A 256345-nucleotide genomic window follows, 5' to 3' on the forward strand; every position below is an offset into this window, starting at 1 on the left:
CCCTCCACTGTCGGCATCATGATAACGTTTAGCAGTCTCCGCACATTCGTGTTGAGCTGCCGTCCCTTGACAAATCCTGTCTGATCTTCGTGTATCACCCCGGCACACAATCCTCTATCCTGGTGGCCAGGATCTTCGCCAGCAACTTGGCGTCAACATTGAGGAGCGAGATAGGCCTGTATGATCCACACTGCAAGGCGTCCTTATCCCGCTTCAGGATCAGAGAGATCAGTGCCCGCGACATCGTCGGGGGCAAAGCCCCCCCCTCCCATGCCTCATTGAAGGCTCGCACCAACAAGGGGCCCACCAGATCTGCATACTTTTTATAAAATTCCACCGGGAACCCGTCCGGCCACGGGGCCTTACCTGACTGCATTTGTCCAATACCCCTGACTAGCCCCGAGCCACCTCTACCAGCTCCTCTTGAACCCTTGGGAAACATAGCCTGTTCATGAAGCTCTCCATCCCCCCTCTCCCCATCGGAGGTTCCGACCGGTACAGTTCCTCGTAGAAGTCCCTAAAGACCCCATTTACTTCTGTCCCCTTCTGCACTACATTCCCACCCCCATCCGTCACTCCACCAATTTCCCTAGCAGCATCTCGCCTACAGAGCTGATGCGCCAACATCCTGCTCGCCTTCTCCCCATACTCATATACCGCGCCCTGCGCCCTCCTCCACTGTGTCTCCGCCTTTCTGGTGGTCAACAAGTCAAATTTGGCCTGCAAACTATGCCGTTCCCCCAGCAACCCCTCCTCCAGTGCCTCCGCGTATCTCCTGTCCACATCCAGGAGCTCCCCCACCAGTCTCTCCCTCTCCCTCCTCTCCCTCCTTTCCCTATGGGCCCGGATGGAGATCAGCTCCCCCCGGATCACTGCTTTCAGAGCCTACCAGACCATCCCCACCCGGACCTCCCCCGTGTCATTGGTATCAAGATACCCCTCAATACTTCTCCGGACCCTCCTACACACCTCCTCATCAGCCAGCATCCCCACATCCAGGCGCCAGAGCAGGCGCTGGTCCCGCTCCTCCCCCATCTCCAGATCAACCAAGTGCGGAGCATGGTCTGAAATCGCTATGGCCGAATACTCGGCATCCTGCACCTTCGGGATCAATCCCCTGCTCAGGACTAAAAAATCTATTCGGGAATAAACCCTATGGACATGAGAGAAAAAGGAATACTCCCGCGCTCTCGGCCTCCCAAACCTCCAGGGGTCCACCCCTCCCATCTGGTCCATGAATCCCCTCAGCACTTTGGCCACCGCCGGTCTCCTACCCGTCCTTGAACTGGACCGGTCCAGTGGGGGATCCAGCACTGTGTTAAAGTCTCCCCCCATGATCAGGCCCCCTGCCTCCAGGTCCGGAATGCGGCCCAACAAGCGCCTCATGAAGCCAGCATCATCCCAATTCGGGGCATATGCATTAACCAGCACCACCTTCTCTCCCTGCAGCCTACCCTTCACCATAATATATCTGCCCTCCTTGTCCGACACCACCTCAGCCGCCTCGAACGCCACCCTCTTCCCCACCAGAATCGCCACCCCCCGGTTCTTCGCGTCCAATCCTGAGTGAAAAACCTGCCCCACTCACCCTTTCCTCAGACGAACCTGGTCCGCCACCTTCAGGTGGGTCTCCTGGAGCATAGCCACGTCCGCCTTCAACCCCTTCAGATGAGAAAATACCCTAGTTCTCTTAACCGGCCCATTCAGCCCCCTCACGTTCCAAATAATCAGCCGGATCAGAGGGCAACCCTCCCCCCTCCCCCGCCGGCTAGCCATAGCTTGTCGACTGCTCGCCCCGCCCGACCCGTTCCCCATGGCGATAACGCCTCTCCTCTACCCCCCCCGGCCCACACCAGCTCCTTCCTGGCCATTCCAGCAGCAACCCGGTATCCCCCCCCCCCCCCCACCACCCCCAGGCTAGGACCCCTCCTAGCTGCGGCGCACCCTCCATGGTACTTCCGTGAGTCAGCTGACTTCTGCTGACCCCGGCAGCTCCCGCCAAAACCTATCCCCTCCCGGCATGGGGTCATCCCCCTCTTGACACACCTCCTTGGCACCGCTTCAGCGCGGGAAAGAAAACCAGTAGAGGCCACGCCCCCACCACCAGCTCCGTCCCCCCTGCCCCGCAGCGCGGGAAACCAGAGGAAAGCCCGCGCTTTCACACTGCCACACCCCACCCTTCTGACGCAGCTCCCCAAAATACAGTTTCACCCCAATCCCGAGCCCCGTACTGAAGAGAACATATAAAATACAAACCCCCAACATTCCCCACATACCCCACCCCCATACCCAACAAACAGACCCACCCGGAAACAGAGCAAAAGAAAACCAGCATAAAAAACACACATGTCAAAGTTAAAGAACAGCAACAGCGAAAACAGCAACGGCCATAGTCTGTCCCCAGGCCCTAGTTCGAGTCCAGCTTCTCCGCCTGTACAAAGGCCCACGCCTCCTCCGGGGACTCGAAGTAGTGGTGCCGGTCCTTGTATGTCACCCACAGGCGCGCAGGCTGCAGCATTCCAAATCTGACCTGCTTGGCATGCAGCACCGCCTTCGTCCGGTTGAACCCGACCCGCCGCTTAGCCACCTCCGCACTCCAGTCCTGGTAGATTCTCACTACCGAATGCTCCCACTTGCTGCTCCTCTCTTTCTTGGCCCAGCGCAGCACACACTCACGGTCGCTGAATCGATGGAACCGCACCAGCACCGCCCTCGGGGGCTCATTTGCCTTAGGCCTCCTGGCCAGCACTCTGTGAGCTCCCTCAAGCTCCAGGGGCAAATGGAAGGACCCCGCCCCCATCAACGAGCTCAACATCGTGGTCACATACGCCGGGAGATCCGACCCCTCCAGCCCCTCCGCCAGGCCCAGGATCCTCAAATTCTTTCGCCTCGTATGAACGTCCAGCTCCTCCAAGCGGTCTTGCCACTTTTTCCTCATTCCTCATCTCTTACCATTAAAGATTGACTAGCCCCTGTATCTCTTAAAATGGTGACTTCTTTACCTGCTCCTCCTGATACACATGAGTAAACTTTACCCACACAAGTAAATTCTTTAAAGGCATCTGGTACCTTCTTAACAATTACTTCTTGAACAGGCTGTACAATCATTTGCACCTCCTTTGTTTCCCTTGGGCTTTCCTTTACCACTCTAACAAATCCCACTGTCTTATCCTGTTTTACCACATCAGCCTTCCCAGTGCTTTTCTTCAACCACCAACACTGTGACTTTACATGGCCTAGTTTATTACAGTGAAAACATTTGAAACTTTTCATTTCTTTTCCACCCTCCTAGATTTCTTTTTTAATCTGAGGTACACTCTCTTTATTGTCTACCATCAGATCACCTTTACCTTTACCACTTGAGTATTTCTCATGTCCCCAGTTTCTATCCCTCACCGGCTGAAACTGATTTCGGAAACCAATCTTTGATTTATGAACTAATTCATAATCATCTGCCATTTCTGCTGCTAAGCTCGCAGTTCTAACCCTCTGTTCTTCCACATGAGTTCTCACTACATCAGGAATTGAATTTTTAATCTCCTCCAAAAGTATAATTTCTCTGAGAGCTTCATACGTTTATTTTCAAAGCCCTTATCCACCTATCAAAATTACTCTGTTTGAGCCTTTCAAATTCCATGTATGTTTGACCAAATTCTTTCCTTAAATTTCTAAACCTTTGTCTGTAAGCTTCAGGCACTAGCTCATATGCACTTAAGATGGATTTCTTCACCTCCTCATATGTTCCAGATACCTCCTCCGGTAGTGATGCAAACACTTCACTCGCCCTACCTACCAGCTTTGTTTGAATCTGTAATACCCACATGTCCTGTGGCCATTGCATTTGTTTAGCTACCTTCTCAAATGAAATGAAAAAGGCTTCTACCTCCTTCTTGTCAAACCTTGGCAATGCTTGGACATATTTAAATAGATCCCCACCACGTCTTCGACTATGACGCTCTGTCTCATTATCCTCATCCATCTCCTCCAGCTGATTTTCATGTTTCAGAGCCATTTTACGAAGTTCAAACTCTCTCTCTTTTTCCCTTTCCTCTCTATCTCTTTTTTTTTCTTTCTTCTCTCTTCTTTTCTTTTTCCTCTCTATCTCTTTCTTTTTCTTTCATTGCATATTCAAGCCTCTTTAATTCTTTGTCATGTTCAAGTTGCTTTCATTCTTTTTCATGTTCAAATTGCTTAATCTGCAACTGGAGCTTTGTCATATCTAATGAGTCAGAATGTATCACAGGCAAACGTAAATGCAAAGTTACCGCGTTAATTACCTCACTGGAACCAATGTCCTAGGGGGTGCTTTTGCTAACACTGTTGGGGAGGTTTTAAACTAATGTGGCAGGGGGATGGGAACCAGATTAGGAAGTTAGAGGTCAGTAAAGAAGCAGCAACTAAAGACAGTAAGGTACGAGATAATAAACCTCATGTGACTAAGGGGCAGAGTCGACAGGGAAGAGATGATCAACGCAAAGGGACAGGTGGTCTGTTGTGCATTTGTTTTAATGCGAGAAGTGTAGCAGGTAAGGCAGATGAACTTAGGGCTTGGATCAGTACCTGGGAATATAATGCTATTGGTATTACTGAGACTTGGTTGAGGGAAGGGCAGGACTGGCAACTGAATATCCCAGGGTATAGATGCTTCAGGAGGGATAGAGAGGGAGGTAAAAGGGGTGGAGGAGTTGCATTGCTCGTCAGAGATTATATCACAGCTGTGATTAAGGAGGGCACGATAGAGGATTCGAGCACTGAGGCAATATGGGTGGAGCTAAGAAATAGGAAGGGTGCAGTAACATTGTTGGGACTTTACTACAGGCCTCCCAAAAGTGAGCATGAAGTAGAGGTACAAATATGCAGACAGATTATAGAAAAATGTAGGAGCAATAGGGTGGTTGTGATGGGAGATTTTAACTTCCCCATCATTGAATGGGATTTGTGTAGTGTTGGAGGCGTAGATGGAGCAGAGTTTGTAAGGAGCATCCAGGAGAGTTTTTTAGAGCAGTATGTAAATAGTCCAACTTGGGAAGGGGCCATACTGGACCTGGTATTGGGGAATGATCCCGGCCAGGTGGTTGATGTTTCAGTCGGTGATTACTTTGGGAATAGCGATCACAATTCCGTAAGTTTTAGAATACTCATGGACAAGGACAAGAGTGGTCCGAAAGGAAGAGTACTAAATTGGGGAAAGGCAGAGTATAACAAAATTCGGCAGGAGCTAGGGAATGTGGATTGGGAGCAGCTGTTTAAAGGTAAATCCACATTTGAAATGTGGGAGTCTTTTAAGGAAAGGTTGATTAGAGTGCAGGACAGACATGTTCCTGTGAAAATGAGAGATAGAAATGGCAAGATTAGGGAACCATGGATGACGGGTGAAATTGTGAGACTAGCTAAAATGAAAAAGGAAGCATATGTAAGATCGAGGCGACTCAAAACTGATGAAGCTTTGGAGGAATATCGGGAAAGTAGGACGGATCTCAAACGCGCAATAAAAAGGGCTAAAAGGGGTCATGAAATATCTTTGGCTAACAGGGTTAAGGAAAATCCCAAAGCCTTTTATTCGTATGTAAGGAGCAAGAGGGTAACTAGGGAAAGGATTGGCCCACTCAAAGACAAGAGAGGGAATTTATGCGTGGACTCAGAGGAAATGGGTGAGATTCTTAATGAGTACTTTGCATCGGTATTCACAAAGGAGAGGGACATGACGGATGTTGAGGCTAGGGATGGATGTTTAAATACTCTAGGTCAAGTTGTCATATGGTGTTGCTCGTTTTACTGGAGTGTGATTAACACGCCTCTGTTTAAAGGCCGTGTGCTTAACACTACTATAGCTCTGTATGTGTAATTATGCTCGGAGTCGCCAGGTGCCGTATTTAGACACCGTCACAAGTATATCAAGGTCAGGTTCAAAGTAATAAATCCGTACACCGATTAGTAAGTCCAAACGATTGGTGTTTATTACAACAAATATAATAAATACACATGCATACGCTAAAGAGACTAACTTACTTCTAATACTAAACAACTAAATACTTATCTAGACAGGAACAGGCAAGGTCAGGGAACAAGGCCTTCGTCCCGTTCTTGGTCTGCAACTTTCTGATTCGTAAGGTTGTCAGGATCTAGCAAGGTCTGGATCACGTAGCGATCGTTGTATTGGCACTTACAGTTCGATGGCTGAGGCTCAACGGCTGGTGATGAAACTGGAGTCAGGATGCGATGTAACAAACAACAAACTTGGGTCGGAGTAAGCAAGCAGTCCTGAGCCGGAGCAAAACAGCAGAGCCGGAGCAACAACAGACCGAACCATGTGCGGGGTCTACTCTTATAGGTCCTAGAAGTCCGTGCCCCCTTGGGGCGGTTCTTTTACCTGCCAGGTATCGATTGGGCCTCTCCCAATCGATATCTTCCAAACCCCCCAATCTGAGGGTCGTTCCTCGATGGGTGGGCGGTCCCTACGGCTCTTTGTGTTGGTTGCTGTGGCGCCATTCTGTCTGGGCGTCTACGGAAAAGTATCCATTGATACTTAAATGTTTCTATTGTGCGGGGTCTGGATCTGGATCACCTCATTACTATGCAGATCTGTTTCCATTTGCACCTTTGGCTGAAACTCTGCACCTGGCCAAAAACTGGTTTCTGTACGTGCAGAATGCAAATTAGTCTTCTGCAAGCTGCATGCCCTCACTAAGACTGTTTTTCCCTGCAGCCTTAGCAGTTCTCCATTTTGTAGCCCAGTGTCCATCTTAGATGGCTACATTCCCTCCTTGTGATCCTCACAAGAAATTGTGAAGGATCACCTATGCACGTTTCTTCGAGTGCCTTTGGGTTCCCTCTTTGGGTTCCCTGACCTTAGCAAGTTCCTGGGCGTCTACTCTGTCTTTAACTATGGCAAGAAAATTTTTTATCTCACAATTCTACTTGGCGCTATGTCAAAGGGGACATGCATTACCAATAACCGGGAACCTCTACCTATCACAACTACTATCCTTATCTCATTTTAAACATTTTATTACAGTCCAAAAACCTTATCCATTCACACCACATTACATATCACTTTCTGACTCGGCAGTCGAGTTCAGAACAATATAATACATTAGGGTCTTCTTTATTAACATATTGCTTTATTCATCAAGGGGTTGGGGGGATTGGTGAAAACCGAAAATAGGGGATTGAACTCCGTAAATGGTTGAGGGGCAGGAACGGGAGGCTCTCCTTTTCCATTTCCTCAACCTGAGGGTCTGTACTTTTACGCAGAGAATTGCAATCACCAACAGTGATTCAATCACGTACGACATTGAGTACCATGTCATGAATTTTGTGCAGCAGGTCTGAACTTCGCTGATCAGTGCTGAGCACGGGGGAGTTGGTGTGAGGGAAACATTAACGGCGGGGGTTGTGGGGGAAACGTGACTTGCTTCCACATATACAAATACAACAACGTTTAAAACTAATAGGTAGGCTTCCATCATGGTCTTCTCTTCGTTCTCTTTGTCCTCTTCCTTCTGTATGGCCGATCCTTGCCGTGAATCCTCTTTCGACCTTCGAAAGCTATGGGATCAAGCACAGTATCTGTCAATACTGGTATTGACTGGGGCTGGTTTAGCTCACTCAGCTAAATCGCTGGCTTTTATAGCAGATCAAGCAGGCCAGCAGCACGGTTCAATTCCCGTACCAGCCTCCCCGGACAGGCGCCGGAATGTGGCGACTAGGGGCTTTTCACAGTAACTTCATTGAAGCCTACTCGTGACAATAAGCGATTTTCATTTCATTTTCAATACACAGTTTAATATCCGTACTTGTTAGTGTATCTGTCCTCTCATTCCAATTGACCCTTAAATGACTGGCCAAGTCACACCCTGTGACTCCCCTCATTTTTTTTTTCAAAAGCGAATTTAGGAGCAGAAATACACCTAACAACTCTCCTCCTGCGAGCCGTCTCGCAGGCCTTGCCAATTTACCATCCGAATGTTCCTGGATGTAAATAGCATGTGGGATGGCGGCCTAAGGGCTACCTAACGAAAAATGAAACAAAGTTTTGAAACAAAAAGGTCGAATGGGTTGCGTATGGGCTGCTACGGGTAAGATTTGGATGGGATCCCCGGGTAAGGCGTGCTGTGCCATACCCGAGCTTGGCTGACCAAAGTGGGTTCTCAGACAGGGCGGGTCCTCAGTGCCGTTTCTCCACTGCCTGAGTAACCTGGAATGAACGGGCAAGAATGTGTTAACCGTGAGATTGCAGCCTCTATTCACCGAATAGAGGGGCACCTGAAAAACAAGGGAGGAGCCAAGATGCTTCTTGTGAAAAGTTGAGCTGTGCTCCAGACATTTTAGCCATAATGTGAGCTGGTCACAATCTTTTCAGCTGAAAAGATCTGCAATCAAACCCTTAATATATCAACAAGCAAACAAAAATAAACTAACAAACAAAACATACGTGCAGGTTCCATCAGAAAGGATATCGCTTCCCTCAAGCGGTTCCTATTTTACATCATCTGGACACCTCACTTTTCCTCTGCCTCTGTGAACAGGGTCACAAAGGGGTTGCCGTATCGGGAGTCAGACACCGTGTCGTCCTGCTCTCCCGGATCCCACACCCTTGTGTGGATCAGGCATGCAATCTTGGAATTATGTGACCGGGGGTCACTTTCATCGTTACGGACAAGTCTGTATGAATTGTCCCTGTGCCAAAGTGTGGGGTCTAAACTTGAAGGTGTATTGTCGGGGTCGTCGGGGTCGGGTGGTGGGTCTGGGTTTTTAACATAGGTGACTTCCATGGGGTCACTGGAGTCGGGGTCGTAGTCGCTACAGTGTGAGCTGTAGGGTGGAGTGCTGTGGCTGTCCTCAAAGTCAGTGTCAGTATCGCTGTCTCTGCTGTGGCAGCTTGTGGGCGTTTCGGGGCGTGGTCTGTTGTGGTCAGTGGGCAGAGTCGTGGGCGAGTCCGATGATGAACTGGTCTGTGAGGGGATGGTGGAAACGTGTCTCTAGTGGGCGGGGCGAGATGTTCTGCTGCGTCTAGCAGGACATGGTGTGCGTGGTTAGACTGTGTTCCATATGCCTTCAGTTGGTTAATATGGAACCACGCAGTCTTTCCATTGGGGTATTTTATCCTGTAAACTGAGGGGCTAATTTTGTCCGAAATTGAATAAGGGCCGGAAAATTTTGGTGCCAAAAAACTGCTGGGGTTATACACAGATAGCATTACCTGTTGCCCAACCTGAAATTCTGTGGGGTGTACGTTCTTATTAAAGCAGGCTGTGCTTTGTTTGCGTCGTTTTCCCAGTTGAACTGCGGCTGCGATCTGTGCAGACCTCACAGTTTCAACTAGGTCTTTAACAGCTTTCTCATGCGTGAGGGCCGTCACTTCGGGGCTAGTCATGTCCAGTCCTAAAAGGAATTCTGTACCTTTCATAGGGCGTCCGGTCATGAGTGTGTGTGGGGTGAATCCTGTGGATGTGGAAACCGTGTTGCGGATAAACATTAGTGCAAATGGGAGTACTGAATCCCATGTTGAATTGTTTTCCTGAACCATTTTCCTAAGGGTCGATTTTAGGGTCCGATTCATGCGCTCTACAATCCCGCTTGACTGTGGGTGATACGCAATGGGAAAATTTTGTTTAATGCCGAATATGGTCAGGACGTTCCTCATGACACGTCCTGTGAAGTGAGATCCCTGGTCCGAATCTATACTTCTGGGTAAACCCCATCTCGTGAAGTTGTGGTGGGTCAGGATCTTTGCAGCTGTCTTAGCTGTATTCGTTCGTGAGGGGAATGCCTCTACCCATTTGGTAAAGGTATCAATTACCACCAGCACGTATTTATAGCCATTCCTACAAGGGGGCAATGGTCCTATAAAGTCGATCTGGAGGTTTGTCCAGGGGCCATTAACTGGTCGAGTATGCCGAAGCTGTGCCTTTTTGGAATACCTCTCCGGGTTATTCTGGGCGCAAATAAGGCAATTCTCAATGTAATGGGTAACATCGGTCCTTAAGTTAGGCCACCAACAGAGTTGCCTGAGGTGCCTCGTGGTCGGGTCGATCCCTTGGTGTCCATGTCCGTCATGGAACAAGGCAATCATTTGATTTCTGTCCTGCTGCGGGACCACATAAAGCTGGTCCTTGATGATCACACCCTCATGTGTGGTCAAAGCGTGTCGGAACTTATCATACTGGGGCACAAAAGTCCCTTTAAAAATCTCCCTGAGATCTTCATCTTGCTTCTGTGCCTCGGCTAAATCCCTAATGTCTGTCTGTGAGACTTGAACTGCACTCACAGGGGCGCTAGCTGGTGCGCTAGCTGGGGGTGTCCAAAAGTGTCCTCGCCTGGAACCTGCTTTAGCCAGTGCGTCGGCTTTTACATTTCCAGGGGGGGATGACCTATGGTGACTTCGAACTTTTATAGTTCCGAAGGTCCTATCCTTCGCTTTGTCTAGGATGTGGCGGAGTAAAGGGGCTGATGGAAGGGGTTTCCCGTCTGCGGAGACAAAACCTCGTGTCCTCCACAGGGGTAGAAAATCCGTCAAACTGTTGCAAACATATAGACTGTCCGAATATATGTCTGCCGGGCTGGGGAAAGAATCGGGGTGGTCCACTATGTAAGCTATGGCCGCGAGCTCTGCTGCCTACGCGCCTAAGTGACCTGGCAATTTTAAAGCTATTTCTTCGAGTGCGCGACCCTGCGTGTCCTCGACATAGATGCCGCATCCAGTGATACGCTCACCATCTAAAACTGTGGATGAACCGTCCACGTATATCTTCAGTGGGCCACACGTGTCTGTGTGTTGGGGGCTTTGTCTTGGGTTCCCTATCTTCCTGGGGGGTGTCTTCGCTATGAAGGGTCCTGTGTTGTGTAGGGGTGCTACAATTTCCCATTCATGGGGCTGTCCTGGATATTGGAGGTTGTCGGCTAAATATGTGTGTGTCCGGGTCCGTTTAACCGTAATGTCCCGTCCTTGTAAAAGTAGTGTCCACCTAGCTGCCCTAATCTGGCTAACTGAACCGTCCTTCAGTCGACCGTCTAGGAGTAACTGTGTGGGGGTGTGCTCGGTCAAAATGGTGATGGGGTTGAGTCCGGTAATGTAGGAAAAGTATTGAACTGCCCAGAAAACTGCTAAGAGGTGCCTCTCGCAGGCTGAGAATCCTTGTTCTACTGGGTCTAAAAATCGGGAGGCATAAGCCACGGGTCGTAGCTGCTCGTGCCGTTCCTGAAGTAACACGGCCGAGAGGGTCAGATCTGTGCTCGCTACCTCTATTGCATAGGGGGAGAATTGGTCTGGGACTTGTAGCGCGGGTGCTGCGCTAAGGGCTCTCTTTAACTCTTCCACAGCCTCTGTATGCTGCGGAAGCCATTCCCATGGGGCTCCTTTCTTAAGGAGGTCGGTATGGTTCCGACAGTACCCAACCAGTCCTAAGAACGACCGGAGGGCTGAAACATTCTGGGGAAGGGGCAATTTGACAATCGAATCAATCCTTTTGAATTCGATCTCGCGTTTGCCGTGCGTGATGACTGTACCCAAATACATCACTTTGTTTTCCAATATCTGGGCCTTTCTGGGGTTAACTTTACATCCAATCAAGGTTAAAAGTTCCAGGAGCTCGGGAAGAAGCGTAATGTGCTCTGCCTTTGTGTCTGTCTGCAGTAATAGGTCGTCCACATACTGTACCAGACATTCGGGACGGGAAAATTTTTCTAAACCATTCGCCAGCTGTCGGTGGAAAATGGAGGGTGAATTGTGGAATCCTTGTGGGAGGCATGTCCACGTATACTGCTGTGCTTTGAATGTGAAGGCAAATTTGTACTGGCACGCCTTTGCCAATGGGATTGACCAGAAGCCATTGCTAATGTCCAATACCGTGAAATATTTGGAGTGGAGTCCCTGTTTGAGCATGGTCTCGGGACTTGTTGCTACCGTGGGGGCTACTGCTGGGGTTACTTTATTGAGCTCCCGATAATCAATGGTCAGACGCCATGATCCATCGGGCTTTCTCACTGGCCAAATAGGGGCATTATTGGTCGAGGCTACTGTCCTAAGTACACCTTGCTCCAATAAGCTACCTATTACTTTCTCCATTTCTCCCTCTGCTTCTAGGGGAAATCTGTATTGTTTCTGTGGTCAGGGGTCTGGTCCGGTAACGTGAACTTGTCCAGTCATTCTGCCGCAGTCGTGCCGGTGACTGGCAAATGCTGTCCTGTGTTTGTTTAAAACTGCTCTCACTTGTCTGTCCGTGTTTAGTGTAGTCAGGTCAAAAGAATATTCGCCTACTGCGCTAATCCGATTTGCGTACTCTCCTACTGTGAGAGTAGCGGGTGCTCTGTCTGACCTTGCCATTCGCCAGACACACTGGTTCACTGGGTCGAACGACAGGCTATGGGCATTCATAAAGTCTATACCCAATATGTGTTCTGCTGTACGGGGAAGATTTACTAAAACGACGGGGTGTTTGGTAGAGATGTTCCCTAGCTGGATTGCTACGGGTCCTGTAATGTGTCCCTGCTGCGAGTGACCTGTAAAACCGCTAAGTGTGATGGTGGAGGTGGTCGGCCACGTGTCTGCCTGTGCCGTGGTGGTGGAATTAATTGTGGTGTGGGACCCTCCTGTGTCCCAAAGTAACTCTATGGGCTTCCCTCTAACCTTAGCTGTGACTACCGGTCTCCCGGATTGATCCCAAAGAGTGTCACAGACCCAAGTGGGGGAGCCCGAACACCGTCAGTCCGTTCAGTCCACATTGGTCTGTCCTGACTGTATCCCTATACTATGGATCGGCTTTGCTCTATTTCTATTCAGAGTGCCTGTCTGCTGGCCTCTCTGTGATCTTTGGGGTGCATTGCATTCCTTTGCAAAATGTCCTAATTGGCCACAGTTGTAATATTCGAGCGACTTCTGTGGAGGGCTGTTCTTCCCTTCATTTACCCATGCAGGGCTTTGGTGTGCTCTCACTGCCTGAATGTCCGCTGCAGCCTGAGCTTCCTCTGGGGACTTTACTTTGCCTTTGCCCTGAACTGATTGCTCCCAAGCGCGGGACAATCTTTTCAGGACCCATTTCTCATTGTGGGCCTCTTCTGAGGGGTCATAACTATTGCAAGCACTCTGTCCTGCATCTATGGCATGGGAAATTATGGTGCGCATCCATTTAACCATGTTATCACGGCTCAAATGCGCTCTATTTAAATCGCCGAAAACTGCGTTAAAATGGATCCACAGCCTTCCTGCAAATGCTGTGGGATGCTCTGTTTTCTTCTGTCTGCACTTGTTTAGTCCCTCAACTGGGTCTCCTCGGTTATACCCTATGGCATCTAAAATGGAGGTGTGCATTTCCTCTAGTGTGCCTCCTCCAACGTTCTGTGGGTCGGGGAGGGCTGCTACAACAGACTGGTCTAAGCTCAGAACCGTGAGCTTAACCTGCTCTCTCTCGTCCAGGCCGTACATGGTAGCCTGCTGTTTCACTTTCGCGAAAAATTGGTGGGGGTCTGCGGTGGGGAGAAACGGAGTGATTTTCTCACACGCGTCCCTGAGTTGGGTTACAGTTAAGGAGGTGGTGTAGGTGATATCGGGTGCGCCTTCTGTGGTCGCTTTCCTTTGGGTGGTGACTGGATTCATAGGTACGGTAGCGATTTGATCTGTGGGGGGTTGGGGTGCTTTTCTTTTCTGCTGCGCTGCTGGCGCACATGTTCCTTGAACATAGCGTTGCGCTGTCTCACTTAATTCCTGCCAGTCTGCGGCATTCTCCTCATCTAGCTGTGTGCCAAAAGTACTTTGGAACCCATTCTGCACTGAAAGCAGAGATTGCAGCTCCGCAATCTGCTTCCTACATTTGGCATGATCCACTGTACTTTGTCTTTGTTCTGTGGTGGCAGCATGGAGTGCTCTTAAAGCTGCCTTTAGGTCAGAGCATTGCCTCTGCAATGCCTCTACCTGCTTTTCTGATTCTTCTCTTATCAGGACGGCACGTTGCACGTCCTGATAGGCTTTTTCATACTGGGTCTGGGAACTGCTCAGATGGGCTAGACATGACTGATGTGCCCTCTTGGCATCATCCACCTCGCTACCCTTCTCTGCCAGCTTCCCTCTAAGTTCCATGTTTTCCTTCTCAATGTCCCTGACATCGACTTTGCTCATCCTATTTTGTTCTTCTAACTCTGCTCGGAGCGTCTGAACGACCTCCTCAGTGCCTCGCAACTGTGCCAAACAGGACACGATTGCCATCGGCTTGCGTGATTTACTAAGGTTTTTCTTATGAATTTGAGAGAGGTTCTCCCACCAAGTATGTCCTATACTTCCGGGACCTGTCTCCTCATTCATACAGAACTCTTTCCAAAGGGGCCATCCCTTTCCTTGCAGATACTTGCGGAGTTCCAGCTCCCACACGGGACACTGACCTACTCGGCTACTGCTGGTCGCTGCGACCACAAACCGTTCTGGGTTCATGAGGCGTTCCATTGCCTGCATGGCCATTTTCTCTTTCTCTCTTAATTTAGGACAGGGGGTGTTGAGGTAATGTTTTACAAGACGGGTAAGGCTTTCGCTATGTTCCGCTCACAAAACTCCCGACAGTTCGTCGCAACAAAAAGCTCTCAGGTTTACCTTACAACCCTGTTAGTACGCATGCACAAAACACACTTCCGAATTATCTTTATTTGTTTGAACACCTTGATTACTTGTGATTTTTCCTTTTTCTTTACTCAGATTTCTAATTCAAATTTCTGGGTCCTCGACGGAGTGGGGGTGCCACTTGTAACCGCGTCCCGGCGGAGTCGCCACTAAATGTTGCTAGTTTTACTGGAGTGTGATTAACACGCCTCCGTTTAAAGGCCGTGTGCTTAACACTACTATAGCTCTGTATGTGTAATTATGCTCGGAGTCGCCAGGTGCCGTATTTAGACACCGTCACAAGTATATCAAGGTCAGGTTCAAAGTAATAAATCCGTACACCGATTAGTGAGTCCAAACGATTGGTGTTTATTATAACAAATATAATAAATACACATGCATACGCTAAAGAGACTAACTTACTTCTAATACTAAACAACTAAATACTTATCTAGACAGGAACAGGCAAGGTCAGGGAACAAGGCCTTCGTCCCGTTCTTGGTCTGCAACTTTCTGATTCGTAAGGTTGTCAGGATCTAGCAAGGTCTGGATCACGTAGCGATCGTTGTATTGGCACTTACAGTTCGATGGCTGAGGCTCAACGGCTGGTGATGAAACTGGAGTCAGGATGCGATGTAACAAACAACAAATTTGGGTCGGAGTAAGCAAGCAATCCTGAGCCGGAGCAAAGCAACAGAGCCGGAGCAACAACAGACCGAACCATGTGCGGGGTCTACTCTTATAGGTCCTAGAAGTCCGTGCCCCCTTGGGGCGGTTCTTTTACCTGCCAGGTATCGATTGGGCCTCTCCCAATCGATATCTTCCAAACCCTCCAATCTGAGGGTCGTTCCTCGATGGGTGGGGCGGTCCCTAAGGCTCTTTGTGTTGGTTGCTGTGGCGCCATTCTGTCTGGGCGTCTACGGAAAAGTATCCATTGATACTTAAATGTTTCTATTGTGCGGGGTCTGGATCTGGATCACCTCATTACTATGCAGATCTGTTTCCATTTGCACCTTTGGCTGAAACTCTGCACCTGGCCAAAAACTGGTTTCTGTACGTGCAGAATGCAAATTAGTCTTCTGCAAGCTGCTTGTCCTCACTAAGACTGTTTTTCCCTGCAGCCCTAGCAGTTCTCCATTTTGTAGCCCAGTGTCCATCTTAGATGGCTACAATGGAAAGGGGAAGTTTTGGGTATTCTAAAAGACATTAAGGTGGACAAGTCCCCAGGACCGGATGGGATCTATCCCAGGTTACTGAGGGAAGCGAGGGTCGAAATAGCTCGGGCATTAACAGATATCTTTGCAGCATCCTCGAGCACAGGTGAGGTCCCGGAGGACTGGAGAATTGCTAATGTTGTCCCTTTGTTTCAGAAGGGTAGCAGGGAAAATCCAGGGAATTACAGACCTGTGAGCTTGACGTCAGTGGTAGGCAAACTGTTGGAGAAGATACTGAGGGATAGGATCTATTCACATCTGGAAGAAAATAGACTTATCAGTGATAGGCAGCATGGTTTTGTGCAAGGAAGGTCATGTCTTACAAACCTAATAGAATTCTTTGAGGAAGTGACAAAGTTAATTGATGAGGGAAGGGCTGTAGATGTCATATACATGGACTTTAGTAAGGCGTTTGATAAGGTTTCCCATGGCAGGTTGATGGCAAAAGTGAAGTCGTATGGGGTTCAGGGTGTACTAGCTAGATGGATAAAGAACTGGCTGGGCAACAGGAGACAGAGAGTAGTGGTGGAAGGGAGTGTCTCAAAATGGAGAAGGGTGACTAATGGTGTTCCACAGGGATCCGTGCTCGGACCACTGTTGTTTGTGATCTACATAAATGACCTGGAGGAAGGTATAGGTGGTCTGATTAGCAAGTTTGCAGATGATACTAAGATTGGTGGAGTTGCAGATAGCAAGGAGGACTATCAGAGAATACAACAAAATATAGATAGATTGGAGAGTTGGGCAGAGAAATGGCAGATAGAGTTCAATCCAGGCAAATGCGAGGTGATGCATTTTGGAAGATCAAATTCAAGAGCGGACTATATGGTCAATGGAAGGGTCCTGGGGAAAATTGATGTACAGAGATATCTGGGAGTTCAGGTCCATTATACCCTGAAGGTGGAAACGCAGGTAGATAGAGTGGTCAAGAAGGCATACAGCATGCTTGCCTTCATCGGACAAGGTATTGGGTACAAGAGTAGGCAGGTCATGTTACAGTTGTATAGGACTTTGCTTAGGCCACATTTGGAATACTGCGTGCAGTTCTGGTCGCCACATTACCAGAAGGATGTGGATGCTTTGGAGAGGGTGCAGAGGAGGTTCACCAGGATGTTGCCTGGTATGGAGGGTGCTAGCTATGAAGAAAGGTTGAGTAGATTAGGATTGTTTTCGTTGGAAAGACGGAGGTTGAGGGGGGACCTGATTGAGGTATACAAAATTATGAGAGGTATGGACAGGGTGGATAGCAACAAGCTTTTTCCAAGTGTGGGGGTGTCAGTTACAAGGGATCACGATTTCAAGGTGAGAGGGGGAAAGTTTAAGGGTGATGTGCGTGGAAATATTTTTACGCAGAGGGTGGTGGGTGCCTGGAACGCTTTACCAGCGGAGGTGGTAGAGGCAGGCACGGTAGCATCATTTAAGAGGCATCTAGACAGGTATATGAACGGGCGGCAACAGAGGGAAGTAGACTTTGGAAAATAGGAGACAGGTTTAGATAAAGGATCTGGATTGGCGCAGGCTGGGAGGGCCGAAGGGCATGTTCCTGTGCTGTAATTTTCTTTGTTCTTTGTTCTTCTTTGTTCATCTTTTCGTATTTTGTTAGGCAGTGTTAACTGCAATGCTTTTGCCAAAACCAACAATCTGTTTTTAGTCTCTGAAAGAAAGGTATCACGTGTTATTGTGTCCACCCCCAAAAACTTCTGAGCCTCCGAAAGAGCCATTATTCACAACACTCTCCCCACTTAAACTAAAATACCACACCGGAAAAGCAACAATCCTTCACTGTCTTTAAGTTCACAAAAGCCAATCCAATAGATAGACTTTTATCCCCCTCGAGCCCCCAATTGTTATGGGAGCGGTGTTTTCAGAACCCCAAAATGTATCATGGAGTTCAACCAACCTCTCCCTTTAATGTATTGTTGCTTTTGAAGCACACGGCTTGTTCTCCAGGTGTGGTATTACAATTATGGACACGTGGGTTTTTAAACACAAAACAATGTTTATTCCATGAATTCAACTTAACCTTTTAAATAAACATTGGATCACTTAACACCCCTTACTTCAAAGATAACCCCAAAAATAATACAACACTAAATAATCCCTCAAAATGTTCCTTCAAACATACAAAAGACGTCACCTTTAACAACAGAAACACATCAGGTTAAAGACATTACTATTATGAGTTTAAATCACCCAAATGATTCAGAGATAGTCTTTTATGGCAGAGATCACAGCAGATCCAGCTCACTGCAAACACAGACACACGTAGGCGCTTTTCGTCAAAACTGAACTAAAGCAGAAGTGAGTTCAGCTCAGCTCCCCCCACCCTCTGACATCACTTCAGTAATATGAGCTGCTCAATTTCTTAAAGGTGCATTGCTTAAACATCCATTTCTTAAAGGTACTCTCACATGACACAGCTGGCAGCCTCCTTCCTGGGGCTAGGGTACAGGGTCATCCTCCTCTCCTCCACCACGTTCAGGTGGGTCACTACCTTGGCACACCTGAATATTGGGGCTGCTCTCCTCACTGCCATCTTGTTGGCTGGGACGATGTGTGTGGGGAGTGCAGTGTGTATATGTGGCTGCAGCTTATCAGCCGCCTGAGTGTCAATCGCAAAACCGGGCACATTTCTCATTCTAATCAATTGTGTTCCACGTGGCTCCGATGCTATCCCCTTAACAGTAGCGGAATTGGTCCAGGTGTGGCGCCAGTTTTGCTGTCATGAAACTCCACGAATTCTGCGTTGGTGTCAACATTTAGTCTCAGAAATGGATAATCTCGCCCACAGTTTTAGGATAAGGGATAACAGATTTCAAACAGAGATGAGGAGAAATTATTGCTCTCAAAGGGTAGTGAATCTGTGGAATTCACTACCCCAGAGTGCACTGGAGGCCAAGACATTGAGTAAATTTAAGTAATAGATAGGCAGATTTTTATTTATTAATGGGTTTGACTTATGGAGAATGGGCAGGAAGGTAGAGTTGAGATCAGCCGTGATTGTATGGAACTACAGTGCAGTATTGAGGGGCTGAATTGCCTACTCTTGCTCCTCTTTCTTATGTTTTTATCTTCAGTTAGAAGTTTTGACGAGATGGCCATTCTTTGCCTTTTTCTATTGTCCCTACCGACATAGGTGGCAGCTTTTAGCAATTCAATTCACTTCACTGGATATGAAATAACATCTGAATCCAGCAGACTCAACGTTCCAGCTGCAATCTGAAGATCTGAGCTCCGGAGCTAACCAACCGGTTCTAATAAAGGTACAGCACTATCATCTACCCTACAATGTGAAAAAGTGCCCAAGTATGTTCTATCCACTAAAAGAACATCAAATCTAGCACAGACGACTCTGAATCAGCGGAAAAGTTACCACCCACTCCCACCACCATTAGCAGACCATTACTGGAAAGTGTAATTGTTACAAATATCTAGTTCATGGATCATATTAATCTTTTAGAGTCAATTTTTAGTGCTGGGTTTTAAGAAAAAAATGACAGCTCAAAATGTTACCCATATTTGTTTGCTAAAGGCAGAATAGAAGAGATAAAGATATAAAACACCAGGTGGGCTTACGCAGCTAAAGAACATTGAGACATCTGGGCCGGGATTCTCCTTCCTGCCGCACCAGATTTCAGGTGCCATGTGCCCATAGATTCTCCGCCTCGCCAGCCTGCCAATGGGGTTTCCCATTGTGGGCAGCCCCACGCTGTTGGGAAATCCCTGGGCTGCTGCAAAACGGAGAATCCCGACAGTGGAGACTCCAGCCCCATGTCTGTAATCCTTGAAGTAAAGTTAGTCCAGAGAGATGATTTTGTTTTGAAAAGTAGAGCTAAATTTAAGGACATTAAATAAATCCTGAAATGTTGTAAAACCTATTTACAGTACTTCATCAGATCAAAGACAAAATTGTAAATGGGGAATAATTAACCTAAAGATCGGTTTGAGGACATCCCAGAGCAAACATCAAAATGGGGATGGTTGGAGCTTAGGAAGTGTTTCTGCTTTCAATTTATCTGGGTGTTTGCTGAGAGAGTTGTTGGAGTTTGGACCTCATGTGACTTGCAGCTTACTGAGCGAAGATAATCAAAGTAAGTGATAATTGCCCTGTAAGCAGAGTAAAAACCTAACTTCATCATTGATCACATGGAATGGAGGAAGCTTTGAATCTCAGTTTGAATTTTGTTAGGGTACACAGTGAAAACTTAATTAAAACAAGATGTTTGGATTTCTCTTTAAATGTTAATGGTATTATGGGCCAGGGCTTAGAAACTCCAAAGTGTATCATGAAGTTCACCGGATCTGCAAGCTTTATATTGAATTTGGCTAGGATGAGCACAAAAGCCTTCACTGCAGGTGTGATTCATCAGACTTCCTGGACACTTTAATCAAAACAAGGTTTATTCTAAAAATGTAGTTAACATATGTATATATAAACACAGCAAGATTTTTTATCAATTACAAACATAAGGACACCACACAGCTACAGTAATCTATGTACATAACACTTAATGAATTCCCCCTTATCTGTTCCAATTCAATAACAACATCCAATTAAACCAAACTCATTTTTCAAGGGCGTGGCCCCGCACACTGTATTCTCACTTGAATGGGACTGGTCCTTTTCCTGAAATTCTGATCCAGTTACAACCAGCAGATTCAAACTCCTTCCAGGAAGCAACTATATTTTTAAAGTTACTGAGGCAGTTTGCCACAACCAATGAGCTTGTTACTGGAACAGCTTTTAAAATGAAAACAGAGAAAAACTTATTTCTCCTTCTGCAGTCCAAAGCAGTCAAACTGAAACTGAAATCCTCTCTCACCTCACAGCCACAGCCCAATGTGCTACAAGTAACATGATAAGAGACTAAACCTTTCTTAAAGGGACACTCACATGACAATGATTCCTAACTGGATCGTAACACTATTTACAGGATGGGCAGCACGGTAGCATTGTGGATAGCACAATTGCTTCACAGCTCCAGGGTCCCAGGTTCGGCTTGGGTCACTGTCTGTGCGCAGTTTGTACATTCTCCCTGTGTGTGCGTGGGTTTCCTCCGGGTGCTCCGGTTTCCTCCCACAGTCCAAAGATGTGCAGGTTAGGTGGATTGGCCATGCTAAATTTCCCTTAGTGTCCAAAATTGCCCTTAGTGTTGGGTGGGGTTACTGGGTTATGGGGATAGGGTGGTGGTGTGGACCTTGGGTAGGGTGCTCTTTCCAAGAGCCGGTGCAGGATCGATGGGCCGAATGGCCTCCTTCTGCACTGTAAATTCTATGAAACAATAACTCACCAAGGTTTCTATGCACAAACCCATCCACCTGGATGGACAAGAGTACCAGGCACATGGGAACATCTCCATGATCCTTTCCAAGTTACACGTCATCATGATTAGGTATATATTACATTCTTCACTGTCACTGGGTCAAGACCCTGAAACTTCCTGCCTAATGTCAGCATGGGAGTACCTTGTGCACATGGATTGAAAAGGTTAATGAAGAATGCTCAAGGTGTAACCTTGTTAGCACTCATGTTCTGGGAGAGAGAAACGGCAAGGTAGTAAAAATAACAGAGATGGGAAACTTTTGAAGTCAAAAGTAGGCAAAGTGAATGCGTATTAATCCCAGTGCCGAGGCCCACTCCTGTCTGAAATTGTACCTCTATTCAGATTTAAACTCAGACAAAATGAGAAACTTTGAAAAGAAAGACATGCACTTATATAGTGCTTTTTACAATCTTAGGTTGGCTCAAAACACTTAACAACAAGCAAAGCACTCCTGAATTATAATCACTGTTAAAATGTAGGAAGCATGGCACACACTAATGGAATCAATCAGGATCCTGGGCTGGATTCTCTGTAGCCCAACACCGAAATCATGATCGGCGATTGGGTGGAGAATGGATTCTGACACCGGAATTAGGGCTGGCGTCGGTTTGATGCTGGTTCACCGTGTTCTTCCCCCTCCAAACCGGCATCATTGTGATGCACGGCGTGCACCGTATCAACCCAATGGGCCGAGTTTCCGACGGCATGGGCCACGTGTGGTCCCGAGCGTGCGGGAACCCGGCGTACCGGCTGTGGACTGTGTCCAGCGCCGCCACACTCGATTGGAATCTGTGCCGCTTGCCAGGGGAGCTCCTGCCTAGGGCTGGAGGGACTGGTGGAGGGTGTTCAGGGGGTGGTCAGAGGTGGGCTGCGATGTTGCAGTTGCCGGATTGGGTTCGCGCACGGCCAGCGCCATGCGTTACTGTACGATTGGTGCAGGTCGTCAGCTGTATGCAAACGCAGCCTGGGACCTTGGCATTCTCTGGTCGTTTTTGGCGTGATCCACGGGAGTTTCACTTGGCACAAGTGCCAGTCCCTCACCGGTACCGGAATCAGTGAGGTTTCATGCTGACTTTTCAGTCGTGAAAGTCCACACGTGCTCTGCTGGCATCAACACTTAGTCCCCCAAATTAACAATCCAGCCCAATGTGTTTCTTAGCTGTCAGATTCGGGACAAAGCTGTTGCTGGACTTCAAATATGCTTGAGGATCCTTGGCAGCCACCTGAGAGGGCAGACCTTTAATGTCTCATGGATTGACAGCACCTCCAACAGTGCAGCACTCTAAGTACTGCCCTGAGGTGTCAGCCTAGATCAGGCATTGTCAAACTCAGGGACGCAGGTCACGGGCGGGTGTCGGGAGGGTCGCAGAGCTGTCTGTTGCGGTGCTCCCGATAGCGCAAATCTGCGCGCAACAGGTGCAGCAGCCGGCTGTTAATAACGCCAGCTGCAAGCATCCTTCAAAATGTCCGCGAACATGTGAAAAAAGCGGCCGCACTGCGCATGCGTGCCAGATCATCGGTGCGCATGCGCGTAGTTTTGCGCATGCGCGCCGATGATCGTGCACGCATGCACAGTGCGGCCGCTTTTTTTTTAAATGGCCGCAGATGGAGACTCCATGCTGTCCGACACCGGAAGGCTTCACCTTCATCCAACAGGTTCCATAGGAGGAGCGTGTACGAGGGCCAAAGGGACTCAAAACCATTTCCTCAATTTTTGTCAGCAGCAAACAAGGTAAGAGAAAATGGTGGGTCGCGAAGGTCGGCCAAATTGGGTCCCGAAGATTGGCCGGAGTGGGTTGCAAAGGTCGGCCGGGTTGGGTCCCAAAGGTTGGCCGGTTGGTAAAAATGGGTCCCCGGAAAAAACGTTTGAAGAACACCGGCCTAGATGATATGGGTGTTGGACCCACAATGTACTCGGAGACTAAACCACTTACCGCTGTGCGGACACAGGCTCATTTTTAAAGGTTTAATGTAACTTTTACAATTTTAATTACATGATCGGGAGCCCTTCTGTTTGAGTAGACGTCTGAGAGTTTTTTTTTAAACTAAGCATTTTTTGGTGTTAAGGATGGCAGTGCGGCTCAAGCAGAATTATTTTGAAGTTTAGGGTATATATATCTTTGTACAGATTGTCCTAATAGTTTTATGTTTTACACAGAATAATCGGTATTATGTTAGGAACGTATGATTGTGAAGTTGGAGGCAGCTCTTATCAACTGTGTCACAGTTATGTTAAGTGCCATCTGTTCCCTCCCTCCTGCCCAGTCCTCCTTGGATTTCAACACCAAACATGGTAACCTTTTCTATGCAACTTAGCTCAGTTGCCAAGACAAATTCTCTCTCCTTGCGCGCACACACATATGCATATACTGCTTTCCCTCTGTCTGTTTGGACTATTGTGCGATTAACTCAAAATCGAAAATCTCCCAAGTTTGACTTTGGGGCAAAAATGTTCAGGGATAACTCAAGTTTAATCGAAACTATTTTGTACGACAATCCTGAATGTAATGTTTTGAAAAATGGCAGTGAAGGAGCGATCTACCACTTGGCCAATGTTATGTTTACACTCGGCTACATGAGTGGCAGTGGTTTTTTTGGTCTAGTTTATATATTCAGTCTTTTAGGCGTTGGGTTCTTCATTCAGTCTATTTGGGGCTGGGTCGATGCGTGCGGGGTGGATATTTTTATGTGGAGTCTGTTACTTTTTGTGCTGTGTTTGCTCCAACTGGCGCACATTGGCTACCGGCTGAGGAAAGTGACTTTCCCGGAAGACTTCGCTAACCTTTACAAAGCCTTGTTCCGGCCTCTGGATGTGCCGCTGACCGCCTACAAGGAGATCGTGAGGTGCTGCGATGCCGAGGTGATGAGTCTAGCCTGCGACCAGAACTATGCAATGGAGGGAAAAACAGCTATCGACCGCTTGTCTCTGCTGCTGGCAGGCAGGTAGGTGGAGAGAGCCCCTTTCAAACTGCGTGGCGTTAAACACACACACGCATATCTTCAGGGGCATGGGGGAATGAATGTTGGTGTTATCACTCACTTCGTAGCTGAAGTCAACATTCCTTTCACTTGCCTTTGTTTTAATATTTAAGCAGTTTTAGCAATTGTTTTGCTGAATACTCCAGTTAAACTTGTAGCACTGTTGCTTCACAGCGCCAGGGTCCCGGGTTCAATTCCCGGCTTGGGTCACTGTCTGTGAGGAGTCTGTACGTCCTCCCCGTGTCTGCGTGGGTTTCCTCCGGGTGCTCCGGTTTCCTCCCACGTCCCGAAAGACGTGCTATTCGGTGAATTGGACATTCTGGATTCTCCCTCTGTGTACCCGAGCAGGCGCCGGAATGTGGCGACTGGGGGATTTTCACAGTAACTTCATTGCAGTATTAATGTGAGCCAACTAATAAAGATTGTTATTAAAATAGACACCCCCCATGACACAAACGTATGTGTTTTAATCGATGACATTGCGTTCCGATTCTTTTATTATAACTGGTGGGGGGAGGGTAGGGTACCCATTTATTGACTTTAAAAAGCTTCAGTAGCCAATGTTCACAAATGAATAATTTAATTTCCGTCTGCCATCTCAGATCGGCACTATTCTGTAAGAAAATAACATTTATCTTGCATGGTGCCGAATCAGGGGCTAAGATCAAGCACAATTTATGCTGTAACTTGTTTTTGTTTTGGTTTGACCATAAATGTCTCAGCCTTTGATTCAGTTCTGAGTTTAAATAGAATACATATTGGGAACCTAATAATAGTGCTGGAAAGTTGAGAATGGTTACTGAAGTATATCTATCCTCAGCAGAGTTGCATATTTCAGTGTCCCCCTTGTGCATTGGTGGAATGTATGTTTTTCAAAACATTATTTAAGCAGTTCTAACATGGTTTGCTGCCCTTTTTTCCTCAGTCTGGAGAGTACGTTAATTATTGGCCAAATACCATACACGGTTTTACCCTCTTCTTCCTTTAATGAATGAATAAAGGTAGTTCAAGTCACGGATCTCGGGTATACTGATAATGCAAAGCGATGACAATATCGTGCAGAGACTCAGATTGGTTAAGTGCAGGTTCAGCCTGCAATTCATGAATTTCCAATCTCATTTAGGTCACTGAAGTGGGACTATAAGTAGAAACTGGGCATTTCCCCAGAGGGCAGAAGAGAAAGTGACAGGCGCATCAATCTAAACCAAGATCTCAGATGCAGAGATAAGAGAGGCCAGCAGTCTTCCTCTGCAGCAAATGCAACAGAGATTGCCATGAGAGTGGGCTTCACAGCCACACCAGGCCATACTTAACATTGAGTTGACCAACACAGCGCAAACCATCACCTTTTGAGATGGAAGACAGCTACAGTTTACCCTATGAATCCCTCAAAATAAAATACTTTTTTGCAACATTGGCCTCCAACCCATCCAGTAATTTCATTGCAGTAGACTATGTTAAGAAAAATTTATGTAAGATTCAGCAGGAGTATGAAGCTTCACTACTTTGAGCTATTCATGCCTCACCCAACAGTAAACAGGCCATTCAGTGCAGATCAACATCCGTCTGTGAAATGATTCATTCAGACCTTTTAATCCACACAACACACTCTACCAACTTTATTAACTTTTACACCAATGAATCTGTACAACCATCATCGGATAGCCTTCTATAAACACTTTGCAGGTCAGTTATCCCATCACTCCCCCTCTGTAAATGAGTTTCTCTACTGAGAGTTCAAGCCAGTCCATCCTTCTGGACAGACATAGATGCCCGGTATAACCGGAGCCTGAAGGAAGCTGCATGTGATTAAAGTAACCATTATTATTTCAAGTATTATTAATTTATTTTATTTTTCTTCATTTCCTTTTACTTTCTTACTAAAATGCTTGATTATCTTTCGAGCTTCATTTTGATAAAGGCTACACATCCAAAATGTCATAATCTGTCTTTTGCTTTACAAGATATTGTCTTACCTGATGGGTAGTTCCAGCATTTAATTTCTTTATTTCAGATTTTCAATATGTAGAGTTTTCCACGTTATTGTTCCCTAATATCATCCAGTGGGTCTGTAGCCAATTCATTGTAATGACTTTTCCAATTCTGAGTATACCTTTGCGGGTTTGTTGAATATCAGAACATCTGTTATCGTCATGAACCTAAAACAAACCCTTTAATGGTGACTGATGACATACTTAACAGAAATTGCTGACCTTGCCAGCGACACAAGATTGTGTGAGAGGGTGAAAACATGACCTTTGCAATGTAGTGCATCTCATAATTTATCTTTGCAGTAAGTCTGGATTCCTCCAAAGAGGATTCAGATACCATTTACAGCTTACCCCAAAATAGCTCTTTGCCCGTTCTCTTTGCAGTTACCTTGATAAAGCCGCGCTTATTGAACTGACAGCTAGTACAGTTTTGCTCAGGTTTGTGAGTGCATTCAGCTGCAAAGGCAAGGAAATCATTGGTTAAATGTTCCACTGTTGAATTCACCTCACTGGCAGTCTTGTAGGTGCAGTTTGCTTTGTGTTTAGAAATGTTGCTCAGAAATGTTGCTCTTGTGGCAATGCTCCTTGGCAATTTTACGTGTGGCACAAAAATAATCAGTTGCTCTGATTCACATGTACCTGCTTCATTATTTCGGCTGTCTTGGTCAATGCTTCAGCATTTGCTGATCTAAGTCCATGATTTTACAGCCTCAGGAACCTCAAGAAACGAGCAAATGAAGCGAGTTAAGATCATAATCTAAAGTGACTCAGAAATGCAATGGAGGATTAAAATTTAAAGCCTTTCTGTTGCATTGTAGTGTCCAACTCTTCCACTTCCCAATCAATGCTGGTCAAAGCTAGATGAATTTAATATGTTGAAATGTTGCATACCTCCCATTTTCTGAATTTAGATTGGATTTGGTAAAGACATGAAAGTGTAACACCTTCCTACTCGCTGTGAAAGCTGCACGGTGCAGGGTAGCTCAAATCAGGAAAGGGTAGAAATAAACTTCAAAAGAATTGTTACCTTCACTAAATGTCAAAAATATATGTTTGGTAACAGTAAATGAAATTGTGTTATCTGTTTCATAGGGTTCGTGTTACCCTTGACAATCAGTTTCTGCACTATATCTTTCCCTATCAGTTCCTTGACTCTCCAGAATGGGAATCTCTGCGGCCTAATGAAGAAGGCAATTTTCAAGTAATTCAATATTTTTTCATTTGTCTAATGCTTAAAGTGAATTGCCAAGCTAATAACCTATGCTTTAGCCATATAATGAAATTCCTGATCTGTTTTCATGAATATATAAAAAAAACGTATGTCTGTCTGCACTCCCTGCCAACTTTTCATTGGCGGGCATAACAAATTTACATAGGCGGCAGTTTTCATTATAAATGAGGGAGTAGGAGTTTATAATGGAAATGTAAAAGTAAGGACACAATATACAAATTTAAAACTGGGACTAAGGAATGTTTGTATGCTTACATTATACGCCGCTGTATAATCCTGTTCCACTGAAGAATCCTTTGTGCAACACCGTGGAGGTCAAATAGTATATGACTGAAAGTATTGCATAGGGTGCACAAATCCCTCCATATTTATCCCTTCTTTGTTGAACAAAATCATGCGCAACTAAGAGGGTGAGCACAAGGCTGACACCGGCACTGTTTGAAACTAGCTTTCAGGAGTTATCCAAGGGGACAACATTGTTCTTAATCACTATATTACAAGGATTGATAGTACATGGTGCAGATGACATCATAAATCAAAGAAACAGTGTTTATATGCAATTTTTGTGTCCGAATGCATGTTAGAATCAGGGAGCAGTGCCAGGATGCAGTGCCAAGGCAGCGCCCAGGTAAGCCCCTCTCCCCCAAGGGGGTATATTTACCTTGGTGCCCCATCACTGGCGAGGGGCAGGGAAAATCGCCGGCGAGAATTTCCTTTTCTGACTCTCGTGGTATTTTGCGTCTATGTCGCCATTCTTGGTGACGATGTACGGGGGTGCAAAATCACTCCCAATGTCTTCTAAATGCAACATATATCTAGGAAAGCTCTCCCGGGTAGCTCAAAGAATTTTAATTTGAATGGGAGGGAGGAACAAGTCAAATTAAGACCATAAGAGCATACGAAATAGGAGCAGGAGAAGACCAAATGGCCCATCTAGCCTGCTCTGCCATTCAATATGATCATGGCTGATTTGGGGTTCCTCGCCACTTTTTTGCCAGCTCCCTGTGTCCCTTGATTCCCTGAGAGACCAAATATCTGTTTATCTCAGTCTTTAATATATTCAGTGATGGTGTATCTATGTCCCTCTGGGGTAGAGAATTCCAAAGAGTCACAACCTTTTCATTGAAGACATTTTTCCTCATCTCAGTTCTAAATGATCAACCGCTTATCCTAAAACTGTGCCCCGATGTTCTGGATTCTCCCGCCAAATATCTATCCTGTCAAGCCCCTTCAGAATCTTGAACGTTTTAATGAGATCATTTTTTATTCTTCGACACTCCAGGGAATATACACCCAATTTACTCAGCCTCCAATCTTAGGATAACCCTGTAATTCCATGTTCCAATCTTGTGATTGTATATCCTTCCTTAGCTATGGAGACTCAAATTGCATACAGTATTCCAGGTGTGGTTTCACCAAAGCCCTGTATAATTGCAGCAAGTTTTGTTTATCCTGTACTCCAATTCCCTTGCAATAAAGGCCAACATTCTGTCTGCTTTCCTCATTGCTTGCTGTACCCGCATGCTAACCTTTTGTGTTCCCTGCATGGGAACACCCAAGTCTCTCTGAACATCAATATTTACAAGTTTAGTGTATTTTTAAAAATATTCTGCTTTTCTATTCTTATGCCAAAGTGAATAACCTCACATTTGCCTACAGTATACGTCATCTCCTATCTTATTTCCCACTCATTTTACCTGACTATATCTCTTAGCCTCTTTGCATCTTCCTCACAGCTTGTATTGCCACTAGCTTTGCTTCTAGTCAGCAAATGCAGATACATTACTCTCTGCCTCTTAGTCTATGTCATTAACATAGATTGTAAATAGTCAAGGCCCTAGCACCAATCAATGCAACACTCCGCTAGTCACAACCTATCAACTTGAAACTGTCTCCCTTAACCCTACTCTCTTCTTTCCTGTCCATTAACCAATCCTTCATCATTCTAATAAATTTTCCCAATCCATCTTGTGTATTTGCCTTTTGTGTGTCACCTTATCAAATACTTTTTGGGAAGCAAAGTATACTACACCTACTGGTCCCCTTTATCTACCCTACTAGTTACATCCTCAAAAAACTCTAACAAATTTGCCAAATACGGTTTCCCTTTCATAAAATCATGTTGACTTGTTTTAATCATACTATATTTTCCTAAGTGCAATGATCCTATTGAAAGTTTTGTCACTGATGTTGTGCTCTTAAACATGACAAATAACTGTATTGGGGAATGTTCGTTTTGGACTTGATATCATCATCAAGCTTTCAGGAGGCAAGTATAATGTGGGTCAAATGTAACATGGAACACTGCTTACAATGCTCTGAGGGTATGACATGGGGCAAGGTAGTGTTCTATTACTAGACTGGTAATCCAGAGGACATCTGATGCTTGTGAAAGATTCTGTATGAGTGCAAGTCTTTTTAAAGTTTTGTCAGGTTGGAATCCCAGTATCATCCTGCCCTCTTCTGGGTTTCAACCAGATGAGTTTGAAAGAGAGTGGGGCGCACTTTTGAAATAGTCAGAAACTTAATTAGATTATGCAAACAAGAAATTAATTGCTCTTTAACTCTGCATTCTAACTTTAACAAACAAAGGGCATATTTCTTCAGCTACTTGTCAAGGCCAACCATGAGAGATAACAATAGTGAATGCTTCTTCAGTGAAATTGACAGGCTGGGAAATCTTTTATCAATGAAACTGAAGAGCTGGAGTAATAGCCAGGCGAGGGGCTACTGCTCATAGGTGCTTTCATTGACTGAAAGGCGATTGCCAACTTCTTTGAAGCCACTCCGCTTGTTCTGCACGTCACACACCTTCAGCTGCATTTCCCTGCTGCCAGCCTTCATGATGGCATGGGAGTAGATTACACAGCTCCAGCATTCATATCTGATGAAGTACAAGAACAACAGCATCAACACCAGCAGTGCCTTCTCCTCACCACAAACCACTCCAGAGGAGAGAAGGGATTGACACTGAGATCCATCTCCCAGAGGCAAAACCTCAACACAGAGTTTACAGACAGATGATCAGCTCTCTCGACATTTCTAAGTATACGTGCCTCAGGAGCTGAGCTTTCATGACAGGTTGCTGCTGACATCACAGCCTCCTGGAACAAGACCTACTTCCTAGTAGGTCAGATGGGTATGCATTGTCAGTAGCTAACGATGTTAAAGTATCTGCTATTGGAGCCAGCCACCCCCCCTCCCCCCTCCAAAGTCTCTGTCTCTCTAAGGCTGTATGCTCTCTTCCCTTGAAGGGATAAAAAACAGAGTTATGATTGTAGATAGCAACTGAAAGACAACATTTGTGGAGTGTGACTATGTGGTATGGCAGCGAGAGGGCAAAGGAGGAGGATGAGTATATGAGTTGACTACTCAGTTGAGGATGTGAGTTGCCTGGAGAGAGTGTGGTTAAACTCCTTAGGTGGGATTTTCCAGCCCCGCCCACTGCAGGATCTTCCTGTCCCGCTGAAGTCAACAGGGATTGAAATGGATCGCGGCATCTGCTGCGGGAAAACCTGACGCGGTGGGGCCTGAAAGCCTTGCCACTTGTTTACAGATCTCTCCATGGGCTTGAGCCCCCTCCACCTCCCTTCCTTATGTCTGTAATCTCCTCCAGCCCCACAACCGCCTGAGGCATTTGCGCTCAGCTAATAAGTATTCAATGGCTCCACCTTGAGTTGCCGGGGTTCTAAGCTCTGGAATTCCCTCCCTACACATCTCCATCTCACTTTCCTCCTTTAAGGCTTCTTCAAACTCACTGCTCACACCAAGCATTTGTTCAGCTGATCTGATATCTCCTTATCTAGTTTGGTGTCATATTTTGGTTTATAATTCTCTTAGTGCCTTGGAGCAATTTATTATTTAGGACACAATATAGGTATAGGTTGTTGTTTGGTGTTGACCCGAGGAGTGCTGTGCAGGAGTAGGTCCTGGACCTTCTCAGTGCTTTGTCTCCGGGTTGCAGTCATAGTCATAGAGAGACATCGAGTTTATGCAGCGCAGGAAGAGGCTCTTCGGCCCATCGAACCATACTTCTGCTGCCCGACTTCCTTGGTCACTTCCATGCACATCTGCTTGGTTGCGGAGATTGTCCTCTTCTTCCTGTCTTTGGGAAAGATCATCTTACTGCCTGTTCCTCAGATCCTGCAGCAGGGTAGCATGGTGGTTAGAATAAATGCTTCACAGCTCCAGGGTCCCAGGTTCGATTCCCGGCTGGGTAACTGTCTGTGTGGAGTCTGCACGTCCTCCCCCTGTGTGCGTGGGTTTCCTCCGGGTGCTCCGGTTTCCTCCCACAGTCCAAAGATGTGCGGGTTAGGTGGATTGGCCATGCTAAATTGCCCGTAGTGTCCTAATAAAAAAAGTAAGGTTAAGGGGGGGGTTGTTGGGTTACGGGTATAGGGTGGATACGTGGGTTTGAGTAGGGTGATCATGGCTCGGCACAACATTGAGGGCCGAAGGGCCTGTTCTGTGCTGTACTGTTCTATGTTCTATGTTCTATGACGTCCAGGAGGGGGAGAGAAGGAGAGAGATCTGGGGTCCAGCCTTCCTAGGTCACCGCTCCATTCTTGAAGTTCGTGCAGCCTTGAAATCTAGGTACAACTGAATCTTTCAGACAGATGCCAGGGTCTCTTTAATTAGAAATTCCTCCTTTGACTGTTCCAGCATCTCATCCCACTCACCCTCTATGATTGGTTGGGGAACCTGGAGACTGAATGATAATGCTGTGGCTCAGTTAAAAAAGCTGACTTTTTGGCAGAAACTATAGAATATCTACAGTGCAGAAAGAGGCCATTCAGCCCATTTAGTCTGCACTGAACCTCTGAAAGAGCACAACATCCAGGTCCATTCTCCCACCCATCCCCGCAACCCCACCTAACCTTTACACACTAAGGGGCAATGTTTTTATCATGGTCAATTCACCTAACTTGCACATCTTTGGACTGTGAGAGGAAACCTGAGCACCCGGAGGAAACCCACACAGACACGGGGAGAACATTCAAACTCCACACAGACAGTTACCCAAGGCCAGAATTGAACTCAGGTCTCTGGCGCTGTGAGGCAGCAGTGCTAACCACTGTGTCACCATACCAGTTGTGTTAGTATAATGTTAATGGACTAATAAATGGCGTAAACATTCTATTTATTAATTCAATTCTCGTGACAGTTATAAATAAAGAACTAAGCGAAAATACTTCCAATTAGAAGTATTTAACCAATGATCTCAAAGTTTTGTGGACATTCTTTCTTCCACCAATAATAATTTATGGTCACAACAAAAAAAAACAGCTTCCTTTAGCAGACCTGAACTCCTGTGAACATAAACCCTTATGCATGCTGTGAGGAAGATAATGTATCATGGTATTAACACCTACTCCTTAACTGCAGTATATCGTGCTGGAATCCTCAGAGGTTGTCCACCACGCTCTCCAATCTACTTACAAAGTTTGTTAATACTACAAACAGACTAAAACTGATAGATATATTTACAAATAAGATGACACTTCTGATAGATTCTCTGATGACCAATACATGGAGCCCTGTCAACCCATCCTTGGTTGAGACAGTAAGAAATAGGTGATCACAAAACGTTTCCTTGATTTCAACACAATGTTTTGGACTGATTGGCATGAAATGGTTTGGTTAACATATAAACTACTTTAAATCATCCATAATTTGAACGTTCATAAAGCAAAAGCAGATGTTAGAAATCCAAAAGCATGTCCGTGTGGAGTTTGCACATTCTCCTGTGTCTGCATGGGTATCACCCCCACAACCCAAAGATGTGCAGGGTAGGTGGATTGGCCACGCTAAATTGCCCCTTAAATGGAAAAAAAAGAATTGGGAACTTTAAATTTAAAGAAAAGAAATCCATAAGCAGTTCTGACTAAAGGTGTTCAAACTGAAACATTAGCCTTACATTTATCTATTGGCAGATACTTGGCAAAATTCTCCATCTCGCGAACCATGATCAGCAGAGAATCGGGCATCCAGTCAAAATGGAGGTCCGCCACCGATGCCGATTCAGGCACTTATACTCCGGTTCCTTGCTGGTGGTGACAGCGAGGCTTGCGCTCTGTGCCAGCAGCGGTATGCAAAACCGGCATTTGCATGCATTTAAATGTGCCAAGTTGGATACAATATGCTCCGCCCTTCCTCAATGCTCCGCTCCTCTCAGGCAGAAGTCTCACAGGCCTGAATTACTACATGTATTTACAAATGTGGACTGGGCGCCATGGCTGCGGAGGGGAAGCAAGGGGCTAAAATAAACACTGAAAAGCCATTGAAAACTGTTGGGTTTGCTGGGGATGGCTGCCCGGGTTGGGGGCAGTAGTGGGTAGTGACTTGGTGCCAAGTCCATGGACCTGGGGTGTCGGCCTCAGCTTCTAGGTGGTTTGGTTCTGACCACCATTGCTGCAATCTGTCTTTTAAATGCACTCCTTTGATGCTACTGACAGACTCCTGGCTGCTGAGGACTGAGTCCTTTAAATACTCAGAAGGCCTATGGTAGTCTGCGAGCCCACCCATGCCATCCCTCTGGACACCCTCATGCCCGAGCTGTATCATCAAGAGCCAAGCTTAATAAGGAACCCACCAGTTGTTGGTACTCCTCAGAAGTGCTGCCCCAATGCAGAAGAAGCAGGGGATCAGCAGAGCTCATCCCAACCAGAGGTCACCTGCATTACGGCTTACGGAACCCCCTAGTTCTCTGCCCTCTCAGGACTCACCAATGACGCCCACCCCTCCAGATCACCAGCCGTCTCCTCCTGGGGAGACTGGCAGCACTGACGGCCTCTGCCACCACTGCCAAGGTGCCTGGGCAGCACTGCCAGCCAGTATGGGCACTTCCAGTGTTCCAAATTGGCACTGCCAAGGTGCCATGCTGGCATTTTTTGCGTGCACAAAGTCGGGCAGGTGTTGCCCAGCATGGGTATTGGGGGGGCGTAGGGAAGGGGGCATGCCCTCTCCTAGTGCGTTTCGGCTGGGGGAGAGGTCGGGGATTGTTTCAGGGATCTCGGAGATCGGGACTCCATTTAAAGTATGGAGTCCCGATCTCTCGCTACAACGGGGAGTTTTGACGATCGGAGTTCCTCAATGTAAAAAATAGGTCTATGCACAGCCTTGGCCACGTGTTCGCTGTTCAGGCTCCTTATTTAATGCGAGTTGTCGGGAAAGACATGGCTGGGGGGGGGGGGGGGGGGAGGAGGGGGGGGGCACGGTAGCTTAGTGGTTAGCACTGTTGCTTCACAGTGCCAGGGATCCAGGTTCGATTCCCAGCTTGGGTCACTGGTCACTGTCTGTGTGGAGTCTGCACAATCTTCACGTGTCTGCATGGGTTCCCTCCGGGTGCTCCGGTTTCCTCCCACAAGTCCAGAAAGACGTGCTTGTTAGATGAATTGGACATTCTGAATTCTCCCTCAATGTACTGCAACAGGCACCAGAGTGAGGCGACTAGTGAATTTTCACAGTAACTTAATTGCAGTGTAAATGTAAGCCTATTTGTGACACTAATAAAGTTTATTTTAAACACGCTTGCGAGGGGACTTTTTTCCCTTTTGGGAGAATCACACCCTTCGTCTCCCAAATAAAGAATTTTGCCCACTGACTGTATTTCCAACGATTTCTCTTCTTATTTTAGTAATTTGTGTAAATAGAGTCTACTGGGGCTTTAGCCCAGATAATCTAACTGGAGTACTTTTGCTATGGATACAATAACTTCATTTTAAGGTGCAGGTACTACCTTGTCACATAAAGCTTGCAAAAATTGGATCTTATCTGCTTAAGAAAATCTATATGTGCCACTTTCTCTTTCCAATCTGAACACATAAGGGCCAATTTTATGAAAGCACATTCTCAACAGGGAACTTTGCTAGCTGGGAGTGCATATTGGGAAAGCACATTCTCAACAGGGAACTTTGCTAGCTGGGAGTGCATATTGGGGAAGCACAGTCTCAACAGGGAACTTTGCTAGCTGGGAGTGCATATTGGGGAAGCACATTCTCAACAGGGAACTTTGCTAGCTGGGAGTGCACATTGGGAAATCTTGGGCATGTTTCCCCTGATTTCTGGACATTAGTTGGCAAGGTTCACTGGTAGATGCATGAATTTGTGCGGATATTGCTATAGAAAATAAATAATTGTTGGCTCTGTTAAAATAAAGTGCTTGACTATAGACTGGGTGCAAGCAAATTATTTTCATTTTGATGATACTGAGAATTGAGAATTTGTTTCGGTTATATTTATGTTACTGAACACCTCAATCTGTTTTGCAGGTGACCCTGACAGCTGAAACAGACTGTTGCTATGTGACTTGGAAGAGAAGAAAGCTATATTTGCTCTTGGCTAAACATCATTATATTGCACGCCTTTTCACTGTTATGCTTGGAAATGACATTGCAGATAAACTTTACTCCCTTATTGACAAGCTCTATTGCAGGGGTGGGGTCCGCTATGACATCCGTCTACCCAGCCTTTACCATGTGTTAGCACCCCCCGCCGAAGCTGAGAAGGAGAAGATTGCAGAGAATCCCCATCATGTTCCTCAGAGTTCATTTAAGCCTCAGGAGTCTCCCTTTAAAAAACCATGGCCAGACAGCAACGACCTGATTGGTGAGGATTCCACCAGCCTTGTTTTGGAGGACTTTGCAGATATGACTGGATCATTTATGGAATATACCAGTGAAAGGGAGTACATGAAATAGTGGTCCAGTAAATGTGATAAAACCCTGTCACTGTCCATTCATGTGTAAGTACACTGCTGCTTCAAAGCTTACAACTACACCTAATAAAACTAACTTGGCTACCTGATTCAGCTGGGCCACAGTGGCAGTATGTGGTAAGTGGAAAAGCTATCCTTGTGCAGTTGGGGAGTTGCGTTTGCATTGAGGTACATTGTTAAATTAGATGGAAAATAGTTTTCCTTGAACACACTATGTTACTCTTGCTCTCGTAGTATTTAATACTAGCCCACTAAATATGGAGATACATTATATGGAATAATTTAAGAAGTTCTGGCCTCCAAAGGACCAAAGCAAAGAATCGTCCTTGTTTTATGAAGCTTTTTCCCCGTTAATAAGGAAAGTTCCTCAGCTTTGTAACACATTTAATTATTTTTTTTAACTGGATCCTGAATCTCCATCTACTGCCAGGCTAACTAAATTTTTGTTTGAGCTTATCTTCTGATATTATGCTGCATTTGCTCTTACTCAGGTATGAGCTTTTCTTTGATCACTTACCCTGCATATTGCAGTTGCAATAATACTTTCACAATTTTTAGAAACAAACCCTACAGACAGTGGGGCTGATTATCTTTCAGTTGTGTCAGTCTGCAGCAGTTCATAGAATGTGAGGATCAATCAACCTGCAGCCCAATGGTGCATTAAGTGGGTGACTGATAAATAGATTGCCAGCCAAAGCAATTCCATAATTTTTCCTGTAAAATCCAGGATGTCACTTGTTTGCACGGATGTAGTTCCAAATGTTCCTTTTTCCTACACACAATAGTGGAATATTCATTATTAATTTTTAAAAAAAATTTAGAGTACCCAATTATTTTTTTTCAATTAAGGGGCAATTTAGCGTGGCCAATCCACCTATCCTGCACATCTTTGGGTTGTGGGAGATGAGACCCACACAGACACGGGGAAAATGTGCAAACTCCACACGACAGTGACTCGGGGCCGGGATTGAACCCGGGCCCTCAGCGCCGTGATCCACTGTGCCGCCCCAAATAGTGGGATCTTCATAAATCAAAATGGTTATCAGTCAATGTGTCAGTTAATCCGTTGTGAGCATTGACAGAGAACTTTGCAAGTAAATGTTCACTTCCTTGGCAACTGTCATAATGCCTCCATTTTAAAATTGTCCCTTTTCATTTGACCTGTAAAGAAAAAAGGAAAATTAGCTTTAAAGAGACTAAATATACCCGTGGGTTAATTTTTGATAACCTCATTCCCTCTGACCTCTACATGTGAGAAAGACAAACGAGCAACAAGTGGAAAAATCATCACCTCCAAGTTCTCATCCAAGCTATACATCATCCTGACTTGGACATATATTACTATTCCTTCATCACGACAGGTTAGGAATTTCTGGATACTATCCCAAACATCATCAGAGGTTTACCACCATCATAAGATCCACAAAGAGGACTTGTAATCACTTTCTCTGGACAACAAAGGATTATCAATAAAGGCAACCTGTCATTATTTCTCACACCCCGACAGTAACTATAAAAAAGTGGGCTTTCGATGAAAGGAGGCATTGCTGAAGGAATTGATGGTGGGATATTGAGAAGCTGGGAAAGGTAGAGTGCTGCCAAATAAACAATGGTGGCTAGTTAGCCAGTGTAAGGATGGATAGGAATGAGTAGCTCACACCTCTAATAGTCCCTGCGCTGTATAACTACACAGTGCAATCTCCTACCAATCAGGTCACTGAACATTTCACATTGAACTAAGATTTTCTTTACTGTACTGCTGTCAACAACAGTATCAGTGACTTGTCAAGTCTCCTTTATCCCAGCTAACATTGGAGAAAAGAGGATGTTCCGTCTCCACTGTCAGTGCTGCTGCAAGGTTTCTCTCCTTTCCCTTAAAACATGAGCTGCTGCTGTTGCCTATTTTTCTTAAATTCGCTTTATGGCCATCGCAGGGATATTTTTATCTCCCAGTGTTGGAGTGCTGACGGTAAAGCGTGTATCATGCTTTGCACACAACTGGAATGGATTCAGCAACTCTCACGTCATAAACTTGTTTGAGCAGCACTGGCCCCTCATGCTGCTTTGTATTAAAACCTTCTAGTCTCGCCCACTAGGTAAGTTAGCCTTTGAACCAGTTCAGGTGAAGCTCTAGACAAAAGGTGGCCAATTTCCGCAAAGGTTTGCTACAAGGCTGTCTCTCACCAGTACTTTTAAAAGTATGAAGCACTGGACCAAATTTCCTCTGATCCTGCTCATCTGGCAGAGGTTCAGCAGAGTAGGATGTTCATCTTCCTGTTGCTTGTGCCCTTGAACTTGACACACTTTACAGAATGAAGTCAGTTTCAATGTTGTGATTGGGTGCTTGTGACAATGAGGTGCCTACCTTAACTAGGGATAGGTGGAGACTTTGCTGAAACATTGCTGAAGCCCTGGGAATAGCCATACATTGAAAGAAATACCTCCTGGCTCTACTGATTTAACTCAAACAACCAATTGCTACATGAATTATGTCACACAATGTAGTTCCCTCATTTGCATGGCATCATAATAAGCCAGAAGGAACAATGATGAGTAGTTACCTAGCAAAAACAATGTGCAAGGTTACAGGGATAAGGCAGGGGAATGGGACTCGGTAGAGTGCTGTATCAGAGAGCCAGTGCAGACTCGATGGGCCTAATGACCTCCTTGTAAATATTCTGAGATTAGGAATATATATGCTGGTTTTCTTCCTACATGTAAAATATAATGTCATGGTGTACGGATAGCCTTGTAGGTAGGTAAAGGCATTGTACCATACAGACCCAGATTCCATCTCTGCTGGCATAAATGCAACGGAAAAACTGTAAACTCATATGGTGTGATTTTGATATATTCTCCACACAATCTTGTTACAAGTTTGATGTAGTCAGGTCCTGGAGCACTGTCATGACATTAATGGATCAAGATTAGGTTGGAGGGGATGGGGAGACGGGGGAGGTAATAAGGGTCTCCTCAGGACCATCACCATCTTCTGGTGCTCCAACTGCACTTGGTACTAATGCACCATGAGTATATATTGCAATTGATTTTAACATAATAAAAATTCAACATTTCATAAAATCATAGAATCCCTAAAGTGCAGAAGGAGGCCATTTGGCCCATCGAGTCTGCAAGCTCTAAATATGCATACTCTAAAGTTGTCACTCCAGAAATGACCTACCCCTAGTTGGAGGTCGGGGTTAATGTTCAGCGGTCAGAAGGATGTGGCTTAAGTCTCATTTTAGATACTACCAGATAGGTCGTGGCAAAAGTATCTGGAGGAAGTTTGCATTTTTTGCCCACAGGTGCATTCAGAACTGCTCAGTTAGTCATAAAATGCTGAGGTCAACATAAGGCACTGTATAAATCTTATTTCTTTCTTAGAAGTGTTATTTGTATTTAACTGCTTCCCCAAGGAATTGGGAAAATTGAGAAAAGACTGAAGAAACTGCCATACAAACTGTCCCTGCTAACCTTGGGGGGAATGCTTAAATGGCCAAAAATCTTCACATTCCACACTGACAGTTATAGAGTTTCATATTCTTCTCCGAGAGATCTGCACGTAAACTTCCTGAAAAGAAAGATTTATTATAGTTTCATAATATATATTGTTCCATTTTTAATCCTATCCAATATTTGCACAAGTGTAATGTATCTAAAAAATATGTTAAGTGCACAATTTTTCTTTAAGTGGGAGATGACAGTTCTGGGAAACGAAATAATTTCTAAATTTCACATATCTACAGCAATGCTTGAACATGGATCAGATGCAATATAAATTGTACATATATAACTCTAACCTAATTCAAGGTAAATGCAAATAAGCACTCCTTACTGCACCAAGGTGACTTTTTCATTTTCTGTATTTAACCATTGGTGACTGACACATTAGCAAAATCTGAATAGCAGATTAATACAAAATTGGTGTTGTATTTGATAGCAGGCTATTGCAGTGGACTTATTTCCATAACGGAATGGGCTTCATTCGTCTTGTCTTCATTGTGCTCATTCTGATACATCAAGTTTGCCTTCTTGCACCACCAAGTTCCCCTTAAGCTGTTCCTGCTGTAATGCATGGAAAATCTGCTGCTGTTCCATGGCTGACCTCTTTTCTATTTGCCATTTTAGCACCTTCAATTATGGGCAGTTCTTCAAGGCCCGAGGAAACACCTCCAGATAATTGTGAATTATACTTCATCGTAAACAGCAATGGAACTTCCCTAAAATTTAACTTTAAGTGTAGTAGTGAGCTTTTGTAGGACAGTTTATTAAAATATTACTTTGTGATTCGTATAATACTTTTCAGTTAATTATAGTTGAAACTCAGGTGAATTGATGGAGGTTACTTTGATAAACACTATTGTGGACTTTGCAAATGGGATTGCATTTGACAGTAAATAAAAGTCACCTGCACTTGATGTTTACAGTACAGGGTTGCTAATATGGAGAAGGAATAGAAAAGGAAGAAGGTTCAAGTCAAAAGGTTGCATGTCAATTGAGTGCAGATGCTGACGTTTGAATGAGTTTCGGGACTTCTCAGCCCAACCACTATATCAAGCATTTAGCCTCAGGAGAGAAGGAATAAAAATCACATTCTGCAAGAAGTACAAAGTCCGTGTCAGCTGATTATAGTGGCATGAAACATGGAGAAGTTGTGGCCTTGATGCTAAGTTTCTATATAAAACTGGCCAGTTATGGCAGGTAGGAAAAAATATTGAGAAGAGAGAACATGATTTAATATCAGTAAGATAATGTTCATAGTGAAGCTTTTGTGATTGATCTGATGTGATACTGTACATGTTACTGTACAGTTAAATACGAGCATTTCTTATTGATAAATAACACTAGTTCTGTGTTTACTGTGGGTGTAATCTTGCATCATACTAAATTAAATGATCAAATTTTAATCCATATGTTTACAAGGATTTACATGTAGTTGCACCAGTAATGGGGGGGGGGGGGGGGGGGGGAGATATGTTCCCATATGGAGAAGGGAGAAATATACTAATGAAACTGGTCTCACACTAAATATAACCCCTAAAGAACCTCTTATATTTTACATATTCTGTTTTATTTGCTTCATTATATGTGGAACAACATCAGTTAGAATGTTTAAAATATATGTGGTTGCATAGACATGCACAATGAAAAAAGCTATTGCTAGTGGCAGGATGTAATTTATATTCTCTCTGTGATATTACAGGATCAGACAGCCAAAATACATTTTCAAAATTCTAATATGTATTTTCTCAGAACACCACTCACTGATCTAAAGGCCGGGACCAGTGTAATATTCCTGTGTTGCACACCATTACACATTTGTCTGGAACTGTTGCTGCATGTGTATGCTCACCTTTTGTTTCTACTAAGTTCCACATCTGTCTTTCTTGTTCTCCCTGAATATCACAATTGGAACACTTGTTTCTCTCAAAACAGATGCAAGGTGGTTCTTCATTTTATGGATTTCCGAAACTGAGAAGGAATGTTTATAAAATGATGACTAATGTTTATCATTAACTTTGGGATAACAGTAATCCGTGGAAGATACTGTCATTGTACTACAAAATGCAACAAAATGCTGAGGTTAAAAATAATATACTTATCAACATGGTATATGTTGATGTGGAGATGCCGGCGTTGGACTGGGGTGAGCACAGTAAGAAGTCTTACAACACCAGGTTAAAGTCCAACAGGTTTGTTTCAAACACTAGCTTTTGGAGCGCAGCTCCTGAGGATTTCACCTGAGGAAGGAGCAGTGCTCCGAAAGCTAGTGTTTGAAACAAACATGTTGGACTTTAACCTGGTGTTGTAAGACTTCTTACTGTGGTATAGGTTAGTAATGTAAACTTCAAATCCTGTAACAACCTCTCCTGTGTTTGCAGTAAAAATAATTAGAAATAATTTACTTCAGGTTATTTTAAACATGTCATTATTCCTATTCAGATGAAAGTAAATTACTGATGTAAAAAAATATAATACAACAAATATAGTGGCAGAAATTTCAGCTCAGTTTGATTCTCATAGAGTAACTTGGTTGCGTTAGTCTTTTCTTCAGAAATGTCGCCTTTGCCCAGAGGTTTTATCAGTTGGGAAACAGATAAAAAGGTACTTTCTTTCCATAGAAACTTGTGTGAACATGTATATCAACTTACTCTTGTCCTATTTTAATTGAATACATTTCTACTGTGTTCTTTTCTGCAGATGTGAGCAATTTTCGGAGTGGCATTCGTAAGGAGTATGCCCCATTGGCTCCCACTCAGACACCAGAACTCTGAGTACTACTACTGGAAAAAGAACACAGCATGGGGAAACAGAAAACAAGTACTATTTAAACTTCCAACGAATACCAAAAAATTGAACAAAAAATAGTCTTGTTTCATAACACGCTCCTACATAGTATTCCAATGTGGCTTCTCTGCTTTCCAAAATAAATAATCTCTGTATTACCAGCAGGTTGATATGATTCATCATCGCCAGTACAGTGGCTTACAGTATTTGTAGGGTTAATAGAACAAGTATGAATGAGCATGTCACCATTAAATCACAAATTTATTAACTTTTATTAATCATTTGAGACAAAGTAAATAAAAATCATTAATAGTGCAGTATTGTATGCAAAGGTGATCGCAAATTGTCAAAAAGTGAGATTAGAAAGGGCACCTGGGTGACCTCGGGCTGGCATGGACAAGTTGGCCCAAATGGCCTCCTGTGCTGGAACTTTTCTACGATTCTATGCTTCTGTGAGCAACATGGTACTCCAGAGAAAAACAGAAAGAAATTTGTTGCACTAGTAAGAAAGAAGGGTAGAAATGAAAGGTTACATTGTAACAAGGTGTCCAAAGATGTGCAGGTTAGGTGGATTGGCCATGCTAAATTGCCCTTAGTGTTGGGTGGGGTTACTGGGTTATGGGGATAGGGTGGAGGTGTGGGCTTGGGTAGGGTGCTCTTGCCAAGAGCTGGGGCAGACTCGATGGGCCGAATGGAATGGCCTTCTTCTGCACTGTAAATTCTATGATAAGGTGTGACTGTGCCATGAATTAAGTATAGCACTGCATTATTGCCAAAAATAAGTAATTAGCAACATAGGAATTGTTAGATGTAAGAAGACCATCTAGCTTGCCTTCTATCATCCTGGTAGTCATACAATACAATAATGTCTTTAGAATATTTTATTTTAGTAGATATAATAATTCTGCAAAAGTTAAATTAGTAAAGATTTGACAGTTTGTGCAATGTTGGAAGCCATCTGCATAAGTTAATATTGTATTTCTGTTGAGCTAATCTGAATTGAGCAACAATACTGATTTCAAATAAAGACATCATTCCTAGAACTCAAAGCTGTCATTATTAAATTGAAATATGGATTAATGAAGAGTATAAGCGCCTACATGTGCTAAATATGTACATTCATATATAATTTTCTATTTAACTCAAGTGACAAAGCAATTTAATTGCAATGAAACACTGACATCAAGATAAATGTTCAAACCTGAATTCATTAACAACATGCAGGTAGTATTGGTATTAAAATAATTATAATGGTAAAAAACCTCAGAAATAATTTTATCCCTGTCATGTATGTATAAAGTGTTATATATTGTATTTTATATCTGTTGCAGTAATGTTTTTAAAAGCCTGGGTTAAGGTATATCTTTATTGCAGTAATATTATTAAAGAACCCAGGTTAAGGTACCTAAACGGTACGTCTGCGAAAGCTGTGATTAAGAAGTCATGAAAGAGTGAAGTCATTATTGATTTTAATCACTTACTTTGTTACTGATAAAGCTAATGGAATTGTGTTTTGATTTCTGGAGTTTCCCTGGAGTGTAGATAATTTATCGGGGTGTGGTGTTTAGTCCTAACTAAACAGATCATGGAATTTAGTGGGATGATGTAATTAATGGGAGGAGCCAAGTTTGCCTCTAGTTTGGCAGTCCACTAGAATATTTGCCTAGTTTGGCAGTCTACTAGAATATTTTAAGTTGACTAGCAGTTTGCCATAGGATTTGACTCTGACAAGACAGAATATTCTGGATCTGCTTTTGAAAGGAGCTCTCTCCAAAGGTTTCTACATAGCTAAGCAATACCCTGTTTTGTTAACTGTATTTATAAGTGGCATTTGAACTGTATCATGTTGTTTAATTGGAGTTAGTAGCAGGGAAAGATGGGAAGTTCAAATTTTCCTTTTGTTTCAGAACTGTTTAACTGATAATTGTAAAGCTATTTCTTTGATGTTCATGTGGTTAATTATGTGTTTAAATTAAAGTTTGTTTTAACGTAAAAGATACCTATTGTCAGAGACATCACCCCTGGGCTGAAGTCTTTTCCTCACAGTTTTACAAATGAAAAAATATTGTTTTGGGTGCTCGTCCGGTATCCTAATAAATTTGGGGGTCTGGTCCAGCATCCTAACACCCCACCATGGGACCTCTGACTTTAACTATGAATGTCTGCTTATTTTCTCCTTTCAATTTCTTACTTAATACCGGGATATACTTATCCTAATAATTGCTGTGTATTGAAGCCTATGTAACTTGAGCTTTTCCTGTGGCTATTTACATGTGCATCTTGGCCCCTGTTCTGGATCCAAGCCCATCACTTCTATTTCCACATAAGTTGTTTTTAAAAACGCTTTTCTTTACCTCTCCAAGACTCCTCTCTTCTGTAGTCCTGCCTCTATTATTTCTACTCTTGAGGGTTCTCTGCCCTTTCAAATTCCACCCCAATCCTCAAACCTCTTAGTCTCCTGCCACTATCCCAAGCTTGACTCCCTTTGAGATAAGCCACAGCTTCCCTTTGTGTCTCTCTTGGCATCCTTTGAAGAGCCTATTGAGGCACTTATCACTGCCTCCTCACAAACAGAAACTCCAAAAGCCCCATCCTACTCTCTACCAACCTTCTCGCCCAACACCTTCCCCTGCCAATGCCTCCCTGTTCAACTCACCCTGCTGACTCTGTAGATACTACCAGGGGATTAGCTATCACTGCCCTTTGCTGCACCTTCCTGTAGAATGTCCATTCACTTGTGCTATCCATAACCTCATTGTGGATAATTGCATGACATGTTGGCCTTGAGGGAAACCTAGCTGAGGGCCCAAGTGAAGCCTCTCCAACTGGTTGTATCTCTTAAAAGTGTTGCAGTGGTGGTGTAGCAGTTGCCACCAACTCACACCTTGGTCTCTCTTCCTCCTCCTCTGGCACATTCTCGTCCTTTGAGCTTTTCACCTTGTTCCGTCCCTTTAACCCCTCATTTAAAAAACTAATTTTTACAACTCATCAATTGTGATAAAAATGTTCCCATCAAGAGAATTTCACTGCTTTCTTCTCTCAACATCTGTACCGAGCAACAGCAACTTATAATTATAAAATGTAACATAATAAAACGGCCAAGGCACATTACAAAACAAAGTATGACACTGAGATAAAGAAATATTAACTCAGATGACCAAAATCTCTATCAAAGAGAGAGATTTTAAGAAGTCTCTTCAATCAGGAAATTGAGTACGAGGGGCGGAGGGGTTTAGGGAGGGAATTCTAGAACTTAGGGCCTACACAACTGAAGGCACAGCCACAAATACTGAAGCAATTAAAATTGGGGATGCACAAAGGCCAGAATTAGAGGAGTGCAGATATTTAACAAGGCTATGGGGTTGAACGAGATTACAGAGAGGGCTGAGGAAATGGTGGGATTTGAAAACAAAGATGAGAATTTTAAAACCAAGACATTGATTGCTTGACTAGGAGCCAATCTAGGTCAGCGAGCCCAGGGTGATAGGAAAATGGGACTTGCTGTAAATAAATGCATAGGAAACGTAGTTTGGATTACCTCAAGTTTGAGTGGAATGTGGGAAACCAACTACAAATGTATTAAAATAAACAAACCTGGAGGTAATGAAGGCAGCATGGTAGCACAGTGGTTAGCACAGTTGCTTCACAGCTCCAGAGTCCCAGGTTGAATTTCTGTCTTGGGTCACTGTCTGTGCAGAGTCTGTACGTTCTCCCCGTGTCTGCGTGGGTTTCCTCCGGGTGCTCCGGTTTCCTCCCACAGTCCAAAGGTGTGCAGGTTAGGTCGATTGGCCATGATAAATTGCCCTTAGTGTCCAAAAAAGTTAGGTGGGGTTATTGGGTTTCAGGGATAGGGTGGAGGCGTGGGCTTAAGTAGGGTGCTCTTTCCAAGAGCCAGTGCAGACTCGATGGGCCGAATGGTCTCCTTCTGCACTATCGATTCTATGCTTCTATGACTGAGGATTTCAGCAACAGATGAGCTGAGACAGGGTGAAATCAGGCAATGTTATCTAGGTGAGAATCTGCGGTCTTACTAATGCCATGAATGGAAACTTTCAGAGGCGGCCATGGAGTGGCTCCCACCCGCGGTGGAAATTTTTGGCCCTTCCCCATCTGATCTGAAGGGTGTTTAGTGGCAAAAGGTATGAGCAGTGGGGGAATGTAACACTCCACTGGTGGGACTGGTATGGCTTACCAGATGGAGAGTGTAACGAGCAAGAGGCAGCAGCCTGACCGAGCGATTAATGGAGGTGTGACATAGGAAAAGATGGCAGAGAGTGGTGGGGCAGCGCTGCCCGCCCACTGGTCTACGGAGCAGCTGGTGAGCTTTCTCAACAACAATATTCCAGCAGCAAAGAAAGGAGGCCTCAGAGGATTTGGCGAAGGTGGTGGAGCTGCTTAGAGTGGCTATTGAGCGTATGGAGCAGAGGCAGAAGACACAGGGCCTGGTAATCCAGAAAATGGAGGAGTCGAGGGAGCACAAGGATCAATTGAACTCGCTGGAGGCCAAGATGGGAATGGTGACGAGCAGCCAATAAGGCTGAGGTCGAAGTTGGAAGATCTTGAAAACCGCTCCAGGAGGCATAATCTCCAGATCATGGGGATGCCTGAGGGTATTGAAGGAATGCAGGCCGTCAAGTATATGGCGAACATGTTGGAGAAGCTGATGGGGAGAGGGTCTTTGACTGTTCTCCCATGGTGGATCGAGAGCACAGGGCACTGAGGTTGTGGCCACAAGCGAGGGGAACCACCAAGGGCGATAGTGGTGAGGCTGCATCATTTTCTTGACAAAGTGGTGGGCGAGGCAAAGAAAGAAGTGCACATAGGAGGAGAACAAGTCGAGTATTTATCAGGACCTGGAAGCAGAGCTGGCCAAGCGGACGGAGGGCCAGTTACAATCGGATGAAGGCTGTTCTCTACAAGGGGGTGATGTTTGGGGTTCAGTACCCTGATCGTCTGTGGGTCACATACCAGAACCAAGGGTTCTATTTTGACTGGCCGGAGGAGGCAAAGGACTTTATGAGCAGTTTCAGTGCTGCGGCAGGGATGGAAACCTGATTGGAGGAATTCAAACATGGAGTTCTATGAAAATTGGAGACAGATTTGGAAGCCAACGCATTAAAGACTTTGGAGAGAAAAGAGAGATTGGTGATAGGACAGTTGCTTGTAAGCACGGTGTGGTCAAGATTTGGTTATTTTTGAGATGCGAGTTGACAGCAGATTTAAAGGGAAAAAGGACAGTACCTGCAGATAGAGAATTTTTTGCAACATCAACTAAAATGGCCTCCTCATCTCCAACCTCCCTTTTCTCTCCAAAGTCCTTAAACATGCTGTCACCTCCAAAATCCCTAACTCCATCTTTGAATCCCTCTACTCAGGTTAAATCCGTGCCACAGTACCAAAATATTTTTTGATTAATTTATGGGATGGGGCGTTGCATTTATTGCCAATCACTAATTGCCTTTGCGAAGATGGTGGTGAAGTGCCTTCCTGAAGTGCTACAATCTTGTTGTATAGATATGTCCTCAGCGTTGTTAGGAAGGGAGTTCCAAAATTTTGAGCCAACAACAGTGAAGGAAAGGTGATATATTTCAACGTCAGGGTGATTTGAGGGGCAACTTCTAGGTAATATACCCATTTGTCTGCTGGCCTTGTTGTTCGAGATGGTAGTGGTTGTGGTTTTGGAAGGTATTGTCTAAGGAGCTTAGGTGAGCCCATGCAATGCTTCTTGTAGATGGTACACATTGTTGCTATTGTGCATCGGCTGGGAAGAGAATGAATATTTGTGGAAGGGGTAGCTATCAAGTGGCTTCTTCTTTGATTGTGTCAAGCATTTTGGGTGTTGCTGGAGCTGCACTCATCTAGGCAAATGGAGAGTAGTCCATAACACTCCTGACTTGCAGATGATGGGACAGGCTTTGGTGAGTTAGGTAAGGTAGGTTAGGTACAGGATCTCTAGCCTCTGACCTGCTCTTGTAGCCACAGTATTTATATGGCTAGTCCAGTTCAGTTTCTGGTCAATGATAACCCCCAGGATGTTGCTAGTGGGGGATTCAGCGATGGTAATACCGTAATGAATGTCAAGAGACAATGGTTAGATTCTCTTGCTTGAGATGGGTCGTTGCCTGGCATTTGTGTAGCGTGATTGTTGCTTGCCACTTGTCAGCCCAAGCCTGGATATTGTCCAGGTCTTGCTACATTTGGACAAGGACTGCTTCAGGATCTGAGGAGTCGCATGTGTTGCTGAACATTATGCAGTCACGGCACACATCTGCATTTCTGACCTTATGATGAAAGAAACGTCATTGATAAAGCAGCTGGAGATGGTTGGACTGAGGACACTTCCCTGAGGAATACCTGCAGTGATGCCCTGGAGCAGAGATGATTGTCCTCCAATAATCACAACCATCTTACTTTGTGCTAGTCTGACTCCAACCAATGTAGAACTTTTCCCCTGATTCCCATTGACTCCAGTTTTGCTGGGGCACATTGAAGCTTCACTCAGGTTTTTGCTAAGCAAGTGCAGCTTGGTAGCACTGTTGATGATCCCTTCCATCACTTTATTAATGATTAAGAGTAGACTGATAGGCCAAGTTGGATTTGTCCTGCTTTTTGTGTACAGGATCTAACTGGGCAAATTTCCATGTTGTCGGGTATTTGCCAATATTGAAGCTTTCCTGAAACAAATTGACTAGGTCTCTGCAAGTTCTGCAGCGCATCTTCAGTACTACTGCTGTAATATTGTCAGGGCCCATAGCCTCTGTTGTATCCAGTGCCCATAGCCTCCGTTGTATCCCGTGCCTTCTGCCTTTTCTTGATATCATGTGGAGTGGATTAAATTGGCAGAAGACTGGCATCTACATTGCTGGGGACCTCCGAAGACCAAGATGGACCATCCACTCAGCCCTTCTGGCTGAAAATTGTTGCAAATGCTTCAGACTTCTCTTTGCATTGATGTGATGGGCTCCTTCATCTTTGAAGATGGAAATACTTGTGGAGCCTCCTCTTCCATTGAGTTTCTAAAAATTGTGCACCACCATTGATGACTGCATATGTCTGGACTGCAGAGCTTAGATTTGATTTGTTGGTTGTGAAATCACTTGGCTGTCTATCACTTGCTGCTTCTGTTATTTCGCACACAATCTGTCCCCTGTTATAGCTTCAACAGGTTGACACCTAATTTTTAGATATGCCTGGTGCTGCTCCTTGCATGCCTTCCTGTACTCTTCGTTAAACAAAGGTTGAACCCCTGGCATGGTGTTCAATGCCGATCCCATTAAGCACAGTGATAACACCACACAACACGATGAAGGGAATCCTCAATGTGAAGCCAAGTCTTATCAATGACATGGTAAGGGGAAACTAACCTTCTTGATCGGTCTAGTCTCTGATATATTTGACTACACATCTTCCAAGTGGATGGGATTGCACTTAGTGGTTCCACTCTTATCTATCCAATCATATCAAGAGAACCATTTGCAATTGCTTCTCTTCCCACATTGTTAACTCTAAATGTCCCAAGGATCTATCCTTTACCCCTATTTGTTATCTACATGCTACACCTCAGTGATATCGTCTGGAAATGCTACATAAGTTTTCATATGTGCTGATGACGTCCAGTTCTCTCACCACTATCTCTCATTTGTCAGACTGAGCATAAGAACCGCAGAAGACTACTTGTCCAACTTCAGTTCAGTATGAACAGAAATGTCCTTCAATTAAATGTCGAGAAGACCAAAGCCTGTGGCGCGATTCAACTATTTGGGAAAGAAGTCCCATAGTGGGCATGACTCGCGTTGTATAAAGGGGCCTCAGTGGGGGACGTGCAGCCAAGGTCTCACATGCACTATACACCACTCACCAGAACTCCCCGGTGTAGCGAGAGATCAGGACGCCATTTTTAAATGGCGACCTTAAGTGACCCCCGACCTGGCAGCCTGCAGTGCCTATGCCAGCTGTCAATACCACCTGGACACCCAGGTGGCACTGCCAGAATGCCAGGCTAGCACTGCCAAGGTGCCTAGTAACACCAGCACTGCCGAGCATCACCCTGCCCAAAGGGCATGCAGCTGGGGTTCTCCGATCTTCTGGGAGACCCCACGAGTGCCGTTCCATCTGGTCCCTATTTGTGAAACCAGTACCAAACAGAGCACGCCCGAGGTCTCTGAGGCAAAGGGGATAAATCCCAGTCTCAGGTACCTTGGGAATCTGCACATTAGTGAGGCTAACTGACTCGTTCTAATATGCATATTTGTCAGTGATCCCGCCCACAATATGCAGGACTTACATCGCAACATTTTGCAAGAGATCGTGGATCCCACGAGCCGGATACATCCCGGAAAGCTGCGGCGCAGTGCGGCCATTAGATCGCACCCAGGGGCGGCATGGTAGCATAGTGGATAGCACTGTTGCAGCACCAGAGTCACAGGTTTGATTCCCGCTTGTGTCACTGTCTGTGCAGAGTCTGCACATTCTCCCCGTGTCTGCGTGGGTTTCCTCCCACAAGTCCCGAAAGACGTGCTTGTTAGGTGAATTGGACATTCTGAATTCTCCCTCTGTACCCGAACAGGGGATGTTCACAGTAACTTCAATGCAGTGTTAATGTAAGCCTACTTGCGACAATAATAAAGATATTATTCCTTAGTCACTGACTGAGTTGCTAGGGAGAGCAATAAAGTGTTCACAACCTTGCGGTTATAATCGATCCCAAGATGATTAAGGTCACATATCGATGCCATCACTAAGATCTTCTAATTCCATCTCTGTGACGTTCAACTCTGCCTTCATCTCAACTCATCTGCTGCTGAAATCTCAACTGTTTATTTTTTACCTGTAGACTTGACTATTGGTAGTTACCCAAATTTGAGATAATTCAAAACTCTGCTGTCCATGTCCTCAACTGCATTAAGTCTCGTTCACCCATAACCTTGGTGTTTGCTGATCTACATTGTCCTTTGATTAAGCAAAGGCTCAATTTTAAATTTTTCATCCTGGTTTTAAAATTCTTCTTACCCGTCCTTATCTCTGTAATTGCCTGCACCCTCCAGTATATCTGTGTTCCTGACTCCTGAACATTTGTAATTATTCCAGCAGCACTATGCATTCATTTCCCAGGACCCTGAACTCTGGAATTCCTTTCATAAAAACTATTTTTCCTACTTTAAGACACTCCTTAAAAACAAAATCTTACCAAGCTTTTGGTCATGGCACTTAAAAAGTTTCTTAGGTAGCTCATTTATTTTGACCATGCTTCCGTGAAGCACCGAGGGTGGTTTTACTACATTAAAGTGCAATACAGATACATTGTACAACACTACATTGTAAACTCCCCATAATTAACACAAGTCGCACCTAGCATACTTATCAAGCTGAACAGTTGCTTCAAACCTAAATCATAAGATATTATAAATAAAGTCCGAATATGGGCTAGCTGATACATCGGCATTCTTTTGTACCACAGCTGTAAGTAATAACAGTTGTTGGTGGTACTAAACTGGAGCATTTCTGAAAAAGAGACATGTTGTCAAAGCTTTCATCTTACACTTATCAGGACAATAGTAAAGTGAATAATAATTTATACTGCATGAGAAAAGAGCGCTGATTGGTTGGCAAGTGGACTCTGATTGGTAGAAGAGCTGCTGGATGCACAGTGAAGTTAGCTGCCAAGCTTTTGTTCAAATTCAAACCAGGCAGGTTGACTGATTGACCAAGACATTGCCCCAGTTAGTGGATAAATTAAACATGTCATAATAGCATGATTTTATGTTCTTAATTTTTTAAAATGTAAACTGTTATTTTGGCTATTAGAAATGTTTAGTTGCAGAGTTAATATATATTTTTTAAAAAGAGTAGAGTACCCAATTCTTTTTTTTCCAATTAAGGGGTAATTTAGCGTGGCCAATTCACCTACCCTGCACATCTTTTTTGGGTTGTGGGGGTGAGACCCTTCAGACACAGGGGGAATGTGCTGTTGCAGCATTAATTAAAACTTAAAGAACAGAAAGTTGTTTTTTCAGCATTTTTTGGGAACCTGGTGGTCAGCTCATATGGAGTGTCAAGCACACACAGCCAAATACTTTTAAATTTGGGCATAAGAACTTGGAATACAATATAATAAAGTATGACAAAAATATGGCAACAAGTTGTGCAGATATAGATTGAAAGTCCAAGAACGTATGAAAAATTATTAACCAAAGCACTTGACAACATTTTTTTTGAACAGTCATCACTTTTAATATTTATTACAGGACTGGCCAAGTTACAGACTGCTCATATACACTAATTATTTGTACAATCATTTTTTAAAGACAAACTATAAAAAAGTTCCATTCTATTGTTTAGCCAACATTATTTACATTGATGAAATGAAAAGAGTAGACAAATCATCAGATTTCTCAGACCAGAGCCAGACTCTACCGCAACAGTCCATATTGTGATGTATGTGGTCAGGGCTAGGGTGAAAGTTTGTGCCTCTAATACATGTTTCAAAGTCCGGCAATGCTGAGTTACCATTTGTTCCATTATATGTTCCCATCTGAGAACTAGGAGCCATAATTAGCTTCATCAAAAGCCTTCCTGGCACGTTTCAATTCTTCATTCATTGTCAACAGGTCCTTTACCCTTGCAAACTTCCGAGGATCTTTACGGATAAGAAAGACAATATCTTCTACTTGAACCCGGCCCTGACGTCCGATTGACATGGCCTTGTGAGTCTACATAAAGGCAGAATTGCAAATGTCACAATTTTATGTATAAAATGAAAAATATCCCAAAGAATACACTTCTATTTCGCATTCATTCAATTGTACAAAAATTTGCAGTGCCAAGATATTAGGACTAATGAAGGTAATAATTATGATACGTTATTCAACATGAAACTTATAAGTAAGCAAGCAGTAATTTCTGCTCAGATGAAGGATAAATTCCAAATTATCTGTCGCTGGAAAGCTTAAATACAGTAAAAACAAAAACATAATTTTTAGTTTGTTCAACTGATGCTTTCAAACTTATAACTAAATGGCCATCGCCACTTAAAGAAGTATTTTCACTAGTTGACAACCTTCAAACGTAGGTTTGAGCCTCCACTCGGCTGGGGTACAGGGAAACACGAGGATTATGGGTCTAACCGATAGCTCTTTCAAGTAGTCAGCACGAGCACAATGAGCAAAAAATGGTCTCCGTGTTGCAAATTCTATATAGTTTAGATCGCCTGAATTTTATGGGCAATTTCCACTAGATCCAGAAAACAATCTATTCTATTATATTGTTTATTGGTATGTCTGCTCGTCCTTAAATAATATATTTCTGGGGGCCAGTTAGCTTAGTTGGCTACACGGCTGGTTTGTGATGCAGAATGATGCCAATAGCACAGTTCAATTCCCATCCCGACTGAGGTTATCCATGAAGGCCGTGCCGTCCCAATCTTGCTCCTTGCCTGAGGTGTGATGACCCTCAGGTTAAATCTCCATCAGTCAGCTCTCTCTCAAAAGGGGACAGGTGCCGATGGCCCTTGGGGACTATGGTGACTTCCGTTTACAAATAGTGTTTTCTATGCCACAGCAAACTGCTATGAAATATGAAGTGTCCCAATAACAGATACTACTGGGAATAGAGTAAATTTGGAGTATAGACTTTTCTGCTTTTGTAAACTGCATAGTAACTGAATAATTAATATTTGTGGTGCAATCATTTTCCACTTACGCAAGACAGATTGTGTAACATTGTTAATAAGAAGCATAGGTCCAGAATGAAGATTCTTCTACTCTGCTCCAACAAGGTTCATTACCATTAATCTCAGAAGGATGTACAGGGTAGGACTCTTACTTTGTACCATAAATATTTTCATTTTCCATGCCAATAATTCTTCGCTCATGACTTTGCTAAACGAGGCTAATTAGCACTGATTTTGCAATTGTCAGCTTAGCCCTGTGGGTCCAAATCTGCTTGCACAAAAGCAAAATACTGCAAATACTAGAAATCAAATAAAAACAGAAAATGCTGAACAGGTCAGGCAGCATCATCACTGACCTGAAACATTAATTCTGTTTCTCTCTCCACAGATGCTACGTGGCCTGCTGAGTGTTTCCAGCATTTTCTGTTTTTATTTCTGCTGGCCACTAAATTGCACACATAATAACTGAAATCCCCAGGAGGCTGAATATTACATTTCGTGCTTGCATTGCACAGCATTAATCTTCGCCCTCAACCAACTCCAGAATTTTTGGACATATTCTAGGTAGAAACCAGTGCAGTATTGAAGGTATATTCCATCATTGCTGCCACCCTTTGGCTAAGACATCAAACTGATGCCGTGTCTTCCTGTTACAGTGGATAAAACCAATGTTAAAGATTCCAGAAATCTGGCACACATTCCTCTCCAACCAATACCATCTAAAACAGATAATCAGATCATCCAGTTTGTTGCTATTTGTAAAATACTTTGCATATAAAATGGCCGCTGGGTTCACCTAGCTAACAATGGTGGCTGTACTTAAAATGTAATTCATTGTATGCGAAGTACTTTGGAACCTTCGAAAAGTAGGAACGCTCTGAATAAATAAAAGTTCTTTTTTTTAAGTATTTCAAACAATTGTTTTCAAAGCTTTGCTTGACTTGAACTGAGCAAAACATGTTGTGTTATGAATTTGTTAATAAATGCTGTCATAACTCTAAGAACCCCAGCCTTTCATTACAATGCCCTATTAAATTTATACCCAGCAACTCATCCTCAAAATTAGCCATGAAAACAAAGCTGAGAATCCTGGAATGCTATAGACACCAATTTTGACATACAGAAGCGAATGTTCAACAATTAGTGAAGCAATGCAGAGAATTGAAGCTGCAGAGTTGTTTTTTTGAGATAAATAATGAAAATATCTTGGAAAAATTGCACTACCAAGATGAGGAAGAGACAGTTGGAATTTCTTGGGCAGGTAATAAGAAATCCTGATTTAGAAAGTCTGATGCTGGTGGGAAAGATGGATGGTAAAAGAGATTGAGGTTGACAAAGAACAATTTTTTAAAGAGACTCGCTAACTGGGTGAATGTGAAGATGATTCATCTCTCCAGAGCAAAATTAATACGGAAGCCCATGATCGCCGACACCCTCTCAGGGCATGGTACTTGTTGGAGGGCATTTTCTGATACTGGCCTATGATATAAATTATAGGTGGTTCTGTAACTACATTTGTGCTTCTATATTAATTCTGAATAGTTCTGATGAGACAAAAGGTACTCATTGGCTTAGATGCCTGTTTAAAAGAGGCAATTTGTCGAAATAGAAAGTGTATACACAATGCTTAAGGACACAAAATGGCTGTTAGTTATTAAAGCAATACTAAAGACACAAAATGGCTGAACGTAAGCTACCTCACGAGAACCAGGTGTGGTTATGTACAGGGTGTATTTTAACAGCCACTGATAACAGCTTCACAGAACAAGGAGTACAATGTATCCTTGATAAAGCTCAAGGTCCACAGCTGCAGACAGGACATATCCTTGTGTTAGTTTTGAATTACTTCTGTATGAAGTTAGGGGTGGGTAAGACAACACCCACTTTAACCATATATGTGATAACTGAGATTCTAAGAAAACTGATTGAATGCATGTAATGAGTTGTAATGCGAATATAGTTGATTGATTGTATGTAAATAAGAATAAATTTAATTCCGCCCCTTGAATCTGTATATTAACCCGTGTGAGCCTTAGCTCAAGTGAGAAAGGGTGCTGTCAATAGGCTGCGGAGCCTCAAGCCTTTTCTCCCAGATCTGATAGAATAAACTGTTTCTTTACTCATCCTCAGGCCTCCGTGTGAATATTTTCACCTCTAACAGTACTTAAAGCTTGGTACCTAGTTAGCAGAATACAACTATGATAAAACAAAGCTCAGCTCACCATCTCTGTAATAAATTCTATGACAAGATCCTCCAGGATATCCACTGATTCAGTATAAGGATTCTGGTCATCGCCAAAACCATACATCATACATCTTACTGTTTGGAAAGAATACAATAAGAATTAGAATGGCCTGTCTCTTAATTGTAATTCCATGTACTTCAAACAAGGATATCCGACTCCTCCACCCATCTACTATAACCAACCACTTACTAGAAGAGAGCACGACCCTTAATCTTTGCCTGGTCGTACGACCACCACCAACGAAGAATAAAATATTCTATTTTTTTGTACTCGATTAAAAAAAAAACATTAAATCCCGTGTGTGTGTGGGTTTCACCCCACAGCCCAAAGATGTGCAGGGTCAGTGGACTGGCCACACTAAATTGCCCCTTAATTAAAAAATAAATAAAAACAAGATTAAATTGAAAAGCATGCATTTTTAAGCAAAACTGGGAAACACTACTTTGAGGCAGTATATGAATAAAAGTACAAAGCTTCGACAGGAATCATGATTTTATTTTATTTTTTAAATCTTCCTTTACAGATAGTTCCCAATGGCACAAGCTACAAAGAAAATTCACAAGAAGATTTTGCATAAATGTCATTTAATTATCAAAGTAAAAAGAAAGCATCAGCATAGCATCAGTATTGCAGCACCATCTTGTTAATGAATGCAAACTCTGCTTGCTCATGGCTAATTCAAAACTTTGCTCCCAAATCATATACTGTACCATCAAATAGTGAAAACCGAAGGAGTTACATGGAGTCTAGTAATTGTAACTTTTAACTATTTTATGCAGAAAAATGAACTTTGAGATTTGGGTTTTAGACATGTTACTAGATTTGTAATACATTGTTGATTCTTAAATATTTTACCAGCATTATAACTTACATTCCTTAGAAAACAATCGTTTTCTTCTGCCTTGACCACCCTCTGCACCACTTCCGCTCTCCTCCACATCTTCATCAAACTACAAGGCAAAATAGTCTTATTATTTTTTGTTATGATAATCATATATTGTACATTATTCACACATCTTCCTCCCAGAATATATTGTTTTATAGTGTATAGTGCTGGATTTGTGATAGCATGTATCAAAAGATCTCCCAGGTAGAATTAACAACCAAGGTATGCATGTGTACCTATCAGCCACGTTTTCAAAAACTGTCCCTCTACACCAACATCTCTGAGACAGTTCTAGGTGGAACCAATTTGGATCCATGCAATGTATCATTGGGAGTTCCTCCAAACTACCAGCTTGGGATATCTTGGGTCAAACATTTTCACCACTAGGTCCAAAATCTTTGGAACAGCAAATGTAAAAGCGGGCATTAAAATAATTATTGGAAGTCAACTGCCAAAATGACCTCAATGTGGTTCTGATAACTCTGGTCTAAAATTGCAATTTAATTTAGCCTTCAGGACACCCTCCCCATATGACCCAAGTGGCCTTCACTCCCTCTAAATAAGAACAGGATGCCCTCCATCCACCATGAATAAGATTTCAATACCTTTCACTGCCAGCACTGTCTTTATATCCCAGCCTCTCACAAGCTTCCTGAACTCAGTCTCATTTTCCATTTTATAATAACTTCTGAATTGTTTTCCCCACCCACAACACCATCTCCACATGTAACCTCCCCCAGCACCATGCAAGAATTTGCCTCTGCTGATCTCTGGCTGTTTCATACCTCACTTCTACCCAATGCCACTGATCACCACCCCTTCCTTGACGCTTAATTATAACACCACCCATATCCCTACTTCCATCCCTTGCCTTCTCCATTCTGAGATCGGTTCATTATGCTCCACTGTCTAATCCTACTTTTATTTTCCTTTTTTCAAATAAATTTAGAGTACCCAATTCTCTTTTTTTTCCCAATAAAGGGCAATTTAGCGTGGCCTATCCAGCCTCCCTGCACATCTTATTTGGTTGTGGGGGCAGCACCCATGCAGGCACGGGGAGAATGATCAAGCTCCACATGGACAGTGACCCAGGACCACAATCGAACCCACGAGGCAGCAGTGCTAACCACTGCGCCATCATGCCACCCTGTCTAACCCTACCTGACTTGAAGAATTTAAACTAGTCTTGCCTACTGAGTTGCAACACAAAAGTTACAGTGCACCATTTTGGATGAAACGGTGTGGGAATAGGTCAGTATAGGATATTTGTTTTCGGGAAAATGTGGAAATATTAAACAACCAAGGCCTATAGAAAACCCAACACAACGTTCAGTGTCCAGGCACACCCCCTTCCCTCTCAGAGCACAGCAACCTAACCGCTAACTATGAGTGATGGCAAAATTGACATGATCAAGACCGAGCCACCTCCCCTATACACAAGTCTAATTAAGACACAGAAAAAAGTCTGACTACAACTTTAGCTACACGAGCCCACGTGATGCTTTCGGGTATGCAACTCTGAAATGACTGCAAGAGGATGCACTCATCGCTGTCACACTCTGAAGCCCTGTCATCTCCAGCAAAGGATGTGCTGTTCACAGACACAATTTCCATGAAGACAGGCAGCCTGGATTCAAGGTTGACACCAAGAAGGTAAGTATGCTTATCTTTCAGTTAAATATTGCAATATACCTGCACCTTCAGGAAGGATACATTTTGAGGGAGTGGGGAATAACATCTTCCATCTGTGTCTACTTCACTTTATACATGTAGCCCTATCTGGAAAACTGCATGTTGAGATTGTATCTTGAAAAGGTTGCCATGATGTGGAGATGCTGGACTGGGGTGAGCACAGTAAGAAGTCTTACAACACCAGATTAAGTCTAACAGGTTTGTTTCAAACACTAGCTTTCGGAGCACTGCTCCTTCCTCAGGCGAGGAATGAGCAGTGCTCCGAAAGCTAGTGTTTGAAACAAACCTGTTGGACTTAACCTGGTGTTGTAAGACTTCTTACTTGAAAAGGTTGTAATAGCAACAACTTGTACAGCACAGTACAATGTCGTACGGCCCTTTACATTATCAAACAAAATAGGATCTACTCCTATTTGGAAGCAAATGGACGAATTAGCGAGAGGCAGCATGATTTTGTGAAGGGGAGGTTGTGCCTCACTAACTTGATAGAGTTTTTCGAAGAGGTCACAAAGATGATTGATGCAGGTAGGGCAGTGGATGTTGTCTGTATGGACTTCAGTAAGGCCTTTGACAAGGTCCCTCATGGTAGACTGGTACAAAAGGTGAAGTCACACGGGATCAGGGGTGAGCTGACAAGCTGGATACAGAACTGGCTAGGTCATAGAAGGCAGAGAGTAGCAATGGAAGGATGCTTTTCTAATTGGAGGGCTGTGACTAGTGGTGTTCCGTAGGGATCAGTGCTGGGACCTATGCTGTTCGTAGTATATATAAATGATTTGGAAGAAAATATAACTGGTCTGATTTGTAAGTTTGCAGACGACACAAAGGTTGGTGGAATTGAGGATAGCGATGAGGACTGTCAGAGGATACAGCAGGATTTAGATCGTTTGGAGACTTGGCAGAGAGATGGCAGATGGAGTTTAATCCGGACAAATGTGAGGTAATGCATTTTGGAAGCTCTAATGCAGGTAGGGAATATACAGTGAATGGTAGAACCCTCAAGAGTATTGAAAGTCAGAGAGATCTAGGTGTACAGGTCCACAGGTCACTGAAAGGGGCAACACAGGTGGAGAAGGTAGTCAAGAAGGCATTCTGCATGCTTGCCTTCAATGGCCAGGGCATTGAGTATAAGAATTGGCAAGTCATGTTGCAGCTGTATAGAACCTTAGTTCGGCCACACTTGGAGTATAGTGTTCAATTCTGGTCACCACACTACCAGAAGGACGTGGAGGCTTTAGAGAGGGTGCAGAAGAGATTTACCAGGATGTTGCCTGGTATGGAGGGCATTAGCTATGATGAGCGGTTCAATAAACTCGCTTTGTTCTCACTGGAACAACGGAGGTTGAGGGGCGACCTGATAGAGGCCAACAAAATTATGAGGGGCATAGACAGAGTGGATAGTCAGAGGCTTTTTCCCAGGGTAGAGGGGTCAATTACTGGAGGGCATAGGTTTAAGGTGCGAGGGGCAAGGTTTAGAGATGTACGAGGCAAGTTTTTTTTACAGAGGGCAGTGGGTACCTGTAACTCGCTGCCGGAGGAGGTGGTGGAAGCAGGGACGATAGTGACATTTATTAGTGATCTTGACAAATACATGAATAGGATGGGAATAGAGGGATACGGACCCAGGAAGTGTAGAAGATTTTAGTTTAGACAGGCAGCATGGTCGGCACAGGCTTGGAGGGCCGAAGGGCCTGTTCCTGTGCTGTACTTTTCTTTGTTCTTTGTTCAAACCAGTCAACCTCCTGGCCTGACTGCTCTCAGTGCAAGCAATGATTCCAATGACCTGATTGTGTCAATGAATTCTCCCTACAAGCAATAAAGTGAAATAGGAACATTGGAACATAGGAGTAGGCCATTCAGCCCATCAAGCCTGCTCTGCCATTTAATACGATCATGGCTGATTAGACATTTCAATGCCTTTTACATCCACTATCCCCATAACCCTTTGTGTTATTGTTAATCAGAAATGTATTGATTATTGCTTTAAACATACACAACTGAGCTTGTATAGCTCTCTGTGGAAGAGAATTCCAAAGATTCACAACCCTTTGTGTTCACAACCCTAAGGAGAAAGAAATTTCTCCTTATCTTGGTCCTAAGTGGCATCCCCCTTATTTTGAAATTATGCCTAAGGGAAACATCTTACCTGCATCTACCCTGTCCATTCCTTTAAGTATTTTGTAGGTTTCAATGAGATCACCTCTCATTCTTCAAAGCTCAAACGTTTGCCAAAACTCTCTTCATAAGACAGAACCATCATCCCTGGAACAAGAGTGGTGAACCTTTGTTGCACTCTCTCTATGGCAATAATATCCTCTCTGAAGTAAGGGGACCAAAACTGCACACAGTATTCCAGGTGTGGTCTAACCAAAGTCCTAGACAATTGAAGCAAGACCTCACTACTCTTGTACTCAAACGTACAAATATAAGGTGGCATTTGTAAAATATCCTTTTGTATAATATCCTGATAAATTATACAAGGGATCATTAAAGGTAAATTGTAACGTCATTTTAAACATAAGCACTTGTGCTCAAAATGAGAAAAATAAAAAAAAAGGACCAAAAACCACAGAATGTGAGAATACATACAAAATAAAATGTGACCATTATGTCGTGTTGAGGGTTATAATGCACAATAGAAGATTGCAGAGTTAGGGGTGAAATGAGAGCTATTACCCTCGCCAGCGACACTCACAACCCCGGAAAAATTTAAAAAACTCCTCTCCGTTCATCCTGTAACCCTCAATTCTCCACACCATGACATGCATATTCGCTAAACAAATAAAAATGAGACGCCCCTCAAGGCATCAGGTTCCTTCCTGAAGGCAAATGCGACCCGACCCCATTAAAACTGGTCACAGAGAAGCAGGGTTAATTACAGCTCCTGATGTCTGGCTATTTCGTTCACGACAAGGCTTTGGACAACAATCTGTATCTGCGGAGATAGGCAACAGTTAAATTTGACCGTTTTCCGGGTGCTTCATTCCCGCCGCTGCTCTTGAGTGCCCAGCGTCAGGAGGCAGCGATCAATAACCGCCCTGAGCGCTTTGAAAATGTTAAACAATGGAGCCGGACTCACCGCCTGCTCATCGTCCTCATCGGCCATCTTCCTCAGTGACGGATCTCGGTCCATTGATCAATACGTCACGCAACGGTCAGAAATAGAATGTTGAGAGGATCTCCAGGGAGACGGCTGCGTCACCGGCGTCACGTGTTAGGCTGTCAAACCCCGTATGCAATGGCGGCCTGGACTCTTGATGGCTGTTTGCCACAGGATAATTTAGCTTCCTTCTTGAAAATAGTAAGAAGTCTTACAACACCAGGCTTCTTGAAAATAAGTACAGTCGTCACATTGCTGAAGTCAGGTTGGGCCCTGGAGATCTTTTTCCTCCCAAATCTGTAGGAGGTGTACATGGGAGTCCTGATATGAGCATAAGCCCACCAATTTTGAAAACCTCAGCTGGAATAATATTGGGGCCAAAGGCTTTGTTGTTTTTCATCCATTTGATTTCTTGTTGCAAATCTCCCATTTCTGGTTGTTCACCCATGGATTCTACCACAGGATACTTTTTTTAAAAATTCATTCAGAGGCTGTGGGTATGGCATTAATTGTAATAATAATAATCTTTATTGTCACAAGTACGTTTATATTAACACTAATTAGGAAAATCCCCTCGTCGTCGCACTCTGGCACCTGTTCGGGTACACACAAAGAGAATTCAGAATGTCCAATTCACCTAACGAGCACATCTTTTGGGACTCGTGGGAGGAAACTGGAGCACCCAGAGGAAACCCATGCAGACACGGAGAACGTGCAGACTCTGTACAGACAGTGACCCAAGCCAGAATCGAACCAGGACCCTGGTGCTGTGAAGCAACTGTGCTACCATGCCGCCCATCCCTTATTGCCCTTGAGAAAGTGGTGATGAGTTGCCTTCTTGAACAGGTGCTGTCCATGTGGTTTAGGTACACCCACGGTGCTGTTAAGGGGGGGAATAGCCTTGAAAAAAATAAGCTGCCACTGGATTGCCAGCTGCAGAGTTGTTGAAAATGTTCTTCCAGCATTGACGGATGGCATTGACATCCTAAAGAAGAGAAACACCATCCTGTGAGTGAAGGGGATTTTGTCCACTTGACCATGGTCTATTGATGGCCCTGGTGCCTTCAGAAAAGCTTTGAATGTCATGACGGTCAACATATTGTTGGATCTCTCAGGCTTTCTCTTTCCATCACATGTCCTTTATCTTTGGATTTCTCTCCAGGTGTCAGCCTTGAGCTGTTGAAATGCCTCATTCTTGATCTGTGACCTTGGGTTGTTCTACCAGGCAGTGAAGGCTGCTCATTTTTGTTCCTGGAGGTCACATATTTTAGCATCATTTTCATTGAACCAATCTCATTGATGCTCAAATCCAATGGTCTGGACACAGTAGCCTCATACAGCTGACTTTATTTGATCCTACTGGCTTCGAATTGAGTTGGATGTATAAAGATTTTCCAGATTGGTTGTGAATTGGACTTTGAAATCTTCTCTTAAGTTGGGCTGATTTAGAGCTGGCACATTGATGTTCTTCCTCTGGATCATTGTCCTTGCAATGTCTTGGTAATAGGTGGATGTTCATCACCAATCAAACAAGTTGATGATCTGACCAGAAGGCATCAATCCCCCACGTAGATTTAATGGCAGATATTCCTTATTTTTGACTCAAACAATTACATAATCTAAGAGTTGCCAGTACTTTGATCTAAGATGCCTCCGTGTAGTTTTGTGTTTGTCCTCCTGGCAGAAGAGTTTGTTTCCCCAGCTGGAGAAAATAGAATAGCCTATATTTAGGGCACCTTTTCTTGACCTCTCCCCATTTGGGGTGAGCAGAGGATATCTGAGGAATACTGCTCCATCACAGATGTTGCAACCCAAAAACATATCTGTCCCAACACAAGTGTCCAACAGGTTTCATGCATCTGTTGCCTCTGTGCAGATTTTTAACTAGGGACTCCCAGGATCACAGCCCTGTCCCTGTCGCCAATTCTCCATCGCCACAGGACTTGGCAAATGAAGACTGGCAGAAGGTTACATGTGACCTTGTTTAAGGTGGTGACTTTGGAATGCTGACACTGTCCACACATCTTGACGGGTTGATGGTCAGATTTCAGTGACGTGTCGAAACATGATGATTGGGACCATTTTGGTGCAGCAGCCTTCTTTCACCTCATAGCTGCTGAGATGCACAGTCTTCCATCGCCTGTTCTGCTGTTAAGGATCTTTTGGACTGCACTTTGTCTGGCAATTACACCTAACTTTGTCATAATAGGTGGCCCCACCAGGAAAAAGAAGCTCTCAATGGCATTGTGCAAGGGCTCATCGGAGCACACAAGGAGGCAATTGATGAAGGGAATGTATTTACCTACATTCCCCTGAAATTTATACTGTGCGCCTCCCATTCAAGGAATAGTGCCATTCTTATAATATTACTGCACTTGTAATGAAGAGGCCTGGACCAATGCTCAATAGACACAAGTTTAAATCCAACCACAGCAGCTGGTGGAATTTAAATCCAATTAATAAATCTGCTCCCAATAATGGCGACCATAAAACTACTGGATTGTCATAAAAAACCATCTGTTTCACTAACGTCCTTCAGGGAAGAAAATCTGATGTCCTTGTCAGTCTGACCTACATGTAACTCCAGACCAACTGCAATGTGTTTAATTCATAACTGTGCTCTGAAATGGGCCAACAAGACACTCAGTTGTACCACACCCCTACAGAAATGTCATATAAGAATAAAACTGCCCAAGGCACAAGAAACCACTAGAGGTCTACCCTGCAAAGTCCTCCTCACTAAAATTGGGTATTTGTGCCAAAATTTGGAGGGCTGTTCCACAGATTACATTAGCAATAGCCGAATATAGTAAAACTCACTGAACCATATTGTACAGACAGGGGAAGTGAACAGACCCTCAAGATCCTGCAAAGTATAGGGGAACTTGGGTGGAAATCACAGTAGAACAAGGAGAATACTATTGAGATTTTTGGTCTTAAAGAGTAAGTGTTTACAAAATATAGCTTAGTAGTATTGTGTTTAACTCTTGTACAGTAAATGTTTTTTTTTTTTAAACGTGAAACCTTCAGTTAACCTTCTTTCAGTTAATTAGAAATTTGATTTTTTTTATAAAGTTATTCGTCCCCCTCAAGGTCATAACACAAAGCCTATATTCTTAATGTCTCTGGGTAAAGAAGTTTATCCTGAATTCACTAATGCGTATCTTATATTGATGGCCCATATTCTGGTCTAGACTGTAAGTGGAAGCATCTTTTCTGTGCCTCCTACCCTGTTAAATCTTTTAATAATCTTGAAGACTTCTATCAGGATACTCTTTAGTTGTCCCTTAACTTCCGAAAAGAGATATGCCCTGTTCAGTCTTTCTTGATAGGTATAACTGCTCTGATTTGGTATCCTAAATCGTTTTTGCTCCCTCCCCAGTCCACTCCTTTTTATAAGTGTGATCTAACCAAGGTGCTGTAGAAATATATTGCTTGCCAACAAGCAATGGCAATAAATATGAAACACTTGGAGACCATGCTTGTAGTCACCGAGCACCCAACGATCATGTTATTTTTCTACCTTGCTCTATGTCCCTTGGCTAGTAAAGAAAAAAATCACAGATTTAATATGATTAATTTGGTAGACTAATGATTTGCTGCGGTCAATTGTTCTTCGTGGGTTGTGGCTGGTGGCTGCTTTTAATTCTCAATGCCTTTGTGTTCGTCTTTTGAATATAAATCTGGCTCTATTTTTTCTTCAAGTTTCTTTCAAACCGATACTAAATAACACCTTATTTGATATTTTGCTGTTTTGAGACAGAAGTGATCTTGTAGCAAATCCATATTCTAAAAACAAAGACTTACATTTATATCGTGCTTTTCACATTCACATCATAGAATCATACAATACGGAAGAGGCCCTACAGCCCATCAAGCCTGCACCAATAAAAAACTCCTCAAAATCTACACTAATCCCACTTCCCGACACTTGGCCTATTGCCTTGACTCTTATGGCATTTCAAGTGCTCATCTAAGTACTTTTTAAAGATTGTGAGGTTTCCTGCCTCAACTACTCTCTCAGGCTGTACATTCCAGATTCCCACCACTCTGGGTGAAAACATTTTTCCTCAAATTCCCCCCTAAACCTCCTGCCTTTCACCTTAAAATTATGCCTTGTCATTGACCTTTTAACTAAGGGGAATTGCTGCTTTCTATCCATCCTGTTCATGCCCCTCATAATCTTATACACCTCAAAAAGGTCCCCTCTTGGTTTTCTTTGTTCCAAAGAATGCAACCGGAGTTTATCCAGCCTCTCTTAGTGAAAATATTCCATCATAGGCAGCATCCTGCTGAATCGACTCTGCACTCTCTAGTGCAGTCACATCCTTCCTATAGAGTGGTGACCAGAACTGAACATAGTACTCCAGCTGTGGCCTAACCAAAGTCTGTACAGCTCCAATATAAGCTCCCTGCTCTTATAATCTGTGCCACGGCTGATAAAGGCAAGTATCCCATAAGCCTTCTTAACTACCCTATTCACCTGTCCTGCCTTCCGGGATATGTGGACAAGCACCCCAACAACTCTCTGTTCCTCTGAGCTTCATAGTGTCTTGCCATTCATTGAATACTCCCTTGTCATATTACTCCTTCCAAAATGCATCACCTCATACTTTTCCGGGTTAAATTCCATCTACCACTGATCTGCCCATCTGACCAATCCGTCTATATCCTCCTGTAACCTATGACCTTCATTGTCAACCACCTGCCAATCTTAGTATCATCTGAAAACGTCCTAATCTTTCCCCTATATTTTCTTCTACATCGTTTAAGACCATAAGACATAGGAGCGGAAGTAAGGCCATTCAGCCCCTTTATGTATATCACAAACAATAAGAGACCCAACACTAATTCCTATGGTATGCACCTGGACACCAGCCTTCAGTCACACAGCCTTCTACCATCATCCTCTGTCTCCGATCACGAAGCAAATTTTGGATCCAACTTGCCACGTTACCCTGGACCCCATGTGCTTTTATCTCCTTTATCAGTCTTCCATGTGGGACCTTATCAATGGATTTTATGAAATCCATATAAACTACATCAAATCTCCTACCCTCATCAAAACACCTGGTCACCTCAAAAATGTTTTTAAAATCTGTACGGCATGACATCCCTCTGACAAAGCCATGCTGACTGTCCCTGATCAAACCATGCCTCACTGAGTGAAAATTGATTCTGTTCTTCAGAATTTTCTCCAATAGTTTCCCGACACTGATGTGAGACTCGCTGGTCTGTAATTCCCTCGTTTAGCTCTACCACCCTTCTTGAAAAGTGGAATCACTTTAGCTGTCCTCTAGCCCTCTGGTACCTCTGCTGTGGCCAGGGGTCAGAGCCCCTGTAATTTGCTCCTTTGTCTTCCACAGCAGCCTGGAATACAATTCATCTGGACCTGGGGATTTGTCCACTTTTAACCCCAGCAAAACCAGTACCTCCTTACATATGCCAAACTGTTCAAGAACCTCACATCCCTCTGTCTGAATTCTGCACCTACATCCTCCTTCTCCAAAGTGAAGTCACATGTGAAGTACTCATTTAACACGCTACCAATGTCATCCGTCCCGACACAAAGATTACCCCATGGTCCCTAATGGATCCTACTCTTTCCTGTTGTCTTGAAGCAGTACAAAATGTAAGGCATTGGAGCACTAAAGTGCTGTGAGGCAAAATGATAAAGGATGACCTAATAGCACTAGATTATATAAGATAAATAGTGATGGATTACTGGCACTAATGGACAAGACAGGCACAAGGGCACACATTTGAAATAGTCACAAGAAGAATTAAAGAGGTGTTAAGATAAACATGTTATTCACAGATGGTGATGAGGATGTGGAATTTATGCCCTAACCAAAGTTGAAGCAGAGTATATACATTATTTTAACTAAAAACTTGTTACTTGAAAGAGGAATGCTAAGGGGTATGGGAGTGAGCAAGAGAGGGGGAATTAGGTGCCTTGTGGAGTGCCTGCACTGAGATTTTTGAGGAGAAATCGACGACTGCCATATTGCATTTTGATGATCTAGGGGCAAGTCAGATATGTCTTAGATTTGTTGGAGAGTTGTAATTCATTGGGAAATTGCCTGTCAAATAGTAGATTTCAAACATTAACTCTGTTTCTCTCTATAGACCGGCTGATTTTTTTCCCAGCATTTTCGGTTTTTATTTAAAGTAATTAAGATGTTGGAGAACCCAGTGCAGTGATCTGTATATTTGTATATACATAAGTTACTGTAAGTAATATAACTCCTTGAGCTAATGTAAGTCCGTGAAGTTGTTTATGATGGTCGTAGGGTAGGAAACCAGTATCCAGGTTCTGGGTGAGTTGAAGTTTATAGATGTAGAAAGAGGAGGTTGGAAAAGAGAAAATTAGAGTAACCATGTTTGTATGGAAAAAATTCATCTTTGTGAGTACACCGGTTGTGAACAGTCTGATTTAACGTATGTGTCCCAGGATCGGTGTTGGATTTAAGGATGAAGAGTTTGTGGCAGTGATGAAAATAATTTCTTTGGTCCTTCCACATTTATTATGGATTATATGTTTTGGAGCATCTATATACCCCATCAGCTAGCAGTGAGAAATGTAAGTTCAGTCCTAAAGAACATTAATGAAAAGTCATAGCCCTGAAAAGCTTTATTTCTCTGTACACAGATGCTGCCACGCTTGTTGAATGTTTCGAGTATTTCTGTTTTTGCTGCACAATATTGAATTGATTTGGGTTCCTATGTAATGCTTTCACTTTCAGTATCCTGTTACCCACTCTTTTAAACAGTATTAGCAGAAGTAGGGAATTAGAGTTGTAACCGTAGATAGACACTGGGCTTCCATAGTGTAGTAATCCACGGGAGGCAGGAGTTCCGTCACCACACCAATATTTATTTACAATAACGATATTACAGGAGCAGCTACAAACACTGCTGCTAGCAGTCCAGTCAACTTAAGACTGGCTCACAAAGCCTACACAGGTGATTATATGGGCCCCCTCAATGAGCTATCATTGAGGGAGTTCATACTCCAATTGGCCAACCAATAAAGCCAATTGGAGTTCATTACACCCCTCCCCCCCAAGGTCCGAGGAATTCCTACCAGCTGGCATTCCTCTGAGCTTCTTCCTGCTCCTCATGTCTGGGTCTGTCACCTCTGTGTCGTCCGCCGGGTCGTTCTCCGAAGTGGGCGGGGTGTACCTTATAGGTGCCCGTCTTTTCCTTGAAAGTTGTTCTTCCTCCTCCTCGGGGAGAGGTGTCGCGGCGGCCTCGTCGAGTGTGTCCATCTCAGACTCTGATGACTGGATGACGGGGTCTGGAGAAATTGCTCGGGGCTGGGGTGTGGGTATCCTTTCCGTCTGGGCTATCCCAGCTTGAGGCGGTCCTGCTTCGCCTGCCTCCAGGTGTGGTTCCGCTGCCCTTATTTGGTCTAGGTGTTTCTTCAGCACCTTACCTCCTATTGAAACCTCATAGGATATGGGCCCTGTTTGGGACTCTACTGTGCCTTTGACCCACGTTGGTCCATTCCCATAATTCTTGACCCAAACTGGTGCCCCCACCTGGAAATGTCTCTGCTGCCGACTATTATCATGCCCCCTGCGTTGGGCCTCCTGATGTTTCTCCACTTTCCCCGTTAAATTTGAGAAAAGGAGACTCAGCCTCGTTCGCAGCCGCCTTCCCATTAAGAGTTCAGCTGGCGGTATGCCCGTTGTGGAATGCGGTGTGGTCCTGTAATCAAACAGCCAGCGGGAGAGCTTTGTGTCTATTTACGCTGCCGGCTGCTTCTTGAGTCCCGCTTTAAGTGTCTGGACCGCTCTCTCTGCCAGGCCGTTGGTCGCTGGATGGTAAGGGGCCGTTTTGATGTGACGGACTCCGTTTTCCTTCAGGAATTTTCCAAATTCTCCACTTGTGAATGCCGTTCCATTGTCCGACACCAATACCTCCGGCAGTCCATGTGTTGCAAACGAGGCCCTGAGCTTTTCAATTGCCGATGCTGTGCTTGCTGTGTTTACCCGGTGGACGTCCAACCATTTGGAGTGGGCGTCCACTATCACCAAAAATATTGAGCCCATGAAAGGGCCGGCGTGGTCAATATGCAGGCGGGTCCACGGTCTGCCTGGTCTGCACCCATTCCCACGGGTGCAAAGGCGCCGCTGGTGGCACTCTTTGCCCCTGTTGGCACTCCTGGCACTGACGTACCAAGGCTGCTATGTCTGTGTCCAAACCTGGCCACCAAACGTAGCTTCGAGCTAGCATCTTCATTTTAGACACCCCTGGGTGTCCGTGATGTAACTCAGTTAAGATTGCCTGACGGCCCTGAGCTGGGACGATTACCCGGGCTCCCCATAATAGGATACCGTCTTCTACGGTTATTTGGTCCCTTCTGCTCCAGTATGGATGCATCTGGGGCTCCACTGGTCTTTCCAGTTCCCCTGTTAGCAGTAAATGCTTCACCTTGGCTAAAACTGGGTCTTTTTGCGTCCACAACCGAATACGTTGTGCGTCTACTGGTCGGGTGTCCATAAAATTTAGAGTCATTACTGTCTCCTCTACTTTTGGTATTTGCGGCGGAGTGTCTGGGAGGGGAAGTCTGCTCAAAGCATCTGCATGTGCTACTCGCGTTCCCGGTCTGTGCTCCAGAACGTATCTATATGCCGCCAGTAGCAACGCCCAGCGTTGGATTCTAGCTGATGCAATCGGGGGTATTGACTTGTCTTCTTTTAATAACCCTAATAACGGCTTATGGTCCGTCACTATGGTGAATTTCCGCCCGTACAGATACTGGTGAAATTTTTTTACTGCGAATATCACCGCCAGTCCTTCCTTCTCGATTTGGGCGTACTTCCTCTCAGGCATCGCCAAGGTCCTCGAAGCATAGGCTATTGGCCGTTCTTCCCCATTCCTTCCTCTATGGGCCAAGACGGCTCCTACCTAGTATGGGGATGCATCACAAGTGACCACCAACTCCTTCCTTGGGTCATAATGCTCTAGGACATTTTCGGATGACAGCTGCTCCTTAATGTCCCTAAATGCTCGGTTTTGGCAGGTGGACCATTTCCATTCTTGCCCCTTTTTTAGTAGCTGGTGGAGGGGTTCCAGGATGGACGCCCTATTTTCAATAAATTTTCCATAATAGGTTACCAACCCTAGAAATGATCGTAACTCCTGGACCGTGGTGGGAGCTGGGGCTTCTTTTATTGCCCTTACTCTGTCTTCTAATGGATGCAAGCCTGACTCGTCTACTTTATATCCCAGGTACGTCACTTGTGGGGCCAGAAAAACACATTGTTCCCTTTTTAGCCGTACGCCTGCCTTTGCGAAACGCCTGAGCACTTCCTCCAGGTTCCTTAAGTGTTCCCTGTTTGTCCTACCCGTGATTAAGACATCGTCCAAATAAATCGCCACCTGCGGTAGTCCCTGCAGAATATTTTCCATCGTACGCTGGAATATAGCGCAGGCTGATGACACTCCAAAAGGTAGCCTAGTATAACGAAAAAGGCCCTTCAGGGATGTTGATCGTAGCGAACTTCTGGGAGCCCTTGTCCAGTTTTAACTGCAGGTAGGCGTGGCTCATGTCTAGTTTCGTGAACAAAAGCCCACCTGCCAATTTGGCATATAGGTCGTCTATTTTCGGGATTGGGTATTTGTCCAGCAGTGTGTATTTGTTTACTGTCTGTTTGAAATCTCCACAGAGACGTATCGAGGCGTCTGGCTTCAAAATTGGTACCACCGGCGCTGCCCATTCCGAGAATTGTACTGGTCTGATGATGCCGTCGCGCCGCAACCTTTCTATTTAGTCATCTACTTTCTTTCTTAATGCAAAAGGTACAGGCCTGGCCTTACAAAATTTCGGAAGGGCTTCTGGGGCTACGTGCAAAGTTGCTTTGGCGCCCATGATTTCCCCCAAACCTTCCTGGAAAACCTCCGGGTATTTTTGGAGTACTCCACTCAACTGCCCACTTCCACTCTGGAAAATTTTCATCCAATCTAATTTTAGGTCTTTCAGCCAGTTCCGTCCAATTAAGCTCGGTCCGGAGCCCTCTACTATCATCAACGGTAATCTGAGCAATTGTTTCTCATATTCCACAGGTACATGAGTCGTGCCTAGAACTTCCAGGGGTTCCCCCGTGTAGGTTTTAAGTATTGTCGATGTTTTTGTTAGGGTTAGTGGCTGGAGTCCATCTTTGATTTTTCTAAATACTGCCACTCCCATTACTGATACGGCCGCACCCATGTCTATTTCCATTATTGTCGGCCGCCCGTTCACCCGTGGGGTAATCCTGCTGGGTTCTGCTTTCTTCGTTGTAATATTATATAATTGTTCTCCTTCGGAGGAGGATGGGGCGTCTAGGTTGTGTACTTCCCTGCGTCCCCACCTACTATTCCTCTTTTGCCACCTCCTTCTAGGGTTTCTGTCGTTGTTACCCCACTCTGTCTGGTGCCAGAAACGGTCCTTCTCTGTTGGGGGAGTCTCAGCCGGTACTTCCCTCTGTCTCCAGTTAGTCCTGGCAGACTTGGGGGCAGTTCTGGGGTTTTCCTTTTTCCCTCTATTCCTCAGATTTTTCCTGAGAGCGGCTATCTGGTAGCAGGACCCGTTGTGGTAGTCCCTCTCACAGGTATCTACCTCCATTGCCGTGCCCTGTAGTTCCTGCGCCCCACTTGCTGCCTTTTCTAGGGACAGTGCGAGCTGTAACGCCTGCCTGCAGTCTAGCTCCGTTTCCGCCAACAGACATTTCTGTATTGTGAGGTCGTTTATACCACACACTAACCGGTCCCGAAGCATTTCATTTAGCGTCGGGCCGAACTCACATTTTTCCGCCAGCCTTCTCAGGCGGGTCAAGAAATTCGTGACTGATTCCCTGTCTTCCCGCTTCGCTGTGTAGAATCTGTACCTACGCAAAATGAGGGGTGGTTTTGGGTTGTAGTGCTCTTTCACCAATTCCGTTACTTCTTGGAAAGTTTTCGTGTCCGGCGCATCGGGATAAGTCAGACTACGTATAATGGCGAAAGCGGAGGGTCCGCACTCCGACAGCAGGATAAGCCGTCTCCTTTCGTCTGTCAGTATATAATTTGCCCGGAAGAAGTAACACATTCTCTCCACATACTGGGACCAGTCCTCAATAGCCGGGTCGAATGCCTCTAACCTCCCAAAAAACGGCATTTTTTAAATGGCAAGGCTTACCCTCCGGGTGCGGCAGCTGGTCTCCGCAAAATTCGTAGTTTACCTCGTCGCCACTGTAGTAATCCACGGGAGGCAGGAGTTCCGTCACCACACCAATATTTATTTACAATAACGATATTACAGGAGCAGCTACAAACACTGCTGCTAGCAGTCCAGTCAACTTAAGACTGGCTCACAAAGCCTACACAGGTGATTATATGGGCCCCCTCAATGAGCTATCATTGAGGGAGTTCATACTCCAATTGGCCAACCAATAAAGCCAATTGGAGTTCATTACACATAGCTAAACAAACAAAATGAAAATACTTTGCCATAACAAGTTCTTCCTTGTAATGCACAATGCTTTCAGAAAAATATTAGTTGTTCTGTGAGTTTGACACTTCTTTGCTTTATGACACTGGTATTGCTTTGAAATGCAAAAATCACTCTGAATATGCACTGACCTTTAACTAAAGTGGGAGACATTTCTTATATAATATCTTAAGTAATGACTTAGTATTTTAACAAGAAAAGAAATAGCAATGTTTTTGACATGAATAGTTTGTTACCCTGGTAGGATCCCAAATATCACTTACCTCATTCCAAAAGCTCTAATTCAGTTTATTTTTAAAACCAAACACATTTATCTAAATATAAATGTGACCTCCTCGTGAGTCGGGCATGTGCAGTTTTCAGATCTGAGAAGGGAAGACTAAATGCAACCACAACATTGTTATTGGCACCATTAAAGGTAAGTTTGGATTTGTTACCAGCATTGATTTAATTCGATTTGTTTGCATGAAGTAGACTTAAATACGTGTGTTGCATATTAAGTTGGATCATTCAGCTAAAGCATTGAATGCCCTATGAATGCTGTTAGAGCAAATAGATCTTGTGATCCAGAAAATCTCGGTAAGGAAACACAACTCAATATGTAATGGTGTATAACATCCTTAACAAATAAAATCTTCAAGTTGACAAAGCTGTGAGAAATAAAGATTTTTAAAGTTATCTCTCCTTTTTAAAAAATGTTCCTCTTCAAAGAAGTATGTATGTTACATGCAAATTCTGTGGGGCTGAGGACCTGGATTAGAATCTCGGCCCTTGGTCACTGTGTGAAGTTTGCACATTCTCCCCATGTCTGCGTGGGCTTCACCCACACAACCCAAAGATGTGTAGGTTAGGTGGATTCGCCACACTAAATTGCCCCTTAATTGGAAAAATAAATTAGTAAATAATTGGGTACTCTAAATTTAGTTTAAAAAATTACATGCAAATTTGTACATTTCACATACGTGCGAATGTACAAATTCGGCAAGCGTTCAAGGTGTGACACGCCAAAAGTGAAAGTTTTTCCCCCTTTTCTTGATGAACACATACAAAAATGTACTTTTATGATCCTTTATTCTTTGAAACCATATGTGTCAGATGATACCTCATAGATTAAACTTTTCGCTGCAGTGCCCTGTGTGATGAAATAAATCTATAATAACCCACAATAGTTCCTAAAATATGGTTTGAATCATCAACATGAGTAGATTAAATGTTGCATGTAACAAATAAGGAGACATGTTCATGTTTACTGGGGCTAGGACTAAAATCAGAGTGGCCTTGCTTTCAAAGCTAATGAGCTGAAGAAAGACATTGTAAACTGACTAAATCTGGTATACTAAAGAACATTATCACTAATAGATATTTTCATGGACCACAAGCAATACATGCAATAATAACTGAAAATGCTGGAAGTACTCAGTAGGTCTGGTAGCATTCATGGAGAGAGAAACAGAGTTAACATTTTAGATTGATGACCTTTTCAAGGTTATCAACCTGAAATGTTAAACTTGTTTCTGTCTCCACAGATGTTGAGTATTTTCTGTTTTTGTTTCACATTACCAGCGTCTGCAGTGTTTTGTGCTAGCATTACATGCCAGAGGTTTTGATTCTTGATATGATTTGAAATGCCAGCTTGGGTTTTGTTCAGTAGCACAATTGCCAGAACTGTGATAAAAAGAGAAAACTTCACTATTCCCACCAACTTTTGCATAAACTATATTAAAGTTTGAATTTAAAATAATATTTGCAAACTCTGAATCATTTAAATGCTGTTCATTGGAGGTTTGTTAATTTTAGGGGTGGGAAATTGATTCCTGCTGCAGAATTTAAATTCCTGTATCAGCTGAAAGGGCCAGGCATTAAGGGTGCGGGTGCCAATTTGGAATGAGTTCTTGCTACCAGTCGCCAAGCAATTTTAGCTACAATACAGATAAATAAAAATCAGATCTTCACTGGTTGCACTGGGATTGTTAAATCTATTTTCCCGTAGATCAGTGACTACAATTATAGGCATAGCTTTTGTGTACAAAGAACAAAGAAAAATACAGCACAGGAACAGGCCCTTCGGCCCGCCAAGCCTGTACCGGTCATGGTACCAACTTTTGCCAAAACCCTCAGCTTTTCTTTGTGCTGTATCCCTATATACCCATCCTGTCCATTTGTTTGTCAAGATGCCTTTTGAATGCCGTTAATGTATCTGCTTCCACAACCTCCCCGATAACATAATCCAGGCACTCACCACCCTCTGTGTTAAAAACCTGCCTCGCATATCTCCGATAAACTTTGCTCCACGGACCTTAAACCTATGCCCCCTGGTGACTGACCCCTCCACCCTGGGAAAGAGTGCCTGCCCATCCACTCTATCTATGCCCCATATAATATTGTAGCTGTAAGTGATAGTAAGACTGTTACGTGGAGGAAAGAGAAACTGAATCCCCCAATTCCTTCTCTTACTGTCCATAAAAAGGGTGTTTTATTTAAGTAGATTGATCTGTTTCTTAGTCCCTTTAAGTATGCAGTCAATTTAAGTAATCAGCAGTAGAGTTTGTAGGTTTAAAATGTAAGGATCATTATTCATATATTCACCTTGATTCCAAATGCTACGTGATGCACGTCAATTGCACAAAGACTAAGGTTGGATACAACTGTGGCTTTATTGCAGTAAGATGTGTGGCCTCCCACAGCAGCTGGCGAAATGGCTGCCGAATAGAGGACACGCATATTCATACTCCTCCTGCTGGGCGGAGCCAGCAGGCAGGGGCTACCGGCGAACTTGTAGTACAGGTCCTACCTTACATCACCTAATACAGGTGTAACAGTGGTTTACCACACTATGTCACTTAGCAACCGTGCACGCACACTGGAAAAAAAATTACAGTTCACGAGAATAGAGCAATTTTACAAGTTGTAGCCAAAATGGTTCCGAATTTAAAAAAAATATATTTTTACTCAACAGTTTTTCAACATTTTTACAATACCAAAACAACCCCAAACAAACAAAACTCCCCTGACCCCTCCCACCTCAAATGTCAATGGAACCAACTCCCGAAAGTGCATGATGAACAAACCCCAACAATTGTAGAACCCTTCCTTCACCCCCCCCGAACTTCACCTTTTCCAGGGTCAAAAACTCAAGCAGATCCCCCGCCACGCCGAGGCACAGTGTGGAGAAGCTGACCTCCACCCCAACAAGACTCGCCTACGAGCGATCAGCGAGGTGAAGGCTAAGATATCTTCCCCCTGCACCTGCATGCAGCTCGGGTCAGTCCGACACCCCAAATATGGCTTTTAGGGGACCGGGCTCCATGTCAACATGCAAGATCCCCGAGATTGTACTGAACACCGTCCTCCAAACTGTATCCAGCTTCGGGCAGGACCAAAACATATGAACATGGTTCACGGGGCCCCTCCCACATGGCTCACAGAAATCCTCCACCCTCTTGAACAGCCGGCTCATCCTTGATTTAGTGAGGTGCGCCCTGTACACTACCTTCAGCTGTATCAACCCCAACCTCATACACAAAGTCAAGACATTCACCTTCCACAGCACCTCACACCACAGTCCCTCTTCCAGCGCCACCTCCAGCTCTTCCTCCCACTTTGCCTTAATCCGCTCCAGGATCGTAGATTGTCACCCCCCACCCCGCTGAAAGCATCGCCCTGCCTCCAGCAACGAGGAGGTCGGCGCTATCAGGAAGGTTGGGAAGATCTTCCTTACAAAGTCCCACACCTGCATGTACCTAAACCCTTCCTCCTGCGCCAATCCCTACATCTCTCCTTGCTCCTCCAAGCTCGCAGATCGCCCCCCACAGAACAAATCCTTCATTTCCTTAATCACCCTCTCATCCCATCCCCGAAACCTTGTATCCCCCCATCCTCCCTGGCTCAAACCCATGATTCCCCTTAATCGGCAACCCCCCTGACCCAGCCCCCAGCTTAAAGTGTTGCCTGAACTACGTCCAAATCTTCAATGTGACCATCACCACCGGACTCCCCGAATACTTCCCTGGGGCCATCAGAAGCGGCAGTGTTGCCAGTGCCTTGTAGAGGGTCAGGATTGTTGTCAATCCTGACCCTCTACAAGAGCCCACCTCCATTTTTACCAACAGAGCCCCCCGCCCATGCACCAGCCCTACACCTTCTATGCATTCGCCCCACCTTGCCCTATCCCAGAAATGAACAAAGAGATCAACTTGTCCACCCCCCTGAAGAAGGACTTAGGGTAAAAAGACCAACAGACATTGAAATAAAAACAGGAATCGTGGCAAAACATTCATTTTAACTACCTGCACCCAGCCCACCAATGACAAAGGGAGATTATCCCACCTCGATAAATCGGCCTTCACCCTCCCCACCAAACTACTGAAATTAAACTTCTAAAGCCCTTCCCAAACCGGGGTCACCTGTGCCCCCAAATACCTAAAGTGGGTTGCCATCAAGTGCAATGTCAGCCGGGGGGGGGGCTGTCATCCCCCTCCCCCCCCCCCCCCCCCCCCGGCCCCGCTCACACTCCCAGTGGGGAGACCATAAATTATTGCTTTTCCGAGAACATCCTGAATCTGTGGAACAGCTCCAGTATACTTATCACTGACACGTTCTGTTCCAAAATATATAACAGCAGATCATCGGCATATAGGGACACCGTATGCTCGACCCTCACTATCCTTTCCACAACTCCAAGCTCCTTTGCGAAATGGCCAAAGGCTCTATAGCCAATGCAAACGGAGAGGGGGGGAACACAGGACTCCCCTGCCTTGTACTCCGGTGCAGTGTGAAATACCCTGAATTCATGCTGTTAGTGCGCACACTCGCCATTGGCTCCTTGTACAGCAGCCAGCAGCCACACCACAAACTTCGGGCCAATTCCAAATCTCTCCAGTACCACCATTCTACCCCATTCTACCCGATCAAACGCCTTCTCTGCGTCCGGTGCCACCACCTCCATCTCTCTTCTCTCCGCCGGAGGAAGGACCACATCCAACAGCCTCCTCACATTCTTTGTAAAAAATATAAATTTAGAGTCCCAATTCATTTATTTCCAATTAAGCGGCAATTTAGCATGGCCAATCCACCTACCCTGCACATCTTTGGGTTGTGGGGGCAAAACCCACGCAAACACGGGGAGAATGTGCAAACTCCACATGGACAGTGACCCAGAGCGTGGATTGAACCTGGGACCTCAGCGCCGTGAGGCAGCAGGACTAACCCAATGCGCCACCATGCTACCCACTGTCTTCCTTTCACAAACCCCATCTGGTCTTCCCCATTACCTTTGGGAGATACCCTTCCAACCTTAACACCAGCACCGTTGCCAATATATTGGCATCTACATTCAGCAGAGATTTGGACCTATACGACCCACACTCCACCGATTCATTGTCCTTTCGTAGCAACGAGATGGAAACCTGCCCAATTGTTTGCAGCATCTATCTATCGCATCCTCAACGTTCCCACTATCAACGGCACCAGCTTGTCTTTAAATTTCTTATAAAATTCAACCGGGAATCCATCCAATCGCCTCCTTCACTTCTTGCTCTCCCACTGGCCCCTCCAACCCTTCCCTATTCTCCTCTCCCAGCCTCGGATACTCCAGCCATCCAGAAATTCCCTCATCCCCTACTCCTCCTCTGGTGCATCCGACCTATACAACTCCCTGTAAAATTCCTCAAATACTTTATTAATCTGCTCCAGAGCCACCACCAACTTCACTGTCCTATCCCGTACCCGAACTATCTCCCTTGTCGCTGCCTCCCTCCGGAGCTGGCTGGCCAGCATACATCCTGCCTTCTCCCTGTGCTTGTAGACAGCCCCCCTCGCCCTTCTGAACCGAAGCCCTGCTTTCCCCGTAGACAATTGATCGAACCTTGCCTGCAACTCCTTCCTCTTGACTAGGTCCGGGTCCTCAGCATGCTCCCCATCTACTTACAAAATCTCCTCTATCAGTCTGTGGTGTTCCTCCCTCTCCTCCCTATCCACCTTAGCCATGAATGAGATCACCTTCCCCCTCTCTACTGCCTTCAGAGCCTCCCAGACCACCAACTGCGAGACCTCTACTGTGCAATAAAACCCTACATACTCCTTGATCACCTTCCCAATCTTGTCACAGAAGCGCCGGTCCGATCACAACCGCATGTACATTCTCCACCCGGCCTCTGGGCTACCCCCTTCTCCAAAATCGCATCCATCCAATTCGGAGCATGATCCGAAATCATGATTGCTGAGTACTCCGACCTCCTAACCCCTGCCAATTGCGCCTTCCCTAGCATGAAAAAGTCATTGCTTGAATGGAACTTGTGTACTGGAGAGAAAAACAAATACTCCCATTCCCTCGGAATGTAAGAACCTCCACGGGTCCACTCCTCCTAATACCATCACGAGCCCAGCCACCACCTCATCCCCCCCCCCCCCCCCCCCCCTTTTCTTGACTGGGCCAGCGAGCGCAGCTGGGATCTTAGGTTCCAACACCATGTTGCAGACCCGCTACTATCAGCTCATGGGTGTCCAAATCCGGGATAGCATCCAGCACCCTCAAGCACCCCGTTACTTTCACGTACCATGCCCCCCTGATCCGCCTCCACCTTCTCCATCTGAAGCCTCACCTTCTTGCCCACTAATACGACTAACCCCCGAGCCCTACTATCAAACCTCTAGTGAAACTCCTGACGTACAACCCTTCCTAAGCCTCACCAGATCCTTTACCCTCAAATGAGTCTCCTGCAACATTAGCATGTTGGCCTTTAAGCTCTTCAAGTATGTAAAAACCCTTGCTCTCTTCACCGGCCCCCCTAACCCCTTCGTGTTCCACGTCACTATTCTGACGGGGGTCTCTCACCACCCCCCTTCCACCCCTCCTATCTTCCATCATCATTACCCCGGGCTCTGCCCCTCAAGCCTGACCCGTCCCATCATTTTGTTGAACCCCTCCCTATCCCAGAATTTCCCCCATCCACTTCCTCTTGCAAGCACCTCTCCCAGTATCAATCCCATCCCCCCACCTTTCACACCTCCCAGGACCATTGAAATCTGTTCCACCAGGTTCCAGTGACCATGACCCCAACCTCCCCCATCACATTCCCATTCACTTGCCAACCTTCGCTTGCTAGTGCGGAGGCCCCTGCCTAAGTCCCCTCCTCCCAATCCCCTCCTTCATCACCTAGTCCCAGAAAAACAAACAAAACCAGTGCAATAGCGTGTCCCCAGAAAACCGACATAACCTCAAAGCACAATATACTTGCAACCAACTGTAAATAAAAGTAAATTAACCTCCCCCATTCAACCAACCCCAAACTAATACGTTCCACCATCAAAACAAAATGAGAAACAATAAAAAAGAGAGATAAAGCCAAAGCATAGTCCTCATCCCCTCAATCCATGTCCCAAGTCCAGTCCCATCTCTTATTTCAGTCCGAGTCCTTTGGCCTTCATGAACGCCTCCGCTGCCTCCACCGTCTTGAAGTAGAAATCCCTCAAGTTGTGCCTCACCCTCAACTTCACAGGGTAGACCACTCCAAACCTCACGCCTTGTTGGACAGTGCCGCCTTCACCTGCCCGAAGGCCACCCGCCTTCTCTCCAGTTCCACTGTCAAATGTTGGTACATACATATACCAATACCTTCCCACTCCACCGCTCACCTTTGCTTTGCCCAACACAGGACCTTCTCCTTAACTTATGGAAGCCAATTATAACTTCCGTTGTTGCCTCATTTGCTTTTGGCTTTGGCCAAAGTGACCGATGTGCCATGTCCAGCTCATACAGGGAGGTTTCTTTCTCTCCCCTTCACTGTGAGAGGAGTGGCCCCATCCAGCAACCCAATCTCCGCCATCTTTCTTCCCACTGGACTTACTAACTCACCCGACAGCCGGATTTCGCTAGTCCTCTTCCAGTTCCCTTGTTCTGGGTCTTTGACATCTCCCACCTTCCTTGTACCTTCCTGCACCAATTCATTCACAAACTGCCCCTGAAACCGGGCATTAAAATCCAAAACCCAGACAGTGACCAGGGGCCAGGATCGAACCCGGGTCCTTGGCGCCGTGAGGCAGCAGCGCTAACCACTGTGCTGCAGTGCTATCCTAACCCCGAAGCCTGATTTATATATATGTGCTTAATGGTCAGCATCAATCAGGTGGTAATAAAGGGAAATGGGTCATATGATGTTACCCTGAAATTACTACCTCATTTCAGGGCATGGGCTTCCTCTGTAAGCAACAACTGGTAAGACAGGGGCAGCACGGTAGCACAGTGGTTAGCACTGTTGCTTCACCGCTCCAAGGTCCCAGGTTCGATTCCCGGCTTGGGTCACTGTCTGTGCGGAGTCTGCCTGTTCTCCTTGTGTCTGCGTGGGTTTCCTCTGGGTGCTCCGCTTTCCTCCCACAAGTCCGAAAAGATGTGCTGTTAGGTAATTTGGACATTCTGAATTCTCCCTCTGTGTACCCGAACAGGCGCCGGAGTGTGGCGACTAGGGGCTTTTCACAGTAACTTCATTGCAATGTTAATGTATGCCGACTTGTGACACTAATAAAGATTATTATTATTGGCAAGGATCTGATTGGCAAGGATCTGATTGGTAAGGGATCCCCATGCATTGAAATATCATTCAATAATCAGGCAGTGAAGAGGAATATCCAGTCTACTTAGCATCTATTTGTTTACTTAACATCTGGGTTATATACTTATGTAGTGCTCATTTTTATCTTTTGCTCATTCTCATTCCCTCCTTTGAGAGAGGTAGACAGCAGAATCCACAGAGGGGAATGTCAAAGAGACAAAACAGTATAACTGCTATCACCCTCATTGGGGAAAGAGACTAGTTCTCTATCCAACAGTTAATCAAGCGAGTTCCAAAAGTGATCCAAGGCTTGTTCCATCTAACATTTAGATCCATGGCAGATTGCAGATATTCTCCTCTAAAAGGTGCATTCTTGTGCCTTCGCTGAACCAGGAAATAATGATTTCCCAGGCTTGGTCACCTAAGTGGTATTTTGTGGTAACTATTAACTGGATTTGACCTATAGGATTATTAAAATTGGATGTGAAAAGGGGTGTCTCAGTGAGTTCAGGGAATGTGGATATATTTTGGGAACCAGAGGTAACTTCAGATAACATGGGGTTATTCATACACATACGTATCAGTGTGTATTAATCTTTTGTCGTATATTAATCTTCTTTTATTTCCTTTTGTTTGAATAAATACTCTTTATTAATTGTTTACACACGATCTGTGTTTTACATTATTTCCTCACGTTATTCCAAACAAATATACACCACTAAGAACCAGTGTTTCCAGCTTCCTTCGGGGTTTTGAGGCATTCTCGCAGGTAACATCAGCAAGGTTCTTATGCCTTTCTGATTCCTTTTACTCAATCAATTTGTCTTCTTTTTATTTTTCTTCCTGTATCTGATTTGGCAAAAAAATTCATCCACTTTAATTCAGCTCATTTCAGAACTAGCTCTGTTATTTCTCAATCTTTAAATCTCATTGGGTTTGGGAAGGAGGTTTCAGTTAGTGTATGCATACCAGAGAGTGCAAGCAGAAGGTCTATTCTATCTAATAAGAAATCCTGCATGCTTGCTGGGGAACTGAGTTTTTGTATAAAATGTTAAAAATTTAATAGAAATAGTTCCCCCAAAGAAGTATACATGTTCAGTAACTAACCTCCACAGTGTCTTAAAAAATAGAGTTAGCGCCCGGGATTCTCCAAAATCCCGGCCAAGTGTTGACGTCGGCGTGAAAACAGGTGCGAGCGACGCCAGCGTCATCGGGCCTCCAGGCCCAGGCATTCACTCCTTCCTAGGGGGCTAGAACGGCGCCAGAGTACTGTGCACTGCTCCAGCGCTGAAAGCTGGCCCCGCCATGGCCGACATGGGTCCGCGCAGGCGTTGATCACAGAGAATGGTCAGGGGGGCCGCTTTCAATGGCCCCCGACCGGCGCCGCGGCGACCGCGTCAGCGCGATTGCCGCCAATTCTCCGGTCGCCAGAGAAGCGCGGGATCGGAGAATCCCGGCCAGGATCTATCAAGCTAGGTTCCACTCTGGGATCTGACTTGCCCAGTATTATTATCAGCTAGGGTCATAACACTTCCTAGCTTTTCTTTTTCACTTGCATTTGCCTTGTCATTGTCATTTGCTCTTTTCTTACTATTTATCTTGTTTCATGTGATATGGACGTTGCAGAGAAGGCCAGCATTTGTTGCACATTCCTAATTGCCCATAAGAACAGTAAAGATTCAACTACATCCTTGGATTTAGGCCAGATCAAGTAAGGCAGCAGTTTTCCTTCCCTAAAGGACATGAGTGAACTAGATTGGTTTTTACAGAATTGATGGTTTCATGTACACCATAGCTCAGACTAAGGGTGGGATTCTCTGGTTCTCCAGCTATGTGTTTCTCAGCAGCGTGCCATCCGCTGGTGGCAGTAATCAACGGGAAAAGTGAATCCTGATGACTGGAGAATTCTGGCCTACCTAGGTTTCAATTCCAGATTTTTTAAAAAATTGAATTTATTAATTACATTTAAATTCAACTGGCTGTAGTTTTTTCCCCCACTTTTACAAGTTTTAAAGTATCTTATTGAAATCTGAAGACGCTGAACCTAATTTTATATCTAACACATTGGCCAAATTCAGCAGTAAATAGCTGCCTCAGATAGAGAAATTCATAAATATAAAATTTCAGATATTGACATTTCACATTGTTGGTGCTGAGGTTGAATCAAGTTGCCAGGAAAATATTGTGGCGTCTGCAACGGATCCTCACACTTAAACTCAGGTCAATTGAAATAACTGTTAGAATGAATACAATTATTACTTATGCTTCACCCCATTACATCAATTACAAGTTGTGTCTATTCATCCTCAATGCAGCTAATTCAATTTACTTGTATCACTGCATTATGTTCCACCCACATCATAAACCGTACTCCATTTAGCTGATGCTCAATAAGCTGGATTTTGAAAAAAATTGTTGTGATTGATTGATTCTTTGGAAATTTATTGTACTTTAAATTTGTTGAATTATATCTAAAGCAATTTTCTTTATTCTTTCAGTTGAGAAGAAAGGGGATTAATCAAAATGGTAAGAAGTTTGAATGTGAACTTGCCTGCCACAAGCAGTAAAATGTAATACTATGGGCGTGATGGACTGGCTAGGCTGCACCCGAAAAGCATCTTGACGTTGCGCAGCGTTGCCGGTGAAAGCCGGGAGACCCCACTCTCGGGAATTAAAAAAATAAATTTAGAGTACCCAATTCATTTTTTTCCAATTAAGGGGCAATTTAGCGTGGCCAATCCACCTAGCCTGCATAGTTTTGCGTTGTGAGGGAGAAACCCATGCAAACACGGGAGAATGTGCAAACTCCCTCCTGACAGTGACCCAGAACCGGAATCGAACCTGGGACCTCAACCATGAGGCTGCAGTGCTAACCACTGTGCCACCGTGCTACCCTTCACTCCTGGGGTTTACCTGGCTTGCAACACCTCTCAAGATTCAACGCAATCTCACAAGATGTTGCAAGGGGATTCCCACCCACAATGGACAGGATCAGTTTTTTAGCAAATCTACATAGAGCGAGGCAGTAAGCCTTACTCTGATGTGAAGATTCCTTTGCCTCGGAGACCTCGGGCGAGCACCACTTCATACTGGTTCCCACAAACGGGCACCTGACAGAATGGCACTTGTGGGGTCTCCAAGGGGATTGGAGGCCACTAGCTGCAAGCCCTTTGGGCAGGGTGGTGCCCAGGTGGCACATCCAGCTGGCAGGGGCACTGCCAGCATGCAGGTTGGCACTGTCAGTGCCAAGCTGGCATTTTTTTGTTCGCACGCAATTGGGCCAGGATTACTGCCTCGCTCTAATATGCAAATTTGCCAAAAAACTAATCATGCCCATTGTGGGTGGGATTCCTCTTGCAACGCATCTTGAGATTGCGTTGAATCTCGTGAGGAGTTGCGGGCTGGGTAGATACCGGGAGCGGATTGGGGGGTGCATGGGGGGGCTGGGGGAGATTCATGTTGCAGACATCCAAAAAGGATTAAGAAGATAAAAACATCACTACACCAAAGCTGGCAATGGAGGCTACTGAATAATTGCAGCAATTATCAAAGAAACCAAAATTTAAACACAGATTTTGGAGTAAACAGCATCAAAAGAAGTTTGTGCTCTGCCTGGAAGGATCTGGAACAGTGCTCTACTGTGTGTAGCAAGTAAAGTAACAAATACCCTGCAACAATTGAGAGCTGGGGGACATTTACAATATCCCCTTCAAAACTCGGAAAGGAACAGGCTGAGCTTGTTTGAAATAAGAAGCAAGGTCATGCTAAAACTTTGTGGCACTTTGTGCTCACATTTGTGCCTTCTCAGAGTAAAATTGCCGGCGTTTTTGGCACTGTAGAACCGCATGATGAAAGCACTGAACACTGGAGCGATACATTGAAAAATTCAAATATTTTGTTCAGCAGAACAAACTTTTGGCGGACATAGTAGCTCTAACTTTCCTGAACATAATACGGGCGGGGGAGGGGGTACCTTTCAATCTCCTGTGGAGTTTGGTGCAACCAGAAAAAACAGGCTCGAAAACCTCTGCTGAAATAGTGGCGATGCTGCAGGGCCACCTCTCACCTAAACCTTTGGTCATTGCCAAGAGGTTCAGGTTCCATAAACGTAACCAATAAGATGGTGAATCAATCGCACAATTTGTGGCTACTTTAAAGAAATTAGCTGAGTACTGTGAATTTGGAGTTTTGAACGACACCATTAGAGACAGATGTATCCGTGGGTTTAAAAAGTGAAGCTATTCAGTAAAGGCTGTTAACAGAAAGCAACTTAGACCTAGATAAGGGTTTAGAAGCCAAGATCTCTGTGGGAACTAGCAGCTAAGCAACAATTAAGTTCAAACACTAAAATCCATAAAATGTTGGCTGAGACCTGAACACTGACACAAGTCTGAAATTGCCATTGATTTGCAAAAACTGGGCACACAGCAATTGATTGCTGGAGTAAAGATGCAAAATGCAAGAATTGTGTTAAAAAATCACATTGAACATGCATGTTGGAGAAAGAAACAAGTTTCAAACAAGAATTATAAAAAGCAACTACCAAATACATCAAATGAAAAATGGAGCAGAGGGCAAAGTATCCACGAAATACAAAAAGAGCACGAAAAAGAACCAGTCACAGTCAAATGATGAACTGTCTTTGAACATACAGGCCATTGCGGGTGCAATGAACCATTACTGGGTCACTCCTTTACTGGACAGACAACTGGTAAAACTGGAGGTTGACACTGGCGTAGATGTTTCATTGGTACCAGAAACTGTTTACCAAGAGAAACCATGACATATTGCCCTAAAACTCTCAAAGGTAACACTTAAAACATAAGTCAGAGAAGTAGTGCCATTGAAGGGCCATTGTCAGTGTAAATGTGCACCTGAACTGACAGGCCATGCATTTGTCCCTGCACATCATTAAAGGTAACTATCCAGCCCAATGGGGAGAGCCTGGATGGAGAGAATCAAGCTAGACTGGGCCGAGGTAAATCTCCTGTTGGAGTCCGAAGCAGGTGGAACAAAGATTTTAAAGAAACATGCCATTGTCTTTAATGGAGAGCTGGGAAGCATGAAAGAGATTTCAGTCAAGCGAAAGATTAAGGACGAAAGTCAAGCAAGATGCATAAAGGTTAGGTCAGTGCTATATGCCTCAGACCTAATGTCGAGACAGGATTAGAGAGGCTAGACAAGATGGGGGTCCTCAAAAATGTAAGTGATTAGGCCATACTGATAATGCCCATGATGAAGGAAGATGGTTCAGTACAAATATGTGAACACAGCCCAGTCCATCACACGAACCTGCCTCCTATCCATTGACTCCATCTACACCTTCCACTGCTTAGGGAAAGTGGGCAGCATAATCACAGACCCCTCCCACCCGGCTTACTCACTCTTCCAACTTCTTCCATCGGGCAAGAGATACAAAAGTCTGAGAACACGCACCAACAGACTCAAAAACAGCTTTTTCCCCGCTATTACCAGAATCCTAAACGACCCTCTTATGGACTGACCTCATTAACACTACACCCCTGTATGCTTCACCTGATGCTGGTGTTATGTAGTTACATTGTGTACCTTGTGTTGCCCTATTATGTATTTTCTTTTATTTCCTTTTCTTTTCATGTACTTAATGATCTGTTGAGTTGCTCACAAAAAAATACTTTTCACTGTACCTTGGTACATGTGACAATATCCTCCATGTATTCCTCCGCTGTCACATTTCGATAGCTGCAGTTCCTTGCGGGTAGAGTCAGGGTTTCCAGATACTCGTCCAGCGATTCTCCAGCACGTGGCGGTGAGTAGTGAGGAGGTGTCTGGCCAACACCTCATTAATGAGCTTCACAAAGTGTGCCTTGAGGGTTGCAACCGCTGCCTCGTACGTGGCCGCTTTCTCGATCATTACTGAGATTCGATGGCTCACCCGAGCGTGGAGGAGTCACAGCTTGAGGGTCTCCATGGGAGGCGTTGAGGAGGAGTCGAGGTAGGCTTCGAAGCATCAAAGCCAATATTCGAATATTTCCTTGGCTTCGGACACGCAGGCGTCGAGTTCAAGCCTGACTGGCTTTAGAGCAGCTTCCATAGTGCTGTCTATGATTAATAAATTGAGGTTTAAATTATGAGGTTTTTGTGGACCCTCTCTAAAACCTATTGATATATCTTCAATTCACCGAGAGGCAGAGAGAGCGAGTGAACATTAGGCTTTATTAATCATGAACTTGCCGAGCCAGAGTCGGTTGTACAGATGAGTGTCGCCCACAGGCGGCCCGGTGAGGGCGGAGCCAGAGGCTGAGCCCACCGGGGTTACAGTACAGTACCTGGAAGCAGCTCGTATCACGCCTTCCAGGTCATAGGTTACAGTATCATACATGCATTAGGTGAATACATTCACCACACCTATTTCCTACAATTTACCTACTTTCCTTTGGTGTTGTTTGGCATCTTCTGGCTATCCAAACTTGCTCCCCTGCTAATTGTTCAGCTGCCACTTCTCACCTATTTTGAACAGGTAGCTGACTGGTGACATGCAGATAGGGGCAGACAGTTAAAATAACATGGGCCTTAAACTCAGATCTTTGATTGCAGTTTTCCCGAACCTTTAAGGTGTTAAGCACAAGCTTCTTACGATCTAGATAGCATTGAGTCAAAAAGTTATAGAAAAACCAAGGGTGCAAATACACTATAATTTATATTTTAGCGTGCAGCACGGTGGTGCAGTGATTAGCACTGCTGTCTCACAGTGCTGAGGACCCTGGTTCCATCCCGGCCCGGGTCACTGTCCGTGTGGAGTTTGCACATTCTCCCTATGTCTGTGAGGATCTCACTCCCACAACCCAAAGATGTGCAGGGTAAGTGGATTGGCCATGCTAAATTGCCTCTTAATTGGAAAAGATTTTAAAAATACCAGGAAATAATTTATATTTTTGGTGTATACATACAGATATAGACATATTCAGAACACAAGTCTGTTATTACATGCACACAATATGTAACTCACACTCACCTTCCTGTAATAAGTAGATGAATGAAGTAAACCTATGAAATCAAAGCAATATCTTTTTGTTTCTATAGATCAGAAATATAAATTTGACTCCTCGACTGCACAAGCACTGTGAAAAATGTTATAATCGGCACTGTAAAAAATCCTTTGAAACTTCTGTATCCTGTTTGGTTATCTGTTGCCGTTCCAAGTGTGGTGCTGTTTTTCACCAGTGTAAGGAGGACGAACATTCACTACTGTGTCCACTGGAACATGTCCCTTGCCTGAATTCAGCCTTCGGCTGCCCCTTCTCCATGGCACGCCACAAACTTTCCAAGCACCTTCACGTCTGTCCTGCCAGTATTGTGTGCTGTTCAATGCAATGGAACCGTTGGCCAGTGAATGACGACGACATAACATTAAAGAATAATGTAGTCAAAGAATCCTTGAATCCAGAGGATTTGGACTTCAGCACAGCAATGAGGGATCAGGGCATTCTTTTCAGTTCAGTGAAGATGGCTGCACTTTTCCCAGAGATGGCTGAGACAGTTGATGAAAATGATTTTGATTTGAATGAAGAGGGAGCAGTGGGTGGACAGCTCCTTGCTTCGACATCTTTGGAGAGGGGTTTTCTCGAAACAGGAACAGCAGTTCTTCAAGATGGAACTGACAAGGTCAATGCAGAAGTGGCTGAGCTCACCCAAGAAGAACAAAATAATCTTGCAGATTCCAATGACACAGATTATTTAGCTAAGTATTCTACTTGGGAGCACATTTTCAGTAAAGATAAAGGTGGCTGCATCACAGAAGAGAAAACTACAAAAGTTAGAAACAAGCAGAAAACTGAGAATTCATTCGCCTGCACTAATAATAAGGAAAATAAAACCAGTAAGTCCGATCCAACTTTGTTAGCATCAGGAGAAAAGTCAGGTGAAGCTCCCTGGCAGGAAGGAGTTCTAGAAAGGCTAGAAACTCAGATGGATACAAAACACTTCAATATGTATTTGGCGCATCATGGTAGTATGCTTATTCGATTTGGCCAGATGATGGCATGTACACCTAAAGAAAAAGACTTTGTTTATGGTAATCTGGAAGCCCAGGATGTTAAAACTGTCAATACATTTAAAGTTCCTACCAGCTACCGTGCCAAGCGAGCTCATATGGGAGAATCATTCTCAAATAAGAACAAAAAGGAGAACAAAGCCGTGGACACTTCTGACCTGGACACGGAGAACTATCAAAGTGATGAAGTGGCTATATCGTTGCTTTGTTATTTGGAAAACGTGTTAAAAGGCCATGCTATATCAGAAACAAACGTCACTGATGGATTAACCGTTGACTTTGCAACTCAGACATACTCTTTCCCCTCAGCCCCTTTTGGCCGTGGTGTAACTTTGGCCGATGTAGCAGCAGAGAAAGCCTCTTGTCTGTATCTGCAACTCCAGACAGAATGTGTCACGAAAAAGTACAATAAATGTGCCTTTACATTTATGTGCCACCATTTCTTCAGGCGAGATGAGTATTCATCACACTTCAGGAATGTGCATGCTGATATTCAGTCAGGTCTGAATGGATGGATGATACAGAGATGTCCTCTGGCTTACCTTGGCTGTTCCTACGCACAACAAAAATTCTGCCCCTCCAAGAAGCGAGTTAAGGTGATCTACAATCGACATCAAAATGCATTTGCAGTCAAACCAGATGTTGCTGCAGTTCTGTGTCAGCACAGTCACAGGGATCAAAATATCTGGAAAAATGGGAAAAGTATGCTTAGCTTGAACAGTCTTCCATCTGAGATACTGAGGTACATTGCAAGCTTCCTGGACAGCTATAGTCTAGCACAATTATCCCAGGTGTCTGTGTTGATGAATGTGATCTCTTCCACGTTCCTGCAAGAGCATGGCATGGTCTTTCTTGACTGGGAAAAGAAAAGTTACTCACATGGAAGCTTTTCTTGGCGAGCTCGAAAACGGGCAAGTACATTTCTGCAACTTGATCTTAAATTTTTAAAGAAAACTATTTAAAAACTTAGCAACCTCCTACCTGCATCTGTAATTGAAATTGATGCTAGTTTAGCTATATTTGACCAAATTAAATTTAATTCAGTTAAAAATTCATAGAAACAAAGAGACCATGAGGAATTTTCTAGCTGTAGTAATAACATCTTAAGATTCCAAATCTTTCTTGGATAAGAATTACTATATCTAAAAGCAACATTTAATCTCATCAACTGAGGCCTATCTTCACATTGACCTCAACTAACTATGCAAAGAATGATGATTTCAAAACAGATCTGTCACATACTGGTAATTTAATCCATGAATGCTCCAGTTAATCCAATATCCTTTGATTGTCACATTTATGGATCACATCCTGCTTTCGTAATCTTCTGTCATCCACATAGCACCCTATGCCTCAGATAAAGTCAAAGTTAGGCCTTTGCAAATACACTTCAGCCCACCCTGAATAGTATCTAATACTTACTTTCATTAGATCCACATACTACATTTTTCACGTTTTATTTTTGCCATAAGCTATTATTCAAGTATAATATATAGAAACAAATCCAGAAATGTAGGGCGAAATTCTCCGCACCCGCGGAAAATCGTAAAACCGTCGTAAAAATCGGGAGCGTTTTACGACGGTCGCGAAGGCTTCATTTCCCGACGGATTCACTTCCTGGAAATGGGCTAGTAGCGCGGCCGCGTCAATTACGTGCGTGATGACGACGGAACGCGGCGACGACACGATCACGCCCACGTGACGCCGCCCGACGCCGTAAAAAGGCGCGGGCGACCACAGAATCTGTCGGGCAGGATGTCGGAGCCGAGGAGAGCTGCTCCTCGCTTTGTTGATGCTGACGTTGAGGCTCTGCTCGATGCCGTGGAGCAGAGGAGGGGCATCTTCCGCCCGCGGAGAGGGCATCGCCAACCTGCCAGCACGGTACACCAGGCCTGGCGTGACGTGGCTGCTGCCGTCAGTGCTGTGGGGCAGACCCCTCGCTCAGCTGAGCAATGTAGGAAGAAGCTACACGACCTCACCAGGTCTGCCAGGGTAAGTGCCATGAGGGTGCCCCCTAGTCACAACCATCCCTCCCCCTTAACTTAAGCACCCCCCCCCGGCACGGGAGGGGGGGGGGGGAGAGGGATTGGGGCAGAGTTATTTGAGGATGGTTCACAAAGCTGTCGCAGACCCAGCGCTCTGGCCCCGAGGAGAGATGCAATCGTCTTATGACAACTTGACCCCCCCCAAACTGTGCCAGTATCTGAACGGACTGCTGATACCTTCCGTTTTGTAATGATCTACCTATGTTCCCTCCCCCAACAGGCCAAGGCCGCTCACAACCACCGTGAGCGGCACAAGACTGGAGGGGGTTCGCCCAACCTGCACCCCCTCAGCACCTTTGAACAGAGGGCCCTGGACCTTGTTGGGGGGGTCTGCCAGCCGCGATATCGCGCTATGCGAGGTTGGCGGAACTGCAGCAAGTGAGACAACCCTCCCTGACAAACACTCACCCCTCCCCCATCCTCTGTCCCTTCACACACCCTGCCCACTGGGACACCTCCCCCATCCTCTGTCCCTTCACACACCCTGCCCACTGGGACACCTCCCCCATCCTCTGTCCCTTCACACACCCTGCCCACTGGGACCGTCCAGCGGCCTGCCGAGCAAATCGAAATAACCCGTCTCATTCTCTTCCCTAGGACGTGATGCCGAACGACCAGGGCCGTCTGCCTCCAGACGGACACAGGAATCTGCCGCCACCTCACCCGGGGCCTCACAACAGAGGGTGCCCGATCAGCGGGCAGCCCCATCCGCCCCAACCCAATCTGCGGACCAGGACGCACAGAGGGTTCGAAGTCCACTACCACCAGAAATGGCCAGGGACAACCCTCCTGACGCTGAGCAGCCCCACACCCTGGAGGAGGCCTTAAACATTGAGAGCGTCGGGCTTGCGGCACTGCTTTCTCCCACCACATCCATCATCCCAGAGACACACACCCCGGCGGGCCTATTTAGTGATGAGTCTCCTGGGGCACAGTCTCGTTGGCACATCACAGCTGAGCAGGTACAGCAGGTGGAGGTCGGAGCAACAGAGGGCCCGGACTCGCGGAGGCCAGACCAGGCCCAGGATGCAGCTGGCTCCCAGACGTTTTCTGAGTTCCTGGAGTTTATCAACCCACCCGCACAGCCGATGCCTCAGGAAACCCAGGGAAACAATGGCGGGAGGAGGGCTGCCTTCCTGGCTCTGCAGACGCTGTTAGAGGAGTCGAACCGCGTCCAAGAGCAGGGAGTGGTGCCGCTCATGGCAGAGACCCAGTCCGACACCGCACGGGTGGCATCTGCGGTGGAGGCAATGGGTCAGGTTATGCAAGACGTTGGGGTTAATGTGCACGCATCATCCTCGGCCCTGGACAGGGTTGCCCTCTCACAGGCAGCAATGTGCCAGAGCCAAAACGACATTGCCGGCGCCATGCGGGCCATGGCCGAGTCTCAGCACGCTATGGCACAGTCCCAGCAGTCGATAGCACAGTCCCAGCAGTCGATAGCACAGTCACAGCAGTCGGTCGCGGAGACCATCAACCGCCTGACACATGTGCTGGATGGCGTCGTGCACACACAGGTTGAGGTCGCACAGTCCCTGGTGGGAATGTCTAACTCCCTGGACTCCGTCTCTGCAAACCTTCGGATCCTGGTGGATACCGTTGCAGGCCTCCAGGACTGGCAGCGCCAGGTGTCGGTGGTGCGACAGGGCACCTCCCCGCTCGCACCTCTGTCCCAAAGTGAGGCCCGGGGGCCACCGGGCTCCCCGAGGGAGGAGGAGGTTTCGGGGCCCGTCCCATTAACTCCATCACGGGACGTCCCGGAATTCTCGGCCTCCCCCCGTCCCATCCCTGGTGCATCGGGTGGGCAGCAGGCAGAGCAGGGTGGCACAATGTCACCCGAGACGCCCGCAGAGCAGCCTGGCCCATCAAGGCCGGGTCGCCCCAGGAAACGCTTAGCCAAGGAGAAACGAGTCGAGGGGGGCGATTCGCAGCAATCCTCCTCCACTCCTGCTGTATCATCTGGGGAGTCACTTAGACGTAGTGGTAGGGCCCGTAAGGCAACTAAGATAGACACTGAGTAAGTTGGCACGGGTGAAGGGCACAGTTTAGTTGTAGGGGCTAGGGCACCTGTAAATAATTGTTAATATTAAACGCACTGTTCCACCTTACTTGTAATACCGTGTGATTGTTCCACAGCCACAGGAATCGTGATGGTGACCGAGTGTCGCTGGGGTTGACGGGTGGTGAAACCTCGGTGCCGGGTGTGCAGTCCCTGCCCCTGCCCCCTCCCACAGCTAGCCCACGCGGGCACGTGATGGAGTGTCAGTGACGAACTCAGCGGCCACCAAGGTGGATGGTTCAGCTATTGCCATGGGTCAGACTCTCTCTAACGATTCTGAGCTCACAGCTCTTCGCAGAGCGGGCTGTCATCATTCCACATGGCACTGATCACACCCGCTGACACAGCCATCAATGTTGTGCCATACCGTCTGTACCCAGTGATAAGCGTCATGTCGAAGTGGAGCAGTGTACACTGAGGGGGGGGGGGGGGGGGGGGGGGGGGGGGGGGTTGTGGTGGTGGCAGTTGTGTGATGACCCTCTGCATGACTAGCGATGCAGGTGGTGGTTTGGTGTTCATCGGGGACGTCACATGCGATGCGTGAACTGTGCTGCCACCAGGGTGTCGCGTGCCCGCCGTCCTTGCCGGGTCCGTCGTGCCGCCTCCTGGACATCACCAGCACCTGGGTCGTGTCTGCGTTCTGCGCCCGCCACTCCGCCAGCCTCCTCCTCCTCCTCCTCCTCTTCCCTCGCCTCCTCCTCCTCCTCCTCCTCCTCCTCCTCCTCCTCCTCCTCTGTGCTGGCCCACTGCCACTAGCTTCTCCCTCCGCCTCCTACAGCAGGTCATCTCCCCTCTGCATCGCGATGTTGTGCAGCGCACAGCAGACCACTACAATGCGAGCGACCCTGTCGGCCTGGTACTGCAGGGCCCCTCCGGAGCGGTCCAGGCACCTGAATCTCATCTTCAGGAGGCCAAGGCAGCGCTCCACCACACCCCTGGTTGCTGCATGGGCCTCGTTGTATCGTGTTTCCGCATTGGTCTGAGGCCTCCGTATAGGCGTCATCAGCCAAGACCTCAGCGGATAACCCCTGTCGCCTAGCAACCAGCCCCTCAGCCGGGGGGGGACGTCCCTCAAACATCGCAGGGATGAACGACTGAGCCAGTATGTAGGAGTCATGCACACTCCCTGGGAACCTTGCACAGACGTTCATGATCCTCATGTGGGGGTCGCATACCACCTGGACATTAATAGAGTATATCCCCCTTCTGTTTGTGAACACTTCCTTGTCCACAGCAGGCGGGCGCATGGGGACGTGAACACAGTCGATTGACCCCTGAATCCTCGGTATCCCGGCCACACTGGCAAATCCACGGGCTCGTGAGTCTTGACTTGCTTGGTCCTCGGGAAAGGTGATGTAGCGGTCCGCGATGGCATAGAGGGCGTCGGTCACATCCCGGATGCACCTGTGCACCGATGACTGGGAGATCCCGGAGACGTCCCCGCTCGGAGACTGGAAGGAGCCGGTAGCATAGAAGTTCAGAGCGACCGTCACCTTGATGGCAACCGGGATCGCGTGTCCTCCCCCCGTTCCACGTGGGGCGAGGTGCGACAGGAGTTGGCAGATATGTATCACCGTCTGCCTACTCAGCCGGAGTCTTCTCCTGCAGGTGATGTCCGTCATTGTTAGGAAAGAGACCCGGACACGGTACACCCTCGGCTTTGGTCGTCGCCTCTGGCGCCGTGGCTGCACCCTCACTCTCTCCTCTTCCTCTTCCTCCTCCTCCTCCCCCCCATGCTGCTCGACGACTGGCAACTCCTCGGCCCTTCCCTCTGCTGCTGCAGCTGGCCCTGCAGCCACTGCGGGTTGTGGGTGTGGATGCTGCTGCATCTCCAAATCCAGTAGAGCGGCCCCAACCACTGCGCAGAACATAGCCGTTCTGTTCCCATACATTGTGCTAACCTACAGAAGGGTGGTGGGAGGCAGAGAAACGGGACATGTTAGACGGAGGTTAGTCGACACCTCGGCAGCCGCCAGCCATGGGATACCAGTGTGTCCCGGTGGCCTGGTCGCGCTGCTGACACGCGGTCAGCCTAACCCCGGTCACTTTCTGCATCCAACGGCCAGTAAACTATGGCCTCCTCACGGGTGCGTCAGTGGCCTGTGTCCGGAAGCCACAGGGGAACCAGCGGCCGTGTCCTCGTGACCGGCACACCATGGCATGCTGGCAGACATTTTGTTACGGGGTTGGACGGCTCACTCTCTACCTAACCCCCCCCCCTCCGTCGCCCCCCACTGCCTCCCCCGTCGCCCCCCACTGCCTCCCCCGTCGCCCCCCACTGCCTCCCCCGTCGCCCCCCACTGCCTCTCCTGTCGCCCCCCACTGCCCCCTCCGTCTCTCCCCCGTCTCCCCCACTGCCTCCCCCGTCGCCCCCACTGCCTCCCCCGTCGCCCCCACTCCCCCCGTTCTGGACCCCCTCCCGTTCTCAGGGATGCCTTCCCCGTTGTGGCCAGACTCGAGCGGTGCGCTGAGCGGTGCGCTGAGCGGTGCGCAGAGTGGTGCCCTGACCTCCTCCAAGCTGTCGTCAGCCAGGCCGACTGGTTGACGAATTTAAAAAGCAGGTGTGTTTCACGACGTTGAAACAGGGCGCCATGACGTCGGGACTTCGGCCCATCCGGGCCGGTGAATAGCGGGGGGGCTATCAGTGGCGATTCTGGTCGTGTCAGGGGCGGGAAGGAGGCGTTTGTCGGGAATGGCGACTCCGACATTTTGCGGGGTTCGGAGAATAGCGGGAGGGCGTTGGAACAGCGTCGCCGTAAAAATTTCCGACGCCTGCTATTCTCCGAACCGTCGTGAGTCTGGAGAATCGCGCCCGTAATCTTTTCTATGCAGTGATCTCATTGCCATGGAACTTTTGCCTATGTGGGGGCAGCTAGTCTCATTGACCAGCAAAAGGACCCGAGATAGTCAGATGCCAGAGTGGCAAATTCCTGTCCCACTGGGGAAGAGATATACTTGTGCCAGGAACTTTTCTAGGGGTTCATCAATCTCCCTCTGTTAAATAGGCAGAAACACCAGGAAAATGGCATAAATGGCCATTCAGACTATTTTCCAAGATTTCCAACAATCTTCTGCCTAGGTTATGGAAGGCAATTAACGAATTCCTGCAGGAATTCTACCCCAGGAAAATATTTGACTTGATTTGATTTGATTTATTATTGTCACATGTATTAGTATACAGTGAAAAGTATTGTTTCTTGCATGCTGTACAAACAATGCATACCGTACATAGGGAAGGAAGGAGAGACTGCAGAATATCTTACAGTTATAGCAAGGTGTAGAGATAAGATCAACTTAATACGAGGTAGGCCCATTCAAAAGTCTGATGGCTGTAGGGACGAAGCTGTTCTTGAGTCGGTTGGCAAGTGACCTCAAACTTTGGTATCTTTTTCCTGACGGAAGGAGGTGGAAGAGAGTATGTCCGGGGTGCGTGGGGTCCTTAATTATGCTGGCTGCCTTTCCGAGGCAGCGGGAATTATAGATAGAGTCAATAGATGGGAGGCTGGTTTGTGTGATAGACTGGGCTACATTCACGACCTTTTGAAGTTTCCTGTGGTCTTGGGTTGGGCAGGCTCCATACCAAGCTGTGATACAACCAGAAAGAATGCTTTCTATGGTGCATCTGTAGAAGTTGGTGAGGGTCGTAGCTGACATGCCAAGTTTCCTCAGTCTTCTGAGAAAGTAGAGTCATTGGTGGGCTTTCATAACTATAGTGTCGGCATGGGGGGACCAAGACAGGCTGTTGGTGATCTGTACACCTAAAAGCTTGAAGCTCTCGACCCTTTCTACTTTGTTCCTATTGATGTAGCAGGGGCATGTTCTCCACTACGCTTCCTGAAGTCGATGATAATCTCCTTTGTTTTGTTGACATTGAGGGAGATTATTGTCGTTGCACCAGTTCACCAGATTCATTCCTGTACTCTGTCTCGTCATTGTTTGAAATCCGACCCACTACAGTGGTGTCATCAGCAAATTTGAAAATCGAGTTGGAGGGGAATTTGGCCACACAGTCATAGGTGTATAAGGAGTATAGTAGGGGGCTGAGGACACAGCCTTGTGGGGCACTAGTGTTGAGGATGATCGTGGAGGAGGTGTTGTTGCCTATCTTTACTGATTGTGGTCTGTGGGTTAGAAAGTTCAGGATCCAGTCGCAGAGCGAGGAGCCGAGGCCAAGGCCACGGAGTTTGGAGATGAATTTCGTAGGAATGATGGTGTTGAAGGCTGAGCTGTATCTCTTTCTTCTATCTTAAGATCAGGGGACTGATATTGAGGTAATGGAGAGGTTACAGGCTGATTCACAAGCATTTTGCCTCGTATAAGGAAATGCAAATATGAAGCTTGGCACTGCTGCTTCACGGCACTGAGGACCCAGGTTCCACCCCGGCCCAGGGTCACTGTCTGTGTGGAGTTTACACATTCCCCCGTGTCTGCGTGGGTCTCAGCCCCACAACCCAAAGATGTGCAGGGTAGGTGGATTGGCCATGCTAAATTGCCCCTTAATTGGAATTTTGTTTTTAGAAAGTGTTTAAGATTGTGAAGGTACATGAAACAGTAGAGCAGCTTATTTCCACCAATTGTGGGCTTAGAATTAAGGGACATTGTTTTCAGATTAAGGGCAAGCAAGCAAGAGATTTATGACAGGAAGCAGGAGAAATAATCTTATACACACAGTCATGTGGCTGTGGAATTCACTGCCGTGGTTAATGAGACCACAGGGTTTAATTTCTGTGGTTGTTCTCTGCATCTCCAATAACTTCATTGGAAGAACTGTCTTTTAAGTAATTTCTCCAAGCTTTTTGTGGCTCTCCCGCTGAAAGTCATGTGGGTTTATGATGCCCTCTTTCTACATATTTAACCAACAGGGTAAGGTTGATGTGCTTTGCTTTTTTTCATTATAGCATGAGGAACTGAATCCAATTAAAACAAGTGAGATTTACCATAACTACTATTTTCTATGTTCACTTATCAAAATGATGATTCCAATCTGACCTTTCACTATGAAAGTGTCCATTGGTCCACCTTTCAAAGGATAGAAGAAATGAAAGTGGAGCTATTTACAAGAATACCAGTACAGTATTATTGAACCCGAGTGAATGTTTAAGCTGACAAAAAATTTTAAAATGTCAGTTTTTGCTATTTTACTATGTTGGCACAATTGTGCAGGGTGGTGTCCCACATCTCCAGGCTGGTGCTAATCATTGCATTCTTTTCTTCTTCATAATATTTCAAAGACTAAGGCACTTTCTCAACCATAAACATAGCATGCACAACTGTTAAAACCTGCACGAGACCTACGGGGACAGACCAATTAGCCTCCTTGTGAGCCTCGTGGAATAGGAGATTCCCCACTAAGGGGTGTAATCGCATCAGTGGAAGAATAGACTCCGTCTTAAAAACCGGTCCACATGGGAGCTGAGGAGAGTAGACCTGGCTGGGACCTGGAGTGTACTGTGTATATAGTTTGCATTGCAATAAAATAAGTTTTTTTACGCCTCTCGCTTTGGACTCCTCTGTGGCCACTAAATGACGAGGGTAAACATGGAGCTACAGTTGGTGCTGCTAACTGTTGGAAGATGGTTCTCTCCTATTGTACTACCAGAATATGGTTTGCACTGTTTTCAAAATGCCGCTCTTTGGGAGACTTGATGTGTTAGAGGCAAGCGTAGAAGATTGGCCCAATACACAGTGTCTGTGTTACGTTTTCAGGGCTAATGCTGTAAGTAGCGATGAGCGACAGACAGTAATATTTTTGACTACCAGTGGAGCCCCCACCTTCAGCGTAATAAAAGCCTCAGGTACCCCACAGCCCGGGACTCCAAGACATTCGAGGAGCTAGTAGCGAACCATTATGGCCCCAAGCCATCGGTCATCATGCACCTAACCATTTCAACATGTTACCAAGTTATTAACGCATTTGAGGAAAACTAGCAGAATTTTGTGATTTTGGCCCTTCTATTCCCAGGATGCCACGGGCCCGATTGGTTTGTGGTGTGAACAACATGGCAACTCAACCAAAGTTACTGGTCGGGTCACTGTTAGACCTTAAGAAGGCTGTCGAAATTTCTCTTTCAAGGGAAAGTGCAAGAAGGCAGTAAAGGAACCCCAAGGGATGGAAGTGAACAGTGAAGGATGTACCCCCTCCAGGCATACGGCAACCCCCAGAATGGGAATCCCCACCTGGAGCGAACACCGCTGAAGCCAAGTCTAGGACCGAGATAGCTCGGCAGGATATGTCCCCGAATCTGTAGAGGGAGACCCCAGACAATGCGGGGTGTGCGGCAAGAGAGGCTGCAGGAGGAGAAAGCCACAGTGCAGCCAACAAACCTGCCACCCCACCTGAGGTAGGCGTCAACCCAGAGCATGCACATTTCATTTGGAACAGCCCCATGGTGAATGCATGCAGCTTAACGGCATTACTCCACCCAAGGTTACTCCCATTCGGGTAAACGGTCACCCTCTTGAAATGGAATTAGACATGGGAGCCAGAGTCAAGGTCATAGGTAAACAAATGTTTGAAAGAATTCAGTCAGGGGTACAATGGTTGAGTTTACGGGATACTGAGGCAAGACTGGCAATTTACACTGGGGAGCCACTTGCCACAGCAGGGACCACGATGACCCCAGTGATTTATGGGCAGCAATCTGTAGTAAAAGGACACGGCTCTAATTTGATAGGCTGCGATAGGCTGCACGCCTTCGCCTAGATTGGCAGCAGATTTTTCAGATTGGCGTCGGAGGCCTCTATAAGGTGTGGGGGAAATACCCCAAAGTTTTCCAAACTGGGCTAGGAATAATCAAGGGACCCATGACTAAAATACATGTTTACCCTGAAACGCAGCCGAAATATTTTCGGGCCCACCCAGTCCCATATGTGCTACTGGCAAAGGTTGAGACAGAGAGGGCATTGGGATCATTTGGACGGTAATATTCACCAATTGGGCAGCACCGATAGTCACGGTCCTTAAACTGAACAAAACTGTTTGACTTTGCAGCGACTATAATTTTAAAAGAATACATTTAGAGTACCCAATAATTTGTTTTCCAATTAAGGGACAATTTAGCATGGCCAATCCACCTACTCTGCACATCTTTGGGTTGTGGGGGCAAAACCCATGCAGACACGGGGAGAATGTGCAAACTCCACAGGGACATGGACCCGGGGCCGAAATCGAACCCAGGTCCTCAGCGCCGCAGGCGGAAATGCTAACCACTGTGCCAGCATGCCGCCCTCACCACCGTGCTGTCCTCCATTGTGCCATCCTACAGCGACTATAAATCGACAGTGAATAGGGCCTCCCGATTGGACAGGTATCCGATGCCGCGAATCGAAGATTTGTATGCAAAACTGGCATTCATTTACAAAGCTTCATATGAACCATGCATATCTCCAACTGGAATTAGACCCTGAGCCCAGATAATACGTGGCCATAAATATCCACAGTGACCTTTCTGTGGACACAAGATTGCCCTTCGGAGTCTTGTCAGCTTGCACCGTTTTTCAAAGCATCATAAAAATCATTCTGAGAGGGCTGCCACATGAGGCGGTTTATTTGGATGACGGTTGGTCATGGGCACGATGGAGCAAGAACACTTGAGAAACTTGGACAAGGTGCTCCGCCGCTTTGCAGAGACGGCCTCAAAGGAGAGAAATGTGTCTTCCAAGCCAGGGTGGTCATTTACCTCGGGTACCGGGTAGAATAGGACGAACTACACTGGCAAAAGAGACGTTGCGAGCAATTCAACAGGCCCCCATACCAGAGAAAACAACTGAGCTGTGCTCGTTCCTGGGGCTCGTGAATTATTATGAAAAATTCATTCCTGGAATTGGAACCTGATGCGCTAACAATTGCACACAAAGACTCGAATCGGTACAAGAGAGGCTTTATTACCATGAGATGTTATTCCTTCGACTGCAGCTGTAGAATGGCAGCTCAGGAGAACTCATGGATATTTATACTGCTCCCTGTGGGTGGAGCTAGCCGGCAGGGGCTTACCGGCAAACCTGTAATAGCATGTACTGCTGTACATCCCCTAATACAGGCACACACATATATATATATACAGTGGTGGATCACCACACAACCTTGATAGCCCCCCTGCACATCCTGCTGAAAAAGACCAGGCTTGGGTGTGGAGCACCACAGAAAGAGTCATTTGCTCAAGTAAAAAGGCAGTTGACTTCATCCGGCCTGCTAATGCACTATTATCTCGCCAAACTGCTGGTAGTCACGTGCAATGCATCGCCATACGACATTGGCACTGTGTTGTCACACCGCATGGACAACGTTAAGGAGCAGCCAATTGCATTTGCCTCCAGAACACTGGCCGTGGCAGGGACAAACAACACATAAATTGAAAAAGAAGGATTGGCCGTAGTTTTCACAGTCAAAAAGTTCCACCAATACGTGTACGGACATTGTTTTACGACACTGACGGACCACAACCTTTTGCTGGGACTCTTCAAGGAAGACATGGCTATCCTGCCCACGTCGTCAGCCAGGATCCTCAGGTGGGCCCTCTCATTGGCAGCATATGAATATATGTTCAAGCACTGACTGGATGCAAGGATTGCAAATGCAGATGCATTAAGTAGACGTCTGCTGCCGACAAAACTCCCGATTCCCCCCAGAGCCAACAAGGTTGTAGCCATGCTGAACTTCATGGATACATTGCCAGTCACAGCAGCCCAAATGCATGAGTGTTCGCAAATGAATCCCTTATTGTCCAAGGTCCGCAATAACGTACTATATGTTGGTGAACATTGGAAACTGCCCAACGAGTTAAAGGCTCTTTCGACCAAGATACTGTGAGATGTGCATAATGGTCACCGAGGCATGTCAAAATGAAAACGCTTGCCCAAAGTTATGTCTGGCGGCCAGGCCTGGATGTGGAGAGAGAGCGTTTGGCTTAGCACTGCGGTTTTTTCCAAAGCAGAAACTCCCACTCGCCGCACCTCTTCACACATGAGAATGACCGGGATGGCCTTGCCAGTCCCTTCCAGGGCTCCATGTTTCTGGTTATTGTAGACGCTCATTCAAAGTGGCTACAGGTCCACAGGAAGTTGTCCACCATTTCGAAGGCAAAGATTGAGAAACTGCGACTCTCATATAGTACACGGTATTCCGGAGGTGGTGGTCACCAACAATGGCGCGCCATTTACTCGCGAGGAGTTCGGGGGTTTCATGAAGGCAAATGGGGTGTGGCACATCCGCACTGCCCGTACCACCAGCCTCAAATGAGCTGGCTGAAAGGTGGTGCCAACCTTTAAAAGAGGCCTGAAGAAGCTCACTGGGCTAAATCGCTGGCTTTTAAAGCAGACCAAGCAGGCCAGCAGTACGGTTCGATTCCCGTACCAGCCTCCCCAGACAGGCGCTGGAATGTGTCGACTAGGGGCTTTTCACAGTAACTTAATTGAAGCCTACTCGTGACAATAAGCGATTTTCATTTCATTTTATTTCATTTCAGAAGCAGACCTCAGGGTCTCTCGATACACGGCTGGCCAGATTTTTATTTTGTTACAGTGTGGTGAATGTATTATGCCAATAATCCACCATTGTATTTGTATCTGTGCAGTTGCCCTTGTATCTGTATCTGTGCTATGCTGTTGCCCTTGTGGGCTCCTCTTATGGGCCATTGTATGGCATTATCCAAAGGGGAACATGTTGGGGCATGTATGGGCTCCGCCCATGGCTCCTCCCCTTGAAGGGAGGTATAAAGAGCAGTCTACCTGCAGGCAGTTCTCAGTATTGGATCAGTCGCAGGCAGGCACTGTTCTAAGTTGATTAAAGCCACGGTTTACTTCTACTCTTGTCTCAAGTGAATTGATGGTCGCATCAATTTAATCAACTTAAACGCAACGATGGAATTGGTCCTCAAACCTGACAGACTGGAACTCGATCCGCAGGCCACGGAGGCAAAATAGATTTTTTCGCACTGGCTCCGCTGCTTCAAGGCCTATCTCGCAGCCTTCTCCACGCCTTCCGTCACCGACGAACAGAAGCTGAGTCTCCTCCATGGTGAGCCATCGAATCTCTGTTCAACTCGACGAGGCCTCCTCCTACACAGACGCCCTCGCGATGCTCGAACGCCTCTATGTACGGCCCGTGAACGAGGTCTACATGCGACACATCCTCACCGCCAGCGTCCCGCGGAATCGCTAGAAGACTACCTACGCGACCTCAAAGTCCTCGCACGCAGCTGCAACTACCAGGTCGTTACGGTCACTCAACATATGGAACTCGCTGTCCGAGACGTCTACGTGGCGGAGGCCGGTCCAACTACGTGAGACAGCGCTTACTCGAAAAGGGGGCCCTGGACCTGGATCAGACGGTAAAGTTAGCCTCCACTCTGGAAGTAGCGTTCCAGAGCCTTAACGCGTTCCGGCTGACCACGCGACCCCCTCGATGACCCCCGACCAAAGTCTACCCCAGGTCTGTGCCGCACGGCTGCCCGCCCATCATAGGGGACTACCCTGCTATTTCTGTGGCCAGTCCCAACACCCCCGACAGCACTGCCCGGCCCGTAACACGAACTGCAGCAGCTGCGGGAGAAAAGGATATTTCGCCAAAGTTTGCCTGGCCAGGTCCAAGAACTGGGCAGCATGGTAGCATGGTGGTTAGCATCAATGCTTCACAGCTCCAGGGTCCCAGGTTCGGTTCCCGGCTGGGTCACTGTCTGTGCGGAGTCTGCACGTCCTCCCCGTGTGTGCGTGGGTTTCCTCCGGGTGCTCCGGTTTCCTCCCACAGTCCAAAGATGTGCGGGTTAGGTGGATTGGCCATGCTAAATTGCCCGTAGTGTCCTAAAAAGTAAGGTTAAGGGGGAGTTGTTGGGTTACGGGTATAGGGTGGATACGTGAGTTTGAGTAGGGTGATCATTGCTCGGCACAACATTGAGGGCCGAAGGGCCTGTTCTGTGCTGTACTGTTCTAAATTCTAAAAACTCTAACTCACAGGCCCGATCCTCAGACTCACAGGCCCACAGACCCTGCAGTGTGGCACCGTGTCTGCCAACTCCGCCCCCTGCAGACCCATCATCAGCCTCATGCCATCCGTGGGGGCAGCCATCTTCCAGCCCTCACAGCACGTGTGACTCATTGGGGCCGCCATCTTGGCCATCCTCCCCCACGCGGTCAGCCATATGCGATCCATGGGGGCCGCCATCTTGGGCGCCATCTTCCTCACCGCCCGCCACGCTCTACCAATGGGGGCCGCCATCTTGGCCACCATCTGCTACGCCGCCAGACGCGTACGATCAACAAGGGCAGCCATCGCGGAGCCGCCCCAGCACTTCCGACCACATGGGCTACCCGCAACTCAGTGCGGTCACCCTGGACCAGTCCCGACCCAAGCACCTCTGGTGCTCTATGTTGACTGTCCGGGTAAACGGGCACGAGACGCCTTGCCTTTTCGACTCCGGGAGCACAGAGAGCTGCATTCACCCGGACATGGTAGGACGCTGCTCGCTCACAATTTTCCCGGTGCACCAAATCATCTCCCTCGCTTCTGAATCGCACTCGGTGCAAATCCGAGGGTGCACTACCGCAACGGGCAGCACGGTAGCATTGTGGATAGCACAATTGCTTCACAGCTCCAGGGTTCCAGGTTCGATTCCGGCTTGGGTCACTGTCTGTGCGGAGTCTGCACATCCTCCTCGTGTGTGCGTGGGTTTCCTCCGGGTGCTCCAGTTTCCTTCCACAGCCCAGGTTAGGTGGATTGGCCATGATAAATTGCCCTTAGTGTCCAAAATTGCCCTTAGTGTTGGGTGGGGTTACTGGGCTATGGGGATAGGGTGGAGGTGTTGACCTTGGCTAGGGTGCTCTTTCCAAGAGCCGGTGCAGACTCAATGGGCCGAATGGCCTCCTTCTGCACTGTCAATTCTATGAACCTTAGCAATACAGGGCGCCGAGTACGCCAATGTTAAATTATATGTGCTCCAGTACCTCTGCGCTCCTCTCCTATTGGGACTAGATTTTTAATGCAACCTCAGGAGCCTAACCCTGAAGTAAGGGGGGCCCCTACCCCCACTCACCATATGCAGCCTCGCGACCCTAAAAGTCGACCCTCCCCCAATCTTCGCAAACCTCACCACTGACTGCAAACCAGTCGCCACCAGAAGCAGGCGGTATCGCACTCAGGACAGGACTTTTATCAGGGCCGAGGTCCAGCGTCTCTTGCGGGAGGGAGTCATCGAGGCCAGCAATAGCCCCTGGAGAGCTCAGGTGGTGGTCGTCAAGACCGGGCGTCACGTGTTCCAAAAAAACAATGGACCAAATGGTGGACCAGTACGGGCTGTGGGCCACATTTCCGTACTTGGACAATGTCACCACCTGCGGCCATGATCAGCAGGACCACGACGTCAACCTCCACAGATTTATCCAAACCACCCATACCCTAAACCTCACATACACCAAGGAGAAATGTGTTTTCCGCACAACCAGACTAGCCATCCTCGGCTATGTCATGGAAAATGGCGTTCTAGGCGCTTTTCCTCTTTTCTGAAACAAAATTCACTGGACATTGGTACCTTTGAAGTCTTTGACTTTCGCTCTTTCTTTGAGGGGGGGGAAGGATGAAAAAAAAAATTGGAGACATTTGAGGGGGGAAAGGAGCGGATTGAGGGGGAAAGGAGAAAGAAAGATTTGAAATTGGTCCTAGTGTGTTCAGCGGAGCGGCTGCACTTGGAGGAGCTCCCATCGGGGATAGCGATTTTGTTCCTTTTTTTAAATTTGAACTTGCGTTCAAGCCCTAAAAATAGATTTGTTTGTTTAAGTCCCCCACGGCACAGAGATGCTGAATAGGTGTTGGGCTGGACACTAAGAGAAGAAAGAAACAGCTTTAAAATTGGAGGGATTAAAGAGCACAGAGAGGATTTTTTTTTTTGCTGAAATTTTGTTTTTTTTTTTAAATGTTTTTTTTCCGTCTTTGAGGCTCAAGGGAAGGGCGGCATTCTGTGGCGGCAATGTGCTGAACGGGCGCACATCAGGTGTCTCTCCTCCCAACCGAACCCAACGTAGTTAATCGGAGATTTTGGCATAAAAAGACTACCAAAACTCACTTGAATACAGACGACACGGGAGAAGAAGATGCCTGGCAACAATAGACCAAGGGGACGCCGAGAAATTATGAGTAGCAGCGAAGGAAAGAGGCAGGAACAGCGGGCGAATGGAGAGCTGACCCCACGAGGCGAGGCAAAGACCCAGGTGGATCAGGAGAGGGAAAGATCGGCGAATCGAACAGCGGAGCAGGAGCAGGACACAGCAATCCTCCTTCCCGCACAGGGCGACGAATGGAGGAATGTACTCAAAAAGGAACTGAACGCCATGAAAGGAGCGATCAGGATGGAGCTCCACATGATGAAGGAGGTGATGTTGGAGGCGACAAACACCATGCAACGCATCATAGAAGGCCTGAGACAGAAGGTGGAGGCATAGGAAACAACAATCCTGGACCTGGAGAAAGCAGCTACAGACCAGAGTGACAGAATTGTAGCTCTGGAAACTGAGGTGAAAAGGTTGGTGGCGGCCCAGGGGAGCCTAAAAGGGAAGGTGGAAAACCAGGAAAACAGGTCCAGACAGCAAAACGTCCGAATAGTGCGTCTGCCAGAGGGGATAGAAGGAAAAGATCCAACGGGCTACATCGTCCAAATGCTGGTACACGCTAGTGAGGAGGGAGGACTTTCCAAACACCCCAGAAATGGACAAGCCACACAGGTCACTTCGGCCCAGGCCCACAACTGGGGAGCAGCCATGGACGATAATCACGAGTCGCACCGGTTCCAGGACTGAGAAAAAATCCTGAGGTAGACCCGCCAAACAAAATCATGCTCGTGGGAAGGGCACAGAGTGAGGGTGTACCAGGACATTGGGGTGGACCTGGCAAAGAAGAGGGCTGAAGTTAATAGAGCAAAATCGGCGCTCTGTAAAAGTGGGGTACTGTGGTAGTATGACCAGGGATATTACAGTACCTTGGAAGCGAGCTGCAATTGGTGCAGAAGACTCGCTGCCCATTGGCCCGGTTAAGTCATGTGCCTCTCTGCCGATTGGCTGGGGAAGTCATGTGCCACTCAGCCGATTGGCTGAGAGGAGGTAGGTAGCTCCGCCTACGAGGTGGAGTATAAGAACCCGTACTGTCCGGCAGCCGGCCTTTCTTCTGTACGTCTGCTGCCGGGCATATATCTTGTGCGTTCAAGCCTATCGTTTGGATCTCATCCTCGTCTCATGTCCAATTGATGGTGCATCAGGTACGATTTGGAATGCTATTGCTGGCCAGACTCTGGGTGACATATAAAGGTAAAGAACTTTACTTCAACACCCTGGCGGAGGCTAAAGGATTTGTTAAAATGAACAACCGAGAGGGAGAGCAATCGTGGAAGCTCCAGGGACAGAAAAAGAAAGAAACTGAGAGCTGAGGTCGGATTGGGACAAGAATACAATCTATGTTTATACGTTTTTTACTGTGCTGCCTCGTTTTTGGGCCTGATTCTTCCCTCAATGTGATAAGTGGGAACAGGGCAAGGGGAGCAAGGGTAAGGAAAGCAGGCACGGGGCGAGATAAGGTGTGGGTAAAATGAGGCCTGGGCTAGACCAGCACTGGGAGGGGAGCCACCACGCTAGCAAGGTGGGCTAGCACGGGAAGACAGGCAGTAAGAGAGGCTGTGGCGCACCTCTCTGGGTGGCCAGAAAGGGGGGGGGGGAATAGGGAAGAAGGGGGGGAGAATACAGGGGGGGACAGAGGGAGAGGGGTTAGGGGGAGGGGATAGGGGAAGGGGGAACGGGGGGGAAGTGCAGGATAAAACAAGAACAAAACGACGGATAAGGACGGGAAACAAAGCAGGTGCAGGCCTCGGCAGGCATGGATCAGGGCGAGGAACCAAGATGGTTCCTCAATTGGGGGGAGGGTCGGTCCCTGGGCAGAAGGAGACCCCGGCGTGTGGGGGTGCACCCACCTGACGTACACATAGTTGGCGGCCATGTTGGGTGCCCCCTGGACAAAGGGAGGCCCTGGAGCGCAGGGGCCCGACCTCATAGCGAGAGCGGCGACCGTGGCCATTTTAGACGGCCCCCTAACAAAGGGAAACCCCGGAATGCAGGGGCGCGTCCAACTGGTAAGTATGATTGAACCCGCTGGACCAAGGGGGTCACAAACCCCCCCACCAGGATTCTTACCTAGAATGTAAGGGGACTTAACGGCACAGTGAAAAGATCCAGAGTCTTCGCCCACTTAAGAAGCTTAAAGGCCGACATAATTTACCTGCAAGAGATGCACCTGAGGGAGTAGGACCGACTGCTGGTAAGGAAGGGCTGGGTGGGACAGCGCAACATTCATGTTACGGGACGGAGGCGAGGGGAGTAGCCATACTGATCAGGAAGAGGACGGGTTTTACAGAAACCAAGACAGTTATGGACTCAGGGTGACGGTATTGTGGTGAACGTATTGCTACTACAATTCACCACTATATTGTATTGTATTATGTTGATGCCCTTGTGGGTTCTGCCTGTGGCTCCACCCCCTCAGGGGTGGTATATAAATCTGCAGCCTGTAGGCGGCACTCAGTACAGAGCAAAGTAACAGCCAAAACGGGGAGGTCTCACCCTCCATGTTTTGGGAGGTACTTAAGGCCATGATTAGAGGAGAGATCATAGCCTACAAGGCAAGCAGAGATCGGGAAGAGAGGGTGGCCAGGCAACAGCTAGTGGACTCCACCCTGGAAATCGACAGAAAGTACTCCGAGGCCCCGGCTGCTGGTGGAGAGGAAGAAGCTGCAAATGGACTTTAACCTGCCATCCACTAGGAAAGCAGTGTACCAACTCGGCCAGACACGGGGAGACAAGACTGGCCGCCTATTGGCTCACCAGCTGAGAAAGCAGGCAGCCACGATGGGAATAGCCCAGGTAAAGAATAGCAGAGGCAGAGGCAGACGAGTAACAGAACCGAAAGGCCAATCAGGCATTTGAGACCTTTTACCGGGGACTGTACACTTCTGAGCCCCCGGACGGGGATCCGGGGATGAAACAGTTCCTCAACGGACTGGAACTACCAGTTGTGGGGAAGACAGACAGGAGGGAGCTGGAAGCACCAATAGATCTGGGAGAAATCATGGAGAGCATCAGCTCCATGCAGGCGGGGAAGGCACCGGGACCCAAAGGGTTCCCGCGGGACTTCTATATAAAATTCACGCCAGCCCTGGCCCACACTTAAGGGACATGTTTGCGGACTCACTGGCAAGGGACACCCTGCCCCCCATGCTAGCGCAGGCCACAATCTCACTTATACCCAAAAAGGATAAATACCCAACGGAATGCGGATCTTATAGACTCATTTCACTGCTGAATGTTGATGCGAAAATAATCGCAAAGGTCCTGGCCAAAAGGCTGGAAGGCTGCGTACCGGAGGTGCTCGCAGAAGACCAAACAGGCTCGGTCAAGGGTAGGCAACTCACTGCGAACATCAGGCGGCTGCTGAATGTAATAATAAACCCCTCCCCCCCTCCCAGGGAAAGAGCACCAGAGGTGATCGTCTCCCTGGACGCAGAAAAGGCCTTCAACAGAGTCGAATCGAAGTTCCCCCTTCAAGGTGCTGGAATGGTTTGGGTAGGAGTGGGATTCATCGCCTGGGTGAGACAACGTTCCCAAAGCGAGCGTTCGAACTAACACCACCGGCTCTGAATACTTCCAGGTACACAGAGGAACAAGGCAGGGCTGCCCCTTGTCCCCCTCTTTTTTGCGCTAGCGATTGAACCCCTGGCGATAGCCCTGCAGGACGCAAAAAGCTGGAAGGGCATCCGGAGAGGAGACAGAGAGCACAGAGTTTCACTCTTTGCGGATGACCTGCTCCTTTATGTCTCGAAGCCACAGGAGGTACTGAACACAAACCTGCAGATCCTGAAAGAGTTTGGAACCTTTTCAGGCTACAAACGTAACCTGGGCAAAAGTGAGGCATTCCCAGTGAACCCAAATGGGGGTGGGGCAGAGCTGGAGGGGCTCCGGTTTAAAACGGCCCAGAACAGATTCCGTTACCTGGGGAGCCAAATAGCCAGAGACTAGACACAGGTCTACAAGTGGAACCTGACCAGCCAGGTGGAGGAAGTATAAAAGGACCTACAGAGGTGGGGCTCACTCCTACTCTCACCCGGCGTGGAGAGTGCAGACGATCAAGATGAATGTACTGCAAGGTTCCTCTTCCTGTTCAGATCCATACCGATCTTCATCCTCAAGGTCTTTTTCCGAAATGTAGACAGTCTAATCATGGTGTTTGTGTGGGGCGGTAAGTGCCCGAGAATTCCCAAACCAACACTACAAAGAATGAAAATCAAAGGTGGTTTGGCTTTACCGAACTTACAATACTACCACTGGGCAACAACGGTGGAAAGAGTGAGGGGGTGGGTTCACGAACCCGACTCAGAGTGGGTACGGATGGAGGAGGCCTCCTGTAAAGGAACGATCCTCCGCGCCCTGGCTACAGCAGCACTCCCATCCCCCTCAGCAAGATACACAACAAGCCTAGTGGTAGCGGCCACGCTGAGAACGTGGACCCAACTGACACAGCACTTCGAGCTAACTAAGATGGCCCCCATCTGCGGCAATCACAAATTCCCCCCAGCCATGCTAGACACCACCTTCAAAATATGGAGATGAGACGGGGGCACACTGACGGTCAGGGACTTTTACGTAGGGCACAGACTGGCGACACTGGACGAACTGACGAAGAAGCGGAAACTACCGAAAGGACAGGAAATGAGGCACCTACAAATAAAACACTTTGTCCACAAAGAGACAGTAGGCTACCTCGGGGCCCCAGAAACCACATTATTAGAGGACCTGATAGGCACAAGCAGCAAAGAAGGGGGACTATGTGTTAAAAGGGGAGGGTGCAGGCGGGGGCGGGCGGAAGGGACCACAGGCCGAGCCAGAGGGTGGCAAAATGTACATGAAGTAAATTAAGGGAAGGACAGGATAAACCTTTCTGTATAATGCAATAAACTAATGCGGCAAAAATTTGTATAACTGTTGGTAAATGTGGAAAATGGCAATAAAAAGATTTTCAAACAATAAAGAAACAGAGACTAGCTCTACGTGAAACTCCTCTGGAGGGACCATAGAAAAATACAGCACAGAACAAGCCCTTCAGCCCACGATGTTGTGGCCAACCTTTGTCCTAGATTAATTATAGATTATCATAGAATTTACAGTGCGGAAGGAGGCCACTCGACCCATCGAGTCTGCACCGGCTCTTGGAAAGAGCACCCTACCCGAGGGCAACACCTCCACCCTATTCCCATAACCCAGTAACCCCACCCAACACTAAGGGAAATTTTGGATACTTAAGGGCAATTTATCATGGCCAATCCACCGAACCTGCACATCTTTGGACTGTGGGAGGAAACCGGAGCACCCGGAGGAAACCCACGCATGCACGGGGAGGATGTGCAGACTCCGCACAGACAGTGACCCAAGCCAGGAATCGAACCTGGGACCCTAGAGCTGTGAAGCAATTGTGCTATCCACAATGCTACTGTGCTGCCCTTAAGAACAAATTAATCTACACTTCATTATTCTACCATAATCCATGTATTTATCCAACAGCTGCTTGAAGGTCCCTAATGTTTCCGACTCAACTACTTCCACAGGCAGTGCATTCCATGCCCCCACTACTGTCTGGGTAAAGAATCTACCTCTGACATCCCCCCTATATCTTCCACCATTCACCTTAAATTTCCGTCCCCTTGTAATGGTTTGTTCCAAGGTGAGAGGGGGAAAGTTCAAGGTAGATGTGCGTAGAAAGTTCCCCACGCAGAGGGTGGTGGGCGCCCGGAACGCCCCGCCAGTGGAGGCGGCAGAGGCGGGCACGACAGCACCATCCAAGATGCATCCGGACAGACACACGAACGGGCGGGGAACAGAGAGAAGCAGACCCCGGTAAACAGGCAACAGGTTTAGACAAAGGATCTGGACCGGCGCAGGCCGGGAGGGCCGAAGGGTCCGCCCCTGCGCTGCAACTTTCCTTGTTCTTTGTTTGACTGTCTACTTTATCTCTTTCCCTGATCATCTTATAAACCTCTATCAAGTCATCCTTCATCCTTCTCCGTTCTAATGAGAAAAAGCCTAGCACCCTCAACCTTTCCTCATAAGACCTTCTCTCCATTCCAGGCAACATCCTGGTAAATCTCCTTTGCACCTTTTCCAAAGCTTCCACATCCTTCGTAAAATGAGGTGACCAGAACTGTACATAGTACTCCAAATGTGGCTGTACCAAGGTTTTGTACAGCTGCATCATCACCTCACGGCTCTTAAATTCAATCCCTCTGCTAATGAACGCTAGCACACCATAGGCCTTCTTCACAGCTCCATCCACTTGAGTGGCAACTTTCAAAGATCTATGAACATAGACCCCAAGATCTCTCTGCTCTTCCACAATGCCAAGAACCCTTCCGTTAACCCTGTATTCCGCATTCATAGTTGTCCTTCCAAAATGGACAACCTCACACTTGTCAGGATAGAAGTCTTACAATAACAGGTTAAAGTCCAACAGCTTCAAATCACTAGCTTTCGGAGCACTGCTCCTTCCTCAGGTGAATGAAGAGGTATGTTCTAGAAACATATATATAGACATAGTCAAAAATGCAAGACAATGCTTTGAATGCGAGCATTTGCAGGTAATTATGTCTTACAGATCCAGAGACAGGGGTATATTCTAGTTTGCGGGCTATTTGAATAAATGTACATTTCTATAAAACCTTGCACTGCCATTGGACCTTCTGAAGTCTTTTAAAGCCAATTAAGTACTTTTGAAACATATTCACTGTTGTAATGCAAGAAGCTGTCAGTATGCATGTGTAATCACATTTAGTTTTAAAATTGTTATTTTTATAGTGTATTCACTGTCATTAGTAACAAGGTCAAGGAAGCCCTTTTATAACTCTAACACGTGGCTTCCTGCAGCCATTTCACCTTCTGTACCTTTTCTATATTAACTATGCATTGATTTCATCGCAAAAAACACTTTTATACCTCTAACACGTGGCTTCCTGCAGCCATTTCACCTTCTGTACATTTTCTATATTAACTATGTATTGATTTCATGGCAGATTCTAATCAGACAGCCTTCACTTGCCGTCAGGATGTACCCCTCCTAATCCAGCCCCAGAGCTGCAAGAAGCGCAACCGCGGGCAAAAAAGAGCAGGCGCCTTCCTGCTCCACCTTCCTCCCACCGGTCTTCGGGCTTTGGGGTGGGTGGGGGGGGGGGGGGGGGGGGGGGGGGGGGGATGTTATAACCCGCATGAGACCTATGGGGATGGACCAATTAACCTCCGCGTGAACCTCGTAGAAGGCTTCCCCGCTGAAGGGCAGCGGCCCATCAGCAGAGTAATGGACTGTGTCATGAAAACCGGCCCAGATGCGATCCGAGGAGTGTACTTCCAGCTGGGACCCAGAGTGTGTATGTAGTTCGCTTTGCAATAAAATAAGTTTTTTTTACATTTCTCATTTTTGACTCCTCTGTGGCCATATCAACTGTGCCATGGCAAGTAATTTTGTTCATGGACTATATTGCTGATAACACTGAGTGTTTTATTCCTCTTTCTCAGGTGTCCCTGAAGAATCTCAAACTTCGGGCCAAGAGGATGGTAATCTTGCCACCTCACAGCATTAATGAAAATACCAGTAATGCTCATAAACCAAAGTACTATGAAAATAAATATTACAGTTTATCTAGAAAGCAAATTAGTCTTCAATGACCAAACAATTAATACCTGACAATTTGAGGACCCTATTTTATTAGTCATCCATTACCAAAGCAAAAATTGATGCTATGTTGACCTTCATTAGCTCTCTTCTATCTCTACTACTGTCAGTTTAAAAATAACTATCCTTGATTGCACTGTTACTAAATCTGGAAATAGCAACTGGTATTCGGATATTTTAGTCTGTTGATCATGCATTCCCTCAGCTTGTTCAATTCATGCCACGTGATAACAAAGCAGAAACAACTTTGCAGATAATACATTTGCTATTTATGGGCTTACACCCTTCAAAAGAAAAATGGGCATTGGTTCTGTTATATTGGACTGGTGAAGGAAAATAAAGATGCTGGATTTACAACTACAATGAATAGGATTTTATTAGGGCCCTAAAATTTTGAAGAATATTGGTTAGGCCATGAGCACTCACCATTATCATGGAGTAAATTGGACATATGCAGTAAAATGCATAGTTGCTGTCAGATTTATTTGCCATCCTCACCCACAAACTGTCCATCACTGCTGATAGACTCAACATTGAAATACATGTGAGGGAATGAAGTTGCAGTATCCCCACAATACCCATTAAACATTCCAGAAAATGTTCAGGCTTTTCCATTCAAGTGTATGAATTTTAATGGCATGGCAAGTCTTAATTACTGCCAAGTAAACTCTGAAAATTACAAGGGCCGGGTCTCATTCGTCCAGATTTAATCATTGCCGGAGAGTTTTCTCTCTTTTTCTCTCTGTCTCTCTTAATCCCATCTATTTCTCCCTTTCTTTTGGTTTCTATATGTGATTTTACATTGAATTTAATATTCTAACACACTTTCTGGTTTAAACCCTGCCTGCCTCAGTTGTTTGCCCTGTTCACACAGGTCCCAGATTCCCTGTGGAGGATGTTGTGCTGTTTCCGACTCCCAATGACCATACATTGCTCAAAATCCAAGCAACATTTGACTGCTGCACATATGGTGCTTACTGCAGAATCTGGGCCATTATTGTTCTTTTTCAGGATGTCTGTTGCTGGCAAGACCAGCGTCTGTTGGTCACCTTGAGAAACTGAATGCTAGGCCACTTCAGAAGGCAGATCAGGGTGAGCCACGTTGGTGTGGAAATGGTGTCATATATAGACCAGGCAGGGTAAGAATAGGAGTTTCCTTCTTGAAAGGCATTTGATGAACAGTTGGATTTTTGAAACATTCAACCAGTTTCATTATAACTTTGATACTTTTTGCTGCCCTATTTAACAACATTTGGATTAAAACTCAAAAACTGTCATGGTGAAATTCGATCTGACATGTAGATTAGCAGCACAGGTTTACTGTTTCAGTCACTTAGTCATTAGACCCCTCAATCTGTTTGATTAATCAGATTAAATTATATGACCTGTGGATGTGGAGTTTCCACTGCCACTATTGACCATGTTTTGAGTTTTCTACCATCCCATCAAATCCTCAACCAGTACAATTTCAGCTACTACACTTTTGGTAGACAGGACAAAACTGCTTATGCATCACTGGCAGTGCCATTGCTAGTGGGGGTCTTGCTTATTTGCATTAAAAAGTCTTGTTTTTGATTACATTTCATTGAGTTCCTTCAGGATTCTGTGAGTATCTTATGTTGAACCACAAAGAACATCCAAGGCATTTCAGGGATTCATGGTATTATGTTTCCTCATGTGTTCACATTTGCTTCACAGCAGGGAGGTACGAATGTCACCAAAGAGACTGTTAACTCTTAATCCCACATTCCTGCTTGCAGCTGGCTGCCAAGCAGCTTTGGGGAAAGTTTGTCAGCAGCTCTCTAACTTGCTGTCTCAGCTGCCAACACTGCACAAAAAGAGGCCCTTCAGCTCGTTGTGTCTGCCATTAAACTCCTGTCTATTCTAATCCATTTCCCAGCACTTGGCCGTAGATTTATATGCTATGGGGTTTCATAGAACATACAGTGCAGAAGGAGGCCATTCGGCCCATCGAATCTGCACTGACCTACTTAAGCCCTCACTTCCCACCTACCCCATAACCCAAAACCCCTCTTAACCTTTTTGGTCACTGGGGCAATTTATCATGGCCAATCCACCTAACCTACACGTCTTGTGGGAGGAAACCGGAGCACCCAGAGGAAACCCACACAGACATGGGGAGAACGTGCAAACTCCACACAGACAGTGACCCAGCAGGGAATCGAACCTGGGACCCTGGCGCTGTGAAGCCACAGTACTATCCACTTGTGCTACTGTGCTGCCCATACTGCTCATCCAAATGCTTCCTAAATATTGTGAGGGTTCCCACCTCTACCATGGGCGGCACGGTAGCACAGTGGTTAGCACTGTTGCTTCACAGGTCCAGGGTCCCAGGTTCGATTCCCGGCTTGGGTCACTGTGCGGAGTCTACACGTTCTCTCCATGTCTGCGTGGGTTTCCTCCGGGTGCTCCAGTTTCCACCCACAGTCCAAAGGTGTGCAGGGTAGGTGGATTGGTTATGCTAAATTGCCCTTAGTATCCAAAAAGGGTAGGTGGGGTTACGGGGTTAGGGTGGAGGTGTGGGCTTAAGTCGAGTCTTCTTTCCAAGGGCCAGTGCAGACTCGATAGGCCGAATGGCCTTCTTTGCACTGTAAATTCTATGATTTATGATCCTTTCAGGCAAAGAGTTACCACCATCCTCTGGGTGCAAATGTTTTTCCTCAAATCCACTCAAATCCCCTTACTGTAAAACTATGCCCCTGATTATTAATCCTCTACTAAGGAGAAACATTTCTCCCTATCTACCCAAACTATGTCCCTCATAATTTTGTACACCTCAATCAGGTCCCCCCTCAGCCTTCTCTTTTCCAACGAAAGCAATCTGAGTCTAACTAGCCTCTTTTCAGAGCTGAAAAACTCCAGCCCAAGCAACATCCAGGTGAATAGAAACATAGAAACATACAATTTAGAAGCAGGAGGAGGCCATTCGACCCTTTGAACCTAATCAGCCATTCATTATGATCATGGCTGATCATCAAGTTCAATACCCTGATCCCACCTTCCCCTATGTTGACTATGAAGGCCAATATACCATTTGCTATCTTTACTGCCTGCTGCACCTGCGCGCTTACTTTAGTGACTGATGCACGAGGACACCAAGGTCTCGCTGAATATCCACCTCTCTCAATTTACACACATTCAAATAATAATCTTTCTTATTTTTGCTACTGAAGCGGATAACCTCACATTTATCCACATTATACTGCATCTGCCATGAATATACCCACTCACTCAGCCTGCCCAAATGCCACTGAAGCATCTCTACACCCTCCTCACAGCTCATCCTCCCACCCAACTTTGTATCATCTGCAAATTTGGAGATCATGGGCTGGATTGTCCGTTTGGGAAACTATGTGCTGTTGTTGGCGTGGAATCAGTGATGTTTTACGCCCGAGAAAATGGCACAAAACCTCCACCGATCCGCCGTCTGGTCGAGAGCTAGCAGGCAGGCAACGTACGGCGCTAGCTGCGGTACAGTCGGAGAATTGCCGGGTCCGTGGCCGAGCATGTGCACGTCCTGCCAAATAGTGCCCCCCTGTGGCCAGGCTCGCCACCCCCGGATCATGCCTCATCAGTGCCCCCAGCCCCCGCCAAAGGCCCCCCCTGCCCATAGATCGGCTTCCCCCCCCCCCCCCCCCCCCCCCCGACTGGACTCAGTTCACAGCCGCCACGCCGGGTTCCCGAAACAAATAGTACACACACCCCACGCCATCAGGAACTCGGCCTATTGGGGGAGGGCCTCAGTTAATGTCCTGAGGCCATCCCAAAGCTGTGCGGCGTACTCTGCGTGCTTTCCACTCACACTCGCCGCCCCGAATTCGGCACCAAAGGCGATTCTCTGGTCAATCGGCCAACGCGATTTCGGCATTGGAGACCGGAGAATCCCACCCCATACATGTGTAGTTCCCTCGTCAAAATCATTAATATATAATGTGAACAGTTGGGGTCCCAGCACTGATCCCTGTGGTAGCCCACTAGCCAATTAGAAAAAGACCAATTTATTCCAACTCTTTGCTTCCTGTCTGCTAACCAGCTTTTTATCCATCTCAAGACACTACCTGTAATCCCATGTGCTTTAACTTTACATATTAATCTACTATGTGAGACTTTATTAAAAGCCTTCTGAAAGTCTAAATAAACCACATCCAACAGTTCTTCCTGGTCAACTCTTTGTGGTGAACCACTGTGTGCACCTGTATTAGGGGATGTAAGGTAGGACCTGCACTACAGGTTCGCCGGTAGCCCCTGCCGGCTAGCTCCGCCCACAAGGAGCCATATAAATATGCGTGTCCTCCTTCTGATCAGCCATTTCACCAGCTGCAGTAGGAGGCCACGTATCTGACTGTAATAAAGCCACAGTTGTACCAATCTGAGTCTTTCGTGCAACTGATCGTGCATCAATTTATTACAGTCAGATTTACTAAGAAATGGATATCAGAATCAAACCAGATTGCCTGCAGCTGGATCCGCACTCGCCCGATGCCAAAAAGGACTTTAATCACTGGCTAGCATGTTTTGAGGCTTATATCAATGCTGCGAACCCCACGCCGACAGAAGCTCAGAAGATTCAAGTCTTATACTCTAGGTTATACTAAGTTGCCCACCAAGGACGCTCTAACAATCACATATCTCATTAGGATCTGCCAAGACCCTAGCAGCTGAAAATTGAATCCTTTTATTGGTCAAAATTGCCGTCCCTTCCGGGCCCTTCCATCGAAATCCGAGTGAAATATTTGATTCACCCACCCCTTCCACAACCTAGTCTGGTCCCGTCCCTGCAAATGGGTCTCTGCAGAAACACCACATCAGCACTCAAACTTTTCAGATGGACAGATATCCTCTACCTTTTCATTGGGCCATTCAACTCCCTTACAATACAGGTGACCAGCTGAATTTAAAATGCTGTCTGAACCAGAACAATAACCAGAACAAAAACACTAAGTTCATTGTCCAAATCTAAACTAAGATAATGAGCTTCAGTTACTCCACCGCTCCGTTTCCATTAACTAGCTAACAATTCAGTTAGCAGGGCGGCCCCCGCCCAGAGTCAAGAAAAATATTAACAGCTTCACAAAAGTCGAACGTAACATCTTAGAACCACGTACTCCAACAGGGAGCCATATTTCCCCCATAACAATTATAACACAAAGAACAAAACTCCCATAACCTTGATCCCCACACCCAAATCCAAACTTTGAAACATTTGACCCACCCAAGAACAAAGAAATACAGACATAACTAGAAACCCCAACAATTCCCCACAACCACATACCTACCCCCAACATCCAAATACCTCACATAAACCCCGATCAACTCACACCCACCCTATTTTTTTTTTTACAAAAGATCAGCCCATCAAACAAATTGTCTTTTGATTCAAATGTCACTCTGAGCCTCGCTGGGCACACCACCTCAGATCGAACTCCACTCTTATATTGGGTAGCCTTAGCTTTATTAAACGCTGTCCACTACCTCACCAGCTCCGCTCCAATGTTTTGATACATCCTGATGGCGTGACCTTCCCATTTATAATCATGATGATGTTTCGCCCATCTCAGGACCCGTTCCTTCCCCAGAAAACTATGGAACTTTACAATACCAGCCCATGGCGGTTCATCAGGACGGGCTTTGCCGGAGTGTCCTGTGTACTTGATCCAGCTCTGGATGGTACGTCCTTCCCCACCATCTGCCCAGATATCTTTGAATAGTATTCTGTGGGAGTTGGGCCTTCCATTCTCTCTGACAACTCCACGATTCTGATGTTCTCCCTCCAAGATCGAGTCTCCAGATCGTCCACTTTGGCCTTCAGTGTTTTATTCACATTGGCCAAATGTAACATCTCAGCTTCCAGAGAGGCAATCTGGTCACTGTGTTTTGAGAGAGTTGCCTCCACTTCCTTTATCATGGCGCTTTGCGCTTTTACAACTCGTTGGTCTTTTCCAATGCCGACTGAATGGGAGCCGGGGCCTCTTCTATCGACTGCTTCTGTTTCTCAAATTAAGTTGCCAAGATGCCAGTTAGCTCCTTGACCGTTAGTGGAGAGGACAGAGCCGCAGCACCACCCTCTGCCATTTTCTCCTCAGAAGAACCCTGAGAAGTCTCCGACTCCATCGGCGAATGTCCTTCTTCAAATTTCCTTACCCTGGTCCTTCTGGGCATTTCCCTTGTAACATTGATTGTGTAGGATTTCAAACAAACATACCCCCAGAAACTGAGCGAAAAGAGCTAAAAATTCAGTACTCTGGTGGGAACGATCTTGTGGCGATCTCTCTCTACATATGGCCACTGGACGTCCTCCCCATATGTCTTCATAATCAGCCTATCTACCTGTCTTGCTGCCTTCGGTGTCTACGGATATGCACCACAATATCGCTCTGGGTCTGTACGTCCTAGGTTCCAGCTGTTCATTGTGTATTCCCATGCCTCCTTAATCCTCCCTGAATGCATCATTGCATACTTTCAGGGTTAAATTCCATTTGCCACTGTTCTGCCCATCTGACCAGCCCATTTATATTATCCTATAAACTAAGGCTTTCCTCCTCGCTTTTTACCACACCACCAATTTTCGTGTCATTTGCAAACTTACTGTTCATACCACCCACATTCATTAGATCATTAATGTACACTACCAACACCATGGGACCAAGCAACGATCTCTGTGATACACCACTGGGCAGGTGTTACTGCAAAAACATCTTCTGTTTTTCTTGTCGAAGATCCATCACTGCATGATAGTGGTTGCTGCAAGCTGGCTTCAAAATCTCCAGTCTACCGATGCATTCACATTATAATAGTTCACATCTGTATGAGCTGGATTTGCCTTCGTCCCAATGCTAAAATTGTGGACAATCGAACATTCTGCCCAAATGCACTTGAAATAGCATCAGTTAGGAAATCATTTGCAAATATGGAGCAGCACTTCCTCAATGTAATCAGCTGTGTGTTAATGGACTGGCATCGATTTCACCAAACTGAGCAGCTTAATATCAAGTATTTTTTTCTTTTTTTTGTTAAAAAGTATTAACCATTGACCCACCCAATGGCTGGCGCTGTTTTATTAAAAAAGCTGAAAAGGATCGATCAGCAAAAAGAAGCACTTTATAGATGGATGTCTGGTCCTCGCTCCTCCTTTGAGTGATGCTACTTAAAAATCGCCGAAAACAGCTTACGAGAAAATAAAATGAGCCATTTATGACCTGAAAATATTTTTTAAAACTTGCCAATTCATCTAAGAAAATTAGCGTCATTTAAAGAATCTTCTCAAACCAGCAGAACTGGCGACAGAACATTTCTACATTTACCTGGTGATGTAGTTAGGTTTGTTGGTGGCATCTGATTGGGGTGAATTGATTCTTTAACTGGTATAAAACATAGAACATAGAACAGTACAGCACAGAACCGGGAAAATATGAGCATGAGTGGTTTTGGGGGTAGCTCACGTTTAAAATTCAACCATCCTTTGAGCTATTTTGACCAATTGTGTTTGAACCAGTAGCACGGATCAATCTGAAGCAATAAGACTCTGACCTCCTTTCCTTTTATTCCAGAAGTGGAAGTTCAGTTGTGTCTTCTCTACGGTTGACAACTGGAGGTTTAATGACGGCCCCAGCATGGCAGAACATCTGAAAACCTGTTCATATTATGTGGCAGAGAGAAGATCAAAGCCTGTCGCCCTCACCGATATGTGCAAATCCTCAGAGACAAAACAAGAGAACAAGAGCCTCGTTAGTATGTTTAGTAGGAAAAAAGCAGCAAATAGATTTTCCGGTCTGATGGTATAAAGTTTTAGTGTTTTGATCCTGATGTTTCATTAAATGTTCTTAGTAATTTTTCGCATATCACTTACATTTAAGCCAGCTCGAATCTTTGCATTTCAACAGTATACACCGCATTTATTCATTCATAGAATTCATAGTGCAGAAGGATGCCATTCGGCCCATCAATCTGCACCAATCTTGGAAAGAGCACCCCACTTAAGCCCACACCTCCACCTTATCCTCCCAATCCTACCTAACCTTTTTTGGATACTGAGGGCAATTTATCATGGCTAATCCACCTAACCCACACGTCTTTGGACTGTGGCAGGAAACCCATGTAGACACGGAGCGAACTTGAAAGTTTTGTTTTATTTGCCACATGAACTGAAAAGAGGTATGACAATGGTGCAGCATGGTATATATTTGACTCAAGACTACAGTTTACACCTGTGTAGTAAGGCAGGATGAATAAGAATAGTTTAAAACCAGACTTGTATAATAATAATAATCTTTATTATTGTCACAAGTAGGCTTACATTAACACTGCAATGAAGTTACTGTGAAAATCCCTTAGTCGCCACACTCCGGCGCCTGTTCGCATACACTGAGGAAGAATTCAGAATGTCCAATTCACCTAACAAGTACATCTTTCAGGACACATGGGAGGAAACCGGAGCACCCGGAGGAAACCCACACAGACACAGGGAGAACCTGCAGACTCTGCACAATCAATGATCTAAGCCGGGAATTGAACCTGGGACCCTGGCACTGTGAAGCAACAGTACTAACCACTGTGCTACCGTGCCACCCATGTGACATGACGGTAGGAATAAATAGGAGCATGGTAATCTACTTACTAGTTTTAAGGTCAGAATCTGATTATGATCGGATAATTTCATGTTAGTAATTTTAAAAGTTTATTTTTAGCACAGTATATGTATCTGTCAACAGGCAGGCAGACCAACTCTTACTGGTGAACGGTATTCCTGCAGTTCTCACCAAGGTGAAATTTTGATGATGCTGTGATGGAGGGGGGAAGTAACTCAATCAGGTTTGCTCTTATAGAATCCCGATAGAGCAGAAGGAGGCGATTCAACCTATCGGTTGTTCGAAGAGGCACCTCACCCAGGCCCATGCCCCCGCCCTATCCCCGTGACTCCACCAAACCTTTTTGGACACGAAGGGGCAATTTAACCTGGTCAATGCATCTAACCTGCACATCTTTGGACTGTGGGAGGAACAGGGAGAACGTACAAACTAGACACAATCACCCAAGGTCAGAGTTGAACCCGGGTCCCTTGGTGCTGTGAGGCAGTAGTGCTAACCATATCACACCGTGGTCTGGTGCATCTTCTAGTCGTTGTCCGCAGAATATGGCCAGAAATCTGGGAGCCAGATGCTTCTCTCCAAATTGCCTCTGTTTTGGGTTGAGAAATTGTAAGCGACAGCATTACAAAGGGATAATACTATTTTTGTTTAATAATGTTTCTGCTGTATTAACATGAAAATAAACAATTCTGTTTTTTAAGATAAATTCATTTGTCATAACACTACCAAAATATGATGAGGTTCCCTTCTAAGACTGGAGGTAGTGTGGGGAGGGGGCTTGAAGTGGTGAAGGGTGATGGTGAAAAATTTATAATTTGAGTTTTGTTGAACTTTCTGGAGTTTTAATTTCACGTTGTGTTTACTTTGTTTTTGACACTTCAGCTAGCTGTCTGTTCAGAAAGTAGGTTTAATGATGAAAACCAGAGATATGAAATGTTTTATATTTTAACATTTTTGGGGGTTAACGTTACCACCAATAGGTCAAATGGCCCCATTCAGTTCTATGTAATAAGGTCTATCATAAGTGTGAATGCAGAATGCATTACTACTGAATGCGGGCAGCATGGTGGTGCAGTTGTTCACACTACTGCCTACGGCGCTGAGGACCTGGGTTCGATCCCGACCCCGGGTCACTGTCCGTGTGGAGTCTGGATATTCTTCCCGTGTCTGTGTGGGTTTCACCGCCACAACCCAAAAGATGTGCAGGTTAGGTGGACTGGCCGCGCTAAATTGCGCCTTAATTGGAAAAAAATAATAGGGTACCCTAAAATTATTTAAAAATAAATAAATGAATACTGAATGTGTATGAACACATTATTCGGAAAATATTAATTGTTTCAGTTTTCAATACTCTTTTCAATGTGACAGAGGTGCTCTTGAGGTTTCAAGGTTTACTTGTCAGTACAGTATACACATTAAATAATGAAGAAAACTTCACTAGTCAGGCAGGAAAAAAATAGAAATGATTATACCTAGTTTATTCATGAAAACTTTGTTTTGTTTTATTGCTAGATTGTGCTATTGTTTGTAAAATCAACTTTTGCCAAAAGATAGCGAACATATTTACTTCACAACCTTCAACTTCACCGTCAATCTCCACTCTTGTCCAGCAAAAAGGAAATAGTTTATACTTCCATGACTGTGGTCACATTTTCTAGAACATATGACCTTTCATTTTGCTTGTACACTGTGCATATTGGCATGTTGAAATATCACTTAAAACGAAACACATATTTCACTAATCTCAAATACCCTCAAACTGAACTGCTGGAGCTTGAGCACAAATGAGACTGAACATTCCGTCAGGAAATGTGCAAATTCTGGCAATATCCAAACAACTTAATGATCACCAAAATGATTTAAGAACTGACCACCTACCAACAAAAAGCAATGTGCGCTTGATTCCGGGGCATAGATTTCTAAATTATTATACACAATCAGATTTAGCAGACTTTCGTATTGTAACTGTCAACAAGCAATCATTTTTCTCCTGATTATCATGCCAGAACTACTACATCTATCTAAGACTCCATGACTATGTGGAGTTTTAGCAATTTGCATTATGATTAAATGAGTTCAAGTTCAGTTCAGTCTCTGCCAGCACTTCTGAGATTTGGAGGGGGAGAGGGGGTATTTATTCCATTTAAGTGGCTGAAGAGTAAGGAAGGAATTTAAATCTCTACACTTCAGTGTGACAGACCAGTTGGCATGGTTTCAACTTGCAAGCTGGGAAATTTGACCTGTTGTTCTCCACTGGTGTTGGAATCCAAACTGTTTTAGCTCCAAGCAAAGCTCTCTAAATGTTTAATTCAATAAAATAAAAGGCAAATAATTATGGACTACAACTTTGATCAAACTTTATCTGAATTAAGATTTTCTAATGGACAGTACTATAATGTACAAAGTATTTCACACTGCATGGGCCGTATTATGCACATTTCACAAGTTTCTTCTCACTGTTTTTGTTGACTTTTAGTGGACACAATATAAGTTTGCAACATACAACCTTTGTTCAATATACTCATATACAATCTACAACACATTGATGTTACTTCATTATTTCAGTTGCATTTTTCATTGAATGACTTTCAATTTGTCAATTTATTGTAGTGTTATCCTTCATGCTCTTTATTAGGAAGATGGAACACCAGAATATCCACTGAAAGGGAAACTTGAAACTTCCCATAATACCTTGTTGTTTGAAGTATTTTTGATAGTTACTCATCAGATAAATATTTGCTGCAACTGAAAATACAGCTCTGTAATTCTTTGGTAATCAATAAAATTGGTACAAATAACATTTGGTTCATTTTTCCTTACTGATTTTTAAAAAAAGAACTAGTGAAAAGGTAATATTACTCTGATGGGAGTAAGTGACATTTTTTCAGAACTAATTTACACATAATATATTTAATTTAGAAACATAATAAAATTGAATAGAAATAAAATGACCAACTGTAGAAATTATAATTTGCGGATAGGAACATTTTCAATTACAATTCTGCGAAAAACTGAAATTATTTAATTTTTTTTAGTGTCTGACAGACTAACACTGACATTGTTCACATGAAGAAATGTTGCCAAATTAAGGGGCTGAATTCTTCCGCCCCGCCCACCGCATGATCGTCACGGGCGGAACATGGACCTCGGACAGGTCCATTGACCTCGGACGGGAATTTCCGGATGCCAGGTGGGCACTGCCAGAGAATCCTGCCCAATTATGTTTTTAAATTCCAATTACTTCCAATATTCATCACATTCTCTTGAAAATAAAAACTTTTACTGAAGTGAGCAATCTGCCAACGGAAACAAAGTTGAACTGGAAGAATTGGGGATATTTAATAAGGGAAGTAATTACGAGCAGTAAATCATCAGAAGTAATTTTGAAGAAAGAGATGGGAGACGATAAGGAAGTTGCGTCTAGAATAAGTCCGATGGAAGTACTCATACCAGATCTATCCAGCCATAATCCACTGAGTGTCTTTAAGACAGATATAGATAGGTTCTTGATTAATATGATTATCTTGACTAAAGGGCAGCACAGTAGCATTGTGGATAGCACAATTGCTTCACAGCTCCAGGGTCCCAGGTTCGATTCCCGGCTTGGGTCACTGTCTGTGCGGAGTCTGCACGTTCTCCCCGTGTGTGTGGGTTTCCTCCGGGTGCTCCGGTTTCCTCCCACAGTCCAAAGATGTGCAGGTTAGGTGGATTGGCCATGATAAATTGCCCTTAGTGTCCAAAATTGCACTTAGTGTAGGGTGGGGTTACTGTGTTATGGGGATTGGGTGGGAGTGTGGGCTTGGGTAGGGTGCTCTTTCCAAGAGCCGGTGCAGACTCGATGGGCCGAATGGCCTTCTTCTGCACTGTAAATTCTATGATCTATGAGGGACTCAGGGGTTATGGGGAGAAGGCAGAACGGGGATGAGAAACACATTAGCCATGATTGAATTGCGGAGCAGACTCAATAGGCCGAATAGCCTAATTCTGCTCTTATGTCCTATGGTCTTACACATTTATCATGATATTCACCGCTTTAAGGCTAACACTGAGGGCTGTTTCGATATCCCTTTGCCATAAGGGAAGGAACAAACACCTATAAAGGTAAAGACAGTTTTGAGATCTGGAGAGCACTAGAGAGATACTCTGGCAAATGTGACAAGAGTCTGGGAATATCTTCCTACCAGGTGACAAAGCTGGAGTTGAATTTGCTAAAGGTATTGATAGTTCTGTTAGAAAAGGCCTTGTGGGGGCAGCGATCGGGTGTGGCAGGAGATTTTGTAGCGGCTGTAAAAGTTACGACCTAATAATTCGGCTTCACGCCGCACAGCCAGTCACATTTTTTAATGGAAGGGTTTGTTGCTGAACAGTTGAGAGTTGATTCTGAACAGACCTCCCTTTGCGAAAGCATTGCCACGGCACTGTTCGTGGTAATAATTGGGAGATCTTCAGTGTGGCGAGGGAGGGAGGATGGGGGGATAATTCATCAGACGGACCGGTGGGAATGGTGTCGGGAGGGAATGGTGTCAGCGGCGGAACCGGGGTTCCGGTTCCGGCGGCGGTTTGTTTGAAATTGATCAATAACTGAAATGACATGAGGAGGTTCAGCTCACAGCGCTGAACATGGCCGGAAAGATCAACATTGGGTAAATGCGGCTGGAGGCTCTGATTAGTAAGTGGCCTCTTTATTCCGAGTCTCAATTAAATTATAAATAACCAGGAATACATACGTACCAAATGAAAGATTTGACGGAACAATTAACGAAAGCTGTCTAAGAGAAACTGCTGCTTTTTGTATTGTTCGACTGCAGTGAGCAGCAGTTCTGATCTACTCCCAAGAAGTATAACCTGCCGATGTTTATGTCTACATACATATATGCTTTTATACATAGAAATAAAATTGCATATTTTGCTAATGTAATTATTTTGGAAGTCAAGTGTGAAACTCGAAAGTCTTTGGGAGACTCGGCATCCAGATTCGATGCGGGGAAATGAGCAACAAGGAAACTACCAGATGCCGACAAAGATTTATGGGGCAACATCGAGTATCCATTCGGAAGAAAAGGTAAGAAACTGTAAATTCGTGACGGGACCTGAATTTAGTTTTCTGAATTATTCTGGATTGCCAGCCCAGTAACATACCTGCTACACTGTACTACCTCAAGGAGGATTTCTCTAATGACGGAACACCGGTATTTTCAGCTCAACATATAATTTTGTAGAATGTGAGATATATACGCGCTGAAGAAATCCTCACATCTGTTTACCTTCGTTTCAAATAAAAATTCCTCACTTAGCAGGAAATATTTACTGGAATCCGCACCACTGGTAAAGAATAGGAGATTTAATTATCCTGACAATCTGACAAAACACGCGCCTGGCTTTTGCGAACAGGAGATCCGGGTCTGGCAAAGTTAAATCCGTTGCATAAGGCTGCAGAGTCTGTTAAACCCACATGTTGCCGTCCCTCATTTCATTTCGGGGTTGTTACTCGTTCAATTGTAATAGTTTATTGTAATTCTGTACTCTCAAATCTTGTTAAAGTTGTTCTGCTTCAGTATTTCTGAATGAATGAGTGGATGGTGATGTACATTGGAATTATCTGCAATGTCTTGCTGGGATACGCATCTATCTTGAGTCGGTGGAGCATTAAACTGATTAATGCAAGAGTTAATTGAGGCCTTTAAAAAAATTTCCCAGCAGCGTTGATTCAGCCTCTCTCAACCTTCGCCGCTCAGGCCGCTTACAGCAGCGAGTTCCCATGCGAGGTTCAAATGGGAAGGAAAATCACACAGATGGGACGCAAACCGAGGTAGGTTTTGCAGAAAGCACCCAACAGGAATTGTACAATTTGGGGCTAAAGTGTTTTTTAAAAGCAAATGTTAGAAGAAGCTATTATTAGAGATGTTATAGCTGGGCACTTGGATAAATTCAAGCTCATCAGGCAGAGTCAACATGACTTTGTGAAAGGGAAATCATGTTGGACCAATTTATTGGAGTTATTTGATGTGGTGGATATCGGTGCTGTGGATATAGGGGAATATGATGGATGTACTGTATTTATATTTCAAGAAGCTATTTGATAAGGTGCTACAAAGGTTATTGCTTCTTATTCCGGAAGATAAAAGCTCATGGTGTAGGGGGGGGGGTATTGTATTGGGAAAGTTAGAAGATTGGCTAGCTAACAGAAACAGAGTTGGCATGAATGGGTAATTTTCTGGTTGGCAGGATGTGACGAATGGTATGCCACATGTATCAGTGCTGGGGTCTCAACATTTTATAATTTATATAAATGATTTGTTTGGGCGGAGAGATTGAAGGTATGATTGTTAAATTTGCTGTTGACTCAAATAGAAGTAGGAAAATAAGTAGTGATGAGGACATAAGAAGGCTTCAAAGGGATTTTGATAGGCTAAATGAATGAGCAAAGTTCTGGCAAATGGAGTGTAGTGTGGCAAATGTGAAATTAACCGATGGATGTGGAAGGCATGTTTCCTCTAGTGGGAGAACTAGGCGTCACTGTTTAAAAATAAGGAACTGTTCCTTTAAGACTGCGATAAGGAGAATTTATTTCCCTGATGTCAGGAGTCTTTGGAACTCTCTTCCTTAAAAGATGGTGGCAGCAGAGTCTTTGAATATTTTTAAGGCAGAGGTAGATGAATTCTATATATTTTTGGTCAGCAAAGGGGTTGAAACGTTATCGGGGATGGTTGGGTATGTGGAGTTGAGGTTACAATCAGATTAGTCGTGACCTTATTGAATGATGGAACAAGCTCCAGGGGCTGAATGTCCTACTACTCCTAATTTATATGTTCATAAATCTTTCACCTTTCTGATGAAACAGAACTTAGTAGTCGTATGAAATCTAATTCTTGATTGTGCATGAGTTGGTTGGCTCCAACAGTGTGATGGTCTCCCGCCCCAACGCCGGCTTCCCGATTCTCTCCCGCTGATTCGCCGGTGCCCGCGAGATTCCCGGCATGTTGGTCGGGGGCCATTGAAAGCGCCCCCCCCCCCCCCCAAGCGATTCTCCGGGCCCCGATGGGCTGAGTGGCCGCCAAATACGGACGAGTCCCGCCGGCATGGGTTACTCGGGTCCCACACGCGGGACCTGGAAGGTAAATCTGCGGGGGCCTTCCTGGAGGGGGGTGGGGGATCCAACCCTGCGGGGGGTGGGCACGGTGGCCTGGCCCGCGATCGGGGCCCACTGATCGGTGGGCAGGCTGGTTTTGTGGGGGCTTATGTTCCTCCGTGACAGGTTTCTGTAGGGTTCCACTATATTGCCCAGGGGGCCGGTGCGGAGAAGGGAACCCCCGCGCATGTGAGGAATCACGCCAGCCGTTCCGGGCATGGGCAAACTCGTGCAAGCCGTTCCGTGCTGGCTGGAGCTGTGGGGACCACTCGGGCGACAGCCTAGCCCCCTAGGAAGGGGAGTATTATTGGGGACCGTTGACGCTGGAGTGGTTGGCGCCGCTTTTCACCCTGGCGTTGGGACATAGTCCCATTATTGGAGAAACCCACCCTGTATTTTTTTGAGACAGATTCTACTTGAAAGGGAAACTGGTCCTCCCAGTTTCAAAGGGAAAAAAAGCTGAAATTGTGATTGGAAACAAAAACCTCTAGGGAGGCTGGCTGAAAGATGTAAAAGGGCACAGGTCATTCCAAGCTCAGTAGAAGTTGATGAGTCCGGTGATACAGTACAGGCAGACTGAAGAACACAGTAGTTAGATTCAGAAGCTGAGAAAAAGTAAATACACAACTACTGCAGTGTTCTGTTAATTGAAGATAATATTGGTGGATCTATGTCCTCCAGACAGAATTGAGGAGGCTCTTTAGATGTGTGCCACCTTTGGTGATGAGCATGCCTGTGGAGCTTTGGTTGGTTGTACATTGTAGTTGGTTGTTGATCAGGCAAAATCCTAGAAGAAGAGCTAAAATTCTTTGTGAAGAAGAGAGTTTTGAAATATCTTTGTGACTGAAATTGATTACCTATACATTGACTGGACTGCTGAGGCCAATTCATAAGATCTATCTTAGTTGTATCTGCCATTTAATGTGTAATTTATGGGTTTATCATGGACTACACTGTACCCGTTAATTCAAATTTGCCTGTTAAATCACATTTAAGTCATTGATTCTGGGTTTTACAGAATACATGATTAACTGAGATAGTATTTAGCCTTTACTATGTTTGACTCTTGTATAGCAAAATACCTTCTGCTTTAACTGTGGAATCTTGTGGCTTCTTTCTTTTAGCAAATAGATTTTGGATTTCTCTACTAGGATTGTAAGAGTGGTACCTCAGTAGCTATCATCCTCTTCCTGCTGTGCATTTCTATACTGCTATACATTACATGTAGACGCCATTTTTTCAATGTATTTTGGATGATTATCCAATGCCCCAGTTTATCCCACTCTGAGCTTGCACTTCACCTTTCCTATGTGACTTTCATGTATTTTCTGGAACAGTTCTTTCTGCATCATTTTAGATATGATTATTCTGGACCCCAGCAACAAAACACCATCTCCCAGTGAGAAGTCATCTCCAATATTGCCATATTGTTGGCTGTGTTTGCTGTACCTTGTCAGGCTATCCCTGGATCACTTGCTGAGAGAGCATTTGTAATTCTTCATCTTTACTGTCCTCATCTCTGATTTGACTCTTTGACCAAGCTGTTATGTTCACTCTGATGGATACTTATACCGAGATGATGCATTATCCTCTCCTCTAGCCTTTGATTACTGTTTGTACTGTATGGACATTATCTAAATAGTCACCTTCTGTGTCATAAATCTTTCTATGTTTCCATGATACGAAAGCAAACAAGTTGTAAATGCTGAAAATTGTAAATTAAAGAGAAGGTTCAAAAAGACTGAACCAGTCCCATAGCACTGCAAATTGGGAGAATCACATCTGAAATATTAACTTGATGTTTCTGGTTTTTGTTATGGATTTTGTGAAAATCTTCTATGAGTCTTTGGGCCACAAGTGTTTCAGCCATGGAATGACAGATTAAAAACGCATGTCTTATGTTTTCTTTCACTTTCTTTCAGGTCCCTGCTAATATTAAGGCATCATTTGGGAGTCCTGGCTCATCATTGTCACTAGATGATGAACTTATACAAGCAGCATTGGATCTTGAAAAAAACTGGAATGCTGGAAATCCAAGAGAAGATATTTTAAAATCTATATGTTTGAACAATGTTAAGACAACTTCCAATTCTAGTGGGGGCACAATTGAAGTTAATCAATTTAATCCATCGAGTGAAGACCAGAAGGGCTCAAGTTCTGCAGCTAGTAGCGGTGTGGACCAGGAGCATAGAATAGCATCTCCTGAAGATCCTAAGGGCTCGTCACTTATTAGAGATCCTATCCTTGATTTGATCAATAAACCTTTGTTGAGTGGCTGTACAGAGCTGGTCAATAGACGCAAGAGAGAAAGGCCTTTGTCCGTAAATAATCCAGATTCGGACACTTCAGCACGCCCTATTGCAAAGAAAGCAGTAATTTCCCAAAAGTATTCACCTGTCGTAAATGGAGGCCAACAACTATCTGGTGTTCAGAAATGTCAAAAAGCAAGACCCATGGCTAAATGGCAGGTTAGAACTTCGGGAACATCAAGAAATTCCATTGTGCTCAGTCCAAATCTGTTGCAAAGGAAGAAGCTTCTTCAATCCAATTCTTCCTTTCTTGTGCTGACACCACCTCCTGGCCTCGGCCAAAGTTTGTTAGATGGCAGCAAACTCAGTGAGTCCCTGACAGCAACAGGTACAGTCTATATTATTCAAATGAAACAATATAAAATAAAACTGTTATTCCACTAAATTTCTTGAGGAACAAGCTATTTTTAAAAAAAAAATGTAATTGAAAGTAAACACTTGGGCACCTATCTGACGTCACAGTTTGTGATGGGTAGTTTTTACTAGAGCAACCTCTAGTATTGACATGGTTTGCTTCACATGCACTTGAGACTTCATTGGTCTCTTATTTTCGTTGGAATTGTTGGAAGATGTAAATTTGTTTCATCCCTTTTGCTTTTATGTTTATGCCCTTATGTCATGCCATTGGGATACCTTTCCTTAATTTTCCAAGGTCAAATCTTGCCCTGGTTCAAGATTCAGATCTTCTATTTTGAGATTGGATGCAAGAAAAAGAACTTCCCACTACTGTGACATGCCATTAAATCCATGGACAAATGGGATGAAGAGGAATTTCACATTATGTTCCTGCTTTCATTTATGTCCATGGTTAGACTGAAAGAATGAAAAACTACAAAAAGGAAAAGCTTGAAACGATAGGGTGCGGCTTTCAAAAGGTCCAGTCACTGTAGGTTGTGCATTGTGGCAACACACCTTTTATGTGACAGTTGCAGTGTACTGCTTCATCCACTAGTAGTCAGTTGTAAGTAGTGGACCGGTTTAGGGAATTTGTTTAGTGTTTTCATTGCATTCACTTTTTTCTCAATCTTGGCTAGTATTTAAAACAACTGTCAAAGAATTAAATCTTCCGCTGGCTGTACTAAGATATGGGGTGGCAGTAAAAAACTAACACTCATTGTCCCAACCTATATAAAGCCCTGGGTAAAGCTCATCGTAAAACAGAAAGCATTGCATACATCACTGGGTCAGTTTCATTTCGACCTACTATATTGTGATCTGATGTGCATTGTATGTATTTTAATACACATTGTATGTATTTTAATACACATTTATGTTTTGATGGATGGAGGAAGGTTGGGCTGTGAGAAAAGGTCCCGAGCTTAATTTGGTTGGCTTTGTGTGATGGCTGCACGATGATTGGAATTGTGGAGTGTGGTGTACAAATATACCCCGATGGTTTGCATCATTACCTTGCTGCCAAAACAGTAAATCAATTCAAACATTAACAACTGTAACCTTGACCCCCCACTTGTTAACCGTCTTCTCCACTTTCTGCCACATTTCAGTGACATCTTTGAGTCTCAATTACTTAGACTCTATGTGCATTAGTCAGTTATGACCATCCTGAGAAATTGCTATCAATACTGTGTTTTATAACAGTTTTGCTGGTCAAGTCAGAATGATTATGCTTCCAGAGACAATGTTTGGTTTATATTGTTTGCTGAGTCTATAGGACGCCACAATATAATTTTTATATACCAATTTTATTGCTTTTAGTGACCATATCATTACCACCAAGCTGAAAGCAAACCTTAGTAATTACAAGTCAAAAATGTTATTATAGTGTAATTAATCATTTACTTGACAAACTGGATCAGTAACATTTATTTGACACAATTAATTTTGTGTTTACTTTATGTGAAAAAAGTTGTTTTGAACTGTATTCAGTATTATCAGTAAATGGCATGTTTTGCATGCTTCTCTGTAGACACTTCAAGGTTGTTTGCATCTTATTCCAGGGCAATGTGGGCATGTAGCTGCCCCCTCGCAACAATCAGTGCTACTGCTTTCTAACTGGGGGCTGCCCAAAGCAGTTCTGAAGAAATATCAGAGCATGGGGGTGGTGAGCATTTTTGAATGGCAAGCTGAATGTCTTACCCAACACCGTGTGTTAGAGGGTCGAAACTTGGTCTATTCAGGTAACTTAATAATATTTAAGCTGATTTAAGTACTTGGTTCATGAGATCACTTTACATAACAGTATCTAAGTATATTGGCCTACCCTATTTTTTAAATTTAAAATTTCAATTATTTTCATCCTGCACTCCTATTTTAAAAAGTTAGTAAATTTTTGTGTTTGCATTTGATTTGTAGCAGTTTTCTAGTCACTAAAGGTGAGATTCACAAACAGTGATAGTTCTTCCAATAGCTTTGTTCTGAGGCAGGAAATGTGAGGTGAGTTCTATTAGTACAAAGCAATAGAGTGAAAATCCAAGATGGCTAAGGTATCATTTAAGATCAGAAATTAATTTGCAACAGACGAATGTTATAGATGGCACTCCTAAAACCAGCATGCACTTGTAGGCTACAGTCTTAACTAGTTGGTACTTCCTTAAACTGAGCTCTTGAATTTGACCAGACCACCACGAGAAACAATTGAAGGGGAAAATGGCTTCCTCCATCTCAGCATCAAATCAACCTTGAAGTAGACTCTTGTACATCAATTAGAGTCGAGAGCCTGACCTCTTTCACCAAAATGAGAAAGTGACACCAAAATGAGAAAGTGACTTTCTATATTGACATGGTGTGGGAAATAAATAAACTGGTGTGCTTGGACTTTCGCAATCTAATATGCGTTTTAACTAAAGTTAGATGGATATTCGTATGATTGTTTTTGGGGAGTGACTTGGAAGCAGTGTTGCAGAATTTAATGTGCTTGGTTAGTCTCCCAAGAATATGTTACAGAGGATTGTACTGTTTTTGGAAGGAATTGGTTTGACGAATTGAACAGCATTTTTTGGTCCCATGCTTCCGTTATATTCTTGTGCAAGCTTTACTGAATGAAATCAGTTGTGTGGTGACATGGGAGAAATATCCCAGTACTTAGTAATTTCATGTACATCATTATCTTTTAATTTTCCTGCTTCACTGTAGAGTTGATTTATTCAGCTGGGCCTTTATGTCCACCACTCCTCTGTGGACTGTTTGTTTGATTTTAAGGTCCTGGAGTTGAATGATGTTCTCTAAATCATTGTTAGAAGCAGATACCTTTTTCCTATATTTGGAGTAAGCTTGATTGTGGGAGCTATATTTTAGTGGAAAAGGTACATATGGAACTATAGTTTGTAATTCCTTCTAGTATATTGCTAAAATAAATTTGAAAATGCAGTTTAAAATTTTTGAGATCAGAAGGTCATATTTCACAGTGATTGGAGTTGATTGGAAGAACTTATTATTACTATTTATCTATTGGAACTCGCACCCTCGAGGTGGAAAGGGAGTGATAGGGATTTAACCAATACCTGGTACTTTGCTATTGGCACAAAATAAATAAATGTTCATTTTCTTTCATGTTGTAGCCCCTACCAGTGCTGGAAAGACACTTGTTGCAGAGCTGCTTATTCTAAAGAGAGTTCTGGAAAGGAGGAAGAAAGCGCTGTTCATCCTACCATTTGTTTCTGTGGCAAAGGAGAAAATGTATTACCTGCAGGTCAGTGTGGCAACAAATGTCAGAAAATAATTTTGATCCGCTCGTTGCAAGTCTCGTATGATGACTATGACCATATGTGTATTGTAGTAATAATAATGAATGGTTAACAATTTACTGTAACATCAAACCACTAGATGGCGATCAAGCACATATACTTGGATCACGTGATACTCTTGATTCGGGGAGAAGGTTGTTAGGCGAGATAGAGAACGGTCGTGTCGTCAGGAACTCTGTAGTTAGAATCATTGGTTTAGTCAATCTGTTATCTTTTATATCTCGGTAAGCAAGTTGAATCTATTTAGTTGTGTAAATAAATTAGCTTTGTTCAATACCTCGCTTGATGTTTTTTGTGAGACACTACACTTCAAAGCCATTCTCATTCAGAAATCAAAGAATATCACGATGACTAAAGGACCGATGCCAAATGTGTTTGAGTATTTCGAACTGGTAATCTCGGTCAGCAGGGACCTCCGCATGAGAAATGGAAAATTTTACTTGGGTGCAGTGTGGACTACCTTTTAAAAATTGAGACTGAAGTTGAGTAAATAAAGCTTTATTTTGCATCTAAACATGAAGCAAATGTTTGATTGTGCTGCTGGATGCCACATATGACCACTGCGGGGTAGGGAGAGCAAATTTGACTCCTACAATACAGTTTGATGTAATTGGGAGCGGGGTGAGCTTGGCCTATGACTAATATCACTGCCTAGTGACTGTTAGCAAAAATACGCTTCAATATCCTGTTCTTGAAGACTAAATCTTTATGTGCTACTGTGATATCTGTTGTCCTTATTCAGGTGATTTTTGTTAGATTGACAATAGCAATATTACAATTAGCCTCAGTATCCTAGAGTAGAACGTGGAGAGCGTTATCAGCCAAGTTTGGATGCCTGATCGTTATCTAGTGACACCGGCTGACAAATATATGTTTGATATTGACTGAGAACAGGATTGCCAACTGATGTACTCTTGTAGTTGAACAGGTTGCTTGCACTCTCTGCCTAGGTTCATGACGAATGGTCACTAATTCAAGGTATTGGAAAGCCGTTGCTGTCTGTGAAGTTGACCAATAGTCATTACTTCTACGAAAATGGGCAAGAAAAATAGTGATTTTTAGTGCAAACCGTAGAATAGAATAGAATTCCTACAGTGCCGAAGGAGGCCATTCAGCCCATCAAGTATGTACCGACCTTCTGAAAGAGCACCCCACCCAGGTCCACTCTCCCACCCTATCCCTGTAATCCCAGAACCCCACCTAACCCGTACATCTTTGGACTGTGGGAGGAAACTGAAGCACTCGTTGAAAACCCGCGCAGACATTGGGAGAGTGCAAACTCCACACAGACAGTCGCCCGGGGCCCTGGCGCTGTGAGACAGCAGTGCTAACCACTGTGCCACCTTGCTGCCAAATGCGGGTAATGTCAGTCGGTTTACCATGCCAATAACCTTGGCACAATTAATTAATGAAACATGCCTCCTCTCCCATCATTATTTAAAATAATTGGATATTTTAGTCATCAAACAAACCATTTAGCAGCAGTGCTTGTGTAAAGGGGGAATATTGAAAGAGATTTTAAATCATTTTGGCTCTGGAAGAACAATATTTTCTTCATTGCCACTCAAGTAATGCCAGCACTGAGGGAGTGCTGCATTGTCAAGCAATGCCGTCTTTTGGATGAGTCATTAAATTGAAGCCCCATCTGCCTGTTTGGGTGATGTAAAAGATCCCATGGCATTGTTTTGAAGAAGAATAGAGGAATTATCCCTGGCGTCCTGGCCAATATTTATCCCCTAATCAAAAGCAGATTATCTGCACATGAACACATTGACATTTGGGCAAGATTGCAGTGCGACAGGTCACACTTGTATTTCTGACGTTACAACGTTGACTATGCTTCAAAAGTACTTAATTGGCTATAAAATGCTTTGAGATGCCCAGTGGTGAAAAGCACTATATAAATGTAAATCTTTCTTTTCCATGATCACATTTGTGATTGCTGATCATTCAACACACATGACTTAGTCATATGTATAAAAATGAAGGATGAGTTGCTTCTAGAATCTGTGTTCGAATCCAGCCAAAGCTAATGGGATGAAAGTTTGCTCTGGCTGTAGCTGTTCAATATAAATTAATGTTTTTGCAGTGCACAGGTAAGTGCATGGCCCCATTAAATTCTTTGCAGTGCCATATAGGTATAGTAATTTAAAGGAGATACCTTATGTGGCCACTGTGCAAGTGTGCAGCCTAGAGGGAATGTTGGTTTTGGATAGTCTCATTTTTAAGGAGGATGGTCTTCTGAAGTACATGGATGAAATAGAAAGGCCTGTTGTATTCACAAAGCTGCTGCACGTAACAAAAATCCTACACTTCTGAATAGTAACTAATTGGATCTGAAGTTGTATTTACATTTTATCATTTGTGCAACAGTGCTATATGACTCTATTTTTAATTTTTCTATATTCATGTTTATTTGCATTTCATAACTAACAACAAGTTGGCTGTAACTGAAAGGGTAAAAAGTTGAACTGTGGATATCCTTGGTCTCTGTCTCAGAATTTATTCCAAGAGGCTATGGTGAGAGTGGAGGGATATATGGGAGGTACATCACCTGCTGGGGGATTTTCATCACTGGATATAGCTGTGTGTACGATTGAGAAAGCAAATGGACTTATAAACCGAATTATTGAGGAGGAGAAAATGGACCAGCTCGGTGAGAGAATCTTTATTGTTTGTCTTATTTTCATTAAGTGAGGCTTGAATTTCCGCTTTCCCTCCTTGGTATCAGTCTTGTTTCTGTGTCAGAAAGTTGTGGATTGTGCAAGCTAACATGTGAATGCAGTTCTGAGAGCAGAAGGAAAAAAAACATTAAAACTTGGGAAATGACTGAGATTGCTCCAAACTGGTCTTGTATATTCTGAAATGGAACTCTAATTCCAACCAGTGCCAGGCATTTCTAAGTTGCTGGATTTTCTGAACTTTTGGATGAGTCAATAAATGGAAGTCTCTGTTCCAGCGATTTGGGAAGTTATTGAAGATCCCAGGCACTGTTTAAAGAAATAAGACTGTAAAACATGAGAGCCAAAGAAAACTATTCGGCCCATCGAGTCCGCTCCGCCATTCAGTTAGATCATGACTGATCTGATGTGATTATCCTTAGCTCTACTTTCCCACCTTATCCCCACAACCTTTGATTTCCTTATTGATGAAAAATCTCAACCTTGAATATACTTAACAACCCAGCCTCTGTAGCTCTTTGTGGTAAAGAATTCCAGAGAGGCTCTAGCTGCTGAGAGAAGAAATTCCTCAACTCTATCTTAAAATGGACAACCTCTTACTCTGAAGTTATGTCCTCAGTCCTCGTCCCACAAGGAGAAATAAGCTCTCGGCATCTCCCTGTCAAGCCTCCTGAGAACCTAAATGTCTCAATAAGGTCACCCCTCATTCTTCTAAACTCCCATGAGTACAGGCCCAACACACTCTCCTCATAAGAAAACCCTTCCATGCCCGGGATCAACCTAGCGAACCTTCTCTTGTCTTCCTCCCAATGCCAGTATATATTTCCTTAGATAAGAGCCGTTCACAGTAATCCAGGTGTGGCGGTCTAACTAGTGCCTTGTATAGTTTCAGACTTCCCTATTTTTATACTCTATTCCCTTTGAAATAAACGCCAACATTCTATTTGCCTTCCCTATTGCCTGCTGAACGTGCATGCTTTTTTCTGTGATTTATGCACAAGGACCTCCAAATCCCTCTGTGCTACAGCTTTCTGCAGTATTTCTCCATTTAGATAATATTCAGCTCCTTTATTCTTCCTACCAAAGTGGTACTTTGCATTTTCACATTTCACATTTTCCTACATTATATTCCATCTGCACATTTTCTGACATTATATTCCATCCGCCAATTTTTTGCCCAGTACTCACTTCACTTGTCTACATCCCTCTGTAGACACTTTGTATCACCCTCACCACTTGCCTTCCCAGCTATCTTTATGTTATCCCCAAACTTGGCAATAGTACATTTACTTCCCATGTCCGTCGTTAATGTATATTGTAAATAATTATGTCACTGTGGCACTCCAAACTTGATCAAGGATGGCATTAGTGCATGCTCCAGTGGCTTGGATAACTTTGCTTTCTTAGCGAATATTACCATAAAAATAACTGGCTATCTTGTGCTTTTTAAGGAACTTTTTCTGTTTGCAAAATGCATGCCGGTTTATATGCATAATAGTGATTGCATTCAGAGTAATTCAATGAATGTGATGCTTGTTGGAAATCTAGTTCTAGCCCTTCATAATTATATTATAGTTTTCTATTTGATTCCCACAGGAATCGTAGTAGTGGATGAGTTACATATGTTGGGGGACATGCACAGAGGATATCTATTGGAACTTCTCTTAACAAAGATATTATTCGTCACTCAAAAGAGTGCAAAGAGGTAATTTTTTCTAAATGGGAAACAAGAACATCAAGCAGAACATTTGAAAAAAAATATGTCTTGCATTTCTTGCTGTGGAACTTTGAGGATGCATTTGCTTGTGGCAGAGATTCATTCCTGATCTCCAGTATATTATTATGCAAAAGAGAAGGGCTACCTCTCTGCACAGAACAACACAGCACAGAAGGCGGCCATTTGGCCCACTGTACCTGTGCTACTGGTTCTTCGAAAGAGCTCTCCAATTAATCCCACAGCCTTCCGACTTGTTCTGTGTAGTAATGTTGTGCAAAGATCAGATCAAATTGTACACACCTTAAAAAGAAATTACAACCCTATTGCTTTTTAATTTACATACCCTTGCATTCTTGTATTTGATTGCCACACTTCCGGTATCACAACCCTGCTACGCAAAGTCTATGTCAATCTTGTGAATTTGCAGCACTGGATGTAAACGTTATTTTGTAGTGGATGAAAATATCGGTCTTTGTATTTTGTGAACATACGGTTGTTTAAACAAGCATTTTAAGGCTGAAGAGATCCCAGCAGAGCAAATAATGTTGTGAATCAACAAAATCTTGAAAGTTGTCCTGGTGATCTTTCTTTTACGAAGTAGGAAAAGTGCTGATTACGATTTTGAAATGTGATAAATTTTGTTTCACGTTGGAATATGATAAATGCCTATCAGGCGGGATTCTCGCATTTGGCGGCAGAGTGTCCACGCCGTCGGAAGCGCCGTCGCGTTTCACGACGGCATGAACGGGCCGATGGGAGTACCTATTCTGGCCCCTACAGGGGGCCAGCACGGCGCTGGAGCAGTTCATGCCTCTCCAGTCTCCCATCCCGGTGCGAACTGTGCGCCGCGCCAACCCGCGCATGCGCGGTGGCCTCCTTCAAGAGCCGGCCCTGACGGGAGCGGGAGTTCAGCGGCTGGCGCATAAGAAAATAGGCCCGTGGAGCGAGACGCCGGCCCGCCGATCGGTGGGCCCTGATCGCGGGCCGCCCCCCGACCCTGCGCACAAAGTTCCCGCCGGTTGCGGCTAGGTGTGGACGTCGCCTTTTTAGAGCGGCCGCTCAGTCCATCCGGGCTGGAGAATCGACGGCCCGGCTGCGTAGAGTGGCCCGTGACCAGCTCCGCGGAGAATCGCGTGCCGGCGTCGGGGTGGCATGGCGCGGTTGTGGGGATTCTCCGGCCCGGCGAGGGGCTGGGAGAATCCCGCCCCTCAACTTTTGAAATCTATCTAAATTTATCTTGATGACTGAAATTGATGGATGCATGTATTTTGGTATTCCAGGCATAAGACTCCAGCGAAAGAACAGAGGCTCAATGATGGGATACAAATTGTAGGGATGAGTGCCACTCTTCCAAACCTGGGCATTGTAGCAACCTGGCTAGATGCAGAATTGTATTGTACTGACTTCAGGCCTGTACCTCTTATGGAACTGGTAAAGATTGGCAATACTATTTATGATTCAAATATGACAGTGGTACGGGAATTTCAACCTGCTCTCCAGGTAAAGGTAAGGGATTTTTGTGAAATTGTTCTAGAAGTGGATGTCATAATATACACCAGTATATCATGGTGCAGACACACACTGATGGACACACACAGGGACCAATCAACATGTACAAACACCGCAGCCAATCACCATTTAAAATACACACACTATAAAGGCAGAGGGCACCACGGTTCCCGCTCATTCTGGGTGCTGCCTCTGAGTGTAGCAAGAACTCATCCAGCCCACAGACTTACACCACGTGCTGAGAGAAGCAACTGGTTCGGACAAGGCTTAGGTCTCTAGTTTAAGTTACCATCATTTAGACCTACAGTCATCGTGTGTTAGTTAGTTAGAAGTAGTTAATAAAATTGAGTTGAACCTTCATCAGTGTTGGAAGTGTCTGTTCATCTCTCAAGTCTACACTAGCCAACACTTCAGTGGAGTCTTGTATTGTATTCAGATTATGACTTTTGTTACGGTCCCAGACCAGACCTCACTTTATATTAGCAAGAAGCCCCAATAATATTTCAATTTGTAAAACTATGAGGAAAGGATATTTTGCTCCAGGAGACAAATAGGGATCTTTTATATTATAACAAACTTTATGATTAACACAGGATTAACCACTTTGACAATAGCTTTACAATTAACAATTAAACAATTCTGAATTACAGGAAACATTAATTACTAACTTATACCTTCTTTATCTCCTACCAATTAAGCAAGCCCATTACAGGTTAAAAGAGACTTTCAAATACAGTTAGCAAGAACAGGAACACTGCTGTATTGTGTAGAGATTTCCTTTCAGATAAGGGGAGAGAGAGACCCTTTCAGGCACAACTTGAAAATCCTTCTGTCCTTGTCAAACTAAAAAATCCTTCTGCCCTTGTCTGACTAAAAGGTCCTACAGCTCAACTGCTTGCTCCAGACCTGGCTCCTCCCATTAATTACATCATCTCTATCCCACTAACTGTCTCATGACCATCTTATCTAAGGATAAACACAACCCCTCAATTGTCAGCAACCCTTGGAACCTTCCAAAATACACAATATTCCATTGACCCCCATATAGGCAAACAAATGCATGGTTGGAATGAATGATTATCTCACTTTTACGATATCTTAATTATAGACTTCTCAGACACATCACCTGCATGTGTATCAAACCAGGATTTAAAAAAAAATTACTGCAAGTTACATAATACAATATATTAAAAGTTTCCTGCATTCATCACATTAGCAATTCTATTGTAATTATGAAATTCAATCCAGTAATTAACTTTGGAAAATTATGTAAATGCTTCCTTGATACATGGCTAAAATATCAAACCTCAGATTGTTAATTGGGATTCTGATTGGATCTGACACTGACCTTTCTCCTTTGGGATCTGCGTTAAAACCAAGCCTAGGCTGTTTGAATGACTACCCTCTCTGGGTATTAGATGTAAGACTGCCATGTGAAATTGGTTTGAGAGTTGTAAATCAAAAATCATTTTGTACATTGCTTCAGATGACAATATTTGCCCAATTTAAAACAAATTCAAATGTTTTACTCTGACAGAATTTTTCAGATGGATGATGTGGGAATGCTGTTCCGCGATGCCCTATTGGAGTAATATTAGAAAACTCCAGAGCTATAGTTTACAAATGCTCCTGCTTGGGAACACCTGTAAGGTTTTTGGATTCCGGGCCACACATACCTAAGCTAGGCAATTGACTATTCATAAGTAGTTTTATAATAAATTATTAAGAATCAATAGTTTAGATATGATGCATTAATTAATTGGACAGAAAAAGTATACAACCTGTGACAGTTGACTGGTTCACTGATCCGAGAGGACAGATGGACATGTTGGAACAGAGTATGTTAATCTCAATAGCTTGCGTTAACAGCATTCTGCTGTCTAGCTGAAGTGTTAGGGAACTCTTCCCTCTATCTTCTCCTCTTCAGGTCCATCTTCCATCTCAACAAGGCTGCTGCCTGATGAACACTACCCCATGTCCTTGAGTGCTTGTTAAAATATCCTTTATCTGGAGGCTGGCAGCTTACCCAGTGTCAATCACCTATTCAAACGAGGGCAGCACGGTGATGCAGTGGTTAGCATTGCTGCCTCACTGTGCCGAGGTCTCGGGTTCGATCCCGACTCTGGGTCACTGTCTGTGTGGAGTTTGCACATTTTCCCCATGTCTGCATGGGTTTCACCCCCACAACCCAAAGATGTGCAGGGTAGGTGGATTGGCCATGCTAAATTGCCCCTTAATTGGAAAAAATGAATTGGGTACTCTAAATTTAAAAAAAAATCACCTATTCAAATCCTTCTGACCAATGGATGTAGAGCAAGATATCAGAGTAGTCACCTCTGCAGCCTGCTGGAGGTCATCGTTTTAGGTTATGTCATGCTAAGGGTCATTTCCTGACCCGTTCTAAATACTTGCGTAGATTAGGGGTACATAAGACACCATCCTACAAATTTATGATTGTCAACATGGAAGCCTGAATCAAGTGACCCTGGCATTTACAGGGATTGTTTAGAAATTGCCTTTCCAGAGAGAGAGAGAGAGAATCCATGCAGTTTGGCTGATCAGAGCTCTATACTATGCAGAAAATACCAGTTTGCCAAAGGCCCTAATTTCTTACACGTCTGCAAGTACAGACATGAAATCTGGGTGCATTCAAACCCAACTTTGGAAAGCCAATGTTGTTATAAAAATTTGTTACTATACATTAACAGAAACTGGTAAATTTGCTGAAAAATACAAAACTTTCTTTGGGCAAGTAGAAATTTGATGGTCATGTTGACCCATGGTACCTTGAATCTGAGGCCTCCAGCCAACTCACGCTGGGAGCAACTGATGATTGAAATGCTCAGTTTCACAGTGCTAACTTTCTTTATCAGCATAAAATTCATTACATGGAAGAAAATGTTTTAGATAGTATTTGAGGGAAAATGAAAGGAATTGTTTCAATTAGAGTTGTCTGTTTTAAATTGGAGCTCAACGTCCTATCAGCTGGTCATAGAATGACTTTAAAATGGAATATTTATGGCCTATGTTAGCAAAAGAAGGTGTAAATCCATGAGTGGAGGAATATAAAAGGTGAATAAAATAAAATACATTTACTTTCTCAATGCTTTTTATCCCTATTTTCTTCTTTTGTGAGGAAGCTGGAATGTTCTAGACTTTAGCCTCTTACTGTGATGCGAGGCACAATTGAGGCAAACGTTCCTTGATTCAGTGAAGTTTGTAATTTGCTGTCCCCTGGCAATCTTGAAAATCTAAGTTCAAATGATAGTTACAAGTGGATTTTACACTTCGGTTTTCTGAATGATCGACCAATAAAACTGAAATAATGTTGCATTGCATTTTTGACCTATTTGTGAATGGTTGGAAAATGTTTGAAGAGTTGATGAAATACTTTGAAAGATAAAACCCTTATTTATTTAAATCTTTGGCTACAAGACACATCCACACTTCTGACTTTACGATGGAGGAAAGGTCATTGATGAAGTAGCCGAAGATGGTTGGGCCTAGGCACTACCCTGAGGAACTACTGCAGTAATGTGCTGGGATTGAGATGATTGCCAACTAACGACCGCTACCATCTTTCTTCATGCAAAGTATGACTCCAACCAGTGGAGGGTTTTCCCCCGGATTCCCATCAGCTTCAGTTAGCTGGGGCTCCTTGATGCCACAATTGATCAAATGTAGCCTTAGTGACAAGGGTCACTCCTCCTTCACCTCATGAATTCAGCTCTTTTGCCATAGAACTTCACCGTAGAGTCTTAAAACAGGTGACTGATGAGGTAGTTGATTCTTTGGTTTAATTCTCCAAAATTCCTTTGGTTCAGAGTAGGTTCCAATAGATTAGAAAATAACAATGTAACTCCTTTATTCAAGAGGGGAGGGAGTCAGCAAGCAGGAAACTACAAACCAGTTAGCTTAACATTTGTCATTGGGGAAAATGTCAAAAGCTTTTTTTTAAACGTTTGTTTATTGGAATTTTTCAATTTGTACAAAAAAAAAAGGACAGCTACAGGTGTCAATGTACAGCACGTTCAGCCCAAACACCAGTCATTACAATGTTAGGAACAGAAAGACCAGATAAATCAGTGACTAAACCCTCCACGGATAAATGACCTGTCTGCACACAAACAAGATAGAAGCAATAATTTAGACCTACATCACACCCCAAGCTTAAAGACAGAAGAAAACAATACCCCGAGAACCCTGGTACTAAGGGGAATTTGGGTAAGTCTTCTAATGCAAGTTGTACTCTTCTCCAGACCCAGACTGGAATGAGGAGCCACCCTACATCTTCAAGATGAAAATGACACAGAGGACTGGGCACAACCAGACCCATGTTACCAACCCAGGGTCTCTCATAGAGAAACTAAAAAGAGAACAAGAACCAAGAGGGAGAAAGCAAGCCCCCAAAACCCCAGCTCCCAGCCCCAGGTCCAAGGACGAAATAGATAATTAAACTACCAGTGCCAATAACACATTCTCCCCCCCCCCCCCCCCCCCCCCCCCCCCCAAAAAAAGGGCAACAGGCAATCATAGGGTCAAGACTCAAGATGAATCTAGCCTGGTCCCAGTCGAAAAGACAGGGAACCCACACCAGGATGGGAGGACAATCAGAGCAGCCCCAAAACTAGGGGGCACCCTGGGAGAGAGGGCAGGCTCGCACCCTGGAATTACGGCACCCCCCTCAACCACCCAGACCATCAAAAGAAATAAGGATTGACCATCCAAAAGCTAACAAAAATCTATGTCTGCTTGTTCGTGCCACCGAGGCCCACCTTGCAACACGATCACCACTAGCCACCAAGGGCATCTAAATTAAGAAGAATCTGGGGAATCCCCCCCCCCTCCACCTCGTCAAGTCTGAAGAAAAGCACAAACTGTCAGAACTAACCCCTCCAATCCAGTATGTCACAACAAAACAAAGACCAATGCCATTGACCATCAAGGAACAGTGGTTTAATTCTCTCTTTTATACGAGGTGCTGCTGTCATTTCCGGTGCCCAGGTTGATGCCGGGTGGTTCGTCCCATTTCATTATTTTTTGTAGTTTGATCCAACTAAGTGGCTTGCTGGGCCATTTTAGAGTACTTTTAAGAGTGAACCACATTGCTGTGGGTCTGGAGTCGTGTGTAGGCCAGACCAGGTAAGGCTGCCAGATTTTATTCCTTAAAGGCCATTAGTGAACTAGATGGGTTTTTACGACAATGTGCAGTAGTTTCATGGTCACCATTAGACTAGTCTTTAATTCCAGATGTAGTAATTGAATTTAAATTCCACCAGCTGCCGTGGTGGGATTTGAACTCGCGTCCCCAGAGCTTAGCCTGGCCCCTGGACTACTTTTCCAGTTACATTACCACTATGCTACTGCCAGGACTCAAAATATTGCACCCGTTTCAGAAATCCGAGCTGTAATTATAAATCAAAAATATGTTTGATATTTTGTATATGTTATCTGATTTGAATATGTATGTGATTGATTGTAGGGTGATGAGGATAATATTGTCAGCCTTTGCTATGAGACTGTGCAGGATGGCCATTCTGTCCTAGTCTTCTGTCCTTCCAAAAATTGGTGTGAGAAGCTGTCTGAAACGATAGCCAGAGAGTTCTACCACCTCCACCACAGAACTGCTGCTGGCAATGAAGGTAAGCTGTTTGTAAGTGAGATCCAAGTTCATAAATTTTCTACAGTGCAGAAGGAGGCCTATCGCATCTCCACCAACCCTCCAAAAGAGCACACTACTAAGGTCCTGCTCTATCCCCATAACCCCACGCATTGACATGACAAATCCACCTAACCTTCACATCTTTGGACTGTGGGAGGAAACCGGAACACCCGGAGGAAACCCACGCAGACACGGGAAAAGTGTAAACTCCACGGAGACAAGTCACCTGAGGCTGGAATCGAACCCAGGTCCCAGTCACTGTGAGGCAGCAGTGCTAACCGCTGTGTCACTCTGCTGCCAGTTAAGTGAAGTTGCCCAGAATAATACCAGTTGCAGATGGCGTACTGATCCCCGTAGAGACTGTTGACTTTTAAAAAGAGATTAATTTCCCAGCAACCAACAGAAAGAACCACACATCAAGATTTCACATTTTAAGAATTTCCGGTGACACGATGCAAGGGGAAGACGCGCACGAGGTGGCTCCCACTGGAGAACTACTTCTTTTGCTTTCTTGATGCTGCAGGTTATTTATTCTTTGGAAACTCATAATAGTTACTGGGGTAGAGTTCTCTCTTTGCTGAAATGCTCAGAAGAAACAAAGCTAAGAATGGTTTGAGCAGAAACTTGTCAATGGAGTCTGAAGCCTCTCTGGGCTCAGTGGGAGGTAAGATGGCAGAGTCGGCTTGTTTCTCTCCATCCACTCCACTAACGGCTGAGACTCTCACTAGTATTTTGGCAAAAGAGTTTGACAAAGCGTGTTGGAGGATCTTAAAAGGTTAATCGAAGAGGCCTTGGCCCCCATTTGTGTGGTTCTGGAAAAAACTAGTAAGACTGTTGAATTCCATGGAGTCACGATTAAGAGCATGGAGATGGCTTTATTGGACCACAGTGATTGGATTGCCACACTGGGTCTGATCTGACTTTGGTGGCTGAAATCAATAAGTTGCTAAGAGCCAAGCTGAATGACCTGGAAAATAGGCTCCGGAGGCAGAACATCCGGATTGGGGGGTTGCCGGAAGGGATCGAGGGCCATGCCCCCATGGAATGTTTCTTATTTCTACTCTTCTTGCCAGAGTCACTGCACCATTGTTCTTTCTCCCCACTAGATTCTCTTAGATTTGGAAACAGTTTAGACACAGCATTTTAAGCTCCTTTCCCTGTCGCTCGCTCCTATTTGTAACGATCATCTTTTCCTGTCTTCCGGTTTGGACCTAACATTTAAATGTTGGAAAATGCAGGGTCTGGAGCGTTTTGGGGACCTATTAATGGAGGAGAGATTTGCTAGTTTTAGGGAGTTAGTTGATAAATTTCAACTACCTAACTCCAGCCTTTTTAGTTATTTTCAAGTTCACAAATTCTCACACAAAGCTTTTCCTTCCATTCCTTTGGCGCCACCTTCTTCCTTGTTGAAGAGGATTCTGTCCCTGACTTGGCCTGGCGAGCGGTCTATTTCAGGCCTATACAGCCATATTCTCTCATCGGATTCTGCTCGTTTAAGCGGTGTGAGGGCAAAATGGGAAAGTGAATTGGGCCCTATGCGTACTTGTGAGGTTGGAGTGAGGCCCTTCACAGGGTCAACGCCACATCTTCATGTGATCAGTTGAGCCTAATTCAGTTTTGAGGTGTTACACAGGACGCACGTAACTCGGGCAAGGATGAGTGGATTTTTCCTAAGTGTTAAGGATGGGTGCAATCGCTGTTCTCTTGGCCCGGTTAGCCACAAGAATATGTTCTGGTCCTGCCCCAAACTCTTAGATTTCTGGGCTTCCTTCTTTAATACCAATTCTTTTATAGGCAGCACGGTAGCACAATGGTTAGCACAGTTGCTTCACAGCTCCAGGGTCCCAGGTTCAATTCTCTGCTTGGGTCACTGTCTGTGTGGAGTCTGCACGTTCTCCCCGTGTCTGCGTGGGTTTCCTCCGTGTGTCCCGGTTTCCTGCCACAGTCCAAAGATGTGCAGGTTAGGTGAATTGGCCATGATAAATGGCCCTTGGGTGGGGTTACTGGGTTATGGTGATAGGGTGGCGGTGTGGGCTTGTGGGGTTCTCTTTCTAAGGGCCGGTGCAGACTCGAAAGGCCAAATGGCCTCCTTCTGCACTGGAATCTGTATACCATGTCGGAGATATTCCATGTGAATTTACACCCATCTTCGCTAGTGGCCATATTTGGGGTGTCGGATTCATCGGTGATACAGTCTGGGATAGAGATGGATGTTGTCGCTTTTGCCTCACTGATAGCCCCGAGGTGAATATTATTGGGTTGGACTTCTACTCCGTCAGTGCCTCTGCTTGGTTGGGTGACTAATGTCATTCCTACACTTAGAAAAAGTCAAATTCTCCATCAGGGGGTCAGTTGAAAGGTTCTATCTAAGATGGCAACCATTTATTTCCTTTTGTTAAGGATCTTGTCACCATCGGCTGTTGGGGGGTTCGGTTAATTATGTGTTGGGTTTTCTTTTATTTTCATTATTTGCTAGTGATTTTTTGTATTCTTTTGCTCTGGTTTGTATTGATTATTATGAAAAATCTTTAATAAACATATTAGAAAAAAGATTAAGAGACAAAGAGGGAATTTGCTTGGTCAAGCCCCCTGACCACCATAATTGGTGATCATTGTAAGTGGAATGTGCTATGAATCAATTACTGAACATAAATTGTAGCCCCTTTGATTCGTAACACATTCTGCTTTCCCTGATCATCAATTATGGTGGTCAGTGGGCTTGACTGAGCAAATTCCCTCTTTGTCTCTTAATCTTATGCTGATTTTAGCTGATTACAGTAAAGACTTAAAATATGAAATCTTTTTTCTAATGTTTATTCAAGATTTTTCATAATAATCAGAGGGACCTGGGTGTCAGAGGGATCTTAAGTGCCAGGGAAAGTTCATGGGCTTTAATAAAAACCAGACAAGATCTGGGCTGTATAAATAGAAACATAGAGAACATAAGCAAAGAACTTGTGATAAACTATTAGGAATCACTGGTAGGGATTTTAGAGTATTTTGTCTAATTCTTTATGCAGGTTATCAAGGGTCCTAGGGATGTTGAGATATTTCTACTTCGAGCAAAGAAGGTTAAAGATAATCTTTTTTTTAATTTTTTTTTAAAAATTTAGATTACCCAATTATTTTTCCAATTAAGGGGCAATTTAGCATGGCCAATCCACCTACTCTGCACATTTTTGGGTTGTGGGGGTGAAACCCACGCAAACACGGGGAGAATGTGCAAACTCCACACAGACAGTGACCCAGAGCCGGGATCGAACCTGGGACCTCAGCGCCGTGAGGCGGTTATGCTAACCACTTGGCCACCGTGCTGCCCTGTTAAAGATAATCTTAATAGAGTTGTTTAAAATTATGAAGTGTTTTGGTAGTGAATAAGGAGTAACTGTTTCCACTGGTAGACTATTCATTAACCAGGGGACACCAATTTAAGATATTTGACAAAACTACAGATGTGAGCTGAGAATTTTTTTATTATGCGGTGACTTGTGATCTGGATTGCTTTGTCTGAAAAGCTAGTGGGAACAGATTCAATAGTAACTTTCAAAAGGGAATTGGATATACTTGGAAAGGAAAGATTTACCGGACTGTCGAGAAAAAGCAGGGGACTGCGACTAATTGGATAGATCTTTCAAAAGAGCTAGGATAAGCATGGTGGGCCAAATGATAACCTTCTTTGCAACATGATCCATATTGATAGTCATTCTGTTTAATTATCTATAATTTCTTTTACAATTTTGAGCATAAAATATCATTTTGTATGGTCTGTTGTGATTTGTGTTTTTACCTTGTTTTAATGTTTTGTCTTTTACTGTAGGCTTTATAAAAGCATCCACGTTACTCCCTTTCACACTGCATAGGGATGAACTCCAGGAGACAGTGGATCAGCTAAAGCGCTCACCAGCTGGGCTCGATGTAGTACTAGGCCGCACTGTACCTCAGGGAGTGGGCTTTCATCATGCTGGTAATACAATTTCCATTTTTTTCCTCTTTGCATACTGTAATGTTAACCACTTTGCTGAGATGCTGAAAAGGTTTCATGAAATGAGGCAGATACGTAGAAAAATAATAATTTTGCTGGATAGAATGAGGGCTGATACAATTGTTTTTTTTGGTTCAGTTTTCATTTAGACGAATGATAGTTTCATGTGGGGGTGAAGACGGTGGAGACTATAAATGTTTACCCTAAAACAGCTTATTTGGCTTAGTGCTCAAAAGTAGTACTGAACAGGCGTTTGCTAGGCGACAGGTAGAGGGATTCCCTTTGCTGCCCTCGCAGGGGACGATGGACAGAGTGCTTTCGGGGGTGTGGGTAGGAGAGGGGAAGGTGTCTGACATCTATAAGGTAATGCAGGAGGTGGAGGAGTCGTCAGTGGAGGAGCTGAAGGCTAAATGGGAGGAGGAACTCGGGGAGCAGATAGAGGACGGGACTTGGGCGGAGGCCTTGGAGAGAGTCAACTCTTCCTCCTCATGTGCAAGGCTTAGTCTCATCCAATTTAAGGTGCTGCACCTGGCCCACATGTCCGGGACTAGGATGAGTAGGTTCTTCGGGGGTGAGGACAGGTGCACCAGATGTTCGGGGAGTCCTGCGAACCATGCCCATATGTTCTGGGCATGCCCAGCACTGGAAGAATTCTGGAAGGGGGTGGCGGGGACGGTGTCGAGGGTGGTTGGATCCAGGGTCAAACCAGGGTGGGGACTCGCGATTTTTGGGGTTGGGGTGGAGCCGGGAGTGCAGGAGGCGAAAGAGGCCGGGGTCCTGGCCTTTGCGTCCCTAGTAGCCCGTCGAAGGATTCTGTTACAATGGAAGGATGCAAGGCCCCCAAGCGTGGAGACCTGGATCAGTGACATGGCGGGATTTATAAGATTGGAAAAGGTCAAATTTGCCCTGAGAGGATCAACACAAGGGTTCTATAAACGATGGCAGCCTTTTCTGGACTTCCTGGCTCAGAGATAGGTAACTGGGTCAATAGCTGCAGCAAACCGGGTTGGGGGGGGGGGGGGGGGGGGGGTGCATTATTGTAGTGTTTATTCTGTAACTTTATAGTGTGTTAATTTGCGTTGTTGTTAAAATGCTGGGTTGTTCATGGGGATGGGGCGAATGTATATGATTGTTAATATTATTGTTATTTTCGGTATTTTACTAAGGTGCGTTATTGTTGTATAAAATCAAAATTTCTCAATAAAAATTATTTAAAAAAAAAAAAGTAGTACTGAACCAAGTTTCGGCTGCCGGATGATGAATTCTCACTGTTTTGTTACAGAAATTAATGTGTGCATTTTCATGCAATTAGGGTGTATGTTTGCTTTATGTAGTGACTGAAGTAATAATGGTACTTGCTGCTGGTTGTAAGAAATGGCTCCGCCTTTGAGTGGGGATGACACCATTTCTGTAGGTAACTGTACACCTTTTTATAAAATATGTTGGCCAATTATATCGAGCATTTCAGATGATATATTACATACAGTGATAAAAGGGAGAGTTTACCAGATCGTTATTGAATTACACGGTCGTATTTAATAATCAGTGAATTTATTACCGCCCATTTCTGCTATTCACATTTCCATATCAGGATTGACTTTTGATGAACGGGATATCATTGAGGGGGCATTTCGTCAAGGTTTGATTCGTGTTTTGGTGGCTACATCCACCCTGTCCTCTGGCGTAAATCTACCAGCCCGTCGTGTGATTGTGAGATCACCAGTATTCAATGGACGGCTTCTTGATGTTATCACCTACAAACAGATGTCTGGGAGAGCTGGGAGGAAAGGAGTGGACACAATGGGTAAGCACGGCCAGTTCTTTGAGAAGTATTATTTGTGAAACCTACATTTGGATAACAAGCCAACCAGCTGTGCTTTCATTATTCAACATGCAAAATATTACATCTTTGGTCTTTAGAGGCTAGACCTGATTCAAAATAAAAGGGTGTCCAACATTGCATTTAAATGGGAGAAAAGTTTTGCAAGAAGGATCAGGACTCAACCTACAGATACGCAAGTGCCTTCATCTTATACTGTTAACTCTGCTGCTGTGCAAGGCCCATCTAAACCACTAGAGGTCACACAACTCCTTTCTGCCTCTAGCCTGAATTTGATGCCTATCAGACTGAATATATATGTGTTGCTATCACTAACTCTTTTGGCAAGCACAGTTGCATACCCATTGCTGGTAAGCTATTAACTGACTTCACTAGATTTTCAGAGAGCTAAAAAAAAAATCAGTATGTTAGATTACCAGAAACTGAATGTATAATTCACGAGTACATTTAGATCGGAAGTCAGATTAACAAATCCATGTTATCTGAAGAAAGAAAATTGTAAATCAGTGTATGAGCTCCTTAATACCAGCCTTCTACAAAGGAAGACGAGTTGTTTATCACTCTGTGTAATATTCCTGATCAATCACAATCGTGAGAGCTATTTCCAATTCCTTCAGAGGGAGATTCAATCGTGGCTTTCAAAAGGGAATTGGATAAGAATCCAAAGAGACAATGCCGTGGGAAAAGGGCTGGGAAGTGGGACTAGCTGATTTCTCATCCGTAGAGGTGGCACAGGCGTGACAGGCCAAAAAGGTGTCTCAATTCTATGATTCTATCTAAGATCACCCTTTTCATATGTCTGGCCACCCACAAAGCACTGATTTGGAGTGTGTGGTGTGGGACTGACCGTTCCACTGTGTTGTGAGGACTTGATCATTCAGATCTTCACCATGATGATTAGGATGATCCCTGAAATTATCAGTCCAGTAGCACTCGTTTCCCTTCAAATAAAACTGTCCTATTAGTCTGTTATGAGCTGATCGGGGTGAACTGGCCTATGAGGAACTCGTTTAAATTTTTCAACAACTAATTTCCAATCAGATTCTCTACTGCTATCTTGAGGGGGAAAATATTTGTCCTGCATTGTAATTTTTGAAATTATTTGTTCACCAGATGTGAACATTGCTCGCAAGACCAGCTCAAACGTTTTGTCTGTCCCTAATTGCCCTTGAGATGAAGGTGATAAGCTGCCACCTTGAACCGCTACAGTCATGTGGTGTAGGTACACCTACAGTGCTGTTAGGGATGGTGTTCTAGGCCTTTGATCCAGTGACGGTGAAGCAACAATGATGTAGTTCTAAGTTAGGGTGATGTGTGTTCTGCAGGGAAACCTGTAGGTGATGCTGTTCCCATGCATCTGCTGCTCTTGTCCTTCAAAGTAGTAGTAGAGGTCATAGGTTTGGAATGTGCGGTCAAAGGTGGTCTCCGTATGAGTTACTGGAGGGCAACTTTTATATGGTACACACTGCTGCCACTTTGCATTAGGGCAGTGAAGGGTGTGATTTTTTTTTAAAGTGCTGGTGCCTGTCTCCTTTATCTTGGATTGTGTTGAGCTTCTTGAGTGTTTCTGGAACTGCATGCATCCAGGCAAGACAGTATTCTGACTTGTTCAATATTTTGGGTTTTAGGAAAGTCGGGAATTGAGTTACTCACTGCAGAATTCCCAGCCCCTGACCTGCTCTTGTAGTCACAGTATTTAGAAGTCTGGTCCAGTTATGTTTCTGGTCAGTGGTGTTAAATGTGAACTGTTCCTTGATGGTTATACCATTGAATATAAAGGGGAGGTGACTAGATTCTCTCTTGTTGAAGATGGTCATTGCCTAGCACTTGTGCGGTGTGAATGTTATTGCCACTTATCAGCCCAAAACCCCAATGTTATCCAGGCTTTGCTGCATGGGCTGTTTTAGTATTTGAGGAATTGTGAATGATGCTGACGATTTATCAACAAAGCCGATCCCCACACATGGCCTAACAATGGGAGGAGGTCATTGATGAATCAGCTGAATTTTGTGGTGTCTTGGATATTGCCCTGAGGGAACTCTTGTAGAGTCCTGCGACCGAGGAGAATAGCTTACCTGCTTATCTTGCCCTTGAAAATGTTATTGCGCTCCACCACTTAGGTTAGGCCCGCTTCTAAAGACACAATCTGGTCTATTATCCTTTTGGGACTGTTTCAATACCTTCCGTGTGGCACCACATGCCTCGATGGTTTTATTCATTTTTTCCAGCTTCAAATTGATGTGGGCCGAAGCCTCATCAATTAGTCTTTTTGGGTCAATGCCACACTCTGGTGATGTTTTTCTAGCTCCCCCGCCATTATGCGGTCGGGATCATTGGCTGTCAGAGGCCTGGGTAGCATGGGAGAATAAGAACCCGCCCCGTCATCTTACCAAGCACGGAGTCCTGCAAATTTTCAGAGTTTGAGAAAGGACTGCGGCCCAAATCCTGTTTTCCTTTCCCTTTCTGGGGCATCCTTTTGTATCTTCACACACAAAATCGTTTGATTTTTACTGCATTTGAACTGGCCGTCTGCACTTAAAATAAGCTATTTTATTTTTTTTGGCGGGCGGGGGGGGGGGGGGGGGGGGGGGGGGGGGGGGGGGAAAGCCTCCACATGTGTGCTGCCCCTCTATATAAGTCAGTGAGAAAAATCAGGTTTCTTGATACTTGATGCATTCTATCAAACACTGCCTTGATGTTGGAGGCAGTCACCCTCCCCTCACCTTAGGAATTCAGCTCTTTTGCTGTAAAGGGGTCTGAATTTGAGTGGCCCTAGTGGAACCCAAGCAAGTATCAGAGGCGAGTTGTTGCTGAGTAAGTGCTGCTTGATAGCACTGTCAATGACACCTTCCACCACTTTAATGATTGAGAGTAGGCTGGTCAGGCAGCAATTGGCTGGATTGGATTTGTCCTGCTTTTCGTGGATGAGGCAACCTGTCCAGAAATTGGGTAGATCCAGTGCTGTACTGTACTGGAGCAGCATTCTACCCATGTGTATAACTCCCTGTAGCAGTCCCAAACTTTCCAACTGAACTCTATGTATGCACTTGACACTAGTTCTGCAGATTCACATTAAACCCAAATCATCTGCCAGATAAAATGTGAATGAAATAGAAGTAAATGCATTTAAACTGAAGTGCAATGGACCTGAATTAGAAGCACACAGCAAACAATGCTGAAATTAGTTGGAATTAATTCCAACAAAAGGTTTATACAAATTTATTTCGATATGTTATCCTCTTATTACATACATTGTGATATGTGTTACAATATCAAAAACTGCATTGACTTGAATTATCGTCAAATTTTGGTATATATTTGAAAAAGAATGGGAATTACAATTCACATTTTTTTTCTAAATTCATCACTTGTATAGAGTATTGAGAGTATCAAAAAATGTATTAATAATATTCAACATTAACCCTTGTTCTAGGGGAAAGTGTACTTGTGTGTAAGAATGCAGAGAGAGCAAAAGGAATGAGCCTGTTACAAGGCTCGCTTAAACCTGTGCGTAGCTGCCTTGTGAAGAAGGAGGGCGAGGGGGTCACTACCAGCATGATCCGAGCTATCCTTGAGGTAAGGGGAAAGATCAATGGGACCTGTTTTGAATTGGAGAATCTAATGCATGACCTTTCAGCTCTTGACTCAGCATTTTTAAAACCTGAGAACTTAAACTTACTTAGTTCCTTCTGTTCTGTGTGAGACATTGGACATCAAGACTCTGCCACTGGCACAGGTCCATTGCAATCTCTTTCACTCAATTCCAGGTGGTACTCCACTCTTGAAGGTTCTCATTTAAATTGAAGTGCAATGGACCTGAATTAAAAGCACACAACAAACGATACTGAAATTAGTTGGAATTAATTCCATCAAAAGGTTTATACAGTGGCTAACTGCCACTATCTTCTTTTTCTATCTGGTGTTGTCCATTCTACATGTCTCTGGTGAGGGGAGCAAAATACATGTTTTGCCAGTCTCCATTCTCTCTCCATCATGAGTTGGGCAGGCGTTTCTGACCAGTCCTCTGTAATGCTCCTTCGTTGGTGATGTTGTCTCTTCATGTGATGGCCAAGATTCTTAGACACCAATGTCAAAACATTTTATTTGATCTTCTCTGTTTGGCAAATTGTATTGATTAGAATAAGTCATGCTTGATATTTAAAAGTTTTAAATGAGATTTTGGACACGTACAAGTCTTCAAGCTGTAATCCAGAACCTGCTTGTTGTTTTGTATATAACAGCATTTTCAAACATACAAAAGTGATCAAAATACATTTCTGATCCCATGGAGTCCTGGTTTACAAATAAATGTAATAAGTTGTTGGAAGTGATGGCTTGCATTAGTTTTTCTGAAAACCTCAGACAGAATGGTCTGATCATTCAATTATAGATGGAACTGTCATAGAATTGGTAGAAAAACCATAATAAATTCAGAGGTTTATATTCATCTCTGTCACTGGATTAATAAAACATAAAAGGAGGAATGGATGGCACTCCTACAGAGGATGTTTGTCACTGATCTCTGAGAAGGCTAATGCCAGTCTCTCAGAGGAAAGGCAACCAGCTAATGTGGGCAAAGTTGTAAGAATTGTATACATTTTGATGAGATTATTATCTACTTTAATTAGCATTTTCTGGAGTTTAATCCTAAATTGATCTCACCAATTTATAATCAGCACTGATTCCAATAGTAAATTTTGTTATCAGCAAGGATTTACTGCAACATCCTGAGCTGCCTTTGTAACCGTGGTTATTCATTTTGTCATTCAACCAGAACTATTGGTTATTTTCACACTCAATGTTTAAGCGCGGCTAACTTTGATTCTAAGATGAATAGACAATTATCAGTAAATGTTGAGAAAGGGTTAATTCACTCGGTTTGATTCTAATGGGAAGTTAATAGGATCTGAAATAGTTGATATAAAACAGTTTAGCAGGTCAAACTGAAGCATTATTATTTCCTAGATGTAGACTGGATGGTAAATCTCCAACACTTCCTCGTTGGCAAGTGAAGGATTTATCTGGTACCCTTTGGTAAAGTATAAATTCCAGTGCTTTTACAGAATCCAACAGACTAAGGAATATAGGAAAATAGAAATTGTTAGCACAGATTGTAGTTGATTATGAGAAAGAAAATTGATTCAAAGTCTTGTGTTTGAGGTGGCTGAGAAGTGGAGCTGTATCCAAATTTATGATTCTTTCTAGTTTGGACTGTGTGAGAACAATTTATCAGACTTGAGGAATTCTTTGGACATTGTAGGATTGCAAAAACTGTGGGCTCTTTGTCTTGGTTTCAGATAATAGTGGGCGGTGTTGCCAGTACCCCAGAAGATGTCCGTGTGTATGCCTCGTGCACACTGCTGGCTGCCAGTGCACAGGAGACTGAGGCAGCATCAATCCAGGGCAATGCTATTGAGGACTCTATTCAGTACCTAATGGAGAATGAGCTTATTCAAATACTGGAAGTGGACCAAGAAGGGAATAAAAGTAACTTTTCCTTTACCTCTATCTTATCCTTTGGGAAATAAAGTTTCATATATTTTCCAGTCTTCAGGCCAATAACCTGACTTGCACTTTTCTAAAGCTAGTTCCATACTGCATATCTTCTTTTAGAAATTGTCGTTTTTGTACATCTGTTGTTTAAATTTTGAAATAATTCTGTTTATTCACACATGTTTTGTGATAAGTTGTTTGCCGTACATTTTTGTCAATTATTTTAATTTTGCCTAAGTTTTATTTTACTGTCCTGCATCTGGTACAATTTAAATGAACATGGGAACAGAGTAGGCCAATCAGCCCATCGAGCCTGCTGTGGTGTTCAATTAGATCATGGCTGACCAACTAGCTCAAGGCCACTTTGCCGCACAATTTCCATATCCACTGTTTAGTTTCTGTTCAAGCGAAGTTTCCTTTTTACATACCTAAAGAAGCTTTTACAGTCCGCTCTTTATGTTCCTCCCTAGTTTGCATTCATACTCTCTTTTCCATTTCTGAATCAGCTTTTTGGTTCTCCTTTGCTGGGCTCAAAATTGCTCTTAATCCTCAGACTTACCACATTTTCTGGCATTCGCAATAGCCACTTCTTTTGATCCAATGCAATTGTGGTGGCTCAAGGCAATATGAGGGGGATTTCTAGTATAATAGATCAAGGGTTTACTGGTAATAAGTAAAGGTAAACTATACACCGGTATAGAATCGCTAAACAGGCCTACACACTCTGGCTCCAGGGGTACACTCTGCTCAGGACCCCACTCCCAGGGCCCTACACTTTATCCCCATTGGTTGGTGTTCACGCGCTCCTGCGTGATAGACCCTGAGCTGGTCACGTGGACTGTGAGGCTTCGCCCCTTAAAGGGGCCACACTGCCACATCCCTCTACTTTTTAAGCCGCTCAATAACATATTTCCATGACTTCTGGTGGCGGCTATGGAGGAGTAAGTTGCATATTTGGTGGCTCCCACTCAGGTCGGACTTTTGGACCTTTTCCCCCGATTTTCTACCGGACTTGAACTGTAAAACTGATGACAGAGGCAATTGTGTACTGAATTCCCACATCGGTGCATGGAGAGAAGGACTAGAAGTGCTCGTAAAGGCAGAGACAGAAAGACAGAGAAGACTTGGGCTGAAGCTGCAGCAGGAGATAGCATGGCGGAGGACCCGACCTCTGGTTTGTCGACCCAGCGGTCAACGGAGCAGCTGATGCAAATTATTCAGGAAGGCTTTGCTAAGCAGAAACGGGACTGCTTGGACCCGATAAAAGAGTCGATTGAGCGGCTGGAGCTTAGATTGGATGGCCAAGATCGGGCGATCCAGAAGGTGGAGAAGGCGCTGGCTGAGCAGGAGGAACATCAAACTGTGGTGGAGTTGGACGAGGGGATGCTGAGAGACCAGCAAAAGAAGCCCCGGGAGAAGGTGGAGGACCTAGAGAATAGGTCCCCGCCGGCAGAACTTGAGAATCGTTGGATTCCCGGAGGGGTCCGATGGAGCGGACGCCGGGGCAGACATCGCAGATATGTTTGAGAAGCTGCTGGGGGGTGGGGCATTTTCCTGACCCTTGGAGGTGGACAGGGCTCAGACCACCGGTGAGGAAGCCGCGAACGGGAGACCCCCCTCCCCCAAGGCCAATGGTGGTGAGATTCCACAGGTACTTGGATAAGGAGCGCATTCTACAGTGGGCCAAGCAGACACGGAGCTGTAAGTGGGACCACAGTATCCTGTGGGTCCACCAAGACCTGAGTGTGGAGGTGGCCAGGAGAAGAGCAGGCTTCAACCAGATTAGGTCGATCCTTTTTAAGAAAAAGGTGAAAGTTCGGACTGTTGTATCTGGCCCGTCTCTGGGTCACGTATGAGGAAAAGGACTTTTATTTCGAGTCGCCTGAGGATGCGCTGGACTTTGTGAAAAGGAAAGGACTGGTGATGGACTGAGAACTTTTGAACTTTGCTGCAACGTTCATGTTTTTTTTCTTTTGCTTTCTCTGTTCTTTAAAAAAAGTTTCTTGTTTTCTGTTTTGTGGAAGCTGTTTGTAATGCCTTCTGTATTGATTTGGGAGTGGCAGAGTTGAGTAAGTTAAGGTTTTCATTTGCACTGTTGGGGGATGGAGGTGTGCTTGTTTAGATTTTGGTGTTTTTCTGTCGGGAAATCGTCTGGGGATTGTTTGATGTTGGAGTATGTTTGTATGAGTGGGGTGGTTGGGGAGGGAACAATAGGTGGGAGACTATCTGGTGCCGGGGATGGGGGCCACCAAGCTTGCTGGACGGGCTAGCTCACGGAAGCGCAGTGGGGGGTGTGCATATGTTCGATTTATCAAAGGGGTTGGGTTACAGAGTGTTGTTACTAGGGTGGGAGGGGGGGGGAGAGAAATGTTCTGCTAATGAGGGAGGGACTTGGGCCAAGGGACAGAGAGAAGTATGGGGGCGAAGGCTGCCAGGGGGCAGGCTGGTGGAGGCGCGGAGCATGGGCTGGAGGTGGGCCCAAAAAAGAGGATGGCTGATCGGCGAATGGGGGGTGCAATGAGCCCCCCAGCTAGGCTGATCACCTGGAATGTTCGAGGATTAAATGGGCCGGTCAAGAGGGCACTTATGTTCGCGCATTTTAGGGGACTGAAGGCGGAAGTGGTAATGTTGCAGGTGACGCACCTTAGAGTAACTGACCAGATTAGATTGAGGAAAGGCTGCGTCAGTCAGGTCTTTCACTCGGGACTGGATTCAAAGACTAGAGGGGTCACGATCCTGATCAATAAGTGGGTGGTGTTTGAGGCGAATAGAATATTTTCGGATGTGGGAGGTCGGTACATTATGGTCACTGGGAAACTGGAGGGGGTGCAGGTGGTATTAGTAAATATGTATGCGCCAAATTTGGATGATGTGGAGTTTATAAAGAGGATTCTGGGGAAGATACCGGACCTGGACTCGCACAGGTTCGTAATGGGAGGGGACTTCAACACAGTTATTGACCCTGGCTTGGACCGGTCAAGCCTGAAAGCGAGTAGGGTGCCAGCAATGGTAAAGGAAGTAAAAGGGTTCATGGAGCAGATGGGGGGGTGGGGGTGGATCCATGAAGATTTGGCAGCCGAGGGTGAAGGAGTTCTCCTTCCACTCACACGTGCATAAAGTGTACTCCCAAATTGATTTCTTCATTTTGAGCAGGGCCTTACTGGCAGGGGTGGTGGACACGGGGATCACAATCTCACAAGCTTCGCACTGGGTTGACCTGCAGGTTAGTAAAGACAGTAATCAGCGCCTGCACTGGAGGTTAGATGTGGGACTTTTGGCTGACAAAGGGGTGTTTGAGCGGCTGAGGAAATGTATTCAGAACTACCTGCAGGTCAACGACACTGGGGAAATTTCAGCAGCGATGGTCTGGGAAGCCCTGAAGGCAGCGGTCAGAGCGGAACTGATCTCGATACGGGCCCAGAGGGAGAAGGTGGACTGGGCAGAGACAGACCAACTGGTTAGGGAGTTATTACAGATCGATAGGAGGTATGCGGAGACCCCAGCGGCAGGGCTTTTAAGGGAATGGCAGAGGCTACAGGCGGAGTTCGGCTTTGTTAACCCAAGGGAGGGCGGTGGAGCAGCTGAGAAAGGCGAGGGGGAGATCTATGAGTATGGAGAGAAGGCCAGCAGATTGCTTGCACAACAGCTTAGAAAGAGGGAGGCAGGCAGGGAGATGGAAAGTAAATGACGGAGATGGGAACCTGGTTGGAGATTCAGCAGGGGTTAATAAGGTGTTTTAGGGATTTTTACAGTAGGCTGTGTAGGTCGGAACCCCCTACGGGGCCGGAGGGGATGAGGCACTTCTTGGGGGGGGCTAAATTTCCAAAAAGTGGACGGGGAGCTGGGAGAAGGGCTGGGGGCCCCGATCGGGTTGGAAGAGGTAGTGGAGGGTCTGAAAGCCATGCAGGCGGGTAAAGCCCCGGGGCCGGACGGGTACCCTGGGGAGTTTTATAAAAGGTTCTCTGGGATATTGGGGCCGGTGTTGATGAGGATGTTCAATGAGGCAAGGGAAAGGGGGGTGCTTTCCCCGACGATGTCACGGGCCACGATCGCTGATCCTGAAGCAGGATGAGTACCCGGAGCTGTGTGGGTCCTCCAGGCTGATATCCCTGTTGAATGTGGACGCCAAACTGCTGGCCAAAATTTTGTCCTCCAGGATTGAGGATTGTGTTATTGGGGAGGACCAGACGGGGTTTGTTCAGGGTAGGCAGTTGGTGGTCAATGTAAGAAGGTTGTTAAATGTGATCATGATGCCCCCAAGTTAGGGAGGTGGATGTAGTGATCGCAATGGATGCAGAAAAGGCTTTTGATCAGGTAGAATGGGATTATCTGTGGGAGGTACTGGGACGGTTTGGATTTGAGCAGGGTTTTATTGACTGGGTCAGCTTGCTGTATCAGGTTCCTGTGACAAGTGTATGGACGAATAGGACAACATTGGACTATTTTAGACTGTACCGGGGATGTGACAGGGATGCCCCCTCTGCCCACTGTTTTTTGTGCTAGCTATAGAGCCGTTGGCAATGGCTCTGAGAGCCTCAAGGGGCTGGACCTGGGGGGGGGGAAGAGAGCACAGAGTCTCGCTTTGTGCAGATGGCCTGCTTCTGTATGTATCGGACCCATTAGAGGGGATGAAAGAAATCATGAGGATTGTAGGGGAATTTGGCCGGTTTTCGGGGTATAAGCTTGATATGGGGAAAGGTGAGATGTTTGCGATCCAGGCGAGGGGACAGGAGAGGCGATTGGGGGAGCTGCCGTTTAGATTAGTAGGGGGAAGCTTTAGGTACCTAGGCATTCAAATGGCGCAGGAATGGGACCGGCTGCATAAATTAAATCTGGCCCGACTAGTAGACCAAATGAAGGATGATTTTCGGAGATGGGATGTGCTCCCGTTGTCATTAGCTGGGAGGGTGCAGATGGTGAAGATGATGGTCCACCCGAGATTCCTGTTCGTGTTTCAATGTCTCCCCATATTTATTCTGCGTTCCTTTTATAAATGGGTCAACAAAGTGATCTCTGGCTTTGTTTAGGTGGGCAAGACCGTGCGAGTAAGGAAGGTAATGCTTGAGCGGAGTCGGGGAGAGGGTGGGCTGGTGCTGCCAAATTTTGGTAACTATTACTGGGTGGCGAATATAGCCATGATCAGGAACTGGGGTGGTGGGGGAGGGGTTGGCATGGGAGCGTATGGAGGCGGCTTCATGCAAGGGAACCAGTTTGGGGGCGTTGATAACTGTGCCTCTGCCATTCCCGCCGGCACGGTATTCCACCGGCCCCATGGTGGTGGCAGCCCTGAGAGTCTGGGGGCAATGGAGGAGACATGTGGGAGCAGAGGGAGCATCGGTCTGGTCCCCAATGTGTAATAATCATCGGTTTGCCCCGGGAAGTATGGATGGGGGGTTCTGGATATGGCGAAGAGCAGGGATTGAGAAGATGGGGTATGTTTATAGAGGGGAGCTTTCCGGGTATGAGGGCACTGGAGGAGAAGTTTGGGTTGGCGAGGGGAAACAAATTCAGGTATCTGCAGGTGCGGGACTTCCTACGTAAACAGGGGTCAACCTTCCCGCTCCTACCGCTAAGGGGGATTCAGGACAGGGTAGTTTCCAGAGGGTGGGTGGGAGAAGGAAGCGTCTCGGACATTTACAAGCAACTTATGTGGTCAGAGGAGACACAGACCGAGGAACTGAAGTGCAAGTGGGAGGAGGAGCTGGGAGGAGAGATAGAGGATGGTCTATGGGCAGACGCGTTGAGTAGAGTCAACGAATCCGCAACATGTGCCAGGCTCAGCCTGATACAATTCAAGGTCGTTCACCGGGCTCACATGACAGTGGCCAGGATGAGCAGATTCTTTGGGGTGGAGACAGGTGTGCAAAATGTGCGGGAGGACCAGCAAACCATGGCCACATGTTCTGGGCATGTCCGAAGCTTAGGGGATTTTGGCTGGGGTTTGCAGATGTCATGTCCACGGTGTTAAAAACAAGGGTGGCGCTGATTCCAGAGGTGATGATTTTTGGGGTGTCGGAAGACCCGGGAATCCAGGAGGAGAAAGAGGCAGATGTTCTGGCGTTTGCTTCCCTTGTGGCCTGGAGATGGATATTATTAGCTTGGAGGGACTCCAAGCCCCTGAAGTCGGAGACCTGACTATCTGACATGGCTAGCTTTCTCTGTTTGGAGAAAATCAAATCAAGTTCGCCTTGAGAGGGTCACTGTTAGGGTTCGCCCGGAGGTGGCAACCATTCGTCGACTTCTTTGCGGAAAATTAATCGTCAGCAGAAAGGGGAGGGGGGGTTAGTTTAGCTTAGAGTAGGGGGTTAATAAAGGTGGGACCTGTAAGGGAGGGGGACGTTATTTCCATAACAGGTTATGTACAGCAACTATATACAATAAAAAGATTGACAAACACAAGGGGAGAGAATCCATAACAGTTCATCACAAGGTCAATCTATCGAGAGATTTTCTGGATTTCGTAGACCTCCTTCATCCCCCAACCGGTTGATCCAATTCTGAAGTAGCGACGCTGTCATCCTTGGAAGATTGCCTTGGAGATTCGACCACTACGGCAGAGGCATTCCCTTCTCCAGCTCCCTCCTGTATCATCGGGACCTACTCAGAACTCCTAGATTCCCTCTGTTCTGGCTCCACCACAGGAGCACTGGTGCTGCCTCCCGGCTCCAACTGTTCCGAGAGTGGGATTGTAGCCTCCTGGTTTCTTACATTGTCAACGTGTTTCTGCACTGTCCTACCATTTAAACCCACCACGTTTGAGACTGGACCTGACTTTAATACAACTTTGCCTGGTAGTCAAAGTGGGACTGAGGCAAAGTTCCTGACGAGGACCAGGCTGCTGACTTGAAATTACCTGTCTCCTTTGTGCGAAACATGCGGCAGGATGCTCCGTCCCGCCACACCACATTTCTGCCTTAACCTGCCGACGGGATGCTCCGTTACACCAGCCGGTCAATGGGTTTCCTATTGTGGGGCAGCCCCACGCTGTCGGGAAATCCCCGGGCTGCCGGTAAAAGGAGCATCCCGCCGGTAGAGAATCCCGCCCATGGTGTTTCCTCTGCGAGGCCTGTTACTCCTCCACCCTCCCCGCCAAATTTGGGAAAACTTAATCCAATTGGGTCTGGAGATGATGGCCCATGGGTACTTCCACCGGTGTGACACCTATGGTGGCATGGGGGTCACCTTACAAGTTAGAATAAAGTTGGCAAACTATAGATACAGTGGTCTGCTGGACTGTTTTTTTTTCATGGTTGTTTTGAAATTCTACAAAGCTCTCACCGCTAATCTTTTGAGGCTGGGTGCTGGGAGGTAATTCTAGTATGGCGAATGTTATTTATTCGGACAAAATACTGAAACTCCTCTCCAGTGAATGGAGTGCCATTGTCAGACACTATTAGCTTGGGGAGGCCATGGGTAACAAAAATGCACCGCAGGGCCCCGACTGTGGCTGCTGATGTTGTTGTCCATATTTCTTGGATATCCAACCACTTTGAACGGGCAGAGGATCGTTCTGCCCAAGAAGAAAGCTGTGAGCCCACATGTACCCACGTCCATGAATGACCAGGTCCTTTCCATTGGTGGAGGTTGATATGTAGACCCTTGCAGGGGTCACACTGGCGCGCCATGTGTTCAATATCCTGATCTATGTCGGGCCACCAAATATAGCTCTGAGCGGGCATTTTCATTTGGTCCGGATGGGCTCTGCAATTCTTGAAACAGTGGCTCTCTTACTGAGCACAGTAAGAAGTCTTACAACACCAGGTTAAAGTCCAACAGGTTTGATTCAAACACGAGCTTTCGGAGCGCAGCTCCTTCCTCAGGTGAATGGCGAGGTATGTTCCAGAAACATTTATATAGACAAAGTCAGAGATGCTGGACAATGCTTGGAATGCAGGCATTTGCAGGTAATCAAATCATTACAGATCCAGGGAGAGGGATAATCACAGGTTAAAGAGGTGTAAATTGTCTCAAGCCTGAACAGTTGGTAGGATTTTGCAAGTCCAGGCCTGATGGTGGGGTTGTGGAAAAAGCTGGAGTTTGGAACTAAATTAGGCAGCTTTTTCAAAGAGCTTTTACAGGAAAAATGAGGGCCTCCTGTGCTGAAAATGCTAATCGTTTTAATTGTACTTGTATAAATGATGTGTTATTTTTAATAATGTGTTTCTTTTTATATAGTTCACCTGTATCGACCCACACAGTTGGGAGCAGCCACTCTCGCCTCCTCCCTGTCTCCTCCAGATGCACTGAGAATCTTTGCTGACTTACAGAAAGCAATGAAAGGGTTTGTTTTGGAGAATGATCTTCATATCCTCTATCAGGTATGTCAGGAATTCTCTGTAGATAGCATCAATCGTGTTTTTCATGCTGCATGTAACAGCCAGTGGACAATGGTTGAGATGTTCCTTGATTCATGTTCCTCTGAGCAACCTGATACTCCTTCATGTCTTGATCTCTGTTAAGTTTCACACACCTGGTAGTGAGTAGTAGATCAACGTATAATCCCTGCACTTCTGATATAAACCTGGCCCGATGCCAAAGGTATGAGACAATTATATCACAGCACCTGTGTCGTCTTTGCTTGGTGATGGTAAGAGGTCCTTTTATTGGGTCGTTTTAATCCGTAATATTTCGGATACTATATTCAAACTGTAAAAATAGACTATATGTTTTTGAAGCTATTGTGATAATCTTTATTAGTGTCACAAGTAGGCTTACATTAACACTGCAATCAAGTTACTGCAAATCCCCTAGTCACCTGTTCAGCTATGAAGGGGGAATTCGGAACGTCCAATTCACCTAACAGCACGCCTTTCGGGACTTGTGGGAGGAAACCAGAGCACCCGAAGGAAACCCACGCAGAGCAAGGATTATATATCAGCCTGGTCACCACTTTTGATTGCGTCTAATGATCTCTGGTGAAAGTTTAGTTTCTTTTACGATTGGGTAAGGAAATTAGTCTCTGCTGTGATGACTGGCCCCATTCCAACGATTGAATAGCTTTGAACAGTGACAGTTGAGGCTTGCCACTTTATGTATTGGAGGTCACCAGTACCGGTGGAACTCTAAACCAGATTGAATCAGCTTTTTGTATCTCTGTAGGTTCCCATTATATGTCTTTGATTAACTCAACAGAAAATGTATTTGAGTGTTATAGCGATTCCCCAAAACAGCTTGTTTATTTTTCAAAGAGGGAACATATTTATATGAATTTATAATATGCATTTTTGGTTTTGGGACCCAGTACGCAAATAGGAGAATTTAAGATGGGGTCAAATTATTTGGGCATTTTGAGCTAATCTGACTTTGACATCTGTCTGTAACGGACTCTTATCCTCTGTAGTATCATTAATATTTAAGGGGAGACTGGATGAGTACATGAAGGATTAGAAGGATATGCTGATGGGGTGAGATGAAGTAAGGTGACATGAGGCTTGTGTGGAGATTATACACTGGCAGAGGCCAATTGGACTGAATGGCCTGTTTCTTTGCAGTGGAAACAGGATATAGGGAACATCTTCCAGAGTGAACTTCAAATAAATGAATGCCAGGTTCTTGTATCCTCAGTTATCATCTCCCGGGGAGGAAAGGCTCAGGCCTTTACCAACCGGGACCTTGAAATCAAATGCAATCCTCCTCCAACAAGGCTTAGGTCGGGCTGGGAGCTTTCAGCATGTAATTTTCCAATGGCATGGCCCTTTCCCTCCCCTGGCCTCCAAGCAGCATTGAAATCGTGCCATTTCCTCTCTTGGGGTGGGGGGGAGAAGTCTCTTAGTCAAAATATAGAAAGAAAGAGAGAGGGAATAAACAGTGCACATTGCTTCCCTCAATACCTTATGGATTCTTTTGAGAGCCATGTTAGGTATGCTAGAAGGGGCCCAAAATGAATGAATTTCCAACCACTATGATTGAATTCCATGTGATTATAACATTATTTTTTTCTTTACCTGTGCTTTGGATATCATAGGTTGTGTAGCAAAGATAGGGAAGGATATCAGCAAAGCAATTCAAGGTTCTTGGTCCAGAGACTCTCGAGCTCTTCCAAAGCGCTCCGGGGAATTGTTACTTCGAAGATAACCCGAGCATCTTCGGGTGACCCATTGTCACCTGGAGTTCCGATACGGAGAAACCAAACCCCAGAGTGCAAGGCTCTGCAGAGAGGAGAGGGACCCCAGCACCCCAGCACTCCCTTGTGTCTGCTGGCGGTGGGACAGTCTCTGATACATTTTTAGGTTGTTTCTTAACTGTAAACGGCAATTTTCTGAGTGATTTAATCAGCACGTTGATTAAAAATTGAAAGAACCGCAAAGGATGTTTTAGTTGCCAGCTCTGGGGTTTTGATACTGATTTTGGAGGACTTCAAAATATCCAGGTAACATTTCCGCATAATAAATATAACGTAAATATAAAGTAATTTACAATTTGGGACTTCAGGAGGGAGCTAAGGTAAATTATACACAGTTTACATTGCTGCAAAATTGTAAAATAAGCTTGGATACATGTGGCTCGAGTAATATTCAATAAAATTGACAAATGGACAAGAAGCTGTGAGAATTTATACTATCCAAATGGGAGGGTAAGGTTGTATCAAGTTATCAGTGGTTGTAATGTGAAAGGTACCACAAGTTCCAAAATACGCGCTGTTCGGGAATTTGGCCATTCTGAATTCTCCCTCTGTGTACTCAAACAGGTGCCGGAATGTGGTGACTAGGGGCTTTTCACAGTAACGTCATTGCAGTGTTAATGTACACCTACTTGTGACAATAAAGATTATTATTATAAGTTCCGGAGAAAACAATTTATTTTGAAATTAATCCCAAAAGTCCCACTGAGTGAGCCAGGGCTGTTAGTACTGTTTTGATGTTAACGTGGCTGTGACTCGAGCAGAATTTTGAATAAAATCTTTTTATTGGCATTTTTAAAATTATAAACATTGTGTTAGTTTTCATTTTATTGTACAGTCACAAAGGTTTCTTCTTTGGTTTCTCTATTTACAGTCTGTCGTGCCCCCCCCCCCCCCCCCTCCATTGCCCCCCTTCTTCACTGCTGCCCCCCATTCTTTCTTGCTGAGTTTTGCTACCTCCCCTTGCTCCACCCCCTGCCTCCCCCAAGTCCTCCCTCACCTTCCTCTTTCTGTCTAGTCCTGGCTATTTCTCCCTAGCTACTGGCTATTTATTTATTTATGTGTTGGCCACAAATGGGTCTTGGAACAGTTGGGTGAATGGCTCCCATGTTTTGTGGAAGCCCTCTTCTGACCCACAGATGGTGAATTTGATTTTCTCCGTTTGGAGAAATTCCGATAGGTTGGACAGCGAGTCTGCAGTTTTAGGTGGTGCTGCTGATCGCCAACCGAGCAGGATTCTATGGCGGGACTCTAGCAGAATTAAATTGGATAAGGATATCCTCACTCCTTCTTTGGCAATAAAAGTAATAACGAATCTGACAGTTTTGTCAGAAGGTTTAGTCAATGTGAATGTAATGAACGTGCAAGGTACAATAAGACCATAAGAGTCTGCTCCGCCATTCAATCATGGCTGATATTTTTCTCATCCCCATTCTCCAGCCTTCTCCCCATAACCCCTGATCTCCTTGTTGATCAAGAATCTATCTATCTCTGTCTTAAAGACACTCAGTGATTTGGCCTCCACAGCCTTCTGTGGCAAAGAGTTCCACAGATTCACCACCCTGTGGCTGAAGAAATTCCTCTTCATCTCTGTTTTAAAGGATCGTCCCTTTAGTCTGAGATTGTGTCCTCTGGTTCTAGTATTTCCTACAAGTGGAAACATCCTCTCCACGTCCACTCTATCCAGGCCTTGCAGTATCCTGTAAGTTTCAGTAAGATCACCCCCCCCCCCCCATCCTTCTAAACTCCAACGCATACAGACCCAGAGTCCTCAACCGTTCCTCATACGACAAGCTCTTCATTCCAGGGATCATGCTTGTGAAACTCCTCTGGGCCCTTTCCAAAGCCAGTACATCCTTCCTTGGATACTGGGCCCAAAACTGCTCACAATACTCCAAATGGGGTCTTACCAGAGCCTTATATAGCCTCAGAAGTACATCCCTCGTCTTGTATTCTAGCCCTCTTGACATGAATGCTAACATTGCATTTGCCTTCCTAACTGCCGACGGAACCTGTACGTTAACCTTCAGAGAATCGTAAACAAGGACTCCCAAGTCCCTTTTGTGCTTCTGATTTCCTAAGCATCTCGGTAGCATAGTTGTTAGTACAGTTGCTTCACAGCTCCAAGGTCCCAGGTTCGATTCCCGGCTAGGTCACTGTCTGTGCGGAGCCTGCACGTCCTCCCCGTGTCTGCGTGGGTTTCCTTTGGGTGCTCCTGTTTCCTCCCACAGTCCAAAGATGTGCGGGTTAGGTGGATTGACCATGTTAAATTGCCCTTGGTGTCCAAAAAATGTTAAGTGGGGGTTACTGGGTTACGGGGATAGGGTAGATACGTGGGCTTCAGTAGGGTGCTCTTTGTGAGGCTGGTGCAGACTCGATGGGCCGAATGGCCTCCTGCACTGTAAATTCTATGATATCCCCATTTAGAAAACAGTCTATGCCTCCATTTCTCCTTCCAAAGATTATAACCTCACACTTTCCACATTGTATTCCATCTGCCACTTCTGGGGCTGGTTTAACACACTGGGCTAAATCGCTGGCTTTTAAAGCAGACCAAGGCAGGCCAACAGCATGGTTCAATTCCCGTACCAGCCTCCCCGAACAGGCGCCGGAATGTGGCGACTAGGGGCTTTTCACAGTAACTTCATTGAAGCCACTCGTGACAATAAGCGATTTTCATTTCATTTCATTTGCACACTCACCTAGCCTGTCCAAGTCCTTCTGCGGCACACCTGCTTCCTCAATACTACCTGCCCCCAACAGATCTTTGTATCATCTGCAAACTTAGCAACAGTACCTTCAGTTCCTTCTTCCAGATCATTAATGTATATTGTGAAAAATTGTGGTCCCAGCATCGACCACTGAGGCACACCACTAGTCACGGCTGCCATTCTGAAAACGACCCTTTTATCCCCACTCTCTGCCTTCTGCCAGCCAGCCAATACTCTATCCATGCCATGATCTTACCCTTAACACTATGGGCTCTTAACTTATTTAACAGTTTTTTATGCGGCACCTTGTCAAAGGCCTTCTGGAAATCTAAATAAATAATGTCCACTGGTTCTCCTTTGTCTAACTTCCTTGTTACTTCCCCAAACAGAGATTTGTGAGATATGACCTTCCCTTGACGAAGCCGTGCTGACTCAATCATATTTTACCATGCACTTCCAAGTACTGCGCGATCTCATCTTAAATAACAGACTCTAAAATCTTACCAATGACCAAAGTCAGGCTGACTGGCCTATAATTTCCTGTCTTCTGCCTCCCTCCCTTCTTCAACAGGGGTGTTACATTAGCCACCTTCCAGTCCTCTGGGACACTTCCTGCCTCCAGTGATTCCTGAAATATCATCACCAATGCCTCCACAATTTCCTCAGCTATCTCTTTTAGGACCCTGGGGTGTAGACCATCCAACCCGTTGACTTATCCACCTTCAGACCTTTCAGTTTCCCCAGAACCTTCTCCTTAGTAATGGTCATTGCACTCATCTCTGCCTCCTGGTTCTCCTGGAGCTCTGGCATCCCACTGGTGTCTTCCACCGTGAAGACCGATGCAAAGTAACTATTCAGTTTGTCTGCCATTTCTTTGTTTCCCATTATTACTTCTCCAGCCACATTTTCCAGTGGTCCAATGTCTATTTTTGCCTCTCTTTTACCTTTTATATGTCGAAAAAAACTCTTCCTACCTTCCTTTATATTACTAACTATCTTGCACTCATATTTCATCTTCTCCCCCCTTATTGCTTTTTTAGTTGTCCTCTGCTCGCTTTTAAAGGTTTCCCAATCCTATGGCTTCCCACTAATCCTCACCACTCTGTATGCTTTTTCTTTAGCTTTTATGCTGTCATTGACTTCCCTCGTCAACCATGGATGCTTTGTCCTCTCCTTAGCATGTTTCATCCTCCTTGGGATGAATTTCTGTTGTGCCTCCCTAATAACCCCCCATAACTCCTGCCATTGCTGTTCTACTCTCTTCCCTGCTAGCCTCCTTTTCCAATCAACTCTGGCCAGTTCCTCCCTCATGTCTTTGTAGTTACCCTTATTTAATTGTAATAATGATAGCACTTAACAGAAAGAGATTAACCCGTGTGTAAAACAAATCCTAAATGACTGAAAATCTCTTGAGGAAATAGTCTCTAATCTCTCTGAATTTGCCTGGCACCGAGATGATGGGAGATGAGAGACATTAACTTTACAACTGAGATTGCATTGCCTTCAAAGCACTGGAAACTGAAACAGAGTTACAGTGAGATCCTATTACATGAAGGCCTGCTCCAGGAGTAGCATCAAGAACTTGATCAAAATTAGAGCTGTGTGAAAAGTGCCAGATTAGTGTGTAAAGTTTGTACTGCATGTGGATGGCCTGATTGTAAATATTGTAAAAAGTGAGGAATTAAGCCAATCAGAAAAATAGTTCAGTTTAATTTTGTGCACATGAAACTAGAATATTTGCCAGGATATGTGATGCAGTCTGTAGATGAATAGGAAAACATGAATCATGCAGAAAGGCTGCTGTTATTTCATTGAGTGCTGTGAGGAAGTGTGTAGGAGGCTGATATTGGCATTTCGGAAAGGCTCACATTGTCGCAAATGTAACCCCCCCCCCCCCCGCCCCATTGTATAAACCTATTTGTGCACTTTCTTGGCTTCAGCCTTTTGGGTCGGTGGGTGGAAGTATCCTGCGGTGAGTAACTCACCTTCTGACTCCCCAAAGCCTTTCCACCAGTCACAAAGCATAAGTCAGAAGTCTGATGGAATACACTCCACTTGCCTGGATGAGTGCAGCTCCAACAACATTCAATAAGCTCAACACATCCAGGACAAAGCAGCATTGATTGGCATCCCTTCCACAAACATTCAATCCCTCCACCACTGACACACCAGTGGCAGCCGTGTGTACCATCTACAACAGGGGTGGGCAAACTTTTCCGTGCAAGGGCCACATTCAGAAATTCACAATTCACAAAGGGCCGCATAGTATATTAAGTAAAATAATTACTTCACCCGGTTATGATTCTGGGCGCCTCATATAGAACATAGAACAGTACAGCACAGAACAGGCCCTTCGGCCCTCAACGTTGTGCCGAGCAATGATCACCCTACTCAAGTCAACGTATCCACCCTATACCAGTAAGTAACCCAACAGCCCCCCCCCCCCCCCCCATTAACCTTAAAAAAAAAAAAAAAATTTTTTTTTTAAAACAAAATGTTTTTTTTTTAATGACTTGGTGGGCCGCAGATATACCTTTGGCGGGCCGCATGCGGCCCGCGGGCCGTAGTTTGCCCACCCCTGATCTACAAGATGCACTGCAAGAGCTCCTGAGACAGCACCTTCCAAACCCACGACCACTACCATCTAGAACAGTGGTTCTCAACCTTTTTTAACCCATGGACCCCTTTTCCTCTTAATTTTTTTTGTGGACCCCCATAGCCATTCCACAGAAAAAAAAGCTTCTTATATGTGTGGTAAACTAATCCTAAAGTCCATCTACCTTACCGTGAGGGTTGGAAACGGATTAGCGGTATTTTCGTACGTTGCCAAACTTATTCTAATATGAAAAGTAATGAAAAAAACTTTTTACTGACTAAATTGAACTAAATTACTCTTAAAAATAACCAATTCATATCAAATATACACAGTTTCTAGTGATTACTATGTTAAAGAGAGAGAGAGAGAAAGGTGAATATTCATCATGAAAACAAACATTTTTTTCTTCTACTTAATTCTCAGTAATAACAATTGTTCTGAAGTAGAATTGCTCTATGGACCACTAAAATATCACCGTGGACCCCCAATTCGGTATTTTTTTGTGTGGACCCCCAGTAATGTTACATGGACCCCCAGGGTCCATGTGGACCCCGGTTGAGAACGACTGATCTAGAAGGACTAGGGCCGCAGACACATGGAACACCACCACCTGGAGGTTCCCCTCCAAGTCACTCACCATCGTGACGTGAAAATATATCACCATTTCTTCACTGTCACTGGGTCAAAATCCTGGAATGCTTTCACTAACATCACTGTGGGTGTACCTACACGACATAGACTGCAGCAGTTCATAGAATCATATAATTTACAGTGCAGAAGGTAGCTCACCATCAACACCTCTAGGGAAATTAGAGATGTACAATAAATGCTGGCCTAGCCAGCAATACCATCACCCCATGCATGAAATTTAAAAATCTACACTTTAAAAAAAAAATGATAGTTTATAAATAACTACAGTTACCAAGATTTTCCAAATTAGCTGTTATACTGGCTTGTGTGTTCAAGATGACATCCCTGAATATTATAAATGTGCTATAATAAAACTCTGAACAATGTCATGGTACGTCTGCTAGTCTGGCTGAAGTACATCAGTTCCCATGTCGTAAGGAGAGCTCAAACCTGCAGACTAAATGCATGAACAATGCATACTGTTCTGTCCACACCAAAATAAACTATTGTATTGGTGTAGCTCTTGTGATGGGGTGCTAAAGATTTTTCTTTCTCCACTGACTTCAGATCACACCGGTCTATGAAGAATGGGTAACCATTGACTGGTATCAGTTCTTTTGCTTATGGGAGAACTTGTCGGCCTCAATGAAGAGAGTAGCAGAGCTGGTTGGAATTGAGGAAGGATACTTGGCTCGCTCAATTAAAGGGAAACTTATTCCGAAGACTGACAAGCAGTACAGACAAATGGCAATTCACAAAAGGTGCTGATGACATGTTTGCCTGTTTGTCACAGATTCTTCCTTCCTCCCCAGAAAATATTGATTCATTTCTTGTGTAAGGACCTATGGAAACTAATCATGTTCTCGTCTGCAGTGGTTCAAGAGTCATTAGGAATTTCAGCAATGTTACAATTTTAATTTGTGTTTTCTGATCTACCCACTTTATATCTGAATTTAAATGAATGGTGGAAAAATAAGAGTTTCCCCATGGACTGTGGTGTTTGGAAGAGGTCTGTGTGTCAACCGTGTAATATTTTAACAACCAATGTAAAAAACAGATTTGGCAACAGATTACCAAAACAATCACCTAAAGTCTACAATTTCTCCAAAATGAAATCAATTTCTACATTTGCTATACATACAATGGGCAAGATTCTCCCATCCTCCGGTAGAGAGTCCACGCAGTTGTGAACGCCGTCGCATTTTACGATGGTATGAACGGGCCGCTGCCATGATTAATTCTGGTCCCAACTGGGGGCCAGCATGGCGCTGGAGCGGTTCACGCCGCTCCAGCTGCAGGTCCCAGCACGAACTGTGTGCCGTGGGATCCGTGCATGCGCAGTTGCGCTGGTGCCAACGAGGACATGCGCAGTGGCACCGGCAGCAACGCGCGCATGCGCAGTGGCTTCCTTCAATGCGCCGGCCCGACGCAACATGGCGCAGGACTACAGGGGCCGGCACGTAGAAAGGAGGCCCCCAGAGTGCTGGACTACAGAGGCCAGCCCGCCAATCGGTGGGACCCAATCGCGGGCCAGGCCACATCGGAGGCCCCCCCCCCCAAAGGCCGCCACCCGACCCTTGCACGCCAAGGTGGCGCCGGTGGTTCTAGGCTCTTTTCTTATGGCCACTCGACCCAGCACCAATGGCGCCGATTCTGCGCTCTGTGGAGAATTGCGTGCCGGCGGCGTGTAGTGATTCGCGCGGCCCGCCAGCGATTCTCCGATCTGGCGCGGGGTCGGAGAATCCTGTCCAATCTGTTGAGTAAGCAGGCTTAATTTTTGATAATCTTGTGCTACACTGCATTTCCAGTGTAACTACATGTCGTAGGCTTGTTTTCGGCATCCTTATTGCGTTTTCACTTTTTTCCTTTTGAGATTGAGAGCTTCACTCGACGTTGTTGGTCAACTATTGCCAGTTTCCTCGGTTGGTCTGCACGTGTCGTTGAAGAACAAATTCTGTGGAGACCTGAATGCAGAGCATGAAGCACAGAAACAGTTGAGGATTGAGAGGCGGTGAAGATTATGTAGGGGTTTCTGATATAAAACTGTATGCTTGCAATATTTAGTGTGCATCTTGACCAACATATGCATCTATCTTATTTTCCCAATGCTCCAGGTTTTTCACCAGCCTTGTGTTACTCGATCTAATCAATGAAGTTCCACTTGGAATTGTAACAAAGAAATACCACTGCAGTCGAGGACAGCTTCAGTCTCTGCAGCAGTCAGCAGCAAGTTATGCAGGCAAGAGTATTAAAAGCAGCTCTAAATGGAACCAGTATAGGCTTCTCTTAACCAGTATTGGAAACAGCTCTTGTGCACAATTGCTTTTCTCAGGCTGGAGTGACACATTACTTTTCTAAAACCATTTGGTGGCAATGGAATTGCTAACTTATCTTTTGTATCTTATACAGGGATGGTGACCGTATTTAGTAACCGACTTGGTTGGCACAATATGGAGCTGCTCCTCTCGCAGTTTCAGAGCCGTCTTAGTTTTGGTATCCAACGGCAGCTCTGTGATCTGGTGCGGATCTCCTTGTTGAATGCACAGCGTGCTCGAGCACTGTTTGATGCTGGATTCACCACTGTATCTGAGCTGGCACGGGGAGACCCTACTGATGTTGAAACAGCTCTAAGAAATGCAGTCCCATTTAAAAGGTAGAGCTTTAACTGATTATTGGGGTTTAAGATTTATAAATGTAACGATATAACTGGGTACAAATCTTTCCCCACAATGTTATTAGTTTTGTGTAGGATTGTTTAGGGCAGCACGGTAGCATAGTGGTTAGCACAATTGCTTCACAGCTCCAGGGTCCCAGGTTCGATTCCGGCTTGGGTCACTGTCTGTGCGGAGTCTGCACGTCCTCCCCGTGGGTGCGTGGGTTTCCTCCGGGTGCTCGATATCGATATTATATTGCTCAGAGTCACCAGGTATCAGATGATACCACCACAAGGTTCAACCGGATATCGATCAAAGAGCCAAACACCAGTTAGTTAATTCAAGATCAATGGTACTTTATTTACACACACAATTAATCATGCAACATAAACACTACTAGTTAAACTACACCTATCAACTATGACAACCTGTACTTAACTTCAGGCACCCGGCTTAGGTCAGAGGAACAGTGGTCTTTGTTCGGATCTGGATCTATCGGGTCTATAGAAGTAACTGCTGCTCAGCTGGGCTCATCCATCTGGTAGCGGGTGTTGAACTTGAACTTGCTTCTGGTGGTGCTGCAGTTGAAAGTAGACATTGCCAGAGCGCCAGGTCCAAGAGAGGCCGAACACATGGTGGTCTCCCTCTTTATCCTCGGGGGTTCTTGCGCTCTTTTGGGCGGTGGTTCAGTTTGGACCCCACTAATTGGGTAATTCTTGATCAATGTGTTCGATTTGAACCAATAAAGGGGCGGGTGCCTTGATGGCCGGGCGAGTCCCAGGCGGTCATTGACCCTGTTGTTGATGCTTCCTGAGCAAAGGGAGTGGCGCCGAAATGTCTGGGATTGTATCGTTTGCTCAAGTATCAGTCTTTTGTCTTACGGAGATGGGCCATCAAAATGCTAATCGTTTGGGGGAATTTGCTCACAAATATACATTCAGGCTCTGAGCCTGCTTGAACCTTACATTGGCCATTTGTCCCGTTGTGCTTTGCGACCATCCATGTTTCTTATTTTAAATGGCCATCCCAGTTGGCTACAGTTCTTAATGAATACTTTGTATTTGTTCACAAAAGAGACTGATGCAGACATTGCATGTGACAAAGAGGAATGTACAATATGGAATGGGATGAAAATTGTCCGAGAACAAATAATAAAGAATTTTGTATCTTTGAACATAGTTATAGCACCGGACACAGGTGGAATGTATCCCAGGCTGATAAAATAAGTCAGGGAGGAAAGCAGAGGCACCAATCATCATTTATCAATCCTCTCTGATAATGGGTAAGATGCCAAAGGATTGGAGGGCACCTGGCAATGTGTTTAGGGGTGCCAACATTGTAAAAAGATTAGCAATAAATCTGCTGTAATAATTCACCATTCCTAAAAAGCATTTCAATTCTGACAATTTGGGGGGCTGGTGCTTCCTTAATTGCTTTTATCTTTTCCTTTTGGTGTCAACCCTATATCCTAAGTATGCCACTTCATAAGCTTGGAATGTACATCTTTCTCTTTTCAGTTTTACTCCGGCCTTGTTAAATTGTTTTAGAACCTATTCAGGATTTTCCAGGTGCTCATCTTTGGGCGCTCCTGTTATCAGTACATCATCTAGATAGGCAACTACCTTGGCAATGTCCTGTAGTAAGCTTTCCATCCTGCGCTGGAAAATTGCACACACCAGTAAGTCTCTGAAGGGTAGCCAGGTATATTGGCATAGACCTTGTTGATATTTATTGCAACAAGTTCTCTAGACGCCTTGTCTAATTCCAGTTGTTGGTATGCATGGCTCATATCCGGTTTAGTGTAAGTTAAAACCCCTAATTTAGCATATAAATCTTCAATGCTTGGTATCGGGTATCAGTCCAATTTTGCCACCTGATTCCAGTTACTTTGTAGTCCCACCTAATGTTTCTATCTGACTTAACCATGGGAACGATGGGAGGTTCCCACTCTGAAAACTGTACAGGCCTGATAACGCTTGTGGTAGCGTGGCCACTTTAAGGGTGAGAACTCCACTGACTACGTGACGGGCTCGCAACAAACCCACCAAATTTGGTGGGCCTTACCTGCTTGCATGCTCTGCAGTTCCATCAGCCCCCCTTTCGGCACTTTCCAGAACCTGAGCAACCTCTAATGCCTTCTTTAAGGTAAACTCTGCCTCTGCTAACAATTTCCTTTGTCTGGCTGTGTTATTAACATCACAGACTAGCCTGTCTCTCAACATGTCATTGAATGTAGTCTCGAACTCTCAATGCTCAACCGTTTGTTTTAGGTATGCCACGAACGCCACTATTGTCTCCCCTGTGGCCCTTGTTGTCGAATTAAATTTGTATCATTGCATTATCACTGAGGATTTGGGTGATTATCTCCCTTGACTCATTTCGCAAACTCCTCAAGAGTTTTGGAGTCAGGGACATTTGGAGGAGTCAAACCCTTAACCATGTTATAGGTTTGAGCCCCGAAGGTTGTTAATCAGATTACCTGCTGCTGCTGCTGTGGCCAGGGCCTGGAGCATTGTTGCTTTACAGGATGCCTCCTCCATTTGTACCCAATCTATGTCGGGTTCTTGTACCCATCCCCTCACTTTTCTGCCGTTGCTGCCCAATGGTAGTATTGTAGCTTTGGTAGAGCCAGGCCCCCTCTGACTTTCCCTCTTTGCAGTGTCGGTTTGGGAATTCTCGGGTTCTTACCCCCCAACACACACACGCCATGATTAGACTGTCTACGTTTTGGAAAAAGGCGTTGGGGATGAAGATCGGGATGGATCTAAACAGGAAGAGGAACCTTGGCAGTACATTCATCTTGATCGTCTGCACTCTTCCCGCCAGGGAGAGTGGGAGTGAGCCCCACCGTTGAAGGTCTTTTCTTTCTTCCTCCACCAGGCTGGTCAGGTTCCACTTGTGGATCTGTGTCCAGCCTCTGGCTATTTGTAACGGAATGTGTTCTGGGCCGTTTTGAACGGGAGCCCCTTCAGCTCTGTCCCTCTCCCTTTTGGGTTCACTGGGAATGTCTCGCTTTCGCCCAGGTTAAGTTTGTAGCCGGAGAAGGTTCCAAATTCTTTCAATATTTGCAGTATTGCCTGCTTTTCCTTTCCCCCCCCCCCCCCCCCCCCCCCCCCCTCCACAAATTTCATTGGTCTTAAAGAAGCGCAGGCATTTGACATATTGCACTCACTGTTCTATGTTGCGATTGAATGGCTGAAGTTTCCCAAAGCAAGGGCATTTTAACATTGACAGACTGCTGAACAAGTTTGCTTCAAAGGAAAGGGTTCAACACAAGGTCGGTTCAACACAAAGTCTGTTCTCCTGATTTCTGAAGGCACTCCAATTGACCCTCATTGACAAATGTAGTGTCTTGAGACTGTCGACAACCAAGTCGATTAACAAATAAACGGTTTATTAAGGCAAGTAACTATTTACAGAGAGTGGGATAAAGGATACCATACTCCATGACTCCAAACTCCAAATTAACAGTAAAACCCGTGCTCAGCCCCAGGATCGCCCGATTGCCCCCCCAAGAACTCGCCCCCTTTAAGGGGCACACTACCACGGGGTCTCTATAGCGATGCACATTGCAATGGCGCAGCTCCCCAGGAAATGCGAGGCCATTGTGTTTAATACCGGGGGCTCTATTTTCGGAAGGAAGTCCAGACAATGGAGCAGGTATAGCAGAGATGCTCAACGTGCAAAGGGAGAGGTAAAGAGAATATTTTTTAAGCAGAAGATCATTGGAATGTGGAATGTCTTGCCTGAAAAAGTGTAGGAAACTGAAGTTATATGGTGTTTAAAAGAAGCATCAATAAATGTAAAAGGAAAAAGCACAAATGAATTGGACTAAGTGGTTAACTCTTTCAGAAAATTACTTTGTTCTGGGCTGTAAAGTTCCATGATTCTATTCGCTTCAAAGCTTGTGCTCATTAACACTTGTACAAAAAACTTTTACGCTCAGACCTTGTTCAATAAATGCTTTCTCTTTTACATCAGTTCTAGGAGAGCAGTCGATGAGAGTGAATGTGAGGCTCAAGAGCGTAGAAAGACACGATGTATCTGGGTGAGTGGAAGGAAAGGACTAACAGAGAGAGACGCTGCTGTTCTGATTGTGGAAGAGGCCAAGAATCATCTTCAACAAGATCTGGCTTCGATGGGAATTGAATGGAATCCTGACCAGATGCTGACTGTGGTACAACAGGAGTCAGCTCCGGCTGCTGCTGTGTCTGGGAGCAGTCTGGAACCTGCTAATGCGGCATTCATAAATCCAAATTCAGAGTCAGCCGGGAATAGCCTCAGTGTTCCGGAAGTTGCTAGCTCATTGGTCCTTATTGCCACCAAGTTTGAAGTTAATTCTGGCAAGAATGCAGTAAGTGTGGATCCCAGCTGCAATAGGGAAACTGCTAACAAGCAACCATCAAATGATTTTCCTGGGGGAAATATTTGTCTCCCAGTTGATGGGCATTGTAAGACGACCATGGAATGTTTTAATCAGTCAAAAGTTGGGAAACATTTTCTGAATGACGTACAAGTTGCAGAACATATTATCAATGCAAATAATTCCTTTCCGGTAACGAAGGATGTAAAAAGTGGTGCGGAAACTAAAAAGGACAAGAGTGTTGCAGAAAGTCCAGCTCAAACTTTGCACCAAATTCAGTATGACAGCGGTGCTAATAATAACCTAAATCATAAAGAACTCCGACATCCAGTAATAGTTAGCAAGGAGAATAAAATACTCAGCCCAAATGTTGTTGAGTGCAAGTCTGCTGAGATATGTTTTGCCACAAGAGAATTTGATGAAAGCTTTCAGTTGGATTCACAAATTGAAAAGATCATAGAGCATGCTGCTGCTGCCGGCGAAGTATTGTCCAATTGTGAAGATCAGCAAGAAACTGAAAGCACAAGGTTGTCAGTTGAAGTCCAATCCAGGTCAGAAAATGGTGAGGGCTTAGTTAATGTTGAAACAAATACAAAGCAATTTGGCAGTAATACATCAAATGGAAATGAGGCATTGCGAAATAAGCCTGCTTTAAGAGAGGAAGGTCTGCAATCAGCACAATGTAGTTTCACTGATGGTCAGAAGCAGAGCTCTGGAGAAAGAGAGTCTTCCAAATTAATGAAATCCATAATAAGGTCTCCTACAAATAGTCTTCCAGCTCCACCTTCTGAAACAAGTCTGCCTTTGCTGAAAGCCAGTGATTTTTCTTTAACTGATACCCAGCTAGAGAGCTTCTTGTTAGATTACAAGACACCAGCCTCTATTGAAGAAAGCGTTCCAGCTGTTTCAGTTCAGAAATTGAATAGAGTATTGAATAATTCAAGTTCCAGTCACGAAGAACAAGAGCTCTGTGGTCATTCCAATGCTGACCATGAGATGACTCTGAACATGAGTGATAGTTTATTTGATAGTTTCACAGAAATTTCCTCCAGTGATGACATGTGTACACAGGGTTTCCCGCCTGGCCAGCAGCCCTTACCTAAAGCAGATCTGATCACTGAAGGCCGGCCTTCCTGTTGCCGTGTAGCAGAAGGTGGAATACAGGATCAAAATGACCGACAAAAAACTCGAGCTGAAGCTCCTGAAGCATGTTTGCATTGGAATGACATGTCCTTCAATATCTCTGATTTCAAAGATTCCTACCAAAATGGCAATATTGCTGATTGCTTACGATTACGCGAACAGGAGAACTTGAATAGTCAGATAAATAGTAGCAACCCAAATCAAGGCATGTTAATTAAAGGGTTACCTGACTGTTTAGTGGAAAATGAGGTGGCAGATAATGGGAAATGGATGTGGTCAGACACTTCACTTGATCTAAGTCCAGGGAACAAAGAGACACTAATCCAATTGCCAGCTCCTTTGGGTCAGAAATGTCCAAATAGAAACAAACAAATCAATGACCAGGAAAAGGACCTCCGTTCAAGGAGATTCACAGAAACAAACAGCTTTCAGAACCATGCAACAAAAACTTCCGACACTCCAAACCCAGAGCATGTACCAGTGTTGGGTCAAACTGAGAGACCCCCTCATGAGGTGGCATGGAATCAAAGCAATAAAACAGATGCAAGTAACCAGTCATCAGCTTGTGAAATGGAAAAGCTTCCCAAGTCCAGGCCAGACAGTCGGAATGAAGTTCCTCCAACACCTCCCAGTGAACCTGTCACTCCGAGAATGAAAATAGCATTGACAGCAGCAACAGCTGAAAAATGCAAAAAGCAATCTTTGCCACCAACTGTTTACTCATCTCATGATCCTGTTTTTGGGGGAGGAAGAGTAGAAAGTCCCCCAATACATCATGTTGATTGTAGCCCTGTGGTGAACAATGATGGTGATGCAGATGGTTCTTTCATAGGAGAAGGCTTTTCGCTTCAACTTTCTCAAGAAAATTTATCTCCATTTTCTGGCTCCTGCAGTGCAGAAATATTTACCATTATTGACGTGGCGAGTAGCCGAGCCCTGTTCCAGACATTTATAACTGAGTGGAAAACAAAACAAAGGTTTGCACTAGCAGCTGCCTGTGAGAAAAAGGCATGTATTCTATCACCCAGCTCGGAGATAGGTGGAAGATTTAAACAAGGTGCGTAATAGATGTTTATTTCTAAAAGAACTGTAGCAGTCTGTGCAGTAAGACTGTCTAGAAGATACCTTGGTCACATTCCACATGATGGGTGCAATTTAATGACCTTGTCACGCCCGACTTGGTGACGCATCGAGGCCATTGAATCTCCATGAGGTTTAATGGGGGCGATCCAAATTAGCATATTTAAGTGAGCCATTAGGCTCATTAAATATGTCTGCCCTGTATTCTCCTAGGGCCCGGGAACTAAGGCCGCTCTTGGGAGAGGTTGCCAGGTTGCCGTTTAGCACAGGTTTCCACAGGTGTGGAGCAGGCATGATGGCACCTGGGGGGGTTTCCTAGGTTATTGGAGACTCCCGGGTGATCGGACTCTGGGCAGGGTGGTACCCTGGCACTCCCACTGGCACCCGGGCACCTTGGCATAGCCAGCCTGACCCCATGGCAGTGCCACCTTGACATTGCAAGGCCAGCAGGGGCACTGCCAGAGTGCCTGGCTTGCGGTCCCCAGGCGTCAGGTTGCCCGTGCCAGGAGTTGGGCCCTGGGGTGTCTTGCCCTCTAAGGAGTGGGGTGGGGGACGGGGTGTTTCGAGGACCCCGGAAGAGAGCTGAGCTTTTTGGGTGTGAGTGTAGCTTCGACGGAGCATTCCCCACTGAGGCCAAAAAAGGGCAAAGTGTTGCTGTATAGTGGAGTCTTAGTGCTGCAGGCGCTAAGAAAACCCCGCTAAACATGCACAAAACAGGATTCCATTTCTGTCCCTTTAAATCGTGCGTGATATGCTTATCTACTGACTAATTATACAAATTTATTTCATCGTAAATGTTAAATGGATTTTCTGCACAGCCATTGCCTAGACCCAAATTTCCCAGACACTGTTATGCTGCCTTGTGAGAGAAAGCAAATTTCTCTAAATGAAAGGAAAGTAATTTTAACCCTGTTTCCTAATCCTGGCGAATACCTTTAATCTACCTCAGTCGGGCACCTTATCCTTATCTTTGTGTTGTGGTTCTGGACCTATTGGAAGCTGGAATGAGATTGACCAGGTTCATTTTGGTTAGTGGGGCAGAGGTAGGGGTCCAACTTTCAAAGATAATTCTAAAATATTGTAAAAATTCCTTTTTGTTTTGGAAATGCCACCTTTAGTTCATCTCTCAAACAATCATAGTTTTAGTATCGTCAGTATCCTTCCATCTCCGTAAGATGATGTACATGCAGCAAATCAAATTGGTTGGGACTTTACTATGTAGCAAACAAAGACCATGGGCGAGATTCTCCGCAAATGCGGAGAATCGTAAAGGCTGCCGTGCGACAGGCTGTGACCCACGGCAGTCTTTACAGCCACTTCCGGGGCCGATTTTCTCCCCCCCCCCCCCCCCCCCGGGCGGGGCTAGTAGCGCGGCCCCGTGCGTCATGACGGCGCAACCTTGACGACGGTCATCAAGGCCGCACGTCAAATGTCACGGCGGCTGACGCGGCCGATGACGTCAGCCGCGCATGCGCAGGTTGGACAACACCAACCCACGCGCATGCGCAGTTGGCGTCTTTCTCCTCAGCCGCCCGGCAAGACGTGGCGGCTTGATCTTGCCGGGCGGCGGAGGGGAAAGAGTGCGTCTGTTTTGGACGCTGACCCGACGATCGGTGGGCACCGATCGCGGGCCTGTCCCCTCCCGAGCACAGTCGTGGTGCTCCCGTGCCAATCGGGCCTCTAGATGCCCCAAACGGGCATCTGGCGCCCGCTTCACGGCGGCAGCGAGCAGGTGTGTTTGCTGCCGTGGTGAAACGGGCGGGAAGGCCCGGCCCATCAGCCTCAGAGAATCTCCACTCGCCGTAATTGCGAGCGGCAATACGTGGCGTGGGGCGGGGGGGGGGGGGGGAGAATAGCGGGAGGGCGTGAAAAATGTCGGGAGGCCCTACCGCTATTCTCCCACCCAGTGGTGGGGGGCGGAGAATCGCGCACCATAAGTCGGAGGAGCAGACGTAGGCCATTCGGCCCATCACGTCCTCTCCGCCATTCAATGAGATCATGACTATTTGATGTGATAATCCTCAACTCCACTTTCAAGCATTACCCCCATAACCCTTGATTCCTTTATTGATTAAAAATCTGTGTATCTCAGCCTTGAACATATTTAACGACCCAGCCTCAACAGCCTTCTGTGATAAAGAAACCACAGTTTCACAACCCTCAGAGAAGAAATTGCTCCTCACCTCTGTCTTAAAGGGTGACCCTTTACTTTGAGATTATGCCTTCTGGTCCTAGACTCTCCCATAAAAGGAAATGACCTCTCAGCATCTACCTGTAAAGATCCCATGAGAATCCTACATGTGTCAAGAAGGTCGCCTCTCATTCTTCTAAAAGTACTGACCCAAACTACCTAACCTCTCCTCTGTATCCAAGATAAACCTAGTGAACCTTCTCTAGACTGTCCCCAATGCCAGTTCCTTAGATAAGAGAGATTTGGTTTTGTTGATCACTATTGTTGATCACTATTTTGGTGAATAAATTAGCATGCAGCATTCATATTTGCATTTGAACATTACGTACACTTGTAGATTGGAAAGGAATTAATTATTGCTCTATGTTTAATAGAGAATTTGATACTCATTTTAATGCCTTTACTTATTTTCTAGTCCAGACCTCTGTAAAGGTTCAGGCCAAGACAAATGGGTTTGAAGTGAGCAGTCACAAAGACCTTGTTGTGATAGGTTTGTGTGTGTCCTGGGGAGGGAAGGATGCTTTTTACATCTCCTTGCAAGAGACTCAGGAAATTACTGGTAAGAAAATGGCTTCAATAATACCTTGATTGAACCTAAATTAGACTGGAAAATCTGTGTTCCGAATTGATTTGTTAAAAACTACTTTCTTTCCCAACAATCAATACATCCTAATCCAGTCAGGATTAGATCACAGTAGTAAAAATAATTTATTTTGCCGTTTTTTTTTCAATTGTCTGTATATATAAATGAGCCTTGTAATATATTGAAGCTGGTATTGCAGTCACATGTAGTTTGGCTCATTTTTCTATGTTTAAGGCTCCTTATAATGCCGTTTGCTGTTGTTGCACACCACCCTAATCGAAAAAAATATCATGAAACACTTAAACTGACACCACATTAACAGTTGTGTATATATATTTAAATGTATTTTTTTTTAGGAGATGTAAGCCACAGCTTGGCCCCTCCACCTTTAGACCCTGAGCTGTCTGTGAAAGAAAGACTTCTTCATGTACGTTCATGTTTACAGAAGGATGTACATACTCGGACACAGCACTCTATTGTTATCTATGACTTCAAGCAACACTACAAAACTCTCCTTGAGGCCTGCAACATCTCCATGGAAGGCATTTATGAAGATCCAAAGGTTATAATTCATATTTGCTAAAATTCTGAGTCTGTTGGAAAGGAGCAAACTTCTCCGCCACCTCTGAATTATCACTTGAGAAAGAACGAAACTACAGTAAATGTTTGTTTTCTCTTCTAGGTGGCCTGTTGGCTCCTGGACCCTGACTCCAAAGAGAGAACACTTCATAATATGGTGACCAATTTTCTCCCCCAGCAGCTTCCATTACTGGAAGGGGTGAACAGCAGCCATGGTGTTCAGAGTCTCGGGTTGGGTGCCAACACAAATATCTCAGGCCGTAACAGAGCCTCCATAGAGTCAGTGTTGGTCTTCGATATAATGAATCAACTTAATTTGCTGCTTAAGAAAGAAAATCTGCAAGGTATAATGGAGATCCTGTAATATAAGGCAGACTTAGGTTTTGTCTTGAGAAATATAGATTTAATAGTTTAATAGTGTCTTTTGGGCATATTAGACTTAAATTTTATTTTAAAATGTCAGTGCTGAATCATTCAAATTCGGGTGTGATTACAATCGATGGCAGCTAATGGAGATATTCATTAAAGAAGGACTAACAGATCAGAGGTGTGAATAAGGCAGTCAAATGGCAGATGAAATTTAATATGAAATGTAAGGAATTGCATTTTGGCGAGGGAGAGGCAATAGAAACATAATTGCACAACTCTGAAAAGTGCAGGGCCAGAGAGACTGGGGATTTGTGTGCATAGATCTTTGAAGGTGGCATATCATATTGAGAAAGTGGTTAACAAAGCATACGTAATAGCTTGAGCTTCATAAATAGAGGTATTGAGTGCAGAAGTAGTCAAGTTATGCTGAACCTTTGTAAAGGAAAGGAAAAAGCATTACAATGTGACAAGGATTAGTGCAAAGCCAGAGGATTGGGAAGCAGAGGACAAAAGCAATAAGGGGGATACGATGAAATATGAGTGTAAGCTAGCTAGTAATGTAAAAGAAGATTGCAGGAGTTTTTTTTCAATATATGAAAGGTAAGAGGGAGGCAAGAATGGACATGAAAATGAGACTGGAGAAGTGGAAAAGGGAACAAAGAAATGACCGAGAATGGAATAGGTACTTCGCATTAGTTTTCACAGTGGACGACACCAATGGCATACCAGAACTGTTAGATAAGCAGTCTGATGATTAGCAATGGAGGAGTTGGGAGGTGGTGGTGGTGAGGTATATCAGTGTATGTGTGAAAACTGATACTGTGGATGGTATCGCCATGTGCAGCAGCAATAATCATTTTACACATAATTTATACAAAAAAGGACAGGGAGAAATATACAAATAAGGTTAAAAATAATTGGTTTATCTATTTTAACTCCTGCAACAAGGTGCAGTTTAGATGTACCATTAATCTACAATACCAATCTTGCCTTACATCGGGACAGGAAAAGCACCAGAAATATAAATCTTGTACTAATTTAGGAAATGCACTTGTGAAATACCTCCACTATGGTGTTAAATTGTATCAACATGTAACTTTCTCTTGCAGACATGTTTCGGAATGTTGAAATGACGACTCAGTATTGCCTGGCTTTGCTGGAGATGAATGGAATAGGCTTTAGTACAGCTGAATGTGAAAACCAGAAATCCCAAATGCAGGCTAAGCTAGCTTACATAGAGGCGCAGGCTTACCAGCTAGTAGGCCACAGCTTCTCTCTGACCAGCCCCGAAGATATTGCTGAGGTAAGATTGCAATATCGATCTGTCTTGCACAGAGGTTTTATTAAGAGCACTGGCCAGGGTATGAAATATCTCATAACCCATACACTTGAGAAGTTGTCAATCAGGTTGATATGGATTCAAATATAAATGTGCTGTGCGTCAATATCCTATTTGAATCTAAGATATAGATGTATTAACATTTCACACCATCCACCACTCCTTGGGCTTCTTTTGTTTTAAATTTGGATTTTATGCATGAGTTTTATGGCGATTTCAATACCGCAAAAGATCCCACCGCACCAATATTTTAGTAAAAGCCACATAGGAATTGCAGCTTTTATACTCACAAAATACCTGACAGTGTAAAAGGTCATTTCCCAAAGCAGCCCAATTCTAAACTTGCTAACTTTTCCCTACTCAAAATTTCCCAGACTCAGCGATTTAATCCCTGTTCCAGGTTCTATTTTCGGAGCTCAAACTTCCTCCTAATGGGGATACTAACACTAATGGCAAGAGGACACTTGGCTCTACAAGGAGGAAAGCCCCAGTGGGAGGGCGATGCAGACTGGCTAAACAATTCAGCACAAATAAGGTAATTATGTGGTTCTTGTATAAATCGTTGTGCTTTCTTAATGAACAGAAAAATAAAATGATTGGGATTAAGTGAGGCTTGTTTCACATTTGGGTATAGAATGTACATCTTAATATTTGTTCAAAAGGTAATTTTGTGAGTGCGCAATTGAAATGAATTGCAAAGTATACCCATGCATTATAGATGAGGAGAAAACATTTGACAGTGAATCATGAAAGATTCATAGATGTCCTGCCAAGTGCTGGAATGAATTGAAGTCATGAGACTTTTGAGGAATCTTTATTGGCAACAGCAAGCAACAATAAAAGTTAATGAATTAAAAGAGACAACTATCATAGCAGTAGTGAGGTGAAGACGTGTTGCATCAAACAGGCTTTTGAACATTTGAGCTGTATTTATTATACGAGCTATTCAGGATAATATAGGTTTTGGGCTAACATGAATAACTGATGGTATTTGGTTGCTGATATACAAGGTAAATCAGACTTTAGAATATAGGTGGTAGGTAAATACTGACACTAAATTAATAGTAAATGCAAAGAAAGAGTACCTTCCAAATTTTGACATTTGCACGAACAATATAAAAATGGAACAAGCAAATTAAAATATAATTTTGTGTTGGGAGTAATAAAGAAATCATGCCAAGGATGGCATAGCAATTGCAAGAAGGAGAAGAACATAAATCTGATCAGTCCTTTATCGATTATACCATTCAATGTTTTAGGAAATATTGGAAAAATTGAAGCCACTTCATCCTTTGCCTGGCTTAATCTTGGAATGGAGGAAAATTACAAATGCAATGTCCAAAGTGGTGTTCCCTCTGCAGCGGGAGAAACACCTGCATCCTCAGCTGGGAATGGAGAGGATCTATTCCCTCTCACAGACGCACAGTGCTACAGGTAACTGCTGATTTTGCTTTGTCCTGTGTCAGTGCAAAATGCTGCATGTTGTGTAACGTAGTGAACCCTGACACATAGAACATAGAACATAGAACAGTACAGCACAGAACAGGCCCTTCGGCCCTCAATGTTGTGCCGAGCCATGATCACCCTACTCAAACCCACGTATCCACCCTATACCCGTAACCCAACAACCCCCCTCCCCCCTTAACCTTACTTTTATTAGGACACTACGGGCAATTTAGCATGGCCAATCCACCTAACCCGCACATCTTTGGACTGTGGGAGGAAACCGGAGCACCCGGAGGAAACCCACGCACACAGGGGGAGGACGTGCAGACTCCACACAGACAGTGACCCAGCCGGGAATCGAACCTGGGACCCTGGAGCTGTGAAGCATTTATGCTAACCACCATGCTACCCTGCTGCCCCAGACATGTACACACAATGTACATTAATGATCTCACTGTAACACAACTCAATGGAGTCTCAGGAAAAGCTTTTTATATATGCTTGGCGATTTAAAAAAAGTAGAAAGTAAAGTAAAAGGTGAGGCAGTGGTGTGGTGATAACATAACAGGACTAATAATCCAGAGGCCCAGGATAATACTTTGAGACAGCTGATGCAATTTGAATTCAATTGATGACCATGAAACAATTGCTGATTGTCGTAAAAACCCATTAGGTTCACTAATGTTCTTTAGGAAAGGAAATGCTCACTCTTCCTGCCCTCTGAAATGGCTTAGCAAGCCACTCCGTTGTACCAAATCATTACAGAAAAATTGACAAGCAATGCAAGTGGATGGACTGCCAAGGTACCAAAAATGACAATGGTGAACCCAGCCTCCTTGACCCTGCAAAATCTTTCTTACTAACATTGGTGGGGGTTTGTGCCAAAATTGGGAGAGCTCTCTCACAGACTAGTCAAGCAACAGCCTAAGTCAGGGAATCATACTATCCCAGACAACACCATTCTGGAAATGTACTGTCCCTCCAGTAGGACAGTGCGGAGGGGAGTCTGCACGTCCTCCCCGTGTGTGCGTGGGTTTCCTCCGGGTGCTCCGGTTTCCTCCCACAGTCCAAAGATGTGCGGGTTAGGTGGATTGGCCATGCTAAATTGCCCATGGTGTCCTTAAAAGTAAGGTTGGGGGGGGGGGGGGGGGGTGTTGGGTTAATGGTATAGGGTGCATGCATGGGTTTGAGTAGGGTGATCATTGCTCGGCACAACATCGAGGGCCGAAGGGCCTGTTCTGTGCTGTACTGTTCTATGTTCTAATTGAGGGCAGAGTGGTATACATTCGGGAAGGAGTTGCCCTGGGAGTTCTCAGCGTTGACTCTGGACCTCGAAGTTATATGGCATCAGATCAAACATGGACAAACAGACCACTGTTGAATGGATTACCGTGTGTTTTTATAAATTCATTCCAGTGTCACTGGCTGGTTTATTGTCATCCCTAACTGCCCTCCATTGCATTTGAGAGTCAACCATATTGCTGTGGATCTGGAGTCACGTGGACCATACCAGCTAAAGAGGGCAGATTTCCTTCATATTCACATAATGAACCAGGTGTTTTTTTTAACAAACAATTGAGATATTTTAGACATCTAGAAAAAGTGGCATTGTACAGTACAAAAAAAAAGTCAAGACACTAATTACAACTTAAACATAGTGCAAACCACGGCTCTGTTCACGCACGGACCTGTCTCAATATGTCTCTTGCCTCGTTAAAGACCCTGATCAGCACCGGCCCCACTATCCCGGCAAATGTTTTATAAAACTCCACCGGGTACCCGTCTGGCCCCGGGGCTTTACCCGACTGCATGACCTTCAGGCCCCCAATATCTCTTTGATCCTGACCAGGGCCCCCAGACCGCCCACCAACCCCCTCCCCACTCTTGGGAAGGTCAGTCCGTCCAGGAATCGCCTCATCCCGCCCCCAGTCCGCCGGGTGGTTCCGAAGTGTACAGCTTCCTATAAAAGTCCCTAAAGACCTTGTTCAGCCCTGCTGGATCACCCACTAGATTACCTTCCTCATCCACTACCCTCCCTATTTCCCTAGCCGCTTCCCTCTTCCTCAGTTGCTGCGCAAGCATTCTACTGGCCTTCTCCCCATGCTCATAAATCGCGCCTTTACCTTTCTAAGCTGCTCTACAGCCTTGCCTGTAGTCAGCACCCCAAACTCGGCCTGCAGCCCCTGTCGTTTCCTGAGTATCTCTGGCCTCTGGTATTCCGCGTAACTCCTGTCCGTCCGTAGAATTTCCTTAATCAGTCGGTCCGTCTCTGCCCTATCCGTCCTGTCCCTGTACGCCCAGATTGAAATCAGTTCCCCTCTCACAACTGCCTTCAGTGCCTCCCAGAGCACCGCTGCCGAGACTTCTCCAGTATCGTTCACCTGCAGGTAATTCTCCATGCATTTCCTCAGCCTCTCACACACCGCCACGTCCACGAGTAGTCCAACTTGGGCAGCACGGTAGCATTGTGGATAGCACAATTGCTTCACAGCTCCAGGGTTCCAGGTTCGATACCGGCTTGGGTCACTGTCTGTGCGGAGTCTGCACATCCTCCCCGTGTGTGCGTGGGTTTCCTCCGGGTGCTCCGGTTTCCTCCCAAAGTCCGAAGATGTGCAGGTTAGATGGATTGGCCATGATAAATTGCCCTTAGTATCCAAAATTGCCCTTAGTGTTGGGTGGGGTTACTGGGTTATGGGGATAGGGTGGAGGTGTTGACCTTGGGTAGGGTGCTCTTTCCAGGAGCTGGTGCAGACTCGATGGGCCGAATGGCCTCCTTCTGCACTGTAAATTCTATGATAAAAAAACTTCCAGCCTCCATGGTGGGCGCTGAAAGCTGTCCTTACAAAACTGCAGGTCTACCCAGTGCGGAGCATGGTCCGATATGGCAACTGCCGAATATTCTGCCCCCACCATTCTGGCCAGCAGGTCCTTACTCACAACAATGTAGTCAATTCGGGAATACACCTTGTGGACGTGAGAGTAGTACGTGAACTCCCTCGCCATCAGCCGGCTAAATCTCCACGGATCTGCTCCCCCCATTTGCTCCATGAACCCTCTCAGTTCCTTTGCCATCGCTGGCAACCTGTCCATTCTTGAGCATGACCGGTCCAGGCTCAGGTCCAGGACTGTATTAAAGTCCCCGCCCATGATCAACTTATGCGAGTCCAAGTCGGGGATCTTCCCAGCATCCTCCTAATAAAATCCACATCGTCCCAATTAGGGGCATACACACTGACCAGGACTACTCTCACCCTTCGAGCTTACCCCTCACCATAACGAACCTGCCACCCTCATCCACGACTGTGCCCTCCGCCTCAAATTGTACCCTTTTATTAATTATTATCGCAACCCCTCTCGTAAACCTGGTCTGCCACTTTCAGGTGCATCTCCTACAACAAGACTATGTCGGCCTTCAGAACCCACAGATGCGCAAACACATGCGCCCTCTTCACTGGCCCGTTTAACCCTCTAACATTCCAGGTGATCAGCCTGGTTGGGGGGCACTTCGCCCTCCCCCCCCCCCTTTGCTGATCAGTCATCCCCTTTCCTTGACCAGCCCCCCAGCCATGTGTCGCGCTTCCTCTGGCCCGCCTCCTAGCCAGCTCCACCCATGACCTCCTCGCTGTTACCATGCCCAGTTTCCATCCCCGTCAGCACTCTATACAAGTCATAAACAACCTCCACAATAGCACAATTCAAGTTCAACAAGAAAAAAAAAAGAAATAACAGGCACCCTTCAGTCCTAGCCAGACAGACACACAAAAAGATTGCACAAAGTTCCCCTAAAGCATCCATTTTAACCCAACCCTTTTAACTGTTTTCTTTATTAATTCCCCCACAGCCAAACTCCAACTAAGCAAAGAGCCCAAACAGGAAACATTCGGGAAAACCACGCAAAAAGCACGCAAAAACAAGAAAAAAAAAGATACATCCCAAAACGGGAGTGACACCACATATACTTAAAAGCTCTAACATGAGTCCAAATGTCTTCAGCTCAGGGCCAGCCCTTGCTTCTTAACGAAGTCCATCGCCTCTTCGGGTTCCTCGAAATATTGGTGCTGACCCTTATACGTAACCCACAGTCGCGTGGGAAAAAGCAGCCTAAATTTCACCTTGTTTTTATACAGTATCTCCTTCACCTGCCTGTAGCCTCCCCTCCTCCTGGCCACCTCCGCGCTCAAATCTTGGTCCACACGCAGGGTGGCATTGTCCCAAATACAGCTTTGTGTGCTCTTTGCCCATTGCAGCACCCGTTCCTTGTCCAGGTACCTGTGAAAGCGTACCACCATCGCTTGTGGGGGACCACCTTGTCGTGACTGCCTCACCTGCACTCTGTGTGCCCTGTTCACCATCGGCGGGCGCGGGAACACCTCGTTATCCAGCAACGTCTGAAACATACCCTCCGCATATACGGCAGCGTCTAGCCCCTCTGCACCCTCCGGGAGGTCCACGGTTCTAAAGTTCTGCCGGCGAGATCTGTTGTCCAGGTCCTCCAGCCTTTCCAGAAGCACTTTTTGCTGGTCCCTCAGCCTCCGAATTTCCACATCCGCCACCGTTTGAAAGTCAGCCTGCTCCTCCACTGACTTCTCCAACTACTGAAGCTTCTCAGCCTGATCATCCAGCCTTTTTCTCATCCGATCAATCGACTTCTGAAGCAGCTCCAAGTTGTCATGCTTCAAAGCCATAAAGCCCTCCTGCATAGTCTGCAGCAGCTGCTCCATTGTGGGCTGGGCTGTCGGCTCCTTGCTCTGAACATCAGCCATGCTGGTCTCTCTCACAGCCTCCACTGTGCCCTTACTTGTCTACTTCTTCTGCTGTTTACGGTCCCTCCGACTTCTTAGGTCCATACAGTTTTGTATGGGTCCTGTGCCTGAGTACTATTGCTTTCCAGTTCCGCGCTGAAAAGCGCGAAAAAGTCCAAAAGTCCGACCGAGGCGGGAGCCACCAAATGTGCGACCTACTCCCTCATAGCCGCCAACGGAAGCCAACCAGGTGTTTTTTTTTTTAAATCACAATTGACAATGCTTTCACCATTAGACTTTTAATTCCAGATTTTTTTTAAATTCAAGTTTCACCATCTTCTGTGGTGGGACATGAACCCGGGTCGCCAGATCTTGCTCTGGGTCTTTGGATTGCTAGTTCAGTGACAATACCACTACGCCACCTCCTCCCCTCACCCCACCTGCCTCAGTTGATGAATTGGTACTCCTCCAAATTGAACACCAGTAGGAAGCAGCACTGAGGGTGGCTAGGGCACAGAATATATTCTGGGTGGTATACTTCAATGTCCGTCACCAAGAATGGCTTGACAGCACCATTACTGACCTGAGCTGGCTGTGTCCTAAATGAGACCAACTAGACAGCATCTGCGGCAGTGGTGAGGAAACCAACAAGAGGGAAAACCTATTTGACCTCATCGTTACCAGTCTACTTGTTATAGATGCATGTCCAGGGCAGCATTGGTACGAGTGACCACTGCACAGTCTCTGTGGAGACAAAGACCGATCTTCACACTGAGGATACCCTCCATCATGTTCTGTGACAGCACCACCATGCTGAATGGGATAGATTTCAAACTGGTCAAGCAATTCAACCTGGCAACCATGAGATGCTGCGGGCCATCACCAGCAGAATTGTACTCAACCACAATCTGTAACCTCATGGCCTGGCATATTCCCCCACTCTACCATTACCATCAAGCCAGGGTATCCACTCTCGTTCAATGTAGAGTGCAGAAGGGCATGCCAGGAGCAGCATCAGACATACCTGAATATGAGGTGCCAACTTGGTGAAGCTACAACACAGGACTACTTGTGTGCCAAACAGTAGAAGCAGCAAGTAATAGATGGGGTCAAGTGATCCCCCAATCAACATATGATCTGCAGTCCTGCCAAATCCAGTCATGAATAGTGGTGGATAATAAAACAACTCACTGGAGGAGAAGGAGGCTCCAGAAATATCCCCATTCTCAGTGATGGAAGAACCCAGCATATCAGTGCAAAGCACAAGGCGTTTTCAACCATCTTCAGCCAGATGTGTCAAGTAGATGATCCATTTCTGTCTCTTCCTGAGGCCACAATGCCAGTCCAGACGATCCTATTCACTCCATATGATATCAAGAAATGGCTAAATGCCCTAATTATTGGCCCGAGCAGTATTCGGACAATAATACTGAACACCTGTTCTCCAGAACTAGCTGCTCCCCTAGCCAAGCTGTTCTGTTACAGCTATCACACTGAATCTACCCAGCAATATAACATAAGGACATAAGAACTAGGAGCAGGAGTAGAACTAGGAGCATAGAACATAGAACAGTACAGCACAGAACAGGCCCTTCGGCCCTCAATGTTGTGCCGAGCCATGATCACCCTACTCAAACCCACGTATCCACCCTATACCCGTAACCCAACAACCCCCCCTTAACCTTACTTTTATTAGGACACTACGGGCAATTTAGCATGGCCAATCCACCTAACCCGCACATCTTTGGACTGTGGGAGGAAACCGGAGCACCCGGAGGAAACCCACGCACACAGCGGGAGGACGTGCAGACTCCACACAGACAGTGACCCAGCCGGGAATCGAACCTGGGACCCTGGAGCTGTGAAGCATTTATGCTAACCACCATGCTACCCTGCTGCCCCCATGGCTGATCTTTTTGTGGACTCAGCTGCATTTACCGGCCCGCTCATAACCTTTTATTCCTTTACTGTTCAAAAATCTATCTACCTTTGCCTTAAAAACAATTAACGAGGTAGCCTCAACTGCTTCACTGGGCAGGGAATTCCACAGATTTACGATCCTTTGGGTGAAGAAGTTCCTCCTCAACTCAGTCCTAAATCTGTTCCCCCTTATTTTGAGGCTATGAGACCTAGTTCTAATTTCACCCGCCAGTTGAAACAACCTCCCTGGCCTTACCAGCACCATGTACAGCTGCAACACAACCTCTCTGCTTGTAAATTCCATCCCTCTAGCAATGAAGGACAAAATCCCATTAGCCTTCTTAATTACTTGCTGCTCATGCAAACCAACTTTTTGCTATTCATGCACAAGGACACCCAGGTCCATCTGCACAACAGCATGCTGCAATTTTTTACCAGTTTAATAATAGTCGATTTTGCTGTTATTCCTACTAAAATGGATGACCTCACATTTATCAACATTGAATTCCATTTGCCAGGCCTTTTCCCACTCCCTTAAATTATCTATATCCCTCTGCAGACTTTCAGTGTCCTCTACACACTTGGCTCTAACTACTCATTTTAGTGTCATTTGCGAACTTCCCCAACTCCAGATCATCTACGTAAATTGTGAACAATTGCAGACCCAACACTGATCCCTGAGGCACACCACTAGCCACTGATCACCAACCAGAAAAAGATTCATTTATTCCCACTCTTTACTTTCCGTCAGTTAACCAATCCTCTATCCATGCTAATACATTACTCGTAACACCATGTACCTTTATCGTATGCAGCAGGCTTTTATACGGCACCTTGTCGAATGCCTTCTGGAAATCCAGATACACCACGTCCACCATACTCATAATGTCCTCAAAGAATTCCACTAAATTAGTCAAAAATGACCTGTTTTCATGAACTCGTGCTGCGTCTGCCCAATGGGACAATTCCTGTCCAGATATCTCACCATTTCTTCCTTAACGATAGATTCAAGCATTTTCCTCACTCCAGAAGTTAAGCTAACTGGCCTATAGTGACCCTCTTTTTGTCTACCTCCTTTTTTAAACAGTGGCGTCCCATTTGCTGTTTTACAATCTGCCAGAACCGCCCGAGAGTCCAGCAAATTTTGGTAAATTACTACAAGCGCATTTGCTGTTTACCCCGCCACCTCTTTTAGTACTCTGGGATGCATTCCATCAGGGCCAGGAGACTTTAAAGTGAAAATCACTTATTGTCACAAGTAGACTTCAAATGAAGTTACTGTGAAAAGCCCCTAGTCGCCACATTCTGGCGCCTGTTCGGGGAGGCTTGTATGGGAATTGAACCCGCGCTGCTGGCCTGCCTGGGTCTGCTTTAAAAGCCAGCTATGCTAAATCAGTCGAGACTACAAAAAGCCACGAAAAAAGCTATAAAGGAAAGTAAGATAGATGATGAGAGTAAACTAGCTCAAAATATAAAAATATGTAGCAAAGGTTTCTGCAAATATATAAAACAAAAGTGTAGCTAAGGTAAACATTGGTTCTTTAAAGGAAGAGAAGGGGATTTAATAATGGGAAATGAGGAAATGACTGAGGTATTGAACAGATATTTTATGTGGTCTTCACAGTGGAAGACACAAACAACATGCCAATAATTGTTAGCAAGGAGGCTATGGCAGGTGAGGACCTAGAAACGACCATTATCATTTAGGAGGTAGAGTTGGGCAAGCTAATGGGGTTAAAGGTTCCCATTCTATTGAATGGAATATTTTCTTAGGGATTTTGCAACGCATTAGTTTGCCTTGAGATGTACATTTTTGTTTTCATGCGACTTAGAACTATCTCTCTGTAAACTCCTCTCTTATTCAATTAGGTCGAATCAGCTTTATTGAGCCAAACCTGCAAAATGTGCCCAAGGACTTTGAAATTGAAATGCCAGCTATGATTGGAGAGAGTCTCCCCTCTCAGGGAACTTGTAATGCAGCTACACGATTCAGGTATTTCTACCTACATGCAATCCTCATAACCCTCACTTTCTGTGAAACAGTGATTAGTTCTTCAGTTGCAGCTTTGTGATCTTCATGCATCTTCTGATTATCCATCAGTAACCATGTTCCTTTATCCAAAACGTTGAAATGATGGTGATAAATAAGTGATGTATGAGCGATATTTATCACTCCATCTCCTAGATAACCTCTATCTATAGCCATCTTTATCTATCCATATATAAGCATACATCATAGTACACTTTAGAGACAGATGTCAGGTATTATTTTTATAAATGTGGAAAGTTCTTTATTACCTCCTATAAAACAATTACAAATTTTGTTTTTAAATTCAAAGCAAGATTTTAAAAATTGCTATTTTGTCAGTCATCTCAGTCTGGGACGTCAGGGTAGTATCCCAACCACCTTCATCAGTAACCTTCCTTCCATCCTGAGGTTAGAAGTGGGGTCTTCACTGATGATTGCACAGTGTTCAGCACTATTCGCAGCAACTCACATACTGAAGTTTTCGTGTCCATATGCAGCAACATATCCAGCAAGAACTGGACATTCCGGCTTGGGTTGATGTGTGGTATGAATGTTACTTGCCCATTAAATGCCAGGCAATGACCATCTCCATCAAGAGAGAATCAATCTATCTCCCCACTACATTCAATGGCATTACCATCACTGAATCCCCCACTATCAAAATCGAGGGAGTTACCGTTGCCCAGAAACTGAACTGGACTAGCCATATTAATATTGTGGCTACCAGAGCAGATCAGAGGCTGGAAATTCTGTGGAGAGTAACTCACCTTGTGTCTCCTGAAAGCCTGTCCACCAGCTACAATGCACAAGTCTTATCCTTGTCTGGATAAGAACAACTCCAATAACACCCCATAAGCTTGACATCATCCAGGACAAAGCAGCCCACTTGATTGGCACCTCATCACCACCGTCGCCATTTACTCCCTCCCCCGCCGATGCACAGTGGCAACAGGAACTCACCATGCCTCTTTAGACAATGCCTTCCAAAACCGAGACCTCTACTACTAGAAGGATAAGGAAAGCAAATGCATGGGAACACAACCACCTGCAAGTTTCCCTCCAAGCCACACCATCCTGACTTGGAACTATATCACTTTTCCTTCACTGTTGCTGGGTCAAAATCCTGTAATTCCTTTCCAAACAGCACTGTGCGTGTAACTACACCATATGGATTGCAGTGGTCCAAGAAGGCAGCTCACCATCACCTTCTTGATGGGCAATAATTGCTGGCCTAGCCAGCGAAGCCCACATCCGCGAACAAATACATTTTAAAAAATCCATAGCAATGTAGGGTTATTGTTAGTAACACAGCATCCTTTAACATGAGAACAGAATTATCTCCTTTTTATTTCACCTGTATGATCTAAAGTACCTGCGGCTCACTGGTGATCCTATTTATTTTATGGAAATGTATCTTGGATATAATTTGGGCACAGTCCCAGCAAACTCTTACAGTTCACATGAGTAGGTTTGACCAGAGAGTGTTAAATTTCTCCAAGTGCAGAACAAAGCTATACTGAAAACCCAATTTGATCCTGTGTGCTTGATGTGCTATTTGTCATCTGCACCACAAAACTATCTGGTTATATTGATGAAATGCCTTTAATTTTAAAGTAATCATTAACGTCATTGTTTTCTTCCAAAATCATGACATTATCTGCCTGGTGCAGTTAGGAAAATACATGCTTTTTTTCCCCTGTAACATTTTTATCGTTCTCCTGTTTGCTTTACAGCTTTTTAACTTTTCTCTCCCTTTTTCTCGGCTACTGCCTCCAATTTTCCTCAACAAATGAGCCTTTGCCTCATGCTTCATGTTGTTTCTTGTTTCTTGAGGTTGGTGTGCTTTTATTATCCTACTTTCTATGTTCTATGTACCTTGTATTCACACTCGATTTGAAAGGCTAGTGAGTTTAACATTTCTATATGTTAGCAAATCTAGTGCATTTTAAATATATTCTTTAAAATGTGCTGTAGAGTTAAGTATCTGTGAGGAACATTTATTTGACAGTCGGACTCATCTCTGGGCTTCTTGTCACTGGTTTTATAACTTACTGTAAAATTGTCCTGTATGTAGCAGTGATGTATAGAAGTTAAAAAGACAATGCTTTTACATTTTGCTTCCTGTATTGTTTTAGGAGAAGGCGGGGCTGTAGTAAGATGGCACCTTCCCGGCAGGTTATGATGATTGATGGAAAGATGGATAAAGGGCTGCCATTTGCAGTCAGCCTTAGACATGCTTTTGTACCATTTTCAGGTAATTTGTATTATTTTTAAAAACATCAAATTGTAACGGTGGGATTATCTCAAAGTCCTTGGCAAAAGAACATCAGCTTAAAAACAGATTTTGTTTCAGATGTACCAACACAAGTCCTCAGTGAAATGAGCTTAGATGATTTGTAACAGTGAACTCCAGTTCATGGACATAACTGCTCTTGCAATGTTAGCTTAGCAAGTTTGTTTTACTTGCAAATTTGGAGAAACATGGTTTTTCCGCTTGTTACGATCCCAGTTGGTATTTACCTTTTTGTGAAGAAAACGTGCAGGAAGAGAGTCACAGGACTGTCAATTGGCTTTTAACAAAAAAAATGTTAAACATGAAACATTTGACTACAATACAATACGTCTTCACTCCCACTTATCTTTATAAATGTGTAGGAATTTTAAGGATAACACTTATTCCAACATATATCTTGCACTCAATGGGCGCAATTCTCCCAGCCTCGCGCCGAGCCGGAGAATCGCTGCAACCGCGCCATGCCGCCCCGACGCCGGCGCGCGATTCTCTGAGGTCCGGACAATCGGCGCCTTTTGTGCCGGCGCGTTTGGCGTGGCGCTGTCTGCGGCCGGGTTGCTGATTCTCTGTCCCGAAGGGCCGAGCGGCCATGCGGAAACAGCAGAGTCCCGCCGGCGCCGTCCACACCTGGTCACTGCCGGCGGGAACTCTGCGCGAAGGGTCGGGGCGGCCTGTGGGGCGGGGAAAGCGCTCCTTCACCGGGGGGGGGGCTCTGATGGGGTCAGGCCCGCGATCGGGGCCTACCGATCGGCAGGCAGGCCTCTTCCCCCCCCCCCCCCCCCCCCCCCCCGGGCCTACTCGGCCAGCCCCCGAACCCCTGTGCCATGTTGCGTCGGGGCCGGCGTGCTGAAGAAGTCCTCCACGCATGCTTGGGTTGGCGCAGCCCAACTGCACCTGCGCGGGTTGGCAGGGCACCCATTTGCCGTCTGGAAGGGCGGCTGGAGCGGCGTGAACCGCTCCAGCCCCGTGCTGGCCCCCTATGGGGGCCAGAATCGGTAGTCCCCACGCCCGTTTCACGCCATCGTGAAACGTAGCGGTTTTCACGACGGCGTGAACACTTGGTCTCCATTTTGGAGAATCGCGCCCATGGTTCTCGATATTCACACAGCCCCTTCATCCCAACAGACTAACTGTGGGCTGACAACACTCTACTCTGAAAGTGGCATATGCCACTCAATTGATCTTCTATGGATTTATCCTCAAATTTCCCCCCCAGATATTGTCACACAAGTGTTTCCAAATTCCACTGTTAAAATTCACTTTTTAAAGTCTTCTTTCAAACAATGCTTTTGTCGGCTGTTTTAGCAAGGATCTGCTTCCAGATTTTATCTCTCCTTTCAGTATTTCTTTGTCTTGCATTGCCATAGAATCCATATATGGAATCCCTACAGTGCAGCAGGGTGCCAATCTGCCTATCGAGTCTGTATCAACCCTTCAAAAGAGCACTGTACCTAGGCCCACTCCCCTGCCCTATCCCTGTAAACCTGGAAATTGACCATGGCCAACCCATCTAACCTGTCCATCTTTGAACACTAAGGGGCAATTGAGCATGGCCAATCCACCTAACCTGCACATCTTGGGACTGTGGGAGGAAACTGGAGGACCCGGAAGAATCTCACACACGGAGAACGTGCAAACTTCACACAGACGGTCACCCAAGGAATTGAACCTGGGTACCTGGGGCTGCGAGGCAGCTCCCATGCTATTTCTCGGATCCAGCCACCAATAGCTTCACAATTGCTTCATAGGCTGTAGTAAAACACCAGAAACCTGTGGATCACTTCAGATATCTCTGACTTCTCACTAGACTAGCTTTGTCTTTAACTTCAACAAACTTTAACTTGAATTTTGCAATTCCAGTTTCTGTTTGTTCCTTTGACTTAATTCCTTCAATGTATCTTTTATTCCCTGGTTTCTAGAACTTAACTGTTCTTTAATTTTCTCTGGGATTTGCTTTTGTGCCCATTAATCCATTGTTTTACTTCTGCTACTGGCAGGACTGAGAGAGATGTTCTCTCCCTAGCTGCTAAGCTCCTTCAGTCTTTTTTAATTCAGTTAAACACATCAAAAAGATTTTTTTACTTGAAGTTGACCCCTGACTGCTAAGCAACATCTCATTCTTTCTCCAAACTCTTATTATTTTACAGGTCGTAAACTCTCTCAGCACAATGCAGCCAGTTTGAATTGAAACCCAAACCCTCAGACATGCAAACACCTTTGGTTAACATTAATCTAACTAGAGTTTTACTCTTTTGTACACAAACACACTAAATTAAACTCACTTAAATCTGTACCTTATTTCTAATATCCAGCAAGACAAATATAGAGCACTTAAAACTGCCTCTGCTTCCTGCCACACCGGATAGCTTTCATGTACCAGTTAGTTAGTCTTAAAAAAAAATTACATTTGTAAGACATAGACTATTTTTCTCAATCCATGCTGGCTGGCCCTGTGCCTTTTCAATGTTCAGATGAATGATTTTAAAAATTTGCTGTTTCTCTAAGTGCAGTTCTGGATTAATGTCAAGTTTAGCGATCTAACCATATCTAATTAAATTTTTCCTTTAAAGGTGGTCTCATTCTAGCAGCAGATTACTCTCAACTGGAGCTGCGGATTCTGGCTCATCTCTCCAAGGATAGGAGCCTTATCCATGTCCTAAACAGTGGGGAAGATGTGTTCAAGAGCATTGCTGCAGAATGGAAAATGGTGGAGTCGGCATCAGTAACTGACAAACTGAGACAACAGGCGAAGCAGGTGAGCTGACCTGAATGCATTATCTGACAATGTTACATAGGGAACATAAAGCTTCTTACCTCTAGCTGGAGAGGTTATCTGGTAACCCATTGCCTTCTGTTAAGTGTAAAATAAAGCAAATTTATGTCCCTGTTGAGCACAAATCCAGTGTTCAGAACAGGCAATATGAATTTTGTAAAAATTTGCTTTGTATGACATTAATCCACACGCTGCTTCTGTTGTTGTAATCACGCTAAGATAATCTTGTTGCTTAAAACCAGTGCAACATAAATTGACAACTTTTAACTTTTCAAAATGAAACACACTGTACTATTAAACATCAATGACAGAATTTCTTGGTATTACAGATGACACATTTTTGCATAAATTACAAGCCTCTGGCACATACCCTACATTAAAAGTCAGTTAATTTAACATTTAATAAAGCAGAAAGTCAAGATATCGACTTGAGTGCATAGAGATTTAAAACAAAAACACTTGTTCTGTCACAAATATCAAACCCATGGTTGTTTTTTAAAGTTCCATGACCAGAATTCACTCATTCCTCTAGCAAATGAGTTCCCAGTGTATTTTGGTAAGCAACATGCATGTTGCTTCAGAAGTGGTGTGTTCGGAATGCACCTCTACTAGAATAGCAAATTCTGAGGACAGCCAGCAAAAATCTCGGTTACATTAGGCATTCGTGGTGAGTAGCTCTGATGGCAAGCAGCTGGTGCTTGTTAATTACAGTAACAGAGGATTGTCAGAGGAGCACAAAGATTTATTGACTGAGATTAAAGGCTGAAGCATTAAATAAGCATTTTGCCTTGGCATTTACCAGGTAAAAGACTTTGCCCAAGCTGTGGTAACTTGTTGAGATAAGTTTAGGTAAAGAGGAGATACTCTGGGTAAATCACACGGTACTGATGAAATGTATACTATTTTGCCGAGGGGATGAAATGGTTAAATTGCTGGAGGTGCTGGTCAGAATCTTCCTATCCTTTTTTGATGCAATAATGCCAATGAACTGGGGGATTACAGATGTTGCACCCAGGTTCAAATAAGAGAAGGATACACCTAGCAATTCCAGGCCTGTCACTTTAATGTTCATGTTGGGGAAATTAGAAATGATAGCCTTGATGTCACTTGATGAGCATGAAGTAACAAATGAGAGGCATTATGGACTCATTAAGAGCAAATTACGCTTGACTAACTTGATGAGATAATAGAGTTGTGCTTAACTAGTCGCTGAGTACTACAGAACCTCCGTTTGCTGAAAAAAAGAGACATGCTGTCAAAGCTGTTCATCTTGTACTCATCAGGACAGGTTTACAAGAACACCAATTGTAAAGGGAATACCAATTTATACTGCACGAGAAAGAGGGTGTTGATTGGTTGGCAAGTGGACTCTGGAGAAGTGTTGCCATGGAGAGTGAACCAAGGAACAGTTAACTGCCAAGGTTTTGTTTAAATTCAAACCTGGCAGATCGACTCTGATCAAGATATTGCCCTAGAGAATGAACCAGGGAATGGCTGACCCCCAAATGCTTGTTTAGTTAGAAAGTGTGCAATTTGTGCACATGCTCCTTCTGTCTGCAAAGGATAGGTCTCGACGTGTGAGTATATGTAGTTTTTAACACACATAACTGAGCCACGTTGTGAGCCCGACAATCTTACATTTATTTTCAGCATAATCTCCTCGTATAATCGGGTTGTTTAACAACTGCTGTCTAATCGCGGAATTATGTCTAATGTTGGACATTATGGCCTGAATTTTCCGGATGGTTGAGGCTAGTCTCCCACTATCCAAAGAGTTGGCAGGGAACACATCCTCACTAACTCTGACTGCTCTGCTGCCAATTTACACTCCAATGAGTTTTTATTGGCTGGGCAGGCGGGATTTATGCCCTTCACTTGGGAGGAAGTCTCACATTAGAGAGCTACCAGCCAATCTGATTGGCTGGTAGCTCTCCAGTCCCTGCAGCAACAGTGTTGCACTGGACCGAGGAGGAACTACACCAATCTGCACAAGTCGAAGTGCTGGAGCTAAAGTGTAAGGAGTCGCAGGGCCGAGAGGGTAGGGAAGGCCTGGGGGCGGGATTGCAAGGGGGGGGGGGGATTGGGGTCTGGGGGTAGAGCCCGGTGTAGGGGGATCCCAAAGTAACAGAGTCTTAACCCGAGTGAGAAGGGGGATTCTGATGGAGGTACCCCTAATCATCATTCCCCCCTGAGATCTAACTTTCATTCTTTATTGCCAGCCTAAAAAATAGAGGCTGGGTGACAAAGGGAACCTTGTCATTAATTGGTCACTTAATGGCCTCAACTGGGGCAAGGGCAGGCTTCCTATCTGAGGTCATGCCCCTACCCCTCCCCAGCGCAAAACCATTGTGTGGTCGAGTTGGCACAGCGGTTAGCACTACTGACGCACAGCTCCAGGGACCCGAGTTGAATTCGGGTGACTGTCTTGTGTGGAGTTTGCATGTTCTCCCCGTATCTGCATGGGTTTCCTCCGGGTGTTCCGGTTTCCTCACACAGTCCAAAGATGGTAGCTCTTTGGCTGGTAGCTCTCCAGTCCCTGCAGCAACAGTGTTGCACTGGACCGAGGAGGAACTACACCAATCTGCACGAGTCGAAGTGCTGGGGCAGCACGGTAGCATTGTGGATAGCACAATCGCTTCACAGCTCCAGGGTTCCAGGTTCGATTCCGGCTTGGGTCACTGTCTGTGTGGAGTCTGCACATCCTCCCCGTATGTGCGTGGGTTTCCTCCGGGTGCTCCGGTTTCCTCCCACAGTCCAAAGATGTGCAGGTTAGGTGGATTGGCCATGATAAATTGCCCTAAGTGTCCAAAATTGCGGGGTTGCTGGGTTATGGGGATAGGGTGGAGGTGTTAACCTTGGGTAGGGTTCTCTTTCCAGGAGCCGGTGCAGACTCGATGGGCTGAATGGCCTCCTTCTGCACTGTAGATTCTATGTAATCTATGTAAAATGTAAGGAGTCGCAGGGCCGAGAGGGTAGGGAAGGCCTGGGGGCGGGATTGCAAGGTGGGGGATTGGGGTCTGGGGGTAGAGCCCGGTGTAGGGGGATCCCAAAGTAACAGAGTCTTAACCCGAGTGAGAAGGGGTAGCAAGATGGTAGCAGGTTAGGTGGATTGGCCAAGCTAAATTTACCCATTATAGGGTTACTGGGTTATGGGAAAAGGGTGGAGGTGTTAGCTTACATAGGGTGCTCTTTCCAAGGACTGTGCAGACTCGATGGGCTTTATGGCCTCCTTCTGCACTGTATGATTAAATTAATATGAATCCCCCCCCCTCCACACTGGCCTAAATTTCCACTGGTGGGAAGCATAAAATTCAGGCCTGGGCTGCAAACCCCCGATTCGTTATTCCTTTAAAACAAATTACGAGGATGGAGAATTAATAAATTGTTCCAGGAGGTATGTACATCTGGTGAATTGTGATCAGAAAGCACTCAATGGGCTTGTTTTGTGTAAAATTTCATCTGTGTTGTATGTGCTTCCATGGTGATGTACTGCAACTTCCTGAACTTCTAATGTGCAGGTATTCTGTCTTCTTTAGATTTGTTACGGTATCATTTATGGGATTGGAGCAAAGTCTCTTGGTGAGCAAATGGGCCTGGATGAAAATGATGCAGCTTGTTACCTAGAGACATTCAAATCTCGATATAAGGGTAAGGATTTGAAGAACGTAGAGTTATTTTAAATTGGTTTATTATCTATGTGAGAAAAGAGATGGCAAAATGGGGAGGAACAAGGCTGCAGGGGAGAAGAACATCCTAGCCTGGATCATCTGAGGAGCAGCAATCATAGTCAGATTGCCATTTCATTCCAACTTTCCCCACCTCAACACTGCCCCGCATCTCTTGCCAGGTCTTTCCCAGAAATGCCAGAGTACAGGCCTCTGAGAACTCCATCATATTGCAGTAGAGTCGGGGAAAGATGCACCATGCCCCCTTGTTATGGCACTAGCTGTTGTATAGGAAGTTTAAAGGTGCAGTGTGAATGGTAGTGAAAAGGTTGATGAATATAGAGTGATGGGTACCCTGGCTGAGGTAAGTGGGTAGGTTGGGTGAGGTAGAAGCAGGCGGAGGCCATTCAGCCCTTCGAGCCTGCTCCGCCTTTCATTATGATCAGAGTTGATCGCCCAACTCAGTAACTTATTCCCACTTTCCCCCATATCTTTTGATCCCTTTAGTCCTGAAAAGCTATATCTAGCACAGTGGTTAGTACTGTATCTTCACAGCTCCAGGGTCCCAGGTTCGATTCCCAGCTTGGGTGACTGTGTGGAGTCTGCACGTCCTCTCCGTGTCTGTGTGGGTTTCCTCCTGGTGCTCTGGTTTCCTCCCACAATTCCCGAAAGATGTGCTGATAGGTCATTTGTACATTCTGAATTCTCCCTCGGTGTACCTGGACCGGCGCTAGAATGTGGCGACTAGAGGCTTATCACAATAACTTAATTGTGTTCAGGTAAGCCTACGTGTGATAATAAAAGATTTTTTTTTAAGTTTGTTTAACTCCTTTCACAAAACATACAATGTTTTGGCTCCAACTGCTTTCTGTGGTAGAGAATTCCACAGGCTCACCACTCTCTGAATGAAGAAATTTCTTCTCATCTCAATCTTAAAAGGTTTACCCCCTATCCTCAGACTGTGACCCTGGTTCAGGACTTCCCCACCATCGGGAACATCCGTCCTGCATCTACCCTGTCTAGTCCCGTTAGAATTTTATAGATTTGTTTGAAATCCCCCTGCCCCCCCCCCCCCCCCCCCCCCCATTCTTCTAAACTCCTGCATTTATAATCCTAACCCACTCAATCACCCCTCGTATATCAGTCCCGCCCACCCAGGAATCAGCCTGATAAACCTTCACTGCACTCCCTCTGGACCAAGAACATCCTTCCTCAGATAAGGAGATCTAAACTTCACACAATATTCCAGGTTGTGGCCTCACTAAGGCCCTGTATAACTGCAGCAAGACAGCCCTGCTCCTGTACTCACAGTCTCTCGTTATGAAGGCCAACATACCATTGGCCTTCTTCACCACCTGCTGTACCTGCATGCTTACTTCCAGTGACTGATGTACAAGGACATACAGGTCTCGTTGCACATTCCCCTCTCTCCACCTATAGCCATTCAGATAATAATCTGCCTTCCTATTTTTGCTACCAAAGTGGATAACCTCACATTTATCCATATTATACTGCATCTGCCATTTTATTCCTACTGTTTGTTTCCTGTCTGCCGACTAGTTTTCCATCCATCTCAATACACTTCCCCCAATCCCATGACCTTTAATTTTGCACACTAATCTCTCATGTGGGACTTTGTCAAAAGCCTTCTGAAAGTCTAAATAAACTACATCCACTGGCTCCCCCTAGTTACATGCCTCAAAGAATTTTTGTAGATTTGTCGAGCATCATTTTCCTTTCCTAAATCCATGACTGTCTGACCCTGGCACTGTTTTCTAAGTGCTCTGCTGTTAATCTTTTATAATGGACTCTATCATTTTTCCCTACTACTGACATCAGGCTGACTGGTGTATAATTTCCTGTTTTCATTCTATCTCCCTTTTTAAATTTTGGGGTTATATTAGCTATCCTCCAATCTGTAGGAATTGTTCCAGAGTCTATATAATATTGGAAGATGACCACCAATGCTTCCACTATTTCTCCGGTCATTTCCTTAAGTATTCTAGGATGTAGATTATCAGGCCCTGGAGATTTGTTGGCCTTCAACCCTTCAATTTCCCCAACACCATTTCTCTACTAATGCTGATTTCCATCAGTTTATCCCTCTCATTAAACCTTGTGTTCTCCAACATTTCTGGTATGTTATTTGTGTCATCCGTTGTGACGACAGAACCAAAATTCCCCATTATAAATGTTCCTACATTCTCTTCACATACCGATAGAAGCTTTTACAGTCAGTTTTTATGTTCCCTGCAAACTTACTCTCGTACTCCATTTTCCCCTTCTCAATCAATCCCTCTATTACTGAATTATAAACTGCTCCAATCCTCATGTTTTCTGGTCGATTTATATGCCTCTTATTTGCATCTAATACTATCTCTAATTTCTCTTGTAAGCCATGTTTTGGCCACCTTTCCTATAGATGGGGAGGCAGGGGAAGATGATGGCAGGTGAGTGGGGGAGGTAGTTTGGTTGGGTGGGATAGTCGGGTCTTGTGGGATTGGGGGGTGGTGGAGTAGCTGGTTGGTCAGTGTGGTATAGTGTTTTTGGGAGGAGTAATCGGAGTGGATATTCGGTGATCTGAGAGGCAGTCATAGGGCTAGTGATGGGGTTGGGGGGAAATCAGTGAGAGTGATTGGGAACTCCATTCTGTAGTTATCCAGGAATCAGACTTGGTTTAATCTGCCGAACATTTCCTGAATAACTATTCAGTTAAGTGCCACAGAACTGTCTGAAGTCTCTGAGACATTGAGGCATTTGAGGAGGGTTCCTGGGAGCAGGGGAATTTCCCATTGGAAGTTCAAACTTGCTGAGCAATTACCATGGAAATCAACGTATCAGACTCTGACGATCTAGAGACTGGGAGATCTGAGCCCTTATCATTTATGACTTACGTAGCTTTTCCTGAGACAGAAAGTGAGGAACACAAAAGAGGACAAGTCAAATCACACAGGTGCTGTAGCATCAGTAACTTTGACAAAACACTTCCAAAATGAAATGTATTTAAATAAAATGAAGCTTTTCTTCACCTGGGGGAATGACCATGGGCATGGACAAGATTTTATTGTGACATATAAAAGCATTATTCTTCAAAGGCGTTTGTGTCTAATGTTTATACTTTTGTAAAGAGCGTTTTTAGTTCAAAATAAGTGCTATTAAAAAAAGCTTCCAGCAGGGTGTGCTGAAAGCAAAGTCCCAGATGTATCTTTATTTTGGAGGATAAAGAATAAAATAGCCTTTCATGGGAACCTCAGTTCAGAATTAGTCGCATGTGTATGTGTTTGTATTCTTAATTGTTTAGAAGTGACAAAACTGAGGCAGCACGGTGGTGTAGTGGTTAGCACTGCTGCCTCACGGCGCCGAGGTCCCAAGTTAAATCCACACTCTGGGTCACTGTCCGTGTGGAGTTTGCACATTCTCCCCGTGTTTGCGTGGGTTTCACCCCACAACACAAAGAAATGCAGGGTAGGTTGAATGACCACGCTAAATTGCCCCTTAATTGGGAAAAATGAATTGGGTACTCTAAATTTAGATTTTTTTTTAAAAGTGACAAAACACTTTGAATGGCGACGAGGATTAGGGGCTTTAGAGGCTTTTGATTCAGCTTCCAAGGACTTTGCAGTTGATATTGAGCATATGGAAAAGTTTTTTGTTGTGAATGAGATTAAAGAGGAAAAACAGGCCTCGGTGTTTATTACAGTCATCAGAATGAAAAACCTAATATTACTGACAAATCTTGGGCGCGATTCTCCGATGTCACGCCGGTTGGGAGAATAGCGTGCCGCACCGTTTTTCCCGCGACGCCGTCCGACGCGCTCCCGCTATTCTCCCAACCGGCCAAATTTTTGAAATCGCGTTTCGTGCGCAAAACCACGGAGATTCGCCCGATGCAGCCAAAAAGGCGAATCTCCGGCACCCCCGCTATTCTCCGGCAACCCCTCTATTCTCCGGCCCGGATGGGCCGAAGTCCTGACGGCGTGACGCAAGGTCACAACATTGCTGTTCACACCTGCTTTTTAAAGTCGCCAGCTAGTCGTGCTGGCTGACGAGGAGTGAGGAGGTGAGCGGACCGTCCCGGAGTCTCGGCAAACTGGGGAAGGCATCCCTGAGAACGCAGCGGCCAGTGGGAGGGGGGGGGGGGAGGGGGGAAAGGGAGAAGTGGGGGGGGGGAGAGAGGGAGAAGTGGGGGGGAAGGGAGAAGTGGGGGGGGGAAAGGGAGAAGTGGGGGGGAAAGGGAGAAGTGGGGGGGAAGGGAGAAGTGGGGGGAGAGATGGGGAAGTGGGGGCGGAGATGGAGAAGTGGGGGGGCGGAGAGCGAGTAGTGGGGGGAGAGGGAGAAGTGGGGGGGAGAGGAAGAAGTGGGGGGGAGAGATGGAGAAGTGGGGGGGCGGAGAGCTAGTAGTGGGGGGAGATGGAGTAGTGGGGGAGAGATGGAGAAGTGGGGGGGGTGGAGAGGGAGAAGTGGGGGGGGTGGAGAGGGAGAAGTGGGGGGGAGAGGGAGAAGTGGGGGGAGAGGAAGAAGTGGGGGGAGAGATGGAGAAGTGGGGGGGGCGGAGAGCGAGAAGTGGGGGGAGAGGAAGAAGTGGGGGGGAGAGATGGAGAAGTGGGGGGGCGGAGAGAGAGTAGTGGCGGGGGAGAGGGAGAAGTGGGGGGTGGGGGGGAGAGGGAGAAGTGGGGGGCGGAGAGTGAGTAGTGGGGGGGAGAGGGAGAAGTGGGGGGGCAGAGAGCGAGTAGTGGGGGGAGAGGGAGAAGTGGGGGGGCAGAGAGCGAGTAGTGGGGGGGGAGAGGGAGAAGTGGGGGGGGAGAGGGAGAAATGAAATGAAAATCGCTTATTGTCACGAGTAGGCTTCAATGAAGTTACTGTGAAAAGCCCCTAGTCGCCACATTCCGGCGCCTGTTCAGGGAGACTGGTATGGGAGTGGGGGGGCGGAGAAGTGGCTGTTACGGGAAGTGGGGGGGCGGAGAGCGAGCAGTGGGGGGGGGAGGGAGTGAGTGGAGTGGGTCGTCCACCCCCGGATGTAACATGTCAGCCGCCCTGCCATGGCAGGACCGTGACGAGGACACTGCCGCTGGTTGCCCTGTGGCTGATGGGCACAGCCCACTGACGCACCGGTGAGGAGGACATGTTGTTAACTGCCCGTTGGACGCAGAAAATGACCAGGGGTTAGGCTGCCCGCGTGTCAGCAGCGCGACCAGGCCACCGGGACACACAGGTATCCCGTGGCAGGCAGCTGCCGAGGTGTCAAATAACCTCCGTCTAACATGTTGTTTCTCTGCCCCCACCACCCTTCTGTAGGTTAGCACAATGTATTCAAACAGAACAGCTATGTTCTGCGCAGTGGTTGGGGCGTCCACATTCCACAGTGGATGCAGGGCCAGCTGCGGGAGCAGAGAGAATGGCCGCGGAGTGGTCCGTCGTCGAGCAGCATGGGGGGGAGGAGGAGGAGGAGGCATTGATGGTGGAGCCATGGCACCAGAGGCGACGACCGAGGCCTAGGGTGTACCGTGCCCGGATCTCATTCCAGACAATGCCGGACATCACCTGCAGGAGGAGACTCCGGTTGAGCAGAGAGACGGTGACACATATCTGTCACCTCGTGGCGTACCTCGCCCCACGTGGAATAGGAGGAGGACACGCGATCCCGGTTGCCGTCAAGGTGACGGTGGCACTTAACTTCTATGCGACCGGCTCCTTCCAGTCTCCGAGCGGGGACCTAGCCGGGATCTCGCAGTCATCGGTGCACAGGTGCATCCGGGATGTGACCGACGCCCTCTATGCCATCGCCGACCGCTACATCACCTTTCCCGAGGACCGAGCAAGTCAAGACGCACGAGCCCGTGCATTTGCCAACGTGGCCGGGATACCGATGGTCCAGGGGCTCATTGATTGTGTTCACGTCCCCATGCACCCGCCTGCAGGCAACAGGGAAGTGTTCACAAACAGGAGGGGGACATACTCCATGAATATCCAGGTGGTATGCGACCCCTACATGAAGATCGTGCACGTGTGCGCAAGGTTCCCTGGCAGTGTGCATGATGCGTACATTCTTGCACAGTCATTCATCCCTGCTCTGTTTGAGGGACGGCCCCCCTGGCTGAGGGGCTGGTTGCTGGGCGACAGAGGTTATCCACTGATGTCTTGGCTGATGACGCCCATACGGAGGCCTCAGACCAACGCGGAGACCCTTTACAATGAGGCCCATGCAGCAACCAGGGGTGTGGTGGAGCGCTGCTTCGGCCTGCTGAAAATGCGATTCGGGTGCCTGGACCGCTCCAGAGGGGCCCTGCAATACCAGCCTGATAGGGTCGCTCGCATTGTCACGGTCTGCTGTGCGCTGCACAACATCGCGATGCAGAGGGGAGATACCCTGGTGGAGGAGGCGGAGGGAGAAGCCAGTGGCAGTGGTGCCAACACGGAGGAGGAGCAGGAGGAGGTGGAGGAGGAGGTTGGTGGTGCGTCGGGCAGACACGACCCGGGTGCTGGTAATGTCCAGGAGGCTGCACGACGGCACCGGCGAGGACAGCAGGCACGTGACGCCTTGGTGGCAGCAAGATTGACGTGTAGTGCGCGATGGCACCGCTGAACACCAACACTACCACCTGCGTCGCTAGTCTTGCAGACGGTCAGCACACAACTGCCACAACCCTCCCCCGCGCACCCCTGCTCTGCGTACACTGCACCACGTCGACATCACCCTTGCCACTGGGGCCAGACGGTATGGCACGACAGTGATGGCTGTATCAGCGGGTGTGATCAGTGCCATGTTGAATGATGACAGCCCGCTCTGCGATGAGCTGTGAGCTCAGAATCATTAGACAAAGTCTGACTCATGGCAATAGCGGAACCATCCATCTCGGTGGTCGCTGAGTTCGTCAGGGACACTCCATCACGTGCCCGCGTGGGGTAGCTGGCGTCGGAGTGCCGAGGACTACGGTGTCGGACTGTGGGAGGGGGTGGGGGGGAAGGGACTGCACACCCGGCACCGAAGTTTCACCGCTCGTCAACCCCAGCGACACTCGGTCACCATCACGATCCCCGTGGCAACGGAAAAAATCACACTTACAAGTTAGGTGCAACAGTGAGTTTAATGGTTAACATTATGTACAGATACCCTAGCCCCTACAACTAAACTGTGCCCTTCACCCGTGCCAACTTACTCTGTGTCCCTCTTCGTTGCCTTACGGGCCCTAACACTACGTCTAAGTGGATCCCCAGATGATACAGCAGGATGGGAGGCGGACTGCTGAGAATCACACCCTGCGACATGTCTGCCCGTCGGCACTCGTTTCCTGGGGCGACCCGGCCTTGATGGGCCAGGCTGCTCCGCGGGCGTTTCGGATGACGTGCCACCCTGCTCTGCCCGCTGCCACCCGATGCACCAGGGATGGGACAGGGGGAGGCCGAGCGTTCAGGGACGTCCCGTGATGGAGTTAATGGGACGGGCCCCAGAACCACCACCTCCCTCTGGGAGCTCGGTGGCCCCCAGGCCTCACTGTGGGACAGAGGTGTGAGCGGGGAGGTGCCCCGTCGCCCCACCGACACCTGGCGCTGCCAGTCCTGGAGGCCTGCAATGGTATCGACCAGGGTCCGAACGTTAGCAGAGACGGAGTCCAGGGAGTGAGACATTCCCGCCAGGGACTGTGCGACCTCAACCTGTGAGTGCACGACGCCATCCAGAACGTGCATCAGGTGGTCGATGCTCTCCGCGACTGACAGCTGGGACTGTGCCATGGCCTGCTGGGACTGTGCTATGGCCTGCTGGGACTGTGCTATGGCGTGCTGGGACTGGGCCATGGCCTGCTGGGACTGTGCCATGGCGCGCTGGGACTGGGCCATGACCTGCTGAGACTGGGCCAGGGCTCGTAGCGCGCCGGCAATGTCGTTTTGGCTCTGGCGCATTGCTGCCTGTGAGAGGGCAGCCCTGTCCAGGGCCGAGGGTGACGCGTGCAAATTAAGCCCAACGCCTTGCAGAACCTGACCCATGGCCGAAACCGTTTCACCCATTGCCTCGACCGCGGACGCCACCCATGCGGTGTCGGCCTGGGTGGCTGCCATGAGCGGCACCACTCCCTGCTCCTGGACGCGGTTTGACTCCTCTAACTGCGTCTGCAGCTGGTGGAAGACGGCCCTCATCCCGTCATTGTGTCCCTGGGTTTCGAAATGCATCGTCTGTGCGGGTGGGTCGAGTAAATCCAGGAACCTGTGAAACGTCTGGGAGCCAGCTGAATGCTGGGCCTGGGCTGCCCTTCGACCGTCCAGCCCCTCGGCTGCTCCAACCTCCACCTGCTGTACCGGCTCAGCTGTGTGGTGCACACCAGACCGTGACCCAGGAGCCTCATCACTTAATTGGCCAACCGAGGTGAGTGTCTCTGGGATGGTGGGTGGTGTGGGAGACAGCAGTGCCGCAAGCTCTAGGTCCTCCTCAGTCATAAAACCAGCAGAGTCCTCGTCCCAGTCATATTCGAGCGCAGGCTGCACGCAGCCCAAGTCTGGTTCTCCTCAGGTGACTCTGTTGAGTGTGTCGCCGTCCTGTGTGCGTCCTGCTCGAGGGTCCGGGGTTGGGTGGATGGCACTCCTGGCTGACCTCCTGCCACCCTCTGGCGTGCGGCCCTGGGTGCGGTGGTGGTGGCGGATGTCCGGCTGGGTGTGGCAGCAGACGGCCCTGGACGTTCGTCAGCTCGCCCTAGGGAACAGAATAAGACGGGGTTATTTAGACACGCTCGGCCGGGCGTAGGATGGGTAGAATGTGAGGGGACAGAGGATGGGGAGTCCAATGGGTAGAGTGTGAGGGCAGAGAGGATGGGGGGTCTAGTGGGCTGAGTGTGAGGGGAGAGAGGATGGGGGGTCCAGTGGGTAGAGTGTGAGGGGACAAAGGATGGGCTGGGGGGGGGGGGTGGGGGTGGTTGTCATGCAGGGTTGTCTCACTTGGTTCTGCACCTCCAACCTCGCATTGCGCGACCTCCCGGGTGGCAGATCCCCCAGCACGGTCCAGTGCCCTCTGTTCAAAGACTGTAAGGGGGGCAGAATGGGAGAACCCTCTCCGATCCTGTTCCGCTCCCGGTTGTTGTGAGCAGTCCTGTCCTGTTGGGGGGGTGGGGGGGGGGGGGGGGGGGGGGGTGTATGGATAGATCATTACAATTCGGCAGGTATCAGCAGGCCGTTCAGATATTGGCACAGGTTGGGGGGAAAGTTGCAGCTAAACCATGGCATCTCTCCAGGGGGTCGCAGCGCTCATGTGCGTCTGTGACAACTTTGTTAACCACCCTCCACTCTCAGGCCCCCCCTCCCCCTCCCCCTCGTGCCCGGGGGGGGAGGTGGGTGATGAGGGACATTGGGGGGGGGGGGGGATTTTTGTGACCCGGGGGCACCCTCTTGGCACTTACCCTGGCAGCCCTGGAGAGGTCGTGGAACTTCTTCCGGCACTGCTCCCCAGACCGAGGAGTCTGCCCCACAGCACTCACTGCCGTACCCACCTCACGCCAGGCCCGTCGCACAACGCTGGCAGGGTGGTGATGCCCTCTTCTAGGGCAGATGATGCCCCTCCGTTGCTCCACCTCATCGAGGAGGGTCTCGAGGTCAGGCTCCCCGAACCTCGGGGCGCCCTCCGTGGCTCCGTCATTTTCAGGCCCTCACTTGTTTTGGTCGCTCGCGCCCTTTTACGACGCGGAGCGGCGTCACTCGGGCGTCATTCGGGGATCGCGGGCTTTTGCCGTAATTCCCCACGTGTTTCACGCGGCCCCGCTCCTAGCCCATTTCCGGGGCCAGAATCGTTCGGGAACGGGGCCCTCTAGGGCCGTCGTGAAACTCGGCCAAGTTCACGACAGCCTTCCCGATGCCGCGTGGCAGTGGAGGATTTCGCCCCTCATTACCCCTGACAAACCAGGAGATAAAAGTGAAGAGTTTGTGTACATTTTGAAAAAGCTCTTTTATCCCAGATCAGCAGCAATTGTTGAGAGATTCAAGTTTGACCAAAGACAACAGCATAAAGGTGAATCAGTTTTGCAGTTCCTGGATGAGTTGAGAAAATTAACGAAACATTGTGACTTTAAAGGTTACCTAGAAGAAGCTTTGAGTGATCGCTGGGTTTATGGACTACGGAATTAAATAATTTAGCGCAGATTGTTAACAGTCCGATGACATACAGGTCAGTTGGGGTTAGAGGGATAGGGTAGGGTGCTCTTTCGGAGGGTTGATGCAGAATTGATGGCACGAATGGCCTCATTTTGGTTATTCTTTCCCATTGAAGTGAAAAAGATCGATGCCCACCTTCTGCCACAGACTTCACCCATGTGTAACGGTTCTTTGCTTTGGCATTTCTAACACATGTCACAGTTGACCATGCCTGCAATATCTTGGGTGATGCCTGGCTAATAAATTGTAACCTGGCCCTGTACTTGCACTTCTCAATGCCCAGGTGCCCTGCATGGAGCATGAGTGGCCGCAAGGAACGTGAATCGCAATCTTGTGCTGTCGCAGTAGAATTCCATTCGCCTCACTCAACTCTGCCCGCACATCGTAGCAACCCGTGCAGGAACCCTTAGGCCATCTCTCTCGGAGACAGTTGATTACCTTTTATGTCCTTGGCTGTTTCTTCCTTTATTAGGTGCGACATCTCATTGGAAGACTTGAAGAAACGTAGTGATGAGATTGACATGTGGCACATCCTCATCAACCAGGTGTACTACTTTAATGCCCATGGCTTGAGAAAGCGTGTCAGTAACAACCAGGTGCTTGCTGGTGTGTAGATCAGGTTGAAATCGTAGCACTGGATTCTTGGGGACATCTGGTACAAATTCTTCTGCACACTGGATACAAGTGGCCTGTGGTCAGTCTCCACAAGAAATATTGGAAGCCCGTACACACAATCATGGAACTTGTCCAAACCCATGACCAACCCAAGGTATTCTTTTTCAATTTACGCATACCTGCGCTCCGTCTCAGACATGGCTCTGGATATGCCACAGGCAGCCAGCTGTCGTCTGCGCCCTGCTGTAGCAATACCGTTCCCAGGCCATTGTGCAAAGCGCGGTCGAAATTTTGGTCTTTTTCGCGGGGTCAAAAAATGCTAGGACTGGCGCTGTAGTCAGCGAGATACGCGATGCTTACCACTCTTGCTCGTGCCTGGGAGACCATTGGAACACTGCGCCCTTTTTTATCGAATCTGTTGGTTGAGAGGTTTTAGAGGCCGGGTTGGGATTAAACTAGCCAATGAAGTTGATCATCCCTAGTATGCGTAAAATGGCTTTTTTTGACTGTGGGATGTGTCATGTCCAGAATGGTCTTTATCTTCTCATTGTGCGGCTGCACACTTTGTGTAGAGAGCTTGCCCCCAAGAAGGTGATGCTATCAACCCTGATTTGACATCTTGGTTTATTAAGCTTCCGGCCATTTTTTTTATCTGCTGCAGGACTGAGAACCCTTCTGTCATGCACGTCACATGTCGATCCCCAGATTATTATATCATTGACATAAACACGGACGCCTGGTAACCCTCCGACTATGTGACGCATCCAACTTGCCGCTCCAGCTATCTCGCCTGTTATGTCCTCCCTCTTCGGAATCGGATAGTGCTCTCTCTTGATGTTAAGGTTCAGGTCTTTGGGGTCCATGCATATCCGCAGGTCATTATTCCTCTTTTTTCAGTAAACCATAGAGTTAACCCAGTCGGTAGGTTCCTCTATGCGTCTGATGAATCCAGGAGCCGCCATTCTGTTTAACTCGGCCTTCAGTGGAGCAGTGTACGATTGGCTTTGCATTCTCCTTCAATGGGATATGGTGTGTAAAAGGCAGTGCCAAAGCCTCGAAATAGCTCCAGAAAGCCCTTTATGATGAATTCTACGGATGCGTGTTAGTGGGGTGCCATACTTTCTGCAGTGCACAACCTCTTAACAAGCCCAAGTTCTTCATGTGCTTTGTGTTCTATCTCCACCATGGAAAATGTGATCATACACGTTCTGTCCTTGACAGTTACTGCGAACTCTCATGCTGCTAACATTGTGATCTGATGACCATTATACTCTTTCAGTAGTACTATGTTCAAACCATTTTCAGTCTGAGTTTTAGCCATTTCTATGCTGACAAAGTGATCAGATTGGTCCTTGCTTGCATTTGATTAATGTTCCATTAACCATCAACGGAATCGTCCATCTATCCTCTATGGTCTTTGCATCTGCCTCACTATGGCTGCAAATGTGAGGAAAGATTTGCCGTTTTGGCTGGTCAAACTATGTGTCCTCCGTTGAAACCACGTTCACAGCAGCCAGGTTATCGATGCACATCTCATTATCTACATTAACTGGTCCTGTTGGATGTGAGAGACATTGCCTAACAAAGTAATTCATTCTGCCACACTTGTAACAGACCTTTCCAAGTGCGGGGCACCGCCGTGGCAAATGTCGATTACCGCATTGCTGACACAGAATGGCGGATCCGATCAGCTGCTCAAAATGGCTGCCTGCTCAAAATGGCCACATTTCTTGCGTCACAGTGCTTATAGCGCTGGCGTCTTCTTCCCGATTGGCGCCATAATGTTGCAGATTGAGTGTACTAATCTGCTGTGCAGCAAGCTCACTTGCATGGCAAAACTTGATGGCATTTTCTAATTTCAGGTCTTCCCTCAATGACCTCTCATGTACTTTGTCATTCAACACGTCGAACACTATCTGATCACGGAGCATTGACGCGTTTGGTACTAAAATTACACAACCGCAAGTCGACTACAAAGGAATCAACAGATACACCTGCTTTTTGGGTATGCGTATGAAACGTATAATGTTCAAACGTTTCATTTTTATTGAGCTGATCAAAGTACTGTATTATTTCATCAAAGCTCTTGCTTTCGTCTTCGCTGCCAAACGCGAAGGTATTGTAAATTTCGATGGCTTGAGGACTGTGAGCTGCAATGTAATACGGCTCCCATCAGGCTGTGCCTGCAGGCCAAGGGCTGCAACATAGAGCCTAAATTGCTGTTTGAAAACACACCAATTTTCATCTACATTACCCGAGACTTGAAGCTGGTGGGGTGCCTTCAAACCTTTCATCTCTAACTTCACAGTCTTTCCGTGCATTGAGTTCCAGATGGCCGTAATTCACCAGGTCAGTGGAAGAATGTTCTGTTTTCTTTCTTCAGCTTATTTCACCCCATCTTCTCTGTTGTTATCTTTAATTATTCTGCATATCTGGTACCATGTGGTGTTCTGTGTTATGCCATGATAATGATGTACATAGAACATCTAGTTGTTTAACTAGAAAGACGATTTATTAACAAACATGTGGAAAGATAACTAACAAACTTTAATACAGATGATGGCGACTAAATGAATTCAGTTAATTCTCCTGGAGCTACTCTTAAGTGTGACTATTCTCTTGTACGACTTATTACCAACAGGTGGATCTCAAGTCACATGGTGGATCTTTATTTCCACCTGCTGGTCGGAGGTCATACCAATAGCTATGTACATTGATAAAAAACTATATACATTGGTGTATACATGCATATTACCACCTGTACCAGGATGGACTTGCTGTGTCTGGATTTGAAAGGAGAGATTGGTTCAAAGCAATGTGATCAGGAAAGGTCACACGACGCAAGTAAACCAGCGAGTTTAATCTGGATCAGTCTGTTGGGGTCTGAAATTACTGTGGAGCCCCAAAGTGGCTCCTGGGAGCAATCATCCCAAGTGTTGAGGGCTATTAACTTATGATGTTGAATGTTCCTGTATCTGGAAGAAACACATTGACCAGATTGAACAAATCAAATCCAAAGAACTACATTTCCAGGGATCTTCAGTCACAGTGGGAGATTTTTGGGAAACATCTGCTCCAGTTGGTGAAACCTGAATTAATTCGGCTGACTAATCTGTAGAACCTGTAGCTGTTGAACCTGAAGAGAAACACATCCAATGTAGGAACCTTCCATTTCCAAGCAAACCAAATGAGATACCGAAGCCAACACTCCCTCCCGGACCAAATTTGCAAACCACCTGACTGAATTCTTCCTTGCTAAAGGCAGTAGATGTGATATTTGTGTTGAAAATTTATGCTTTTGTAAAAAAAACATTTTAGTTCAAAAGTGCTATATAAAAACCTGCCAGCAGGACGTGCTAAAAACAAAGACGCAGATGTATCTTCTTCGGAGGGAAAAGAATAAAAGAGACTTCCAGTTTTTCATGGGAAGCTCAGTTTAGAAGGAGTTACTCGCGTTTGTGATCTTAACTGTTTAGAAGTGAATAAACACCAGTTTTATTAAAATAACTTTTAAAATTGACAATTTACCACAGGGATTCAGAAATTTCTACGGGAAACGGTAAAAAATTGTCAGGAAAATGGATTTGTTCAAACAATACTTGGCCGGAAACGTTATCTTCCAGCAATAAAGGATTCCAATCCTCACATTAAAGCTCACGTATGTATTGCAGTTTACAAAGTGGCTCAGATCCTCGTCAAAGGTTTTGATAAACTTGCTCCAGTTAAAGGAGTTTTTTTTTGTTTGCCATTTTGGAGCATATTGTAGTGTGTATTTAGAAAGTTCTGTTTTAATATGCCGTGTAAAATGCTTCCTGTTCTGTTTTGCTGGGGGCTTTACTGCATATTTTTACTTGTTTCAAAATTTACTTCATACAGGAATAAAAACAGCACAAAAGATATTTGTAAGAATACCAAAAATGCTTTAACTGCAGGTAAACAGAAGATGATGGCATGGTGGTTAGCATTACTGCCTCACTGTGCCAGGGGTCAGGGTTCAATTCTGGTCTTGGGTGACTGGAGTTTGCATATTCAAAGACAATGTTTGATATAATTGTCTATGGAACCTGCACTGCTTTTAGTTTCAAGGCAATGCTTTGTTTCACTTCTATGTTCAAATGAAACTTTAGTCTCGTGAACTTAATTATCACCCCTACATGCTCTGGTTATTAATTGGACAAGTATTCCCCGATTTCAATTGACATTAATTTGTACATGGGTGAAATCTAGAACTGTATGTAAGTGCACAGATGACACCAAATTGTGAGGGTATTTAACAACTAGTAATTACAGATGTTCTGCAAACACCCCCTGAAATCAGCAGAATGCTTCTGGACGGCAGGTTAGCACAGTGGTTAGCACTGTTGCTTCACAGTTCCAAGGTTCCAGGTTCGATTCCTGGCTTGGGTCACTGTCTGTGTGGAGTCTGCATGACCTCTCCATGTCTGCGTGGGTTTCCACCGGGTGCTCCGGTTTCCTCCTACAGTCCCGAAAGACGTGCTGTTAGATAATTTGGACATTCTGAATTCTCCCTCTGTGTACCCGAACAGGTGCTGGAATGTGGTGACTGGGGGCTTTTCACAGTAACTTCATTGCAGTGTTAATGTAAGCCTACTTGTGACAATAAAGATTGTAAAAACAAAAATTTGACTTCAGTTAGTTGATAATATTTTCTTAATTTCAAGTAGTTTCAAGTGTGCGATTATGCAACTTATTTATTAATGAAACTAACACATATATTTGTTCAAATTTGAAACCAAGCTATTTATTTGCATTGTGCTGTTGTACTTTCTAAGCACAATAATCAGACTATTATCCTGTTTGTCAAAATTGCTTCCAGGACACCAGCTGGTTGAAACTGGAAAGTACCTTTTAATCCTTAGATTTTGTACACCAATCTTTGTAGCTTATCAATCGTATCCCTGCTCATTGCTACATATGAACTAAGAGGCTTCAATACTTGTTTATTCTCACAGATCCTCATTCTAGTTATTCTATTCCAACAGGCCCAACGGCAAGCTGTCAACACCACCGTACAAGGATCAGCAGCTGACCTGGTCAAAATAGCTACTGTTAATATTCAGAAACGATTAGAGGAAACCTTTCCTTCTGTCGCCAAATCACACGGTCACTGGAAGAGCAGGTTTCAGGGAGACATAAAATTGGGTGAGAACCAAGTTTTGTCTTTTATTTCTCTTCTGTCCCCTTCAGACAATAGGAACATTGAACCATCTGTGAACTTTTCCATGACTTCAGCTCCAGTGTTCCAATTTGTTACTGGACTGCAGGTGACGTACTAGAAGGATCCTCGTGGCTTTTATTCAGTTTAGTTTTCTCCTGATGCAATAATCACAGTTACCAGCGGATGCCCTAGCAAAGTAGCTGACAGCACTCCTCACATAGTTTAGATTTCTGTCAGGTATGGAACTGCAATTTATGACTTCTGGGATAAAAACATGTGTCATTCATAATTTCACTGCACACCGTTTGTGCTGTTTTCCTGCTGCTTCATTAGAATTGTCGGGACCTTAATTCCTCTGAACTACAATAGCACATTACTTTTATTCAGAGTGAGTTAATTGAGCCATAAAAACCTCATTCTGCATGTGAAGCCCAGTTCTTACGCCAGTTCAGGTGAAATTGCCAGCATGATGCCGTGCTGTCATTTCATTACATGGCAGACACCATGTATCACATAAGCTCCAGATTCTGGCCTCAGCTGCATTGCAGAGGCTGGGCAGTAAAGCCTTGTTTTGTTCTGGAGATGAGGGGAAAATGATTCAATGTAAAAGTGATTTCACAGATTATATTTCAGGCTTGTGAAAAATATTTTAAATATATTTGTTTAATGTGCTGCCCCATGCACTCCCTATCATTACTGTAGAGGAGTATTATGGGGCGGGATTCTCCCCACCCGGCGGGGCGGGGGGTCCCGGCGGGATGGAGTGGCGTTAACCACTCCTACATTGGGCCGCCCCAAAGGTGCGGAAGTCTTTGTACCTTTAGGGGCCAAGCCCTAACATTGAGGGGCTAGGCCCGCGCCGGAGTGGTTGGCACGCCGCCGGCCGGAGGGAAAGGCCTTTGGCGCCAGGGCCAAAGGGACTTTGCCGGCCGGCGGAAGTCCGTGCATGCGCCGGAGCTTATCCCGCGCATACGCGGGGTGGGGGTCACTTCCGCCTCCCATATCATGAAGACCATGGCGAAGGCGGAAGGAAAAGAGTGTCCCCACGGCACAGGCCCGTTGCCGATCGGTGGGCCCCGATCGCGGGCCAGGCCACTGTGGGGGCACCCCCCCGGGGCCAGATCGACCCGCGCCCCTCCCCAAGACCCCGGAGCCCGCCCGCGCCGCCTGGTCCCGCCGGTAAGGGAGGTGGTTTGATCCACGCCGGTGGGAGAGGCATGGCCGCGGCGGGACTTCGGCCCATCGCAGGCCGGAGAATCGCGGGGGGGGGGGGGGGGGGGGGGGGGGAGCGCCGACAGGCGCGGCGCGATTCCCACCCCCGCCAAATCTCTGGTGCCGGAGACTTCGGGACATGGCGGGGGCGGGATTGGCACCGGTCCCCGGCGATTCTCCGACCCGGCGTGGGGTCGGGGAATCCCTCTCTGATAGTATTCCCTTCTAAACAATCACCCGCAATTTTTGGAGCAGTTGTTATGCTATTGTTTTCTTATTCAAAGAATAAACTAAGAGTTTATGGCACTCTTCTGGGAGTCTAGGGTAGCCTTAAATTTCACTCAATATTTGGCTATCCTTTGTGTTTAAACATCTAATTGAATCTTCAGCCTCAAAACTTTTATTTTTGGAAAAGCTGCTGCATTGGTGAGTAATTATTTAAATTCCAAGTACATTGGTGGTGGGAAATGTGGCCTATGTTCAGTTTTGGTCAGTGGGAGAATGGGAAATAGTTACCTATGTGCTGATTTCACTCAAATCTTCCTGTACATAAAAAAAACACTGCCTTACAGCAGTGTCGTTGATGTTGGCACCAATCAAAATGATTGCACTTCTTGCCCATGCTCTTTAGCATTAAAGTAAATCATATGAAATGAAGTCAAAGCAAAAAATGCTGGAAAAGACTCCACCGGTTAGGCAGCATTTGTGAAGGTTAAAAAAAGAAAAGTTAACATTTTAACAGAACTGGGAAAAGTTAGAGATCTAATGGGTTAGTTGGAACAAGAACAAAAGGAAGCTCTGTTATTGGGTGAGAAACATGAGAGATTGAATGACCGAACAGTTAATCCTCCAGGGACAATGGGAATGGGAAAATAATAAACAACAGATGTAGCTAGAACAGGTGTGCTGCTAACTTGCAGGAAAATAAAAACAAAGAAAAGGAAACTAAATGCGCAGGATTATGTTCTGAAATTGTTGAGCTCACTAGGGAGGCTGTATGATGCCTAATTGAAAGATGAGGTGCTGTTCCTGAAGCTTGCATTGAGCTGGTCAAGGACAGAGATGTCAGTGTAAGAGCAAGGTGGAGAATTAAACAGACTACTGGAAGCTCAGAGTCATGCTTACAGACTGAAAGGAGGTGTTCTGCAAAGTGGTCACCCAGTCTGTGTTTGGTCTTCCTGTGGAGAGGAGACCACATTATGAGAGGCGAATAAAGTAGATGAGATTGAAAGAAGACCATATAAATTGCTGCTTCACCTGTAAGGATTGTTTGGGGCCTTGGACGATGAGGCAAGAGTGTAAAAGGGCAGGTGGTATGTCTCCTTTCTTAGAATAAATTATTTTTTTCCAAGTAAGGGGCGATTTAGCGTAGCCAGTCCACCTACTCTGCACATCTTTGGGTTGTGGGGGCGAAACCCATGCAGTCACCGGGAGAAAGTGCAAACTCCACATAGACAGTGACCCGGGGCTGGGATCGAAACCGGGTCCTCAGCACTGTAGGCAGCAGTGTTAATCACTGGGCGACCCTGCTGCCCTCTATCTCCTACCTTTACATGGAAAGGTGCCAGAGGATGGGGATGGGGTGTTGAGGGTGACTAAGGATAGGACCAGGGTATCAAGGAGGGAAAGGTTCGTCTGGAATGCTGGGAGGAGAGGAGACGGTGATGGCATCACACTGAAAATGCCAGAGTTGGCAGAAAGTGATCTGTTGAAATTATGGAAGGTGGTGGGTGGAAGGTGAGGACAAGGTTCTGGGAGTGGGGGGAAATGGTTGAGAGAAATGAAAGATTTGCCTGATGTACTCTTCCATGATTGAATTTGGAGTCTAATTTGTTTTCTAGAATTGTAGTACATTTGGTGACACTTCAAACTCTCATCAGGTCATGAGGGTGGGAGGAGAATGTGATCACCTTGAATTAAATATTCAATCAGTTTGCAATATTGAGATTAACTGATATTTAACCCAAATGTAGATATGATTGAAAAGAAAAAACGGCGAGAAATTTACCGACCAGATAGCGGAGGCTTTTTCATCTTGCAGTTACATGATGAACTACTTTATGAAGTTGCAGAAAATGACATGATACAGGTGAGAATGTGAAGAATTTGTTCATTTAACATGCATTTCTCAAAAAGTGCTCATTTCAGTCTCAAAATATATTTGAAAAATAGGAAACAAACAAATAGAATACTGAGTTGTGCAATGAATACAAAAGCAAAGATGTAATGATGCAGCTATGTAAGGCTGTTAATGCAAATTCACTAACCAGACACCAGAGATTTAGTTCTGTGAAACTTGGAAAAAATAGGCCTATATTACAAGAGATTTAAAGAGGAGATCTAATAGAAATGTCCAAAATAATCAAATAATAAATAGTGAAAAGTCTTTTTCACTCAATAAATTAGTTAAAGAAGGACATGAATTTAGGATTAATTAAAGGTCACCGGGAATTTTTTTCACATAAAGAGCTATTAGAATATTAAATACATTATTGTCCATCAATCAACACTGATATGAAAGTTTTTAGAAGGTATAGAGAAGAGTAAAGATATAGGATTCTAGCAGATCGCTCGGATGTGGATCTTGTCCTACCACAGGCATGAGTGACGGTCTATTCCAAATGATTCGCAGGAAGAAAATTGACTGGATGGTTCAAAAACGGTAATGGTGGATTTGCAATCCTGCTCCTTATTACAACTTCAATTACACCAATTCATCCACTCCTTCAACCTGGCAATTTCCAATGTTTAAAATAATGTTCCCTGTCCCAGATTGTTTTTATTTTGTATGTAGAGTATTGAATGTGGATACAGATAATTGGCAGAAAAGAAATAGTCGTCTCGGGGTGCTTAGATCTATTAACCGGAATAATTACTCACTTATGTGCATTTGGTTTGAATGCTGAGCTTGACTTGTGACTGCAGGGATTGAATTTTTTAAGGTCCATCCAAGAGTGGGAGTGGAGGCAGGCAGGGATGGGGGAATGGAGGCAGGCAGGGACGGGGGAATGGAGGCAGGCAGGGATGGGGGAATGGAGGCAGGCAGGGATGTGGGGGGAATGGAGGCAGGCAGGGATGAGGGGGAATGGAGGCTATCAGGGATGGGGGAATGGAGGCAGGCAGGGACAGGGGAATGGAGGCAGGCAGGGATGGGGGAATGGAGGCAGGCAGGGATGGGGGAATGGAGGCAGGCAGGGATGTGGGGGGAATGGAGGCAGGCAGGGATGAGGGGGAATGGAGGCTATCAGGGATGGGGGAATGGAGGCAGGCAGGGACGGGGGAATGGAGGCAGGCAGGGACGGGGAATGGAGGCAGGCAGGGACGGGGAATGGAGGCAGGCAGGGACGGGGGAATGGAGGCAGGCAGGGATGTGTGGGGAATGGAGGCAGGCAGGGATGGGGGAATGGAGGCAGGCAGGGACGGGGGAATGGAGGCAGGCAGGGATGGGGGGGGATGGAGGCAGGCAGGGAGAGGGGGGAATGGAGGCAAGCTGGAATGGGGGAATGGAGGCAGGCAGGGATGGGGGGGGAATGGAGGCAGGCAGGGATGGGGGGGGAATGGAGGCAGGCAGGGATGAGGGGGAATGGAGGCAGACAGGGATGGGGGGAATGGAGGCAGGCAGGGATGGGTGAGTGGAGGCAGGCAGGGGTGAGGAGGAGTGGAGGCAGGCAGGGATGGGGGAATGGAGGCAGGCAGGGACGGGGAATGGAGGCAGGCAGGGACGGGGAATGGAGGCAGGCAGGGATGGGGGGAATGGAGGCAAGCAGGGATGGGGGGGAATGAAGGCAGGCAGGGATGGAGGCAGGCAGGGACGGGGGAATTGAGGCAGGCAGGGAGAGGGGAGGAATGGAGGCAGGCTTGAATGGGGGGAATGGAGGCAGGCAGGGATGAGGGGGAATGGAGGCAGGCAGGAATGGGGGAATGGAGGCAGGCAGGAATGGGGGGAATGGAGGCAGGCAGGAATGGGGGGAATGGAGGCAGGCAGGGATGGGGGGGAATGGAGGCAGGCAGGGATGGGGGGGAATGAAGGTAGGCAGGGATGGAGGCAGGCAGGGACGGGGGAATTGAGGCAGGCAGGGAGAGGGGAGGAATGGAGGCAGGCTTGAATGGGGGGAATGGAGGCAGGCAGGGATGAGGGGGAATGGAGGCAGGCAGGGACGGAGGAATGGAGGCAGGCAGGGATGAGGGGGAATGGAGGCAGGCAGGGATGAGGGGGAATGGAGGCAGGCAGGGACGGGGGAATGGAGGCAGGCAGGGATGAAGGGGAATGGAGGCAGGCAGGGAGGGGGGGGATGGTGGCAGGCAGGGATGGGGGGGAATGGAGGCAGGCAGGGATGGGTGAGTGGAGGCAGGCAGGGATGGGCGAGTGGAGGCAGGCAGGGATGGGCGAGTGGAGGCAGGCAGCGATGGGGGGGGAATGGAGGCAGGCAGGGAGGGGGGGATGGTGGCAGGCAGGGACGGGGGAATGGAGGCAGGCAGGGATGGGGGGAATGGAGGCAGGCAGGGATGGAGGAATGGAGGCAGGCAGGGACGGGAGAATGGAGGCAGGCAGGGATGGGGGGAATGGAGGCAGGCAGGGATGGGGGGAATGGAGGCAGGCAGGGACGGGGGGAATGGAGGCAGGCAGGGACGGGGGAATGGAGGCAGGCAGGGACGGGGGGGAATGGAGGCAGGCAGGGACGGGGGGAATGGAGGCAGGCAGGGATGGGTGGGAATGGAGGCAGGCAGGAATGGGGGGAATGGAGGCAGGCAGGGATGGGTGGGAATGGAGGCAGGCAGGGATGGGTGGGAATGGAGGCAGGCAGGAATGGGGGAATGGAGGCAGGCAGGGATGGGTGGGAATGGAGGCAGGCAGGGATGGGTGGGAATGGAGGCAGGCAGGGATGGGTGGGAATGGAGGCAGGCAGGGATGGGGGAATGGAGGCAGGCAGGGGGGGGAGAAATGGAGGCACGCAGGGACGGGGAATGGAGGCAGGCAGGGATGGGGGAATGGAGGCAGGCAGGGAGGGGGGGGGAATGGAGGCAGGCAGGGATGGGCGAGTGGAGGCAGGCAGGGGTGAGGAGGAGTGGAGGCAGGCAGGGACGGGGGAATGGAGGCAGGCAGAGACGGGGGAATAGAGGCAGGCAGGGACGGGGAATGGAGGCAGGCAGGGACGGGGGAATGGAGGCAGGCAGGAATGGGGGGAGAATGGAGGCAGGCAGGGATGGGGGGGAATGGAGGCAGGCAGGGATGGGTGGGAATGGAGGCAGGCAGGGATGGGGGAATGGAGGCAGGCAGGGGGGGAGAAATGGAGGCAGGCAGGAATGGGGGGAATGGAGGCAGGCAGTATTGGCGGAATGGAGGCAGGCAGGGACGGGGGGAATGGAGGCAGGCAGGGATGGGGGGGAATGGAGGCAGGCAGGGATGGAAATGAAGGCAGGCAGGGATGGGGGGAATGAAGGCAGGCACGGATGGAGGCAGGCAAGGACGGGGGGAATGGAGGCAGGCAAGGACGGGGGGAATGGAGGCAGGCAGGGCCGGGGAAATGTAGGCAGGCAGGGATGGGGGAATGTAGGCAGGCAGGGATGGGGGGGGAATGGAGGCAGGCAGGGACGGGGGAATGGAGGCAGGCAGGCAGGGATGAGGGGGAATGTAGGCAGGCAGGGATGGGGGGGGAATGGAGGCAGGCAGGGACGGGGGAATGGAGGCAGACAGGGATAGGGTGGGGAATGGAGGCAGGCAGGCAGGGACGGAGAGAATGGAGGCAGGCAGGGATAGGGTGGGGAATGGAGGCAGGCAGGGATGGGGGGAATGGAGGCAGGCAGGGAGGGGGGGGGATGGTGGCAGGCAGGGATGTGCGAGTGGAGGCAGGCAGGGATGGAGGAATGGAGGCAGGCAGGGACGGGAGAATGGAGGCAGGCAGGGATGGGGGGAATGGAGGCAGGCAGGGACGGGGGGGAATGGAGGCAGGCAGGGACGTGGTGGGGGGAATGGAGTCAGGCAGGGACGGGGGAATGGAGGCAGGCAGGGATGAGGGGGAATGGAGGCAGGCAGGGAGGGGGGGGGAATGGAGGCAGGCAGGGATGGGCGAGTGGAGGCAGGCAGGGGTGAGGAGGAGTGGAGGCAGGCAGGGACGGGGGAATGGAGGCAGGCAGGGATGGGGGAATAGAGGCAGGCAGGGACGGGGAATGGAGGCAGGCAGGGACGGGGGAATGGAGGCAGGCAGGGATGGGTGGGGGAATGGAGGCAGGCAGGGATGGGTGGGAATGGAGGCAGGCAGGGATGGGTGGGAATGGAGGCAGGCAGGGATGGGGGGAATGGAGGCAGGCAGAGATGGGGGAATGGAGGCAGGCAGGGGGGGGGAGAAATGGAGGCAGGCAGGAATGGTTGGAATGGAGGCAGGCAGTATTGGCGGAATGGAGGCAGGCAGGGACGGGGGAATGGAGGCAGGCAGGGATGGGGGGAATGGAGGCAGGCAGGGATGGAAATGAAGGCAGGCAGGGATGGGGGGAATGAAGGCAGGCACGGATGGAGGCAGGCAAGGACGGGGGGAATGGAGGCAGGCAAGGACGGGGGGAATGGAGGCAGGCAGGGCCGGGGAAATGTAGGCAGGCAGGGATGGGGGAATGTAGGCAGGCAGGGATGGGGGGGGAATGGAGGCAGGCAGGGACGGGGGAATGGAGGCAGGCAGGCAGGGATGAGGGGGAATGTAGGCAGGCAGGGATGGGGGGGGGAATGGAGGCAGGCAGGGACGGGGGAATGGAGGCAGATAGGGATAGGGTGGGGAATGGAGGCAGGCAGGCAGGGACGGAGAGAATGGAGGCAGGCAGGGATAGGGTGGGGAATGGAGGCAGGCAGGGATGGGGGGAATGGAGGCAGGCAAGGACGGAGAGAATGGAGGCAGGCAGGGACGGGGGAATGGAGGCAGGCAGGGACGGGGGTGGGGGGAATGGAGGCAGGCAGGGACGGGGGAAATGGAGGCAGGCAGGGATGGGGGGGGAATGGAAGCAGGCAGGGACGGGGGTGGGAGGAATGGAGGCAGGCAGGGACGGGGGGAAAGAGATGCAGGCAGGGACGGGGGAATGGATGCAGGCAGGGTTGGGGGGGGAATGGAGGCAGGCAGGGACGGGGGAATGGAGGCAGGCAGCGATGGGGGTGACTGGAGGCAGGCAGGGACGGGGGGGGGGGGGGAAATCGAGGCAGGCAAGGACGGGGGGAAGGAATCGAGGCAGGCAGGGACGGGGGGAAGGAATCGAGGCAGGCAGGGACGGGGGAATGGAGGCAGGCAGGGGCGGGGGGGGGAATGGAGGCGGGCGGGGGGGGGGGGAATGGAGGCAGGCAGGGACGGGCGGGAAATAGAGGCAGGCAGGGTCGGGGGAATGGAGGCCGGGGGGGAGGGGGGAATGGAGGCAGGCAGGGACGGGGGGGAATGGAGGCAGGCAGGGACGGGGGGGGGGAATAGAGGCAGGCAGGGACGGGCGGGAAATAGAGGGAGGCAGGGACGGGGGGGAAATAGAGGGAGGCAGAGACGGGGGGAAATGGAGGCAGGCAGGGTCGGGGGAATGGAGGCAGGCAGGGACGGGGGGAGGGGGGAATGGAGGCAGGCAGGGACGGGGGGAATGGAGGCAGGCAGGGACGGGGGGAATGGAGGCAGGCAGGGACGGGGGGAATGGAGGCAGGCAGGGACGGGCGGGAAATAGAGGCAGGCAGGGTCGGGGGAATGGAGGCAGGCAGGGACGGGGGGGAGGGGGGAATGGAGGCAGGCAGGGATGGGGGGAATGGAGGCAGGCAGGGACGGGGGGGGGAATAGAGGCAGGCAGGGACGGGGGGGAATGGAGGCAGGCAGGGACGGGGGGGGAAATAGAGGGAGGCAGAGACGGGGGGAAATGGAGGCAGGCAGGGACGGGTGGGAGGGGGGAATGGAGGCAGGGATGGGAGGGAATGGAGGCAGGCAGGGACGGGGGGGGAATGGAGGCAGGCAGGGATGGGAGGGAATGGAGGCAGGCAGGGACGGGGGGGGAATGGAGGCAGGCAGGGACGGGGGGAATGGAGGCAGGCATGGATGGGGGGAATGGAGGCAGGCAGGGATGGGGGGAATGGAGACAGACAGGGACAGGGGAATGGAGGCAGACAGGGATGTAAATACCAGTGCTAGCTAATGTGCTGGTTTCCATCTGGCTGTGAGGCACTGGCAACGTCCATTCGGGTGGGAGGAGGTCAAGAACCTGCCCAATCCAGCAATAATGCCAAATGTGGTAGGTGAAGAAGGCAATGTTCAGATTTGGCTGCAAATGCTGTCTGGGGCAGACTCGGATGTATGGAAGAGACAGTGGTGACCCAGTCATGGCTGCACCAACAAATTGGACCCCGTGAAAGAGTAATCAGTGGTGAGGAGGATTGAGCCATTGGTATAAAGGTACCATTGGATCAATGGAGAGTGGATAGTAAGCACATTGACAGCACACTGAATCGTACCCCTCTTAGAACATCGAACATCCAGTGCAGGAAACCATTCGGCCCATCAGGTCTGCTCCGACCCACTTAAGCCCTCACTTCCACCCTATCCACACAACCCAATAACCCCTCCTAACCTTTTTGGTCACTTAGGGCAATTTATCATGGCCAATCCACCTAACCTGCACGTCTTTGGACTGTGGGAGGAAACCGGAGCACCCGGAGGAAACCCACGTAGACATGGGGAGAACATGCAGACACCGCACAGACGGTGACCTAGTGGGGAATCGAACCTGGGACCCTGGCGCTGTGAAACCACAGTGCTAGCCACAGTGCTACCGTGCTGCCCACAGCATCATGGGGACATAAAAACAGCAACACGAGCTTCCCAAATATAATTGGGGTTCCTTCTTTCCAAGAAAGGCAGCAGACTTGTAGTCAGGAAGGTTTGTGTCCTTGTTGTGGAAGGCTTCACACCTCTCAGCACTGTTAGCCATGACCTGCCAGCTGTTGCCTTTAATGCCTTCCAGAGATCAGCTGTAGACCTTGGTGGCTGCACACTCTGGGCCGCTCACAGGAGCATCTCAACTTTTGTTACTCGTGAAGGATGCACATCTGCCCAGAGATTTCACTGTCACCATTCATGTACCCTTGCACCTCTTCATCCCTCTTCTGCACCACCAAAGAGTTCACATGTCTGTCTTCACGTATTAATATTTACATTGTGCTCCAAAAGGTAAAATGTGCACATTTATAGCAGATCCCAGTGATCCACTCAGTGCTCTGACTGATGTGGTGGCTTCCGCTCTCCGCTACCTTTACATGGTGCACCCCTTGTGATCTCTGATGAGGTGGAGGCAGCCTGCTTACTTGTACCAGGTTGCAACTGAGATCGTTCTTTTCGTGAAAGTGCACAAAGGGGCATCTCGAGAGGCTGCTGCACCTGCATCATTGGGTGTCTTGGGTTACAGGAAGATAGAGACGGGATGGTCAATTGGGCGGATAAGTGGCAGATGGAATTTAACCCTGAAAAGTGTGAGGTGATACACTATGGAAGGAGTAATTAACAAGGAAGTATACTGTGAAAGGTCTGACACTGGGAAGTTCCAAAGAGCAAAGGTGTGTTTGTCTATAGATCTCTGAAGGCAGAAGGGCAGGTTAACAGGGTGGTGAAAAGGCACATGGGACACTCGCTTTTATCAATCGGGGCATAGATTATAAAAGCAGGGAGGTCATGTTGGGGTTATACAGAACTTTGGTGAGGCCACAGCTGGAGTACTATGTGCAATTCTGGTTGCCACATTATAGGAAAGATGTAATTGCACTGGAGGGGGTGCAGAGAAGATTCTCCAGAATGTTGCCTGGGATGGAACATTTAAGTTATAAAGAGAGGCTGGATAGGCTTGGGTTGCTCTCTGAAGCAGAGAAGACTGAGGGGTGACCTGATCAAGGTATACAAGATTATTGAGGGGCATGGACAGTGGTTAGGAAGCAGCTGTTCCCCTTAGTTGAAGGGTCAGTTACGAGGGGATACGAGTTCAAAGTGAGGGGTCGGAGATTTCGGGAGAATTTAAGGAAAAATGTTTTTACCCAGAATGGTGACAGTCTGGAATGCACTGCCTGGGAGGGTGGTGGAGGCGGGATGCCTCACATCCATTAAAAAGTACCTGATGAGTACTTGGCACATCATAACATTCAAGGCTGTGGACCAAGTGCTGGCAAGTGAGATTAGGTGGGCAGGTCAGGGCCTTCCATGTATTAGTGCAGATTTAATGGGTCGAATGGCCTCTTCTGTGATTCTGAAGTGGTGATGTATTTTCCCCAACCGTTCCAATCCACTATGAATAACTCACAGCAAACTTGAGATAAGATAAAATGTTTGGTTTATTTTACACACAAAATGCAGGAAAGGGTTTTCACAGCATTTGCCCCTTTTTGTACTCCTACAATAAAAGACAGCTAAGGGATACAGGGCCAGACCACAATAAAAGTATAAGATACAGTTTTAATTGAGTCCAGAATCAAACGTTTAATGGAGTGTTTCTTCAGAAGGTAAATTGGTTTGCTATCGGAGGATGATCGCTCATTCCAGAAGTGACTTCCATGAGGGAAGAAGGCACAGGGAGTTGAATAAGGTTCGAAGGCACTAACTTTGATGTTAAGTAGTTCAGTGTAGCTGAGGGCCATATAACTGTACCTGGATAGAGCTCCTTCTGCTACCTCTTCATTGGGAAGATGGACAGAAACAGGATGCTGCCTGGAGTTTCTTCTCTTCGCAGGTCAAATAGTGACTAAACTTATAATCTTAATTTAAGAAATTTAGACTTGTCGGTCTCAATCATATGACAAAGAAGCTTTGTAGCTCCAGGAATGGGCATTAGTGCCTGGTTTAAACATATTAAAACTTTGCTAGCTTGTCTGAATGTTAGAAATTCCTCTGGCATAAGTCATGGCTAGTCAGGGCAAAGCCTTGTCCATCTTTAAAATAACATTTTTAAGAGGAGCCCGGTGGATGTAGTTATGTATTTATTTTCCTTCCCATTGCAACTAGGACAAGCCCCTAACTAGGGCAAGCCCCTTACTGAACACTGTCATCATCGCTTCCACCGCAGATTCCCAACTCGCTTTGCCCAACGTCCTTGTGGCTAGCAGCCATGACTGTGATAACAGGGTATGGAACCCTGCTGCCACCTGGGCTATCTCATGGCTGTTATGGACCTGTATCTCCTGCAAGAATAAAAGATAATGTGACCAATGGAAGCAGCTCCTATTCATTCAAATCTGCATGTTTCAATGCTGGCTGGTCCTTAGTGGCACTCAGCTCTGAGCCATTCTTTTGAGATATCTTGCCAGTAGTACGAAACACATTGAAATGGCTGCTGCTGCCTGGTTAAATCGGTCCTGCACTTGTGCCTCTGTTTGCACACCCGAGACTGCTAACTGGCAGCCTTTAGCCAACTAGCACCTCACCCCATGTGTTTTAACAGATTTAATCAGGGGGTGGGATCCACACTGGAAATGATCCTGGCACTCGTACCTCTCCATGCAATGGCATGATAAAAAATGAGCAAAGTATGGGATGTGCTTTACGTTCTTCAATTCATTTTTTCTGTCTCAAAATATGAATTTAAATTTTACCTAAACTGTAGTTACTAAAGAAGCCAAGTCTGTTTCATTTCTCTTTCCATGTACAAAACAATTATTAGAGATTGTTTCCTCCAACAAAACAGGTGCTCTGAGCTCTGTGGATGAGAGCTGCGAGGTGGTCTGTGCTGTTTAGGCATCTGCAGGTAGCTACCCCAGGATTGGCCAATGTTGGGTACAAAAAGTGGGGGGAGGGTCCTATTCTAGCGAGGCAGCTGATTGTTATTTGGATGTCGTCAGCACACCCTTGTGGCTAAATCAATCTTGGCTCACCATTTATTGGAATTTTCTTCAGGGCATGTGCTGAAACCAGTGGAAGAAGAATTTGTGATGTATTTGTTTTTCTGTTTAAAAGTTGGGTTGCCAATATAGAGGATACATTCCTCCTAAATCTTCTTGTGTGCATTTTATGTTTCTGTTGTTGACTTTTCTCATTCTCTGGCTCTCATCAGATTGCACAGATACTGAAAAATGAAATGGAAAATGCCTTGGAGCTGCTGGTGAAACTTTGTGTCAAAGTAAAGATTGGTCCAAGTTGGGGGAACCTTCAAGACTTAGACTTGTAGTGAGGAATTTGCCAGATCATAAAATGTGGGCTATTTGTGTATTTATTTCTGTGACTTGGACTTCTGTGGCTTATAATTGGCACTATTTAATGTTAAGCCCAGAAAATGAAAGTTTTTTGAGTTCACTGAATATATCTTTATAAATAAACCAAATCTGATAAATTTGCAACTCTCTCAATATTGAGTTGCTGATATTTGCATTGGAACATAATCAGGATAATCTAAAGTGTTTAATCAGTGAGAGTTGGTGAAAACTTTGCTTTGCAAAAAAATCTATTTATTTGTTTAAAAAAAAATGAATTTGAATGTAATGTTCTGGGATGAATTTAAAGGAAACTGCTTAAAAGGGAGCTTCTAAAATAAAATATTTCTATAACGGAGTTCTCTAATGCAGTAGCTGCTGTCTTGTGGATTCATATTTTATAAAATTCTGTTGAATTTAATGAAAAGTAATTTTCATACAGGCAAGCGACAGAGATTTTACATCTTGTACGGATTATATGATGACACCTCAGATATCCATAAGGATACCAGTTATCACACTTGGAACAATGTTGTACAGAATGATGGAATTGAATAACCACAGTTCATCTTAGAAATTCTTAGCTGGGAGGGAAAATTTGCTACACAGAATGTCATGCAACTATCACCATTGTTGCTTTGTACTTGGAGATGTGCTTTGGTTTTCAAGAAAGCTGATCAATCATATTTTCCCTCTTCAGGTGGATTATTCTCCCATGGTAATTAACTCCAACCATGACATGATTAAGAATTGGTAAAACTTGTGCCAAGAGGGTTTGATTCCCAGCTTGGGCCCATTGTCTGTGCGGAGTATGCACGTTCGCCCCATGTCTGCGTGGGTTTTCTCCCACAAATCCTGAAAGGCGTGCTTGTTAGGTGAATTGGACATTCTGAATTCTCCCTCAAGTGTACATGAACAGGCACAGGCTGTGGCGACTAGGGAGTTTTCACAGTAACTTCATTGCAGTAAGCCTACTTGTGATACTAATAAAGATTATTATTATTATTGGTGCAAATTACTTCGGGACAGGGATATCAGTGACTTAAAAGAGTAGTACACTTGAGAGAAACTACTGCGTCACCAAACACCTTGGGAGTTGAGGATATGCTTAGCTGCTGGTATGTTTATCTACTGTCAACCATTAAATGGTAGCAAGAAGCTCAGCTTATGGTGATAAGATTGTATATATTTTACAATGTAAACTGTCTTATTTAGATTGAAGTGGAACACTCATTATTTATTATACATCTGAAATATCGATACTCAGCAAGTCTAATAGCACATGTGGCAAGAGAAACAGAGTTAATGCCATCAATGTAGTTAACTCTTTACAGATGCTGCCAGACCCTGATGTGTATGACCAGCATTTTTATATTCATTTCCGATTTCCAGCATTTGCAGTATTTTGCTTTTATGTTGTTGAAATGTCAGTAGCAGTTAATGCAACATTGTTCCAAGCACTCAAAATTGTTCAAAATGATATTCCTTTGTACATGTTTTTTTATCCTATTTTCAAATTGATTGTTTTTAAGCATGGAAGATTGGTTTTGTAAACCAGATCAAAGTGTTGGTGCTGCAGTATAAACTGAAAGAAAAGTATTCAAAAACAGTGTACCTCTATTAACAAAAGTTGAAAATATTTGTTCGATCAGCTATAAATGGTGTCAAACTGGAGAATGTATTTGAGGATAATGTTTTACCAGACATTTTTGTGCTCTATTTACCAATAAAAGAGAAAAATGTATTTATTTAGAATTACATTTTGCAGTTTCTTTAACACATTTTTAAATTACTAGTAATCCATTTTTTAGATTAGAAGACGAATCTGTGCTAGCAGACACACGTCACTAGATTTATTGAATTCTGATTCATAACCTTTTTTTTTATTTGTTCTGAGATGTGAGCTCACTTACAAAACCAGCATTTATTGCCCATCCCTAATTATCCTTGTGACGGTGAGTCGCCTTCTTGATCTACTGCAATCCATGGCATGTGTGTGCACACGAGGTGCGGTTTGGGAGTTCCAGAATTTTGACCCAACAACAGTAAAGAAACAACGATATAGTTCAAGGTCAGGATGGTGACTGATTTATTTGCTTTAGGGGAGGAGGGAGGGAAGAGCAGTTTCTAATGGTGCAGAATGGGGGTGGGGGGATTTATGGATTTGATTAGGGGCCTGTTTTTATTCTTTTGGTTGTTTATTTAGATAGGATAGATTCTGGCGGGGAAGTTACCTTGCAAGCTGAGTGAGGATGGTTAGTGAATAGGAGCAAGGGGGGGCTACAGCTTGCGAAACCTCTGCAAGCTGGTTTCGGGGAGCCGTGAAGGAGGGGGGGAATGGAGTTTTTTTTGTTTTTTAAATAATTTTTATTGAAATTTTTACAAAATACAAAATATAAACATCTTAACTCTATTAACAAACAACCGCGGTAACACCCCATGAACAATACCCCCCCCCCCCAGCTTCAAGAGCAACTTCAAACAAAAGGAAAGAACAAAAACAAAAAAAAAACAAAAAGAGCACCCAGACAACGAAAGGGAAAGAGATAGCACCCTCCCCAAACCCATGTGCACAGTTCTCCCTCCCCCCAATCCTTACCCCCCCCCCCCCCCCACTCCTCCTGGGTTGCTGCTGCTGTCGGCCTATTTCCCTACCGTTCCGCCAGGAAGTCCAGAAAAGGCTGCCACCGCCTGAAAAACCCTTGTACTGATCCCCTCAGGGCAAATTTCACCCTCTCCAATTTAATGAACTCCGCCATATCAGTGATCCAGGCCTCCATGCTTGGGGGCCTCGCATCCTTCCATTGGAGCAAGATCCTCCGCCGGGCTACTAGGGACGCAAAGGCCAGAACACCGGCGTCTATCGCCTCCTGCACTCCCGGCTCCACTGCAACCCCAAAATTGCGAGTCCCCAGCCTGGCTCGACCCTGGATCCCACCACCCTCGACACCGTCCTTGCTACCCCCTTCCAAAACTCCCCCAACGCTGGGCACGCCCAAAACATATGGGCTTGGTTCATTGGGCTCCCCGAGCACCTAGCACACCTGTCCTCTTCCCCCGAAAAACCTGCTCATCCTCGACCCAGTCATGTGGGCCCTATGCAGCACCTTGGACTGTATGAGACTAAGCCTCGCACAGGAAGAGGAGGAATTCACTCTCTCCAGGGCATCCGCCCACGTCCCCTCCTCAATCTCCTCACCAAGTTCCTCTTCCCATTTACCCTTCAGTTCCTCCACCGAGGCCTCGTCTACCTCCTGCATTACCCGGTATATGTCCGAAATCCTCCCTCCTCCGACCCACACCCCCGAGAGCACTCTGTCCCGGACCCCACGTGGGGGCAACAAGGGGAACCCCTCCATCTGCCGCCTGGCAAACGCCCTAACCTGCATGTACCGGAACATGTTCCCCGGGGGGAGCCCAAACTTCCCCTCTAACTCCCCCAAACGCGCGAACCTCCCCTCCACAAACAGGTCCCTCAACCTCCTAACCCCTGCCCTGTGCCAGCCCAGAAATCCGCCATCAATGCTCCCTGGGACAAACCGATGGTTCCCCCGTATCGGGACCTCCATCGAGCCCCCCATTTCTCCCCGTGCCATCTCCATTGCCCCCAAATTTTGAGGGTAGCCGCCACCACCGGGCTCGTGGTATACCTCATTGGAGGGAGCGGCAACGGCGCCGTTACTAGCGCCTCCAAGCTCGTGCCCACACAAGACGCCGCCTCCATCCTCTTCCATGCTGCCCCTTCCTCGTCCATTACCCACTTACGCACCATCGCCGCGTTGGCAGCCCAGTAGTACCCACAGAGGTTGGGCAACGCCAGCCCCCCCCTATCCCTGCCTCGTTCCAGGAACACTCTTCGAACCCTCGGAGTCCCATGCGCCCACACAAATCCCGTGATACTCCTGTTGACCCTCCTAAAAAAGGCCTTCGGGATAAGGATGGGGAGGCACTGGAACAGGAACAAAAACCTCGGGAGCTCCGTCATCTTAACGGACTGCACCCTCCCCGCCAGTGACAGCGGTAACATATCCCACCTCTTAAACTCCTCCTCCATCTGCTCCACCAACCTTGTGAGGTTGAGCTTGTGCAGGGCCCCCCAGCTCCCCGCCACCTGGCCCCCTAGGTACCTGAAGCTCTTCCCTGCCTGCTTCAATGGGAGCCTACCAATCCCCTCCTCTTGATCCCCCGGATGCACCACAAACACCTCTCTTGCCCAGGTTCAACTTATACCCCGAGAAACCCCCGAATTCCCTAAGACTCCTCGTCACCTCCGGCATCCCCCCCACCGGGTCCGCCACATACAGCAACAGGTCGTCCGCGTACAGCGACACTCGATGCTCCTCCCCACCCCGCACCAGGCCCCTCCAGTTCCCTGACTCCCTCAATGCCATGGCCAGGAGCTCAATCGCCAACGCGAAGAGCAAGGGGGACAGGGGGCACCCCTGTCTCGTCCCCTGGTACAGCCGAAAGTACTCCGACCTCCTATTTGTGGCTACACTCACCATCGGGGGCTCGTAGAGCAGCCTCACCCACCGGATAAACCCCTCCCCAAACCCAAACCTCTCCAACACCTCCCACAAATACTCCCACTCAACCCTATCGAAGGCCTTCTCCGCATCTAATGCCACCACTATCTCCGCCTCCCCTTCCACAGCCGGCATCATAATGAAGTTGAGGAGCCTTCGTACGTTTGTGTTCAGCTGCCTTCCCTTCACAAACCCCGTCTGGTCCTCATGAATGACCCCAGGCACACAATCCTCTATTCTAGTGGCCAGGATCTTTGCCAGCAGCTTAGCATCGGCGTTCAGCAGCGAAATCGGCCTATATGATCCACACTGCAGAGGGTCCTTGTCCTGTTTCAGGATCAAGGAAATCGGCGCCCGTGACATAGTTGGGGGCAGAGCCCCCCCCTCCCTTGCCTCGTTAAAGGTCCGGACCAACAGGGGGCCCAACAGGTCCAAATACTTTTTATCCCTCACTCCCACAATCTCCCTGGCCGCGTCTCGCTTCCGGAGCTGGTGCGCCAGCATCCTGCTCGCCTTCTCCCCGTATTCATACACCGCCCCCTGTGCTTTCCTCCACTGAGTTTCTGCCTTTCTGGTCGTCAGTAGGTCGAATCTGGCCTGAAGGCTGCGCCTCTCCCCCAGCAATCCCTCCTCTGGGGCCTCCGCATATCTCCTATCCACCTGCACCATCTCGCCTATCAGTCTCTCCTTCTCCCTCTGCTCCCCCCTCTCCCTATGGGTTCGGATGGAGATCAATTCCCCCCTCATCACCGCCTTCAATGCCTCCCAGACCGTCCCCACTTGAACCTCCCCGTTATCATTGGCCTCGAGGTACCTCTCGATACACCCCCGAACCCTCTCGGCCACCTCCTCATCTGCCAGCAGCCCCACCTCCAAGCGCCAGAGCGGACGTTGGTCCCTCTCTTCCCCCAGCCCGAGGTCCATCCAGTGCGGGGCATGATCCGAAATGGCAATGGCGGAGTATTCCACATCCTCCACCCTCGACACCAGCCCCCTGCTCAGGACAAAAAAATCAATCCTCGAGGAGGCCTTATGTACATGGGAGAAAAACGAGTATTCCCTGGCCCTTGGTCTCGCAAACCTCCAGGGATCCACCCCTCCCATCTGATCCATAAATCCCCTCAGCACCTTAGCCGCCGCCGGCCTCCTACCCGTCCGGGATTTGGATCGATCCAATGGGGGATCCAGTACTGTGTTGAAGTCCCCCCCCCCCCCCCCATGATCAGGCCCCCCACCTCCAGGTCCGGAATGCGGCCCAACATACGCCGCATAAACCCCGCATCGTCCCAATTTGGGGCATAGACATTCACCAACACCACCCGCTCCCCCTGCAGCTTGCCACTCACCATCACATATCTCCCGCCACTGTCAGCCACCACCTCAACGCCTCAAACGACACCTTCTTCCCCACCAGGATCGCAACCCCCTTACTCTTCTCATCCAGCCCCGAGTGGAACACTTGGCCCACCCACCCCTTCCTCAGCCGGACCTGGTCCACCACTCTCAGGTGTGTCTCCTGGAGCATGGCCATATCCGCCTTCAGCCCCTTCAGGTGTGCAAATACTCGGGCCCGCTTGACCGGCCCATTCAGCCCCCTCACATTCCAAGTTATCAGCTGGATCCGAGGGCTCCCTGCCCCCTTCCCCTGCCGATTAGCCATGCCCCATCCCTTGCCCACCCCCGGCCAGCGTCCCCCGCTCTGCCAGTTTCCCACAGCGGCAACTCCCCCCTCCAGCACCCCCTGCCACCTCCAGCTCCTTCCTGACTGTTTCAGCAGCAACCCGGTACCCCCCCCCCCCCGGCTAGGACCCCTCCTAGCCACGCCCTCCCTCTACAGCACTCCCGTGAGCCAGCTAACTTCTGCTGACCCCGGCAACTCCCGCCCTCCTTTTGGCTCCTCCCCACGTGGGCCTGCCCCTCCTCCATTGTGCCCGTCAACGAGTCCACCCCCCCCCCCCCCCCCCGCTCCTGCGTGGGAAAAGAAAACATGCCCCCACCCTCTCACAGCGCGGGAACCCCGCAGAAAGCCCGCGCTTTTGCCCTGCCGGGCCCCGCCTCCTCCAGGGCCACTCCCATTGTCAGTCCCCCCCACCAGCTCCCCGAACTCCCCGTTTACCCCTCTGCCCGAACCCGTCCACCCGACCCCCGCTTGAAAACCCATATAGAAAAAACCGTATGACATCACCCCACCCACCCTAAAGCCACCCCACATCTTACACTAAACCAAGCAAATACAAATACAGTATTATACAACATCCCCATCAGGGGGACCCTCAGTTTGAGTCCAGCATCTCGGCTTGCACAAAGGCCCACGCCTCCTCCGGGGACTCAAAATAATGGTGCCGATCCTTATAGGTGACCCACAGACGCGCCGGCTGCAACATTCCAAACTTCACCCTCCGTCTGTGGAGCACCGCCTTCGTCTGGTTAAACCTGGCCCTCCGCCTCGCCACCTCCGCACTCCAGTCCTGGAAGATCCGCATCCGTGCTCTCCCATTTGCTGCTCCGCTCCTTCTTGGCCCACCGGAGCACACGCTCACGATCCACGAACCGGTGGAACCTCACCAACACCGCCCGCGGCGGCTCGTTCGGCTTGGGCCTCCTAGCCAGAATTCTGTGGGCCCCCTCCAACTCCAGGGGCCCCTGGAAGGACCCAGCCCCCATCAGCGAGTTTAGCATCATCACCACATAGGCCGCTAGGTCCGACCCCTCCAGCCCCTCCGTGAGGCCCAGGATCCGCAAATTCTTCCTCCTCGACCGGTTGTCCAGCTCCTCGAACCGCTCCTGCTATCTTTTATGGGGCGCCTCGTGCATTTCCACCTTCCCCGCCACGGCCACGACCTTGTCCTCCCTTTCGGCGGCCTGCTGCTGCAGCTCCAGGATCGCAGCCCCCTGGGCTGTCTGGGTCTCCATCAGTTCCCTGTTGGTTACCTTCAGGGACTCCCAACAACTCCAACTTCAGCTCCTGGAAGCAGCTCAGCAGAATCGCCGGCTGCTCCTGGGCCCACTGCCTCAGCTCCTCGAGGCCTTCGCCGGCCGCTATTTTGTTTTTCTGCCCCCGATTTTTCCTAGGTGTTTTCGACGGTTTTCTCACTGCCCCACTCCTGGTCCGGACCATGGGACCGTTGGGGTCGACTCCTGGCCACTTCCCCCGTTGGGATTCGCCGCCTCAGCTCCGTTGGGGGCCTTGAAAAGAGCCCCAAAGTCCGTTATTCGCGGGAGCATGTGCGGCTCAACTGCGCATCGCCGCCACCAGAAGTCCCCGGGGGAATGGAGTTGAGAGGCAGCGGTTCGAGAGGAAGTGTATGGGGGATTTTTGAGATGGGGGGATAGAGGACTGCTGACGGTGACTGGGAGCAGGAAGCTCTTCGGCTCATGAGGTGGAACAGGTCACCATCTGGGATGGGCTCTGATTTCAGGAGTCGGGTGGGCAGGGGGATGTGCCCTCATGGTGGAAATGGCTGACTTAAAGGGGAGGCCAATGACAGATGCCCAATTTCAATTGGTTATGTGGGGGAAATGTGGTGTTTCTGAATTCTCCCTCTGCGTACCCAAACAGGCCGACTAGGGACTTTTCACAGTAACTTCATCGCAGTGTTCATGTAAACCTACTTGTGACAATAAAGATTATTATTATTATTATTGGGGGTCCCATTGAAACGTGGGAGAGTTTTCTCCCACTTAAAAAGTTTGAGAGCAGATGTGGTGCAGTTGGGAGGAGACCCAGCTGTGGATAAGGGACCAGGTTAGGTTTTTGAACAGTTGGGTTATAATCAGGTATTTCACTTGGGCTTTGATAGCAGGGCCCTGGGAGTGGCACTACTTCTTAATAAGAGTTTGGTTCCAGATGGACCAGGGGACAGGTATAACATAGTTACAGGGACATTTGTGGGGCAAATTTGTGGTTCTAGTGAATGGGTCTCCTTCTTCAGAACCATGTTGGCAAATCTACAAATTGAGCTGAAGCCTTGTCCCCTGGTGGCCATATTTGGGGTGTCAGACCTGTGGAGCTACAGACTGGGGTGGGGGGGTCGATGTTCTGGCCGTCATCTCACTGATTGATCATAGTTGGGTGTGTTGCTCGTTGTGTTCTCCCCTTAACTGGCTCTGTTTATGGCGGTTAATATGGTCGCCTTCCTTAATTCTAATTACGTTTGTTCGAGTCGCCAGGTATCTTTCGATACCGCCACAAGGTTCAAAACCGAATACTGATCAAAGACTCGATACACCAGTTAGTAAGTTCAAAATCAATGCTCATTTATTTACACATGCAGTCAAATATACTCATGCACAAAACTACCAACTAAACTATCACTACTACTAAAGCCTATACTTAGCTTCGGGTGCCCATTCAGTCAGAGGAACAATGGCCGTTGTCCGGTTCTGAGGCTGCTGGGGTCGAGCTGGTACGGAATAGTAGCGAGGAGCGTCTGTCTCGTAACATGCGTTGACTTTGGACTTACTTGTTCTGGTGCAGCTGTTAGGCAGGTCTCTCCTTGCTGAGAGCCAAGGCCAAGAGAGCAATTCTCTCTTGGGGGCTTCTTCTTATACCCAAAGGGGGCTTTGTGCGCTTTTGGGCGGGCCTTGAACTTGGTCGCAATTAATTGGACCATATCCTGATCATCGGTATCGATTTTCTCCAATAAAGGGGTGGCTGCCCTGATTGCTGGGCGGGCCCTAGGTGGCCGTTGGCCTGCTTTGTTCTAGTCTCCTCTGGCGCCGGGGTGTCTGTTTTAGTATCGTTTACCTAAATGTTACTCTTTTGTCCCCGGAGATGGCTCATTAGTATGGTAATGGGTTTGCAGTATCGGTCTTGTCTGGGAGCTACAGCTCCAATCAACAGACAAACCTTGCACTTGCTTGCTTTCTTAGTATTGTCCATTTTCCCTACATTCTTTGCAAAGTGTCCATTTTGTAATCTGGACGTGGCCACTACAGGTACTGATGGGGTGCAGGTCAGCTTCTCTGCCCAGTGCCTCAGTATGGCTGGGGGATCTTATGGAACTTTTGTATTTTGATAAAGGTAAGTGAGGGGGCGCAATTGAGGGGTTCTATCGGAGAGGGCAGGCGTTTATTTTGTACTTTAAAGAATTGGTCAGCGTTAGCTCTTAGAGTAAGGGGGAGTTTCTGTTGTTACTGGTTACTATTTCTGTTATGTATAAAACTAGAAAAATCGAATTAAAATATTTTTTTAAAAAAGGATGGTGATTGACTTGAAGGGGAAGTTGGCAATGGTGTTCCCATTGCTATGCACAACATATAATTTGAAGTTGAATTTATATATATTTGTGAGTTAAGAAAGGCAGAGGTGGTTTCAGTTTCATTTATGTATTGTTTATGAACCTTAGTGTCTGGGTAGATGTCTGAAAGGTTTTAGGTCTTTTGGGTAGATGGGTTTAAAGCTCAGTGATTTTGGAAACAAAACAAAGTAGAAAAGTTTTACTGTTGCCTAGTGACAGTGATCCACTGAAAAGACTGGAGTTCTGTGTGTGTGTGTCAGAGAGAGTAGTCAGGGATTTAAAGATCTCTGAGAAGTAAAACTCAAGGCTGGTGGGACAGTAGTTAACTGAATAATCAATCATGGGACTCAGTAAAGTGATCAATTGCTATTGGAGAACTGGGTATAGGAAACTTATTTGTTTACTCTGCAGTTGAAGAAACAGAGTTTAGAATGCAGATTTGGGTGTCTCTGGGACAAATATGTGTTGCATGAGAAACACCAAGTGATTGTTCAGGAATTCACCAGAAGAAAACTGTTTGCAACTGTGCCAGCCCCATGCAAGCCTTTGTGTCAAGCTAGTGGTAACTCTCGACTGGTTTGTGTGCCTGTAAAGATATCGCTGGGTTAACAAAATAGTGGGAATTGAAATCCTCTTGTGAGCTTTCCAATTGTTTCGTCTGGTATAATATCATTCACTTATTTTATTCTTTGCATTAAAAGCTCCTCTGCAGAAACATGCCACAGTCTACTTCAAAAACAAATTAAAAACACCTCTCAAAAACATCTGGACAGATGGTGACGGGATAAAGAAATTCAGTTTGTCTCCCTCTCTCGTCTGCAACTATGATCTTGGGAATGTTGCAGTGAGGCATCCCAGGTGGATGCTGAGTTGTGGAACAGTGGAGCAATCTTATGAGAAGCGGTGTGTGAGTAGATATTCTTGGACAGCCCATCCAGAGCGAATATGTCCCGAATAGTTCATCTTTGCCTCCTCTTGATTCCCCTGGTGCCCTATTCCTGGTGGCATCAGCTGTGCACTCAGATGATACAGCAGACCATCACTAACTTTGACAGCCAGACTGGCATGTCCTGCATGGTTCACACATGGAAACATTGCTTCATCACAGCAATGGCATGCTGCATGATGTTTCTGGTGGCTCTATGGCTCTTGTTATATGCTAGCTTTCTTGACACGGTCAGGTGGTGGATGTTCACAAGTTCCCCGCTGCGCCCTTTCCCTGAGAGCCTCCCTTTTGGTTCTTGGAGGAAATAGAAGACTGCATCAGAATAAAACATCATGGTTGTTTCAAGGATAGCAGGTATTCATTCACTTGATGGTTGCATACCAACAGAACATTGATGGTGTGTTGGCCTTTGAGGGGCTTATAGTCAATGGGCTCTTTCTACTCTTGAAATATAGGGCCTCCATCACCTCTCCATTACAGGAATGGATGGTGCACAGTGAGATATTGATACGTCACCCACTCTTGCCTGGAAATAAGTGATTGTATAATTGGTACCACTGTGACCTTTACCATCACTGGCAATGTCATCCTCTGATGTGAGGCTCCAAGCCATGGTAAAGGTGGTGTAGGGTTGTGTAACCACCTCTTCAGACACAATAAAAACCTGGAATTAAAAGTCTAATGGCACCCATGAAATAATTTCAGATTGCCATAAAAACCCATCTGGTTCACTAATGTCTTTTAGGAAATGGAATCTGCTATCCCCACCTGGTCTGGCCTGTATGTGGCTCCAGATTGACAGCAATGTGGTTGATTCTTTAATAGCACTCTGAAATGGCCTCGCACACCATTCAGTTCAGGGCAATTAGAGATGAGCAATAAATACTGGCCCAACCAGAAACTACTTTGTAATTTGTTGCAGTGGGCAGTAAGAGGGCTCCATGATCAGAAGTGGGAATATTGATTGAAGTGGATTAAAGCATTGTGGCAGCTGCCAAGATATAGTTCTGATAGTCACATATAATATAGAGATGAAAAGAATGGAATGGTGGGTATGGAGATTAAAGGAATGGAATGGTTGAAAAAAGAAACCCAATGTCCAAAATATTTTCTTTTTAACATATCCGTTCACAGAGTGTGGGCTTTGCTGGCTGGAGCAGGATTTATTGTCCATCCTTAATTTCCTTTGAGAACGTGCTGGTGAGCTGTCTTCTTGAACTGCTGCAGTCCATGTGGTGTTAGGGAGGAAGTTCCAGGATTTTGACCCAATGACAATGAAGGAACAGCAATATCGTTCCAAGTCAGGATGGCATATGACTGGTCTTGTGGTACAGTGGGTAGCATCCCTGCCTCTGAGCCAGAATCTTTGGATTTGACTCCCACACATGAATTCCTGGCCAAGGAACTTATGTTCATAATGTGGCCAAACAGGTTGAGTGTCAATCTGGAAAATCCGTGCCGCCTATCTTCCTTTGTTCTAGGTATACCTCCAATAAGTAAAGAGTCCGCACCTCCTCTGCCTCGATTCCCATTGTTAGACATCTTGATGTCACATCACTGCAACCTCACTGAGCTCTTTTGTCCATGTTTGGTTGTAATGAGATCAGGTGCTAAGTGGCCCTGGTGGAACCTGAACTGAGTATGAGTGAGCAGGTTAGGCAAGTGCTGCTTGACTGCACTGTCGATGCCACTTTCAGTCACTTTGCTGATGATCGAGAGTAGACTGATGGGGTAGTAACTGATGAGGTCCTGCATTCTTGAGAATCCAACCACTGAGAAATTGAAGAATATTCTCTTGTTGGTAATTTCCTTTGGAACAGTTATTTCAGACATGAATGGATCAGTGACCTAATCCAGATCCATATTTAATTAATATTCTAAACTGGACATATTTCAGATCTTGTAGATTTTCAGAAAGGTACCAGAAATAATTGACAGAAATTCAGTCAGATGTTTTATTGCCTATTAATTTTATCATTGCGCAGCACATACTCAGGTTAAATTTTGGGTATGTCTCTAATACTTTCAATGAACCAAAACTGAATGGTGAAAATCAATATTCAGGTGATTCTGTCTGTCGGCTGTTTTATATGCAATGACCAGAAGTGTTAAATTACTTTATGATATCTGGTCTTTGAGCCAGTAACTAGGCACCATCAAGACAGTACAATATTTTTTCAGCTAATAATATATCTTAAAAAACTCAAAACATTATAACAGAATAACTTGTTTCAGTATTTTAAAGCTAGATGCACGTGTTACACAATGATTCTGTCTCCCAGCATAATTCCATAGAATTTTAATCTGCACATTTCCACTATCTATGTCTATTTACTATCGATGCTCTTTTTCCATGTATAATTTAAATGAGGTTTATTCCACAAATGCCTCATATCTCAATAGAAAGCATCAACATTATGCACTAACAAACTTATACAACATATACATTACATATACAACATTGTATGTACAACCATATACAGTGTTAATTCTACAACCTACAGAAATGTCAGTTCGTTGAAGTGCTGAAGTAACATTGAGGAAGCATTTTAAAAATAAAACACTGAAATAGCTACATCAGGGTTAGCTATGGCGATTGTCACTGCTAGCTATTCCTGTTAGAATGCCGCCCTTTAAATGTTACACAGAAACATTACTTACTGCTAAATCACAGACATGAGCTTATGGCTAAGAAATAGGGTAACTCTCAACTCTTGAATTTCTCCCAAAACTTTCAGACTACCTTATTTCCCTTTTTTGGCTTTAATCTTTGTTTTTAAATCATTTTTTTAAAACAGCAAGTTATGAAACAATGAAAACAAATATGGCAAGTTGTTTTCCAAATAGCTATCCAAAAATATTTTGTAAAGCAATTGAATTTCAGTACCAATACACATCTTTTCAAAAGCAAAGCATGGTATTAAGCAGCAATTCACAGTAAAAAAAATCTAAACAGTTGTTAAGCATTTCTAAAATCGTTTAGCAGTATATCACATATTGCTATGCTCATTTTTGTTATACTCCACCAGTATCTTCATGCCCTGTACATGCACAGCTCTGTACTAACAGCTGTTCAAAGTTACACATAGGGATGAGCAACCCTTTATGATTTGGATCAATGAACAGCTTTTTGTTCATATCATCACAAAGAGCAAAACATTTGAAAACATTACTTGTGAAACCAGTATTTCTAGAACAAGCCTCGACCATAGTATATAAAATAAAGAACATATTAAATGGATACTGACAGCAGAAAATAAACCAAAGAAAAAACCCCTCTGATTCCAAATATTCAAAACTGTCATAAACAAGAGTGCCATCACTTTGTTCACATCACTTGCAAAGGGAGTATAAGGACAAATCAGGTATCACCGTCATAATATAGGCTCATACTTTCCTAACCTCAACCTCTAACAGATCTCACTGATTTGCAGTGAGTAAGAAATAATCATCTCAGAATTTCTCGTGCTCAAAGATTACAGAAAAATTATAACTATTTCCAAAAAATTCATATGGGTTGGTTAAAGTTGCAACCTGCAGCATTTTAATTTAGTATTCTGTGATCAGGGGCTGTTTAGCACACTGGGCTAAATCGCTGGCTTTGAAAGCAGCCCCAAGCAGGCCAGCAGCACGGTTCAATTCCCGTAGCAGCCTCCCCGAACAGGTGCCGGAATGTGGCGACTAGGGGCTTTTCACAGTAGCTTCATTTGAAGCCTACTTGTGACAATAAGCCATTTTCATTTCATTTCATTAAAGGGTTAGGAAGTTGTTTAGCAATAACTCAGTAAAGAATCATGGTTTAGCATTTCCATTGTGCCTTGCACAGCATTCCCAATGAATAGTTTCTTCCCTCAGTGCAGCAGTAATTGCATGATACTTATCAATTGATGCAGAACATGGCCTCTGTTTCTAACACAGCAATATCATCGATACATAAATTCACAAATATTTAAACAAATACAGTCCAATAAAATATAACACTAATACACTTTCCTTAAAGTATTTCAATTTCCATGATATAAAATGAAATGACACGTAATTGTGGCAGTGAGCACCTTTATGCAAAATCTCACTTCAGAGCTGTGATAATGGTCTGGATTCTGCTGTGGTAATACTGTTAAACTATCAGCTTTCATTGTCATTATCCCCTGAAACTGACAGAAACTTCAGCAGTCTTGACATGTGCAGAATAATGCAAACATTTCGGAAATTGCTGTCAGTGACTCTGCTCCTCCAAAAGGTGCTATTTCCAAAAATTTCCTCTAAAAGGTGCACTGTCGAAACTGTCACAGGCTGCAACCTCCATTGCAATTATGGTTTAATGAAAATTTCCACTTCTACACTTTTAGTCTCTCTGTAAAAACCCTTGAAGAAATTACATCTCATTCAACAAGTGTTTTAACAGTGTACTCATTTTATAATTACTGCCAAGTATCCTCACTGGGAAGATATTAAATTTTATATCTGTGGAATGTCAAATTGCTCCAGGATGATTAAAAACAATTCTGTTTTTTTTAAGTCTGTTCATCTTTATTTTAGTTTCCCTCTTACTACTGTCATATTTGTTATACAATCTGAAAATGTAAATAAAAGCAAAGAATTCCAAGTGCTTTTAACTTCCTGAAACTTAAATGTGCTTGGTTGCCTACCTGTTGACATGACTGTTGCTGCACACCCTTTGGTTTGGCACCAGTTTTAATCTACCATCGGTAGGAAAGGGGGAAATTCCTGTCCCAGAGATTGACAGATCTTTGTAGGCAGCTCGCATCGAGGTCAGTGGCGAGTGCCCTCGCTTTGCCACTGACCACAAATTCCAGGCCAATGTAAACTGAAAAATGGCACAATCCAATGTATTTTAAGATTAAAATTGGCTTTTGTCAATGGTACATTTCAGGGAAGGAAACTGCCAGTCCCGGTAGATTTTGTCAAACTTGCATAACAGATAATGTGAGAATGTCTTAAAGGTACACGGTTACTTTCAAGAGATATAAAGAATATTTTAACAAAGGTCTTGCATCTGGCTATTATATAAGGAATCACCATCAGACAATGAAAGATCCATGACCTGCATGCTGATTTATATTACACTAAGATACTTACAGTGACCATTCAACCAGCAAAATCTGGTGTGCTGCAAACTCATTGCTGACTTAAATACGTACACACATTATGAGGGCTAAATTGTTGAATTCTATTTAGCTCCACTATGAAATAGCAAAATGAAAGGTTATACCCCCAGAATTCCCCTGTCATTTCATATTGCTGGGAAATAACATGGAAGAGAGGAAAACCTCTAAAGAAAGGTTATATGCATAGCAATCTCGTGCAACTCCCATTATCCGAATTCAGACGCAAATGCTGTTCTTAGCTATTCAAACGGTTAGAGATATATTAAAGCAAATAATTCACAGCTCCAGGGTCCCAAGTTCGATTCCTGGCTTGGTTCACTGTCTGTGCGGAGCCTGCACGTTCTCCCCGTGTGTGCGTGGGTTTCCTCCCACAATCCAAAGATGTGCAGGTTAGGTGGATTGGTCATGCTAAATTGCCCTTAGTGTCCAAAATTGCCCTTAGTGTTGGGTCGGGTTACTGGGTTATGGGGATAGGGTGGAGGTGTGGGCTTGGGTCAAATTATTGTCAGTATTTGTGCTTAAAAATTGGTCAGTAGCAGGTTCAAAAGCAAGTGGCAAGTAAGTTACACTAATTTACTTCTGCAGTGATGTTTCCATAGACTTTACAGTGCAAAAGGTCATTCGGCCCATCGAGTCTGCACTGGCTCTTTGAAAGAGCACCCGGCCCAAGCCCACACATCTAGTGTGGGGTCAGTAACCCGACCCAACACTAAGGGCAATTTTGGACACTAAAGGCAATTTAGCATGACAATCCACCTAACCTGCACATCTTTGGATTGTGGGAGGAAAACCACGCACACACAGGGAGAACGTGCAGACTCCGCACAGACAGTGAACCAAGCCGGGAATCAAACCTGGGACCCTGGAGCTGTGAAGCAATTGTGCTAACCACCATGCTACCGTGCTGCCATTTTATTCCAGACCTATATCCAGGTGGTTGGAATTTTTGTCAGTCAGGAGCATCATACACATATAAAAATTGAGGTCATATCATTCAGTAATTCCAGAATTTAATAATTTGTCTGCCTGGCCACCATCAATTTCTCCTCCCACTTACCAACCGTGGCTGAGGGGATCCTAAACTTCTATTAGGGAAGTTAGATAGAATATTTAAAGATGGTTCTTGTGGGTTGTTCTGCATTTTGCCTGTTGTTCAAAGGTCCTGCTACTAACTAAATATTTCTCATACTAAATAACTGTATTTGCTACTGCAGTCCCTTGACAAGTAACCACCTTGCCTGATTTCCCACCTCCAGATTGGTGATCTGATAATTGGGGACTGGGTTTGATGCTGGCAGTGCATCGACTAGATTATGCTGAATTCACCATTGCCTTTCCGTCTATAGTCCAACAGATGTTTTAATGGCTTGTCCTTAACTGGATAAACCAGTTTTAGAAACTGCCCTCCAAAATGAACAGGTATGCTCTGGAAAAGGAAGAAGCTGCCATGACCAGGATCCTTGTTCTCAGAATCAATTGAGTCAGGTTCCAAGAGTAGCTGAAGACTGGGGCTGCCTTCATAGACCTGTCATCAACATATGACACAGTCCGGTGCAAACAGGCAGCTGAAACTCTCAGCAATCATTCAATACCACAAAACTATTGTCCAACATCATACTCAGCGCCAACTCTTGAATTTGTCTAATGCCAACGTAATTGCTGTCGTAAGCATCACCATTAGACAAAGCAAGTAGGATGCTCACCAGAGGCCTGGGCCTACTGAAATGCTACATCCAAACCCTGGCGCCTCTTCCCCAATCCGTTTATGTTTTCATCTGAACAATGTTGCTGCCGGGAATAGAAACCAATGGTCCAAACCTTCCGATCAAGATAGGAACACCTATTTCCAACCCTGATTGGACAGAAATAATACCCACTTACCTCCCTCCGATTTTTCTGGGTAATCTTCAGATGAAGATTGAGGGTGATTTAGAGATGTGGATCAGAAATTGGCTAGTTGAAAGAAGACAGAGAGTGGTAGTTGATGGGAAATGTTCAGAATGGAGTTCAGTTACGAGTGGCGTACCACAAGGATCTGTTCTGGGGCCGTTGCTGTTTGTCATTTTTATAAATGACCTAGAGGAGGGCGCAGAAGGATGGGTGAGTAAATTTGCAGACGACACTAAAGTCGGTGGAGTTGTAGACAGTGCGGAAGGATGTTGCAGGTTACAGAGGGACATAGATAAGCTGCAGAGCTGGGCTGAGAGGTGGCAAATGGAGTTTAATGTGGAGAAGTGTGAGGTGATTCACTTTGGAAAGAATAACAGGAATGCGGAATATTTGGCTAATGGTAAAATTCTTGGTAGTGTGGATGAGCAGAGGGATCTCGGTGTCCATGTACATAGATCCCTGAAAGTTGCCACCCAGGTTGATAGGGTTGTGAAGAAGGCCTATGGTGTGTTGGCCTTTATTGGTAGAGGCATTGAGTTCCGGAGCCATGAGGTCATGATGCAGCTGTACCAAACTCTGGTACGGCCGCATTTGGAGTATTGCGTACAGTTCTGGTCGCCTCATTATACGAAGGAG

General features: G+C 46.0%; 4 protein-coding genes across 14 annotated transcripts; 3 read left to right on the plus strand and 1 right to left on the minus strand.

Annotated features, from left to right (window-relative positions):
• The first annotated feature begins 23405 nt into the window (after window positions 1–23405).
• Window positions 23406–43370, plus strand: popdc2 (popeye domain containing 2). Of its 2 annotated transcripts, none has more exons than XM_038801927.1 (4): window positions 23406–24065; window positions 27185–27293; window positions 35594–36066; window positions 42241–43370. In XM_038801927.1, exons 1-3 carry the CDS (start codon window positions 23413–23415, stop codon window positions 36020–36022), a joined length of 1191 nt encoding a protein of 396 aa, XP_038657855.1. In that variant the 5' UTR covers window positions 23406–23412; the 3' UTR covers window positions 36023–36066; window positions 42241–43370. The 2 variants fall into 2 exon arrangements, with proteins under 2 accessions (XP_038657855.1, XP_038657857.1); XM_038801929.1 differs by having other exon boundaries at window positions 35594–35930.
• Window positions 43371–52532: 9162 nt separating this feature from the next.
• Window positions 52533–62043, minus strand: taf13 (TATA-box binding protein associated factor 13). 2 transcript variants are annotated; one of them, XM_038801930.1, is made up of 4 exons: window positions 61899–62043; window positions 57113–57191; window positions 56218–56315; window positions 52533–53036 (listed from the first exon to the last, which is right to left on the minus strand). In XM_038801930.1, the coding sequence occupies exons 1-4, from the start codon at window positions 61950–61952 to the stop codon at window positions 52866–52868; spliced, it is 402 nt and encodes a 133-aa protein (XP_038657858.1). In that variant the 5' UTR covers window positions 61953–62043; the 3' UTR covers window positions 52533–52865. The 2 variants fall into 2 exon arrangements, with proteins under 2 accessions (XP_038657858.1, XP_038657859.1); XM_038801931.1 differs by lacking the exon at window positions 61899–62043 and adding an exon at window positions 60966–60987 and having other exon boundaries at window positions 52807–53036.
• A 112-nt stretch (window positions 62044–62155) lies between these two features.
• On the plus strand, window positions 62156–126221 carry LOC119968926 (F-box only protein 40). Of its 3 annotated transcripts, XM_038801924.1 has the most exons (5): window positions 73434–73816; window positions 84443–84470; window positions 89007–90887; window positions 122386–122566; window positions 124936–126221. In XM_038801924.1, the coding sequence occupies exons 2-5, from the start codon at window positions 84468–84470 to the stop codon at window positions 125079–125081; spliced, it is 2211 nt and encodes a 736-aa protein (XP_038657852.1). In that variant the 5' UTR covers window positions 73434–73816; window positions 84443–84467; the 3' UTR covers window positions 125082–126221. The 3 variants fall into 3 exon arrangements, with proteins under 3 accessions (XP_038657853.1, XP_038657852.1, XP_038657854.1); XM_038801925.1 differs by lacking the exons at window positions 73434–73816; window positions 84443–84470 and adding an exon at window positions 62156–62416; XM_038801926.1 differs by lacking the exon at window positions 124936–126221 and having other exon boundaries at window positions 89007–90718; window positions 122386–122811.
• A 1755-nt stretch (window positions 126222–127976) lies between these two features.
• On the plus strand, window positions 127977–239726 carry polq (polymerase (DNA directed), theta). Of its 7 annotated transcripts, none has more exons than XM_038801912.1 (34): window positions 127977–128092; window positions 128354–128485; window positions 129121–129232; window positions 132475–133189; window positions 134820–134999; window positions 136380–136510; window positions 139065–139221; window positions 140843–140951; window positions 142244–142469; window positions 147955–148114; window positions 151952–152098; window positions 153708–153920; window positions 157390–157532; window positions 159254–159443; window positions 167625–167767; window positions 176074–176267; window positions 177621–177745; window positions 177916–178159; window positions 182142–184723; window positions 187353–187496; window positions 187877–188082; window positions 188203–188443; window positions 189578–189771; window positions 190208–190342; window positions 191067–191241; window positions 199785–199908; window positions 201739–201777; window positions 202080–202198; window positions 204808–204992; window positions 208547–208658; window positions 222955–223079; window positions 224425–224584; window positions 227786–227901; window positions 237843–239726. In XM_038801912.1, the coding sequence occupies exons 2-34, from the start codon at window positions 128412–128414 to the stop codon at window positions 237954–237956; spliced, it is 8034 nt and encodes a 2677-aa protein (XP_038657840.1). In that variant the 5' UTR covers window positions 127977–128092; window positions 128354–128411; the 3' UTR covers window positions 237957–239726. The 7 variants fall into 7 exon arrangements, 6 of the variants coding, with proteins under 6 accessions (XP_038657840.1, XP_038657839.1, XP_038657842.1 ...); XM_038801913.1 differs by having other exon boundaries at window positions 127997–128092; window positions 128359–128485; XM_038801911.1 differs by having other exon boundaries at window positions 127988–128485.
• Window positions 239727–256345: the final 16619 nt, after the last annotated feature.

This window comes from Scyliorhinus canicula, chromosome 7, assembly GCF_902713615.1.
Source record: "Scyliorhinus canicula chromosome 7, sScyCan1.1, whole genome shotgun sequence".
In the NCBI taxonomy this organism is placed as follows: Eukaryota; Metazoa; Chordata; class Chondrichthyes; order Carcharhiniformes; family Scyliorhinidae; genus Scyliorhinus; species Scyliorhinus canicula.

Excerpts from the sequence above, each read along its gene's own strand:
- LOC119968926 (XM_038801924.1), top strand. Across the intron at positions 90,888-122,385 it reads CTTGGCGAGCTCGAAAACGG|AAGTGGAAGTTCAGTTGTGT; the intron begins GCAAGTACATTT and ends CTTTTATTCCAG. Across the intron at positions 122,567-124,935 it reads AGAGAACAAGAGCCTCGTTA|ATTGTGCTATTGTTTGTAAA; the intron begins GTATGTTTAGTA and ends TTTTATTGCTAG.
- taf13 (XM_038801930.1), bottom strand. The coding sequence starts at position 61,952 with ATGGACCGAGATCCGTCACTGAGGAAGATGGCCGATGAGGACGATGAG. Across the intron at positions 57,192-61,898 it reads ATGAGGACGATGAGCAGGCG|TTTGATGAAGATGTGGAGGA; the intron begins GTGAGTCCGGCT and ends TTTGCCTTGTAG. Across the intron at positions 53,037-56,217 it reads TAGAATTTATTACAGAGATG|ACTCACAAGGCCATGTCAAT; the intron begins GTGAGCTGAGCT and ends GCCTTTATGTAG.
- popdc2 (XM_038801927.1), top strand. The coding sequence starts at position 23,413 with ATGGTAACCTTTTCTATGCAACTTAGCTCAGTTGCCAAGACAAATTCT. Across the intron at positions 24,066-27,184 it reads TCTCTGCTGCTGGCAGGCAG|GGTTCGTGTTACCCTTGACA; the intron begins GTAGGTGGAGAG and ends TCTGTTTCATAG. Across the intron at positions 27,294-35,593 it reads ATGAAGAAGGCAATTTTCAA|GTGACCCTGACAGCTGAAAC; the intron begins GTAATTCAATAT and ends TCTGTTTTGCAG.
- polq (XM_038801912.1), top strand. The coding sequence starts at position 128,412 with ATGAGCAACAAGGAAACTACCAGATGCCGACAAAGATTTATGGGGCAA. Across the intron at positions 136,511-139,064 it reads AGAAAATGTATTACCTGCAG|AATTTATTCCAAGAGGCTAT; the intron begins GTCAGTGTGGCA and ends TCTCTGTCTCAG. Across the intron at positions 139,222-140,842 it reads GGAGAAAATGGACCAGCTCG|GAATCGTAGTAGTGGATGAG; the intron begins GTGAGAGAATCT and ends TGATTCCCACAG.